General features: G+C 33.3%; 5 protein-coding genes, 1 long non-coding RNA gene and 1 pseudogene across 9 annotated transcripts in view; 3 read left to right on the forward strand and 4 right to left on the reverse strand.

Annotated features, from left to right (window-relative positions):
- The window catches only part of LOC145252805 (peptidyl-prolyl cis-trans isomerase-like 1), a 24035-nt gene extending 6012 nt beyond the window's left edge, over positions 1-18023 (reverse strand). The window contains exons 1-2 of the mRNA XM_080112761.1: positions 17868-18023; positions 1-51 (exon numbers count right to left, since the gene is read on the reverse strand). The exon at positions 1-51 is cut by the window's left edge and continues 104 nt beyond it. Of these exons, the coding sequence (XP_079968887.1) occupies positions 1-51; positions 17868-17929 (113 nt within the window). The 5' untranslated portion in view covers positions 17930-18023. The remainder of the gene's footprint in view (positions 52-17867) is intronic.
- An 8184-nt stretch (positions 18024-26207) lies between these two features.
- LOC145252807 (ankyrin repeat domain-containing protein 16-like) lies at positions 26208-48139 on the forward strand. Its single transcript, XM_080112762.1, has 7 exons — positions 26208-26734; positions 34236-34358; positions 37145-37242; positions 40352-40503; positions 41851-42012; positions 46538-46616; positions 47826-48139. The coding sequence occupies exons 1-7, from the start codon at positions 26352-26354 to the stop codon at positions 47888-47890; spliced, it is 1062 nt and encodes a 353-aa protein (XP_079968888.1). The 5' UTR covers positions 26208-26351; the 3' UTR covers positions 47891-48139.
- Positions 48140-64171: 16032 nt separating this feature from the next.
- On the reverse strand, positions 64172-180165 carry LOC145252808 (polynucleotide 5'-hydroxyl-kinase NOL9-like). 4 transcript variants are annotated; one of them, XM_080112766.1, is made up of 15 exons: positions 179964-180165; positions 167947-168021; positions 145408-146688; positions 98007-98102; positions 94989-95515; positions 91597-91681; positions 90917-91014; positions 87033-87066; positions 85418-85554; positions 83669-83832; positions 78281-78345; positions 76176-76392; positions 67017-67092; positions 65581-65714; positions 64172-64315 (listed from the first exon to the last, which is right to left on the reverse strand). In XM_080112766.1, exons 3-15 carry the CDS (start codon positions 146571-146573, stop codon positions 64268-64270), a joined length of 2847 nt encoding a protein of 948 aa, XP_079968892.1. In that variant the 5' UTR covers positions 146574-146688; positions 167947-168021; positions 179964-180165; the 3' UTR covers positions 64172-64267. The 4 variants fall into 4 exon arrangements, with proteins under 4 accessions (XP_079968892.1, XP_079968893.1, XP_079968890.1 ...); XM_080112767.1 differs by lacking the exon at positions 167947-168021 and having other exon boundaries at positions 179964-180141; XM_080112764.1 differs by lacking the exons at positions 64172-64315; positions 65581-65714; positions 67017-67092; ... (7 more) ...; positions 94989-95515; positions 98007-98102 and adding an exon at positions 115876-119275.
- On the reverse strand, positions 103817-103934 carry LOC145253134 (5S ribosomal RNA; annotated as a pseudogene).
- A 28458-nt stretch (positions 180166-208623) lies between the features above and the next one.
- Positions 208624-267023, reverse strand: LOC145252812 (isocitrate dehydrogenase [NADP] cytoplasmic-like). The gene is made up of 12 exons (XM_080112778.1): positions 266770-267023; positions 262357-262396; positions 232971-233077; positions 230099-230185; positions 227771-227931; positions 225117-225260; positions 220532-220599; positions 219567-219635; positions 218561-218712; positions 216896-217036; positions 212189-212351; positions 208624-208783 (listed from the first exon to the last, which is right to left on the reverse strand). Exons 1-12 carry the CDS (start codon positions 266780-266782, stop codon positions 208699-208701), a joined length of 1230 nt encoding a protein of 409 aa, XP_079968904.1. The 5' UTR covers positions 266783-267023; the 3' UTR covers positions 208624-208698.
- LOC145252813 (uncharacterized) overlaps positions 259530-288358 on the forward strand; it is a 97342-nt gene continuing 68513 nt past the window's right edge. Inside the window, exon 1 of the long non-coding RNA XR_013863678.1 lies at positions 259530-259807. This is a non-coding gene — a long non-coding RNA (uncharacterized LOC145252813). The remainder of the gene's footprint in view (positions 259808-288358) is intronic.
- LOC145252809 (RNA-binding protein 25-like) lies at positions 284604-288345 on the forward strand. The gene has a single exon (XM_080112768.1). It carries the CDS (start codon positions 284746-284748, stop codon positions 287128-287130), a length of 2385 nt encoding a protein of 794 aa, XP_079968894.1. The 5' UTR covers positions 284604-284745; the 3' UTR covers positions 287131-288345.

The following is a 288358-nucleotide window of genomic DNA, read 5'->3' on the forward strand; positions in this document are numbered from 1 at the left end:
CAGGTTTTCGGTGCATGTTTCCAATAAAGTTCAAATGAAATGGTGCCCATTCTGAAATTTAAAAAAAAAAAAAAGATGGTGTTATTTTTAAAATTTGTGACAGAACCTTTTATAAAAATGCTTGCACACACCTAAAAATTTAATAAACAAAAGAATAAAAACCTTGAATTTAACTTAAAATTACTATTAAAAAAAAAAAAGAAAATAGCACAGTACCTTCTCTGCATAAATAACCGCTTTTTTTGTTTGTTTTTTCTTATACATATAATGTTGAAATTTTTTTTGTGCCAAAGTTGACTCAGCAGAAGCAGCAAAATTACACAACATAATTTTGCAATGAGAAGATGAAATAACCTGTTATAAATCCACCAATTAAGTGCACTTTTCAATGTTGTGTTAATTCCTGCTATACCAAAGTTCTAAGCTATTTGAGAATAAATTTCTCACATCTTTTTCTTTGAAGTGCAACAACACTCTTTCCTTTTCTTCTTTTTTTCTTCCAATTTTTTGCTGCTTGCTCGTATCTTTTTTTGCTCACTATATATCATATGTATAATCCGCCGGTTTTCATTGTTCGCCGGGTGTTGTCGAGTGAAACTCACGGAAAAACGGGATTTAAACTGCAGAAGCACCTATAAGTATAATTAGATTAATGGGATTCATTTCAGTTGAACATCTTCTACAAATATTTTAAAATCTTTGATAGAGGGCCAAAAATGTAAAAAAGAATACCTTAAAATTAAATTTATTGAACCAAACATTCCCTCTTTTTTATAAACATGTGTTTTTATGGTAGACAATTTATATTTCCACAATAATATGAAAACCTAGTAGTTTGAAAACATTAGTAGCCTTTTCGCTAGGAGCAAAGTGTAGTATCTGTTCTGATACTACACGTCACCTTTTTTGTCCTCAGTCAGTGAAGGAGAAATCCCTCATGACTGAGGCAATTTTCATTTTTATTCATATCCACAGTGTCCCTTTTTGGTGAGCTGGATTTTCCCATTAAAAACCGACCTTGTGTCTAACTTTGCCCTCGTGGGGAGGCAAGTAAATAGGAACAATAACAATGAAACATTCCCTCTTTTTTATAAACACGTGTTTTTATGTCCGACAACGTATATTTCCCCAATAATGAAAATGAAAACCACCGTAAGAATCGGTCAAAAAGTCAGTAATGAATAAAAATACTGATACTATCATGATATTATTTTGTGGGTTTCTATCAGTATTTTTTAGGTATTAATTTTTGAGAGATTCTCGGGATCCTAAAGAGATAGCATTAGGATGCCATCTTTGTTTTCGTTTTAACTAGGCACCGCCAAAAATGGCCGAAAAATCAAGTTGTTGTTGTTTTTTAAAACTAAATTACATTTATTAAAATCCATTATTTCTGAGTAACTTTTTTTTTCCAGAAAGATAAAACCCTGAATTTTATCATATAGAAAACAGAATAATGTAAAACTTTTTCTACTATTTTTAATTAAATTTTAAATGTTAAATTTTCCCAAAAAGTTAACAATTGACATTTTTTGTCTTGCACAAAAAACGTACATAAATATTTTTTAAAAAAGGTTTTTGAAATAATTAATTTATTTATTTGTTGTCTAACTAAGATTTAGGATGATTTTCTATGAGAATATGCAAAAATATTATAATATAAGTACCCGGATTTCAAATAATTCCACTTATTCATATAGGTAACCAGTTATTTCGCGTCGATCTAGAGTCTAGATCGACACTGTTTGCGTTTAATAAGAAGCAAACTATGGAAGACCAAACAGGCCAAAAAAACTTATTTTTCAGTAACGAAAATTTCAATGTATTATTAACACTGAGGCTGGCCAGTACCAGATGGGTAACCATTTGTATGAGTTTGGTTTTTAATGTGTGTGTGGGGGCCAGGCTCCCCAAAATGGGGGAGGGGCAATTTAAAGCAGAATTAAAAAAAATTATTTCAGCGCGTTTGGTCCACCGTAGTCGAAAGGCGGCAAACGTTTTCAAATGGGATCGAAAAAATGATGCTATTTAAAACTTTTAACTGAAGCGAAGCGCTCAGCCGTTTCACAATTAAAACACACTTTAAAATTTTTTAAAAGAAAAAAACGGGAATTGCAGAGATTTTATGTGTCGGTGGAGATCTTTGGTTGCAAACATATCGTAAAAAGTGAATATTTGCGATGAAAAAAAAAAGGAAAGGAGCATTTAAAACTACTTAAAAACACACAAAAAAAGACCGATAATTAGAAAAGTAACTGTTAACATATATGTGTTGTATATTTGATGTTTTTGGCACTTGTACAGTTTAATCAAGACATTAAAAAGTGAAAATATCGAGAGAAAAAAGTTATATTGTACGTATCCGTTTTGGACTGAAGATGATCTTCAGTCCAAAACGGATACGTACACTTCAGTGAAGATCTCCGAAAAAAAAAAAAATGGAGTAAATTTGATCGTTTTTTTGTTTTTGGTTTTGTTTTTTTTTTACAGCGGAAAAACACGTTGATCTCGAAATATTTTGAACATGTCACGGGGAGATAACTCAATTTTATAAGAAAATCTTTCCTACCTTCAATGACCCGGGTTTTGAGAGATGGATGCGAAAGCGTCTTTCCCTTTGTGATTGTTTTTTATACTAATGGATAAATCATGTGACCCTAGACCTTCTATAAAATTGTATGGGTTGACTAGCTTGTATGTTATTTTTTACCCCCATCTTTACAATCGGTTCACACCGTGTCTGAAGTTGTTCCTTTTCTTCTTTTTCCTTTTCTTTTTTTTCTTCTCTTATTTACAATTGGGACACCGTCTTGATAGTTCCTTTGTTTTTTCTTTTCTCAATCAATTATTGTATTGATAAAGAATTATTACGGGACCACAAGGACTAATACCTGAGGTCGCAACCGACGGCATCTGTTGCAAGAGGTAAGACGTTCTTTTTCTCTTTCTCTCTCAGCCAGTTGTCATTGATGTGTTAGGATAAATTTCTTAGCCTCAGACCTTGGTCCTTGATTATACCTTTTTTATAGCATCCTATTAAGAAGTCGCTATACATTGCAACAGATACTGTTTTTTATATTAGAATGAATTCTTTACAAGTTGAACAATCATCACGGTCATTCTTATTGGAAGATCAGAGAGTCACTCGTACGATGATAGACTTAACACTAGAAAATCTTAGTGGACTTGAACCTCTTGAGAGAGATGTATTAGAACTTCATAAACGAGACATTCTCCAGTGGCTCCAAGAGTTATTACATATTGACAAGAAAATAATGAAGGAGACACCATCGATTGAGATGAGGAGCTGTTTGACAGACAGTTTCACTTACAAAACCAGGGTGAATAAATTATTGTCGCAGTTAGATGCTTCCTTACCGGTTCCAGAGATCCATTCCCCTTTACTAACCTCAACTCCTCCCACTCTACCTTCCCCAGCTCAATCTGGCATTGAATTAGCGAAGCCTAAAATAACATGTCCAACATTTACTGGCGTTGATAAAACCAATAAATTTGCCCTGCGGGATTTCCTAACCCGTTTTGAGTTTTGCACATCTGGAGTGAGCTCAAAGAAGGAAAAACTCATATGCCTTAAGGCATATGTGATAGGTCGGCCATTTCATCTGATCCATCACCTGTCAGAAAATGACCATAATTATGATGTGGCCATAAATATTTTAAAGGAGGAATACTGGGACAGAGAAGCCATTAGGGAAGAAATTTTTAAAAGAATAGTGCAGTCTACACCTAAGGTGGACAAGTCTTATGAACAACTAAAGGAATATCTTTCCCAGGTTCAGTATGAACTTGGTGAGTTAGATTCAGACTATGGTTATGATTTTTTAGTTGAGGACTCCGGAAGTGGATGTCTGGTGGCTCATATCCTATTTGATAAGATCCCTGATGAGATAAAGGCAGAGCTCATTAGAGGCTCTAGCACACCATATCCTGGCTTGAACTGCATACTGCAGTATAGTCACGAAGTTATTAAAGCATTACTCCGGATTAAACCTATTTCAACTCCTAAGACAGAACTGATTCCACGGTTTAAGCCAAGGTCAAATGCTGTTTGGACGAGAAGCCCACCTAAAAATTCTGCATTACAAAGTTTTCACGCAGACCTAGACTTGGAAGACAAGATTCCTTATTGCAATTTTTGTGCAAGAAATGGACACACTAGTTCTCAGTGTACTACCTATCCCTCATACAATGAGCGCCTGCAACGCTGTAGGCAACTTGGATTATGTGAGTTCTGCACAGTTGCCAGCCATGATCAGAAAGCCTGTCCAGGAGTCAAGGGATTTAGATTCCCTTGCAGGTATTGTAAGTCTCGGAGGCATTATGCTTCTATGTGTCCTCAATTTGTACTAGAGGAAACAGAAATAAATACTAGCATAAGTACAAAACTTGGGGACATTCAAAACCTACTGCCAATGGTCAACATCACAATTAAAAGGGGAGCCTCCTCAGTTTCTCTGAATTGCCTTATTGATTCGGGCAGTCAGAGGTCATATTTCTCTGAAAGGGTTCTTCAGCACCTGAAGTGCGATCCAGACTCATGGGAGGAGGTGGCCATGGACGTTGTGACCTTTGTGGGGAGAAAACGCCGCATTTTCAAGCAGTTAACAGCAGTTGTAGAGGTCTTGCCAGGAGTAGCCCCCCAACTACCTATTCTAATTGATTGCGAATTGAATCTGTCTCACAAAGTACCAGACCTTCCTCTGGTTTGGGAAAACCTAAGAAAACTGAATTATACCTTTGCTGCAGAGATAGAGAGTGGCAGTGTACAATTGTGGGGTCTCATGGGAATTGATTTGATTCAATATATGCGTCCCATGAAGATAACACGATGCATGAATGGTGCGGCTTGGCAGACATCCGCTGCCATTATCCCCATAGGAAATACAAAACATTTTTTGCATGAGAACCAAATCAGTAAGATTGCTATAACTCCGGGAGCCTTGAGCTATGAAATTGACAGGCAGTACTATTGTAACGATTCTTTGGTTAATAGTATTGTGAATCCTGTTCCGACCTATGTGGATCCATTTGCCGACATTTTTGAAGGAAGCACTGTGGATCGGGGCTTGGAATGGATGTTTAGTCTAGAATCCTTGGGACTGCCTGACATAGAATCGGTTTCTGACTATGACAATCAAAAGATGGAAGAATTCATGCAAAACATAGTTTATAAAGATGGTCATTATTTGGTTAAATTGCCTTGGCATAAGGACAGGTTATCTCAGGTTCAATCTAACCATCATATAGCACTTAAGGTGCTGGACAGAGTAGTATTCAATTTAAAGAAGAAGGACTTATATGAGGAGTATATTAAGGTTTTTGAAGACCAAGAAAGAGAAGGGATAATTGAACCCCTAGAATGCTCCCCTCAGGAATACAAGCATTATGTGTGGGTTCCACATAGACCCGTGTTCAAAGACGAGCATACAACTACAACTAAAATTCGACCAGTTTTTAACTGTTCTTTTAAAACTAAGAACTCTGTCTCTCTAAATGATGCTGCTTATCCTGGGATCAACTTAACAGGGGACATGCTTGATTTAACTCTGCTTTTCCGAACAAATAGGTATGTATTTTTAGCAGACATCAAGAAGGCATTCTTGATGATTCGATTAGCTAGTGAATCTGATAAGAATAAATTTTGTTTCTTTCTGCGAAAAAATAATAAGCTAATGTGTTATCGTTACACAACAATCTTATTTGGGTTTAGTGCAAGCCCATTCATCTTGAATTGCATACTAAAATTTCATGCTGGGCGTTATCCTTTGGATGATTGCACTGGGATGTTACAGTCTAATTTTTATGTAGATAATCTGATTAAAACAAGCAATTCCTTGGATGAGTTAACGGGCTTGTATACACGAGCAGTAGAAAGATTGCAAGAAGGAGGATTCATACTCCAATCTTGCAATTCTAATCATACAGAATTACACGATTTAATGAGGAGAGATGGTACTCTTGTGAGTCACAGCTGTCCTTGGGAGAAGGTATTAGGTTATCGTTACGATCCTCTTACTGATACCATCAATATTGCTTCCTATAATTGTAACCCTGAGGCAGCAACTAAAAGGCATATACTGTCTGAAGCATCAAGGATATTCGATCCACTCTCATTATGTTTGCCGGTATCTATACAGGCACGTACTCTTGTTAGTGAGTTGTGGAAATTAGGTTTTGAGTGGGATGAAATTGTGCCAAGTGAACTTCAATCCAAATGGGCAGTCATCGCTCATGAATTGTCAGAACTTGGTTTTGTTACCTTCCCTAGAAAAACCCTGGACGAAAGAAGGGAAGCTGAATTATTTCTGTTTTGTGATGCATCCAAAAGAGCATATGGATTTGCAGCATATGCAGTCCAGGGGAAGGTTTCATCTCTGGTTTTTTCCAAGGCAAAGGTGGCGCCTCTTAAATCGAAGAGTTTAACAACTCTGGAGCTTTTATCGGCCTTCTTGGCCATCAAGTGCCTCCCGACTTTGTTGAAGGCCTATTCTAATGTAAGTTTCAAAAAGGTATTTCTTGCAGTTGATTCACAAATAGTATTATCCTGGTTGGTCACAAGGCGGACTAATAGCAAGAATGTTTTTGCCATGAATAGATTGAAGGACATTAGTCAATGGGAGGCTGAATTGATGTCTAAATTTGGTGTGGCCATTCAGTTTAAATATGTGCCAACTGCACAGAATCCCGCTGACCTTATCACCAGGGGTATTCCTACCTCTAAACTGAGGGCCAATTTGGAATATTGGGTTTCTGGACCGTCTTGGCTAAAAGACCAACCGATTTCTTGGCCTGAAAATCCTTTGAATTGTTTGAGCCCAGAAAGCAAAAAGATTGTATCTTCGATGGTTTGTGCTGTTTCGCACAGCCAGGAGGAGCCAGTTGTGCAATATGATAGATATTCTTCATTGTCTAAACTATTAAATGTCACCACATGTGTGTTCAAGTTTATTAATAGGTTGAGGAAAAGAGACTCCGACTTTGGTAAGATGGCTCGGACACACTTGATTAAAGTGATGCAGAGACAATCCTTCTGGGAGGAATTAGAATACTTACAAAATCCTTCAGGTAGGTCAATACCACCGAGAGTGGGAAGTCTAAACCTTTTTTTGGATAAGGAAGGATTAATTCGGTCCAAGGGAAGAATTGGGAAGGTCTCTGTATATGAATACGAGATAGTTAATCCCTTGCTTATTGCTAAGGATCACCATCTTACTAATCTCATAATATTGGACTGTCACCACCAGTGTAAGCATCTGGGTGTTCCTGCTACCTTGAATAAGGTCAGGTTATCTGGGTACTGGAAACCCCAGGGTAGGCAGGCGGTAAAGAGAATTTTATCAGGATGCTCCTTGTGCCAGAAATTTAACTCTATTCCATTTACCTACCCCAAAATGACTGATTTACCTAAACATCGGGTGAATATGATAAGACCATTTTTGCACACAGGAGTAGACTATACGGGTCATCTGTGGGTTCTGAGAGGTGGGGAGAGGGTGAAGATGTATATCCTGGTCTTTACTTGTTTGGAGGTACGGTCAGTTCATTTAGAACTGATTGAGGATATGTCTGTTCACTCATTCCTAATGGCCTTGATTCGATTTTCAAATATTTATGGGATTCCTTCGCATATTTATAGTGACAATGCTAAGTCATTTGTGGCTGGATGTGACATGATTCATGAGGTAATTGCTTCCAGTGAATTCAGGGAGAAATTGGGGACATGCCAAATCAAGCATGTTAAGATCCCTGTACACTCTCCTTGGTATGGAGGTGTATGGGAAAGACTGATTAAAACCATCAAGTCTTGCTTGTATAAATTAATTGGACGAGCTAGTCATGATTATTTCGATCTCCTGACAATTATTTCTGATGTACAAAATGCCATAAATGACCGTCCCTTGACTTACAGAAGTTCATCTGACTCAAGTTTGGAAATAATAAGTCCAAATCACTTTTTACGCCCTGTAGTAAACCCTCGTTTGATTTTGAGAATGGATGGGGAGGGTATTTATCAACTAGAACCTCCCTCTCGGAAACAACTCTTAGAGTCCTTAAATTGCAGGAATGATGCATTAAAAAGATTTAAGAAAATTTGGTACGAAGATTATCTGCTTAGTATAAGAGAGCATGCCCAAAGACAACAAAGAGGGACTTCACCAGTTGTTTGTGTGGGAGATGTAGTCACAATCAAACTCCCTAACAAACCTCGACCATTTTGGGCATTGGGTAGGGTCACACGTCTATTTACAGGAGATGACGGATTGGTGAGATCTGCTCAGATAAAACGAGGAGATGGCTCCTTGCAAGTTCATTCCCTGAAGCACCTCTATCCCTTGGAGTCGTCTATTCAAGAACCCATTGATGGACTTGATTCCTTGATGGGGAATGCTGATGACAATCTGAATGGCTGTACATCTGTACTTGAAGACCCTATTGAAGAGGGCACAGAGCTTGGTTGGATTTGCCCTGATTGTGGTGAACCAGACAATGGCAGTGCCATGATATGTTGTGACTGCTGTGATGACTGGTACCATTTTTCCTGTGTTGGTCTATATCGACCTCCACCAGAAGAGGAGAGTTGGCGGTGTGGAAGTTGCCTCAACCAGGATCCTTCATTATCCCATGATATGATGGTGGATAATTTATTAAATGATGCTGAACATGCATGTATTTGCCCAGGATGTGTTCTACCGGATAATGGTAGTCCAATGATATGCTGTGATGAATGCAATCAATGGTACCATTTCAACTTTTTTTTTTTTTTTTTTTTTTTTTACATAGGCATCACCACATTATCAAGGCCCAGAGGCCACTCAAGGATAAGGGTTAAAGAGTGTACAGTAGAAATTGGTCAATATAGTAATCATTAGTAATGAAAATTTGGTAAATTTAATAACTTATATGGAACGGCTCATCAAGAACTTATTTACTTTAGACTTGAACACAACCATATTGTAGTCAGCCGGAAAGCAGGAAAACGGAAGACAATTCCACAGGCGTGCAGTTCTAAGAAAGAAGCTTTGTTCATGGAATCTACGTTTAGGTTTAGGCACAGATAAAGAGTGGGGGAAATTATTGATAGTGTTTACAGCTAGACGAGTGTTTCTTGTGAAAGTTTGGCGAGGGGGGACCATAGATTGAAGCTCAGTTGAACACTTTCCATGAAAATAACGATACATCAGAGACAAACTCGCAACATCTCTTCTGTGAGATAGAGGTTGCAAGGAGGAGAAAAGGACATCTCCTACGAGGCTACGAAGTCTATTTTGAACTCTATCAAGGCAGGACAAGTCCTTTCTAGCAGCTCCTGCCCAGATGTGGCAACAGTATTCCATCCTTGGACGTACCTGGCTCTTATATAGGTAGAGAATAGCATCAGCAGTGAGATATCTACTGGATCGATAGAAAGATCCCACCATTTTTCCAGCGGCCTTGGCAACAGATTTGATATACGTGTTCCATTTAAGATCAGGAGTAATGGTCAAGCCCAGAAGCTTGTCAAAACTTGAGGCCTCTTGAAGACGAGAGCCATTCATTTCAATTGATGACAAATGTGGATTAGAATGTTGATGATGTAAAGAGAGAAGCTTGGTTTTAGATGCATTAAAAGTAACCAGCCACTTCTTTCCCCATTGTACTACGTGCTCAAGATCAGAGGAGAGAGAATTGGAGAGAACTTGGTCGTTTACTGTCTTAGATGTGGTACCATAAATGGTAGTGTCGTCAGCATAAATGTCTACAAATGATGTAAGGATATGATTTGGAAGATCACATGATTTATCCATTAGTATAAAAAACAATCACAAAGGGAAAGACGCTTTCGCATCCATCTCTCAAAACCCGGGTCATTGAAGGTAGGAAAGATTTTCTTATACACTCCCGTCTCAAGAGAAAAAAATAAATAAATAAATAAAATAAATGAATAAATAAATAGTAAACAGTGAAGTTGTCTGAGTACATTTTAATACAAATAACTGTTAATTTTGGGTCCAAACACTCAAAATTCTAAATTTAGATTCCCGGGACATGGATCCAACTTGATAAATTGAACAAATCCAAGAAAAATAAGTTTTAAGGGGTCGAAGCAAAACCCCCCCCAAAAAAACTGAACCTTCTGCGTAGGTATTCAGCAAGTTCCCCCAGAGGGTGAGAATTGGTACTGTTGGAATTGCCTACATTCAATTCACTAACAGTCCACTCTCAGAAAATAGGTAATTATTTATTTACCTCTCCCATTTTTTTTTCTTCCTTTTCTCTTTATCCTTTATTTTTATTTATTTACTAGCAGTTCAGCCGGCTTGGCAGTCAAATTTTGACAAAAACCGATTACGAAGCTTGCCCTATGTCTGAATACACTTTATGTTGGTTTGGAATGTTTGGACCGGGGATTGGCTGAAGGTTCAATTTTTTTTTTGGGGGGGGGGTTTTGCTTCGACCCCTTAAAACTTATTTTTCTTGGATTTGTTCAATTTATCAAGTTGGATCCATGTCCCGGGAATCTAAATTTAGAATTTTGAGTGTTTGGACCCAAAATTAACAGTTATTTGTATTAAAATGTACTCAGACAACTTCACTGTTTACTATTTATTTATTCATTTATTTTATTTATTTATTTTTTTTTTTCTCTTGAGACGGGAGTGTATAAGAAAATCTTTCCTACCTTCAATGACCCGGGTTTTGAGAGATGGATGCGAAAGCGTCTTTCCCTTTGTGATTGTTTTTTATACTAATGGATAAATCATGTGACCCTAGACCTTCTATAAAATTGTATGGGTTGACTAGCTTGTATGTTATTTTTTACCCCCACTCCTGAGTCTACGCTGCGATTATTTTGTAAGTCTGTTATCTCCTCTCTGTCTTTTTCCTCTTCTTCCTCTTCACTGAGCCGGATTTTTTTCTACACAATTTTTTCCCCCCTCCTACTGTTTTTACTGTTATTTATAACAGTTTTGTGAACTTTTTTAACCGTTTTTTAAACGGTTCGGCTATGGCCGCTTCTGCGAGCCAGACGCCTGTTATCGTCAATATGGAGACGGAGAACGGCGCAGCTGCAAACCCGTGGACCAAACCCCCGAAAGTCGACATTGACATAGACCAGTTCATAGAGAAGGCAAAACAATGCCTAGACAAAGTCACCAACACCGGACTTATAGTCGACATACCGAAACTCGAAGAGATCAACAAGAGATGCCTTACACTATTCGTCGTGGATAGAAAGTCCAAAAAAGTAATACGAGCCTCAGTCGACATCATCCTAAACCTACTAGCTAACGCAGGATTGAGACCCTTACGCGTCATCAAATGTAAGGGGTACAACACGTGGAGCGCTCTCTTCAACACCACACAGGAGTGCCTCACTATTTCCCAAAAGGGAATCATCACCCAACAACATATCCTCAGAACAGAGTACATGGGCAAGAGACGCACCACAGTCTCAGTTTTCCACGTCCCGCACCACATTGACGGCGAACAACTTGGTGCCTTCTTATTAAAATTCGGGGAGATGGTCCACGTGGAAGTGGATGAGTTCCACGGAGTATGGAGCTTTGACATACTCCTCAATAAAGAGGATTTTATGAGTATACCATTCTTCTTAGAGGTTGGCGAAGAAAGACTACCGATAATAGTGGCCGGCAGACGTCCCACATGTTGGAACTGCGGGGAAATCGGACACCTAACATCTGAGTGTCCACTTAAAAAACCCCCACCAAACCAAAAGAAAACTACAGGCCAGCACTTAGGAACCAGCATTCCAAGTATTCCCAAACAGCCAGCTGATGAAGCGACCAACGACATCCTGAAAGGAGAACCCTGGCAGATCGCTCCCGGCAAAAAAAACCCTGGACGCATCTCCCTCGACCAGATGAGGGAGGAAGCCATGCTGCAGAAAGACCCTGGTAGGGAAAAGTACCTCGAAATCATAAACTTAAAAAAAAAACTGGACCTTCAAAAAAAACAAATACCTCAATCCCCATGTAAATCACCTCCACCCAAAAACTTGAAGCTAATCACTAGTTCCCCCTCTACATCCAAAACTCCTTCCCCGTTCAAAATGCCTCCTCCAGTCACATCTCCCGTCCCTCCAAAAACACCCAAACTAATACCACTAAGCCCCATTAAGAAAAACAAATCCTCCATTCCTGTCCTAGCTACCTCTAAGTCCCCTCACAATACCCCTCCCACTTCACCTGATAAAACCTCGACTAACCCTATTAACATGGACACCACCCCCGCAATTGATATAAAGAAAAAAACCCTCTACCTCCCTGGAAAAGATATCTGTATATTAAATGCTGCTGCATTGAACAACAACAAAAATTTTAAAGGTGCTGACCTCAGCAAGTTAATCGATTTCAGGGAGATAGGGGGAAAGCTAATAGACACCCCCACCAATTTCCCCAATGCAAAACGGATTTTGACCGTTATTAGGAAGAAAGAAGAAGCCAAGGACCTATGGCAAATGCTGGAGGAGGCAAACAAGACCTTCAATCTTTCCCCTCCCATAGTAATATTCAAAGACTCTGACATAAAAAGCCTAAAAAAATGTTGTGTTGGGAGGGTCCCGGTAAAAATTCACCCCTCCCTGTATAGGATAGCAAAATTAACCTATCCTTTGCATGTCGGTGGTATCTCTCGTGACGGCCTCATCGATACTACGATGGGTACTTATTCCCTCACGAGAGCCGTCGACATGCTCACGACCGCGATGTTCGTTCCTGGTTCCCAACCCTAAGGCACCACCATGGATCTCAAGCTTGCTAGTTTAAATGTCCGAGGGCTAAGGGCCGACTCGCGCAAATGGCGCTTGAGTTTGGACCTGCAGCACCTCGGAGTGGATATCTGTTGTGTGCAGGAAACCCACCTTATTCCTGGTGACCATTTGGGTGCACTGTCTAAGACCTTTGAGGCTTACTCAGCGCACTATAATTCTCGCTCGAGAGGGGTTTCCTGGCTAGTTAAAAGGTCTCTAGATGCGTCGTGTGACCCGTGTTACTTGGATCCGGAGGGAAGACTATGTGTTTTGGATGCTACCATAAAGGGTAGGGCATTACGTCTTATTGGGGTTTATGCGCCCAATAGCCATTCTGAGCTGGCTGTTTTTTTTCGGCGGATCGAGCAGTTCATAGATGTTTCCAGAACGGTTATCTTAGCGGGAGACTGGAACGCCGTCCTGGATCCCGAGTTAGATCGATTTGGGTTAACATCTAGGGGAACTAACAGAGATCGGGATGCTGTTTTATTTCGTGAATTTGTGGATAAGTTTGATCTTATCAACAAATTCCGAAATGAAAAGCCCCGTGACTTAGTGTGGACTTGGACAGGTAGAGGCGGCTCCGATTCGATACAGCTCTCGAGCTATATCGACCGGTTCTTAGTTAGGCGAGTCGACGTAGGAGTATTGAATTGTCCAAGTTTCCACAATATAGTTTACTCAGATCACAGACTTGTTCGTGTACGGGTAAACTTAGATAGACCTAAGCCTAGATTAGTCGGTTACTGGAAGCTCAACACGTCGTTGTTCGATGTGAAGGGCTTCCATGACGGGCTATTACTAACCCTACAGCGGGAATTGACGGGGGCAATTATTGGGAATAGATGGTGGGTAAAAGTTAAGGAAGCCATTAGGTCCTTTGCTGCTGACTTTAGCAAAAGACTCAAACTAGATTCTAGGGCAGCTAAAGTGACACTAAAGTCTAGATTAGATCGGGCGGTGAAGGAGGGGGATAGTGCTAGCGTTAATATAATTAGGGCTCGGCTTGCCTCCCTTGCTGAAAAGGAGCACCAAGCCTTAGCGATTAGGGCTAGGTTAAAAAGAATGCCCCAGGAAGCAACAAACATGGCCGCTGAACTGCGTGCAGAGGAGCTTAGGCAAGCGGCTGATAGGCACATCGCTCGTGTCACATTGCCGGACGGGCGTACCGTGACCACAAACCAGGGTGTGCTGGAGGCGTTTAGATCCCATTTCCAGGAGCTTTTTTCCATGGAACCCGGTCTGTCATTAGAACAGTTTGACACCTATTTGGCTGACTTTTCTCGTCTTTCGACGACCGAAGCGGCTAGGTGCGAAGGTGGCATAACGGAGGATGAAGTCATTGAAGCCTTAAAGCGGGTCGGCCTTAATAAGTCACCGGGGATCGATGGTCTTCCCTACGAAGTGTATTTGAGGTTGTCGCACATCTTCGTCCCCTTACTGACGGTTTTGTTTAACTCATGGTTTAGGAACGGCTCAATCCCCAAGTACTTTACCATGGGTGTGATAAAGCTTGTTCGTAAAAGCAAAGATGGAGGGGATGGGTTAGGTAATTTCAGGCCCTTAACGATGCTTAACGCTGAGTTAAAGATTTTGGCCAAGATTCTCGCAAATCGTCTGCAGCTTGTCCTGGCTCGTCTTATTAGCCCCGAGCAAACGTGTGCCGTGAAGGGCAGGACAATCCAGGATAACTTGCACTCGATACGCCTGATGATAGAAAAAGTCGACACTGAGGCCGCGCTGATCAATTTAGATCAGTCCAAAGCCTTCGATAGGGTTGACCATCGGTACTTGGGGGCTGTTTTATCGGCGGCCGGTTTTGGCCCGCAATTTCGCTCTTGGGTTCATCTTCTCTATGCTAACCCCGCGGTGACGGTAGAAGTAAATGGGAAGAGGTCGAGACCCTTCAGTTTGTCACGTTCCATTCGTCAAGGGTGCCCGTTATCACCCATGCTATATGTGCTTGCGATCGAGCCATTTTTGCGCAGGCTAAGGGTGAATCCTGTCCTACGCGGAATCACTTTGCCAGGTGTGGATGCCCAGGCGAAGTACTCCGCCTATGTCGACGACGTAACTGTGCTTGTAACGAGCAGTGCTGAGATTAGTGTCGTCGGTGTAGAAATCAGATTGTATGAAACGGTAACAGGGGCCAAAATTAACTGCGACAAGTCTTCGGGTTTGCGCATTGGTGCCTGGAGGGGTATGCCCCTTCAGGGGCCCTTTAGTTGGAGCGATGGGCCTTGCAAGATACTCGGCGTCTGGTTTGGTCCTGACCTCCAGCTGGAGAAAAATTGGTCGGAGGTTCTGAAAGCGATACGGTCTGCAGCTTCACGGTGGATCAGTAGAAACCTTTCATTAAAGGGGCGAGCGGAGGTGTGTAATACCCACATCTATCCAATCGCTATTTATCGTCTATCAGTGCTTCCAATCCCGTCAGACACACTGCTATATTTGCAGAGGGCTCTTTTCAACTTCTTATGGCTTGGAAGGGCCCCTAAGGTCTGTCGCGATGTCTGCTACCTACATCCTTCTGAAGGCGGTCTAGGTATGCCAAACGTGGAGATTCGGCTATACACGCTACGGCTCTACTACTTAGATCGAATGTGCACACAAGATAGGGAAAACGGTGGCCTCTGGATGGAGGACACTAAGAAAGCCTTCCCGGCTTTGAGAGGGGTGCACTACTCCGAGGGGGAGGCACACAGGTTGCCCCGAGGTGAATGCCCCTTCTATCGCGAGTGCCGGCGCGCACTGAAGTCCCTCTTAAGAGTGAAGGAAAGCCTCTCTAACACTCTGCTGTTGTCCCGAAAGGCATTATATCGGGTTTTAGTGAGGGGATCCGTAACGGATGTCATCGGTGGGAGGCTCCCTTTGACGAAGGAGCAGCTCCGCTCAATCTGGCCTTGGGCGCCTGGGTCAGGATGCCTCACTAACGACGAGGCTTCCTTGACCTGGCTGGTAATTCGGGATGCTCTCTGGGTCGGTAAGAGACTCCACTCAGCTGGCTTGGTGGACTCGCCTATTTGTAAACGGTGCGGCGATGAGGACGAGACTTTATGTCACACCTTCGTTTATTGTCGCATCGTGACGCCGCTGATTGAGTTTGTTACAGGTCTCATGGTCCGCATACTAAACGCATCCTCATTAACTTTGGTTCCTATTAATGTCTGTAGCAATTGGGCTCCGACAACGGATAGGCTCAGAAAAGATTTGTGTTTGATCTTGCTAGCTGTGATGAGAGGTGTTATCTGGAACACACGTATGAAAGTGGTCTATGGATCTGAGGACTTTGCTCCCCTCGACCTTATACGACTCTTCCGTCATTATTTGAAGGATCGTATCAAGGCCGAGAGAGTTAGACTCTCTCCGTCAGACTTTGTTGAAAGGTGGGTGTCAGTTGCGCGTGTGTGTCGGGTGAGAGAAGCAAGTCTTGACTGGTTCTTGGATGTTCCTTAGGAAAAAGAATTTTGGGTGACAGGAACGAACGTCAGCCCTGACTCGTTTTGAGTCCAGAGTAGGTCACGATATAGGCAAGAGTAGGACCATTATTTAGGCTTCTTTGTTCATAACCTAGCTAGTGTGTGATAGCGATCATTAGGCCCCTTTTAAGTTTGTCCCTGTTTTTTTTGTTTTTTTTGTTTTTTTTTTTTAACCCCACTCCCCTCCCCAATTAGGTGACAGGTCGCTTGATTCGCCAGAGATGCGGGTTCCCTTTCGAAGTTTTCGTAAGAGGTGTTTTAAATAAAGCGTTCGGACCCGCATCACCCTTTCGACTGGCGAATCGGTGTATCTGCCATAGTTTAACAACGGGGGGGTCTTTTGTTACTAACATTGTAAATATTTCATTTATATTTTGTATATAAAATTTTTATCTTCCCAAACCCCCCTTTCTTAAGGGTTTTAATTAGGTTATCATGGTATGATGTTCTTATGGTGATTGATGAAGGATGTATACGCTGATGGATGTATAGTATGAATGTGGTATTATGGTGTAAATAGAGTGAAAGTAGGAACTAGTTAGGTTAGATTAGTTAGCACTAGTCAGAGAAGACCGTCCTTTCCCATCCCCCATCTTCGGCCTTGTGCCAAATTTTTCTGAATTTTTATTTGTAAATTTTCTGAAAATAAATACCTTATTTTTTACCCCCATCTTTACAATCGGTTCACACCGTGTCTGAAGTTGTTCCTTTTCTTCTTTTTCCTTTTTTTTCTTCTCTTATTTACAATTGGGACACCGTCTTGGTAGTTCCTTTGTTTTTTCTTTTCTCAATCAATTATTGTATTGATAAAGAATTATTACGGGACCACAAGGACTAATACCTGAGGTCGCAACCGACGGCATCTGTTGCAAGAGGTAAGACGTTCTTTTTCTCTTTCTCTCTCAGCCAGTTGTCATTGATGTGTTAGGATAAATTTCTTAGCCTCAGACCTTGGTCCTTGATTATACCTTTTTTATAGCATCCTATTAAGAAGTCGCTATAATTTAAAGCGCCGACGCTCCCTCCCCATCTTTAATACTAGCTTTTCTTAAAAATCGAATCTTTTGCTCGGTATCATAACAAATTGTTTTTCCGCTGTAAAAAAAAAAAAAAAAAAAAAATACTTGATGAAATAAAGTGAATTTTTTTTTATTTTTCGGAGAACTTTATTCCATACGGATACATACAATTTAAACTTTTTTCGATATTTTCATTTTTTAATGTCTTGATTAAACTATACAAGTACCGATGTTTGTACACTTTTTTGTTTGATGACTCAACTGCACAAGTAGTACCTAACAAACTTATCCATCTAGGTAGAAGAGTAACTTATCTCGCCTTTGTAAAAATGCCTTTAAATATAAATAACTTTCTACTCGATGAGTTTTCGTAATTTTTGGATATATTACTATTTTCGGCTTGACAATTAAGTACGTAATATTGTTTTGCTTAAAAACAACATATTATTTATTTTTAATCGATCTTTGTTTGTTATATATTTGTTTTTACCGCTTTTTCGATTTGATGTCTATTTTAAAACAAACCTAGAATTTATTTTTGTACAATGGTCTTAAATGCTAACTCTTGTGATAGAAAAAGAAAACATTAAGACTTACGTTGTTTCAAAATTAACATTTTGAGGTTGCCATGAAGACGAAGGCATTCCGTAGCCGGACATTTTTTTTTTTTTTTTTTTTTTGAATTCGCTCAATGATTTTGTAGCCTAACTTTCGTAGCCAAATTTTTAAAATTGTTTGAAATTCAAGTATGAGTTAATTTATACTTAAAAACAATTTCTTAAGTTTCCACCTAGCTTAATATATTTGTTGAGAAATAATTGGCTTTGCAAATACGACAACTGATTAGAAATTATTTTACGAAAATAAATACATTTATTTGATCTTTCGCAAATGTTGCCAATTTAGCGGTAAAACCGCTAGATTTGGAGATGTTTAGAATCCAGCTAAAAAAGAATTATTTTTATCGAGTTTTTTTTCTGCAAAATTTGGAGATTTCGTTTGGCGCTCACACACTCGCAATTTTCGAATCAGTTAACTTAATTTCTGTGTTTATTTCCTAGCTAGTCATCATATGAGATTATTCCTTAAGCCATCTTCCATACATCTTAAAGGCAGAACAGTAACAGTTGTACAATTTTAAAGTGTCCCCGAGTTTCCGAATTTAAAAAAATTGCCACGATCTCTTTATATTTTTGAAGTCTTGATAATCACTTCAAAATGAGAAATAAAACAAACTAGTGCTAGAAACCCATTTAATAAATGCCAAGGTAACGTTTATTGGGTGGGTTTCTAACATTTTTTTTTTTTTTTTTTTTGCTTTATTTCTTATTTTGAAGTCTTTGTGAAAACTTCAAAGATATCACAGCCATTTTTTCTTGTTCTTCGGTAGCACCCAATGTTATGTGTTTTTCAAACCGAATAAACATTTTATATTAAATAAAAACACTAAAAACTTATCCAGTTAGGTAGAAAAGTAACTTTGGTAACATTTATTTATTATATATTTGTTTTTTGGACAACTTTTTCGTACCTCTGTGGATTGTAATAGAAACCCAAAATTTCAATATTTTTAAGTATCCCCGGGTTTCTCAATCCTTATTGCTACAAGGTCCAATCACCTACGGAGTTTTGGTTGGATGCTTGTGTGCCAGTGCAGCGCTTGCGTAGTACGACTGCTCAAGTTATTGTGGTGATCGATTTTACAGTTAAGAAAGCAAAAATACCGTAAATGTCAAAGAAAAAAAGTCAAAACGCAGATAATTGTAAGAATAGAGATTGTATTTATTTCACATTCAATACTAGAGGAAATGATGAAGACAAACTGGAGGAAGTCGATAGATTGATGTCTGTGGAAGCAATGAGGTTGAAAGGACACAGAATGAGGTACCTGGATAGTAGTCGAGGATGGATAGACAGGAATGTATGAAATTGGAAAGGTTGACAGCAGGAAGAGTGGTGTGTCTGGAATCTCGACAACAGGAAGGGCTGGATCAGCAGGATTAAGGAAACCGGAAAGGTGAACAGCAGGAAAGGCTGGATTGACAGGAGTAAGGAAACTGGATCTTGGTGTAATAAGTTTGTAGTTGTTCATTGTGTCTCTTTGCGAGCCGTCGAGTCAAGTGTGTTGTGTCAACTATGTGCTTGCGGGTTGTAGCGTCGAGAGTATGTTTGCGAGTTTTTACGACAAACGAGTCTGTAGTGAGTTGTGTCTCTTTTTATAGGTAGGAACTCTTGTGGGTTGTTGCCAGCAGGATTGAAATCATGCAGCCAAAATATTGCTCCACTACACTGGAGAACATGGAGATTGATGTTTACATCCCTGAGATGTAAAAAAACATGACTCAGATAAGTCTCAGCAGTGTCTATGTGGCCAATGACAGGATCAGTAGAAACAGGAACTGCTGTAACAAGGTGCAGGAGATGGAGCAGTAGTAACAGGAATAAACTGAAGCAGGAGCAGCTGGAGACTGAGCAGGAACAGAAATTAGAGAGGCAAGTTGGAGTTGGGTAGATGTAGCAAGTAGCAGCTAGGTGTGAAAATTTGATTGCATTAAGTAGTTTGAGGTGCACTGAAAAGAGTATTTTAATTGTTGCTGCTGCTGTTTTTTTCTGCTTCTGGGCCCGAAAAATGGTCATAAGCTAGAGGTTGGAGTCTCTGACTTTACAGCTGAAACACTGTTGAAATTTTTAATAGAGAAATAATTTTTATTTATTTTTTTATTTATACCCATTCAACATCTCCGCATTTGGGTCAAGGAACGCATTCCTTGACCGGCAGGTCACTTCTATTATCATCATCAGCAGCATAGGTATAGTTCGCTTTCTAGCAGCCAGCCCCTCTCCTACCCTCTGGAGGGGAGGAGGAAAGGCTTTTTGCCCGTTTTCGTCAGTTCGAATCTAGCCGGCCAAGAAGAAGGACGCTATTCGGCTCCGTCAGATCAGAAAGGATTCTTGACGTTAAATTCCACGGGTTTTTTTCTCTCCTCCTTTGGAGAAAGACGTTTGTTTAGAACTAAACTATTAACGTTGTTTTATTCTCAGTCATTATAAGACCACAAGGTCTTACGACAAGAAGATTAATACCGGTTATTAAAAGACAATCGAGTCTTACAACTGGTAAATTATTATTCTCAAAGGACTAACGAAGGAAACTACCGTGTGTTGAGGAGTTCTTTTCTAAGAAGAACAAAATTTAATTTCGCCGACAAGACAAGCAGAATATCGCTCCTAGAAAGGAAATCCTCTTTTGAAAGATTTTCAACCTTCAAATCTTCCATAATTCAAGAATTTACCCCTCATAAAGCCTACCAAAGCAGCTTTATGGTCTTCTCTCCCCTTTGAATTAAAAGGCACAAGAGCCTTCACAAAGGAAATTACTTCTTTCTCCTATTTTAGGTCAAAGAAACTTTTGTTTGTCCTTTCGGAAAAGAAAAAAAAGAACATTTTGTCAAAGAAAGACTGAACATTTTGTTAAAAGGACTGTTTTCCGTTTTTTATATGTTCTTTTCTTTCAGCCTTTCTTGCAAGTAAGGATTCACGCCTTTTTTGTATTTTTTTATATGTATTTTAAATGTTTCCTTAAGGGTTTTTTTTAACCCCAGCCTTGGGAAATAAAGGCAATCGATAACTTTTTGTTTTAATAAACTTGAATCATTTTAAACTTATTCGGGTTTTTTGTATTTCTTTTGCTCATTTCCACTAGTTACTCTTTTCCCCGAGAAATTTGCCATAAATGTTTTTTTCCCTTTTTTTTTTCTTTCCTTTTTGTTACCATGAAAAGCGGATTTTGGTGATGCACCCAAAATGTCCTCAACACAGAATGAAAGAAAATTTGGTTGCAAATTTTTCCCTTTGCGAGCATTAAATTCAAAAACAGAGAACGCCAAGGTAACAACATATAATGAAAAAAAACGCCGGTTCTTATATTGAAGATGTCGTATCCATGAAGGAATACAATATAATTCAAATAGTAGTTCCTAATCTCTCTCTCATAAGCAATAAATTTTAGGAACGTACTCACAAATTGATGGCGTCAGGCATGTGTCTTTTTCTTTTTTTCTCATTTTAAAGTCCTTTAAAATTTCTCTCCTTACATTTACATGCAAATCATAGCCACATAAATAAGTCCTTAGAAGTTCACTTTCAGCGCATCTGGGTATTCTTGCTGGGCATTCTTCTTTGAAGGAGGCTCGTCATAATTCCATATCAGTGCTGGGCAATGAAACCATGTCCAATATCTTCGTCGCCGGAATTCCAAAAAGAGGCCGAATTTCGTGCTGGGCTCGTGACGTCATCAAGGAGCTAGCATTGCTCTTTTTTTTAAATTAAAGGGAGTTTTGTACAAACCCAAAATATACCAAACTAAGAATCATAAAGGATACGAAATACAGAAAATCAAATATAAGAACCAGAATAAAAATATAATAAAAGTAAATAGGGGGGGATGCACTATTATTGGTACAAAAAAATTCCAACATTCTCCGCAAAAAAGAAATGGCAGTCAACTTGCAGTTGGATGTAAATTTTATAATGCATTTCTTTTTCTTTATACATACATATACCACACAATGTATGGCCAGAAGAACTCCAGGAAACACATATGAGAACAAAAAAGCAGAAAAAGATTCTATTAAAATTCACACGAAAACTTTCATGTTTTAGGTTTGAACAGAGGAGTACCAAACCAGATTCATAAATTTAAAACTAATGATCAGATGCAAGGTCGCAACAGAAGTTTGATTGGAGAATATTTTGCCAGATAATTAACTACTTACATATTAAAGAGTATAAAAGCTTGAGAAGTTCACCTACCATCCAACCTCCTCATCTTTATAGTATCTCTGGAGAACACCAAAATATCTCAGCTCCCTCGTAACCACAAGAGCCCAGTGAGATCAACACCGGTGCTACAAGAGGGACGAATCCAATCAACCCTATGCTTTGATAAGTTCTTCAACTTGGTGGAATTAAATAAAACTGCAACCCAAATTCTGCACAAATTATTCAAGGCAATTACAGCTTTAAACGTTTGCATAGCTATATACATAAAGCCAAACAAACAAAGTTGAGTATAGATGTCAGAAACACCCAGGTATCTAGAGATGTAATACTTATGGAAGACCCCTATCAAGGAGAGATCCAATCTTCTTGTATTCAGCATTGAAACAAACATCCCAGCATCAGAAAACTCACTTCTAACTAAGTATAAGATGGTCCTGAGTGCCTCAGAAACATCTCTGGACAAATCGAGCTTGACTTCGATAATTCTTGCAATACCGCAGAAAGCTATGTAAAGGCAGATCTTCACAATACATTTAAAAACAATAACACCTGCAAGTGACTCCAAAACAGGAAGCGTTCTACTTAAAGGAGCAACTTCATACAATGAAGGTTCTGCAAGTGATCTCTGCACAACATGACCTACACTCTCGTAGGAACTCGGAGAAGCTGAACTACACACCATGTAGTCAGCAAATTCGATAGGATCCATCATGGGATTCTTTATCGAGTTACACTCAATATGAATCTGGATGCCCCAGTCCAACTTGAGTTCACGTAACTCTTCAAAAACCATTCTCCTCTTGGTTTTTACAAGTTGACAGGTGGATATTATACTTTCTGCCCTACTCTTGATGGAGAATTTCTCTCCCAGTGCTAACATTAGCACTTAAAGAAGCGCACAAAACTTGCACTTTCACACAGGATTGACTCCTGTCCTTTAACCACTGGCTATTGTAAGAACTACATGACCTGAGTAATATTTCACCGTCATGACTAAGTTCCCCAGTATTCTGACAAGGTTGTGGTAGATAACTACATATGCGAGTTTTCGAACTCACATTGTTAGAGAGTAAAACAATCCCAACATTCCATGGAAATCGTTCCATGAATTTCACAATATTCATGCCCACGCTTAACAAGTTGTGGACACGAGTGGTATCATTCATGATATCCGGGAAGCTCACTCCCAATACATTTTTCTTTAAAATATCACTGGCAAACTGCCCGCCAGAAAAATCAAACTTCAGTGTCTGACTACACAGATCCTCTGAAGTGATACTTGCAACACTGCTTTCAGACTGTGATGCAGTATTTCCAAGCCAAACTTTCCAGCACTCAGCAAACAGTTTTCAGAGTCTGGACATTTGGGTTTAGTAGTTGGTAACTCGAATATCACAGGGTTGCACAAGGAATCACACTCCACACCATCTGCCAACCCTGAGAGAATAAATCGAACCTGGGATGAGAACACTACAACATTAACAGCATCCGCTTCTACAAGCGAACAGTCCACGTCCTTATGCAAGGAATGATCACCCAACAATTCAGTTATATTATCTACCGATGATAACCATTCATCAACATCGGCCTTCATTGTTATAAAGTAAGGTTTTCGTAATTCCCTCTGCAACCGCAATAAACCTAAGACGACGATAGTTTTCCCTAAATAAAACTTTCGTTTCCTTACAAGGAATCCAGAAGAACAAATAACCAACATCGTGCAGCATTTGTTTTTTCAAAAATACAGACTAAATCCAAACAAATACAAAAAATAGGCGTTCAAATATTATACACAAAAAAATGCACGCACAAAGGTTACAAAGGTATATGCATAAAATTCCTTCCTCAAAGCACAAAACAAAACAAGACCAATGCAGTACATTGAGCCATGAAAATATCAAGGGATACAATCCCCAGTTACCAATTAAAAGGGTCACTATGGTTCAAAATTAAAATTAAGTGGATTTAAAATTAATCCCAACTTCCATATGGAAGTTAATTGACTGGAAAATAAAGAATAATGTTTAAAACTCTTTATAGCAATATCCTCACTGAAATGCAACCTAGGAAAAGAGTGGGAAGAGAGTTTAAATATACAACTACGTCGGGGGAGGGTACATGCCACTAATGTCACATGTGTATCTTCAAAGGAATCCAAATAATCAAATGCAAATACGGGCTAAGGCAAAGAAAAGGGAACTTATTTTTTCACAAACTCTTAGTATAACACAGTACAGTAAGCAAATGGGTATGAACTTGTGATTGAAAATTATAAATATCTTTAACGTATAAAAAATCCTTTTTTACAATAAAATACGAAAGTAATTGCACACATGCGAATTCAACAAGTTTTAGGTAAAGTAGACTTCAACGCATAATACAATATCTGTGATAATATTGTCCGGCTAATTCACAACCCAGAGACATTTAGTACACGTGAGAGAACGCACGCGTTCATTACAAATCAAAACAGTGGGGTATAGACTTATTCCTTTTTTTTCTAATATATTGGGGAAAATACATACATACAACTAAGACCGGCTTCAGACACAGTGTCTCTATTTACTAGGCTCTCCACAAGGGTATAGTTAGATAAAAGTCGTTTCTTAAAGTAGGGAAAATCCAGCTTCCAAAAAATATCAAACACGTTGGATTAGGATGAAAAATAAAATTACCTCAGTCTAGCAGGATCTCTTATTCGCTGAATAGGGACAGAAAATGCTATAGTTTCTCCCAACGTAAAGCACAATACCCGTGGAATTTCAACTAGTGCAAGTAAAATGTAAATTATATTCCGAAAGAGGGTTACGAAAGTTACGACTTACATTCTAAAGGGGCGAAAATGGAAAGTATATACGTATCGCTTAATCTCTTTTTATTAAGAAAAATATATATGAAAAATAATGCGCTATACTAAGCGTACGTAAAATATATTAGAAAGATATAAATAAAGACATCAGACGTACAAAAAAATGCTAAATTCAGGAATAAACTAAATATAACATTTCAATCTCTGTACAGACGTACATAAATTCGGGAATTTTAGTTTAGGCGAATGTCGAATGTCCGAAACATTCACAGAATTATAAGTCTCCTTAACTCAATGGAGATAGTAGTCATCAAATTCTTTTAGGGGACGTGTAGAACTTAATGTGGGAAGGGAAGAAGTGAAAAGAATTTGTAGGCAGGCGTTGGGAACAGGGAAGTAACAGAGAATTAAACACATTTCGAAATAACATATCTCGATTAGAAAAGGGTACCTTTAATTTTCAAAGTGTCCCAAATAAGGGAACGAAAAATTTGCTAAATGTATTTAATGGGGGAAACAAATTTGCAAAGTGTCGGAAATTTATCCTCTTTCAGATAAATTCGACGCGAAAATAACTAGCCTGAAAAAAAATAAAAGCATGAAATAAAAAGGGGGGGGAGAATAATATAAAGGTCTTGTTTCAAAGCGAAGAGATTTTATTTACAATAAAGTTAGTTGCAATTTTTTTCCCTTTGCGGGCATTAAATTCAAAAACAGAGAACGCCAAGGTAACAACATATAATGAAAAAAAAAAAACACTTTTTCTTATATTGAAGATGTCGTATCCATGAACGAATACAATAATTCAAATAGTAGTTCCTAATCTCTCTCTCATAAGCAATAAATTTTAGGAACGTATGCATAAATTGATGGCGTCAGTGCCTTTTTCTTTTTTCTTATTTTAAAGACCTTTAAAATTTCTCTTTCTAACTTTATTTAAAATATCCACGTTCGCTTAAGATCGATCTTATTTACAAAATATAGTTACAATTTAATTTGTTTAGTAATTGTTAGGTGAAAGTACAGAATAGTTACAAAACGCCCTCCCCTGCCTATGTTAAGAAAGGGTTTCTAAATAACGTTATTTTATTTCAGCAACGGCAACGTCCGGATTCTACAGAAGTATTTTTTCTTCTTTTTTTAAAAAAAAAAAAAAGAAGAAAAAACGTAAACTTCTTTGACTATTTCCGATTTGTTCTATAAATCGCGACAGGAAACGTTTGGACCGATATGGATAGTCTCCTAGAGAAATACCCGAAAATCTTAAATTATTATAAAAGATTTTCGGGGGGGGGGGGGTCTGAGAGAAACTTGACCGGAAGTAATTTACAACGGTGAAACGTTTATTTAACACCGGAAAAAACCGGTGCTGTATGATAAAAATATAGAATTTCAAACATGTTTGAACCGAAATAATAACACCACAATAAGTAACGCAAAACAATAACAACAACCACCACAACAACAATAGTAATAAATAATAATTAACAATGTGTGGGGATGAAAAAGATTTCAATTTCGAATCTGTGTGTCGTGCCAGCCAGAAAGGAAATGTCGATTATTTTCATGACATCGTCACCTCCGGACAATTCCAGAATGAATGGTTGGTGCAAAAATGCAACCAGAGTTCAGGGGACAACATTTTACATGTTGCTGCTCGTTTCGGACGTTTGCCGATTCTTGAATTCATTGCCAAGGAATTTCTCGTCGACCACAACTTTAAATGGTCAGCGAAGAATGTGGACCTTTTCGATTCCATCAACACAGACCGAAAAACTCCCCTACACGAAGCGGCCCAAAATGGCCACGCCGACTGCGTCCGCTTCCTTCTTGAACAGAACGCCAAGGTTGACAGCATGAAAAGGGCCGATTGGTAAAAAAATAAAATATAAATAAATAAAAACATCTTTGGGTTCTCCTGTAGGAGACGTCTCTTTGAACTACTTTCGCTTTTTCTCGTTCACATGCCTCTATTCCAAATTCGTAGCAGCGGGCTGATATCAGTAGACTTCTTTTTTTTCACCAAAACAGTCATGGTTTTCTTTTTAATGTTTAACATATTTCAAACGAATATAAATTATTGCACAAAACAATAATTAAATTAAAACAAAAATCGGTAAATTTTTACATTAGGTAACCTCACCTCCATAATTTTCTTAAAAATGGTGACTTTTATAGTTTTTTGACTATGCTGCTGAATACGAAAATCTCATTTAAATTTTGCAGAGACAAGTAGACTTTTTTTTTTTTTTATCGCGTATAAAAAGATAACCGCCAGAGAATTACAGTGCCTAATACAGATCTTTATATCTCAATAACTACTTGTCTCTGCAAAATTTAAAGAAAATTGTGGAGGTGGACCTAATGTAAACAAAATACCCAAAAATCATTTTCGAATTAAAAAAAACAATCATATTTACTTGATTATTAAATTTAAAAAGTTATTCTAATAAATTACCTAACAATTTAATTCAAAAATATCGTAAAAACTAAATTTAACTTAGCTTTTTAAATTTAGTAATCAAGTAAAACTTGAATTTTCACTTGATTAAATAATTCGAAATAAGAAAAATGATTTTTCGTTTTAATTCAATTATTTTTATTATGTAATACTTTATATCAGTTTGAAATATGTTGAACATAAAAAACGCATTGTTAATGACTATTTTGGTAGAAAAAAAAGGCACTTCTGTATGACAATTACATATTAGCATCAGAAACGAGTTATCGACCCCTGTTCTTAGAAAGGAATTTAGGAAAACTCGTCCCGGGAAAACTCGTCTCGGGAAAACTCGTCTCGGGAAAACTCGTCTTCGGAAAACTCGTCTCGGGAAAACTCGTCTTCGGAAAACTCGTCTCGGGAAAACTCGTCCCCTTTCGCTAGGTAGGAAAACTGGTCCCGTATTGAATAAATATCGATTGAAAACACATTTTATGATCGTTCTTGAAGGAGATATTGCTTTTTAAAATAGACTATAGCCCCCCCCATAATATTTTTAAAAAATATTTTTATTTGTTTAATGTTTTTTTTTTTTTTTTTTTCTACCTAACTGGCTAAGTTCTTAGTGGTTTCACTTATTTTAAAGCGTTTATTATGTTCATACAAAGTTAATTAAAAAAATTTTTGGTTCTTATCTTAACGATGTTTTTTGGAGTCATAAAAACAATAATAAAAAAACAAAACAAAAAAATTAAAAACTGGGAGCGTTACTTTTTTGTTTTGGTTTTTTAATTATGATAGTTTTTTGTTGTTATGTTTTCGTTTTCTCTCATACCAAATGCAATGCACTCATGCGTTATTTAAAATTATAATTCTATCAATTATCAAAATTTATTGTCGTCCTCTCAAATTTTGCAAAAATTAACTAATATATCAAAAGCGAAATATTTTTTTGGCGCGAGAGATGCCATGTGCTAACAATCTCTCGTTAACTCATTTTTAATTTTTTTAATTTTTACTTCAAAATTCTAAAATCAATCATTAAGAGAAAAAGTAATCACTAAATAAATTTATTAATCAATTTTATTGAAAACTCCGCTATCGTTTATCAAGAATCTTTTTAATTTCATTTTTTGTTGGTTGTTTTTCCGAGGGAGATATAACCCCCCCCCTCTCTAAATTATATTTAAAAAAATATTAAAATTTTGGTTTGTATTACTGTACACATAGATTCGAAAAATAATAAACTAGACAAAATACTGTTAGAAATTCGCTCAATATATATTACCGTGGCATAGGTTGAGTCATTCGGTGTTTTTTTTAATAGTATTTTGTCTAGTTTATTATTTATAACACCTATTCCCGAACTTACTGTGTTTAAGAGAGAGTCGGCCGCTATTTTGAATTGTCGAATACATCGGTAAACACTGTATGTTTTTCGAGCTGAATAAACATGTTACATTGAATAAAAACACGAAAAATATATCCAGTTTGGTAGGAAAGTAACTTATCTTGCCTTTGATAACATTTATTTGTTATATATTTGTTTTTTGACAATTTTTTCGAATCTATGTGTACAGTAATACAAACCCAAATCGATTTTACCCTTTTATAACAACAGTAAATAAGTAAATTCTTTTTATATTAATATAAAAAAATATGCGGTCTCGTTTATGAACATAATAAACGCTTTAAAATAAGTGAAACCACTAAGAACTTAGCCAGTTAGGTAGAAAACGGACACTTAGAAAATCGATTTTATTTTAAAAAAAACAAAACATCAAACAAGTAAAAAAATTTTTTTTTTAATATTATGGGGGGGGGGGCTATAGTCTATTTTAAAAAAACAATTTCTCCTTCAAGAACGATCATAAAATGTGTTTTTAATCGATATTTATTCAATAAGGGACCAGTTTTCCTACCTAGCGAAAGGGGACGAGTTTTCCCGAGACGAGTTTTCCCGAGACGAGTTTTCCCGAGACGAGTTTTCCGGAGACGAGTTTTCCCGGGACGAGTTTTCCGGGCACCCTTAGAAAGAGAACTGCCATCTAGCGGCCATTAACGCAAAAATATATAACGAAATTAATAACACAAAAATATATGAAAATCGAAATGTTTCTTGTATAAAAAAACTGTATCAAAATATGATTTTAATGTATTAATATATATTTTTTCAATGAGTGATTCATAACTAAAAATAAAATAATAAATATGATAAAAACATGAAACAGATTGTTTTGGAATTTTTTTTGGTAAGGTTGTATAAAAATGTAGCAAAATATAATTTAAAAAACATGAAACAGAGGTTTAAGAATATTTTTTTTGTACAGAAAGATTGTATAAAAATATAATTTTAGTTTGCACTAACTTTTAGATAAGGAAGAGTTATCAACCCTTGATAAGCGACATCTGTCGGCGATTCTTGAAACTAAAATACAAACATTCGTCTCATGTAACTCTCATGCAGAAGTGCCAAAAAAAAAAAAGTCTACTGATGTCGGTTTACTGCTACGAATTCAGAATAGAGGCATGTGAGCGAGAAAAATCGAAAGTAGTTCAGGAAGACGTCTCCTACATGAGAAGCTGCATTTGAATTCACTTTGGCAAACGTTTACAATGACATCCCTCCTCATACGCGCATTATAATTGATTTAGTATTTGTCCAGAATTCTCCCTATATTTAAAAAAAAAAAAAAAAAAAAGAAAAAGTGAGGATTACGGAAGAATGGACAACCCTAACTAGTGTCAGTTGAACATCGCTTCTTACTAATGTAAATTTTTTCTGCTTACTAGATCAGACTTCCTGTTCTAGTTTCATTTCGTTAGCAGCCATGTTTATGTTTCCTTTTAGTTGCGCCAAAATTAGGTATTTTTTTACAATCTGCCCCAGTGTAGTATAAACACCCTCAACCACCCCAAGAACGGCTTTTGGAATACCCCTCCAACGTCCCCATGTTAAGAACGCCTTTTGAGGTTGGGGACGTGGGGTTATTTCGAAAGCCGTTCTTAACATAGGGAGGTTGGGGTAGTTATAGGAGACGTTGTAAAAATTTACCCAAAATTATTATTGCTTAAGAAATATTCCTATAAATAAAGGAATATTCATACACACAAACACAAAATAAATAAATTATCAGCTAACACCCTTTGCTCAAATAAAGTATTTTAGAATTTTAGAGTGGAGAATCTTTTTCGAATTAAAATTTAATGTAAAAGTATTCCCCATATCCAAGTCATTCTACCGTTGTAGGACAGTTAACCCAAGTTTTCGGCACTAGTTCCTTACATCGCTCGGAATCTAAGCTATTTCTAAAAATGTAAAGAAATCAATAAATATCTAATAAAGTAATATAGTTTTTAAATAGATTCAAACCATTGAAAAACATTGCATTCTATTTTTCAAAAAAAAAAAAATAAAACAATGATACAAAAAAAAACATGGTATTCTATTTTCTAAGTAATATATTTTTATAATACTAAAACAAATCCAAACCAATTAACATTGTATTTTAATTTTCAAAGAAAAAAATAAAAAGAAAAAAACAATAAGAAACATTCTATTCTATTTTTTTTAAATAAATATAAGTAAATCTCCATCTTTAAAAAAGGCAAAATGTGTGTGATCATTTTGTGTATGTCTTCAAAAGGCTTCTTTCGCACGCGCTCCCGGGGTCGTTACTATCGCTTAAAACTGTGTATATAGGTCCTATATCATAATATCTAGGAATTAGGAAAGCGCGCAGCGTATAGATTTATTTACGTCGATTTTTACAAAATTATTGTTATTTTGGTTTCTCGCGTGTTGATTGGGCTTTTTAGTATAAATAAAATGAAACTAAACTCAAACGGACGTGTTCGCGGCAATGCGCCGGGGAAAAGACGCTTACGCTGCGTGACTTCTATTTGACCTTTCTTAATTAGGTCAAATGCAAGCAACAAAAGTTAACTTTTATCACGCACGCCTGTTTTTATAGTTATAGTTAGATAAAACACGTTTACGCTGTATGTCGCAGTGGCCCAATGGTAACATCGCACGTTTTTTTTTTTCACATATTAATTTCCAACTCAAGGGTACGGGTTCGATTCTCATACTCACCTAACAAAACATTTTTTTATTATTATTTTATTTTATTATTATTATTATTTAACCCCCCCCCCCCCCCGGAGTTTTGATTTACCTCAAGACACCCGGGCATCGCCGGGTACCCCCCCGCTAGTGCTTATATAAAAGTCACTTTGTGTGTGTGTGAGTTCCTTCCTCATAGGTTCCAAAATGGCTGAGCCAATCTTTTGCAAAATTCACACAAAGGTAATTGATATGCCTGGCAGTATTCTTAGATATGTTTTGCATAGAAATTCATCTGATAAGCATCGAAAATCAAAAACATCTGATCTTAAAAATAGTCTTTTCTCTCTTACAAATAAAAAAGAATTTTTACAAGCGAATATTTTACATTATACCAGCCAAGGGAAATAATAAAATCTCAGCAAATCATTTCTTCTTAAAAAAAAAATAGATATATTGTCATCTTGAGATATAGCTCAGTGGTAGAGCATTCGACTACAGATCAAAATATCCCCTGTTTAAGCTTAGGTGTACCTCACCATTTTGTTTTAATTTTTTCTTATTAATGAGTTCAATTTACAATAAAAGAAGAGGTACCATATAAAATCGCCACAAATAATTTCTTTGTTTGCATATTTTAAAACTAAACATTAATCAGAAGTGACTTTTCCAGGGCATTCATTGTCAAACCCAAATACCAGCTGACATGATGTAAACAAACACAAGTGGAATTTGATGAACGACATTATTGTTATTATTTATTTATTATTTGTTATTATTTATTTATTTATTTTTTACAAATTAGTCCACCGGGTAAATTATTCCTCGTAATATATAATAATCAATAGAGGATTGATTCTATAAAAATACATACGCAATCTGCATAAATTAAAATATCCTGTTTAAGCGTATTGTATGACCGGGCAATGCTGGATATCCAGCTAATATTTAATAAAGTAATATATTTTTATAATAGTAAAACAGATTCAAACCACTGAAAAAAAAAAAAAAACATAAACACCATTTTATTTATTATTTTATGCAAAATTTAATCACGTATTATTTATTTTTGTAAAATATGTGTAAAAAAAAAATAATTGTGTACAAATCTCATATTTTCTTTCATGCCAATCCGTTGATCTTTACTATTAATAAAATTGTAAATGTTTATTTATGTGTGCGTATATATATATATTTATGTGTGTGTGTATATATATATTTATGTGTATATATATATTTATGTGTATGTGTATATATATATTTATGTGTATGTGTATATTTATGTGTATGTGTATATATATATATTTATGTGTATATATATATTTATGTGCATGTGTATATATATATTTATGTGTATATATATATTTATGTGTATGTGTATATATATACCAATAAAACTTTCGAACGGATGCACCAAATTGAAAAATTTTTTTTCCCCCGAGTCCCTAGATTGTCCTTATCTTTATATGGTTCGTAACGAACAACGCTTATCTATATATAACGTTCGTAACGAACAACGCTGAGTTACACAAAAAGACCGAAATAAGGGTTTTTGGGCCGTTTTGTGCAATTGTCGAAAAAGTTACCTGCCCATGTCAACGGAATTTAGCAAAGTCTGTATACAATCGCGATAACATCTTTCGGCATATGGACATGACTTGTGGTGCAATGGATAACGTGTCTGACTACGGATAAGAAGATTCCAGGTTCGAATCCTGGCAAGTTCGTAATAATTTTAACCATCATTTTATCCAACGTTTACTTATTATCCTTAGCCTTAGGGTATTTTTGTTTTTTTCAGTGATTTTGTTTTGTGCATATGGGAATTTCCCATACTCCGAGTTCACAAGGTAAGCGTTGATGTTGAGTGTACTTGATTTTGTGTTTGACTCCGCATTATGTGTGCCGATGCGGTGCAGCCGCTAGTTTTATAATAAAAATGGAAGTCCGGGTTGGTCTGTTGATTTTGCGGTGGGAGTTAAGTTCTAGGAGGTCCACCCTCCCAGGCCTTCTCTCTTTGAGAAGGGGTTAGTTTATTGTTAATCGCCTAAAGAGCCCTCACCGGGGAATGCTGACAGGGCTGCCCAGGCACTTTTTGCAGGTCAGAGTGCTCCTCCTCTGGGGAGCTAACTTCTCAATCCCACTTTCCGACCCTGGTGTCTAAGTTCTTGCAGTGGGAGAGAACTAAATACCTTTTATTATAAAGAAGAAAGTGACATCATTCATGATTGTATTACTCAGATACAAGAGCAACATAGCTAAAACATCCAAACAGCCGACATTTTGGACTTCTAATAATATGATATTAAATAATTTTCCTCATTGCCTGTTGTCTTTTGGGCTAATTATTGCTTAATTGGGTCAGAGTCGAAAGGGTTAAACAATGATGAATGGAAAATGATGTCATGTTAAAAATTTCCGAGCATTAAATAAAAAAAACAATGTCAAAGTATAAAAATAAGAATGGTTAGTTAGAATGAAATATTGATTTAGTAAATTAATTGCTGTTGATGACAAACTACAAAAATCTGACAAGATAACTATATATAATTATATTTGGCTTACAAAGATGAAATTATGAGTAGGTTTAAACATTGAATTCTCAGTGTAAGCCATATATATATATATATATATATATATATATATATATATATTGTTTTTAAAATATAATTATCCACTGGCATGTGTTTCGTCGTCTAGTGAGATTCGAATGACAAAATTCTCTATTTCAAATTTCAAGATGTTGACCATCTTACTGTTTATTTCTTTAAGTATGTTGAAAGATCATCATCATCATCATCATCATCTCATATGAATCTGAACATTCCATTCTTTTGTTTATTTGTATATTTCTGTTTTCCTTTTAAGGACACCTTTGATGTTAGCCGTGGTGAAAGGCCATAAAAATGTTGTGATCCAACTTTTGAATGCTTCAGCGAATCCAGCTTTAGTGAATAAAGATGGATGGAATTCTTTTCATTTGGCTTGCAGGTACAGTTACAAATTCCAATATAGAATTTTTTTACTTACAGAAAACCCTAATAACCTATAATGTTGTACTTTTCTCCAGCTCTTCTTAACACTAGCCCAGTCTAATAGTGTATCGTTTTCATATTACATGTTTAAATGAATAAATGTCAAACAATAAGTCTTTTCACACAAATGCATACGTGTGCACTTGCGCGTTATCGCTAGTGAGCGATCAATTAAAAAATCAAATGAATCTTTTTTTACATATGTGCGCAACCGCTGGTCTTTTTTTATATATGTGCGCGATCGCTGGTCTTGTTAACATATGTGCGCGATCGCTGGTCTTGTTAACATATGTGCATAGTCGCTGATCTTTATTCATTGATCGTTGCCTTTCCATATGTGTAGCTGTTGATTTTTTTTTGTTTCATCGTTTAGTGTCTGTTTAACTGAACTGTTTTGTCTAGGAATCTAACCTTTGAACCCATACCTCATTCATGCTAAGTACACTTGGTCTATTTCCATTTGCCACTGGGTTTTTTTTTTTTTTTTTTTTTTTTTTTTTACAAAGGCGTCACCACATTATCAAGGCCCAGAGGCCACTCAAGGATAAGGGTTAAAGAGTGTACAGTAGAAATTGGTCAATATAGTAATCATTAGTAATGAAAATTTGGTAAATTTGATAACTTATATGGAACGGCTCATCAAGAACTTATTTACTTTAGACTTGAACACAACCATATTGTAGTCAGCCGGAAAGCAGGAAAACGGAAGACAATTCCACAGGCGTGCAGTTCTAAGAAAGAAGCTTTGTTCATGGAATCTACGTTTAGGTTTAGGCACAGATAAAGAGTGGGGGAAATTATTGATAGTGTTTACAGCTAGACGAGTGTTTCTTGTGAAAGTTTGGCGAGGGGGGACCATAGATTGAAGCTCAGTTGAACACTTTCCATGAAAATAACGATACATCAGAGACAAACTCGCAACATCTCTTCTGTGAGATAGAGGTTGCAAGGAGGAGAAAAGGACATCTCCTACGAGGCTACAAAGTCTATTTTGAACTCTTTTGAATTTTGAACTGACATGCATTTGCAAAAATTCATACTAGTTAACATAATCTCTAATTACTGGCATAGGATCTCAATATATATATATAACTAGCAGGGAGTATCTGGCATTGTCCAGGTGGAGGATATTGGCACAAGGACAAAGCGATATTTAGAATGGCTTCCACATGGTTAAAAAAGATAGAGAGAGAAGTGGGTCATTAGTTTTCCACGTTAACTATTAGGCTAAAAAGGATAGTGAATTCAATGAGTTGGTAATTAACTTTTGCCCAAGTGGAGGATATTGGCATAAGGACGAAATAAAAAATTTAAAAAAAAGATAGAGAGAGGTGGGATCGAACTAAATTCAATGAGTTGGTAATTAACTTAGGAATCATAGGAGTCACCTCGCATACGTGGAAATGAATGTTGCTTTTAAACCTGGCCAGGGGCCAGTTAAGCTTCCCGCTTTCTGTCATTTGTGTTTGAATAGTTTCGCTTTAAGACAAACAAACACTCAAAACAACACCACAGTGGGAATTTTTTTAACTCGATCAAAGAAAAGGAAAGAAACGGTTTCCTTTGCGAATCTCAGATATTATGATCTCAGAAGTATAGGAAAACTTCTCTCGGAATTTAACCAACAGCGAAATCCCAATCTGAAAAGCCTTTCACGAACATACACGAACGCTCGTGCCCATTTTGCCTTTTATATATTTATAGATAATACTTAAAGCTTAACCTGATAACGATGTCTTTTTCACTTGCGTCTTTTCACAAAGTCTTTATATTCATTCCTACTTCTTGGCACTCACTGTTTGGTTTTGTTTCTATTTCAAATTAAACTCAATCATGTTCTGCAAAGTCAAAAACAAAAACAACCAAACTAAACACCATAAGTAAATATTTGAAAATATAAAGAACTTAAAGCATAGTAACTAGATTGTGAGACAACACTGTGATGATCAGTAATGGTGGAACTTAGTTAGGGTTTAATTATATAAGAGAATGGCTTAACAAGAACTTATTTACATTAGACTTGAAAACGACTGTGTTATAGTTCGCTGGGAAACAGCTGCCTGATATTGTGTTCCACAGATGGGTAGTTCTAGGAAAGAAACTTTGCTCATGGAATTTTTATTTAGTTTTAAGCACAGATAGAAAGGGAAGAAAATTGTTGACAGTTGTTGTAGCTGGACGAGTGTTTGTTGTAAATGTTTTACGGGGGGGGGGGTCATAAATTGAAGCTCAGTCGAGCACCTGCCATGAAAATAATGATAAAGCAGAGATAGACTTGCAACATCTCTTCTGTGAGGAAGAGGAAGTAAGGAGGGGAGAAGGTACCTGCCCACTAGATTTTGAATACGGTTTTATATCCTGTCAATGCTGGAAAGAGTATTCTTAGCAGCTCCACCCAAAATGTGATAACAGTACATCTTTGGACAGTTCTGGCTCTTGTACAGGTAGAAGATTCTTAAAAAGTGCACCCTCCCAGATATCACCTTCTCCTTCAGAATTTTATTGCAAATCACTTGCAACAACCTTAGTGAGGAATACGAATGGATCCATTTTGTGACTATTTTTGTAGAGTGCCCCTTACTGGGGAGTTGGTTTTCCCCACTTTTCGTCTTTGTGCTATATCTTGCTGCTGAGGGAAACCAGTAAATTGCAACTGTGTTCATCAGCATTTTTACTGAATTTTGCTGTCGTTCTTATTTTAAAATCCATTATTTTGTCTTGAACTATTCATTTAAATTTTAGGGAAGGCAATTTGGAAATTGTGAAACTTTTGTCAGACACAAAACCAGATTTATGGAAAGTTGTCAGCAAAAACGGACGCACACCTCTCCATACTGCAGGTAAAAATGAAGCTTGTTCCATCTTTCTTCATGTTTTTTAAAAAAATTTTCTACAAAAATTTCATCAAATTTTTAGAGAAACATTTGAATCAGTGTATCACGCTAGAAGGTGACTACGCTGATGAATAAAGTTTAATTTTAACTCTAAACATTGTTTCATTAACCCCTTATAACCTGAATTATTATGTAGATAACTAAAAAATATTTATTATTAATTTTACTGAATGAACATTTGCAATCTAGAGGTATTTGATATCTACTCAAATACTGAACTAATACGTACAAGGCGTGTTTGAATCAATTCTCACTTTATTTATGCCATTATATTCATTTATTTACAACTGAACGAATTAATTCAACCAGGTCGTAAAAGATTAAGAACAACACAATAGAAATTCTCAATCGTCATCTAAATAAAATTCTGAAGCATAGCTTTTTGCATTTGTGAAATCGTACACTTAACTCCAAAAGCCCATTTTTGCTAGGTAATCTCCAACGAGATGTGAACGAGTTTTGTTTATTTATTCAACCCATAACCTTTTTCTTGTGTAATTCTATGTCATATAACAACAATTTACGATATATTTATAAATAATGTGTCTTGTATTTTTAGTTGGTTGTAAATCATCTAGACTTAGTCTTGTCACAAGTAGTTCTCGTGCTGCAAATGTGCGTGCACCTCTGATGTAGATGATTAAAAAAATGTTTATTGTTAATTTTAAAGGGTAATAATACTATGAGTGTCTTTAAACTGGAAAAATTATGAAGTTCAAGAGTTAAACTACCACTGAGAATTTTTACATTTCATAAATTTACTTTGATTATTAAGTGTTTTTATGACAAACGAAATCGTCCACTCTCGGACACAGATGATGGAAAATGGACAGTTGCAATATGGAGGTATCTGGAATCTATCCAGATACTAAACTAATATGTACAAGGTGTGTTTGAAACAATTCCCACTTTATTTATGCTGCTATATTCATTTATTTACGACTGAACAAATTAGTTAAACCAGGTTATAAAGGATTAATTATCGGACATTTTTTTTTTTTTTTACTTGTATTTACTCCAACAAAGAAAATTACTAGTTTTATTTGGATTTTTTGGACTACTGTTCTCATCTTCGGTGTCATTTACACAATGATTTGGTTTATGTAACCTCCGATCTTCTTCATGTATATCTTGTCGATTCGGGAATCGTTCTGACAAACTCGGAAAGTTAAAATGTTGACGGATTAAAAATGGGTTGACATGCCACGGAGACAAATGTTGACATTCAGACAATAAAAAAGAAAGGAAAGAAGAGGCCAAAAAAGAAAAGGAAAGAAAGAAAAAGTTTGAACTGTGTTAATTGTGTGTAGAAGTCATAAAAGAAAAGGAATTGATAAGAAATATTCTGGGATTTTTCTCTCAAGAAAAACCCCCTTCCTGCGGTTGAGGTTAGTTAGCAGTTCAAAGAAAGAAACTTTCAGGGTAGAAGGATCTCCAGCATCAGGAGGATTTATACAGTGAATGTATGAGATTTTGCTGCTTGTCAGGTTAGTTGGGATTATTTATGTTGAGGGGGTACAAGTTTGTCAGAGTACTTGTAAAACAAGCACAAAAATATAACATTGTGGCGATGGGACAGGGGTTGGAGCTTGGTTGACAGTGTGGCATCTATTATTATCATTTTTCCCTATGCAATGTATGTCCTAAATTATTTAAATTACAACAATATTTTTGACTGAAATGTTTATATTTTTTAATTTTTTTTTTTTTTACATCAAATGAATAAACTCAAAACAAAAAATTTAGGGATGTAAGTTATCCACGTTTTATGGGAATATTTTTACATTAAAAGAAGATTTCCACTTAAATTGTTAGATCCTTTCTTAAATCTGAGTTTTCCATCGAATTTGCTGGGATTTTTTTCTGTTTTTTTAATAAGTAAAAAACTGATTTCTACCAAATTGCTAGAGCCTTACCTTCTTATTTTTCATTGCTATTTGATTGGATTTTATTTCTATTTCTTATTTTTCATTTTTATCTTTCCCTTCTCTCTCTTGCCTTTTTCTTCTAATGACAGTTTTCTAAGAAAACTAAAAATATTAATTTTCTGTACATTAAATATGTAAATTATGCAGAAGTAAATCCGGTCTTTCATAATTTTATAATCAATGAATTTCTTCTTACAAGATCTATCTTTGATTTTAGTTCATCAGTTTATTTGTGTGGATCGTTGTAACATTTGTTAAGAATAAAACATAATTTGAGGTACTTTCGTTCCAGAATACACTTTGTCCAAATTGGAATTATTTCCAAATGGACACAATCTTACAAAAAGGGTATAACTCTGTAATCATCCATACAGAGTGACTTCCCTTTGATTGAAAAAAAAAATATTTAGAGGAAAAAAACAACAAGCAATGTCAAGTTCGTACGATTGGTTTAGTATGTACTAGCAGGAACCCCCGACATTGCTCGAGATTGAATAACAATCAACAAATGTTCCACAATCCTATATTTTTATTGTCATCAAAATCGGTGAAATTCCTCATTTTTCAATCAAATCAATTGATCGTCTGCTCTAGTTGGGGATCTATTGTGATGCTCCAGAAGGAAGCTTCACATGCCTCTACGGTTCAATTGTGCTCTAAACAGAAACATTCATTTCGAATGTGCCTCCATCTTATAAAAGAACCAACTGTTAATTTTATGAAATTACTTTTACATAATCACTTGAATTTAAGTTAAAAGTACAAAAGTCAAGTATCATGGTTCAATTGTTTATTAAAAAGAAACATTCCTTTTGAATGTGCCCCTATCTTTATAAAAAAATCCGCAGTTGATTTTATAGGCTGGGCTTTTCTGCTTGTGCTGTGATAAAACGTCTCTAATGCACTTGTGGTGTTAGGTTGTATAAAAGTGTTAACTTTAGTCAAAATCAGACTTCCTTTTTTAATCGACTTTTGATACTTATCAGAGAAAATCTACATAAGAACACTCCCAAATACATCAAGTTCATTTCTGTGAAATTAAAAAAAAAAATCGACGTTGCTGTTTCCGAGTCCATAGGGAACGAACACACATACAAAGAGATAATGCTGTTGTTTTTGTACTCTAGCTCTTCATGGTTGCAAAGATGTGATCTGCTGGCTCCTTGAAACCTGCCAACATCCCATTGATGCTGAAGATTCATGCGGCAACACACCACTTATGGATGCTATCCGTAGCGGCCACACTCAAGTTGCTGACATCATGATCCAGAATTTTAAGGTATGACTTTAACAATTTAATGTAATTTGCAAAGAATGTCAACATGAAAAAAACTTAAGAACTTTTATCTTTATTGTTTCAACAAAAACAGTCATCATCATATTCGATTTAACGTTGCGTGTTGGACGGACTGTCATGTTAGGACGATAGAACTTGATCAAAGGGAGCTGACTCCTTATCTGTTTCAGCCAGAATTATTTCCCTTTCTTTATCCCAGTTCTCATGTGAAAACGTAAGAACTGCATCGAAGAGACACCGGTAGGCGCCATTAAGAGGAATGATTTTGAATCCAAGAAAATGAAGGAGATATATATATTACTTCATTCCATTATAGTTGTGACACATAAACTCAAGTAATATCGGACTAAAACTGATCGATGTAATTTGTATTAGTCTATCTGTTGCCTTGTAAATTAGGCACGGCCAAAACGAAGGAAAGGTTAAGTATTTTATAAAAATCTACCAAAAATCAAGTAATTATCCAATCAATACGAAATTTTCACCGATTATTAAGTGAAGCACGAACTTTATAATGGTGTATTTCTTTTTATAATCGATATTTATAATCGATATTTTTTTTTGCCTACAAACCCTCCCTTCTTTATGCTTAAAATAATTAGTCGAAACTGAACAAAATATATTGTGAGGAGGGTGAGAATGTCTTGTAGTTTCTTAAAAAAGGAACGTTAAATTTTTTATTTTTTAATTTCAACACGGGATTTCTACATATTGAGATAAAAGTTGAAATTATTTTAAATTCAGATACTTACGTTATAATATTTTTGCATATTCTTATAGGAAATCATCCTAAATCTTATTTAGACAAAAAAAAAAAAATTAATTGATTTAAAAAGCTGTTAAAAATATATATTTAATTGTATATTTCTAAATGCAAAAAATTGTGGTAAATGGTGTTTTTTTTTGGAAAATTTTAAATTGTATTAAAAATAGAAAAAGTTTTATATGATTCTGCTTTTTGTATGATAAAATTCAGGTTTTTCTCTTTCTGGAAAAAAAATGTTGCTCAAGAATAATGGATTTTAATAGAATTGACTTCTTTTACACTTTTTGGCCGTGCCTATTGTAAATAAAATGTGTAAATCAAGTCAACTATGAGTATCTTCATTTCTTCTACGACTTTTTTGTCATCCATACATTCGCATACATATTCATCTGGGAACATTGGTGCCAAATCGCCTGTCTTCAAGTGTTGGTCACTGTCGTCCAGTAGCTGGCACTTTCATCCATGGTGGTCATTGCTCTTAAGGTACTTACTATCACTTTATGGCAGACATTGTACATATATGAACTGTTTATTATGCATGTAATTTTGATTTTCGTTTTTAGGCTGATTTAATGAAAACCGATCGGCTTGGTAACCACCTTCTGCATGTTGCTGCCCAAAGTGGTCATCATCTCACATCTGTCAAATACCTTTTATCAAATTTTAAAGTCGATGTGAATGTCGTTTCCTGCAAAAAAGTGACACCACTGCATTTAGCAGCAAAGGTAAGTGATTTTTCATTCTTTTATCATTTGATTGTAATAAACATCGATAAAAAGTCCATCATCTTGGCATATAAGTTAAAGTTGATTTTGTTTTGCCTGCTTTTTGTGATTAATAGTTTTGTTCATTGCAAGCTACATAATTAAATCTGTTTCGTCAATGAATAAAGGCGAATATTGGTTTGTTTAAAAACAAACACTTTATTTTTAACCAATTTTTATCTTTAATCCCTAAATTTTCTTCCCTCAAACTACTAGACTCTGGAATTCCTTCCCTAATTCCTGTTTCCTCGGCTATACTAACTTGCAGAAATTTTAGCATAATATGAAAGAAATCCACCATCTTAATATATAAATTAAAATTGATTTTGTTTTGCCATTTTCTTTCTTTTTTTGTTCTTTTTGATTAATAGTTTTTTATTACACACTACAAAATTAAATCTGTTTCGTCAATGAATAAGGGAAAATATTGGTTTGTGTTAAACAAACATTTTATTTTTAACCAATTTTTATATTTAATCCCCAATTTCCCCCACCCCCTCAAACTATTAGAGTTTGGCATTCCCTTCCTGTATTCTGCTTCCTCGACTATACTAAGATGCAGAAATTTAAGTGTAATATAAGCAAACATCTTGCATGCTCAGTTCCCTAATTAGAATGTTCGTGCAGGCCTGGCCATTAATTCATAGTAGTCCTTTATGTTTAGTGTCAGTGTGCTGCTTATTTTATGGTTGAATATAAGTAAAAACAAATACTGGTCGATCTTTTATCATTTGATTGTAATAAACATTGGTAAGAAGTTTAAAATCTAATCGTCTTAATATATACGTTTCTGAATTTTTGAGATAAGGATTAATTATTCATATTAATTGGGTTCTTCGGACTACTGTTCTCTTCCTGAGTGTGATTTTCACAACGTTTCGGTCGATGTAACCTCCGACCTTCTTCAGGTATATCTTGTTGAACTCATGAATGGTTCTGTCGAACTCGGGAATTTGAATGGAATTTCAAACAGAACCTCTTTATTTACTTCACTGGGGTTAGCATGCTCTCGTTCTGTTCGATTGGATAGAGGTCCTAGATAATTCACAGTTGTATTTTTCGGTCCCTTACACTGAGAATTGAACTTTCAACCGTCAGGAGAATGTCACTTTTACAATTGATTTGAAGGTTGAACGTTCAAGTATTAGTGTGGACGACCAAAAAATACAATTGCAAATTATTTAGGACCTGTATCCAGTCATGGAATGAGAACATGTTACCACCGTCAAGTAAATTCTTGAATTTGGCAGAAACATTCCTGAGTTCGACAAGATACACCTTCAAAAGGTCGGAGGTTACAGCGACCGAAACGTTGTGAAAATCACACTCAAGATGAGAACAGTAGTTTGATGAATCCAAATAATTCAAATACTTATATACAAATTAAAGTCAATTTATTTTTTATTTTTTGATCAATAGTTTTTTGTTTTACTACCAGCTACATAATCAAATCTGTTTCCTCAGTGAGTTAGGGTAAATACTGGTCTTTGTTGTTAAAAGCAAACACTTTATTTTTAATCAATCTTTATATTTAATCCTGATCAATATTGTATTTTTTGTTGGTCATTTTACTTTCAAAATCAGAAGCTCTAATAATTGTACGTATGTCAGAACGGCAACAATCTGATCATCCTGGATGGGAATGGGGAGGGGGTTCTCATCAGCGAGTACAGAGATGGTTAGTAAGTAAGGGACAGAAAGATAGCAGCGGCCCAAAGCATTAGTATTTCTGTTCTGTCTGTGCTTTTCTGCAGTAGCTTTCTTGTCACTTTCATATCGTCATATCAGCGGGAACCATTGAAAACAGCAGCCCACCACTCGATCTTATCTGCAGCTATCTGCTCCTATAATGACAGATTAACGTTAAAGGTTTTCAGTGATGCCATTAGAGTCTTTAAACCATTTTCTCTGCTCTGGAAGCAGTTGCCATGCCGGAGCTACCAAACAGAAGCTTCTCAGCTATTCTGTAGTTTGGCATGCAGGCTGCATGACCAGCTCAACAAAACTGAGCTTTCATCAGGATAGTAGATATGCTTGGGAGGAGTTCTGTGTCTGGTATCCTTTCCAGCCAGCTTATGCTAAGTAGTTTCCTCAGCATAGTATTAATTTACTGTCAGATAATTTTTTCAATCTTCACCGATAAAAAAACAAGGCAAAGGAAGTTTTGATTTATTTTGATTGCTTTCTTTCTTTTTCTTTTGTTTTCTTTTGCTGGCCAACATTTGATTCTAAAAGGATTAAATAATAAAATCTGATTAAAGAAAGAACAGTCCAAATTTGACCAAAGCAAATACCCTTATGCAGCCTAAACATCACAAGTGCATATGAAAAATTTTATCACCGCACAAGCAGAAAGTCCCAGCATATAAAATCAACAGTAGATTCTTTGATAAGATGGGTTATGTTTGAAATGAGTGTTTCTGTTTAGAGCACAGTTGAAGCATGATACTTGACTTTTGCATTTTAAACTTTAATTCAAGCCATTATATAAGAATAATTTTTGTAAAATCAACAGTAGATTCTTTACAGTGCAATATGGACTACCATGTATTGTGGACTAAATCACTGTGGGAAGGCATGTGAAGTTTCCTCCCAGTGCACTGCAATGGGTCCCCAACTAGAGAACGCAATCAATCGATTTGATTAAAAAATGAGCAATTTCACCGATTTTGATAACAAAAAAATATGGACAATTGAAACATTCATTAATCCTCATTCAATCGTGTTCAATGTCAGGTTTCCCTGTTAGTGTATGCAATATGGTTTCTGCTCTGCAAGATCTACAGCAGATGTGCTAACGGTTATATCACATAGGATTAGTGAACCTCTTGACAAAGGTTTCCTTTCCAGGGCAATTGCTCTTGACATATCGAAGGCCTTCGATAAGGTATGGCATAAGGGCCTACTTCACAAGATTTCCAGCTACGGTATCTCTGGAAATGTTTTCTCAATCATTAAATCATTTCTCTCTGATAGGTTCATAAGAGTAGTGGTTGATGGGCAGAAATCAGAGGCCCACAGTGTTAATGCTGGAGTCCCCCAGGCGTCCATCCTGGACCCAACTCTCTTCCTGATCTACATCAATGATCTCCCAAAACACATACTTAAATCATTCGTTGACATCTATGCTGATGACACGACCATCTATGGCAACACATCAAAGGCCGTAAATGACAAAGTTCTCTCTAATTCTCTCTCCTCTGATCTTGAACGCGTGGTACAATGGGGAAAGAGGTGGCTGGTCACTTTTAATGCATCCAAAACCAAGCTTCTATCTTTACATCATCAATTGAAATGGATGGCTCTCATCTTGAGGAGACTCAATGTTTTGACAAGCTTCTGGGTTTGACCTTTACTCCTGATCTGAAATGGAACACGTACATCAAATCTGTTGCCAAGGACACTGGGAAAATGGTGGGAGCCTTCTACCGCTCTAGAAGATATCTCACTACTGATGCAATTCTCTATCTGTATAAAAGCCAAGTACGTCCAAGGATGGAGTACTGCTGCCACATCTGGGCAGGAGCTGCTAAAAACAGCCTATCCTGCCTTGACAGAGTACAAAATAGACTTTGTGGTTTAGTGGGGATGCCCTTTTATCTTCCCTGCAGCCTCTCTCCCACAGAAGAGATGTTGTGAGTCTGTCTTTGTTTTATCGTTATTTCCATGACAATTTCTCGTCTGAGCTCCAAACCCGTCTGGCTGAAACTACTGTTAATAATTTTCCCCACTCTTTATCTGTGCCTAAATCCAAACGTAGATTCCATGAGCAGTGCTTCTTTCTAAGAAGTGCACAATTGTGGAACTCTCTTCCGTTCGCCTGTTTGCCACCTGACTACAACTTGGATATCTTCAAGTCCAACATAAACAAATTCCTGACAAACCGCCCCCTTAAGTAAGACACTCTATCAAATCTCCAATACTAATGATTACTACAATACTATCTCATTGATTACTGTACTCGCAATAACACTTATCCCTGACTGGTCTCCTGGCCTTGATAAGTGGTGATCCCCATGTAAAAAAAAAAAAAAATTTATAAAGTTGCAATTTCAAAAATAAAAAATATATCCATATAACTTGGGTGCATCAGCTTGAATCAAAATCAAAACCAAAACTTATGGAGAATTCTTGATAAAATTATTAAAAAAATAGATTACTGGAATGCCATCAGCTATAATCAAAATCGAAATCGAAACCGAAACCAAAACTTATAAAGAATTCTTGGTAAAATTATTTATTACAAGAAATAGAAATCCATAACAATTAAACGACAGTCACTCGGATGTAAGCGTGACACAAAAAATAAAGAACACACGATATTAATGTATAGATTATGATGATGATGATAATGATGTGGTGGTGGTGTATAATGTATAGATTATAATATTAAAAATAATAATATAATAATAATTATTAATAATAATTAAAAATAATAATAATTATTAATAATAACAATTAAGATAATCTTCTTTTTTCTTTCTAGGAGGGCCATGCGGACATTATTAGCACTTTGTTGTCTCACGGGGCAAACGTGCATCTGCAGGATCAAATGGGACGGACAGGTACGTAGAATATTTGATATAAGTCCATACCCTCCCCCCCCCTCTCCACGAGCAAACAAAAATGACAAAAGTCAATTAAAAAAAAAATCAATATGGTATACCTTCTTGTGGGGTAAACAAAATATTGTACACCAAAAAAAATCACATAAATTGATCAAGTTTTTTTTTTTTTTTTTTTTTAAAAAGAAAATCAAATCTCTTAATACTATGTTGTAGGACAAGCAATTCTTCCCTCTTTGTCAGAAACATCACTTCTGGAGTGTGAAGACTAAAAGAGAAAATAAGGGAAATGAGAGTTACGAGGCTGCTGAAAACGTAGCAGGACCAATTCACTGGAATGGTCAAAGTAAACATGGAAGTAATAAGAAAGTATTTGAGAGAAAGAGGGATAAATAAAGACCTGGGTAGAGATAGCTTTGTTTGGAAGTCAATTTCTTAAAGTTGTTGGTTGGTTGGTTGTTTTTGTTTCACGGCATATCAACCTTTTTCAGGTTATTTAATGCCGAATCCAGATATTTTGAAGAATAATTTTTTAATAGAATATATTTGTTGTTTTCAAGTCGGTTTCTATTTAACCCATAGTTGGGACCCTAACAGGTACTACCACTCCAGGTCAGAGTGGACATGGGAGCAATGGCAATTAAAGGGTGACTCCACACTCCCCAAAGCCCGCAACCTGGGGCCTCACCACTGGATATAGTTTAAGGTCATATCCAGGACCCTTAAAGTTGTCCAGCATATGCCAGTATGTAAAACAAGTATTAAACCGAATTTGATGATGCTGAAGATGCTGTTATTGTCATCAAAACAATACCTTAACAAGCTTAATTATAATTTCATAACAATTTGATTCCATTAATAATTCAGTTGTCAAACGATACTGTAATAATTTAAATTTTATTTCCAAAATCCTATTTTAAAATATATGAAATTTCTAACTTGATAAAAACAAAGCAAATGGCATAAATCAAAATAAAAAAAAAAGAAAGAAAAAAAAAAAGCAGAGTAAAAATAAAAACTTGGAAGTTAAAAAAAGACTACTGGGCAATGCCGGGTATGTACAGGTAGTTTATTCTCAAATAAAACTATATTCTAAAATTTGTAAATTTTATTGTATTAAGACTTTTGAAAAAAAAACATATTTTCATTTAAAAAAAAAACATGTAATTTTTATGGGTTTCATTAATAAACTTATTTTTTTTATTTCAGCATTAAACATGGCAGAGAATAGTCGTCATTTGGATTGTGTTCAACTGTTGAAAGAAAAATGTTGACATAAGAATGGAAGGTGCTCATGCCTTATAATTGGATATAAAAATATGAATTTTAAGTAAAAACACTATTACATAATAATGTGTCAAAATTAATAAAAATTATAAAAATTACAAAAAAATTAATTTTAAACAAAAACACTATTACGTAATTATGTGTCAAAATTAATAAAAATTATTAAAAAATTAATTTTAAGTAAAAACACTATTACGTAATTACGTGTCAAAATTAATAAAAATTATAAAAAAATTAATTTTAAGTAAAAACACTATTACGTAATTACGTGTCAAAATTAATAAAAATTACAAAAAAATTAATTTTAAGTAAAAACACTATTACGTAATTATGTGTCAAAATTAATAAAAATTATAAAAAAATTAATTTTAAGTAAAAACACTATTACGTAATTACGTGTCAAAATTAATAAAAATTACAAAAAAATTAATTTTAAGTAAAAACACTATTACGTAATTATGTGTCAAAATTAATAAAAATTATAAAAAAATTAATTTTAAGTAAAAACACTATTACGTAATTACGTGTCAAAATTAATAAAAATTACAAAAAAATTAATTTTAAGTAAAAACACTATTACGTAATTATGTGTCAAAATTAATAAAAATTATAAAAAAATTAATTTTAAGTAAAAACACTATTACGTAATTACGTGTCAAAATTAATAAAAATTACAAAAAAATTAATTTTAAGTAAAAACACTATTACGTAATTATGTGTCAAAATTAATAAAAATTATAAAAAAATTAATTTTAAGTAAAAACACTATTACGTAATTACGTGTCAAAATTAATAAAAATTACAAAAAAATTAATTTTAAGTAAAAACACTATTACGTAATTATGTGTCAAAATTAATAAAAATTATAAAAAAATTAATTTTAAGTAAAAACACTATTACGTAATTACGTGTCAAAATTAATAAAAATTATAAAAAAATTAATTTTAAGTAAAAACACTATTACATAATTACGTGTCAAAATTAATAAAAATTATAAAAAAATTAATTTTAAGTAAAAACACTATTACGTAATTACGTGTCAAAATTAATAAAAATTATAAAAAAATTATTTTTAAGTAAAAACACTATTACGTAATTATGTGTCAAAATTAATAAAAATTATAAAAAAATTAATTTTAAGTAAAAACACTATTACGTAATTATGTGTCAAAATTAATAAAAATTATAAAAATTACAAAAAAATGAATTTTAAGTAAAAACACTATTACGTAATTATGTGGCACTATTTCCTTGTGCCACTGTTTCTAACTCACTCTGCAGCATGGACGGGTGGTAAATTGTCCATGAGCGTAGAGATACAAAGAAACCCCTTCCCATAATTCCCTTGCTATCTTTCTGTCTCTTTCCTGCACGACCACCATGATGTGAGGACGCATATTTTGTCTCTCCGTAAATGAGGGGGGGCACCCCCTCCCTCAACACTAGTTAGGGTAGTTTAGTTAGCTTCGAAAAGCCTATTATCCATTTTTAATCGTAAAAATGAATTGTAAATTGTTTTTTGTAATATATATTGTATTTCTAATGTAAAATAAAATAGTTAGTTATACCTTATGTATATTACAATTGTGTCGCGTGTCATTTTTCTTGTGTCTGCCATGAATGCCTTCATAAATGTCTGAAGTCGAAAGGCGGCCCTGAGGACAAAGAGATGAAGATTCCCACCAGAATGCCACCAGGGTGAAGAGATCATCTTGAGAAAAGAAAGGAGCCACACCCAGATCCAACATCTCAGGTATGATTTTCTTCTTACTACACAGACCCTAATGACTGGCCCATCTTCATATCTTCATGAGACCGCTTTAAGACATTTACTATAACACGTCTGTCGGTCACACGTTCAGTGGCCGGCTGATTGTGGTATAAATGTTGCCTTAAGACGCAGGATTGACCCTGGTTAATTACCAGACGGATCTCGTCGCATCTGTGTCGCAGTATAAATGATGCACTATGACCAGAACATATTGTTTCCCAGCATGGAAATAATTTCGACCCTTAAACCCACGGCACAACCAAAAATAACGACCACTAGACGAATCGAATAAAAAAAATGGTCCACGGTCTTTAAAAACGGAAAAAACTATTATTTCTGGCAAAATTAAAAAAAAAATGGCAGACCAGTACACACGCACACAAAAAAAAAAAAAACGCACTCAAAAAGAAAATTCAGAACCTGAACAAAAAATTGTCTTGCACCTACAAAAAAAAAAAAACAGTTTACAAAAGATCGATTTAGAAAAAAAAAGAGTATTGAAAGTAACCCTTCGAAAAAAAAGTAAGAAATGTGTCCCACACAAAAAAAAAAAAACAGAGACGAGAAAAAAAGTGTCTCTAGAATATGCAATATCTCTTTCTCTCTCACGCTTTCTCTCTTTCTGTCTCTCTCCGGATATATATCGATATGTGTGTATATCTATGCATCTTGTTATTACATGAAAGAAAAAAAAAAAAAAAAAAAAGAAAAAAATCCTTCAAACACGAAGCTCGAAAAATAAATTTAAAAAAAAAAAAAAGGAAAGAAAATAAAGGATACCTAACATTTTTTATCTGATCTTTATTTCAGGTTTATAAAAATATAGGACTTTTTAAAAAATTCTTTTGACTTTGCAAGTGTTAGATTCAGATTTGAAAAAATAGAACTTTTACATTACATTTTATTCCATGAACAGTTGATGTGTTTATTTTTCAGGTTAGGTAACAATTAAAGCTGAAACATAAGGGGACATTTTTTTTGAATTGATAATGTTTCTTTTATTGATGTTTTGTCTGTTTAAAAAGAAAAAAAAATGTTACTGGTAAAAAAAAATTGGGGTTAGATAATATGAAAGTTTTGTGTTAGAATGTATTTTACAAAATTGTTCCAAATAAGATTGTTTTTCTATTTTCTTATTTTTTTTTTTTTTAAACTCGTAGAAATGTTTAATGTCTACCTGTCACTCATTTTTTAAAACAATGGCCGCTTTTTGAGCTTGAACCAAGTATTTACTTTTCCTTACAGCTTGCGTTTGTGAATTCTTCGATTTTAGAGAGTGACTAGTTTTCAAAGTTACTAATACTTCTCTTGGTATTTCCTTGTTGTTTGGAAGTGCAATTTGGAAAGTGTCGTGCAACACTTCCATTGGTAGCTCTCGGTTTTCGACCGTTTCCATGTATTTTGGTCTCAATTGGTTTGCATGTCTTTTATGGAAAATGTGTGTCCTTTTATGATATGGACCATTCTCCCAATTTTTTTTGACACTCTTCCCAAAAATTCTTTCCTGCCCGATAGTTTTTAAAGAAAACTTTATCACTGTCCTTATACGTCCTGTATGTTGCATTATCTTTAATAATGTTTTTCTCTTTTACATATACTGTGGGTGATGCCCACTCAGAGTAGTTCACCTTTTCAACTACTCCATTTTCTTCCAGTCTCTTTAGTTCTTCATCTATTGTTTCCAGTGAAAAAAATGGATCCTTCCTTTTAGGTTTGAACACCGGTTTAGCATTGTCCTTCAGTTCAAATTTCACTCCAACCTTAGTGCAACAACACAATCCCTCAGAAAATACATTTTTAAAATCCTTTTTCAAATCCTTAATAAATTTTTTTGGCAGTTTGAAATTTTCTATTCCTGCCACACTTACTTTTCTACAAAACAAGTTTATGGGTTTCTCCCATAAATTGAATAGTATCATCAAGTCGATACGAAATAAATTAGAATTTTTTTCCTGGTATGACATAAATTTTGGTCTTTTCTGTATTTTCAGTCAGAGTCACATTTGTATAAAATTCACCTTTGAATTTTAGTCTATTTCCAGAAACACCTCTGGCAATTTTTCCGTATTTTTTAACCTTGAATATGCAATTTTCTTCATCAATTAGTGATATATAACTCATAGTATCCAGAAGGCAGTTTATTTTCTAGCCATTAATTTTGACCTCAATATATTTTCTTTTCTTACAATTCATGGACTCTTTTTTAGAACCGATGGTATTTATTCTTTCAGGCTTACAGTCTTTTTTCTTTTTGCATACCGTTGATTTGTAAGCTTTATGTCCGCATATTTTATTTTTAACACTTTTTTGTGAAGTGATTTTTCCCATCCACATGTTCTACAGTATTTTTTTTTTTCATAATGGACACGTTGTTTAATGCTTTGTACTTTGGCAATATTTTTTTTTCATAATGGACACGTTGTTTAATGCTTTGTACTTTGGCAATATTTTTTTTTCATAATGGACACGTTGTTTAATGCTTTGTACTTTGTAGGCACCGCCAAAAATGGCCGCAAAATCAAGTTGTTGTTGTTTTTTAAAACGAAATTACGTTTATTAAAATCCATTATTTCTGAGTAACTTTTTTTTTCCAGAAAGATAAAACCCTGAATTTTATCATATAGAAAACAGAATAATGTAAAACTTTTTCTACTATTTTTAATTCAATTTTAAATGTTAAATTTTCCCAAAAAGTTAACAATTGACATTTTTTGTCTTGCACAAAAAACGTACTTAAATATTAAAAAAAAAAAGGGTTTTTGAAATAATTAATTAATTTATTTATTGTCTAACTAAGATTTAGGATGATTTTCTAAGAGAATATGCAAAAATATTATAATATAAGTACCTGAATTTCAAATAATTCCACTTATTCATATAGGTAACCAGATATTCGCGTTGACGTAGAGTTCAGATCGACTCTGTTTACGTTTTCGTCTGATAAAAAGCAAACTATGGAAGACCAAACAGGCCAAAAAAAACTTATTTTTCAGTGACGAAAATTTCAATGTATTATTAAGCTGAGGCTGGCCAGTACCAGATGGGTGACCATTTGTATGCGTTTGGTTTTTAATGTGTATGTGTGTGGAGGCCAGACTCCCCAAAATGGGGGGGGGGCAATTTAAAGCAGAATAAAAAAAAATTATTTCAGCGCGTTTGGTCCACCATAGTCAAAGGCGGCAAACGTTTTCAAACGGGATCGAAAAAAAAGATGCTATTTTTAACACAAAGGGCACAATATTTATCGAATCTTTTTTTTTGGTATCGATTATTCAAAGCATGCCCTGTTTAATAATGGTCATGCATTATTCGGCTCGCTAAAAAAAAATTGTTAATTTATTTATCAAAAATTTTAAAATAGCTTTTTTCGTATAAATATTAAAAACAATTTTTTTTTGTTTTGCTTAACTTAAATTAATTATTTTACTTAACATATTCACCGAATTTCACACTTCAAAACTCAAAAGCGGGATAATTAAACACAATCGAAGTTCTGATATTCAGACGTCAAAATAAGGTATGCAAACAATTTTTTTTTTTTTTTTTTTTTTTTAATCTATAATTCTGTCCCTTACAACACAATATGTTGATTTCAGTCTCAGATGATTATTTTAAGCATATTTGTTCCCACTTCAAAACAAGGGGGGGTTTGTAAGCAAAAAAATATATATATATAAATATCGTTTATGAAAAATAAGTACACTGTTATAAAGTTCATTCTTCTCCTAATAATCGCTGAAAATTTCGTATTGATCGGATAATTACCTGATTTTTGGTAGATTTTTAAAAAGACGGTCCGTCAAAAAGTACTGACCTGCCCCCCCCAGTTTTGGCGGTGCCTAGTACTTTGGTAATATTTTTTTTTCATAATGGACACGTTGTTTAATGCTTTGTACTTTGGCAATATTTTTTTTTCTTCAATACTTGTATTGTCCTGTTTTAAATTCAACAGCTTTTGACACTCTTCTGTAACTTTTTGTAAAGTTATCTCAGTGTCTAGATTCATTATTGATATCCTTGAGCGAATCTCTATCTTTAGTGGCTGTTAAACCCTGAACAAATATTAAACATTTTAACATATTTTCTTTGAAGTCTTTTATCCTGAATAATTCACATTGGGCATTTACTTTTCCTGCATAAGCAATAAAATCCTCCTCATCTTGATTTACAATATTTAGACACTAATGACGCATATAAAATAACCTGTCCCGCTCCTCGAAAATTCTCAATAAAATCTTTAAAAGAAATATCTTCAGGTTTATTTGGGAGAATGGAATTTGTATACTTGGTATTTTCCTGAGTACCAAGTTTTCGTAACAGCTGAATAATTTTTTTCTGGTCAGATCACGACTGACATTATTTATAAAAAATATTTTCATATCTTCTAAAATACGCTGGAAAAGTCAGACCATTTGTTGGTTCATACAAAAATTCTGATAGAGAGTTTGCAATTCCTTCAATTTTTTTTTTTTTTTTACTTGCCTCATTAATTTGTAATAATTCACTTTGTTTTAATTGTTGTTCTTGTAAATATTCCATTCGCTTTTGTTGTGTTTACAGGGCCAACTGCATGTTTTTTGTGAGTTCAGTTATTAAACTTTTAAGCACAGAATAAAACAACAAAAAAATTAATTGAACAAAAAAAAAAATTGCTAAATAAATTCAATGAATTTGTTTAAAAGGCACATATTATTTCGTAACAATTTAGAAAAGTTTTAGAGATGAAAAATACATAGCGACACTAGCCAACCGCCAACGCACAAATAGCAGCATAAGACATGTTCCTTTTTTGAAGTCTTTTTTATCCTTATTTATTTTTTCTTATTAGAAGGAAATAAACTTGAAATGAATTAGCAATAGAATAAATATTTTTCTTTCCTTTTTTTGTCAGTATGAAACTAAACGGACTGAATTACGTTTTTTTTGTCCTTCTTTTGAGAAGGAAAAAAAAATGAACTTTTTTGTGTGACTTAGTTTTGCGTTGTCTTTATGTGTCATATTCTTCGTAAAATTTTCTTTTTCAGTTGGTTGAATTATTTTATCATTTAAGTTTTTAGAACTTATTTCCGTTCAGACTCAATGGTTTTCTTTTCCCTTCGACCATGCACATTTCGAATTCAGTTTCACTTTTTTTTTTCCTTTTGAGTTTTTCTTAGAAAGAAATTTTTTTTTTTTCTTCTCCAAAATATTATATGCTCATCTTTCGTTAGCAAATGATATATTTTTCTTTAGATAATCATAACACAGGATTTTCACTTGGGGTAAACCCAAAGATTTATTTACAAGGGGTACAATATGAGAGTCTGTCTCGTTCGGTGTCTTCCGAACTCTCTAATCCCAGAGGAGTATATCTACAATGTCTGTCTTATTATCCGGAGGGGTGCTAGGTCATTCTATTATAACAAAATGGATATAGGAAGTTAAATAAAATAACAAAACAAATAAGACCCGCTTTGTCCATTTTTGTACATATGCCACGCCAATACAACAGCTTGTTCCCTGCATTGCTATTGCCTTCTTATACTCTTCAATATCTAATTACCAGCAATGCTTCAAGCAAACTGCCTTTCTCTATTATTAATAAAAATGTATTTGAAAAATGTTTTGCTACCTTTGGAATTTTGGTACTTGTACAGTTTAGTCAAGACATTAAAAAATGAAAATATTGAAAAAAGTTTAAATTGTATGTATCCGTTATGAAACGAAGTTCTCTGAAAAAAAATTTCACTTAATTTCATCAAGTACTTTTTTTTTTACAGCGAAAAAACAATTTGTTATGATACCGAGCAAAATGTTCGATTTAGCTAGTATTAAAGATGGGAAGGGGTGTCAGCGCTTTAACTGAAGTTATCTCCCTTTCTTATTTCTAAAATTCAAACAAATTTTTTTTATAAATCCAAAATGGCCGCCTTCAACGCGCTCTCATAAAAACATGTTTTTCCGCTGTAAAAAAAAAAAAATACTTTTTTTTTTTTTTTTTTTACATGGGTGTCACCACTTATCAAGGCCCAGAGGCCACTCGAGGATAAGGGTTAATAGGTATACATTAGTCATTGTGATTTTAGCATAGTAAACAGTGGGAATTTTGTAACTTGGATTACTTAGGGGGACGATTCAATTAGAACTTGTTCACATTGGACTTTTTCTTTTTTTTTTTCTTTCTTTTTTTTTCTTCTCATAGGTATCAACACATTATCAAGGCTACTTGATGAAATTAGGTGAAATTTTTTTCCGGAGAACTTCGTTCTATAACGGATATATATACAATTTAAACTTTTTTCGATATTTTCATTTTTTAATGTCTTGACTAAACTGTACAAGTACCGGAATTTTTATCGATTTCAACATGACCCATAATTGCATAATAATGTTTTTACTTAAAATGCAATTTTAATACCCAATTATAATACACAAGCCCTGAATAAAATGTAATTGCAGCTCCAATAATAATTCAGTATTTCAAAAATGAAATTATTTCATTGAAGCAACCATGGATTTTACAAGGATATTCTTATGATGAAAGATATAATACACATGTGCGTATGTGTAGTGAACAGATACAAATTTACAGTGATTTAAAATAAGCCTTCAATCGACGTTTGCATTACAAGAAGTAGATATAAGTGAATAGGTTTGGATCACATTGATATATTTTGATCATTCCAGTTAGGCTTGATAAAAAAAAAAAAAAAAAAAAAAAGTGCACTTATGGTGGACAATACTACGGAAGGAAGAGAAGTAAAATCAAGGTGACAATCATTGCGTAACTGAACTGTCTGTCAGTGAAACACAGTACCCTGTGGCTGCTTCTCAGCTGACTATAACATGGTCGTTTTTAAGTCCAATGTAAACAAGTTTTAAATAATTAAGCCCTACCCAAATTCCACCATCACTGATCAATAACAAACACTTAACTCTCCTGCTAGAGCAGGGGTCGCCAAAGTTTTCAAACGGGGAGGGGGGGAGCATATTGCTGTGTTTTTTTTTTTAGATTAATTCAGCCAATAAAAATAAAATGTGTCTTATATTATTTTGCTCATCAGCTTTGCTTTTTAGTAAAACTGGTTCTCAAAAGCCTAATTTTTTTATCATTTTCGGAATAAAAAAAAAAATTATTTTCACATATTTCCATTAAAAAAAAAAAAAATAATAATTTCTTGAATATTTTTACATTTTCTATAACATCTCTGCAGTAAGATCTGGCCCACACATACTTGGAGACATACTTCCCAACTTCCGGCATGCCTGCTACCGGAAGTGGTGACAAGGCAAATCAGTTTCTTCACTTTTTTCTCTCAAGCCTATATCTCCCCTGTGCATTTACTCTTTGTTTTTCTTTTTAACATTTTTTTTAGAAAAACAACTTTTTAATGATTTTTAAAATCATTAAAAAGTTGGGGGTTTTTCGGTCTTATTTTAATTAAGAATTATTACAATTAGTTTTATTTCTTTTTAGGAATTAAAAAAAACACATTTTTTTTTTTTTAATTATTTAAAACACATTTTAAAATTTTAATAAAGAATTATTGCAATTAGTTTTAAAACTTTTTTTTCATTTTGTTATTAAAAGTGCAAATAAGGACTAATTATGTTATTTTTATCTTTTTATAATTTTGTTAATTATTATTGTATACTTGTCAATAATGTCCTGTTCTTATATCTTATTTCAATAAATCGCTTCACAATAGAAATACTCAAGAACAATAAAAGTGAAGGGACTGACTTGCCTTCTCAGTGCTTTCGGTAGCAGCCACGCCAGAAGTTAGGAAGTACGTTAGCTGACAATAACCAACAAAAAGAAAACTGATACAGTCGTTATCATGGTGGTACAAACTAAGAGTAATTTATAAGTTTACTAGCCTTGGTGCCCGGCGTTGCCCGGGTGTTTGGAGGTGTGTGTTGAGCAAAAATTTTTTAAAAAGTGGTAATAGGCAGGCAGGCTCGAACCCTTACTGTGAAACAGGAAAAGAATACTAAAAAAAAAAAAAAAATGACATCTTCCCCGTTGCATCCATTGCCAAACCAGAAGTGGCGAATGTTTAAATTAAGGCTAGTCAATCAAAAAGAGGGGATGACTTTTAAAAATATCATTGAAAAAAGCGACCCTCCATGTAGAAAAGTGCTCAGTTGAGGGTGAAAAGATTAATGTTTTTAGCCAATTTTTCGATATTTGTCGTCTGAAGGGTCGAGCTTCAAAAACAATACTGCTCTCGTGAAAATCCGTTGCCTCTGTCAAAAGTTTTAGGCATACATACATACATTTAAACAAGTGAGATTTATATTATAGATGACAATTAATTAACAGACACACTTTGACATTTTTCTTAAACAACTTATTTTTAATTAAAGTTTATTTTTGCAAAAAAAAAAAATATTAAAAAACTGAAGTTTATCTTAGTAATAAAAAAAATGAAGTTTACCTTAGTAAAAAGAAAAAAAAAAATGAAAAAAATGAAGTTTATCTTAGTAATAAAAAAAATGAAGTTTACCTTAATAAAAAGAAAAAGAAAATTAAAAAAATCAAGTTTACCTTAATAAAAAGAAAAAAAAAATTTCAAAAAATGAAGTTTACCTTAATAAAAAGAAAAAAAAAATTAAAAAAATGAAGTTTACCTTAATAAAAAGAAAAAAAAAATTTTTTAATAAAGTTTACCTTAATAAAAAGAAAAAAAAAAATTTAAAAAATGAAGTTTACCTTAATAAAAAGAAAAAAAATTTTCAAAAAATGAAGTTTACCTTAATAAAAAGAAAAAAAAAAGTCCATCCCTGTGCTTGTTTTACAAGTACTTCCACAGAACTTATGCTTGACAAACTTATTTCACTTGGACCTACTTACGTAACACCCACCTATCTATCCTTATTAGCAACAAAATCACATCCATTCATTGTAAAAGTCTGAAGATGTTGGAAAAAAAAAAAAAAAAAAAAAAAAAAACTTTCTATTCAAACAGCTTCTTTTGTTAGGCCACTGCTTTTGGAATTCACTTCCTGTTCCCCGTTTTTCCAAATTGGCTCTATAATCCTATATATGATAAAAACGTTGCAGTTTCCCCTCTGGACCAAAATACTGTAGATTTACAACAACAGATGCCACATACAAATTTATTAGCCACTACTTAATGGACATTTTAGACATTCATTCGTTATAATAAAACCCGATGAGTGACATCGCCTACAGATGAAGTAGTTCCCAATTTTTCCCCTAGTTACTAAGTCCTCCCACCATCTCCATTCTACACTGCATAAATTTACACACAGGGTACTTATATTGAGACCCCACTCTTCGTAACTGATCTGTAAACTTCTAGACATAGCATTCACTTTCCATTCCTCAAAACAAAAAATAAAACGGTTTCTTCCTGCGTTTCTGATTGGATATGTGACATTCTCCTATTCCAGATTGAAACTATTCCCGGTATTAAATGAACACTTTGAAAACTTAAAATTATTGTCCACACTTACCACTAAAGGAAAATATAAAAATATTTCTGAACTGCTCATGATAACTTTATTCTTTTTTAATCAACTATAAAGCATTAAAAACTACATAACAAAAAAATGTGATTCAAATTTATTTGGGGGGGGGGGTCTATATTTATAAATGTCTCATGACGGGTTTCCTTATTTTCTGTTATTGAAAACAACGAATTTAGCCTGTCACAAGTTACATAATCATACTCTCTCTCCCTAAAGTCATGATACGCCTTGCGATAAATACACATAACATTTCGTGTTTTTTTTTCATTTTCCTCAGTTTTTTTATTATTTTTTATTGTTTTATTTATTTTTTCTCCTTTTTATTTGTTTTTGTTTTATTATCGAAATGAAATGAAAAAGCTTCATTTGTTTTTTTGGATGTTTTCTTTTTTTTGTTTTATTTATATTTGTTTTGTTTTTTTTTTGAGGTGCAGTCTTTCAAATTATTACTATTCGAGGGCGCTGAAAATGACATTAACATTTAAAATTACAGGATACCAATAGTTTCTAAGATATGAAGAAATTATAATTAAAAAATAAAAAATAAAAATGGGGGATCATTCTATATTAATTTAATGTGAAATGAGCACCCAATTTATGGCCACATTTTGGTGGGGGAGGAAGCTGGTAATTTTTAGGGGGGGGAGGTTATTTAATCATTGTGGTAGATTAACACAAAACCAACCAGCAAGCAAAAATAGTTTGATATTTGTAAAATTTTACTTGGTTTCTAACTTAACGACTTAAAGGTTATGCTGAAAATGAAAGTGTAGCCATTGATGTACCGAATAAAATCCCTAAAATACATTAAAGCAAAACTTATCTGGGTAGGTAGAAGAGTAACTTATCTTGACTTTGTCACTTTTTGTTTGTTGGCTTCTCTTAACAGAACTCACCAAAATGGTGAATTGTTATTTTTGCATTATTTTAAATGCACCTTATTTCTTTTATTACAAATTATTTTTGTACTTTATTTTTGTTGCGGTGAAAAGTGAAATAATTGAAAACAAGTATTGCAGTAATAAAAAAAATGATTTTAAAAAATAAAAAAAATACACACACAGAAGTTTTGTTTCATTTCCTTAGGATAGGATTCCATGTTTTCATTAAATAAACTTCTGCTTCTTAATACAACATTGTGACAAACTATTTTTAATCGCGGAAGCCAGTAAGTAAACTGTCAACATTACCACAGCTTCAATTGCTTTTTTTTTTTTTTTTGTTATGCTTGCTGCCACCAAAATACCCTACCCAAATGTAAATAAAGAATTTTTTAAAAATGGTAAATGTCAGTGCATTACATATGGAAGAACGGTTACTTAAACTGCAGAAACACATATTAAACTATATCCCTATCACTCACCCTTAACAAACAAACAAGAAAAACAAAAATGTTTCTGCAAACCGCTTGTGATAACTTTATTTTTTATCAACTGAAAAGCATTAAAAACTATGTAACAATACAAAAATAATGAGCCACATTTTCTTTTTTGGGGATGGAATTTATATATTTAAAACTGCCCACTTAAGTATTTCCTGTTTTTCTTTATTGAAAGCACAACAAATTTAGTTCGTCAAAACTTACAAACTCTCTCTCTCGTTCACTCTCCAAAGTCATCATACGCCTTGCAATGACTAACCTTATTTTGACCGACCGCGACGTCATAAGTCACTGTGGCTGCGATGGCTAAATGGATGGCTTTTTTTCACCTTCTTTTCCTCCTTTGCTTTACAGGTTCAAGCCTGCCTGCTACATTTAAAATTTTTTTTTGTTTTGTTTTTCTCTATCTCTCTCCACCCGGACTGCCTACGGAGTTTAATTTTTTTCTCTTTTTCCCACCCCCTCGCTATTTAAAATTTTTTTTTTTTTTTTACGGCTGGGGATTGCTCAATATCCTTACTACACCACCTCTCTCCACCCGTTCTTGATAAGAGGAGGTTTGGGATAACCATTCCAATAGCCGTTGTTACCATGAGGAGTTGGGGGGGGGGGGTCTATTCCGAAAGCCGTTCGTTGAGGAGATTGGGGGTTGGACAGCAACAATAACAATTGTACTTTAATTTTTTTCGAGGGAGGGGGCATGCTTCCACCGGGCAACGCCGGTTAGTGGGTACTGCTAGCAATAAATAAGAAATCTGCATAAATGAAAATATAATATTTATGTGCATTTTATAACCAGGCAATGCTGGGTCATCTGCTAGTCAATTCTATTTTAATGAAATTTTTTTCTATTTTAATTTTGACAGTTTTGTCTATAGCCTCGTCTACTGGCCTCAGTGACTAGCTGTAAACAATCCCAGCAGGGTCAGAGGTCATACCTGCTATTCGAATATTTCCATTCCTGTGAAACAATTGCGTCAATTTGTAGGTTTCTTTTTTTTTCAATCCGACAATATCGCCATCATATGTAAGAATATTTAAGAAAAGCCACCTGGCGTTGTCCATACTATAAATAATTATAATAGAAAGTTTTAGCAAAAAGATCCTAGAGTTCAACAAGATAAAGGTCAGAGGTTACATTAACCAAAACATTGTGAAAATAACACTCAAAATGAGAATTGTAGTCCGAAAAATCCAATACAAGGAATGATTTAAAGTTTTGATGCTCAATCAACTTTTCATTTTTTAAGCTTTTTACAAGACTATTTTTTCCTGCCGATAATCTGTTTTGTGTTGACAGAAACAATTTTAGTTTCTGAATATTTTACAAACATTATAAAAACTAACAAAAATATGTGATAAAAGAGAGCATATTTTTGCTGGTTTTTATAATATACTATGCTGCTCCACACCCCTTTCATAGGAGGTAATGCCTAGGAAGATGGCAACATGATCACAGGACAGATAATACACTACCCGCCCCCACCAAATTGAGCATTGAAAGATGATAATAATAGTTTTGACTTCAGACAGAAAAATACCAAATCTCCATCTATTATATAAAGGGCAGTTGTTTGTATAAACAGCTAAAATTTTAAAAACTACACAACAAACCCACACAAAGTTGCCATTTTGTTTTGTTTTTTAATCAGTGTTTTTTTTTTTTTTATTACATTTTCACCCCAAACAAGGCACATTGCCACTTTGGTGTAGGGGGCTACTATCAGGGGCAACAACTACTGGGGTACTATGTAGGGATTTGGGCAGCAAGATGTTGGTTAAAGTTGCACTTGAACTTCTGCACGTCAGTACAGTTGGGGAAGCAGGGACCTGGAATGGAATTCCAAAGTCTAGCGGTTCTGGGGAAGAAACTACTGGAGTAGAAAGATCTTTTACATCTAGGGATCTCTACAGTGTGGGGGTGCGATTTTGCAGCCTGTCGGATCTGTCGAGGGTGTTCACGTCGTGGGGGCACAAGTGTCTGCAGTTCGTCAGAGCATTCACCATTAAAATACTTGTAGAACAGGCAGAGGGATGCAACGTTTCGTCGATGGGACAGAGGCTGAAGCTTAGATGCCAGTTGAGGGCCTAATAGATTTGCGACTCTTTTGAACCCTGTCAAGGAGCGAGAGATTAGTAGCAGATGCACCATCCCAAATATGACAGCAATACTCCATACATGGACAAATGGTTGCCTTATAGAGGTACAGGATACTCTCGGGTGTTAGTAGTTTTCTAGCACGGTAGAGAGAGCCCACCTTCCTTTCAGCAGCCCTGGCAATGCCTTCGATGTAATTGTTCCAACTCATGTTTCCTGTGAACGTTAGGCCAAGGAGCTTGAAAGACGTACTATCAGATAAAGAGTCGTTGGCCATTGCTATAGGTGGTAGAGAAGGTTTCTTGCAATTATTGAATAAAACTAGTTTAGTCTTGGCGGCATTGAACGTGACCATCCATTTTTGTCCCCATTCCACTACAGATTGGAGGTCATCCTCTAGTGTTTCTGCCATTTCTTTAAATATGTGTTCATTTGTTTTCCTGTCGTGTGTTATAGAGCGTGGTGTCGTCAGCATATAAACTCATCTCAGAGGAAATTTTGTCAGGGACGTCATTTATGAATATTAGGAATAACAGAGGTCCAAGGATAGACCCCTGAGGCACTCCCGCATTTATATCATATTGTTTAGATGTACGACCGTCGAGGACAACCTGAATTTTTCTCTTATCTAAGAAGGATTTAATTATGTTAAGTATTCTAACAGTGATACCGCATGATCTAATTTTTTTTTTTTTTTTTACACGGTGATCACCACTTATCAAGGCCCGGAAGCCACTCAGGGATAAGGGTTATTGCAAGTACAGTACGTTAGTGTGGAGATTTGATGAAGTGTTTACTTAACGGGGCGGTTCATTAGGAATTTGTTAACGTTGGACTTGAAGACATCCAAGTTGTAGTCAGGTGGGAAGCAGGCAGATGGAACAGAGTTCCACAGGCATGCAGTTCTAAGAAAGAAGACCCTCATGCCATACCCTGTCAAAAGCCTTAGATATATCTAGAGCTACCGCTCTGCCCTCAGGTCAGATGGCCATTTGTATCATTTAATATTATCAATAAGTAAACACAATTTTTAATGTTATTAGCCCAGGAAATGAATCAGCATTTTTTTTTTTTTAATGAAACACATTAACTCCAGATTTAATTCATGGTTTGATTTTTTTCATTTTAAAAAAGGTGTGTCCATTTGAGGGAGGGGGAGGGAGGGAGAAACTTCACACTAGGAAGCTTTAACATCTTTTATTCAGTTTTTATGCCCTCCCCCGCCTCCGGGTAATATCTGGTAGCCCTGCTAGTCATTAATAGATTTTGTTGTATGGATCATTTTAGAGTGTGGTTAAAGTTATTTTTAAATTCCAATCATCCTTCTCAGATGAACATTAATTGAAAAAAAAAAAAAAAAAAAATTTACAAAACAAATTTATTCAAAATGAATTTTTATTTGATATCTTTGGATCTTTTTTGTCTGAATTTTTTTTTTTTTTTTGTAAATCATACAGTTCGCATGGGGTATATGTAAGACCTGAAATATTTTGAGATGCTTACGTTGGGTATACTCAACAAAATAAAAAGAAAAGAAAAGCTGAAGAAAATGTTTTTATTCTGGAAAAAAGTTGGGTTTTTTTTAATTCAGACAAGGCCCATCACTTTTTTTCCCATCAATTCTCTCTGGAAATTCCTTATGGTGCTTTTATGACCTTATCCACATACATCAAATCTTTTGGATTCTAAAAAAAAAAAATATATATATATATATATATATATATGACATCATATATATGTGAATATATGTATAAAATAAGAAAAGAATTTAAGTAAACAAAGAAAAGACATGATTTCATTCAATATATTTAATCCATTTTGAGAACATCTACTAAGACAACAGAGACAATTTTATATATATATATATGTATGAAATCTTGGAATTTTTTAACTTTGAAAAGGATTTTTTTTGTCCATATTTATTTTATTTTCTTTTGATGAATTGATAATTGCTATTTCTTCTGATGAGTTAAGGGCAAAATAAATTCATTGACTGATATAATTAAATGAATGATTCTGCACTACGAAACAGGTGCCGTCAAGAATTGTACATGTCAACGTACTTAAAGGAATAAATTGTAAGATGGTCAACTTCATGAAATTTGGAATATAGACTTTTGTTATGTCTACATATATATATATATAGTGATCAGACGATTCCAATATTTTTCCTGATTCAGATACAATTACTGATTCCGATTCTTTATATATCTCTAAATGTTTTACTATAAAGTTGTTATTTTGTCCCAATCATTGTAAAAACACATCTTAAATGTGCATGTATTTTCTCAAACGTAAAAACACACTTGTGAGGGTGTGATCTAGAGATTTTAGTCATACTGGAAGTTTAAATTAATAAATATTTATTATTTTATTATTACTACAAGCAATGGAAGACGTTTTATAAAAACAAAATAAAATAGATAATTAAAGGAATCGAATTTGGCTCAAATTTTCCTGATTCTGATACTGATTCCCAAAAAAGCTCTGATTTTTCCGATTCTGATTAATCGTCCTAGCACTAATATATATAATACATCTGTAGTAATAAGCAGAGATCTATAATGATAAGTAGTAAAATTGTACATCTAAAGTAAGAATAGATTTAATGTTTCCAAAATTAATGTACAAAATTAAAACTGTATTTACTTTCTACACAACCAATTCCACTGTCATTTTAACACTGCTTCCTCTGCCTCCTCTCTTTATTTTCAATATTAACGAAGGGAAAAAATACTGATACAATTTTCACTCATCCTCAGCAAAGGTGTAAATATGGACTAATTTTGAATTTTGTCAATTAATTTTTTAAAATTTGACTGGCTTTACAAACTCATTTTTATCTCAATCCAAATAATCTAATAGCTCAATGGCTGACTCAACAGATTTTTTTTTTTTATTTGACCCTAAAAATAAGTTGCTGCTGCTATTGTTTTTGTTTGTTACTCACTTGCGTTTGAAGTTTCTCAAGCGGCAGATGAATTGCTCCTCGCATGATCGTGTTCACTTCCGAGATGACATCCAAAGGTAAAGGGCTGATAATGTAGAGCGACTGCGTTTCAGTTTCGATTCCCCGTACAAATCCTGAAAGAGAGATAATGAATTAAAGATTTCTTTTTGTTCATTCAGAACTTGTAAATTAAGATTCATGCAAAATTTTAGAGACTCCCCCTATTCTCTTCCTTTAAAAAAAAAAAAAAAAAAAAAAAAAAGCAAAAACATCCAAACTTTCAATATAAAATGGACGTTGGATTTACTTTCGACAGCCTCGCAAGTTTTGCTTTCCTTATTTCATCTTTTAGTTTCCACATTCAAATCATGAGCAATGTTTCTGACAAAGGGAGAAAAATTGCTGTTTTCCAGGTCAAAATCTATCCATCTAACATTGGCTAGTATTTTTTTGACCTTGAAGTATTATTTTTTAGCACCTTACATAAAGTGGCTTCTTGCCTTGTCTAGAGCGATTTCCATTAAAAAAAAAAAAAAAAAAGTTTAAATAATGTCTTTTTTATTGCATGTATTTTTTTTCCATCCCAAACAATGCATATTGCTACTGAGACGAAAAATGCAACTATGATTAGGCATCAGATTTATATGGGTCGCTTTAAGTGCGGAGTTGTGCAGCAAGACGTTTGTTCACATTAAAGTATCCATTTAAAACAATTTTCTAAAAAATATTCATTCAAAACATTTTTTCAAGAGTATTAATTTAAAACAATTTTTTCAAAGTATTAATTTAAAACAATTTTTTAAGAGTATTAATTTAAAACAATTTTTTAAGAGTATTAATTTAAACAATTTTTTCAAGAGTATTAATTTAAAACAATTTTTTCAAGAGTATTAATTTAAAACAATTTTTTCAAGAGTATTAATTTAAAACAATTTTTTAAGAGTATTAATTTAAAACAATTTTTTAAGAGTATTAATTTAAAACAATTTTTTCAAGAGTATTAATTTAAAACAATTTTTTAAGAGTATTAATTTAAACAATTTTTTAAGAGTATTAATTTAAAACAATTTTTTCAGAGTATTAATTTAAAACAATTTTTTAAGAGTATTAATTTAAAACAATTTTTTAAGAGTATTAATTTAAACAATTTTTTCAAGAGTATTAATTTAAAACAATTTTTTAAGAGTATTAATTTAAACAATTTTTTCAGAGTATTAATTTAAAACAATTTTTTAAGAGTATTAATTTAAAACAATTTTTTCAAGAGTATTAATTTAAAACAATTTTTTAAGAGTATTAATTTAAACAATTTTTTAAGAGTATAAAGAAGCTTGTAAAAATTGATAAGAGAATCACACAAAAGGCAAATTGTTTGTAAATTAAAAAAAGAAAAAAAAGATAAATAATCTAGTTTGAACGTGAATAAAATTTCTTACCAAATCCCAAACATTTGCAAATTGGTCTTTTTGTAAAAAACCTTGGCATATTTTTATTGTCCTTCAGATGCGACGTCTGAAAAAAAAAAAAAAAAATTATACAATTACATAATCTGCGATTAAAGAAAGTAAATATATAGATGCCACAAAACATTTTATTTTTAATTTGGCTGAATGGTTGGTAAAACAGAATTCTTTTGCAAAATATGGACATTACTCTGATCATTAGAAAAACTTGCAATTACAAACGACAAAATTTAATGAAAATATAATCCAAGAAATCAAAGTCTATTCAAACCTTAATTCATAAAATAATAACTTTATTTCATATACTATACTATGGTTTCTGAAATTTTGAGATGAGGATTGGTTAGTCGTATTATTTGGATTCATCGGACTACTGTTCTCATCATTGAGTGTGATCTTCACAATGTTTTGGTTGATGTAACCTCCGATCTTCAGGTGTACGTTGGTGAACACTGGAATTTGGACGGAATTTTGAATGGAACCCTTTATTTACTTCATGGGGTTGCATGCTCTTGTTCTGTCAGCCATGACTGGATAGAGGTCCTAAGGGAGAATATCACTTTTACAATTGATTTTGCTATTACAAGTTTTGATACTGAAGAAGGTTGAAGGTTACATCGACCAAAACGGTGTGAAAATCACACTCAAGATGAGAATAGTCTGATGAATCCAAATAATAATACGAATGCAGGCCTCCGTTTAATGCTTGACAACGTCAAACTGGTTTTAAATTGGATTTTATTTTAACAAGTAAATCACCACTCTAAGATAAAGGTTAATGAGTGCAAGGGGGTCAGTGAGACAACAGTGAAGTTTCCGTATTAGTGTACATTAGCATTATAACAGGAATAACATCATCATTAGAAGTTACACTCTACCTGCCTATCTTCCACCCCATACTCTAATAAACAGGCGGAGATAATGTCTGGGAGGATTGTCTCATTTAAACACTCACCAATCAATATGATAATCTCAAGTTGTCTCCCAATTAACACCATAATTTGAAGAGGAATGACGTCATCACCATAACTTACCCCCTCCCCACACTTATCACTCCCTGCCTTACTGGAATAAACAAGAGATAATGCCTGGGAGGATTGTCTCATCTAAACACTTGCCAATCTATGTGATGATAATCTCAAGTTGTCGCAAATTAAACCCCATAATTTAAAGAGTATTGTTGAATCTTATTTAATCTCAGGCAACATCAGGTCTGTAGCTAGTATATATCTATCTATGTATATATTTCTATTTACTTCATTTAATCCTGAGCAATGTCAGGTCTTTTGCTAGTATATATTTCTATCTATTGTATTTAATCCCAGGTAACGTCAGTTCTAGTTTGTTTGTTTGTTCTGTTTTACGGCATATCAACCACTTTGGGGTCATTTAATGCCGAAAGGTTCGTTATGTTGTGTTAAATATTGGTTTGTTCTTCTTAAGGTTTTTTTTTTTGGGGGGGGGGGGTCTTTCCTTATATTTTTGAGTATATTTTAGTTTCTTTCAGAAAATTGATAATTTTTTGGGGATCAATCTTGTTTAATATTGTTTTCAGATTTTTTTCTTGGTAATACTTTGTTCGGATTTGTTCAAGGTCAATGCAGTTTGTCAGTATATGGTGTATTGTGTAGGGTTCTTGACACGTTATACAGTTTGGTGTCTCCTCCCCTTTTAGTAGATGTGAGTGGGTGATGTGAGTGTGACCTATTCGCAGTCTGGTCATTACTACCTCTTCCTTTCTTGTTAACTTTTTGGTGTTTCTCGTTCCAATATTTGGTGTTATTTGGAATAGTTTGTTTTTGGTGCATGAGCTCCAGTTTTCTTGCCATTTTCTCTTCAAAAATGTGTTTATTTTAGTCTTTAGGTCTGTATAGGGGATTTTTCCACTTATGTGGTTTTGTTGCAGAGTTTCCTTTGCTGCCTTATCTGCTTGTTCATTCATGTATATGCCGATATGGCTTGGTATCCAGCAAAAGATAATGTTTTTTTTCATGGTTATGGCATCTATTTTGTTTAGCAATTTTGTAATAAGTGGGTTTGTCATTTTTTTTTCTTTTAGAGATATGAGTATTGAAAGTGAGTCAGTAAATATGATATATTTTTGATGGTCATCATTGGTTATTATATTCAGTGCCGAATCTATGGCTGTTGCTTCTGCGCTGAAAATAGAAGATTCGTTTGGGAGCCTTTTCTTTAGTTTTATTTTTTTGTGGATGGCTGCGCATCCTACTTTATCTCCATCTTTTGATCCGTCAGTGTAAATTTGTGTATATTCTTTGTATGTATTCTGGATGATAAGTAGTTCTTCATGGAAGGTTGATGGGTGGGTTTTCGTTTTGGGATATTTATTTAATTTTAATATTATGTGTGGTTGTTTGATCATCCAGGGTGGAGTTTTTGATTTGTTATATTTATGTATTTTTGTAATGTCCATTTGGGCTTCTGTGAGAAGGTTTTTTATCCGGAGGCTGTAGGGCTTGATATTTTCTTTCTTGTTGAAGAGATGTGTGTATTGTGGGTGAAGGGTACATTGATATGCAGGATTTGTTGGACTTGATACCAGCTTTAGGTAATATTGTAGCGCTAACTTCTGTCGTCTTAGAATCAGTGGAGGCTCGTGGGCCTCTATATAGAGGCTTTCTACTGGAGAGGTTCTAAATGCTCCCAAGGCTAATCTTAATCCTTGATGATGGATTGTATTTAGTTCTTTTATGTAGGACTTCCTTGCTGCTCCATAGATGAAGCATCCATAGTCCATTTTAGATCTGATTAGAGTTTGGTATAATTTCAATAATGTGACTTTGTCTGCACCCCAATCGGTGTGTGCTAGGACTTTGATCAATTGCATTGTCTTTTGGCATTTTGCTTTTAAATATTTTATATGCGGTATAAAGTTCAATTTTTTATCGAATATAATACCTAAATATTTATGTTGGTCGGTGAGTGGGATGTTCTTGTTATCCAGTTTCAGGTTGGGGTCGTGGTGGAATTTTCGTAATTTGCAAAAGTGGATGCATTTAGTTTTTTCCTCTGAGAATGTAAATCCATTTTCTATGGCCCATTTGTTTATTTTATTCAGACAGAGTTGTAGTTTGCGTTCGGCTGTTTGTATATATTTAGATTGGTAGTATATAAGTAGGTCGTCCACGTATAGGGCGTTTTCAATTCCTGGGTCTATGTTTTTTATGATATTGTTTATTTTAATGTTGAAGAGGGTGACAGACAGGATACTGCCTTGGGGGACCCCCATTTCTTGATCTTTTTGGACTGAATAAGTGTTGTCCATCCGTACTTGGAAGTTTCTATTTGTTAAGAAATTTCTGATAATTTCTGGCATTCTACCCCTAAGTCCTAGTTCATACAGGTCTTTTTGGATTCCGTATTTCCAAGCGGTGTCATACGCCTTTTGCATGTCAAAAAAAATTGCTATTAGATGTTCTTTTTTTGCAAATGCTTCTCTTATGCGTGTTTCCAGTTTTATTAAGTGATCGGTGGGGCTTCTATTTTTCCTGAAACCCGACTGGCTTTCTGTAATTAGATTTTTGCTTTCCAAGTACCAATTTAACCTTTCGTTAATCATTCTCTCAAAAGTTTTGCACAAACAACTAGTTAGTGCAATGGGTCGGTAGTTTGTTGGGTTTGTATGGTCTTTTTTTGGTTTGGGTATTGGGATTACTGTTGCCTGCTTCCAGTTTTTTGGAATGTTGTTAGTTATCCATATCTCATTGTAAATTTGTAATAAGTAGTCCAGTGATGGTTTTGGTAGTTTTTTGAGGAATTGATAATGGATCTCGTCGGGGCCGACTGCTGTATCGGGAGATTTGTTTATTGCCTCCTCTAGTTCTGCACTGTTGAATAATTGATTGTAGTTTTCTTCATTTTTTGATTTGAAGTTTATTTTTATTTTTTCTTCATTTTTCTTTATAGCTTGGAATTTTTTATTTTGGTTTTTTGATGATGAGTTCATTGAGAATTGTTCTGCTAATTTATTTGCGATATTTTGTTTGTCGGTAATCTTTGTGTTGTCGCATATAAGGTGTTTAATAGGGTTCTTTGTATTTTTTCCTGCTATTTTTCTGACCATCTCCCATACTTTTTTGGGTTTTGTGTTTTGATTAATTTTTGTTACATAGTCTTTCCACGAGTTCCGTTTTGATTCTTTGATAGTTTTCCGTGCTTTGGCTTTGCTGTTTTTATAGGTGTCCAAATTTTCTTTCGTTGGACTGTTTTTGAATTTCCTTAGGTTTGCACGTCTGGCTCTTATAGCTTCTTTGCATTCTTTATTGTACCAGGGTTTGTTATATTTTGTAGTAGTGGAACTTTTTGGTATGTTCTCCTCGGCTATTGTGAGTAGGGTGTTGCTGAAATATGTGATGTGTTCTAAGTCAGGATTCGCTTCAGGTATTAATCTGTATTGACATGTATTTTGGAAATTTTCCCAATTTGCCTTTTGTAAATTCCAGCGGGGTGTTTTGTCTTCTGGCTTGGGATTCTCGTTTTCTATTATGATTGGGAAGTGGTCACTTCCGCATGTATCCTTATGTGTTCTCCAGCTATAATCCATGTATATAGTTGGGTCACATAGTGTTATATCGATTGCTGATAGGGTTCCCGTTGGTGGGTGCATATATGTATTCTCTTTGTTGTTGAGTAGGCATAGATCATTTTGGTTAATTATTTTTTCTATGGTTTGGCCTCTTTTGTTGTTTTTTTTACTGCCCCACCATATATTGTGACTATTGAAGTCTCCCAACAGTAGAAAAGGTTTAGGTAGTTGTTTGATTATATTGTTTAATTCTGTTTCGTTTATTGTTTCATTTGGTGGTATATAGAGTGAGCATAGGGTTACTGTTTTGTGTAGTGTTGCAGTTATTGCAACAGCTTGCATATTTGTTTTTAAGTTCACTTTGCTGTGTGGAATGTTTTCGTTTATCAGTATTGATGATCCACCGGTGGCTTTGCATGATAATTTGTTTATGTGGTTGTATATTGAGTAGTGTTTTATGTTAATTTTGTCATTTTCTTTTAAGTGTGTTTCCTGTAGGCAAATTATTGCAGGACATAAGGATTTGATAAGTATTTGCATTTCTTCGATATTAATTTTTAATCCTCTTATGTTCCACTGTAGGATTTTGTTAGTCATGGTTTATATTTTCTTTTGGTTTTGGACTGTTGGTGTTTATGTCTACGTCCATAGTTTCGATGTTAGTTTGGGTGTTTCTTTTGGAAGTGGATGGTCTGTTTCTTGTTTCTGGTGAGAGGCTTTTTTTGGGTTTTGGTCTGGGACTTTTAGATTTACTTTGTCTTGACTGTCTTTTTTGGCTACCAGTTTCAACTAGTTCAAATTTATTTTCATTTTCAATTAATACTAATTCTGTTTTTTGTTTGTCATTTTGTTTTTGGGGGGTAGTTTTTTTGTTGTTCTGTTCTATTTCCATTTTTTCTGTTGTTGTGTGTTTATTTTTAACATCTGTTTTTGTCCTTGTTAGTGACTTGGATCTTTCACGTTTTGATAATTGAGGAGGTTTCATTTCTTTAGAGATTGATTCCTCAATATTGATGGAAGTTTTTCTGATTTCCTTTGTTTCGTTTTCTTTTATACTGGGTTGTTCGTTTCTGACTTTTATTTGGCTGTTAGAATTTATTTTCAGTTCTGATAAAAAAGATTTTAATTCTTCAAGTATGTTCTTTAGTTCTTTTGCTAGGTTTGCAATTTCTGGAGCAAGGTTTAGTTCATTGTAGTTGTACATTTTGTTTGCTTGTTGGGTTATTGTGGCATATGAGTTTTTGGTGCGATTTGTGACTTCTTTGCGGGCTTCTTGGAAGGTTATATTTTTTTGATATTTGATTGTTATTATTTCCTTCTCTTGCTTATATATTTTGCACTGTTTTGAGTGAGAGTGGTGCTCTTCTTGACAGTTTGTGCATTTGGTTTTATTTGGACAGTCTTCTTCATCGTGGTCTGGGTTTTTTTCACTGCAGTTTCCACATGTGAAGAATCTTAGACATTGGTCTTTATTATGTCCAAACTTTTGGCAGTTGTAGCATTGTAAAGGTTTTGGAATGTATTGTTCTATTTTCGTTCTTTCATAACCTATATTGATGGTCTCTGGTATTTGAGGATAATTGAATGTTAATATATAAGTGTTTGTATATATTACCTCTCCTTTTTTTTTAAATGTGATTCTTTTTACATCTGTGACCCCTTGGTTTTTTAGTTCTGTTTTGATTTCTTCTGTTGTGCAGACGGAGATTTCCTGGTTTTTTATGACTCCTTTGGAGTAGTTTAGTGTTTGGTGTGGATAAGCTTTGATGTTTGTTTCATGCAATTTTTGTAGTTGAAGTAGAGTTTTGGCCTGTTTTTTATTTTGTACTTCTACCAATATGGTACCATTCCTTAATTTTTTGACATTTTTAGGTGTTATTTTGCTTGATATTACCTTTTGGATAATGAAGGGTGACATTTTAGTTAACGGTATATTAGACGTTGCTTCTAGCACGATGAATCTTGGAAAGTTTGTATCTTCATTGTCGCTGTCAGAGTCAATTTCTGTGTGTGGTCTCTTGGATTTTTTGGCATTCATAATAATTTTTGAAAAATTCATCAGCCATGCTCCCCACCCTCCTCGGAGCCCCTTATGGGGAAGAACTATGAGGGGGTAAATCCCATTCGCCTCGGTTCTCCAGGGCTACATAGCTGGTATACTCAAACATGGGGAGGTTTCCAAGCATTCACAATATATGGTTATGCCCACCCAAGTATGGGATTTCCCTGTATTTTTATTATTCCTGATGGTTACCTTTTTCCCAGCTTGATTGACCCTTCAGCCATCGCTTATTAACTCAGTTTATTGTTTATGTTGAGTGTTAGTGTGTTTTTGTTTGGATTGTCTGAATTAGTGCTTGTCATGACCAACCGATTGATTGGATCGGGCCTATCCAACCTCCCGTCTAGCCTAGTAAGGGCCAAAGTGGTGTGTTGTAGTATCATGTTATTATTTCCTAGGCATGTTCCACTCAACCACCAGGATCCCGTTCTTAATGCATTACGGGTTGCCACCAACGGTCAACTGGTGGTCCCATTGAAGGATTTTTACCCTCTGCAGGGGGGCAGTTGGTATGTTCTATCGCCCTACCAACTAGGCAAAAAAAAAAAAAAAAAAAAAAAAAAAAAAAAAAGGGGTGAGGAGGTGAAGGAAAAAGAAAACGAGGGAGGGGAAGGGGAGGAGAATGTTGTTTTTGTTTTTGTTTTCGCAGAACATGACTAAGTTTTGCAAAAGGGAATAAAAAAACAAAGACATCTATGTAGGTGCGTTTCATCTCAGGAAGTCAGTAGACAGCCTGATCTGGTAGCACCAGGTCAGTTCTAGTATATATTTCTATTTATCTATCTTATTATAAAGCCCAGGCAACATCAGGTCTTCTCCTAATATATATTTCTATCTATTTCATTTAAGCCTGGGCAACGTCAGGTCTTCTGCTTCGGTGATATACATAAAATACTTGGTAATCCAAAATAGTTACCAATCTGATACTGACCAAGCGCAATGTTGCTTAACTTTGATGATTTACATATACCCCCTGGTATTTCCCTCCATATCTTCCCATAAACAGAGTTAGGGTATCATATTTGAACAAATGCTAAACAAAAATGGTGAGTCAAGTTTTAGAGAAAAGCTGTCATTTCCGGTATAATGACTCTGCAATTTTAAATCCATAGAAAAATACAGTGTTTCCTTTTTAAAACATAGCAACTGTTTTGTATTGTTCTTATCGATAGTTTCATTCATAATTATTTTTCTACCTCATTGTTTCTCGTGATACTTGGATATATTACTATTTGAAACGAGATAATCACATAAGAACTATTTTTTTTTTTAATTGAAAATCAGTATTTTATTGTGTTACCTTTCAACCATAAATTATGTAAATAATCGCCATTAAAGAGAACTGACGTCATTTCCGACACGAGTCAGCATTTTTTCACATGTAGATAAATACATTGAATTTGGTTCAAACTATGTAGTAATAACGTTGGATTTTCGGATAATTTACCCTCCCCCCCATGGTAAAAAAAGTGCCAAGTTCACTCAGACATAATCGTTGTGGCCAATTTTTTCAATATTTTTTTCCGAGAGTCTGATCTTTTTAACGATACCAACTTTCTCATTGTTCATTGCGTCTGTCTAAAGTTCTTGGCAGACATACTAGCACATACACTTTGCCTTTTATATATTAGACTAGCAGGAGTACCCAGCATTGCCCGGCTGTGAAGAGGTTTTATAAGAGTATTGAGCAACCCAGCCCTGAAAAAAAAAAAGCAGGGAAAACAAAAAAATTAGCCACAGTAGCCAGGCTCGAATCACTTAGGACTTCTACCCAGTCAGGACTGAGGGAACAAGAGCATGCTCTCCCCATATATTAAAGGGTTTTGTCTTAAATTCTATGCAAATTCCAGAGTTGGACAGAAAGATTCCAGAGTTAGACAAGATACACCGGAAGAAGGTTGGAGACTATATCAACATAAAAATTGTGAAAACACTTAAAATGAGAACAATAGTCTGAAGAGTCAAAATAATACGAAGTATTTGATTCGTGCAATCAATCCAGACAAAAATTTTTGAAAACAATCCAGAAAAAAAAACAAAAAAAAAAACAAAAAACAAAAAACTGTGCAATCAATCCCCAAAAAATTAAAAAATTGTGCAATCACCCCCCCAAAATAATTGTGCAATCAATCCCGAAAAAAAAAAAAATTGTGCAATCAATCCAGAAAAAAAAAGAAATTGTGCAATCAATCCAGAAAAAAAAATAATTGTGCAATCAATCCAGAAAAAAAAAAATAATTGTGCAATCAATCCAGAAAAAAAAAAAATCGTGCAATCAATCCAGAAAAAAAAATCGTGCAGTCAATCCAGAAAAAAAAGATTGTGCAATCAATCCAGAAAAAAAAGATTGTGCAATCAATCCAGAAAAAAAAGATTGTGCAATCAATCCAGAAAAAAAGATTGTGCAATCAATCCAGAAAAAAAAAAATTGTGCAATCAATCCAGAAAAAAAAAAAAAGAAATTGTGCAATCAATCCAGAAAAAAAAAGAAATTGTGCAATCAATCCAGAAAAAAATTTCTTACCTGTGTCATGTCTGCATTACATAAGGCAACAACAGAAGCGTTGATGGCATAGAGGACCTGGTTTGGAGGAACAAATTCATGGCAAATGTAAATAGCCAGAGAATCCCACCGTATCTTATATGGAATGTTGTGGGTGATGTTGCTTCCAGCGGAAAGGTAGGAGAGAATCGCCAAAGTTCGCAGATCAGGATTACTCAGTCTCGTTTTGTACCCGGAACTAAAACAAATAAAATAAATAATAATAAAAATAGTTTCTAAAGGAATTTTTTTACAATGAAAAAATTAACCAATATCTTTGTGTGACATGGCTGATACTCTTTACTTTGGTAATTCATAAAAATAAAATTTTACAAATTACTTTATGAATTACAAAAGTAAATTTTATATTTATAAATTGCTGAAGCAATTAATAAAATCAAACTTTATTTTAGTAATTCATAAAAATAAAACTTTATTTTAGTAATTCATAAAAATAAAACTTTACTTTAGTAATTCATAAAAATAAAACTTTACTTTAGTAATTCATAAAATAAAACTTTACTTTAGTAATTCATAAAATAAAACTTTACTTTAGTAATTAATAAAAATAAAACTTTACTTTAGTAATTAATAAAAATAAAACTTTACTTTAGTAATTAATAAAAATAAAACTTTACTTTAGAAAATTCATAAAATAAAACTTTACTTTAGCAAATCCATAAAAATAAAACTACTTTAGTAATTCATAAAAATAAAACTTTATTTTAGTAATTCATAAAATAAAAGTTTACTTTAGTAATTCATAAAAATAAAACTTTACAAATTACTTAAGAAAACAGTGAAATCGCCCTTTTTTAATTAATCCGATTAATTGCTTGCTCTAGTTGGAGACCCAGTGTGGTGCACCAGGTGGAAACTTCACATGCCTCTCGCAGTGACTTAGTTTACAATATATTGTAGTTTACGTTGCACTGTAAAGACCCTACTGTTGATTTTATAAAATTATTTTAATATATAACTAGCGGGGGTGCCCGGCGTTGCCCGGTTGTTCGTGTGTGTGTTGGGGGGGGGGGTTAGATCAAAATAAAAATAATAAGCGAAGTAATAACCCTGTTTAAATATTAAAAAAAAAAGAGTGAAAAAGTTTTGGGAGGAAGGTAGGCTCAAACCCGAAGCATGACGCCACGAAGGCAGGGACTTGAGAACAGTCGAAAATGTTTAAAAACGCAGGTGGCTGAATGTCAATGTTTGGTTTTCTAGGTGAAACATCACGTCATAGTAGTAGTAGAGAAAAAGCATTCACGGCGCGATATTTTGAAAGACAAAAGTTGATGAAAAAGAAGATACTTACGACGTTGTTTCGTAAATCGTAAATATTATAATCTAAGGAGTATATAAAAAGTTCTAAGACATAGTACCCTCATCCCCCAGAGAACTCCCCCAAAAAGCCTTTGGCGGACATACAGAAAAAATGCACACACACACATATTTTGGCTTTAATATATATAGATGGTTTGAATTAAAGTTTAAAATGCAAAAGCAAGTATCATGCTTCAATTGTGCTTATTCATTTCAAACGCGTTCCTGCCATATCAAAGAACCTATTGTTGATTTTATATGTCTGGCTTTACTGCTTGTGCAGTGATAATGGCTTTAATTCAAGTTTAAAATGAAAAAGTCAAGTATCATGGTTCAATTATGCTCTAAACAGAAATATTCATTTCGAACGCGCCCCTGTCATATCAAAAAACATACTGTTGAGTTAATAGGTCAAGCCTTTCGGCTTGTGTGGTAATAAAACTTCTCAAATGCACTTGTGATGTTAGGCTGTGTAAGGTGTTAACTTTGGCCAAAATCACCTGTACCTTCTTTCATTGGATTATTTTGATTATCGATACTTATGGAAGACATCCTGATACAAAACCTATCTAAGAACACTGCCAGGCACATAAAGTATCTTTGTGTGAAATTTCATAAATATTTACTCAGCCATTTTCGAGTTTATAGGGAACAAACCCACACACTGACAAAGTTCCTTTTATATAATAGTAGAGATATTCATAAACAACTTCACCTGAAACGCATATTATTCATTTAATTACATAAAGACATCAGCTCATACTTACGGAACATGAGATTTAGCAACAGAGTCTACAGGTATTAATTTCCAATTGCACGGAGAAGCAAAAGTCTGTAAAATATGAAGTGATTCATAAAAAAATAAATAAAAACAAAAAAACAAACAAAATTTTAAAAAATATTAACAATTTTGATATTCAATGTCGACATTAGACAGATTTTATTTTCCTCTCTTAAAAAAAAAAAAAAAAGTAGTTGTATATATTTATATTTTTTTTTTTACAAGGTGGTCACCACTTATCAAGGCCCGGAAGCCACTCAGGGATAAGGGTTATTACATGTACAGTAGGTTAGTGTGCGGGTTTAATAAAAATGTCTACTTAAGGGGGCGGTTCATCAGGAATTTGTTTACGTTGGACTTTAAGACAACCAGGTTGTAGTCAGGTGGGAAACAAGCAGACGGAACAGAGTTCCACAGGCGTGCAGTTCTAAGAAAGAAGCCTTGTTCATGGAATCTACGTTTTGATTTAGGCACAGATAAAGAGTGGGGAAAATTTTTGACAGTGGTTTCAACTAGACGGGTGTTTTTCGTAAAAGATTTGTGAGGGGGGACTAGAGATTGGAGTTTAGACGAGCACCTGCCATGGAAATAATGATAAAACAAGGATAGGCTCGCAACGTCTCTTCTATGGGAGAGAGGTTGCAGGGAAGATAAAAGGGCATCCCCCACTAAGCCACGAAGTCTATTTTGTACTCTGTCAAGGCAGGATAGGCTGTTTTTAGCAGCTGCTGCCCAGATATGGCAGCAGTATTCCATCTATTTCTGCCATGCTTAAAAGAATGAGGGCACAGCGATATATAAAAATATATCTTTTTTGTTGGTGACAGTTATGAATGGCTGGTTGTTAAGATGTATGCACCGAAATTCATTTTTTTAAATTTGAATGCCATATTTTTATAGGGTGGGATCATTCTACCGCTCCAGTAGATATCTCACTACTGATGCAATTCTCTATAATTCTGTCTATTTCTGTATAAGAACCAAATACATCCAAGGATGGAGTACTGTTGTCACATCTGGGCAGGAGCTGCTAGAAAGATCTTATCCTGTCTTGACAGGGTTCAAAATAGACTTCATAACCTAGTAGGGGATGCCCTTTTCTTTCCCCTGCAACTTCTTTCTCACAAAATAGACATTGCAAGCTTGTCTCTACTCTATCGTTATTTTCATTGCAAGTGCTCGACTGAGCTCCAATCTATGGTCCCCTCTTGCCAAATTTTCATGAAAAACAGTAGTTTAGCTGAAACCAATATTAATAATTTCCCCCACTCTTTATCTGTGCCTAAACCGAAATGTACATTTCATGAACAAAATTTCTTTCTTAGAACTGCACACCTGTGGAACTCTCTTCCATTTACCTGCTTTCCAGCTGACTACAATATGGTCGTCTTCAAGTCCAATGTAAAGAAGTTCCCGATGAGCCGTTCTCCTTAAGTAATTCAATTTACCAAATTTCCACTACTAATGATTACTACGATTTTGTCCCATTGACTAACATACACACACACACACACACACACACACACACACAAACTCTTATCCTCGAGTAGCTTCTGGGCCTTAATAAATGATGACTCCTTTGTAAAAAAAAAAAAGAGGTTTGTACAGATTTTCACCATCCATTTTCAAGGAATTTTTCAAGGCTTTTTAAAGCTTTTCAAAGTCTTCGCCAGACAAAATTAAATTTTTTAAAAACAAAATTTGGGGTTTGTTTTACAATCCACAGCGATTCGAAAAAGTGGTAAAAAAAAAAAAATCAAATATACAACAAATAAATGTTACCATAGCCAACAAAAGTTACTTTGCAACCTACCTGCATTGTTTTTTGGTGTTTTTAAGTAGTTTTTTGTTGAGATACAGTCGACAGATCGATCTTTTTAAATATGTCGTTTTAAGTAAAAACAATATTACACACTTGTCATGGCGAAAATAGTAATATATTCAAAAATTACGAAAAATCATTGAGTAGAAATTTATTTCTTGTTTAAAGTAATTTTTACAGAAAATTGAGTAAAAATCACGTTATAAAATAGGCAGTAGGAGACTAAACACAGGGGACATAACTCCAAAAGGAATATTTTAGATTACTTGTGTCATGGCAGCAATATTTGCTGTCTATAGCGATAGTTTTTTTTTTGTTTTTTTTTACTGAAAACACAATAGCGCTTGTTCTACTCGAATTTATATAATTTTTGGATACATTACTATTTTCGACATAATAATCAAGTACATAATATTGTTTTTTTTTATCATTTGGACTATTATTCTCATCTTGGTTGTTTTTTTTTTTTCACAACGTTTCAGCCGATGAAACTTCCGGCCATCTTCAGATGCATTCACACTGGATATTATTGGTGAATAGCGAAATAATGTTTGGTTTATTTGCTTTCCTAATGAACACAGCTGTTAGAAATTTAAAACGCAAATAGCGACAAGTATTTTTTTTGCATTTTGAAAGCAAACAAACCAAACATTATTTTGCTATTCACCAATAACATCCAGTGTGAATGTACCTGAAGATGGTCAGAGGTTTCATCAGCTGAAACATGGAAAAAAAAAAAAAAAAAAAAACAACCAAGATAAGAATAATAGTTCAAATAATACAAAAAATAATTATGAATCCTCATCTCAAAAATATACATTCATTATACATAATATTGTTTTTGCTTAAAACGATATATTAAAAAAAAAAAAAAAAAAAATCGATTTGTTGACTATAACTTAACAAGCAGTTTTAAATGTTTTTTTGTTTTTTTCATCTCAAATATAAATTCTCCTTACGACTTTTAAATTTCCAACCAAGATTGCTACCATCTTGTTCATTTCTTTTTCGGCCTGGCTAGCCTCATTTTTGATTATCACTATACTTTTCGAGAGGAGGGTATTCGCCCTTGGAGAGTCCCGTCCGAGCAAGGAAGTTTTATTTTTAGAGGGAGGGGATCATTCTTACTTATAGTGGCCGCCACTATCCCCCCACCTCCCAAAAACGAGGGAGATTTGAATCTTCCCAAATAAAGTGAGAGATAAAAATGTCTGTCCATTCGAAAACAAATTTACCTTGCATGGACAGGACTCTGTAAAGGCAAATCCCCCACCCCTTAAAAAAAAAAAAAAAGTGATAATTCAAAAAGATGCCGACCAATCCACGACAGCCATCTTGCTTGGAAATTTAAAAGCCATAAAGAGTTAATAATTGAGATTTTTATTGGCTATGTATTTGTTGTATATTTCATATTTCACCACTTTTTCAAATCGCTGTGGATTGTAAAACAAACCCAAATTTTGAGATATTAACAATGATATAATAAATAGGGCCGTGACAACAGCATATTCTTTTCATTGTTCTGACTCTCGAGTATATATCCGACAGTTAATCAACCGAGAATCACATCACTCTATATAAAAGCATATAAGATCAACAGATACGCACTTGATGGTCAAAACTATGAAAAGAATATGCTGTTGTCCTAGCGCTAATAATAAACCAAAAAACTCAAGTGACAACAGGAAAAGTTATTTTCATTTATCTCTGAAGATTTTGTGAAGAAATTTTAAAGATCACATCTTTATTTATATGAAGTTCTCTAACGTGCAATAAGACTAGACAACTATTTACAACTTTCGTTTGTTTTGTATTTAGTGTCAGCAATGTACGATTTCAAGTCACTTTCATCCATTTTGTTTAAAACAAATGCCTTTTTTACATACGTAACAATATGCCTATTGACAATCATATTTATATTCCCTGACTCACTTATATTTGGCCAACCAAGCACGATTAAATGTTCTTGCTTTCCCCATTGTAAATCGGTCCACGCTGTGTTCATTTTACTTTTAAATTTGGAAAATTTTTTAAATTCCTGCACATATCTTTTCATTTTCACATGGGGAAGAATTCTACTCTTCGTCTAAAGACTTCTTCTAATCGGCTACCTACCAGAAACTATATTCTTTGTTTTCATCTGCAAGCTTTTATAATTTAAAGACTTCTCTGGATTGATACTGCCATTTTGTTTGGAGCATTTTGATTCTCTTCTGAAACTAAAATGGCTTACAGATCCAATAGGATTTTAAAATAATCCAAAAATTAAAAGCTATAACTAGATATTTAGAAATTTAAAAGAATTGGAATCTGAATCAGTAATTGTATTGGAATTGAGAATTTAAAATGGAATCAATAATTGTATCGGAATCAGCGAAAATATTGGAATCAATAATTGTATTGGAATCGAGAATTTAAAATGGAATCAATAATTGTATCGGAATCAGCGAAAATATTGGAATCAATAATTGTATTGGAATTGAGAATTTAAAATGGAATCAATAATTGTATCGGAATCAGCGAAAATATTGGAATCAATAATTGTATTGGAATTGAGAATTTAAAATGGAATCAATAATTGTATCGGAATCAATAATTGTATTGGAATCAGGGAAAATATTTGAATCGTCCCATTACTAGTTTTAATATTTAAAGACATTTTTTTTAAAAATGTCTTCTTGCACAGATCTTCCTTTATGTAAAATGGCACAAGTATGAAAATTCGTGAGAATTAATGTTGGAACAATTAATTGGAAAAAATCTGAACTTTTTGGGATATTGAAATCAAATAAAATCGGTCCCTAATTTCCAATTCCAAAAACGATTCTTTTGTTTTAACTTTATTTACTATTGTTAGTACTAACAATAGAATAATAAATATGAGTTTAATATATATATAGATAAAAAGTGATATTGTTTTCAACTTGTCAGTAAAAGTAAAATCTATTGATCATAATGAGTTTAATATATATATATAGATAAAAAGTGATATTTATTGTTTTCAACTTGTCAGTAAAAGTAAAATCTATAGATCATAATAACAAATTTAGGTCAATGGAAGAAATGACATGGTAAAATATAAATGACGTGGTATATAAATAAATAAAAAAAATGACACATGAAAAAATATAGATGAAAATGTCACAAATATACAGTGGACAACATCCTCTTTCTGTGATGGGCATCAAGGTATGGCATGCTTTCTTTATGGAAAGCTGCCCGTCGGGAATATTCCAAATGTATCATAATTATGCAGATAAATTTTCGTCTTCATACAACGAAGAACTTTGCTCTTTGTGTTCAAACTTTTACAATTCAGGACTTCTTCGGATTGACTACCTACTTAAAATTGTTCTTCGTCTGCAAGCTTTAAAATTCAAAGCTTTTCTGGATTGATACTGCCATTTTGCTTGGAACAATATTTCTATTTTCTTCTGAAACTAAAATAGCTTACAACGCAAAATTCCATATCTTTGAAATTGGAACTCACTGTCCTTTTAATGACCTCTTCCTCCTCCTTCAAAGTCGGTCTGTCATATAAAATATACTTACAAACTGTTCAGAGGTATCACCATAAAAATTCCATGGGTTTTCTGCGACTTTTGAGGCATGCCAATTCTTTAGACATAAGTACGTATCTCCTTTTCTCTTCAAAAGCACAACATGATCTGGAGATGCTAGGTTCAAAATGCCATCAATCATTTTCTTGCCAGGGCCTGAAAAAGCAAAATATCGAACAAGGGGTCAGTAACCTTTTGGAATGCGAAGGCCAAAATGTCACGCTGATTTTAAGAGGAGGGCCCAACAGTTTTATCTACATTGTCATCGAGAACAACAATAATAAGGTGTAGAACTGAAGATAAGAAATCTCATTCCAATATTTAATATTGATTATATTGATCATCTTCGTTAGTATGACTCGCATACAGAAAAGGGGTTAGTATTGAGAGGAGTATGAATGAGTAGAAAGGTTGAAGGAGCAAAGAGTCCCATGTGTATGACTAAGTTAGCAGTATGGACAGACACAAAAGATTTGAGACAATCGTGCAGGAAGGTAAGAGTTCATTATGTACCATATTTAAGTTTTTTTTTATTTACTTTTTTATTAACATTTCACTCCAAACAAGGCACAGGGCCACTTAGTCGTGAGGGACTACTATTTAGGACCATGTTTGCAGGGACACTATTTGTGGAATTGGGCAGCAAGATGTCTGTTCACATTACACTTGAATTTCTGTATATCAGGGAAACAGGGGCTTGGGAGGGAATTCCAAAGTGCAGCAGTCCGAGAGAAAAAGCTATTCGAGTAGAAGGCTTTACAGCATCTAAATATCTCTACAGTGTAGGGTGGAATCTTGCTGCTTATCAGGGGTATTCTTGAGTTCATCAGAGCACTTGCCATTGGTTACCAGACTAGATTATTTGCATTATGTCTTAGTCGAACTCTGGGCCTGAAGGCCAGGGTTGTGTGGTATCCCACACGAAGATTACCGGGTGTTTAGCGTCTTATAAACTCAATCACGTGACTGTGAGCTGGCTTCTGATTGGACAAGCCAGAAAGGAAATATATTCAAAATCTCGAGCTATGAAAATTCACTCCTGCTGATGTTTCCTGCAAATGTTATATATCTCTACTATTATATAAAAGTCACCCTGCGTGTGTGTGTGCATGTGAGTTTCTTCCTCAGATTCTGAAACGACTGAGCCTATCTTTTGCAAATTTCACACAAAGGAAATTTATATGCCTGGCAGTGTTCTTAGATATGTTTTGTACAGAAATTCATCTGATAAGTATCGAAAAAATCCGATCCTAAAAATAATTTGTTTTTTCTTATAGATAAAAAATAATTTTTATGTTACACCAGCCAAGGAAGATAATTCTCAGCAAATCAATGGAGATTCGATTCTAGGAAAAGCATTGTATTTAATAAAACCAAATAAATATAATTCAATACATATTGAAGAAGGCCAGAATAATAGTTGGCTGGAACATTGAGAAAAAACAAAAATGGGGGAGGAGAGAACAAAGACGAAAGGAGGAGAAGGAGAGAACAAAAACGAAAGGAGGAGGAAGAAAAGAAAAAGGGGAGGAAGAAAAGAAAAAGGGGAGGGGGAAAAGAAAAAAGGGGAGGGGGAAAAGAAAAAAGGGGAGGAGAGAAAACAAAAAGGGGAGGAGAGAAAATAAAAAGGGGAGGAGAGAAAATAAAAAGGAAAGAAAACCCAAAAAGGAGAGGAAGAAACAAAAAAGGGGACGAAGAACCAAAAAGATAATAAATGCGAAGGTGAGATACTCCTTCCTACCTTTAATCCATCCCATCGTGTTTATGATGAGAGGTAGTCGTTCTGACATTCTTGAATAAAAAGCAAGAGCACTGCGTATACACATCATGTAATGGTTCAGGTTGTGTGCAGGTGACACCTCTCCAAAGAATACATTACTGAAATAATATAAACAAAAATTTTTGACAAATATTGCAACCTATATATAAATCAAACACGGTGTGTGTGTGTGTACATCTGTGTGTCCGTGTCTATACATCTATTGCTATTAACTAGATCTGCAGTAGTATGTACATTGAGGAGGCACAAGTGCTAGAAATATTTTTAATTTTTTTTAAATTAGTTTAGAAATGTAATATTTTTGGGTTGTTAACTAAAATTTGTATATTACCAACATATCTGTCCAGGTCTATTTATCCGTCTCTCTAAAATAGATCTTTATCGTTTTTTTCTTTTTTCTTTTTACTCACATTCACTCCCTAACAAGGCATATTGTCACTTAGACGTAAGGGGCTACTATTTGGGACCATGCCTACGAAAGATTAACAAGATGTTGGTTTACATTACATTTAAAATTCTGCATATCAGTATAGTCAGGGATGCAGGTGATAGGACAGTGGGGAGGAAATTCCAAAATTTAGCTGTTTGAGAAAAACAGCTTTTGGAGTAGAAAGCTTTCTGGTATTTAGAGACCTCAACAGTGAAGGGGTGTGATTTTGTTGCAAGCGGGTTTGTCATGGATATGTATGTCAAGGGGGCACAAGTGCAATGAGTTCATCAGAGCACATTTCATTAACATACTTGTAAAACAGGCACAGGGATGCAAGATTGTGGCGATGGGACAGGAGTTGGAGCTTAGTTGACAAAATGGGACCTATTAGATTGCAGACTCCTTTTTGGACCCTATTTAAGAGGGAGAGACTGCTAGTAGATGCACCAACCCAGATGTGGCAACAATACTCCATGCATGGGTGAATGGTAGCTTTGTAGAGGTACAGGATACTCTAAGGTGTGAGTAGTTTTCTAGCACGATAAAGGGAACCCACCTTATTTGCAGCAGCCTTCGCAATGTCCTCAATATTTGTTCCAGTTCATATTTCCTGGGAATGTTCAGCCGAGGAGTTTGAATGAAGAATTCTCAGGTAGGGTGTTATTTGTCATGGATATCGGTGGTTAGAGAGGCGTTTTGTAATTGTTAAAGGAGAGCAGCTTACTCTTAGTAGTATTAAATGTTTGCCATCCATTTTATAAAAAAAAAAAATGTCCATAACTTGCTAAGTATTGATATTGATGCTTTTGTTCAGTATTGAAAGACAAAGGATACTCCCTGTAGGGTAGCTACACATGTAATTATGTAGCAAGGGTAGCGCAATCCCCAACCACACCTCTCTTGAATCGGTACTGCTTGAGTGCAGTGGCAAGGAGAAGTCTAGGATGACTGGAAACAATGCCGAGATAAGCGGAAAGTACATATAGCATCTAGAAGTTCCAAATAGTCACCCATTGGGTACTGGCCAGGCTCATCATTGCTTAACTTTGGTGATCTGACATATAAGTGTTATGCATGTTAAGTATATTCTATGAATATTACTAAGTTTTTGTTCTAGGTTATTACTCCATGAAAGAGAATACTTACTATATAGGATTTTCCTGATGATAGAAAGGAGGACCTGAAATGAAAAATAAAAACAAATAACTAAAGAAAATTGAAATATGTTTGATATACATATTAGTGGCCTGGCAAAGCCACAGGAGAGACAACCAAAGCAGCAAAACTGAAACTGCCTGGCAGGACACACACACATATATATACAAGTTAGAAAAGCATTTCATCCAAGGCATGAAAATTGTTAAACAAAATGTTTTTACTATAGGCTTTAAAAATAAAGGTACAAGATTCAATTTGAAATTTATTCATCTTCAAAGTGTACTTTTTAAAATTTTACAAAGTAAGGTATGCAAATTTAATACCTTACTTTGTAAAATGTATAAAAGTGCACTTTGAAGATAAATAAATTTCAAATTGAATCTTGTACCTTTATTTTTAAAGCCTATAGTAAAAACATTTTGTTTAACTATTTTCATGCCTTGGATGAAATGCTTTTCTAACTTGTATCCTATCTTTTTAAGATTATATTTTATTTAATTTATTAATTTGGATTTAAAAAAAGATGAATGTGATTTTGTATGTATTTATAAAAACTCTCCTACTCTCTATTTCAGATTGTATTTCTCCTCACACTACAACTCATTTTTGTAACCCCCTCTTTGTATCATTACATTTCTGAATATTCTGTTTCAGTTTGTAATTCTCCTCACTCCACAACTCTTTTTTTGCAACTCTCGCTTTGTCATACATGTCTGAATAATAAGAAAATCTGAATTTTTTTAACAAAAACTTAAAAATAACTTTTTTAGATTAATTTTTTTAAAACTTCTTTCAGAATAGAAAATCTTTACAATTTAATAAGGAACGTATTTCATATAGGTTTCATCAAAAATATTCAGTAGATAACAAAAAAAATAGAGATGAAAATTTCAAAAGGAGTGTATAACTGGTTACGCTCAATAGTAGTCCTCGCTAGCGAAAGACTTTGTTATTGTTATTCTATTTTTATTATTATTTAAAACATTTTGTGTCCTGCTCTTTCGCGCGAGGACTTATATATATATATATATATATAAAAATATACACACATAAAGAGAAAGAAAATTAAAACAAAGTTGAACTTTACAATCAAAATGTATTGATTGGCTGATTTCTTTATGTCCTCTGATGATAAGAATAGTAAGAATAGCATTCTTTGAAATCCCGCGGAATAAGGTCTTTGTTAATTGTTTCAGTATTCAGGATAACTTTAAAAAATATTGGCGAAAAAAGTTACCCCCCCTCCCCCCCGGTGTAGAAAAGTGCCTAGTTGAAGGGGAAGATATTAATGTTTTTAGCCAATTTTTTTATATTTGTCGAATGAAAGGTCGAACTTTAAAACGATACTGATCTTGGTAAAATCCGTCGCTTCTATTGAAAGTTTAAGGCAGACATGAAAACAGACATACATACATACATTTATATATATAAAGTTATCCTCTCCTTTAGATTGTCTAGCGTTAATTTTTAAAAATGTCGCTTCTGGTTTGGCGGTGGTCATAACAGCATAAACGTTAGGTTTTACCCCATTCTTTTCCTCCTTTGCAGTACGGGTTCGAGCCTGCCTTCCTACTACCACTTTTTTTTTTTTTTGCTCAACATACACATCCAAACACCCAGGCAACGCTGGGCGCCCATGCTAGTATATATATATACATATAAACAGTGACGCCAAAAAGAAAGTCTGCACTTGTCATTTTTTCTAAAACAGCCAATTTAAGCTCAATTGAATGTAACTTAAAACAAACTATACCTCATTTGATTTGCCTTTTATTCTTCAACTAGCGGGGGTACCCGGCGTTGCCCGAGTGTTTGTTTCCGGGACGGGGGGGGGGGAGTCTTAAAAAATGTTATGGTAGGTAAGTAGGAAGGATCAAACCCGGAGTCATGAGTAAAAGTAGGAAAATAAAGTGTGAAAAAAAACAAAAACATCTGCAACGTTAACAGTTCGGCCACCAAGAAAAGTCCATTCCAGTTGTTTAGGAAAAAAAAAAACAAAAAAAAAAACGACTACGGTAGGTCGGCGCGAACGTGAAAATATAATGTGAATTGTCCAGCACGCTAACCACTACGCCACAGAGCACTGCAGCTTAGTTTAGTGATTTTAAATAACTTCACATGAAAGAACTACGAAGCCAAACCGGTGTTCTCTTCTCAACTGTTCCTTGTGAACGATCCCCAAACGGTGTTAAGTGGTGGCAGGGGGAGGAGGAATTTATTAGAGAGAAAATATTTTACCACTTCCATTGATCTTAACCGATTTTGGCCGTGACTTCTCAGAAGAAAAAGTATAGAAATCTAAGATTATCGAGGAATTTGAGAAATAATAAGCCTATAACACACCTCAGATATTGTTCTGCCGTTTGTGCATATTATATTTGCATGAAATATCTTGATTTTTAATCCTATTAATGTCAAAATCAGACGGGAAAAAATGAGTTCATTTTATTTATATAGAGATAATTTTACTTGTTCATATTTGACTTTTAATTGAAGTATCCTAGTGTTCAAGTCAATTTAAAAAAATTAAGTGTTATTGAATGTTATTTGTGCAACATTTTGGTTAGTTTGGCCTTCAACAGTCCTCAGACATGCTGGTTATTGTTTGGATAATCTAAAAATAACTTTTAACCGAAATGAGTACCCGTAGTGTTAATCGGCTCCAGAAAACCTTCAGGAAACAACAAAGGAAACTTGCCACAGTGTACACACCATACATAAAGGGCCTATCCTAAAAATGGTTTAAAATATGCAGTCCATATGACATCAAAACAATATTGAAGAGTGATTCAGCTCTCAAAAAATACTTAGTACGAGTCAAGCCCTTGACCGAAAGTCTCATGACAAAAAACTGTCTGTGAGATTTCATGCAAACGTGGAAAGCTATACAAAGGTGAGACCGGTCACCCTCTATAGGTAAGGTTAAAAAAAGAACACTGTAAAGCTGTGATATGGGGAGAAGTTGAAAAGTCGGGAGTAGCTGATCATATATGGAAAGAAAAAGGAATACACTTCCCTTTGTGAAATGAGGTCAAAATAATTAACAGGAATGCAAGATGGAAAGTCAGGTGACTCAAAGAAGCAATACATATGCTTAAAAAATAAAAAATTACTAAGCAGACAAAGACTAGAAATTAATAGCATTCAGGAGCCTCTAATTATAGGAAAAACAAAAATATCCCTTTAAAATTTCTGCGATGGAAGAGAGATAATCCCCTGACGATCTTTATTAGAGTTGCCTCCCTTTTGTCAACCAATTTTTTTCACACTTACGAAACCACAGCTAAAAAACAGAGTAACTCCAAGAATACAAAAATATCTATGGAGCCAGTAACTTTTCTTTCTTTTCCAACAACGACCAACATGCTTGAGGATGGTCGAAGGCCAAACAAATAAACTCAAGATGAGAACAATAGTCCGATCAATACAAGTAATATAAATCCATACTCTTGTTTAGCATTTTTGATGTGGTAGATTACCGTTAAATTGATTAAGCATTCAAATATTTTGTAACGAAAAGCAGGAGGAGATTTATAGAGCAACCATTTTGCGGGCAATTTCTTTTAGAGTTCTTGAAAACCGGTACGATAGAGGCAATTTTTCAACTATCAAAGAAGCAAAATTTGTCAAGGTATTTGTTGTAGGGTTTGAAGAGGTAGGGGGCCAGATCAGCAGAGCCTTTTTATATTACTACAGTAAAGATTAAGATCAGACTACATGCTCTGTAGGTGTGAAAGGTATTTTTTATGATATCCAGGCCATGGGAAGACATGATGATTAAATCATTATGCACCCATCTCAGATAAGATTGCATCAGGGAGGTTGTTTATGAACATTAGGAATAATAAAGGTTAAGAAAAAAAAATATTTACCCAAAATAAATTTTGTTAGTACATTAAGTGAAATACATCCAGGGGGAGTGAACTCTGTCTGACCAGGATCACAGTCTAAGAAACAAACAGCTTTCTTACTGGAAAAGAAAAAAGAAAATGAAAAAAAAAAAAAGAAAATGAAAAAAAATAGAAACATTTTAAATTCAATGCAAAAGTACAAGAATTTGCACATTAAAAAAAATGGAGTAAAACATTTTGTTTTCTCTGGCTCGCTTAACTTTTAATAAAGAGATCAAATTTTCCAAATTACGTATATCAAATATCGAATCTAGGGAAGATGGACACGTGTCACAGCAATGCCAGAGAGAGACTCTTTAAGCTGGTGTAGAGATAGGGAGGAAAAAAAAAAAAAAAAAAAAAAAAAACAATCAGATTTATCTATTTTTGTTTGTTCCTTTTTGACAGTGCCGGACAGCACGGGAGTCCAAGAAAGGTTTAAGCTGTAATGAACACTGTTCGACATAATGGACACGTTACACTGCGACATGACAATTTAGTAGATACCATTGGTTTCATTTGAAATTCAATATTTGATTTTCACTACAATAACGAAGAATTTTTTGTTCTGTTTTTATTAAATAGAATTCTACGTAAGCAGGAATATTGTAAATCAATGGAGATATTTTATGAAATTAAATCACAAAAGCTAAAAAACTTACGTTCCTAATGCCATGTTGATTAGAGTTCGTGCAAGGGTTGATTTTCCTAGATCTTGAGCACCACAGACCACCAGTTTAGGAGAATCTTCAATGAAAATAAGAAAGCGTTATGAAACAAAACGTATGACCACCTGATTGAAAATAGCAGATTAATGAATATACGAGAGTCATTCCAAAAGTAAAGCCTCCTATTTTTTTTTAACTCAAAAAGTTAAAGAGCTACAAATATGCAAGTGGTATCAAGCAACCTTTTGTGCTTCAAAATTTATTTTTCTACATAGTCATTACCATTCTCAACGCAATTTTGCCAGGAATTCAATGACACATCTCTGCCTCTGAGGCATGTTCATGACAGGAGTTGCTTTCCTAGAGTCTCACACTTTCAATATCTGCAACAACAAGATGAAACTTTCAGGTCATAAACGCATAAGTTCAGTCATCATAACAATGCAGTTTGCAATCCTGATCCATTCGAGCAGAACAAAAATAATAGCAGGCATTACTTTTGGAACGCCTGATAGGTATTTACACGAGCATACAGGATGGTTGTGAGAAAAGCAGGCAATTTGAGGCTGTAATGCGAGACCATGTGGTACCCTATTTAACAATGATCACCAACCCCAACGCTACATTGTGGATTTGCCCTACTTTGTTTTCTCTACTGGCCATGTCATCATCTCTCACATTGGCAACTGTCAAGGGAGGCACACACAAGTTCACAAATATAAAGAAAAGCACACACACACACACACACACACACACTCCGACGTTTTCTATAAATATTAGTTGCCCTGGGTGTGTGTGTGACACCATCAATCCTCTGCACGCTAAGGTCCACATTTACATGTACTGACAAAATCTCTTAACTTAGTCCAAGCTACAATTTGTGTAAAACTTAAAATGGTCTCTAGCCAGACACTTGTCGACAGTCGCAAATGAATCCCAACAATCGTAAAACTCAGCCACTCCTAAAACTAGCTCTAAAAGTACATCCCATTGTTTTGCTCTAGTCATCTGCCACACCTTGATTACAACCCCACCTCAGTTCTCTTTTGTGTACGTTGGTGAACAGTTTCCTATGCCTTTGTTCATTTCCTTTTGCCTTTTGCCATATTTGTTTTTCCGGTTATAGTCAGTTAACATACTTCCTAACTTTCGGTGTGTCTGCTACTGGAACTCCGATGACATGGCAAATCAGTTCCTTCACTTTTATTGTTTTCCAGCATTTCTATTGTGAAGCGATTTATTGAAATAAAATATAAGTTGAAAAATATTGAAAAGTATACAATAAAAATTAAAAAAATTATACAGATAAAAATACAATTAGTCTTTATTTGCACTTTTAATAACAAAATTTTAAAAAGTTTTTACTTTATTTGAAATTTTATAAAAAAATATACATTCACGAAATTTAAAAAATAATTTTTTTTTTTTTTTTTTTTAATTTCTGGCATTGCTTAATAAACTAAATAGTTCATTACTTAGAAAGATTTCAAACAAGTCTCCAATAATTCTTTAAAAAAAAAAAAAATTTTTTTTTTAAATAGAATGCGAAAAATGTTTTCAATAATTCTTGGTGCTTATGCACTTATGTTACCATGCCATTTTTAAAAAATAGTATTTTCAAATTAAATTCAATTTTTACAATATCTTTCTTTTATTAAATTGTTAGGTGAAAATACACAATAATTACAAAACAACCTCCACATGTTAATAATGGCTTTCTAAATAATAACATTATTTCAGCATAAGTACATAAATACCTAATTCTTAATTAAAATAAGACCAGAAAAACCTTTCAATGATTAAATAACAATCATAAAAGCATAATAATAAAAAGTGCATGCACAAAGGAGATATAAGCATGACAGATAAAAGTGAAAGAACTGATCTTTCGCCTTGTCACAGCTTCCGGTAGCAGACACACCAGAAGTTAGGAAGTATGTTAGCTGACTATTACTGTTTTTCTCTCTTTCTTTTTCTACTTCTTAACACTTGAGGGTGGGAAGCAAAAGCCGATAGTATCACAGTAAGTTTTATTGTTTAAATTTTATCTTGTTTACATTTTATTGCATCTGGCATATTCACTTCTTTGATTTGCACGGACAACATTTTGAGCATCTGTGCATGTATTAAAGTTTTTGAAGACCATTATAACAGCTTTAAAAATTATAAAACCTTAAAAAATTTATATAAGCTTAAAAAATTTATAAAAGTTTAAAAAATCAGGGTTCTACATTGTGAGTGAATCAGTCGCATTTGCGAGTGATTTTTCAAAGTGGCGACTAGAAATAATGAAACGCTTATCTTTTGGTGATTGTATTTCTTTCGCCAAGCTCACTACTGAGTGAAAAATGTCTTTTCAACTTCTTTTTTAATAAAACGAGCAAAGTAAAATTATTTAAACAATAAAAGGTTTAACAAAACAATATACTCCTTTTCTTTTCTTTTTTTAAACGAAGGCTGTTTAAAACATCAGAGGAAATTTGTATGTTTATACGTTCAAGTATCAACATAAAATTTGGTGTATATTTAGAATTATACTTATTAAAAAAAGGAAAAATCTTTATGATGTACATACTCATCATAGAACGAACATGTCATATTCTAAAAATCATGTGGGTTTGGCTAGTAACTTTTCTATTTGGCTAATAAACGAAAATATTTAGTTGTCAAAGGTCAACTAAAAGATAAATTTGTCCGTAGAACCCTGAAAATTATAAAAATTTCGACAGACCCATTTCAACAAAATATACCTAAAGATCGACAGTTGCATAAACCGAAACGAGAAAATAACACTTAAGATGAGAACAGTAGTCCGAAAAATCCAAATAATGTTTTGGTTGTCCTCACGAACAGAGAATCTGATGTGGCAGATCGGACTTGTGAGTTTTTTTTTTTCTTTTTGCAAGTCTTCCGCTTAATCTAAGAAACCTAGTACCATTTGAACCCCCAACAGGAAAATAAACTTTGTAATTGTTTTTTCTTTTAAACTGGAGTTGTGGTTTTTCTTACGAATCAGAATTCCTTTCTTGCAGCATAAATTGAACAAGTTTGGACGAGCACAAACAGGAATAGACGCATACATTTAAAATTCAATATTAAACACTTCTTGACCTTAAAATTCAATATTAAACACTTCTTGACCTTAAAATTCAATATTAAACACTTCTTGACCTTAAAATTCAATATTAAACACTTCTTGAACTTAAAATTCAATATTAAACACTTCTTGAACTTAAAATTCAATATTAAACACTTCTTGAACTTAAAATTCAATATTAAACACTTCTTGAACTTAAAATTCAATATTAAACACTTCTTGAACTTAAAATTCAATATTAAACACTTCTTGAACTTAAAATTCAATATTAAAAACTTCTTGAACTTACCAGAACCTTCTAAAATTGATGACCAGCTTCTGAAGAGTCTATCCATAGAAACTGATGATTCTGACTTGATCATGTGAGTTTGCTTTAAAAATGAAATCCCAAAAGGTTTCAAGCGTTTGTTAAAAAAGATTTTAGCCGCTAGTGGATCATTCTGAAAAAGATTCTGGTATGGATGGATTGTAGTGATCCAATCAGTGAATCCACAATTTAGAGCATTTACAGACAAGATGACGACCTTGGGATTGATGTGGTCAATATAACGATCCGTATCTGGAAACATGGATGAAAGCAAGTTCATATACTCAGACACATCCGTGTCAATCGGATGCTCAGTTCTCAGTTTAAGGAGCATGTGGCTGGTTGGCGAATACAAACGGTGCACTGTTTCATCCGCCTTAAGCTTGGCACCAAGTATGTTGATACATCCAGCTATAACGCGTAACTGTATATTACCGAGCAAGTGACATTTGTAGGGGTGCTTGATAATTAAAAGAACTCTGTCTTCATGGCGTACCATATGCACTTGCCTGAAAAAGAAAGGAAATAATTTTATTTCAAGGACAATAAGAAAATAATTTTATTCAAGGACTAGATATTCCTAATCAAAGTATTTGCAGGAAGGAATTAGATTGAATTTTGTTTTAGTGTTCTAAAGAACATGGTGCCATGATTCACGTAAAGAACTGGCCATTCCGGCATATTTTTTGAGACATTTCATTCTTGCATTATTTCCACTGTTTTCTAGATGGTGATAGCCGATTCGGTGTTCCCAACGAAACAGCTTCCAACAGTTGGCACCAAAGATTTAAACAGAATTTCTTCTGCAACATAACGTATTGGATTCGTAATTATTATGCATTTTAAATGTAATTTTGATATTCAAATGTTCATTTATTTTTTTGTTATGTTGGCTTTCTTTTTTATGTGTATTTCATATAAAAAAAATTTTATATGAAAATAAGTGGAACAATATGAACAATTTTTATTGTTATTTAATAAATGAGTAATATTTAAATCTTGTAACTTTTTTTTTAGGTGAAACATTCTTAAAAGTAAATAAACATTTTTGTTTTACAGAAAAAGTATCATTCTTACGCTAAACTAATAATAATAATACATATAATAATAAGCATAACTAATAATTTGTCTAAGAATGTGATGAATTTCTTCAGTTAAAATATCTGTCGGAAACTGTTTCATCAGGGACGCCAAATCAGGTATCACGGTCTCAAAAATAGCGGAAGTAATGCAAGAATGAAATGCCCTGATAAATATGCAAAAAAAAAAAAAAAAAAAAAAAAAAAAAAACTGGCTATTCAGAATGAAGTATTGATTTTCTAGGAAGGAACGTTGTGACAGATTGGGGCCCTATGATCGCGAGTAGGGTAACTAGGTATATACGCAATTTCAGCGGCTGGCTATGAATGCAGCATTGAGACTTAAATAAATACAAATTAAATATTTGGAGCAAATGGGGGATGACAGAAATAATAACAACAAACATGGCCTGATGTTTGACGTCAAAGAATGATGGAATTGTAAAGTATCGAAAGAGGTCAAAGTTTAGAGAACAATGAAAAGACTGAATTGAGGAATTGTAGGTTTTTCATTTGGGACAAGGCTGTTTACTTTGGGTAACGAGAGGACACAATACACCTTTGAAAGTGTAGCATGCAGAATTGCATGCCCCCCCCCCCAAAGACGTATGAACTAGCAAGAACTTGGCATCATATTCCAGTCATCATGGTGTTTTGAAGTGTGAAATAAAACTGCAACTTTGCATGCCATCCAATACTGGAAAAATTTAAAAGAACTGCCCATACATTTATCTTATTATGACGATCATGTGTAAAGCAAAACTATTTATTGTACATGTTTACACATACAATGTATTCAGGGTTCATACAGATTTTCAATGTCCATTTTCAAGGACTTTTCAAAGTTTTTCAAAGCCTTCTCCAGACAAAATTCAAGTTTTCAAAACAAAATTTGGAGTGTTTTACAATTCATAACGATTTGGAAAAGTGGTAAAAAAAAACCCAAATATACGACATAATTGTTACCATAATCAATAAAAGTTATTTTGCGACCTACCTGCATCATTTTTTAGTATTTTTAAAGTAGTTTTAAATGTTTTTTATTTCATCTCAAATATTAACTTTTTATGGCTTTTAAATTTCCAACGAAGATTGCTACCGTCTTGTCCATTTTTTTCAGTACGTCCAGCCTCATTTTATGTTATCACAATTTTTTTTGGAAAGGAACGGGGAGGGGGGGGTCTTTATTGGAGAGTTCTGTCCACAGAAGGATTTTTTTTTTAGAGTGTGGGGTCATTTTTATTTATGGCGGTCACACTACCTCGTCACAAATTTTTACTGGGCGTAAAGAATGCAATTTTCAAGACATTTGCCTTATTTTCAAGGATTTTTCAAGGTAATAAGGCCTTTTTAAGGCAAAAGTCAAAATTCAAGGACTTTTCAAGTCTGTGCGAACCCTGGCATCGATACACATGAATTCACAGAATAGAATACTGTATTGATCGGGATTGTAGCACTCAATCGGTTGGGCTGGTTCTTTCCAACAATTTTACCATACTCTGAAAACTGGTTGATCAGACACAGTAAGTTAAAGCTGTTTCTGTAACAAGAGCAAGTCATTCACGGTTCCAGCAACAGACCCCGTAAAAGTAGAGGCCCAGAACCAGTTCAGCATCCTGCTTCACTGTCCTGAGCCAGGTTAGGGTTAGCCACCACAACGTTTCTTCCAGGCTGATGGCCATGCTAGATCAATAACTTCACAGATGAAGTCACCTGGGAACTCATCGATCCAGCACCATCACCAGGCTGGAAGAAATGTTGCAGTGGCCAACACAAAATTTGATTCAGGACAGAATTGAAGACAAAAATCCAAAATGCAACAGAAGTCCAGGGTGACTGGAAATAATGTCAGAATAAGCAAAAAAAAAAAAAATAAAATAAAATAAAAAAAAAAAATAATAATAATACAACCATGTCTTACTTGATTTTCTGACGTTGCTGACTCAAGCACTGTGTCTGTGGTTCTCTGCTCTCTTCACTTTCTTTCTGGTCATGTTGTTGCTTTTCACACTGGCGGCTGTTGAGGGGGGGCGAACACAAGTATAAAATTAAAATAAAATAAAACAAACTCTAACACATTTTGCAATCAACAGTTGCATTCAGGAACCATCGACCCTCTATATGCTAAGGTCTACATCTACTGTCAAGGTAGTGTTTGTCAGTCAGTTGGTCAATTCATTTTACCATCTCCTCCAAACCACAATCTGCCTTTGATGGTATTAACCTGGAAACTGTCCTCAATTCTAATCATCACAACCTTAAGACTGTCCCCAACTATCCCTTACCGTCGTAAATTGTCACAAATCTTATTGCCGCTCCTTCAAGTGACTGTAAACTAACTTTAACCCATATTAATCTTCTTTGTTCCAATCACCGCCACACATTAACCAACAATAACATCTCATTCATTTATTCGCATCTTTTATCCTCATCTTTTATAGTTGTTGTTTCACGCTGTTTCGGCCAACTATTCCTCTGGCCTTCGTCAGGTGGTTAACTGTGACATGATAGGAATGCTGAGTCTCCAGGCCCGTGGCGCAGTGGATAGAGGCATTGAATCTCTATGGTTCCAGATGAGCATTGTCTGAAGATAGCGGTTTCAATCCTACCGAAAGCCGGCCAGAGGATTAGTTGGCCAAAACGTGGTAAGAGACAACTATGGAAGGCAGCAATTACCGAGGGTACAGTTAAGAGACTCAGCATTTCTATCCCGTCACGGTTAACCACCTGATGAGGGCCAGAGGAATAGTTGGCTAAAACATTGTGAAACAAAAACTACAAAGACGAGGATAACAGTCCACAAATAAATAAATAAATATACAAATTACTCATCTCAAAGGATTCCAATAATTAAATAATCCCATCTCAGCTTCCTTTTGTGTGCCTTTGTGAACAACTTCCTATCCATTGTCTTTCCACCAACCCTATTTCATATACCTTTGTTTTTTGATAGACTTATTCTTCTTCCTTGGTTTGTTCTATTATACGGTTGTGAGTGCTGGACAATCACCAACATCACGAGGAAAAGACTAGAGGCAACAGAAACTTGACTCCTGAGAAGAATTTTGAAGATGTCCTGGACAGAAAAGAAACCAGGAGGTATTAAAAACGGCAAACACAGAAATGTCTCTAATAAGAACAGTACGAAAAAGACAAATGAGATTCATGGGCCATGTCTACAGAAAAAGCGGAATAAAACAGATTAGCTTGACAGGAAAGATTGTGGGTTAGAAGAAGCAGAGGACGACAGTGAGGCACATACGTCGACAGTCTGAATACCTGGGTAACATCAAAAATGATGAGCAACAATGAATTCATGAATGAGAGAGAGAGATGGATGGAAAGCCATAGCCACCAATGCCTGTACCAGGCAGGACATCACTTGATGATGAGTGATATTTCTTCTCTTTCTTTCCTACTTCCTAACACTTGGCAAGGGGGAGGGGCATCAATAGTAATCACAAAAATACTCGTCATATTTGAGAATTTTCTTTCTTTTAGACAAGTTGCACAATCAAGGCTTAATTCATTATCATATTCGGTTTCATCTGTTTTAAATACTAGCATGTATTGGACAACTTTAGAAATTGATTTCCAAACTAAACTATCTCTGACCAGGTCTTTAGTTATCCTTCTTTCAAGTCCATCCTGATCACTTTCTCCCATGTTTTCTTAGCCTTCACATCAAATTTTCTAAGTTATCTGATGAAATGGTTTAAATTTAATGGGAAAGAGAAAAATAATTAATCGGCCGATTAATCAATGAATTAACTGATTACCGATTAATTGGTGCACCCTACCTGGAACTCTAAGGTTTCAAAATAAGTTTCAAATGTTCCACAAAGAAAAATGCACTTTTGACCTTTTTCAAATTTAATTTTTATATCGATATATTTATAAAAGTGAGAATATGTGTGTGTGTGTGTGAGGACAATTCTCAACCTATATACTTAATTTGAAATTTGATATATAGGATATTCAGATGTGGAAAACTTTAATCGGTTTTCATTTGGGAAAAAAGGGCTGATAAGGGGTCGAAATTGAAAAATTGGTACTTGAGGGTCATTGGATTTTTATCTGTTTCTCAACTGTTTCATGACTGTGCATGCGCCAATCATTCACATGACAGCTTCCTTATGTTAAGAATAAGTAGGTTTGCAAATAGTTTTTAAAGATCATGGCAAGCTGACCTTTTGGTCATCATACTTCAGGTTTTGGTTTCAATCTCAGCTTGAGTATTTTTTTTAAGTTTCAAGAAGTGAACTGTTAAGAAAAAACATAATACTCGCATGCACTTTCTTTCCGTCATTTTTCTACTTAATTTTTTTTAAGGAGTTTAATACCGGGCAATGCTACGTACATCTGCTAGTATATAAGGTGATGTAACAATATATTTTTATTATTATTTTACTGCAATATAGACATCATTATCCTATTAGGTTATTAAAAAATATAACAATTATGGAGAAACATATTTAGTAGTGTTAGAACGATTAATCAGAATTAGGAATCATAAAAATCAGAACTTTTGGGGGGTATCGGAATCAGAAAAATTGGTGCCTATTTTCCGATGACAAAAACGATTCTTGTAATTGTTTATTTTTTTTGGTTTGCTTCTGCTTAAAACTTAATTCTTCATTGCTGGTACTAATGATTAAACTGATAAATATTTATTGATTTAAAAAAAAAAAAAAAAAAAAAAAAAAAAAAAATTAAAATCCATAGATCACCCCCCCCCCATCCCCCACAAGTATTTTGCGAAAATGCATGCACATATTACGTGGATTTTTACGGTAATCTGAAAAATTTATAAGAAACAGCCCTGTCATTCAAACAAACAAAACATTTGAATATATGGTTAAGTGGCAGTTTTAGTCATTTAGAACTGCTTTTTAAAGCTTCACTGTTCACTTATTTTTTGACCAAATTTAAAACAATTATTACAGTTTATAGATCACCTTCTCAGCTTTTTTGTGAAAAAATTTTTCTTCGATTTTCGTTCAGTAAAACAAAATCGTAAAAATATGTAATGAGGTGAGTCACGTTTTTTTATGACTGGTTTCCATAGCAACCACGTCGCTTCAGCAACTACTGTTGCTACCAATTCACTGCTCTCACGAAAAGAGAAGTAACAACTGAAACAGAGAGAATGAAAGAATGAAATGGAGCTAATTGGGGGTTATATCTCATAGGATTAGTGAATCTCTTGACAAAGACTTCCTTTCCAGGGCAATTGCTCTTGACATATCGAAGGCCTTTGATAAGGTATGGCATAAGGGCCTACTTCACAAGATTTCCAGCTACGGTATCACTGGAAATGTTTTCTCAATCATTAAATCATTTCTCTCCAATAGGTTCATAAGAGTAGTGGTTGATGGGCAGAAATCAAAGTCCCACAGTATTAATGCTGGAGTCCCTCAGTGGTCCATCCTAGGCCCAACTCTTCTTGATCTACATCAATGATCTCCCAAAACACATACTTAAATCATTCGTTGACATCTATGCTGATGACACGACCATCTATGGCAACATATCAAAGGCTGTGAATGACAAAGTTCTCTCTAATTCTCTCTCCTCTGATCTTGAGCGCGTGGTACAGTGGGGGAAGAGGTGGCTGGTCACTTTTAATGCATCCAAAACCAAGCTTCTATCTTTACATCATCAACGCTCTGATCCCCATCTGGCATCAATTGAAATGGATGGCTCTCGTCTTGGGGAGGCTCCATGTTTTGACAAGTTTCTGGGTTTAACCTTTACTCCTGATCTGAAATGGAACACGTACATCAGGTCTGTTGCCAAAGACGCTGGGAAAATGGTGGGATCCTTCTACCGCTCCAGAAGATATCTCACTACTGATGCAATTCTCTATCTGTATAAAAGCCAAGTACGTTCAAGGATGGAGTACTGCTGCCACATCTGGGCAGAAGCTGCTAAAAATAGCCTATCCTGCCTTGACAGAGTACAAAATAGACTTCGTGGTTTAGTGGGGGATGCCCTTTTCTCTTCCCTGCAGCCTCTCTCCCACAGAAGAGACGTTGCGAGCCTGTCTTTGTTTTATCGTTATTTCCATGGCAGGTGCTCGTCTGAGCTCCAATCCCCCCCCCCCGCCAATCTTTCACAAGAAACACCCGTCTGGCTGAAACTACTGTCAATTTTCCCCACTCTTTATCCGTTCCTAAATCCAAAAGTAGATTCCATGAGCAGAGCTTCTTTCTCAGAAGTGCACGACTGTGGAACTCTCTTCCGTTTGCCTGTTTCCCACCTGACTACAACTTGGAGGTCTTCAAATCAAATATAAACAAATTCCTGACAAACCGCCCCCTTAAGTAAGACACTATCAAATCTCCAATACTAATGATTACTACAATACTATCTCATTGATTACTGTACTCGCAATAACCCTTATTCCTGAGTGGCCTCTGGGCTTTGATAAGTGGTGATCCCCATATATAAAAAAAAAAAATAATAATAATAATAATAATAATAATAATTGGGGGGATTTTATTGAAAGCAGACAATTGCCGTACATTGTTCTTACATATGTGTTTATGGAGGCAAAAGAATAAGACTGAAATTAAACAAAGAACAAGTGAATTTACTGGAAGCCTGGAAAAATCATAGATTATAATAGAAAAATGCGAGCATATCAAGTAATATGGTTAAGATTAAGCATAGAAAAGTAAAGGACTGGTTGTTAAAACTGGAAAAGAAAATGTCAAGATATTCTAGTAAAAAATATAATAAATTTATAGCTTAAAATATTGCAGCATTAAGAATTGATTTTTTAAATTCAATTCCATAACATTATGTAGTCAATTCTTAATGCTGCAATATTTTAAGTTATAAAGTTATATTTTTTACTAGAATATCTTGTCCTTTTCTTTTCCAGTTTTAACAACTAGTCCTTTACTTTTCCATGTTTAAGCTTAACCATATTATTTTTCATGCTCACATTTTTCTATTTTAATAGCTAAATATTTAGAGATTTTAAAAAAGAATCAGAATCAGTAATCGTATCAGAATTGGAAAAATATTGGTATATTCCCGTCACCATTCACAGCTTTTAATAATGAGTACCCACGCAGTGGACAAGACACAAATGATTTTTATTACTTAGTATTATTCCATCTTATTGAGTAGTGTGTAGCTGTCAGGATAGGCGATTAGTTTTCGAACAAATTAATAGAGTTATAGTAGAACCCCAGGATATAGTGGCCCTAGGATACGTTTTTTTTTCTTCAGGTTACTATGTGGAATACGATGTTTTTTTTGCCCCTGGTTACGGTATTTGCCCCGCCTTACGGTGTTATGTTATTTGATTACATACATGTGTATTATATACTGTACTGTATTTTGTTACTAATTATTAATGGCGTATCCTGAGGTTCTACTGTACTTGTGAAAAAAAAAAATCTTATGGCAAAAATCATTGGATCACCAAAGTTAAGCAACAGTGAACGTAGTTAATATTTAGATGGGTTAAGATAAGGATCAGCAAAAAGACGTTTTGACGATGGAGTCAATCAAGAAGGTAGTCACGATGGAGCTGGTAGTCATAGCCTCTATTTAGTCTTGAGAAACAATGGATACCCCTTGTAAGGGTAGCTGCGCATGTAATTGTAAAGCAAAGGTTGCATTATTCCCAACCACAGCTCTCTTAAATCGGCATTACTTGATTCCAGCGACAAGGAGAAATCCATGACAATTGAAAACAAAGAGATGAGTGGAGAACACATACAGCACCTGGTATTCCGCAATGGTCACCCATTTTAGTACTGACCCGACTCAACATTGCTTAACTTTAGTGACCTAATGGGAACTGGTGTGTCAATGTGATTATGCCATATATTTAGCTGATGGTAATCGAGAAAAATTCTAATAATGACTAAAACCTGTTGGCAGAATGGTTCCTGTTGGGTCCTCAAAGTTAAGCAATGTTGAGTCTGGTCAGTACTGAGATTAGTGACCATTTGAGGAATACTAGGTGTTGTAAGCAAACGCTCCACATAGGTGTATAATAAATGGGTACAAGTTTTGTTAGGAAATTCAATTATCAACAGGCTAGTGTTCTGTCATAAGGGGATGGTCCAGGCTACCAATCTCCATTTAAGGTTTAAAAAACTGGAGATAAGGATTAGTCGTCCAAAAACACCTAAAAACCATAAATTCTGAGATTATGAGAAAGATAAAGTACCTGAAACAATCAATTTCTGGAAATCTTAAAAAGACCCCAAAACATTTTCTTTTACTCTTAATCAGCCCAAACAAGGCATATTGCCACTTTGATGTAAGGGGTTATTATTTGAGACAATGCCTACAGAATTAAGATGCCTGTTCGCATTCGATTTAATTTTCAACATATTAGAAGAGTCAGGGAAACTGAAAATAGAAAATTCCTAAGTAGCAGTTCTAAAGAAGAAACTACATGGTGGAACAATGAATTTGTTGCTATAAAGAAAACAACACTATAGTTTTATTTTTAAACTTTTATTGAAAAAAAAAAAAAAAAAAAAAAAAAAATCAATTCAGATAACTTAATTATGTAGTAGAGCTGACATCTATTTAATGTAGCCACCTTCAGCCTCAATCACCGTTTCGATACGGGGCCAGAATTGTGAGCATACCTTTTCCACAAGAACTGTCGGGAGCTCGGTGAATACTCAGCAGATGGCAGCAATCAGACTGGCTTTAATGTTGTGGGAGAACATGTTCTCAACGTATGACAAATGAAGTAGTCCAGCGGGTGCAGGTTGGGAGAGGAGGAGGGGCCAGTGACAGAAGGGTACAAAGTCGTAGCATTCCTTCTGAAGCCAAGCTTTTGTCTCCTTGGACTTGTGAGCCAGCACAGAGTTCTGCTGCCATACCCAAGGTCTGCCAGTGGCCACCTGATTGCACCAGGGGATCATGACACTCTTCAGCACATCTAGATACATTTTGGTGTTGGCTTTCAAGCCGACTTCGAAGATGTGAAATGGCATGATGTGGCCCTCACTTAAAACCACACCAAAGACTATAGCCATGGCTGGAAACTTATTGAGCTGTGCCCTCAAGCATTGAACCGTCTGAATTTGCATTTTGAGGGTGCTGGCAATGGTCTTGTTGTCATAACTTGGATCAGTAGAGAGCATGAGTTGTACAGTGGCGCATCTTCGATCTTGTTCATTGAATATTGTGTCAGTTCAGACATGATAGAAGGCTCTTATCGCTCTTGGGATTTGTACACAACTGGCCAACTAATAGATGGTCTACATAAAAAAAAAAATTAAAAAAAGAAAAAAAAAAGAAAAAGAAAACTGGTTTTCATCAAACATAAATGGAATCATGCTGCCTTTTCTAGGGCTACAATTTTTCGTACCACCCTGTATTAAAAAGTTTTCCAGCATCTGGGGACCTCTACAGTGAAGTGGTGAGATTTTGCTGCTTGTCAGGTTAGTTGGTAGTATTTACATTGAGAAGGTACAAGTGTTGTGAGATTTTCAAGGCATTATTTTTTTTGCATTGTATGATAAAAGAAAATTAGAAAAATACATTTTTGAGAAATCCTTAGGAAAATGATTGTCTTAAGGATAAAGTGGTTTTCTTTTCTCCAAAAGAAATAATTACAAGAATGAGTCAAGTTTCACCATATTTTGCATTTGTGATCACTTTTTATGAACAAAATGGTACCAGTTGTGTGGAAGCCACAAGTCGTGGTTGGTAAGTAGTGTGTCACTACACATAACCTCATACCATATGGGATTTGACAGTTACATATCAGAAAATTGCAAGCCAAACTTGGGAATATTTTAGAAATTTGACCCAAGCCACAATGCTGCAGAATTAACTTAAAACTATTGTGCGTAGGGATGAAGGCACAGTTGATCAACATATGGTAATCAGAGATTCAAAATGTTTTACTCTGGTTACAAGGCTTAAACCGTAGATCCTGAGACCATGACAAAGCTAAATTCGGCGAGAAACACTTTAGAATGCCAGGCAAATTCGGCATCTTACAATCCAGAATGGTTTGGCATTGTTACTATCTGGACAAAAATGTTTGGATTTACTGAATTGGATCTCATGAATTACATAAATGCAAATTTTTAACTTCTAGTACAATTACTAAATATAGACAGTATTGAAAATAAGTACTTCCATAAGAAGGAAACAATATCGACCAGAAAGTTTCTGATTGTGATTTATGGAACAAACCAGAATTGGACAAATGATATTAAAGCATATGGCTTCAAAAACAAAATTAATTTAACCCACAGTAACAGCAACTATTCAGTCTTCTAAACAAGAATTAATTGCATTCAGGAAAAAAAAAAAAAAAAAGTCTCACAGGGAGCAGGGTCAACTAGAAATGTACCTTTAGCTGTTAAGATGAGATTTAGATCAGGGCTAACAAATTTTTTTTTTTTTTTTAAACTCTTTAAAATTAAAAATAAAACTTGATAAAAAAATAAAAAATTCCTAATGATTTAAAGGAAATGATTCATCCATATTTAACTGAGAAGTAATTGGGGATAACTGATTTTTGCCATAAATAAAAAAAAATAAAAAAAATAAAAAAAAAATTTTAATCAGAAAAATGCAGGTCATCCTGGATCCTCTCATAAGCCAAAAATGTAGCATTTAAAATATTTCATGGTTTCAGATATGTATTGTAATGAACATATGCAGTATAATAGGACTTCAAAAATATGCATTTTAGGTAAAAGCATTTACATATGTGCCATGTTGAAATTAGTAAAAATCAAAAAAATAAAAACTGATTGAGTAGAAAATCTGTTACCAAAAAAATAAAACATATTAGCAATCTGCCATTTTCTATTTTTAAATGGCAGATTACAATTATTTTGTCAAAATCATACACTGCAGTTACCTCCCCTGGCTTTTTAGAAGTCTCCAAATTTAAAAAATATGATAAAACTATAATTCGATAAATTTTATTTTACTTGAAATTATTTTTCATAATTTTTACTAATTTCAACATCACACTTAATGTATGTAATAGTGTTTTACCTAAAATGTATTTATTTGAAATCACATCATACTACACAAGCATCCCTGATTCTATATAAAATCTGTCAGAGAGTTTAGTACTTGTACAGTTTAATGAAGATATTAAAAAATGCAAATATCGAAAAGTTATACGGTACATATCTGTTATGGAATGAAGTTCTTCAAAAAGAAAATTTCACTTAATTTGATCAAGTAGTTTTTTATTTTTATTTTTTTTTTTTTTACAGTGAAAAAATTTTTGTTATGATACCGATCATAAATGTAGCCATGTTTCGATTTTTAGGAAGAAAAGCTATTTAACATGGAAAGGGGGGTGTCGGCACTTTAGACTGAGTAACTTTTACATTATTCCTCCTCTAAGTACCCAAGGTCTTTTGGGGAAACCAATGCCAACAATAGAATCTTCAATATGATAATGATGATAATGTATGCTAATGATTTTTGTTTTACTCCCTATTTAGCACATGATAATCTATTTTATAATGGACAGAAAATAAAAACTATAAAACAAAAACCCACAAAGTTGGTATTTTCTTGATCAGCATTGCCCCGGATTAACAATATCTAAAAGTTAGACATTGTTTGCGATGCAACTGGACTAGGTTTAGTGAGGTCTTTAGACATTTTATTCATTAATTTGCAAAGAAAATGTCACTTTGAGGAGTTTGTGAGGATTGTTCCAAAAGTAAAGCCTCCTATTTCTTTTTTAACTCAAAAAGTTGAAGAGCTACAAAGACAGGAATGGTACCATTAAACAAGTGACTGTGCTCTAGAATTTATTTTTCTAGTCACCACTATTCTCAATGCACTTTTGCTAGGAATTCAATGACACACATGACACCATCAATATCTGCAACAGAGAGATGAAACTTTCACATCATGAATGCATGTTCAGTCGTCATAACAATGCTATTCGCAATCCCTTGATCCATTTGGGCAGAATAAAAAAACAGGAGGCATTACCTTTGCAACACCTTATGTATGTATGTATGTCCAGCTAAAGAGGAATAGGCTGAGTGGAGAAGAAAGTTGGAGATAGAGGTTTTAATAGAAATCTATTACACTTTTCCCCCCGGCCAATACTGGGTAACCCTACTAGTTTATTATAAGTGATTATAATTCAAGACAATAGAAATCTACGAACACTTTATTAAATTCATACTTGCTTGTAGAATATCTGTCTCAAATACCTATCTTAAGGAATTTTTTTTTCCACATGTAAGGCACACAAAATACTTTATTTTTAAAAATTTTGAGATCACCTTGGAACAGCCACTTATTGAAATGCTTTTTGTTTATATATATATATATATATACACACACACACGTTTTTATTCTAAGTTCAAACTATATTTACTTCAATAAGCTGGTTAAAATTTGGTGTCTTCTCCCCCTCCCCCTTTATATACTGATGAAGAGACGATATCCAGAAATATTTTACTTATTCCTTGATGGTTTTATTTGTAAATATCGAATGCATAAAAGGATATCATTTCCGAAACTTGATTTGATTTTCTTATGTTTCCTCCTATGAAAACTTGATAATTTCACACCTTTTTATATATATATATATAATATATATATATATAATATATATATATATACACATACATACACATATCTTCTTTAGAAGGGAGTCAGCACTTGTAAAAATCCGAAAGTCGCTTGAGGATAAGGATTAATAAAGGTAAGGTGATAGTGTAGTAATTGTTATGGTATTAATTAGGTAGAATTTGGATTATTTAAGGGGACGGCTTAACAAGAACTTGTTTACATTGGACTTGAGGGCAACCATATGTTTGTACATTTTGCTGTAAGAATAATTTGTCAATAAAACCATGTATTTAAACTTTTAAAAGTATCTAGTTAAAGCAGAGGCGACTGAGGAGTACAGATGAGAGTGAAATTAACTTACATTCCTCAATCTCCGATACACATGTATAATTATTTGTTACATTAAGGCATCTTTTTTGTTTTGTTTTTCAAGTTACTATTTTCAGTGACAGGCAGTTTATTTTCTAATATTGAGGTTTTACAACTTAAGTTGTATCTATACAATTTTTTTTTTTTTTTTTTTTTTTTTTTACATGGGAGTCACAATTTATCAAGGCCTTAAGGGCAAGGATAAGAGTTAATGTGTCTATGATAGTCACTGACACAACAGCATATTAATAGTTTGTGATAGAAATGCATTATTTGTGGGGAGAGGGAAGACTCACCAAGAACTTGTCTACATTGAACTTGAAGATGACCATATAGTCAGCAGGAAAGTAAGCAAGCGGAACAGAGTTCCACAGGTGAGCAGTTCTAGCAAAGAATCTTTGTTCATGGAACTTGCATTTAGATTTAAGTACAGATATAGAGGGGGGAGCTTGTTGGTTGTTTTAGCTACACGACTGGTTTTTGTGAAAGTTTGGCAAGGGAGGAGGAAGAGAATGCATAAATTGGAGCTCAGACGAGCATTTGCCATGAAAATAATGCTAAAGCAGATACAGGCTTGCAACATCCATGGGAAAGAGGTTGTTGGGAAGAAAACGTGTATCACTTACTAGGTTTCAAAGCTGGTTTTGAATTTTGTCAAGGCAGGATAGGGTGCTCTGAGCATCCTTAAAGAAAACGTGCCACTTGTCAATATGATGGGTTTTATATAGCATTTTAAGCGGTCTTAAAAAATAATCTATGCTAAAAACTTTAGTGAATTAAACTTTGGCCCTATTATCAAACTGTGTTTCCGTCATATTTACATGGTTCAAGATTTGAGGGGTTTTTTGTTTTAAATTGAGTTGCCATTAAAAGAAAAATCTAGTTTGATCTCTGCTATTCTCCGAATCATTAAGATTTAATGTGCTTGATGTTGAAATGAATCATTTATGAAATCAAAAGTTGCGATCCATGGCTTTTTTTTTTTTTTTAAGTAATGGGATTTTGCCTTATGTTTAAATTGGCTTGATCTAATAATTATTGCTTGCGTTAGGATTAATTTATCATTTACCACTTCGTAAGGAATTTTAACTTGTTTAAAATGTACATTTTAGTTATATACTGAAAAATGGTTCCTCAACCAACAGCGCTCAAAACTGAAAAGTTTCTAATTTTCAACAAACTTTTAATAACCATAATTCAATGACTAATCGTTTTAACTGTAAGCATGTCACAAGCTGCATGTTTAATATGGTGCACATTGCAATGCATGCCTGCAATGGGAAAAATATTGAGCTAAGAAAGACCACCCAAGAAATGGCTGATGTCTTTGAAAGAATAATGAATATAAAGTTACATGTTGTGATTATGACCCACTTGAGATTTTCCAAAAGTAATGTTCATATCAAATGGTGACCTTATGGTCAGTCCATTTTTTTTTTTTTTTTTGCCCATAGATTAACAGTTGATAGTGTGTGATATAATTGACAGCTGTATATATATTTCAGTAAGGAAGAAGTAGGGGGCAGTTGTTTTTTTGTTTTTTTTATTCTTAGAGATGGAGGGCTGTTCGGATCTTAAGCTGATGAACTATGTGTTCAGTTGGAAGATATGTTTGTCTTGATTTGCAGTCTTGTTGTTCAGCTAGATTTGTTGTTTGGTAAAGAGGCGAAATAATTGTAACTTCACAAAAAGACATTGTTATGCGTTTTAAACTGATTGTGATTTGGTTCGCAAGGAGAATAGTTCTATTGCAGCATTCACTGAAGGCACACAATTGACATTAAGGTCATCAGTGAAATCGTGTTCTGAATCCACACAGACAACAAGCAAAAGAAAATCGCTATCTGTGCAGTAAATGTTACAGATTCACGTTCCCTTACTAAGATAAATTTGATATCATTCTTCATTAATTTATTCATTGAGATAACTATTATCCTCATCTTTATTGGTTGTTGTTTCACAATGTTTCAGCCAACTATTCCTCTGGCCTTCGTCAGGTGGTGACCCCGACGGGATAGGAACTCTGAATCTTCTAACTGTGTCCTTAGCAATTACTGCCTTCCATAGTTGTTATCGTCTCACCACATTTTTGGCCAAGTAAGCCTCTGGCCAGCTTTGGGTAGGATTGAAACCGCTATCTTCAGATAATTCTCACCTGGAACCGTAGGGATTCAACATCTCTATCCATGGGTGATCAAGGTTAGATTTTTTGGTCTTATAAATCCACGTTTATTTATTATCTGATCTTCCATAGTCGGATCCATACCGAATGGTATATATATGATTTAATTGGAATTCATTATTCTCAATAATGAATTCCAATTAAATAATATCATTCTTCATATTTCGCAACAATCTATTGTTCCTGCAAATGTAAATAAAATTTTGGTTTGGGAAAAGCATCCGTTAATGGCACCAAGCACTATTTTGAATTTACTTGGTTTTGCGAGTGCCTCTCCATCGTCACTATGAAAACACTGTAAGCTTGATCTAAGCATGTCAAGTCAGACATATTTCTTGATATTTGCATATTGGTTTTGAAAAAGGAAATTTTATAAATTAACTATTATTTGTTGGTATTGAATAAATATTTATAAAAAAAAAAAAAAAAAAGCATCAGCTTCTTGATTAATGTATAAGATGTCAATTTAATATATTCTTTAAAAAAATGTTTTATATAGAAATCATCAATTAGAAAAAAATGTGGTTTTTATTTCAAATTCAACCTAATTAAAAAAGACAAAACTACAGAAAAATCTTTATGATGTGTGAAACCAGAACGGAAAACAAACATCATATTCCAAAAATCACATAAATTGATCAAGTAGTTTCATTTATTAGAAAGAAAAGGATTTTTAAACAATATGAATTTATCAGCATCTATAATAGAAATCTCACCTGTCTGTATGTATGTATGTATGTATATTTGTATGTCTGCCTAAAACTTTCGACAGAAGCGACGGATATTCACAAGATCGATTTCACTTTTTCCATTTAAAGCTTGACTCTTTGGATGACAAATATTGAAAAATTGGCTAAAAACATTAATTCCTTCACCCTCAATTGGTCACTTTTTTCGCCAATATTTTCGAAAGTCATCCATTCTTTTCAATTGACTAGCCTTAATTTAAACCTTTGCCACTTCCAGTTTGGCGATGGACACAACGGCAAAGACATCACTTTTTTTTTTCATGTTCTTTTCCTCCTTGGTGATACGGGTTCAAGCCTGCCCACCTACTACCACTTTTTTTGCTCAACACACACCTCCAAACACCCGGGAACTCAGGCTAGTTATAATATAAATTTAATAGTTATGAATTATTGAGTTGTCTCCCTTTAATTTTTTGAGATTTTTTTTCCATAAGGGTGGGTGAAACAGTTGCTTCTCAAATATTCACAAAATTGGATTTTCTTGGTTAAAAATAAAACTGATCAATTTATGTGAGTTTTGAAATATATCTTTCCGTGATGGGTATGTACATCAAAGATTTTTCTGTAGTTTTTTTTTTCTATTAATTATGCTGGAATCTATATAAGAACCGAAAATAAGAGATTGGTAACAAATATAGCAAACAATTGCGACAAAACTAAAAGCACAGAAAAGTATAAACATGAAAGATTACAGCAATGAAATCGGAGACAAAAAAGCAAAATGTAAAAGTTGTATTCATTTATTTTATTAATTTTTTAATACTTTTTTTTTTTTTTTTTAAATTTCTATAATTGATGTTTCTCAAAAAAAATAAAAAATAAAATAAAATAAAAATAATGTCAATGCAATTTTTCTTTTTTGTTTGATTGTTGTACAAGCTAAACATACAATGGTGGACATTTTTTTGTCTTTTTCTTTTTTTATTTTTTGCTTGTTCCTTAGCTAATGTACCCCTCTCTCCCCAACCATATTCTTTCTCGAAGTTCCGTCTTTCGTTTCTTATTGTTTTTTTTTTTTTGGTCACAGGAAAAGGGGAAGTTATAAATGTACTTGATAAGAGAATGGCAAATGAACAAGTAGCCACAAAAACAAAAAAAAAAAAAAATGTATAGAAATAGGCATCATTTTATGATACAAACAAGTTTGATTAAAAAAAAAAAATTCACAAAAGAACAGATGTCACCTTATTGATTTTTTTTTTTTTTTTTTTTTTTTTTTAAATTTCATTCCCCCCTTCAATTGTCCCTACTTACTTGTCTCCCCACAAAGGGTGGATTTAGACACAAAGTCGGTTTTTTTTAACGCTAGGAAAATCCAGCTAAAAAAAAAAAAAAGTACTCTGAATAGGAACAAAAATAAAAATGGCCCCAGTCTGGAAGAATTTATCCTTCACTGACCAAGCACAAAGGTGTAGTGTAGTATCAGAACATATACTACACTTTGCTCCTGATCAAATTTATTTATTTATGATCAAACGTTTTCAAATATTTGCAGAAATGCTAGTTTGCGAGACATAAAAGTCATACAACTAATGCTGTTCAAGTTGTGGAAGAGGAACGAGCAGTGATCTGGTGGTAGTTAATGCACTGACATGCTGTGGTTTGAAAGCCACTCATGTGACCGTGCAACACAGTTTCATTCAGGGGGGGGGTTATGCATTAGGAGTTTGCAGAAGCAACCAGTATATGCACTTACGCACAGACAAATGTATGTTTCAATATTCACACATCGTACACGCAATATACATGATGGTCATCTAAGCCCATAGAAATATACATGCACATAATAAGCATACATCATCACAAATGTACATACATATGTATATAAAAATACATACACATAGAAACATGGCAACTCTGGCTTCCCTTCTTTTGTCCTTTAGTCTTCACACCTCAAGAGATATTTCAGCTTTCGTTAAGATGGGTACTTTTTTGTTTACAAAGCCATTCGATGGAAGTGACGTCAGACAAATTTTTAGATATGGATGACCAACACTGTATATAAATGTAGCTTTTTTTTTTTAACGCAAACATAAAAATAGAAGTTTTATTTAAACAGTCTTCATTTGAACTTTTTTAACAAAATTATAACCTTTATAATAAAAATGTTTATGCACTGTTTTTTTTTGTTTTGTTTTTTTTAAAAAGGCGTTTGTAATTTTTTTTCACACCCAACAAAAATAAAACTTATAAAAAAATATTTTATGAATCATTTTTTTTTTTTTTAAGTTATGAACTGTTTTTTTTTTTCCAATAATATGTATATGAACTTTTTTTTTTCAAATCAAACAAATAAACAATTTAAATATTTTCAAACAAGATCTAGTTGAAAAAAAAAAAAAAAAAAAAAAAAAAATGTCATAAATACTTGTTTATAACAGTTATATTTTTATGTTTGATGGAAAAGGAAAAAATTACCAACATCTCTGATGTTTGAATAAAAAAAAGAGTTCAACATATTTTTATTATAAAATGGTAATAATTTTGCTATAAAAGTTCAAATAAAGACTGTTTAAATAAAACTTCTATTTTTATATTTGATTAAAAAAAAAAAATTAAAAAAAAGGGTTACATCATATACAATGTTGGTCATCCGTACCTTAAAATTGTAAACAAAGTTAGAGTCTTGATGAAAGCCAATCTTTATAACAGAGGGAATAATTGCTTTTTTCTGGGTTAGAATCCATCCACCTAACATTTATGGTTGGCTAGTTTGTGACGTGTACATTATGCAACTAAAACAATTCAAGCCATAGAAGAGAAATGGCAGTTGTTGCATTCACAGGAGACGATTTGAAAGCCACACAAATGAATTTTCGATAGTCTAATTTGGGAACTTAGGAATTCAAACTGGACCATAACGGCATTGAAGTTAGGGACCAAAATAGTTCAAGAAACTCTGCAAAGGCGGTAAGAACCTGGACAATCTTGCAAACTCAGATTAGCTTGAAACTGGATTTTTAAGCCATACTTTAAGTGATAGAGATAAATAGTCAATTCACAGTTTCACCTTCATGTCGGCAAAAGTAATCAATTTACTAAAATATTAAAGCTTAGGGAGTTAGCTCTGAAGAAAGAGATACGAGATGCAAAATTAAATGGATCAATAAGAAAGAATTATCCTTTTTGATTAACCAAACTTGTTTGTAGATGCAAAGAAAATTTGGATAAAATCCGACAAAATGTAGACATAAATGGACAAAGCGGATATATCCAAATACAATCAACATGTATGGTGAGATTTCAAGATTTTCTTTTTATGTTTTTTTTAACAAGACTTCCTCAGAAATGAATGAAGATATAAAATCTTTTTTTTTTAAAGTCCTCCAATTGAAAACGAAACAAACATGAAAAATTAAAGGGAGCTGGGAAAAAATATACAGACAGGAAAGAAAGCTGGAGGAGGGGGAACAACTTTCTTTTAAAAAGGTTTCTTGTATCCCCTCCTCTCTTTAATTTCAAATGGCTATGTTTTCAATTGTGAATGTTAAAAATAAATAAGCAATAACAAAGATCAGTCATTCCTGAGAAAGCGTTTAACAATAAAAATGAATAAAAATCTAACCATACCAAATCAAATTGTATGATTTCAGTAAATCAGCTTTTTTTTTTTTTCCATCAGTCTTTTTTCATAATTTCTCAAGTTATTTTGAGGGGTTGGATGCAGAGGTAGAGAGAGATATACAGAGAGAGAGGCAAGAAAAAAGTAAAGGGTTTTTGTTTGTTTCCTTTTTGTTTTTATCCCCCCTCCCCGGATAAGGTGTGGTCAGGTTACTAAGTGCACACCTGGCACAGCCCAATCTTTAATATAAGGATGGTAGGAGGTGGGGAAGAGGAGTCAGACTTTATGATTATTATTATTGTTTAGAAAGTAGTAAGGAAGGGAAGATAAGAAGATGAAGCTAAAGGACCATCTTAGGTTGTGTAGATGAGGAGCTGGAGACTTGAAAACAAGAAATTTAAGTCATTTCAATAACATCACTTGAAAGTTTTCCCTTTTCTCTGTTGCTCTTTTTCTTTTTTTTTTTTTTTTTTTACAAGTTCAGCAATTTATAGAATTTAGCAGACTCCGACAAAAGAAAGAAAATGGGGAAAAGGTTATTAAAAAAAAAAAAAAAGGTTTTCTTGGTAATTAATGTGGTTTTGGTGTTTTTGTTTGTAAATATATATATTTTTTGTGATTTTTTTATGTTCTTTGTTTCAAATATTGTTCTCATGATGATGGTCATTATTTCCTCAGTAAAATAAAAATGGGTGCTTGTCCAGAATTCTCCCTATATTAAAACCAAAATAAAAAATTTTGATGTATGTACCTATTATAGAAAGAAAATCTGTACACCAAAAATCACGCAACACGATCAAATAGTTTCATTTTTAAATAAGAAAATCAACTTTTGTGGCCAAACGAACAGTGACATGACGCCATCTTGAAAACAAGGGAAATAACTCCAAACTTGCAAGATTTTATAAAGCGATTTTTAATATGGGGGTATTGGAAAAACTCAAATCCGCTTAAAAATGATTTTCTTTATAAAAAATAAAACTATTTGGAATATATTTTCTTTCTGTCATGAATACAGATTCTTTTTTATTTTTGATTTTTATCATACAGGGAATTCTGGACAACAAAAAAAGAAAAAAAAAAGAAAAAAGGAAATGAGGAGTCATACAGTGCTATGTGTGCGTGCATGTGTGTGCGAGATGAATGATGGCAAAACATACTTATGTATCAAGTTTTCTCCGACAAGTTACTTTTTTTTCTTGCCCCTCTTACCATGATCCGACCGCAGCAGATTTCTGTGGGCCTGCTGTTTGCGACTGTTCTCGGATGGGGAGCCGGTCAAATCAAAAATTCCATCTGGCAATGGAAATTTTGTCAAAAGACTCTCTTGTATCTGAACTTTCCGCGTATATGGGGGGCTATTTAAAAGACGGCCACCAGCATCTTTCACTAGCGATGATAAAAGTTGCCTGTCAATCGATTCAGCCTGGTAAAATTCGCCATAACCACTAGCAACTTTCTTTGGAATGACATTAGCCTTAGTTGTGTTCAAGGCCTTTCGTGTATGTAACCGTTTCAGCACCTTTCTTCTAATATTTTTCCGCCCGATCGACAGTTGTGGGGCAATGCACTTGAGCACCTGCTTTTGTTGCATCTTCATGGCATTACTGGGCGATCGTGACACTTGTCTTTTTACAGCAGTTTTTTTAGGGGATTCGTTCACCAACATTTGGTTGTAATGGTTTGATATGTTCTGCAGTTCAGATGAGATGTAGTCTATGCCCTTTATCACAGAGAATGACCCACTCGGGTCCAATAACCGCTGTCTCACAGCGTACCGGTTCGATGCTTTGCCAATACTGCGGACAACATCAGTAAATGACATCAGCAACTTTTCAACCTCCCACGTGATATGGCTCAGTTTCACCTGGTCATGAGAATCAGAGCTGCTCGACATATTTGTATCGTCAGTCTCCTGTTCACTGGATCCACTCGTACTGCTGCTGCTACTACTACAACTACTGGAACTACTGCTGCTAGTAGATGTTGTACTGCTGGTGATACTGACATCGCTGTTGTCCGTCTCTGAGTCGCCTTTTCTTGAGATCAGGTCTTTTAGACTCTTATGACCTGCTTTGTGTTTATGTTTTGTCTTCTGTTTAAGAATTCGGCTATAAGACTTCTGGAGATTCCGAAGCCGATTCAAAAGAACCTCTTGCTCTTTGGCATTAGCCTCCTCAAACACATTAGCGATTCGCTTCATCTCGGCCGCAATCTCTGACGAATATTTCTTTTGGTGGTCCTCAGAGATTTTCTCTTCATCCTCAATTCCAGAGCTACTCTGTAACGCATCAGAATCTTTACTGATTTCGCCGTCTTCGTCCTTAAGCTCCTTTGTGTTGCCTGTCAAACCAGCGTTCTCTTCGTTAACTTTCATGGAATTATCATTTGAAGTCTGGTTGAGTAAGCTGTCAGGTAAACCGTTCTCCAAAGAAACAGGAGGTTCAAGATTGGGCATGTCATTTGTAGCCGGTCCCATGTCTTGAATAAGATCGTCAGAAATCAGGTTTTCAGTATCTCTTGGACTGTTGACCGTAATCTTGTGGTGAAGAATCTCATAGACCATTTTCCGTCGAAAATATGGCATGTCTTCCTGGGTAAAATCCATTTGTGCTCCTCGGCTGATGTATTCCGCATAGATACAACTAAACACTCCACAGTCGGACAGATTCTCCTGAAGTGGAATGTTTTTCATGTTAACTTTCACCCAACAATTCACGTCCATGTCGATGTTCTTTTTGGATCTCATTTCCTCTTTTAAATACTCAAGTATCGCATCCATCGCCTCGTCCTTATCTTGTAAATAGCTGTCATAGTAGCATATACTCGATTGGAGAAAATCGACAGCAATGAGCGTCCAATGGTTCTCCATCTCAAGATGGATTGGGATGAGCATCAAGTCATGGTCAAAGATGTCGACATTTTTGGTCCACCGCCGTACACCATTGTAACCGCGTTTCATCACCATCGGAAAGAAAAACGTGCTGGGAATGTAGACAGAGTTGAAACCCTCCGTCTTCCCTCTTTGAACAATGAGATTCATGTAGAAGTTGATGATTTCATCGTTAAGCCAATTGCTGCCAACTAGTGTTGCCATATCACATCGCTTTATACTGATCCGAAACCCGGTAGTGAGCACTTCTTCAGGGGGAACTGGCCGCAAGGATTCTTCCACCTCAATGATGCCACTTTTACCAATATAAGCTGGGTAGTAGTGCTTTACTCTTTGGACGTTGGAAGAATTATTTTGTTGAGATTGTAGATGATTGAAGCCCGAGTAGGGGTGTGTTTGGGATTGGTGTAACTGTTGCTGAAGGTGTAGGCTCTGGGACCGAGTAGCCGAGGAAGTGGGAACTTGCTGAGAATAGTCAACACCACCGTATACATTGTACGACGGCGGTTGTTGCTGTAGAGCTTGCATTGAACTGTCCTGTACTTGGTTTGGATAGTGTTGTTGGCTGGCGGCTGTATCAACCACCACGCCAAAGGGGGGCAGCAGATTTGAAGAATTTGTCATGGGACGAGACATGGTTAATGCTGGCATATTACCTGCCTGCATCAACTGGTGAGGTTGCTGTTGCTGGGATACAAGAGGATCAAGGTGATGGTAGGTGTTGTTGGCATTGATGCCATTATTCTGTGACCACGACGGCAGCAGATTCGAAGAGGAGGGTTTCTCACCTTCCTGCGGTTTCCAACCATTCCCATAGGCAGCGTCTTGGATCACATCTTGATTCGGCTCTTCATTTACATTTTCCCAATCTCCACTGCCAATACAAAAATTGGGCTTCAATAGACACGTTTCGATTTTAAAGTCAGAACTATTTTTATACATTATATATATATATATGTGTAAAAGAGTTTAAAATAATGGAAATTATACAATTTCATCTTAAAATTTTTATATATTAGTTTTCCAGAAATTTATATAATTTAAAAAAACTGCTTATATGTAAAAAGGTAAAGAAAGATACTTATTTAAAATAAAAAAACATTTGGCATTTGAAATAAAAAATTTATTTGAAACAAATTGAAATTGCAGATTTTAAAATTATTCATACTGACATGTATACATGTAATTTCTTTTTAACAATGGATGTTACTGATTTTTTTTTTTTTTTTTTATTAAATATGAGTTTGTTTCTTTTTTTTTTTTAATATATATACTTTATCACAGAATATATGCTAAGATGTAACTTGGTTCTAGGATTAACTTATGTTTGAATAAAAACTGTTTTAATTGTACTAATTAGTTGTAATTTATAAGCAAAAATCAAGTCACCTCTCTCTTTTTTTTTTTTTATCTCACCGTCTATTCTATATTGATTAAATTAATATTATGGGTTTGTATTACTGTACACATAGATTCGAAAAAGTTGTCAAAAAACAAATATATAACAAATAAATGTTATCAAAGGCAAGATAAGTTACTTTTCTACCTAACTGGATATATTTTTTGTGTTTTTATTCAGTGTAACATGTTTATTCAGCTCGAAAAACATGCAGTGTTTACCGATGTATTGGAAAATTCAAAATGGCAGCCGACTCTCTCTCGGAGAGGGTACGTTTGGGAAAAGGTATTATAAATAATAAACTAGACAAAACACTGTTAGAAATTCGCTCAATATATGTTATCGTGACATAAGTTGACATATATTCGGTTGTTTTCTAACAGTATTTTGTCTAGTTTATTATTTATAATACTTTTTCCCAAACGTACCCTCTCCGAGAGAGAGTCGGCTGCCATTTTGAATTTTCCAATACATCGGTAAACACTGCATGTTTTTCGAGCTGAATAAACATGTTACACTGAATAAAAACAAAAAATATATCCAGTTAGGTAGAAAAGTAACTTATCTTGCCTTTGATAACATTTATTTGTTATATATTTGTTTTTTGACAACTTTTTCGAATCTATGTGTACAGTAATACAAACCCAATATTAATTATAAAACTGGATCATCTGAGCATCCTTGCTTGCTTAAATCTTTGTTATAAGATTGTATTCTTGTCTATTTTTTCACAATTAGTATGTGCAAAAGTTACTCTTTCACATTAATTTTCATATTTGAAAACAGACTTCCATACACTTTATTCCAGCATGATTATATATATTATTTACTATAATAATTATTAAATTCCTACAGATACTAGTGTTTCATCCTTTCAGGAATCATCAGTGCAGGGTGTCACGATTAACACCAGTCAAGAGATTCGAACCCCGGCAACAGAAGTCATGTCTGGCTTAATTAGCAAGGACCTGAACCATTCGGCTACCAACAACCGCGTGAGATACATTTGAAATTAGACATTTATTCTTATTAAATGCTTTTAATAAGAGTCAGAGAGTGATCTAATCATTATATGACGATCAGTGTATGTATATATATATTAGTGATGGGACGATTCCAATACCCCCGCCCCCGATTCTGATACAATTACCGATTCTGATTCTTTATAAATCTCATTATTTAACCATAAGATTGTTATTTTCCCCGATTTCCGTAAAAACACATGCTAACTATGCAGATATTTTCGTAAACATCAAAATACACTTGTGGAGGATGATCTATCGATTTTAGCTTTACTGGTATTTTAAAATCAATAAATATTTATTATTTTATTAACAGCAATGGAAGATTTTGCTTTAAACAGAATCAAATAAAAAGACAACTAAAAGAATCGTTTTGGCATCGGAAAATAGGCATCAATTTTTTCGATTAATCGTCCCAACACACACACACATTATATAGTGTTGAGTCCCTTCTTTCCCCCCCCAACTAATTATTTGTATTTCCCTATTGAATAAATGAACCAATATATATTTACCAATATATAGTTTTGGGACTTCATTTCCCATTCCTATTGTTCTATGTATATATGTATACATACACATACTAGTTATTCAGAAGAAATCTACATTCAATAAATACTCTCTCTTGCATATTATATTAAAGAAAATCTTTAATAATTAGCTCGATTTTATTGCTTGTTATAATAGAATCCTTTTAATTGTTCTAATTAGAAATGTTATTTAAAGTTTATTGAATTTATTTTTAATTTATATTTTCAACTAATAGCTGACAACATTTGCGGATGTAAGCTTATTTGTTTAAGCTATGAAAGTTAGTTCGCGTTTGATTTTCATAGGCCAACGTGGGCGTGTTTTATGTTTCGCAAAATCCAACATGTGGTTAATTTTCCCAACAAGTCAGGATATTCGGTGTATCTTAAAATAGTATGTGATTAATCCCTCTGGCTGGCAATATGTTTCAACTGGCCAATGCTGGATATACACAGCTAGTATTTCTTAATGTCTTTGTGAGTATTTAGATTCTTTACATCTAATTTACATAGTGTGTTCATACACACCATAAACACGCATGTCAATTAGATGACAAAATAAAAACTTAATTTAGAAAAAAGCAAGGCATTTTTAGTTATACAAGAAGAATATCTTAAGTTGTATAAGAGTTTATGAATTTTTGAACGAAAGTGAATGAACAATCATATTGGTTGGGCCCTAACATTTTACAGGACCACCATGATTTAAAATTAAGATAAATTTCCGGTTCATAGCTCAACATAAGATTTTAACTCAAGGTAAAAAATTAAATTTGAGCATCAACAGAATTTGGCTAAAATAGAATTAAAATATGTAAATTTGATAATTTTTCTTAAAATTTTTTTTTTGTTTCCACAATTCGATTTCTTTCTCCTACAGTTTCCTTCGCCTTCCCTTATTAATTGAACTCGTTATCCTGTTCTACATCTATTCACCCAAGAACTCTCATCCATTCTTTCAAATGTGACCATACCAATGAAGTCTCCTGTCTCTAAACTGTCCAAATTAGACAATCCTCTTTGAGGTCATCAGATCCAAGCCAGACTTGAAGACTCACATTACACACCCAATGTATCGTTCTCATATTTTGCACTATGTAACACATGTGCACAAGCCACATTGGCCAGGTTTAACTTTCATACATCACAGTACATAAACATGTCTGATAAACTCTTCTCCTGATCAACAGTGGTAACACTCTGCTGGTTAATAATAATAATCATTTACTCCTAATTCTTACAAGCACATTAACACCCGCCCCACCTTGTGCTTCACTCTTATCACCAACGTATAAACCCTTGATGACTTGAACAACTTTCTCATCCAGACAGACTTCCTCCACATCAGATTTCCAATTCATCTCCATCGTCTTAAAACTTTTTGCACACAAATTGGTTGTTTATCCTTTTCCAATGTTTTATATAAGCTAATAAACACCAAATAATCAAGTTTTGTGTAAAAGAAATTATTGAGGTTCAAAATTTTAATTAAATTTTTAAATTTTAAACATTACACTTGAATATTATAACATAAACGAGTTACAATGTTATTTTGCTGTTCCTAAAATCAAAGCTAAATCAATTTTTAGAACTTTGCACAGACAGAAAAAAAAAAAAAAAAAAAAAAAAAAAATATGGAAATTATTTTGATCACATAAATATGTCCAGTAATGGTAAACTAAAAATTATAAGTTGCTAACACTTTTTTTGAGAGAAAAAAATGTTTACCAAGTGAGAAGTCAAAACTCTAAATTAAATTTTTGTTCTTGTTTCTACATAATAAAATTATCTTACAACATTTTAAAAGTTAGACCTTAATAGTATTTGCGCCGACACATCAAACTTTGATTCTGGCTAGCCAATTTTCATTTGTTATTATATCATGTTATAGCATTATAATAATGTACTTAGCTACATTTTACTTTTTAAATTGTGTCCCCCTATCACGATAACTGATAATATCGAAACATTTTTTGATTATGGTTAAAAAGAAATCGAGCAACTCATATTTTTAATTGAAAAACTATAGAGAGAAAAAAAAAAAATGTTGCCTCATACAAAACTAAAATTTCTTTTTTCTGTTTAAGTTTTAAAAAATATGCAAAACTAAAAACTTCAGAACATTTCAGTGTAATGAGTAATGTCAGTTATTCTCGAGGAAAGCAAAACGGGTCAGAATGCTCCTTCCCTCTCCCTCCGAGAAAAAAAAAAAAAAATGCACCTATGAAAGATACTTCTTACTATGCTGCAGCTTATGATTCTACATTCAACTCCCAAACAATGTCAGGTAACCCTACTAGTTTATTAAATGGAAGGACTAGAGAAATACAAACTTATAATTAAAATAAAAATAACATTGGTATAACAGCAAAAATAAGAAAACCCAAAATGAAATAAGTGAAACACTGACATTTCATGCTCTACAAATTTTGGATATGTATGCAGAATATGGATGGGGTTGTAATAACATGAGGAAAGGGCGTTTTGTAACTATGTACGTTCACCTAACAATTTAATAAAGAGATACCATAACAAAAAAATTGCATGGTCTGTATTCTGCATAAGTAACAAATTTTGTATGAAACAAAATTTGTGGAAGCAGTTTTGCACTAAATTTATATTTCATAAAATTCAAGTTTTAATTTTTTGTTTCAATCTGATTTAAATTTTTGTTTCAATCTGATTTAAATTTTAAATTTTTGTTTCAATCTGCTTAGAATTATTTTTATCAATTTAAAAAAGTTAAATATAACATTCAATAAAAAAAGTAAAACTATAACAAAAACAAATGCCACGTTTTCTATTTTAAACAAATTTCATCAAATTCATAATTTAGATAAATACAAATTTTAATTGAATATAAAACATTCATAAAATCATTGATGTATACCACAATTTAAAAATCAAAGAAAATAAATACGATATTTAAAAATTTTTTTACTTAAAATTAAAAATTTATGTATGAGATCAAATAAAAATAAAATTAAACAATATTATTTACAGATTTCAGACAATTTTCCTCATCTTGGTGGTTGGCATTTCACAATTATACTATTTAGCATTCTTTGCCTTTTTGTTCTGAGAATTTGCAAATTAAATGCTTTATCTAATACTGCACGATAAATTGACTTCATTTGGTGCCTATTGCATGATCAAGTGATTTTATTTTTAAATTCCTTCATCAGGGATTGAAAACAGAAATATCAACTCAGCTATAGAATCCTAGAAGATTAAAAAAAACACCTAAGAAGGCATATAACAGTCGAAATGTTGCAAAAATGTCAGTATCCAAGATGAAGAAAAAGTTTTAAATGTGTAAATAGCTCATGTTGGAACTATTGTTAAGATTTTCACACAAGTCTTATTTAAAAAGTAAATTTAAAACTTTAAAAGTGAAGTATTCATATAAAAAATTATGTTAACAACCGTTTCAAATTCAGACAACTAAAACCAAAGTTAACAAAAAAAAAAAACAAAAGTAAAAAATAAAGATATTACATTCATGTGGTATAAAACAATGATTGGTATTTTTCATGTGACTTTCTTTACCTTTCAAAACTAAATATCAAGCAGTTATGCTAAAATTGCAATGAAGCCAAAATTCAAACTAGGTGCCTTCTTCAGTAAAAATCAATCGACACAAGTATGTATTGCGAGTGATTGTGTTGAGGATTGATACAATGTGTGTGTGTGTGTGGGGGGGGGTTTACATTGTCACGGTACAGGAAGAAAAGAAAAAAAATTTTTTTTAAAAATTGATACTACCACTGATATCATGGAAAAAAAAGGTCTACAATAATCAGCGTTCCGAGGAAGTAATCAGTCTCAAGAATACTAGGATATTTTTTACTCTTCAAAGAATCAACTGATAGTTGGCAGATTTTAAAAATAATGAGACAGAGTCTAAAAGGTATAAGATCTGATTCTACAACCCTCATTAACAAAAACATCACTGATGAATGGGCTAGTATGTTTTATTGCTAATCGATTTCCAAACAGTCTCTCATTGTACAGATTTTCACTGACAAGATTTGCTGATAAACAACAAATCTACACATATTCACACAAGGCAAAGACTTTTGAACAAGAGAGAAGAGGAAAAATAAGAGAGAGAGAGAGATGGAATGAGAAGGGAAAGTGTAAGGAGCAAAGCTATATACAAAAAATAAAAAATAAAAAATCTGGTCAGGAGAAAAGGAAGGGAGATAACTGGCCTATGTAAGTAATCAAAAAACAAGAGAAAGAAAATTTGAAGAGTAAAATATCAAAGCCATGCAAAATCAAAGAAGCATTTTGTTTTTAATTTTGTAGCAATAATTTTATGCTTCCAGTATTGAATGCATAAATAATGCATTTTACATCATTCTACAACAGGGCTCTATGGACAAATTTATCTTTAGTTGACCTTTGACAACTAAATATTTTCATTTACTAGCCAAATAGGAAAGTTACTAGCCAAACTTACATGATTTTTAGAATATGACATCTCCGTTCTGTGACGAGTATGTACACCAATATTTTTCTGTATTTTTTTTTTTTAATAAGTGTAATTCTAAATATACAACAAATTTTATGTTGATACTTTAAGGTATGAACATTCTAATTCCTTCAGATGTCTCTTTAAACAGCCTTCATTAAACAAAACAAAGTTGCAAAGATATTTTCCACTTAGTAGTGAGCTTTGGAAGATTGTCATGGAAAGAAATATAATCACCAAAAGATAAGTGTTTTATCATTTCTAGTCGCCACTTGGAAAAATTACTCGCAAATGCGACTCTTTCACTTGCAATGTAGAGCTCTGTACAAGATATGGTTGCAAGGACGTTAATATTTTTGACAAGCATAAAACCAAATCTTTATTGTTAGTGTTTATAAAGTCCAATAAAAAAAATTTGAAAATATTTCAACAGATGAACATAAAATAGGATTAGTATTCAAAAGAAATTAGATTGAGTTTAACATTTAAGAGGAGTGACAGAAAATTAGTTTTCGTTTACTATAGCAGCAGTGGCACAAAAATAGTGAAATATTGCATTTTTCAAACCAGCAATTTTTATACCGAATGCATTTTTAACAATGAACTAATTGACAGCCATCATTCTCATAATTTTGCTCATCGTTATAGCAATTCCTATTTTACATCTTAGAATTACAAAATATTCTTATAAGAGGAAGAGAGAATGGGTTTTTCTGTATCACTTGTAGATCTAAGATGGGACTATTTTTTTTTTTCAAAACTATTCACTATAGTGCAATAACTATGAAACGACCATATCAAAAATGGAAAAATGGTTCAAATTGACAAAATTTTGACATTTCTATCAGTAAGAGGAAAGGTTGAACAGAAATATATAAACATTTAATGACTTTTTTTTAAATTAAAATATGAAATATCACTTGAGAATATTTCCGTTGAACTCAGGAATTTGCACAGAACTTCAAACAGAACACTTTATTTATTCCACGAGGATAGCATATTCTCATTCCATCAGCCATGGCTGGATAGAAGTCCTAAATAATTGGCAATTGTATTGAGTGTCACCTGAACCATCAACCTCCAGAAGAGTCTAATTTTACAAATAAATTTTACCAAGTACATCACAGGTTCTTGCAGACACTACTCAAAACAGCTGCAAATTACTTAGAATTTCTACGCAGTCATAACTCACGAAACAAGAGCATGCTATCCCTATGGATTAAATAAAGGATTCTGTTTGAAATTCCATGCAGATTCTGAAGTTCAACAAAACACACCTGAAGAAGATCAGGAATTACATTGACCGAAACATTGTGAAAATAATACTCAAAAGGAGAACAGTAGTCTGAAGAATTCAAACAATTCTCATCTTAAAAATTCAGAAACATGTTTACATTTTTGCAATTTTTTTAAAAAAATTTTATGTCAATTTCAGTTTTCTAATAAAGTTTCATTGTTTAAAGTTTATTTCGACCTTGCAACATTTATGTTGAACAGGAAGATGTCATACATTACAGGGATTTCATTCCTTTTTGGTTCAGTCCTAGAAATCCATCCTCTCAGACATTACCTCCTCCATCGGAAGATGGAATTAGTTCATCACCAGTTGCCTAGTGTGCTCCTACTGGGAAATCATAAACAGATCTGATCGTGACAGATTTTGAACTCAAACCATCTATGGCTTTTGCTAATAGTATCGCAAAAAAATCCAAAATTGCCAAAAGTAATAGCCATTACAAGTACAAGTTTAATATCATTGATATATGATGACCTTTGGGGTCAGTTTTGGATACATGATTGGTTAGTTAAATCATTTGACTTGCTGACTAGACGTTAGTAATGGAACATAAGATCCTTAAAGACATGCTTAGACTTGTGTGGGAATTGCAAAAAAACTAAAAACAACTTGGATGATGTTCTAGCGTTAAGCAATAAAAACACATTTAAAATAATTTGAAAAAAAAATGTATGATTAGTGAAATAAGTTTCCCAACCTTGGGAGTTGTGGTGTGTGTGTGTGTGTGTGTCCAAGAGAGCAGGAACAAAACCTAAAAAAACTTAAGATACTGAATGCCTATGTGCAGGAAGGGGGAACAGGAAGTCATTCTTTGATGAAAGAAACGTCATTCCACTACCCCTACCACCATGAATCAGTCAAAGTCTTAGCTTTCATAACAAAATTAACATTTTCAGAAAGAACTGTCGTAAAAGAGAAAAAGAAGACAACACAGGAAGAGAGAAAAAAAAAATAAAGGTAGAGGAAGAAAGAAAGAAAATCTGTCCAAATAGCGACAAAAAAATAAATAAATAAATAAAAAATGAGGTACAGGTCTAGTGATTTGACAGAAATCAGTTTTGTTTTATTAAAAAAAAAAAAAAAAAAAAAAAAAAAAAAAAAAGTAGATGCTGACCAAAAAACTGATAACTCACATAGCTCTTTATTTGCATATTAGTTACCCAAGGAACGGATTAAGAACTTCAACTCTGATCCACAAAAAATTTTCTTTGTCAATAATAGAGTAAAACTATCTACAAACCATACCAATTAATTTCTACCGATTTGAAGATGGCCAATTCTTTGTTTCCAACATCCAACGAGGCAATCTCTAGTCACTTTCAATTTCAAAGACCATAGATCTTAGAACCAATGATTGCCAACTACCTTTGGATTTACTGCCAACCTTCGATACTCACCACAAGAGAATGGAATCAGTACACAATCTGTCATAGCAACAATCAACTGGACTCCGTTCAATTGACAAAATATATTTTTGCCTTTAAAATATCCTGGTTCTCAAATAGTGGCATTCTACACATCAAAATGAAGTACAAGCTTATCTGACTATATAACTAAAAATGAAAATAAAAATTTAAACAATTAAAATATTCATTCACCAAAAATTCAGAATCCTGCTTTCAATTTTTTGCTTGTCAGGAGGCACTACAAATGGCAATGACTTTATTCATATACTGAATTTCTACAAAGTGATTTTTTTTCTAAGTCAATCATTTTATTGTCGACCAATCTTCCATTTTGGATTTCAAATTCTGTCATTTGGAATATAAATATAAAAAAATTCAATAACTCCCTTATTCTTTATTCTGCTCTATGATCCTTTGGATTTTTACTTTGAAAAAAAAAAAAAAAAAAAAAAAGTTTTGATATATTTTCAAATTTATGCTAACAAATAATACTCTTTACTGAATGTTATTCTCTGATGAAAAAAGAATATTTTTGAGAATTGATGCGTTAAGAATTTTTTTAAGTCCTTGTTTTGAATTTTTGATGAATTGATATTGAAATTGATTCAATTTTTATTTTCATCTTTCATTTTCTTTTTATTGCTTTACCTAATATAGTGAACTTTCTTTTATCTTGCCAAGTTCTAATAGAAAACATTTCTAGTTTTGTGTGTGTACACACACCCACACAATTAAATTTGGACAATATAAGGAGCTTGGATTAATAGATGCAGACCAATTAAGGGTAGCAGTATGAGTTGGTAAAGAAAAACAGGGAAAACATGGGAGGAAATGATAAGGATGGACTTGAAAGTGTGATAAATAAAAACCTGGCCAGAGATAGGTTAGCTGGAAAGTCAATTTCTAAAAGCCAGCAAGTAAAACAAACATTGAACATGATGATGTAACGAAGTTAGAAAATATCCAAAACTTACATTACAATTTTTTTCCCCCACCCAAATGAGTGACAATTTTAAATAGTATTCAAAATAAGTTTAGAAGGTGTAGGTTGGGGGGAGGGGTGTTACAAGTTTTGCAAAAACTCGTGATAAAATTTCAACAATGCTAAATATAGAAAATTTAACTTAAAATCGTGTTAAAAAAAAAAAAATGTTTTAAATGGTTATTTAATGAGCATCTCATAATTTTCTTGACCTTTGTATACATTTTTTAATATTTGTAATTTATGAAAGTAAGAAAATGGTGACAATCAGGATAAAATTTTATACAAATAAAAAAACATGCCAATCATTAATCCCAAAACTGGATAAAATCATATGACAAATAAAATTATATAGTACAAAGAGATGTTTGTTAAATCAAATCTTAAACTGACGGACCATTCAATACAACCGCATATTTATTCCTCTCAAAAATTATTTCATGAAAAATATCAAAGAAATTATTTGAATAAAGTTGCTCCCACCACCACCACCTTAACAACTATGTTTTGTCATGGCTTGAACACTTCTCATATTTCATATAATCTTGCACAATTTAAAACATTTTGCGTTTTTTTTTTTTAATTTATAGCGATCATAAACTGATAAAAAAATTTGATTAAAAATATACATCCATTGATATATGGTTACAAAACATTACAAGTTTATACATGAAGTCATAATGAATAAAATTTAGATATTTAAAAAACAGAAATTGTAGAAAATTTTAATTTAAAGAAAATAACAGATAGAATCAAAATGTACGCTGTCAATTTAGATAATCAAATTTATAAAAGTCACTGTATGTATGTCTGTCTGTCTTTTTTTTAATGCATCTCCTCCGAGACAAAAGGTTCTAGAGTTGCGCGAGGCAAGTCAAATGATTGCATTTTTTGTAGACCATTGTTTTATAGGTTTTTAGCTGGTAGAAATAGCTACTAAGGGGTTAAAATTAGGGGCGGGGGGATTGAAACTTGGCAGGCGTAAGTCAACTAAACAGGTTATTTTATATGCATACGCAAATATATACATTTATATGTTAGACTTAGTTTTACTTTGAACTATTTCTTATACATCTAACGATAGTTCAAATTGTAATGACTACAACTAGAGAGCTATGTGTTCTGGTTTCAATTCTAGCTGCTGGCACTTCAAATTTTTCTTTTTTTTTAAACTTCTGAAATCACTACTATATATTGGGTACAATATAATAATCAACAGAGAATTGACTATAATAAATATGAAACCTGCATAGATTAAAATATCATATTTAAGGGTATTTTACAGCTGGGTAACGCAGAGCACCCAGCTAGTTCATTACAGAAATATTTAGAAAATTTAAATCAAATATTGTCAAGAAAAAGAGTCACTTTTAAAAGTTTGATTAAAATTTCTTTTAAAGTGCATGGAACAATTTTTTAAACGTTAAAAATAAAAAGTTGTCATGGGTTTAAACCTATTTCTAGATTTAAGGCTTCTAAAATTTGTACTAGAATTGTCTGCACAGACCCATGGCGCAGTGGTTAGAGTACTTGGAAAAATGCAGTTGTAAAAGTGACATTCTTCTGAAGGTTGAAGGTTCAATCCTCAGTGTAAGTGACTGAAAATACAATTGCGAATTACTTAGGACCTCTATCCAGTCATGGCTGACCATGCGAGAGCATGCTACCCCCCGTGAGGTAAATAAAAGGTTTGAAATTCTGTGCAGATTCCCAAGTTTGGTAAGATACACCTGAAGAAGATCGGAGGTTACATCAACCAAAACGTTGTGAAAATAACACTCAAGATGAGAACAGTAGTCCAAAGAATACAAATAACCAATCCTCATCTCAAAAATTCAGAAACGGAATTTTTGAAATGTTAAAAAATCAAACAAAAGTTGTCAGGGTTTAAAATTTTTTTTTTTGAAAAGCACAGAATGTGAAGAAAATACTTCATTTACAAAATAGTTTGTTAATGTCTTGTGAGTTTCTTTTATTCTAACGCATGCAAGTTGTTACAAGAATTTTATAGCTCTTGTAGAAAAACAGCCCCTAAAAGAACTTGGTTTTAGAACAAAACACAATTCACCATAGAAGAAAGAATTCTATTACGGCACACAATGCTTTTGAAGGTTTGTTAAGAGAACAAAATAGTATTAAAGATCATTAATCTTTCAAAGAGATATCACTTCATCATATTTATATATATCTCTGATATATATAAATATATAGATCTCTGAAGAACTTGCTGCACTAGTAATCCCTCAACAATGAAATGTGAATGATCAATCAGCAAAATCCCACTCCTTGACCGTAGAGGTCCCCAGAACAAACATCTCACTGCACAGATCTTCACTTGTGATGCTTCTGTAGGTATGGCCCTAACCCCTTAAATCTCAGTGGCAATGTGCCTTGCTTAGGATAAATTAAAAAAAGGTATTCTGTTAAGTAAACTACCAAAAAATCGGTAAATTGAGAAAGTTTTGATAACAATTGAGGACAGAAATTTTATATCATGTAAAAAAAAAAAATAAATAAAATAAATAAAAATAATCAGAAATTTGAAGAATTAGAAGAAAAGTTTTTTTGTTTTTTTTTAAACAAAAGCCTTCCATCTTCAAAAAAAAAAAAAGTAAAAAATTTGCAATGCATGGACTACTTAAAGCATCACTTAGTATTATTAGTTTCTTACAATGTATTTTAAAATTAGTTGTACCTATTCAACATTTATTTTCTTATTACTATTTTTTTTTTATAACTTTGCCAAAGTTTTAATGAGATTTTCAAAATTGATATCATTTGATTCAGTAGTTAAACAAATTGTTATAAAACTAATTGTTGTTGCTATGGTAAAATTGCCGTTGTTACGATATAAATATTGTTTTAATCTCTTATAAAAATTATTGGTTGTAAATAGCTCCGAAAACTGTCAACCAATTTAAATGAGGATTTTCTAACCAGTTTAAATAACTTGAAATTCGACAGTTTGAAGGTTTCCAAATTCCTTTCATGTTTTTTCCCCTCCACAAACAACTAACAGAAAGTTGAAATAGTATGTTTACATATCAACTTAAGTACATTCTAGTAGACTTAATTTTTTAATTTAAATTTTTAAATAGGATTTTTAAAATTTGGTTTTATCTTAAGCTATTGTATTTTTTTATTTCAATAAATCGATTAAAAGTAAAATAAAAAAAAAATAAAAATAAAAATTATTTAGAATTTGATTTAATTAACAAAATTCCACACACAGACAAATCTTTATGATGTATGTACCCATAGCGGAACTAAGATGTCATATTCCAAAAATCACATCTTTTCATACAGTACTAAGAAAATCAAAATTTACAATTTTTAGTAATTAAGAAGTTTTAATTATTTTGATTATTTTGAATACAAAATCTCGGTAGTCAAATTGAGTTGTCGCCCTTGAATTTAAAAACAACATGGTGGCTCCTAGCTCGCTTCCTCATAAAATTTGATTTTCTTAGTTTTTAAAATAATAATAAAAAAAACTATTTGATCTATTTAGGTGATTTCCGGAATATGACATCTTCGTTCCATGACAGGTATGTACATCATGAAGATTTGTTTTGTTTTAAATAAGGTTGAATTCTAAATAAGAAATAAATAACTAAATATATAATTATCACAGTTGTGTTTACACAAACGCATACACAAATGTGATCATACAATTTTATTAATATATAAATAATCAAAGATAAAAATAAAGTGGACATAGCGTTTATCACGTATATATACCCCCCACCCCCAGCAATTTTGAATTAATTTTAATTTGAATCCATGTTAAAATTTATTTAAGAAAAAAAAAAAAAAAAAAAAAAAAAAAAAAAAACAATCTTGGTTTAATTTTTGTTATGGGTACTGGTTGTTATTTTTATATTGATATACCACAGTGGATTTTTAACAGCAAACTACACCCTTCCAATAGTTTTGAAGATAAAATTTCAAAAATAGAGAGAGAAAGAGAGTAAATAACAAAAAGTTATACTCCAAAATTCATGATGTTGACCATCTTATAATTTATTCCTTTAATTCAGTTGACTTATACAATTCTTATACAATATATAAAAACTAAATTTCTATACAAGATGGAAACTGGTACAGTATTTGAAATTAATTTGATTGAAACTGAAATATTAAAAGTTATTTGAATACACCTGCTCAACTCACATTCAAGAACTTTCCCCAAAACTTTTTGATCACTAAAAATAATACAAGCCAGAAAAACCTCATTTAAATTCCAGTGTTTTTACATGAATTTGTATAATTCATTGTTAATAAATGTCAGGGTAGATACTATTATATGATTAATAAAAAAAATGATTTAAATAAAAATAATTGTCCAGTAAATATTCTTTTACTCAAAACTTTAAATTGTATTTCTTTAAAATTGTAACGTTTTAGTTAACGGAACAATTTTAAAAATGGATGAAGTTGGAGGTTTTTTGTTTTCTTTTTTACATAAACAACATTAGATTAATCTCCATCTTTTCTGATGAAACAATTTATTTTTTTTTTTTAACATGAGTGAAAGGTGATAACATAAGTACAAACAGGAAATTACTTATATATAAATATATAATATATAAATATATAATATATAAATATACAAATTTGCAACAAAGTCATTTACTTAAAATAATAATAAAAAAAAAAAACATTTAAATTCACTCACAAATCAGACTTCATATATTTGGATGAATTTCAATTCTTATTGAAAGATGGCACCCAATCGAATTTTGGCTTTTAAATACATTTTATATTTCACACATACATTCCGAGAAATGTTAAGAAATCCATAATGAGATCAAAAAATGAAAAATATACACAAAGTTAAAAAAAAATAAATAAATAAATAAAATTTGCATTAAATTTCAAGAACATTAAAAACATGTAAATCAAAAATCACAATTAAAAATTGAAAGTTTTCAAAAATTAATGAAAAAAAAAAATTTTATTTTAATATTTCATTTATAAAGTTTAATCACAATTTAAAATTTCTTTTAATATTTACTGTTTTGATAATTTTAATTTAATGCTTTAAGACTTACGTATTAAAAACAAAGTAAATATACATTATTTTTTTATTTCGAAAAGTGGCTTCAATATGTAAACTTTAAATATTCCTTGAGCAAATAAGTACAATGTTTAGAAAACTAATTTTTGCAAAATAAAAAATATGCATCTATATAATGGGTCGTTTACTAATTGTACAAACATTCTAGATTAATTTGTAAACAGGTTTGCTATTCTGACAAGAAGTCAATATTTGTGATACAAGCTTTAAAGTTTCTAATAATCATTGAAAAAACACTTAATCCTCTAAGCATGCTTGAATTGTGACCACATACATATCTTCCGACAATCAACAATTGTAATTTGAATTTAATGACAAAAAAATTCACACTGAATAATCATATACCCTTAATGTCTAGTTGTCCATTCATATTTAATATGAAATAAGTATTTAAGTATTTCCCACTGTAGACATAAAATCAGTTTAAGTGCGTGTAGAAGGGGAACAGCTTATAAAAATACCTATGCCCCCGCCACACACACACACCCAGTAGGAGGACCTCAAGCAATAAACCAATCTACCTTCTAGGATGGCTTCCTAGGACCCAACTAAACCATACCACATTCAAACATGAGGGCTGCGCACCTAAGCACACTATAACACAGTATCAGAACGTGCCAGTGTTTTATTCAATAGAAGTTTATAGGGAAATCTCTGATCAAAACTACAAAAATCTTACAAATAATTGTTTACCATAATTATAATTGAAATTTAAAAGATACAAGTCCATTGCCATCTATAAGCATAAAAGTGAACACGTGTGTATGTATGTTCGCTTTTTGTGTATGTCTGTAAAAGGCTTTTTTCCGAGAAGCGGTCAATCGGCTCACAACTTAAAACTTTTTATAATCACATATAACTAATTCTGGCGGTATTTTTCTGATCGCGATCGTCGGAAATGTCTGAAAGCAATCAGATTTGATCAATATGGAAATATTTTCCTTATATCAGACAATTGCTATTCAATTTGGACAATCCCCTTTTTATGGGGAGCTGGTTTCTCCCACAACATCTTGGGGAAACAGAAAATAAATAAAAAAAGCTGCCCTGCAGTAAATACTGGCCCGCAGTCAAAGTTGACCTCATTAACACAGGCACCTGCCAATTCTAAATAGTTAAATAAATTCAAACGTGTTTCCGTTAGTATTTTGCGGTGGCCCAATGGTTAACATCACACGTTTTTTTTTCACACTTTAATTTCCAACTTTGCCTCAAGGGTTCGGGTTCGATCCTCATACTTACCTACCAAAATTTTTTTTTTTTATATTTTAACCCCCCCCCCCAGTTTTGATTTACCCAAAACCACACACACCTCCAAACACCTGGACAACGTCAGGTACCCCCCTCCGCTAGTCTATATATATAAAAGGCAAAATGTGTGTGACCATTTCGTGTATGTCTTCAAAAGGCTTTTCTCGCACATGCTCCCGGGGTCGTTACTATCGCTTAAAACTGTGTATATCGGTCCTAGATAATAATATGTAGGATTTGGGAACGCATGTAGCTTATAGATTTACTTACGTCGACTTTTACAAAATTATTGCTATTTTGGCTTCTCGCGTGTTGATTGGGCTTTTTAGTATAAATAAACTGAAACTAAACTCAAACGGACGTTCTCGGCATTGCGCCGGGAAAAACGTCCAGAAAGCAATCAGCTTTGATCAGTTGCGTTGCTATTCAATCTGGACAATTGGGAGCGGCTTTCCCCTACTCCAACATCTGTTGAGGGAAGAAACAGTTAAATTTGGGTAAACAAACCCAAACGCTGCGTGACTTCTATTTGACCTTCTTAATTAGGTCAAATGGAAGCAGCAGAGTTAACTTTTATTGCGCACGCCTGTTTTTATAGTTAAATAACCTGCTTAACGTTGTCTGTCGCCGTGGCTCAATGGTTAACTTAGCATGGTTTTTTTTCACACATTAATTTCCAACTCAAGGGTACGGGTTCGATTCTCATACACTCACCTACCAAAACATTTTTTTTTTATTAAGCCACTTTCATTTCTTTGCCGACTCCTATGATTCTTAACTTAATTATCATTCAGTTGACAACTTTTTGATTGACATTGCTAAATTTGAACGCTTTTCACTTCCTGTGGTGAGTTGGGTCATCTATTGATCCAGTTTAAATCAAATCAGGAAAAAGGGAAGTTTGCAAAGCCAGTCAAATTTCTTTTTAAATAAAAAGACAAAATCACAAATTAATCGCTTTCTGCTGCTATACCCCCTCCTCCTCCTCTCTTTCATCACAGATTAAATTGCATCACTAGTTATGGAATTATTCTCCTGTCTTATATTTCCATTTTTTCCTTTCTTTATTTTTGACTGAATAGAGAAAAACAAAAAAAGAAAGGGTAATAGAAATTGTGTATACAAGAAGAATGGGGGAGGAGTACAGACAAGGCACAGTAGGAGCGGAAATTGCAAAATGCGGCTAATTAAAACAATTAAGTAATATTTTAACATGTATTTTGCGTGATTAAAATGTAAAGAAAAAAGCCTTAGGGAAACAAACCTCGATTTATTTAGATTTAGTATAATAATAATTATTTATTTAGATTTAGTATAATAATAATTATTTATTTAGATTTAGTATAATAATAATTATTTATTTAGATTTAGTATAATAATTATTATTTATTTAGATTTAGTATAATAATTATTATTTATTTAGATTTAGTATAATAATTATTATTTATTTAGATTTAGTATAATAATTATTATGAAAGTTCATTGGTTTTTTTTTTTTTTTTTGCAAATTATAGTTTTAAAAGATTTAATTTTAATAACTTGGTATGAATTTAATTTTTGACCTATTCTCAGATAACAGTTCAGTTATGCAGGCAAACATTTGAAATACAATTGTGAAGAGCAATTCGAAATATAGCAACAAAAAATCATAATGGGTAAATGTAAATAAAAAAAAAATGTGAATAAAAAAAAAATGTCTTTATTTGTTTCTAAAAAGTTCCAAAATTATTTTTCAAAAGGAACATGACGTGTTGGGATTATGATAACAACAACATTGCAAATATTCATGTCAATTATCAGCATAACCACATGTGGTAGACATTTCTAAAATAAAATTCTATGAAAATTCCAATCAATTTCAGTTACATCCTTATCATAATTAGATTTTATAACAGTCATGGTTTTGCCCTGTTAAAAACCATGTTTTATTATTCTAAACTTTCAGTTAGATGGGGTTACAGCTAAAGTATCTCTTCATATGAACACATTTTATTTATAAAATGTGTTCATATAATTTATTCACATTATAGGACAAGTTTAAATCATTCAAATTTAGTTACTTTTTTTTCTTAAAAAAGAAAAAAAAAAAAATTCTATACATCTATAAAAGTCACCCATGGCGCAGTGGTTAGAGTACTTGGTAAAATTAATTGTAAAAATGATATTCTCCTGAAGGTTGAAGGTTCAATTCTCAGTGTGGGTGACCGAAAAATACAATTGCAAATTATTTAGGACCTCTATCCAGTCTTGACTGACGGAACAAGAGCATGCTACCCCGTGAAATAAAAAGGTCCGTTTGAAATTCCAAAGTTTGACAAACATTTCAGAGTTCAATAAAATACACCTCAAGGTTAGAGGTTACATTGACTGAAACATTGTGAAAATCACACTCAAGATGAGAACAGTGGCCCAATGAATCCAAATAATAGAAATAAGATTTATTTTCTATTTCTTTTAAGTTAACGGGGAAATTTGAGAAACCCGGCATAGAATGGAGTTTATCTAGCACTAAACAACCAGTTCTGAACAAGATTAAAATCTTCCTGGTAGCACCTTGTATGTAATGTGCTCTTTCATAAATACAGTTGTACTTGTGAAGGGAGAGCACATTACAAAGTGTCAGCCAGTGCTAACTGTGTAGAGAGACAGAAATAAGTGGTCATGGTTAGCATGTGTCAGATGTAAGGAAATGATGGCACATGAAACTTGGACCATTTGAGTACAAGGCAAGGGCGGATATGAAAATTTAGGTGCTGTTGGCAGTCCAAAATGGCTGAATAAAAGGCAACAGATTCTTTTGGTCCAGCAAGTTTTCTTTTGGACGCTACGTTGTTCATATATGTTTTGCTGTTGGTGTGAAGAGAACTGCTTTTGTTGCTGCTTATGTAGAGTGCAAACACGAGTAAAGAGAAGAAAATAATCCAATTTGAGTGCGTGTTCATTCAACTCAAAATAATTGACATGATTGAAATGTGAATTAATTACATAAACACATCGTTCAGTCACATAAATCAGAAACAGATCGTTCAAAACATTTAAATGTTTTTAATTTTTATAACAAAATGAAAAACAATTGAAAATTAGGCACAAGGCCATCATTGTTTAAGAGATTAGGGGAGGTGGGATGTAGTCATATAACACTTTGTCAATTTTTCTAAACTTACTCTATATAATCTTAATCATCATAATACCCCATTCACGATGGACTTTAAACTTCCTTAAAATATCCCAAAGCAATTTTAAGATTAATTTTTTTTACTTAAAGAAATATGGGACTTAAAAAAAACCTATCAAGGAACTTTATTGTAATATTGTAAGGCTCTTAAATAACCTTTTTATTATATACTAGCGAGGGGTACCCGGCGTTGCCCGGTTTTTTTCGGGGTATGTGAAAAAAACCCGAAGCGTTGACGACGCGCAGTTGGAAAATAGTAAAGTGTGAAAAAAAAACAAAACAGGTGCGCGTTTTTGATTGACGTGACGGCGATAGGTATTCAGCAGTTATTTTGTGCGGGACAGTTTTGAATAAATGGGTTTGTTTGTTTTTAAAAACCCGCTCCCTCATCTCAAAATGAAAGCTAGTCTGATATGACAAAGTCGACATTGACCAAACTGGCTCTGGGCCTGCGATTAGAGTCGAGGTTCGCTTTTTTTATACCGAAAAGCGAATGTAACGTGTGCCGATGCGGGAAATGTGGAATAATTAACGTCTGAAAGTCAATAAAATTAAATAGAGAGGCGAGCTCCATGGATAATTCGTAGATATTACAATTTATAGATGATATAAAAAGTTTCAAAAAGTTGTGAAGCGAGCAAGCGCTTCTTTGAAAGAAGCCTTTCGTGGACATCGAGGAAAAGCGAACATACATACACACATACATTTTCGCTTTTATATATATAGATTACTATTTTTATTAGAATCCTTTGAGACGAGTAATTCTTACATTTATTTATTTGCAGACATCTTCGTAGTTGTTGTTTCAACAGGTTTCAGCCAACTATTCCTCTGACCTTCTTTAAGTGGTTAACCGCAACAGGATATGAATATAATACCATTCAGTATGGACCCAACGATAGAAGATGAGATAAGAACAAAAACTTGGATTTTTAAGACCAAAAAATCCAACTTTGATCGCCTTTCAGGGCCTGTGGCGCAGTGGATAGAGGCGTTGAATCTCTACAGTTCCAGGTGAGCACTGGAGACAGCGGTTTCAATCCTACCCAAAGCAGACCAGAGGATTAGTTGGCCGAAACGTGGTGAAACAACAACTATAAAGATGAGAATAACAATCTGCAAATAAATAAATAAAAAAAATCTAATTTATTAGGTCCTGCATTGTCTACCAAGCTTCAACCTCTGTTGCATCACCGGGATGTTTCTTTCTTGTGCTTGTTTTATACTTGTAAAACAGGGAAGAAACATTGCTATTATGTGTCAGAATGTCTTCTGATTAACCCTCTCAAAGTAAATACCCTCCGACAAACCCGATTAACAGCAAAATCACATCTCTTCACTGTACGTTTACAGATGTCAGAAAACTAATCTTATAGCTTCTTTTCTCGGACCACTTTCCTTTAGAATTCCCTATGCATTTCCCCTGACTGTACACCAACATGCAGAAATTTAGATATAATGTCAACAAACATCTTGCTACACAATTCTCCACTAAGAATGCTTCCTATAAATCTGATCCCTCACCACAGTAAACTCTTCGGTATCTGTGGAAATATGCCTTGTTTAGGATGAATTAAATGTTTCAGAAAAGAAAAACGCTGCTGCTTGATATAACAGATACATAGAGCAACATAAACATTTTGCCATTTGTCAGATTACACAAGGAAAAAGTCAGTGTCTTGTTTAAATTATGGCTAATACTAAGATGTCAGTTAACTGCTAGAAATCATTTGAATATGTACTGAATTATCTCCCTTTGTGTTACATGAAAATGAAGAGCCAATGCAATGGTATTAGAAATAATAATGCAAGAAGATTTAAATGTATTATTGGAATGCAATGTAAATTGAATTTTTGTGGCAGTTAAAAAATAATATATATTCTATATATTGTGTCGTGAGAAAAATATTAAATTAGGGGATCTTTTCTGGTTTTGCAATAAACTTTGACCCAGATTTTTTGAAAACCTTTTTTGCTAATAAAAAGTGTTGAGACAATTTATTGGAATCGGAAAAATCTGAACTTTTGGGTTATCGGAAAAATTTGTGCCTATTTTCCGATACCAAAAAAACAATTCAGTTTTATTTGATTTTGTTTAAAGCCAAATTTTCCACTGTTTATTTAGTTTAAATTACCAGTAAAACTTAAATCTACAGATGATCGCCAACAAGTGTGTTTTTACGCATGGGAAAATACATGCACATTTAACCTATGTTTGTTTTTACAGTAATCGGGACAAGTAATAACTCTCTATAGTTAAATATTTAGATATTTATAAAGTATCAGAATCTGGAAAATATTGGAATCGCTCCATCACTCATAATAACTAAGAAAAATGAAACCATAGTCGAATTTTATTATCTTGGGGTGAATTAATTTGAAATGATGAAAAAGGTTCTAATCTGTATTATTCAAACTAATTCTCTTCTCGTTGTTTTGGTAAAATTTCAGCTGATGCAATCTTTGACCATCTCCAGGTGCTTTCTTCGAGCGAGGGAATTTTTAATGTCAAACTCAAAATCTATACATTTCGAACCGAATACTCATAGTCAGTTATGGCTGATCAAACAAGAACAATCTACCCATATGGATTGTATAGAGAGTTCAGTTTGCAATTCTGTACAAGGTCTTGAGTTTGTCAAAAATTCCTGAATTCGAAAAGATGCCCTTGAAAAAGGCTGGCAGTTAGATTGGTCAAATCATTGCGAAAATAACCATATGAAAATAAAAATAATACAAATTATTAATAGTCATCTTAAAAATTCTAAGCCTCCCCCTCCCCTGGAATCACCATTTATTAAGGCCTGAAGACCATTTGAGGATAAAAGTTAATGAATGTAAGTTGGTAGTGTAGTAATTGTCAATGGTGTAAATTGGTAGAATTTGATTATTTATGAGGACGGCTCAACAAGAACTTGTTTACATTGGATTTGAAGGTTACCATGTATTCAACTGAGAAGGCCAGCGGAACAGTGTTCCACAGGCAGGCAGTTCTGAGAGAGCTTTGTTCATGGAATCTGTGTTTAGATTTAGGCACAGATAGAGAGTGGGGGGAAATCGGATATAGTGGTTGTAACTAGTCAAGTGTTTTTTGCGAAAGTTTGGGGGTGAGGGGGAACCATAGATTGGAGCTCAGTCAAGTACTTATGAAAATAATGATAGAGCTAAGAGAGGCTTGCAATGTCTTCTGTGGAAGAGAAAAGGGCATCACCTACTAGATTTCAAAGTCGGTTTTGAACCCCCTCAAGACTGGAGAGGATGCGCCGAGCAGCTCCTTGTTCAGATGTGGCAATAGTACTCCACTTTAAGGCAAATAATTAGACTTAAACAGATAAACACGATGCGTAACAAGCACTTTTATAAGCAAGTCTTCAAGGTTGGTTTAATCTTTACTACAGGAAACGTGTCTGAGAAAACGAGAACAATCTATGCCCACTGATTTAATAAAGTGTTCAGTTTGAAATTCTGTAGAAGTTCCAGAGTTAGACAAAAATTCCCAGAAGTTTGAATAGATGAACCTGATGAAGGTCACATCAGTTGAGATGTTATGAAAATAACAACCTTGATAGAGTTCAAAACCAACATCGTAATCTAGTAGGTGATGCCTTTTCTTTTCCCTGCAACCTCTTTCCCACAGAAACATTGCGAGCATGTCTCTGCTCTATCGTTATTTTCATGGCAAGTGTTCGATTGAGCTCCAATTTATGGTCCCTCTTTGCCAAGCTTTAAAAACAAAAGAAAAACTCAACTAACTACAACCACTATCAATAATTTTCCGCATTCTATCTGTGCCTAAATCTTAACGCAGATTCTATAAACAAAGTTTATTTCCTAGAACTGCCTGCATGTGGAACACTGTTCCATTAGTTTGCTTCCCAGTTGAATACAACATGGTAGCTTTCAAGTCCAATGTAACTTGCTGAGCCGTTCACTTAAATAATTCAAATTCTACCCAATCTATTATTACCAAACTATCACCTTACATTCATTAACTTTTAACTTCGATTGTGGCCTTTTGTAAAAAAAGAGGATAAAATAAATAATGCTAACGTTATATATATATATATATATATCATACCTAAAGAGATAGCTTTAACTCGTTCATTTGAGGAATATATATAAAAACATAATGTAATAATTTTTTTGGAACTAAGAAAAAAAAAAAAAGAAAGACTAAGATTGATGGTTCTTCAGTCAAGAATAAGATATTTTACTTAAATGGATTATTCAGAATTCAGATGAGGTTGTTATTCTCAAGTTTCAGCCGATATAACCTCCGATCTTCTTTAAGTGAATCTTAGGCTGAACTTGAAACCAATACAAAAATTTCAAACTGAACTCTTAAACCAACAAGGGTGGATTGTTCTTATTCTATTAGTCATGACTGATTAGCAGTGTTAGTTATGTTATCCTTAGTTATTATTGCCAGTAGTAAGGTTCTGTAGTGCAATGGTTAAAAGCACCGATTAGCAATCAATCTGAATTGACAGTCTTCTGGAGGTTGAGGGTTCAATCACTACTACAAGTGACAATAAGAATAACATAATTAACACTTCTCTCCAGTCATGAGAACAATCTAACCTCGTGGATTAAACCTTTACCGCCAGAATGTTTTTTTTTTTTTAATCATGAAACACACTCGTGACGAACGTTAGTGAGCAACCAACGCACGAACATAAACTCCTCATTCACTTGTTGAATCATGCATAGATTTATACTTTGAAGACCAGTTGGGCTGACAGGCCATGAGAGAAAGAAATATTTCCTTTTTGAAAAGCGACTTGAAAGTAGAATTTGGCGGTAAAAGATTAAAGAAAAGGTTTAGTTGAAAATTCTGTAAGGTTCGAGTTGGCCATAAAGATTCCACCAGTTTGAATAGATAGAGAGCTTTAACTCGTTCATATATAATATATATATATATATATATATATATATAAAAACAAATTTACATGCTTGTGATACTGGACATGCTAATGTTTCAGACAAATGGTCGGTTAAAACCAAAAGTCTTTGTCAGGCAATTTAATGATTTTTTTTCCACAGAAGAAACCATTTATTAAGTTGCCTGGCGAAGACTTTTGGTTTTAACCAACCAGTTGTCTGAAACATTAGCATGTTCAGTGTCGCGATTATGTAAATTTGTTTATATTAATAAAAATATATCTTGCTCTTCTTTTATTGAACAATCTTAAGAACTTTGTTAACCTCATTAGTTATCACTTTTGAATACCTTTAACCTCGTGTGTGTGTGTGCTAATTTTATTAAAAACTTTTATAAATATTTTTACAAAATATAAGATAATAAATTTAACTGAATGATTGAACATATAATTTGTCCTTATTAAGAATTCAACGTAATTAAAAAAAAATAAAAATAGACAAATCTTTATGATGTACATACTCTCCGCAGAACGAAGATGTCATATTCCAAAAATCACGTAAATTGATCAAGTATTTTTTTTTTAACTAAGAAAATCAAATTTTATGATGAGCGGCGTGGAAGCCACCATGTTTTAGAAGGTGTTAAAATTCAAGGGTGACAACTCAATTTGACTATCGAGATTTTGTTTTCAAAATAAATGACTAAAAATCTTAAATTTTGATTTTCTTAGTTAACCATTTATGACCTGATTTATGATATAGATTAAAAAAATTTGTTTAAAGGATAATGATACTATGATTGTCTTCAAACTGGAAAAATAATAAAGTTCAATAGTTAAATACCACTGAAAATTTTTGCATTTCATAAACTTACCTTTATTATACATCGTGTTTGAAAAAAGTGTTAATGACAACAAACAAAATCTTCCACTCTCTGAGACAGATGGCGGCATCCTAAATGTAAACAATGGATAGTTGTAATCTGGAGGTATCTGGCATCTACCCAGATACTGAAATAATACGTACAAGGCATGTTTTAATCAATTCCAACTTTATGCCATTATATTAGTTTAATCAGGTCATAAAGGGTTAAAAAAAAAAATAAAATAAAATAGAACTACTTGATCAATTTACATGATTTTTGGAACATGACATCTTTGTTTCATGATAAGTATGGACATCATAAGATTTTTCTGTATTTTTGTTGATTTTTTTTTTTTTTTTTTTTTTTTTTAAATTAAATGTAATTCTAAATATGAACTAAAACTGTACATGCAAGTTAAAATGTGGGATACATGAATGTAATTTAAAATGTTCACATGGGATGATAATTTGCAATTTCATGCCAAAAATGATTTAGCAGATTACAAACACATTGTCTGATGATCATATTGGGCATGAAGCTGCCAGTTACTAAACAAACCCAACCTATTTTCTACAGATTTTATATATAATACTATTGCAGAAAGAAAAAAAAAAAAAAAAGAAAAAAAAAGGAAAGCTTACTTTGACAATTTGAGATCCTGTCTAGATTTTTCATCGTTTGTCAGTTCATCGCTAGAATCTTCATCTTCATCGTCATCTTCCTCCTCATCTTCCTCGTCCTCCTCATCTTTATCATCATCCTCCTCCTCCTCTGGTATATCATCATCTGAAAGATCTTCTTCCTCAGATGATACATCGTCGTCATCGTTATCATCTTCGGAGTCATCCTCGTCCTCTTCGGACACTTGCTGGCGTTTAGACTTTTTAGACTTGGGCGATTCCAGTTCTTGCATCTTGAGCTTGGTTTTCTTGTTCAGATCTGCCCATTTCGATCTGGCCATTTTCGGCAGACTTTTTTTGCAAGAACCGTCAGAGATATCTTTGTCTGGCGAACTATCACTGTCTGAGCCTTCAGCATCACTGATCAGTTTGAGGCAAAATTTCTTGTGTAATCGTTCCTGTTGGTTCCTGGGCAGCAACTGAAATTTGGCAGCATCAACTCTTAACGTCGGTTTCTGTTTTTTGGTCAGATTTTTGGGAGTCAAGACTTCTTTGCCAACCCTCACCTTCTTTTTGTTTAGCAAATGGTTGGCGCCTTTCAACCGTTCAGCCATCAACTTCTTGCGGGTTTTGTTTTTTAATTCAGGTTCTCCAAGCTCATAAATACACACACCACCCTGATCGTCATAATTTGCCGATATTTTCTGTCGAGATTTCTTCCCTTTGGTACAAGCATCCTCGTATGAAGATTTCTTAGATTTATTTTTTACCCCACTCATTGGCGCCAACTCTGAATCAAGGTTTTGTTTCTTCAACTTTCGCAACTTTGATTTTAGTTTCTTTTGCATTTCTAAGTGTTCTTTCTTGCTGTTCTTTTCATCGGAGTCAGATTCAAGGCCACCATTTTTCAGTAGCTTTCTCTTTTTTTTGGCTGGCAAGATTGATTCTTCATCTTTTAGTTTGTACCGACGGGACGGAGCTGAGAGGTGTTTAAGAATCTTTTCATTAAGAGAATCCCTTTTGATCGCACGCCAATATTTGTCGGAACTGTCCAAGACTTCCGGGTCAGAATTTTCATTTGCCAGCTTCCTCTTTTTCTTACTGGACATTCTCGGGCCATTGTGGGTGATTGAAACAATTTTACTCATGGCCTTTCTGTTGCTATTCTTTGTTCCGTGGGGAGACATTGTAAACGATGGACAAGACTTAAGAGTTGCTACAAGTTCATTATAATCTAAGAGCGATTAGAAAAAGCCGCCACAATGCGCAGCTAGCGCATCTTTGGTGTTTCACAAAAAAAATCTGAAAAATAAAAAAAATAAAAAAAGTTCAGGATATACAAGAACAAAAAGTAACAAAAAAAATATTAAAATGGCTTAAAATATTTTTATACATAAACATTGATGATCTAAACAAAAAAAACAGTAAACGAGGCATAAAAAAAAAAAAATGATTAAGTTCAGCATTTACCCCCCCCCCCCAGCCCCAAAAGTCCCCAGGGGACTCCAAATCCTGGTGAAAATTGACAAACGGTGCAGTTTTAAGCCTTAACATATGTAAATTTGAGTTCTGCACCATGCAAAAAAAAAAAAATGACTAAGTTCATCATTTGCCCCTCTCCCCATTTAGTCCCAAGAGTTCCCAATGCCTTAACATGTTTAAATTTGAGTTCAGCACCATGCAAAACTGCTAAATACACCTACAACTTAGGAAAATATGGTAAAATAGTCCCAAAAATGAAGTGTTTTTATTAACCCTAAAAGAGCCCCTGGTTCACACCCAAGAGTTATCACAAAGTATAGACAACCAAAATTATATGAAAATCAGTTAGTTACAACTTTTCAGAAAGTTTTATAAAAATCCAAGCTATCAATTTTTTTAATAAGCACAAAAGTGTCAATTTTAGCCATTTAACCCGAAGGGCACTCCTAGGGGGACAACTGGAATTTTCCTGGAAAATCAGTTCTGTTACTTTTTTTACTCATATCCTATTTAATACTTGAGCAAAATTTTTAAAAATTTCAAAGCGTAGTTATTGAGAAAAGTGAGGACAGACTAACGGACAAACGTGAATTTACAGGTCCACGCTCCTTTTGTTGGGGGACCAAAAATCTTTCAATTTTTTTAAAATTTGACTAAAAATAAAATATTTTGTGCATTACATGCTTGGAAAGTTTTCCTTTCTTTAAGACCATATGCGTTTAGTCATTTTTTTTAATACTACTTTTTCAGGAAAAATTCTTTATCTATATATATATATATATATATATATATATATATATAAAGGCAAAATGTGTGTGACCATTTCATGTATGTCTCGCAAAGGCTTTTTTCGACGACACTCCCGGGGGGACGGGGGTTATGATCGCTTAGAACTGTTTATATACCCCCTAGATAATAATATCTAGGATTTGGGAACGTGTGTAGCGTCTAGATTTATTTACGTCGATTTTTACAAATATATTGCTATTTCAGCCCGTCTTGTGTTCGTTCAGCTTTTTTGTATAAAAAGCGAAACTTATTCAAAGCTAAGCGCCACTGTTCCCGGCAATCGCACCGGGAAACGTCCAAAAGCAATCAGCTTTGATCAATGTGGAGCCAAACTCCATATATCAGACAATTGCTATTCAATCTTGACAATTGGGAGATAGTTTCCCCCTCCCCAACATCTTGGGGAAAAAACCAGTCAAAGTTGGGTAAACAAACCCAAAAGCTGCCCTGCAGCAAAAGTTAAGTCTGCTCCTTCTATTTGGACTCATTAATGAGGTCAAATAGAAGCAGTAGAGTTAACTTTCATTGCAGCCACGTGTCAATTCTGTTTTTATTACTTAAATTCAAACGTGTTTCCGTTAGTATGTCACGGTGGCTCAGTGGTTAACGTCGCACAATTTTTTTTTCACACTTTAAATTCCAACTTTGCCTCAAGGGTTCGGGTTTGATCCTCATACTCACCTACCAAAACTTTTTATTTTGCCCCCCCCCCCTCCCCGGAGTTTTGATTTAACCATGCTACAAAATGCTACAATCCCTTAAAAATACTGTTTATTAAAAGAAATAAAAAGTTAGAACTTAAAGTTGAAGAGTAATGCATTTTATGTACAAGAAACTGAGATCTAATAATAGAGCAGTCTTAAAATGAATCTTTCGCAATAAGATCTTCCTATATCACCCTCCCCCGCCTACCAAAATAGGCTATTCTACCCCCTCCTTTTTTTAAGGTAATTACATGTGAACACCCTGAAAAACTTAATAGTAAAAAAAATATATTTTAGAGTGAGGATCAGTTTTGTATATAAATTTGATATAAAATAACACCCCATTTCAGAGTCATTCTTAACCATTTCTTTTCTGTTGTAAATAAATACTGCGCGTTTTTCTTATTCTTTTCCTTTGAGAGGTGGGTATCTGCTATTTTTATTTCAAATGATTAGGTGTAGTTTTAAAAGGGTTTTTATAGGATGGGAGTTTGCTAACTTAGATTTAGTGGTAGAGTCAAGGAAGAAGTTTTTTTGGGGGAGGGGGTATAACCAGTCAGACATAGGGTTAGTGGTAGGATTAAGATGGGGTGGGGGTGTCATTCAGATTTAGGTTAATGGTACGACACGTTTAAAAGAAGGCATATTTATAAGGTGGACATGTGGCTTAAACTTAGGTTTAGTGGTAAATTACAAAATTAAAAAAAAAGTAACAATAAATCAATAACAATAAATCAATAACAATAAATCAATAACAATAAATCACAGTAATAGATAAAAGTAAAAATTACTAAATAGAAATAATATTAAAACAAATTAAAGAAATCAATAAATGATGAATTGAAATCGATTATCCAAAGAGTTCTGTTCTGTGGGTATTGCTAATAAAAAAGAAAATTGAGTTTTTTAACTCTTTCAATAAAAGAAATACTTATATTGCTATAAATGATTAAAAAAAAAAAAATTTTTTTTTAAATGACTATATCAATTTCAAGCAAAAATCGAAAAAACATTTGGTTCATAGCAATACAAAAGTGGCACAACCAAGAAAAAAAGTTTTTCATGGTTTTAAGAGTAAAACAACACATGCAAGGCCTTTACATATGGTGAACTTAAACTGGGTAAACCCAAGAAAGATCGTCCACACATACACTTCATGGACGTCTGCAAACGCGCCATGTATGCATGTAGTATTGATCCAACCAGCTGGGTGGCACACGCTGCTGAGAGATCATCCTGGAAAACTCCGATATCCCAAAGACTTACTCTGGGTGAAGAAAGACACAGAGACAAGGAAACCGGGAAAAGACAAAAAGAAAATGGTCCTGTATATCCCGCTGCTTCACCCAGCCAACCATGCAAATCTAGGATCGGCCTATTCAATCACCGTCAACAGTGTTTCTCCTCTTAAGCACCTTCATAGTCTCCAGACTGAAGCATACCCTAATACAAACATTCATAATACTGAACTCTCATCCAAGGTGGCAGAGTCAGAAGGTTCGATATTTTAACATCTAATATTTAGACAGTCCGCTGATTTGGGAGTTTAAAAAATACACCTACCTACCCCTGACTCTTCGAATTCTTACAAGCCCGACTCCGTTCAAAGCCTCCAACTCCTTTAGACCCCACAGCCTTGCTTTCATCTATAAATTTAAATTCTAGCAAGAAACGACCTCCAAATTTACAATTTAACGACTTCAAAATCACAATTGAATTTCATACAACAGCAAAGAAATCACAGACAATAATATATTTTATTAATTAGAATAGCAAGTGCGGTGAATAGTTAACACGCATCTAATTAGTCACAAATTCAATCCGTTCTTGCAATACCCGAGCCTTATGAGTGAAATTGAATATGACAAAACAATTTAAAAGACAGCTTGGTGCAGACAAGGCTGGAAACCATTAGTCTTAACCAGCCTAAAACATGCGGAGGTCCTACAACCTCTGAGAAAGAGTTAGGAAAAAGTTTGATTTATTTATTTTTAACAGTGAAAAGATGAAAATAAAAATTTATTTTAAAGCACTGGTCAGTGTATAATGAAAACCAATTCATAATTTAACCTTAATGAAATCCCATTTAAATAGTAATGCCAAACTGGCCTGTTTATGCCGAAAGAAAATGAGTGAAATTTCCCTAAATTTGAATTATTTTTCAGGATATAGCTATGAAATTAATATGTAAATAAAATGTAATTCTTCCTCTTTCTATTGATACCATTTTCTTGTACAACAATTATCCTTTTGGAGGATTGGTTAAACTTATGACCTGAATTATGATGTAGATGATTAAAAATATTCGTTAATTTTAGATGGCGACATACTGAATGTAAGCAATGGACAGTTGCAATCTGGGGGTATCTGGCATCTACCCAGGTACTGAACTAATATGTACAAGGCATGTTTGAATCAATTCCCACTTTATTTATGCCGTTATATTCATTTATTTACGACTGAACAAATTAGTTCAACAAGGTCGTAAAGTGCATTCTTACTAAAATGACTAGTGCGTTTTATAAAGAACAATTTTTTAGTTCTGTTTTTAACGTCTGTGCAACTCACATTGTTAATTCACTTTGACAAATCTTTCCATTTTATAAAAAAAGTTGATTCTTTAGTTTAGTGGGAGAAGTATACAATCTTTTTTCAATAAATAATTTGGAAATTTTATGGATATTATTAATTTTTTTTAAAAAGTATGCTTTTTTATACCACTATATAAAGCATGGCCTCCCCCCTCAAATACTTATACAACAGGATTCATAATTTGGATTATTTCGAGTAGTGATGGGATGATGACAAAAACCCGTCTTTTGTATATATTTTTACAAATTATTGTAAAACCCGTCTTTTGTATATATTTTTACAAATTATTGTAAAACCCGCCTTGTGTATATATTTTTACAAATTATTGTAAAACCCGCCTTGTGTATATATTTTTACAAATTATTGTAAAACCCGCCTTGTGTATATATTTTTACAAATTATTGTAAAACCCGCCTTGTGTATATATTTTTACAAATTATTGTAAAACCCGCCTTGTGTATATATTTTTTACAAATTATTGTAAAACCCGCTTTGTGTATATATTTTTTACAAATTATTGTAAAACCCGCCTTGTGTATATATTTTTTACAAATTATTGTAAAACCCGCCTTGTGTATATATTTTTTACAAATTATTGTAAAACCCGCCTTGTGTATATATTTTTTACAGATTATTGTAAAACCCGCCTTGTGTATATATTTTTTACAAATTATTGTAAAACCCGCCTTGTGTATATATTTTTTACAAATTATTGTAAAACCCGCTTTGTGTATATATTTTTTACAAATTATTGTAAAACCCGCCTTGTGTATATATTTTTTTACAAATTATTGTAAAACCCGTCTTTTGTATATATTTTTACAAATTATTGTAAAACCCGTCTTTTGTATATATTTTTACAAATTATTGTAAAACCCGCCTTGTGTATATATTTGCAAATACACTTGGGATGGGAGGAGGGATGGCATACATTACACCAGTAGATTTTTCTAAAATGTTTTCCTTGTAATCGATCGAAAATCCCAAGGCAACTAAACATTGTTCTTAAAAAGATTTGCATTAGTTTGTCGTTAGTTGAGAAAATGCTATTTGGATGCACACGTCATTATGGATAAAGTATTAGGTATAATTCAGTTCTAAGTTTTACTCTTCTACAAATTGAAGGTTCAATTCTTACCGCATGCAATATGAACAATACAACTGTAAATAAAATTACATAGGGCTTCTATCCTATCACAGCTGACAGAACAAGGAGATGCTACCCCCCAGGATTAAATAAATGGCTTTGTTTAAAATTCTATGCAAATTTTGAGTTTGACAGAAAAATCTCTTCAAAGTTAGACAAGATACACCTCAAGAAGGTCAAAAGTTATATCAGTCAAAACATTGCAGAAATAATATTCAAGATGAAAACAGTAGTTTGAAAAATCCAAATAATCAATCCTCATCTAAAAAACTCAGAAAGACAATTCATATTGATCGTATTTTACACTGAAAATGGATTCCCAATAAAAAAGTTTTCATTTTCGATCAAATTAATGATAAAGTACAGAATAAAGTCTGTTTAAACATTTAAATATCCTGCTCTCCTTTGAACATTGAACGTTCGTTAATTTATTAATTTTTTATACTTTCTTAGAAGATTGGTTTCATTTAACTATTATAGTTAATTCTTTTATGCATAGTTTCTACATTGTGCATAATTGTGTAGAATTTAAGATGAAAACGTTCTAGCACACATACACACACATATATATATATATGCCTGTGTGTTGTCAAACATCCCCCAGTTACCTTAAGGACACCACACACTATTTACAAATTTTACATAGGATAGGAACTATAACAAACAATGCAATTCTTGTGACTATGGATGTGTCCTCACTCTATTCCAACATCCCACATGAGGGAATATGTGTGTGCAGGAACTTCTTACACACTCAAAATCTACAAGACACAAACATCAACGACATATGCAACATTATACAATTTATCTTAACACACAACAACTTCACATTCAACAACCAACACTACCTACAAATTAAAGGCACAGCCATGGGAACCAAAATGGCTCCCAACTATGCCAACATATATATGCACATATTTGAACAGAAATACATTCACACTTACCACGTAAAACCATCACACTATTATAGGTACATAGATGATATCTTCCTTATTTGGCCACATGACGAAGAGGCATTGATGGACTTCTATCAACACAAACAGCTGTCACAACAACATAAAATTCACGACAGAACACTCCACCACACACATCCCATTTTTAGACATTTTAGTAAACTTCACAATCACATCACTTTACACCAAACCCACCGATGGCCATGGTTACCTTAATTTTAACAGTTCCCACCCTATCTATAAAAAAATCTATTATATACAGCCAGTGCCTACGTGTCAAAAGAATCTGCTCAGACCCGATCAAGTACGAAAAACAAGTAGGAATTCTGGCCAACTACTTCCTTCATAGGAATTACCCCCCTTAGAATAATTAAAAAAACAATTAGGAAAGCAGAACATATAAGCAAGCTAAATCTACTTACATACAAACGCAACATATCATCCCAAAATATCAATGGTATTTGACTATAACAATAACACCGACAAACTTCACAAACCCTTTAAACAGGTATTCAGACAACTGCAGCATGACCCCCACCCTCAACATAATATACAACACGCTTCCACTCAGTGCAAGAAAACAGCTCCCGAATCTATGGTCACTACTAATATCGACAAAAACACACAACTTTTGCACCTTAAAGAAACAAAACATGCAACAAATCCAGGTGCAAAGTGTGCAAACACATTAATACTAACAACACATTTACACCTCCAGGCACAAGCATTCGACTTAAACTCCCTTTGCTTACCTTTCGACAATCCCAATGTAGTCTACATAATATATTGCACCAGATGCACAAAGGGTGACTATGTGGAAGAAACAGGCCGAGAGTTCCACTTACGACTCAACAACCACAAACAGAGACAGATCCACACAGCACACAATAGCTATGCACTACGCATAGACAACATGAAATGCATTCTTACAGCCTCCAAATTTCAGACACCGCGAAAAAGAAGACAACATAAAAAGAAACTCATTCTGAGACTTAACACCCACATCTCTGGTCTCAATAAAGATTTGGGACCGCTAATTAAGTATTCTTTTGATAAAATCTAAAGCAAAGACATTTTCCTACAGGGCACAGGGCTGAGTGAGTATGCACAATGGAAGAACGGCTTAGCATTCCCCACTAGGAGTTGGTTTTTGTTTTCACAATGCCTTGTTTTTTTTGTTTTTTTCGTTTCCACATTTCAATTTTCGACATATATTTAATTCCATTTTCCAAGCACGCACACACAAATGCACAGGTGTATACATGGGTACGTTATCCATCCCCCCCTTATAAACCCTATATACTATAGTACCCCTCTCTGAAGATATACAGGATTAAGTTTATTATGGTTGTTATTTTTATTATTATTCATTATTTTTATTATGGTTTTTGCTTTTATTTAACTTCTTGTTTAAGCATTGCAATATATCTAATTTCCAGTTTTATTTCCAACATTAAATGTTATTAACCTCTGATTTCTCTAACCGGCATATCAAGCTTCCAATTTTTGTGATGGCTTCTAATTTAAAAACAACACTTTTCTCTTGTATCTGTCAGTGTATGTATGTATGTATGTATGTATGTATGTATGTGTATATATGTGCATATAAGAGTGTGCATGTGTGTGGGAGAAGAAAGGGAGAGACATATGAACATACAGAGGGACAGAGAAACGTTATACATAAAACAGCCCCAAATGCAAGAGGTTTACACTGAAATTTTAATGTTTAAAAAAAAAAAAAAGAAAAAAGAAAATAAAAATTAACATAAAAAAGAATATTCTTTGTTTATTTTTTTTTTAAACATTACATGCGTATATATATCAATTAATTGAAGACACTAGAATCTACAGTAAGTGGTTAAAAAAATAAATGTGTGTGTGTGGGGGGAGGGGCGTGTAGACAATCCAGACAAACAGTGTGTCTTTTCACCCAGCCTCGTACCTAGAATCATAATAAATTTATGAATACAAGCTTTTTGTGAGAAGATTCCACTTAGCTTATTGTCTACATTTGTTTATTAGTCTCAAGGTGCATGGTGCATATGTACATACATCTATAAATGTATTTGTGCATATCCTCTGTGTGTGTGTGTGTGTGTGTGTACGGGTAGAAGCATATCTGGTAGTGTGCGGGTGTACATGCATATATGTTTACATATGTGGGTGTGTTCGTGGGGAGCGTGAGTGTCCAATTCAAAGTTTTATGAAAGACTTGGTTTTGAATAGAGGCCACACAAGTTGTTGACCATTCCAAGTCAAAAATGTTGGAAGGGTCATATTCAAATAGATCTTAACCTTATTGGCTATACCTGTTCCCATCATGCTGCTAACCTTGCTCACCCTACACTCATGTTTCCACCATTCACACTGAAGAAGATCAAAGGATTGGTCGAAAATTATGTGCTTTTGAAAGAAACATTCTCGTTTTTTTCAAAAGACTTTTTGTATTCCTACATTATATCATATATATATATATATATATATATATATATATAAAGTGGCCGTGTCAGTGTGTGTGTGTGTGTGTGTGTGTGTGTGTGTGTGTGCACGCGCGCGCAAAATATCTCCAGCAAACTCCTTCCTGATTATTTGGTCTTCAGGCCTAAAACTTTATATATAGAGTATTTGGACCTCAGGAACACTTTCAATTTGGTTTTTAGCCAGTAAAAAATAGCTGCTAAGAGGGTTAAAACTGCTCCCTCCCCCCCAAAAAAAACAACAGTTGATCTTACTAAGAGTAAATCGACCAATTTCTGTGCATACATACTTATACGTTTTTAGCCTTAAAGTCAATTTTTAGCCTTTTTATCCATGTGGCAATAGCTCAAGCAGTAATGACGAGGACTGAACCACTAAATAACAGCTAAGGCTAGAACACTGAATGTTTTGGTTTCAACTTCAGCTAATGGCACCAAAGTAATATTTTTTTTTTTTTAACTTTTGAAATCATTACTATATATACAATGGGTACAATATAATGATCACTAGAATTAGATCTATAATAATAAATATGAAATTTGCATGAATTAAAATATATTTAAGCATATTTTATGACCAGGTAATGCTGGGTGGCTTGCTAGTAGTAACAAAAGTAGGGTGTTTGTTCTTTTTCTCTCTCCCAGTTTTCATTTTCTTTATCTCACTTTCTTTCAAATTAAATATTTACAATTTTGTGCTAATTTTCCACGTCAAAACTTTGTTTACCTAACTTTTATTTTGAAAAATATTTCAATAATTGAGGTTCCTTTGACAACCAGTAATAGTTTAGGTTACGGGTAGTGTATGATTAAATTTTTTAAATGACCCCTTAGGACGTGATATAGGACCTTCTGGGTATATCTAATAATTATTAATTCCATCTATATTATCTTAATTTTAAATGAATTATGGTACGATATTTATACAGATTGTTCATGTGTTGGAAACTTTTCTCCTCACTTATATATTATTCAAGTTGGCCTCGTATTCGGTATCACACAAAACACAATGTCTGACTAATTTTCAATCGTCATAACTCGTGTATTAATTGAGATACTAAGATAAATTTGATTTTTTTTATTTATATGTTGCAACACTATAGGCATATCTATAAAAAAAACATTCAGCAATCTCCAACTTGCGCATCCCCAAAATAAAGATGGGGGAAATGGATACAGTTGATGCAAATATGGAAGAAAGTTACTAAGTGAAATGAAATACGAAACCATATAGAAATATTTTATTTAAAAAAATTGTTTTAACACTTCCTGCATTATCACAAAATAAACAAAAAAAAACAAAACAAAAAAAAAAACTTTTTCTTTCTTTTTTTACATTTCTTTAAAGTTTTTTTTGTTGTTGTTGTTTTAACACTTGTATAATCACAAAATAATTTTTTTTTTTTTTACATTTCTCTAAATGAAATCTTTTGAAATAACATTAAATATTTTTTACACTTCCTGCGTCATCACTTTTATAATATAAATATCTAATTAAAATCATGTTGCCCAGGATTTAAAATATATATATTTTTTTTTTTTAAGAGAGTAATATAAATTATGTTTAAAAACTTCCAAAATTTCAGAACTAGAAAAGTATTTAGACCAATATAAAATTTAATTTCTTTGTATTTGGTATAAGGTATTTGTGTCATATTTTGTTTTCTCAACTGTTGACTATACTGCTGTATCACTGCAGATTATTTTAATTCATCTTTCCTAAAGTTATTTTTATATTTATTTTGCATTTATTTTACTGGACATTCATGTTTATACTTTTACCACCACCAGACACTTTCAAAAAATTGCGTTGTATTGTTTGTATGATGATGATGATGATGGTGATGCAACATCAGCATGTAATAATTTATTTTGAATCGTAAATATATCTATAAAAGTGAAAATGTATGAGTGAGGACAATTCTCAACCTATATACTCAACAATTTTTTGAGCTACAGGCTTGAAATTTGGTATATAAGATATTCAAACATGTAAAAAACTTTAATCAGTTATCATCCAGCGGGGGGGGGGGGAAAGGCTGTTAAGAGATCAAAATTGAAAAATTGGTAGTTGGGGGGGATCGGATATTTTGTTTACCAACCGTTTTAAAGATGTGCATGCGTGAATCGTTCACATAACAGATTCCTTATGTTAAAAATAAGTTGGTTTGAAAACACTTTAAAAGATCATGTCAAACTGGCCTAATGGTTATCGTATTTGACTCGCTGTCTTTAGGTTTTGATCTCAGCTTGGGTATTTTTTTTTTTTTTTTTTTTATTTACAAGTGAACTATTTATTAAAAAAAAACAATACTTGTATGCACACATCTCAGTTTTTGTATGAATTAAAATATATTTTTTCATATTTTACAACTGGGCAACGCCGGGCGAAATGCTAATAAAAATATAAATCTCATCATCTGATTTGGTGAGGAGTTCATCTGTAAACTGTTGGCATTCAATGCACCAACTAGTTAGAGGAAGTGCCGAGGTGGCCAACTCAAAGCATGGCTCGCAACGATTAAAGCTATCTGGTCCTTGCATTTTTGGTGACTGACACTGGAATCACAAATGGCTAGATCATGTTGTTGACTCTGCTGCCAATCGATGCGGGCAGATGGCCTTGACGCAGGATATGGTTAACACTATTGAAGCCGGCTCAACCCACCCCGTTATGTTAGTAGGCAGACTCGAACCCGTGACGAACCCAAAGGCGGAAAAGAACGTGAAAGAAAATGTGACATCTTACTGCTATGCTACGAGGCCATAGGAAGTGAAAAGTGTTCAAATTTAGTGATGTCAATCAAAAAGTTGACTTGCTAAGTAAATGAGTTCACGCAGGCGCAGAAATGAACCTTGGCTGAAGGTTAGTTCAGCTTTCCGCAGTTTCATTTATTTGTTTCCCCACGATGTTGGGGAAAACCAAGCTCCACCGAAAAAGGGGGAACTCTCAAATGAATAACAATTGTCTCATATGAAGGGTTTTCCCAACATTGATCAAAGCTAATTACTTTCAAGACGTCTCGGCACGAAAGGCCACTGACGGGTTTCCTTCGATTTGAGTTTCACTTTATTTATACGAAAAAGACCAAAAACATGCGAAAGGACAGAAAAGCACAAATTTTTTAAAAATCGATGTAAATAAATGTAGATACGACGACCGTTCACAAATTGTAGATATTATAATCTAGGGAGTATATAAAAAGTAACCCTCTTGAGAACGCTTCCCCCCCAAGCCTTTCTTGGATGTGCGCACCACTTTTGCCATATATATATATATATATATATATAGAATGATATGATGTGCGTAATCTATCATTTTTTCATATGCAACACATGTCCTCAAACCCCACTGGCCATAATCACATAACACTGCATATACATGCCTGATAGACTCTCCATTTGGTCAACAGTGATAATGCTTTGTTAATTAGTAATGGCAAGTAGATTGGGGTGCTTGTGCAGTTATCCATCTTTCCAGGTTAGCAATCATCTGTCACCAAAGCTATTCTTCGGTCATCACCTAGACACTTTCTGGAAGCCTTTGAAATAATCAGATATCCATTTCATAAAATATACCTGAAAGACGCACCAGTACACATCAGTGTTGCCATCAACTTACATAATACACTATGCAGTAGCAGGTTCAGTTCTCAGGGAAAAGACAAAGAAAACATAGAAATGATAAGGATGGATTTGAGAAAACGAGGGATAAATAAAGACCTTGCCAGAGATTATTTTGGAAATTTTCAATTTATAAAAGCAGCTCAACACATACTAATATATAAAACAGCTGTTAAACTGAAAAATGACGATGGTATAGAGATGAGCAACCTTTAAGTGTAATGATATTGATTTTGTTCGGATACAAATTTCAAGTCAACAGTTTAAATGCATCTTATCTGAATTTTGTTTGTTCACAAATAAAAGATCATTATTGAATTGACATGGGAATCTACTTCTGAGAGACCCTTCTTCCCAATTCAGAAGTACCCCGACTCCACTGGAAAACATTCAACTGCCTAAGAACAGGAATGAGGTAATCAAAAGTTATCACTAGATGCGGCTACAAAACTGACCCCCCATAACATCCATAAAACTTGAGAGGTGAACCATACAGCACGACACTACCCTTTACTACCCAACTGGTGCAGCTTGAAAAATCTTGCAGAATGCCATAATAAAGCAAGAGACGGCATAAAAAAAATGCGAAACTATTACCACATGCTTCAAAAACACAAAGAATTGTATCGCTATACAAATCACAGTAGGGATTATTCAAAACATACGAATGTGGTGAAAATGTTAATATAAAGGTGACAAATAAAAAATATCCTGTTACAATTCACCAATATTCATTATGCATATATCTTTTTACTACTTAAAACATTTTAACTGCTATCCAGACTTAAAGCTAATAAAGGGTATATTTTCATTTTATCAAGTAAATTACAGAAATTTTAAAATATCATAACAGCCAAGATTACTGCTCCTATTATGCATCACTAGCAAGAAAATGTAAATAGTAATGTTGGGACGATTAATCGGAATCTGAAGATTTGGGGGTATCGCAATCGGAAAAATTCATGCCTATTTTCCGATGCCAAACCGATTCTTTTAATTGTCTTTTTTTATTTGATTTTGTTCAAAGTAAAATCTTCCATTCCTAGTAATAATGATAAAATAATAAATATTCATTGATTTTAAATTACCAGTAAAGCTAAAATTGATAGATCATCCTCCACGTATTTATTTTGACGTTTAGGAAAATATTTGCATATTTAAGATGTGTTTTTACGAAAATAGAGGGAAATAACAATCTTATAGTTAAATAATTAGATTTATAAAGAATCAGAATCAGGAATTTAGTATGGAATCGGTAATTGTATTGGAATCGTGAAAAATATTGGAATTGTCCCATCACTAGTAAATAGTTAAGCATACTAATTGAAATGTAATCATAATGGTATATATTTCATCTTTTTAATTAAAAACAAATGGATGAAATACATCTCCAGCAAGTCTAGATGCAATTTTAAATTTCCATTTGTAATGAACACTGTATCTTGTGCAGTGTATGTGACTGAAAGAATTATGGGGATGGATAAAATATGAAATAAATTGAAATTTCTTTGTCTTATGTAAAAAAATTAAAAAACTGAAATTTAATGTAAAAGAATGGTTAGTAAGTCTGACCAACTTAATTTTAGATATTTAATGAATAATTGTAAGTTATTTCTTTATCATGAGTATAGAATTTAAATTCTTTAAAATAATACAAAATGAAAAAAAAAAAAAAATGAATATCTAAAAAATCATCGAGCACAAAACATAACTCATAATTGATAATATTGTGTCTATCAGGTCAGTGTTTTTTTGTTTTTGAATATTAGAAATGAAGTTCATGGAACCTTTGCTATTATTAACTAGTAGAGCATTACAACTGTCTACTAAAGGAAGACTCTCTTAGGCATGCATATACAATGTAATGATGGAAAGAGTTAAGGACCTGCATTGCATGAAGAAAAATGACAGAACGATATGACAGGTGTAAAATGCAAGTCTTAATGACAAGCTTAGATCTGATGAACTCTAAATCTGGACAGGATAGGGAGATGTGTATAGAACATGAGACTCCACTGGTATGGTCACATGGAAAGAATGGGTGAGAGTTCTGGATTGAGTAGATGTAGAACAGTTAAAGTAGCAGGGTCACTTGGTAGGGGAAGAAAGAAAACATGGACAAAAGTAATAAAGATGGACTTGAGAAAGAGAGATAAAAACCTGACCAGAGATAAGTTAAATGAAGGATTTTAAAAATGTGTTCTTATGCTATGACTTTTTTTTTTTATTTCGATAAATAATCAGTTAAAAAAAAAAAAAAAAAATACAAAGTCACATAGAGGTGAGAAACAGACAAGAAAGTGGTCACACAATTTTACTATTATTGCAATGCTACGATTCAAAAGAGTTTACTAATTTTTTCTGTTTATGCAACAAAAGCAGTCGAACATTATCAGGATTTCAATGAAGATATTTTAGTTGTGTTGATTCTAACCCTCTTTGAAGAATTTTAGTTGGGAAAAAAAAAAAAAAATCTAAGAAAACTGAATAAAATGACACCCACCCTCCCATCAAACTTTTAAAAAATTTTGTACCAACATTTAAAAGATTTTCAATAAACTCTAAATTTTATTTTACTGAAAAAAAGTAAACAGATTCTATTTTTTACTAGCGGCGTTGCCCGAGGTCTGTGGAGGTGTGTTGAGAGGAAAAAAAAAAAAGTATTAGTAGGCAGGCAGGCTCGAACCCGTGACGCAAAGGTGGAAAAGAAAATGAAAGAAAAACCTGATGTCTTACCGCTATGCTATGACACCACAGGAAGTGAAAAGCATTCAAATTTAGCGACGTCAAACAAAAAATTGTCAACTCAATGATAATTAAGTTGAGAATTATTATTATTACTAACGTAAGGCAAACGAACGATGTTAAATGTAAAAATCGAAAAATCAAAAACGAACGTTACGTGAAAAATGGCTTAAATAAGCCTGTTTCGATATTAACATTTTTTTTTTTTTTAAATCGGTGGGTACCCGGGTGTTTTTGGGTGTGTGGTCCGAGGTGGATAAGCGAAGTAAATACATACATACAAACATACATTTTCGCTTTTATATATATATATAGATATACTGGTGGAGGAGGAGGGGGGGTAGCTAGCGTGGCCCGGGTGTTTGTAGGTGTGTGTGTGTGTGTTGGGGGGGGGGGAGATGATCAAAACAACCGTTAAAAAAAAAAAAAAAACGTTGGCTGAGTGTTTGGAGGTGTAAAAGAAAAAGTTTTAGTAGAAAAGTAGGCTTGAACCCCAAACCTTTGACGTGGAGGTGGAAACAAAATGGAAAAAAACCCTTGAACCTAACTATCTCCCCACGAGAGAAGAGGAATGAAAAGCATCTTAATTTAACGTTTATAAAATGAAATTGACAGGTGTGAGAAACGTAAGTCACGTGATGTTTGACCTTGAAACATGACGCGTTTGCAAGCCAGTTTTCGCTTGTTTTATACTGAAAAGCGAAAGAAACATGCAGCGATCGAAATATCTGGAAAAAATAGCGCATGAAAGTCGGGCAAATTAAATACACACGCAACCCCCGTTCTTAAGTCGTAATTTAGACGTGATATAAAAAGTTTTAAGAAGTGAGCTGAGAGAAGGCCGACGAAAAAAAAACTTTTGCAGACATACACAAAAAGCGACCATACATACATATTTTTGCTTTTATATATATATATATATATATATATATATATATATATATACACACACACACACAAAAAGCCTGGAAAAATTTACACAAATAATTTAGACCTTAGATGAGGAATCACTTTCTTATAAAAATTTAACATAGAATGATCACTTACTTCCAGACCACATATTTCCAATTTTTATCAATATTATTTACGTTTAAACAAAATTGTCACTTGCTACCTATGTATCTATGAAGTGAAACCAAATTTAGGGTTTCAACCTCGATCTCAGAATTCTTGATTGCCATCCAGATTTCAAGATTAGTAAAGGGTATGTTTTCATTCTTATCAAGTAAATTGCAGAAATTTAAAAATATAAAACAACAGCCAAGATTACTGCTCCTATTACCCACCTCATATATACTATTTAGTTTAGAAGTAGGTGATCATTTTGCATTAAAATTATACAAGTATTCCTAACCCTATTATCAAATTAGGTTTGTTTTTAAAATTACTAGTCTGTATATATTTTTCCTTGCTGAATATGAGAATGATGGATGTGTAATGCGAGTCTTAAAGACAGGTTTAACAAGAGGAAGATTAAAATTTAGATAATATAGGGAGAAAAGCAAACTGATAGTATGGCAACATTGAAAAAAATCAGCACAAGTTCTTGGGTTAGTAAATGTAGAACACTCAAGGTAACAGGCCGTTCGCACTGGAAGGTCGAGAAAAACATAGGAACAAGTGATAAAAATGGACTTGAGAGAAAGAGGGATAAATAAAGACCAGGTCAGAGATAAGTTACTTTGGAAGTCAATCTCCTAAAGCTGTGCAACACATGCCAGCATGTAAAACTGATGTTAAACAAATGATGTTTACAAAACAAAAAAAAAAAACTCATTTTCTGACAGATTTATGAAATTTTACGCACTATTATAGATAACAAAATAGTTCCCCAAAATAGTTATTCTCAGCTTAAAATACATCAACTATTTTTTTAAACAATCAAAATGTAGTGTTGTTCACAGAGGAAATAAAGTTTCTAATTTTATCTCTTAATGAACTTTTTTTCAACTAAATAAATTTTTAATCCTAATTATTTGTGAAATTTAATTTCATTATACGCACGTGAAATCACACCCGAATGTGTCACCTGTAATGGTTTTACATTAAACACCTCAAGTCTTTCAAAAATAAGAAAAGATAAACGGTCCAAATAAGACATTGGAGATGAAGTACTAATATAAAATATAACTTTCATGAAACCCTAACCCTAACACCACAACCCAAGGTCGCTAAACAATACATCCGAGGGCAGGGGAAAAATGGCTAGCTTACTCCCAAAACAAACATCCGAGGGTAGAGGGAAAAGGGCTAGCCTACCCCCAAAACAAACATCCGAGGGTAGAGGGAAAAGGGCTAGCCGACCCCCAGAACATCCGAGGGCAGAGGGAAAAGGGCTAGCCGACCCCCCCCCCCAAAAAAAAACAGGGCTAGCCGACCCCCAGAACATCTGAGGGCATAGGGAAAAGGGCTAGCCAACCCCCAAAATAAACATCCGAGGGTAGAGTGAAAAGGGCTAGCCGACCCCCCAGAACATCAGAGGGCAGAGGAAAAAGGGCTAGCCGACCCCCAGAACATCCGAGGGCAGAAGGAAAGGGTTGCTAAGGCCTTAAAACTCCAAGTGGAGGGAAAAGGTCACTAATGCCAACTTTCTGTAGGATACATGTTTTTTCCTTAAATCAAGTTTAATCAAATCATTAAAAAAAATTTTTTCTGCAAGATATTGCATGATGAACCATGTTTGATTTGGGTCGACTCAAAGATAATGTTGCCAGAAAACATCAACGAAATCACTTTTGAATTAAAATCACTCCCAAAGTTTGTGCAGCTAGACTGATGTTTGTTTTTAAATTTAGAATGGCGACATTTGACATTCAAAAGTGACTTTGACATTTTTAAAATAGCAATTGCAGATAGAAAATAATTTCTGGTTAGAATTCAAGTGCATAAATTAGGAGCTTTGTTCAAGTTCATTCTGTTTACAAAGGATTTACTTCTGTTTTGTGCAGACCGTTCAGCTTCACATAGAAGGGGCTTTTTCAGAGTAATGTCTACCAGTTAAAAAATATTCTGAAACAGCCAAATACGTTTGCTTGTTTTAAAAATGGTAAGCATTAAATCAGAAAGGACTTTTTCAGGTCATTTAACCTAAAGCAGAAAGGACTGCACAAAATGGAAGTAAACCCTTTGTAAAGAATCACAGACTAAATGTGAACAAAGCCAAGATCAAGTTCATTTAAAAGACATTTTTCATCAGTAGTAACATAATTTTTTTTTATAAAGGATATAGGAGTTACCAATTAAGGCCTGAAGGCCACTCGAGGATAAGAGTAAATCAGTGTACGGTGGTCATCAGGACAATAGTGTAGTAATCATGTGGTAGAAATTGGGTATAATTTGATTATTTAAAGGGATGGCTCAACAAGAACTTGTTTACATTAGACTTGAGGACAATCATATTGTAGTCAGCTGGAAAGCAGGCCAGCGGAACAGTTCTACAGGCTGACAGTTCTAAGAAAGAAACTTTGTTCATGGAATTTGCATTAATATTTAGGCACAGATAGAGTGGGGGAAATTGTTGCTAGTGATTATAGCTAAACAAATGCTTTTTTATTTGGCAAGGTGGGACCATAGATTGAAGCTTAGACAAGCACTTGCCATTAAAATAACAATAGACAGGCTCACAACGTCTCTTCTGTGGATAGGAAGTTGCAGGGAGAAGAAAAGGGCATCATCTACTAGGTTTTGAAGTCTGTTTTAGACTATTAAGGCAGAATAGGGTGCTCCAAGCAGCGCTTACCCAGATATGAGAACAGTACTCCATTTTAGGATGTATCTGGTGTTTATACAGGTGGAGCGGTAGAAGAACACAATCATTTTTCCAGCGACATTGGCAACAGATTTCATGTAGATCCTCCATTTCAGGTTAGATTCAGAAGCTTGTCAAAGCAGGGAGCTTCTTTGAGGCGAGAGCCATTCATTTCAATTGGGGTCAAGTAGAAATCAGAGCAAAGCTTGTTTTTTTTATGTTAAAAGTAACCAGCCACTTTTTGCTTCATTGCCCCATATACTTAAGGTTGGAGGAAAAGAAACTCGGAGAGATCTTGATCGTTGTTAGCCTTTGAAGTGTTGCCATAGACAGTAGTGTTGTCTGCTTATATGTCGACAAATGAACTTAGAATGTGATTTGGGAGATCATTGATGAAGATAAGGAAGATGGACCTTGAGGCACGCCAGTGTTGATACTCTGAGTTTCAAACTTCTGGCCGTCAACGACTACTTGTAAAAACCTATCAGAGAGAAAAGAGTCAGCAGCTGAGAAGACATTTCCAGATATTCCATAGCTGGAAAATTTGCAAAGTAAACTTTAAATATGCCAAGATTTATTGCTTCAGAGGAAACCTGTTTATAGATTCACTGATTCTACGTAAAATTACAGTCAGTACATCATGCAGGACGGAATCCATATTGCTCATCACAGAGTAGGTTGTTTTTGCTGAGGAGGTTGACAATTTCTGTATTTAAAATGGATTCAAACAATTTACTCATAACACACAGAAAACTAATTAGTCTGTATCGAGATGCAGAAGACCAATTTCCAGTATTTTTAACTTTTTGAGGTTTTCCAAAGGCAGCATTTCTTATTTAGGCATAGATTGAACAGCTCTACAAGAATGGGTGCTAGTTACCATTTCAGCTTTTTCGAGTACTATAATTGGAATATTGTGAGGACCAGTTGCTTTGCCGGTATCAAAGTTCTTGATGAGTGGCAGCATCATGAACAGATATGTGGATGTTGTTTAGATTATTTTCGGTCTTGGGAGGAAATTCAGGAAGTAGGGTTGCGTTTGCTGCAAAGTTCTTGGCTTTATCAGATGCTGATAAAATCACCTCAGGTCCGTTGATGATAATTGGAATAGAGGACACTCATCTGTTCAGAACTTTGTTATTCGGCAAACATCTCTTGTACTTTGAACTTGATAAACTAAGCATATGACTTCTGCAGTGGTTACTGGCAGTTCTATTAGGTGACTAGCAGTTGAAATAGTGGCTTCTGTGGCAATGGCAGCAGCACATTTGGGGGTGTACCATGGCTGGTTGTTTGGTTTGTTGGAATTTCTTGGAGGGTATGTAGCTGTCTATGCTGATGTTTAGCCAATCAGGTAAGTCTGGTGCGATATCGGACACATTCTTTTTTAAACAGAACATAGGGATAGTCAAGATACGAATGCTTGGAAACTGTCAATCAGCCATAGAGTATCAATGCACTGTTCGATGTAGAGGGATATTTGTGGTTTTCTTATACTTTGTTTTTTATCTTTATTGAGACAAACAAGTGATTAGAGGATCCTAGCAAAGACAGAACTGAGGATGAGCACAGTTCTGAGCATTTAAAAAAGGTCTAGAAGACTTATAAATTGTTTATCAGCATCAGGTAACTGAGTGGGTTCATTAACAATCTGTGTTAGGTTATAAGCTAGAAATCGTGAGAAAAATTCCCCTTAGTCATCTGTTTTGTTTGAGTGGACTGCCCATTCAATATTGTGAATATTGAAACCTCCAGATGTGAATATTGGTCGAGGGATGGGCAGAGAGGATATGATCAATTTGCTTAGCAATACTCTCAAAGATAGCTACTCTATCATTGTGGAGACGGTAAAGGACAAACAAATATTGTGCTTGGAGTAAACACTACTCTAAAATATATTGGAGTCTTTGGAGATGGCCCTGAAACAGGGGAGGGTATTCTTAATATAGGTACATATTCCATGTCGATCCCGAAGGTCGGGTTTGGAGGTGAGGTTAGGATAAAATTTGATGGAGAAATCAGCTAAGGAAACTGCCGAGTTTATGCCAGTTTCACACAAGAACAACAGGTCAGGGTTAGTCTCTTGTAATTGTATTTCAACCTCTGGAAGGTTGGAACGTAGACCTCTGAAGTTAGAAAAGGAGACCTTGTAGTGGGGGTCTAGGTTGGATGTTGTAGTTCTGAGTTATCGCTTGATTTCTTTGGACCTTTTCATAATTAGGTTTTAGAATTTGTAGAAGAGGCTACAAAGATTTCTCCAAAAGAAAAAATAAATAATCAATTAAAACTTTATATTTACCTCAGAAAATCATATCAAAAGGAAAATTGGTCGTTGAGAATAAAGTGTAAAACCTCAGTCATAAACAACAGTTGTCTACAAAAGAAAAAAAAAAGAAAAATGGGGATTATCAAAAAAGATACAAAAAAAAAAAAACTAAACATGACTGAATAAGATATTTATGAGTGTGTTCAGATTTCTATTTAACCGAAAAAAAAAAAAAAAAAAAAAGATTCAAATTATGGTAATGTGGACACTTATAGATCCTATGTCAAAACATGTCATGGGACACCAAAAATGTCACATGGCTTGTGTTTATGTAAAATGCGACCTCAAGAAATGACAGATACTGAAGTGAAAATATGTTCTAATAGTTTTGTTCTTTGAAAATTAATCTTTGAAGTTGCGTTGGTTTCAGCATCCTAGATTCTTGTATGAAACTAATTAACGAATCTCTTATTTAAAATGGAGTTATCCACCCATTTTTTTTGTTTAAATGGATCTTGTCAAAGAGAAAAAAAAGATGTAGCTTTGACAGATTCTTTATAACAATGAAATAAAATAAGTCAACATTGAAGAAAGACACAAATACAGTTTTCTTTAATAAAAACTCCAATTCCTCAAAAAAAAATAAAAATAAAAAAATTAAAAAAAAAATGAATGTGTCTCTTAAACAAAAACAAAAGTCAAATTTCTTGAGGTCGCATTTTACATAAAAACAAGTCATATGACATTTTAGTGGCCATGATGTCTGTTTTGACAGGGCTGGTAAGTGTCAACATTACCCAATTTATTAGAAAAGAAATGTTCAACCATAGAATAATGAGGTTTAAAACTTTTTTCTTTAGGGGCGCAAGTAAACCACAATACTTTACCTTTTTTACAAACTATTAGGAAATTAATTTTTAATTGAGAGTTTAAAGAGTTTGAAATCACTTTCGATTTTTTTGTTTTATGGCCGGGAACCATGTTTATTTTCGTAGCTAGGGAGCAAAGTAAGAAAGATAACGGCGCTTGAGCCATTTACACACAGTGCTGAAATAATAACATTATTTAGAAACCTATTCTTAACATGGAGAAGAGTAGGGGGCCTTTTTAACTGTTCTGTACTTTCACCTAACAATTTAATAAAGATACCGTAGAAATAGCACAGTCTGTAAACTCAGTCTAGGTACGGGCAAAATGAATACCAATGCTCAAAATGTATAAACATTTTGACCCCTCCCTTTACTTAAAAACAAAAACAAAAAACCACCAAAAATCAGGAAATTAACCAATTTTAATGAAATTTTCAGTATTTATCAAATAATGATTGCAAAATTATTTTTATTTAAATCTTAGTGAAAATGCATTATTTTGTTTAAACAAAAAATACCTTTAATCAAGTTATGGTTTTCAGTATTTTTGCTTTTTTTATATAAATAAAGCATTTTAATTTGTAACAATAAAAATAAAATAATTTTTGCAGGAGCATTACGAAAAAAAACTCCTAAAAATATGTATTAATGAATTCGATATGACTAAAAAAAAAAAAAAAAATGAATTTCTCGAACTACCGATATTACCATTGAATTAAGCATTGTTTATTTAACATTTTCACACAAAAAAAAATATAATTGCAAAAAATATTTCTATTTTTTTTTTTTTTAATTACAGGTTTCGCATAATGTTTATATGCAAGATTTTAATAATTTCCTTGCTCGCAAGAATGTGAAATTTTCGGCATAACATATTTGTTATATAATATATGGAACAATAATTAAAAATCATTAATTTAAAAACAGGAACATAGAAAAGTAATTGAATTAAAAAAATGGAAAGATTGATACAAACATTCAGAATAGAAATGTACGGATGCACGTCTGGGGAAAAAATAAATAAAATTATCACGCCCCTTCCTCCCTTTTAATTACATGACGTCATTTTCAGTCTTTTGACTGGCTTAAATTTTGGGCCTCCGTATATTCTGTGTTTAGAAAAACTTTAGTTTACTGCATTTTGCGAACGGCAGAATCACTCAGTTTTGGGCTAATTCATTTATGCTTTGTACAAACAAGGTGGGTTTTTTTTTTATTTAATTCAATATCTTAGGACTTTACTAATTATCTTTGAAATAGACCCAGAAAACTAATATTTATCTTTTAAAGAATTTTTACAATGAATTTATTTAACTTCAAAATTTAGCTGAATTGAGTAGCTCACCGTGAAGACATGTTTCATAAGTTTTTCATAAGTTTTTTCATGTGTACAAATATTTTTTCCTTTTGGAAATTAAGTTCAAAAAGTAGTCGGAAACCTACAAAAAAAATTATGATAAACCGACTTTCAAAACTAGGTCCCCCTATCATTGTCCGCCCATTTTTGACAATATCTAGTAAACTGTACAAACTATAAGATTGCTAATCTTAAATTTTTTTAAATATTGTTATCGAATACATTGAGTGAGAGGCGGAAATAATTTCCCCTCTTTTTTTCGTCATTTGAAAGTAATTTTGAAACCTTTAAATTAGCGGATGCGGAAGTCATTTGGACTAGAATGGACATTTATTTAGAGGCCAAAGGTCGCGTAAGATAATTCATCTGTGATTTATTTATTTATTTTTTTTTAAACCAAAAATAAAATGGTTGACAGCGTTGCTATAACGGAACAAAAATTTGGGGTAATGTCACTAAATAGATTTTGTGGGTGATAATAGAAAATAAGTTTGTGTCGGCATTAAAACGGTTTCTTATCTTAAACATTATTACATAAGGAGTCACTTTGAGTAAAAACTTCATTTATTTTACCCATCTAAACTTGAAAAATGTACGATTAAAATGTGTAAACATTGCATGAAAAATATTCTGCATTTTAGATTAGGTCCACCTCCACAATTTTTTTTCAATGACACCTTTTGTAGGTTTTCGACTATGCTGAATATGAAAATCGCATTGAAATTTTGCAGAAATAATTAGTTATCAAGATATAAAAAGTTGTATTATGCATTGTATTCTTTGGCGGCCATCTTTTTTACGTGCGTGCAGTCAGTCATAAATGAGTAAATTTGTTTATGTAATTTGTATCTAATGCTATTCTTGTTTAAGAGCGGTTTTAAATTTGATCGGCACTCTCGGCTAGGTCTGTCAGAATTTTTGGGGAATTTGACACCCCTAACACAAAACTGCGAATAAAGCTTTTTGAAAAATAGAAACATTTTTTATTTAAAAAAAGAAAAAAAAAGAAAAGAAAAAAGTGTTTATAAAGTGCCTGCGCACGTTCATGCAGCCATATTTTCTACGTAATGAAAAATGAATGGCATTTTACAAGTTAAATTTTTTTTCAATTTAAAAATCTATCAAAATTTTTCTATTGGTTCAATATGTGAAATTTTATGCCCTTTCCAATAAACCGAATATAATATTCTAGACAAACGGTTTTTTTTAACCCCCCCCCCCATTCTGAAATGTCTAAAATGAAAATAATTTTCTCACCTCAGATTTATATATCACAAATTGAGGATAAATGATCAATAAATAAAACAATCAAAACAAAAATAATCATAAAAAAAATAGTTTTGTGCAAATTTACAAACCTTTTTTTTTTTTAAATATTGTCAAGTAAATATTAAGCACTTACTATAATTTTTTCTATTTCATTCAATGTTTTATTTTAGATATTTAAAAAAAATGCATTCGATAAAGAAGAAATAAAATATTTTAAATCAAAAACTCATGTATTTTCTTTAAGAGAATTTTAAAAAAATGGAAAATTTGTTGAAGGGTTTGTTTATAAAAGTTATACTTATAAAAAAAAAAATTTACTTATGAGCGAATGTGATTGTTTTCCAAGTACGGTGACCCATATTTACTAACTACTAACTTTTGTTTACAGCTAACACATCAGAAATAGAAAGGGGAGATTAATTATTGCGCTTTTAGGCCACCAAAGTTCTCAACTGGAAGAAAGGGAGACAAATTAAAACATTATTTTTTTTAAAAAGTACATGGAATATAAAATATAAATATGGATAAATTCTTAACAATGAAGAATAAAAGTACCCATTGAGTAGTATTTTTTATAGGTAAGTGATTTTTTGGAATTTATATATACTTATTAGGTACGGGCAAAATGAATTGCGATGCTCAAAATGTATAAACATTTTGACACCTCCCTTTACTTTAAAAAAATAAAAAATAAATAAATAAATAAAATAAAAAAAGTTTTTTTTTCAAAATCACCAAAAATCAGGAAATTAACCAATTTTAATGAAATTTTCAGTATTTATCAAATGATGATCGCGGAATATAATGAATGAATTATTTTTATTTAAATCCGAGTGGAAATGTATTATTTTGTTTAAACAAAAAATACCTTTACTAAATTCAGTTTTCAATAGTAAATAAAAAAAACGCAAGATTTTATTTCTGCTTTTTTATATAAATAAAGCATCGTAATTTGTAACAAAAATAAAATTTTTATAGGAACATTATGAAAAAGGCCCCTAAATCTGTATTAATGAATTCTATATAACTTGAAGAAAAATTAATTTCTTGAACTATCGATATTACCATTGAATTATGCATTGCTTATTTAATATTTTCACACACAAAAAAAATTATAATTGCAAAAAATATTTCTACTTTTTTTTTTTTTTTTTAAATTACAGGTTTCGCATAATTTTTATATGCAAGATTTTAATAATTTCCTTGCTCGCAAGAATGTGAAATTTTCGACGTAACATTTTTTATATAATATTAAACAATAATTAAGAAAAAAAAATTAAAAATAGGAACACAGAAAAGTAATTAAATTAAAAAAATGCAAAAATTAATAAAAACGTTCAAAAAAGGAATGTATGGATGCGCAAACTGAGAGGGAAAAAAAACTTCCTCCATTTTAATTACATGTCATTTTCACAGTCTTTCGACTGGCTTAAATTTTGGGACTTCGTAATTTTCGTGTTTAGAAAATTTTAGTTTGTTGCGTATTGCGAACGTCAGAATCACTCAATTTTGGGCTAATTCATTTATGTTTTGTACAAACAAGGTGTTTTTTTTTTTTTAAATTTAATTCAATATCTTAGGACTTTACTTTGAAATAGACCCAGAAAACTAATGTTTATCTTTTAAAGGATTTTTTTTACAATGAATTTATTTAACTTCAAAATTTAGCTGAATTGGTTAGCTCGCCATGAAAACATTTTCATAACTTTTTTTTTTTCACGTGTACAAATATTTTTTCTTTTAGAAATTAATTTTAGTCTTTAATCTTTCAAATACAATCAAAAAGTAGTCGGAAACCTACAAAAAAAAAAAAAAAAAAAAAAGTATGATAAATCTGCTTTCAAAACTAGGTCCCCCATTTTTGTCCGTACCTAACATTTATTATATTCGAAGTTAAAATTCGTTGATTTTCTTGAAATCTTTTTTTTTTAAAGAAAACCGATTAAAAAAAAAAATAAAAAAATATTGCTATTAAACCTGTTATTTTAAAATTTGGTTTTAGCTCCTTTTATTGAAGAAAAATAAATTAGGGTTTAAATTACATTTTTCAAGTAGTAAGCTTCAAAAGATAGTAAGTCTAATTATTCAAGTTTTTATCACGCATTTTTTTTTTTTTTTTTTTTTTTAATGGCGATTTCTGACACTGCTAGTGCTACCCCACAAGCGAAATACACATTGGCTCTGATGTGGAACGTTGTTCGATTGAGGGAGAATTCATTATTTTTACAAGGAAAGAATTTTTGCGTGTGTGACCTTGTTTGTTTTATTTATTTTGGCTTGAAATTTGCGCATGATTTTTTGTTATGATTTTTTTTTTTTTTTTTGGATGGATATTTTTTTTTTTTTTTTTGCCGGAGTGTATGTAATTATTAAAAGGAAAATCGGTGAAAATCAACATAGAATCCGCGCTGCACTAAATTTTTGTTTTGTTTTCATTCTTTTTTTTTTTTGTTTGTTAAATCTGACAAAAAAAAAAAAAAAAGTGAAAGTTTTATTTTTTATTTTTAAATAAAAAATAACGCAGGTATCGTAAAACTTTCATTAACCTTGAAAATGATAAAAAATAGCGCGGATTCTATTTCGACTTTCAATTTTCCTGTTAATAATTACATAAACTCCGGCAAAAAAAAAAAAAAAATAATAATAATCATGCGCAAATTTCAAGCCAAAATAAAACAAACAAGGTCACACACGTAAAAATTTCTTGTAAAAATCATGAATTCTCCCTCAATCGAACAACGTTCAACATCGGAGCTGATGTGTATTTCGCTACTTGCCAAGAGGCTACTTTAATCGGGGTAGGTTCTCAAAATGTTCAGGCAAGGGGCACGAATTTCTACATTTTGAAAAAATTATTCATTTTAGAATATTTGATAAAACAATCATAAAAAAAAAAAAAAAAAAAAAAAAAAATTGACACAAGTCACTTTGATCCTAGTTAAAAAAAAAAAAAACGGTAAATATGTCTTGATTTTTAAACTTAATTAACAAACAAAATTTATTTCTTAAATACTGTCACAAGTATTCTTCACACACACTCACATTGTGTGTATTTGGCTACACATGTGCATACATATTTTTGCTGCAATTCTTTTGCAGAAAAGCAGCATCTTCAGTCCATATTTCTTCATTTCTAATATCAGAACAGTTGTTGCTCCTATTTAATAGATAACTGCTTCTCTAAAGGGGTTTAAGCAGAAACATGTATGCAAATATGTAGCCAATGTTTACATTAATTAATACACTAATCACGCTCTAGCATTTTTTTTTATATAAACATTGCAGTTTTAGTGGATATAAAATTTAGGAAATTATGATACAATTATATAATGTGGTAAATACATGAAGAATGAGCAAAAATGTCCGGGGGAAAAAAATAGACCCCTATGCTTTTTTAAAGAGGCTTTTCATAATTATTTTTTTAGTGCAAGTTTTGGTTATTTGGAATATAACAAATGAAAGTTATCCCCCAAAAAGAAAAATAATGTATATTTATGTGTAATAGTGAAAAATGCTGGGGACGGGGGGGGGGGGGGATTTAAGTCACCTTTCGGCGGACCTGTATGAGAGTGCCCACCCCCTAAAAATGCGTGTCTTCGCGTTTCCTTTTTCAGTTTTTATCCGACGATTATCATAGATTAAAGTATTATTAGCAGAAAACATTTTGAAAAGTAAAAAAATTGGTACTCATGCACTGCAGTGCATGCACTTATTGATCCGTGCTGAAATAATAAGGGGAGGGCGTTTTGTACCTATTCTGTACTTAAACCTTACAATTGAATAAAAATAAAAACAAAACTTTAATTAAACTTGAAAATACGATTTAAAAAATAGCGCGGATCAGTAAGTGCATTAGCACCAAAAAATTTAATGACTCAATTATATATTCAATGCCTCGTTATAACGTTCTAATCATGTAAATCGGTAAAGAAATGAACAGTAAGTCGGTTAGCAATGGATTAGAACGTTATAACGAGAAAGTGAACCCCCTTCTTAAAATTCATTAAATTAATTTCTTTTTCAAAAATTTGTTTTTTTAATCGGTCGAAAAAAACTTTAAAATGGTGTAAAATACGGATTTTAAGAGAGTGGGCACTCGTACAGGTCCACCTAACTTTTTCTGAAACTAATATATATATATATATATATATATATATATATATATATATAATTTATATATAAAATTTAAGATACCGAATTTGCTATGGCTTCCTCAAACGTTAAACCAATGCAACTCTGGTGTTTATGACAAGTAAAACTATTATTGTATAATTAATTTTATTTATATACTAAACATTGGTTACATATGTGCATGTTTTGAGCTATGATTCCTTTTAAAATCCAACATCATTAGCCTAATGATGCTGGATTTTGAAAGCAATATTGATGCTGAAATTTTGAATAAGATACTGGTGGAAAATTCAATGCCCGATCAGACTAGATGACAAAAAGGCATGATAAATAAGCAATAAGCATGATAAATAAACAATAAGCAATGAGCATGATAAATAAACAATAAGCAATGAGCATGATAAATAAACAATAAGCAAAATCTTTAAATTTTATGGTGCTAGTGCACTTATTGATCCGCGTCATTTTTTAAAATAGTATTCAATTTTAATTAAAGTTTTGGTATTTTTTTTACGATTTGCCCTCGTGTAGTATAAACACCCCCAACAATCCCATATTAAGAACGGTTTTCGGAATAAACGCTCCCTAACCAGTTCTTAACATGGGCAGGTTGGGGGGGGGTTATTCCGAAAGCCGTTCTTAACATGAGGAGGTTGGGGTGTTTATAATACGCTGGGGCTGGGGCTCGTCGTAAACATTTAGCAAAGTTTTATATCTTTATTAAATTAGGTTAAAGTAAAGGATACAAAACACCTTCCCCATGTTAAGAATGGCTTTCTAAATAACATTATTTCATCATGGATCAATAAGTGCACTAGTACCAATTTTAGATAGTAAAAAGGGAAGGGGATCATAAAGCTCAATTTTCACACAGCGTTGGGGCATTTTGTGGTATAGACAGCAAAACGAAGTGGTTAATGTAATTTTATTTTTGTGTTTTAACTTATTTTAAAAGTTTATTTACTTCAAAATAAGTAGTGGAGTGCAGTAAAAAAGAAAAATGGCCAACATGAGACGGTCATCTGGGAAGTCTCTATAATCGCTCAAAAATTAAAAATACTAATAGAAACTCACTCTATGAATTTCAGTGATGACTGCAAAATGACCAATATGAATAATTGATACTTCAGCAGTTTACGGACCGTGCTGAAATAACATTATTTAGAAACTCATTCTTAACATGAAGAGGCGGCTTTATCAACTATTCTTAAATATCTTTAAAAATATGGGTACTTATGCAGAGAATGATCCGTGCTGAAATAAGGTTATTATTTAAAAAGCCATTCTTAACATGGGGAGGGTGTTTTGGACCTATTCTGTACTTTAACCTTACAATTGAATAAAAAAAAAAAAAACTTTAATTAAACGTAGAAATACGATTAAAAAATAGCGCGGTCAGTAAGTGCATTAGCACCAAAAAATTTAATAAACAAAAGATACAGTAAAATATAGGGCGGACCTGAACGAGAATCACCCCCCCCCCCCGATATATTAGTGTCCAATCCATAATCCACTGAAAAACGAAAGCCGTTCTTAACATGGGGAGGGTGGGGGTGTTTATTCCTAAAGCCGTTCTGGGGGAGGGAGGGGGTGATTCTCGTTCAGGTCTGCCAAATAAAGTTTAACTTGAAAATCCAGGGTTTCCAAGTTAATTTCAACTTCAGTTTATTAAATCAATCATTGATTCAATCAATATCTAGAAATAGCATGGTCCGTAAACTGCAGAAGCACCAATAAAATGTGAAAATATCAGTTACGTTCACCGAGAAATACAAGCACACGAAGGGAGGGGGAGGGACAATTTTAATATGGAAATTTAGTGCTTCTACAGAAGTTGAACCGAACCAACTTTTACTGAAGTAAACTTTTTTTTTTTTTTTTTTTTTTTTATTTTATGTTCACCCCTTACAAAGCATATCGCTTCTTGGACGTAAGGGGCTACTATTTGGGGCCATATCTAGGAAAGATTAACAAGATATTTGTTTATATTACATTTAAACTTTTGCATATCAATACAGCCAGGGAAGCACGGAAAAGCAGGTAGCAGGAAGGGAATTTCAAAGTCTAGCTGTTCGAAGGAAAAAAACTATTAGAATAGAAAGCTTTCTGGCATTTAGGGACAACAGTGAAAGGATGAGATCTTATTGATAAGCGGGTTTGTCGGGGATATGTACGTCGAGGGGATACAAGTGAAAGGAGTTCATCAGAATACATTCCACTAAAATATTTCGTTTAGAGTTAAAAATAAAACTTGATTTTTTTGGTGCTAGTGCAGCCGCGCTATATTTTAAATCGTATTTCCAAGTTTGATTAAAGTTTTATGGGTTTTTTTTAGTCAATTGTAAGGTTGAAGTATAGAATAGGTACAAAACACCCTCCCTATGTTAAGAATGGCTTTTTAATAACATTATTATTTACGTCCGGATCACTCTCTGCACTAGTATCGATCTTTTTTTTTTTTTTTTAAATAGCTGAAATACAAACTTTTATGAATAAATATTTACATGAAAGAATAGCAACAAATTAAAAAAAATTAACTGAAAAAACAAATACAAAATTTATCAAAGTTAATTAAAAAGTTTTTAAATTCGAATGATTTAAAAGGGTTTGATGTATTACTATACACAGATTCGAAAAAGTTGTCAAATATATAACAAATGTTATCAAAGGCAAGATAAGTTATTTTTCTACCTAACTGGATATGTTTTTAGTGTTTTTATTTAATGTAACATTTTTATTCAGCCCCGAAAAACAATGTTTACCGATGTAATACATCGGCGATGTATTGGAAAATTTAAAATGGCGCCCAACTCTCTCTCTTTGACAGTTTGTGAAAAGGAGTTATAAATAAAAAATACTAGACAAAATACAGTTAAAAACTCGTTCAATATATGTTACCGTGACATTGGCCGACATATATTCGGTGGGTTTTTAACAGTATTTTGCATATTTTTTATTTTTAACTCCTTTTCCCAAACTTGCCACATCAAAGAGAGAGTCAGGAGCCATTTTAAATTTTCCAATACATCGGTAAACACTGTTTTTCAAGCTGAATAAACATGTTACATTTAATGAAAACACTAAAAACATATCCAGTTAGGTAGAAAAGTAACTTATCTTGCTTTTGATAACATCTATTTGTTATATATTTGTTTTAACAACTTTTTCGAATCTATGTGTACAGTCAGATTTAAAAATTGCTGATAAAATGATGAAAGAAAAAAGTTTGGAATCCAGAGTTCCTTTTAATATGGCTAATAAATAAAGGTGCTTATGTTACCATGCTATCCTTTTTTATTATTAAATTCGAGTTTTACGATCTCTTTTGTGTTAAATTGTTAGGTGAAAGTACAGAATAGTTACAAAACTCCCTCCCTTCCACATGTTAAGAATGGCTTTCTAAATAATATTTTAGTACGGTAACATAAGTGCATACGTACCGAAATAAATATTTAAAAAATAATTTCATGAAATGAAAAGAAAATCAGATTTTTTGTCATTTGTCCAAGGCAAAAAAAAAAAAATACTTTAAAATAATTTCCTGGCTATTAATAAAATAATTTTTTTTTAAAGAAAAGTTGATAAAATTACTTTTTATTTATTTTTAAAAATAATTTCCTTTTTTTGTAAAGCAATAAAGGAAAATAATTTCACTTATTTTCTAAGTTTTTTTAAGAAGTAGGAGGGGGTTAATGTAATTTTACCTTTAAGAGGGAAATTAAAACTATTTAATCAATTCCTGTCAAACTTATAAATTATTACACAAAATAAAATAAGTTTTAATATTAAAATGAAAAATGTAAGTAAAATAATTCATTAAATTAAAAATGGAAAGTAATTTAATAGAGAAAAGCAAAAAAAAAAAAAAATTAAACGGCCAAAAAATGGGGGATCAGTTTATAAAATAATATAACCCAATTTTGATCCCCGATTTCTTGGCACATTGTAAGGTTTTCTTTTATTTTAAAGCCGGGTTGGGCGGTAATATTAAAAAGATTCTTTTCTATGCTTTTTAATTGCTAAGTTTTTTAATGGGTTTATTTGGTTTTGAAAGATCAGAAAACTATTTAAATTAAATTTAGAAAAAAAGAAATTTATATAAATGAAGATTTTTAATAGAAAAAATAAGAGATTTATTACGGATTGTTGGTAGACATGAAAGGGGGGGGCATTGTTGTTAGGAGGGAAAATGCCAGAGTAAATTATATTAAAAGAAGGATTAATTATTTATGCAAAAGACGATCAGAATGTTAAATATCAAATACAAATAATTAACAAAATAGCAACTAAAGAAATCATAAAATAAATAAACAAATTACAAATAAAAAAAACAAAAAAATGGTTCACTTCTAAAAAGCTCCGATTTTTTTTTTTTTTAGCATGGTCATCATAACAAGATTTGAATAGTCACTTTTATATCTTACCCTCTTCTTTATATAAAAAAAAATAGACAAGGAAGGAATCAAATGCGTAAAATGTTTCCACAATTAAATTCTGTAAGGTTTCATGAAAGAAATCGGATAAAATTTATGGTTACAATTTCAAAACGAAGTTCCTTTGAGTCAGCCACATCTAACATGTGCGAAACAACGAGACCGACACGGAAATAGCGGATTGTCAGTAAACACATTCCGACTCTTTAGTCTACGGAAGGCCAAACCTGTAACAATTCACAATAACCGAAAACGAGGACAAGTTTAAACAAATTTCACACAATAACTAAATACTGATATATTTATAACACTTTCATAATAAAATACTTTTTCTTTTATCAGTTTTTGCGCGTATTTATTTTAAAAAGTTTTTTTCTCTAAGTAACAGAATATTATATGCTAAACGATCCGTAATCCGTTGGGTCAGTATTTGTTTTGTCTGCCTAAAACCGAAAATTTTAATGCTCATTTCAATTTATTTATTTTTATTCAGTATTTCAGATTAATTTACTATCTTTCAACCTCATTTCCGATGGGGTGGGTACGTAGTATCTGTTTTATTATCATGATACCACCCTCTGAGGCATTGTCTACTCCTTTGGGGGGGGAATGTAATTCTAATGATACCATCCTTTTTACCTTCTTCTAGAGTTGGCTGGTTGGTTGGTTGGTTGTTTTTGTTTTACGGCATATCAACCCTTTTCGGGTTATTTAATGCCGAATCCAAAGATTTTGAAGAAAACATTTTTTTAATAGAATATATTTGTTGTTTTCAAGTCGGTTTCTATTTAACCCATAGTTGGGACCCTAACAGGTACTACCTCTCCAGGTCAGAGTGAACCTGGGAGCAATGGTAATTAAAGGGTGGCTCCACACTCCCCAAAGCCCACAAGCTGGGGCCTCACTACTGGATATAGTTTAAGGTCATATCCAGGACCTTCTAGAGTGGGGATGAGAAGTGTAGTATATATTTTGTTGTCTTTATACTATCCTCTAGGTATTACATCCCCCTTTGGCAGATAGTGTTGTATCTGTTCTGTGATTATGAGACCATCCTCCCAGGTATTAGCTTCTCTTTGGGGAGTAGCATATGTTTTGTTGTCATTATACCATCCTCCGGGTATAGGGTGCCAAAAAAGTTACTGAAGGGTTTTGAAATTAGATTCTTTATTTTTGATGATATCTTTCTGCAATTTTAACACAATTTGACTAAGACATTGGGAATTTATTTTTTAAATGCAAAATTTAAACAATATTTATTTATAAAAAAAATAATGTCTTTTAAATGTTACCTATTTTCAGCTTCGCATATTTGTGCTCTTTCCAAAACATTATTCATTACAGATTGCAGAATCTTTGGATTGCAATTTAACTCCCTTATTTCGTTCATGATGTTTTCCTTCAATTCTTGCAGGGTTTGGGGTTTGTTAACATAGACTCTTTCTTTAAGATATCCCCACAAGAAAAAGTCGGGGCTAGTCAAGTCTGGGGAACGTGGTGGCCATTTGATATTGCCAATTGAAAATCCAAGGGCAAAGCTGAAAACGGGCAACATTTAAAAGACATTATTTTGCATAAATAAAAGATCGTTTAAATTTTGCATGTGTTTTATAAATTTCCTAATGTTTTAGTCAGATTGTGTTAAAATTACAGAAAGATATCATCAAAAATAAAGAAGCTATTTAACTTCAAAACCCTTCAGTGACTTTTTGGATACCCTCTATTACCTGCTTCTTTGGTGGATAGTCAAGTATCTGTTTTTTTATCGTAAGACAATCCTCCCAAGCATTACCTTCTCGGTTCCTTCGGGTCGCACCTTTTTGCAACTATCATCAAATAAAAAATTTCTTGAATTATTCATTGTCAAATAAAATTATTTTCATTAATAAAGGTTTTCAAGCCTTTTACAATTATCTCCATGGCACAAGGCCATCAAAAGTGGCTTCTCTTTTAACTAGATGCAATTTTAACCCATTTCTATAAGAATAGTTTGTTTCATTCTTTCATTAGTGGTAGATCACTTTCATTTCAGCAGTCACCACAATACCACATTTACTCTATTCAAATTCAATAAATATGAAAAAAAAAAAAAAAAAAACATGTTTCAGTTGCCATGTTGTTGCCATGACACGAATAAAATGAAGATTTATTTTCTCTCAAGGATCAATGTCCCTGCTAGGTGATTTGGCCATACACACTGACCAATCAGCTTGCAGAGTGCATTAATTTTATCTGTTCCCTCAGGAACCTTTTTAAGCCCCTTTGAGAATCACAGTCGGTCAGCAGAGAGAACCCAACAAGCATCGAAAAAAGACCTTTCTTGATGATCATCGCCCAAAGATAACTATTTTTTTTTATTACATTTTCACCCCAAACAAGGCAAATTGCCACTTTGATGTAGGGGGCTACTATCAGGGGCAACAACTACTGGGGTACGATGTAGGGATTTGAGCAGCAAGATGTTGGTTCATGTTACACTTGAACTTCTGCATGTCAGTACTGTTGGGGAAGCAGGGACCTGGAATGGAATTCCAGAGTCTAGCGGTTCTGGGGAAGAAACTACTGGAGTAGAAAGATCTTTTAAATCTAGGGATCTCTACTGTGTGGGGGTGGGATTTAGTTGCCTGTCGGGTTTGTCGAGGGTGTCTACGTCATGGGGGCACAAGTGTCTGCAGTTCGTCAGAGCATTCACCATTAAAATACTTAAACAGGCAGAGGGATGCAACATTTCGTCGATGGGACAGAGGCTGAAGCTAAGATGCCAGTTCAGGGCCTATCAGATTGGCGATTCTCTTTTGAACCTTGTCTAGGAGCGAGAGACTAGTAGCAGATGCACCAGCTCAAATGTGACAGCAATACTCCATACATGGGCAATTAGTGGCCTTATAGAGGTACAGGATACTTTCGGGTGTTAGTAGTTTTCTAGCATGGTAGAGAGAGCCTACCTTCTTCGCAGCAGCCCTGGCAATGCTTTCAATGTAATTGTTCCAACTCATGTTTCCTGTGAACGTTAGGCCAAGCAGTTTGAAAGATGTACTCTCAGATAAAGAGTCACTGGTCATTGTTATTGGTGGCAGAGAAGGTTTCTTGTAATTATTGAAGGAAACCAGTTTAGTCTTGGCAGCATTGAATGTGACCATACATTTTTGTCCCCATTCCTCTACAGATTGGAAGTCATCCTCTAGTGTTTTTGCCATTTCTTTAGATATGTGTTCATTTGTTTTCCTGTCATGCTTGTTATAGAGTGTGGTGTCATCAGCATATATACCCATCTCAGAGGCGATTTTGTCGGGGGGGGGGGTCATTAATGAATATTAGGAACAATAGAGGTCCAACGATAGACCCCTGAGGCATTTATATCATATTATTTAGATGTATGTCTGTCGAGGACAACCTGGATTTTTCTCTTATCTAAGAAGGATTTAATTATGTCAAGTATTCTACCAGTGATACCGTATGATTTAATTTTCCTGAGGAGACCCTCATGCCATACCCTGTCAAAAGCCTTAGATATATCTAGAGCTACCACTTTGCCCTCCCCCGCTTTGTCCAGTGAATGGTATATACGTTCAGAGATTACAGTGAGGATGTCTGCTGTGGAACGGGCTTGTCTAAATCCATATTGTTTGTCAGTCAGAAGTTTAGCATCTGTAAGGTGATGGACTAGAGCATGGTTAATTATGGTCTCAAATATTTTGGCGAAAAATGGGAGGAGGCTAATGGGGCGATAATTTGATGGGTTAGTTCTTTCACCAGAATTCTTGAATACTGGTACCACAGAAGCAGTTTTCCAACAGCCCGGAAAGCAAGATTCATTAAGGCATTTGTTGTAGAGTTTGGAGAGAACTGGAGCTACTTCGGGTGAGCTCTTTTTTAATAGCACAGCTATTACTGAACAACTTCTGACAGCCCAAAGAACCTTTAATTTTTTTTTATTTGGGAGTCACCATTTATCAAGGCTCGAAGGCCACACGAGGATAAGTGTTAATGAATGTAAGGTGATAATGTAGTAAATGTTAATGGTGTAAATTGGGTAGAATTTGATTATTTATCTCAACAAGAACTTCTTTACATTTGGATTTGAAGGCTACCATGTTGTATCCAACTGGGAAGCAGAACAGCGGAACAATGTTCCACATGCAGGCATTTCTAGGAAAAAAGCTTTGTTCATGGAATCTGCGTTTTGATTTAGGCACAGTTAGAGAGTGGTGGAAATGGTATGTAGTGGTTGTAGCTAGTCCAGTGTTTTTTTGTGAAAGTTTGGCAAGGGGGAACCATAGATTGGAGCTCAGTCGAGCACTTGCCATGAATATAAATAACTCTTCCCTTTCCTCACTCGGACATTATCCAAATTTCTGCCCACGAAGCGGGAACCTGAGCACACAACAAGCTTTGCTATATCTTTGATAAAAATGTGTTTGTGATACTAAACAAATGTTGACCGTTGTGATTCTTTGTAATTGTTTCAGTTTTTATGTGTAACAAAATATCAGTGTCTTGTATTTTCTGTATGTAGGTTTCCTTGTCTGATAAAGAAAGACCAAGAATGTTGAGGTTGGGTAGGCAATAAAACATTGGTTATATATATATATATATATATATATATATATATATATATATATATATATATATAGCCAGTAGAGTTTAGTTTCCTAGAAGTACATCCAATGAAACAACATGTGTCAACCAAAATAGTGCTCAATGAGTGAACAGAGCAGGTACATTAATTTTATTTATACAAACATTAATGGCTACATATGTGCATACATGTTTCTGTAATCACCCACGTTGGGGGATCACATCCTCAGGCCAAGAATTACCGTTGAAAGACTTTTGACGGTAATTCTTGGCCTGAGGACGTGATCCCCGAACGTGGTATGTATGTATGCACATATGTAGCCATTAATGGCCTGAGGACGTGATCCCCCAACGTGGTATGTATGTATGCACATATGTAGCCATTAATGTTTGTATAAATAAAATTAATATATATATATATATATATATAAATAAAAGAGCAAACAGTTAATAAAACATGCTAAAAACACTTTGAAAAAGAGTTAAAACATGTTTAATTTGAAAAAGAAACACTTAATAAGTGGATAGATATTTTTATTTTATTTTTTATTTTATTTTATTTTATATATATATATATATATATATATATATATATATATATATATATATATATATAGGCAAACAGTTAATAAAATATTTTTAAAAACACTTTGAAATGAGTTAAAAACATATTTAATCTGAAAATGAAACACTAGATAAATGGATAGTCCTTAATCCGTGGAGTTTCGAAGAAATACTTTCTTCTCATCAGAGGGTAGGAATTAGCAAAATGCGGGATCGAATTTTGCATGCAGAAGTATTTGATGAAACAACAAGTAAGTCAAAGATCTTACTTGAAAACAAAAAAGTGAAGCAGAGGGAATATGGTGAAGAAAAAGGTGATTACACATGAATGGATAGTCTGATGGAAGATAAAATATCCAGTGACGGTAAAATCCAAATGTAAAACTTCAAGAAAGTTAAAAGAATTTCCATTTGTACAAGTAAAATCCAACAAAATCCCATTATTGGAAGAAGATGGCCCATAATAATCCAAAGACAGAAATCCATGGAATAATTCACAAAAATGTGTACAAGGAAAAAAGAAAAAATCCCAATAAAATTAATAAAAGAAAAATAAGATATGCTTTTCACTCTACTTCCGCGACATAAAAATAAATAAGAAAGATTAGGGAAGAGAAAGAAGAGAGAGAAAAAATTTTATATATATATATATATATATATAATGAACTCTCCCATCAATTTCAACGTATGAGCTTTCGCCACAACTAAGTTGCTCAGAAATCCACACAAATGAATTTTTTATAGTGGTAAAGGCTTTGTGTAGAACCAACCACACTTTTTGGTATTACTGCTAACCTTTGTCCATGCAGATGATTGCCATGGGACAGAGTATACAGCAGACCGTAGGTTTTTACATCAGAGTTTCCTTCCTCTAGATGCATGTCTTAACGAAGACTGGGGGTGCATCTTTCCCAGTGAATTAATGCACCCCCAGATACCAACCTGAAAATTTCTACGACTCGGTGCGGTACATAAAACACCTAGACTTCCAAATGGTCACCCAGGCTCAACATTGCTTAACTTTGGTGGTCTGGCGAGAACCGGTGTGTCAACGTAATTGTGCCGTGTATATATATATATATATATATATATATATATATATATATATATAAGACAAGAAAACTAAATTCTCAAGTACCTTATGCCATAAAACCAAAAGTTAGCTTGGAAAGGGAAAGGGAAAGAAAAAGATGTTTATTATCCTCAAAAGACCTCACTCATCCTTTTACCGTATTTTATGACTCCCACCCAGGTTGCATGCTAACTTGATAAACGAAATAGGAAAATGTATTTGGTGGAAATATCACTTTCGACGGTAATTCTTGGCCTGAAGACGTAATCCCCCAACGTGGGTGATTACAGAAACATGTATGCACATATGTAGCCATTAATGTTTGTATAAATAAAATTAATATACCTGCTCTGTTCACTCATTGAGCACTATTTTGGTAGACACATGTTGTTTCATTGGATGTACTTCTAGGAAACTAAACTCTACTGGCTATATATATATATATATATATATATATATATATATATATATATATATATATATATATATACTTTTTTATTAATATGTCGCTATACATTCATTCATCAGCATGTTTCAGTCAGCCAGTTACAGGTAACAGTGGCAAGATACAAATAAACTAACCCTCACTGGGGAATGCCGACCAAGCAAGTTTTGTAGGTATTTATTATTTGGATTATTCCGACTACTGTACTCATCTTGACTATCATTTTGGCAACCTTTTAATGTAACCTTTAAATTTCTTATGCCAAACTCAGGAATAGTCACTCAATTTTTTTTTTTTTTTTTTTTTTTTTTTTTTTTTACAAAGGCATCACCACATTATCAAGGCCCAGAAGCCACTCAAGGATAAGGGTTAAAGAGTGTACAGTAGAAGTTGGTCAATATAGTAATCATTAGTAATGAAAATTTGGTAAATTTAATAACTTATATGGAACGGTTCATCAAGAACCTATTTACTTTAGACTTGAACACAACCATATTGTAGTCAGCCGGAAAGCAGGAAAACGGAAGACAATTCCACAGGCGTGCAGTTCTAAGAAAGAAGCTTTGTTCATGGAATCTACGTTTAGGTTTAGGCACAGATAAAGAGTGGGGGAAATTATTGATAGTGTTTACAGCTAGACGAGTGTTTCTTGTGAAAGTTTGGCGAGGGGGGACCATAGATTGAAGCTCAGTTGAACACTTTCCATGAAAATAACGATACATCAGAGAAAAACTCGCAACATCTCTTCTGTGAGATAGAGGTTGCAAGGAGGAGAAAAGGACATCTCCTACGAGGCTACGAAGTCTATTTTGAACTCTATCAAGGCAATGAAATTTTGAATGGAACCTTTTAATTTATCTATAGTGGTAACATGTTCTTGTTCCCGCAGCCATAACTGGCAGAAATCTTAAGCAATTCCCAATTGTATTCTTCATATCACCTGGACTGAAGATTGAACCTTCAACCTCCAGAAGAGTGGAACTTACAATCCATGGATTAAATAAAGGGTTCCATTCGAAATTCTGTGCACATGTCCGAGTTTGACAAAAGACAATTGAAGGTTACATCGGTTGAAACGTTTTTAAAATAACACTCAAGATGAGAACAGTAGTTTGAATAATCCAAGTCATACAAATTATCAATCCTCATCTCAAAAATTTAAAAACATAATTTTTCTGGGTAATTTGCTATTGTCCAGGAATGCTCTTGTATTTTTCAGAAATGGTTACTCTCTACTTTAAGTTTGATATCGTCTCACACTCTGCCCTCATCAAATCTAAATGAATAAAATAACAAGGTTCACAGTCTTAATATATTTATTTACGGTATTCGCCTCATGTAACCTCAACCAATGTGAACGGTGACAATATAATAAACACGATCCACAGAGATTTAGTATTATAAGATAAATTTAGATTTAGATACTTATAGTCATCCATAGTTGATAATTCAAGGGGAGTTAACTTGATTTCTTCTTGATATTACCACATCCGACGAATTGCAATATGGCTCGCCTCATTTGTTCTGATTGGACAAAGAAAATGTTGTTTTTTTTGTATATTTTAATATCTTTAAAAAGTATTAACTATCAAAGTTGTTTATTTTTTATTTACAAATAAATACGGTGATAATCAAGCAATATAGAGCTTTTATTTATTTCTTTTGTTTTGTATACGAATAAATCTCAAACGTATAAAGCATAAATTAATTCGTTTTATATTGTTATTTTTGTTATAATTAATTAATAATGAAACTTATTTTCGAAAATCGATTTATTTAATTAATATTTAACATTTTAAATTTGAGGTTTTGTTGACATCGTAAGCGACACAACGCAACAGCTTTTTTTTTTATTCTAAAATTTGTCTTCGTTATTCTACTTTTCCAATAATTTTATTCATTATCTTTTTTTAAGTTTTAAACTATTGGAGACTAATTTAATTAGTAAACTAATTAAATGTGTTAATGTAAAATAAAAAATATTTATTGAATAAAAATGAGAAAATCATCTCCAGTTAAAAAAAAAAAAAAAAATACGAAAACACTAAACAGAGGAGGCAAATAGTAGCAGTAGCCTGAATAGATTTCCTAATTATAATAAAATCTTTTTGTTAAAAAAAAATGTCGCATTAAGCAATAAAAATATAAAACTTAAATTTTGGCAGAAATCATAATTAAAAAAAAAACTAATTAGCAAAAGCTTCATTTTTTTATTTTTTTTTAATCAATTTGCAAAAGTTAAAAACATATAATAACATTAGTTAAAACGTAAGAGGCGTTGGACGCCATCTTCCTTTTCAAAACTACTTCAATTAAAATTCACTATTTTTCTTCGAATTATAAACCTCTATTGGTATTAAAGGATATACTGATAGTATTTTAGAGTATTAATAAAAATAAAAGATATCAATTCAACTAATTAAACTGCTTTCTTTATCCTTAAATTAAACTAAAAAAAAATGTTGGTGTAAAACTTCTCCAACTAAACAAAAAGAAGAAAAGAAATGTATAGTCGCCCAGCAAATTAATGGCGTCTTGATTTCTTCTTAGTGTTAAAGAGATGGCTTGCTTCGGTTTGCGCCATGCTGTATCAAAATTATAAACAAAGGTTGTTTTTTTTTCTTTTTTTCTTTTATCTAAATAACTAATTTCAGGTGTAGCCCGAGCCGGTGTTATCAGACACTTCGTTAACGCAGAAGTAAAACAATATACAAAAAAAAAAAAAATTACATTTTACCAAATAAAAACACTTAATTCTTAAAAAATCCTTTTCTAGATTAAAAACTGCAGACTTAAAAAACAAAAGACAACAAAAAAAAAAAAACATGGTCAGAATATATGTGTAAATCGTTTGCTAATATAACTTTTAGAGATAATCATTATTGCTTTTTAAATTGTGTTTTTACATCGTCTTCTTCCTCCCCCACTAATTCCTTCCCTTGTATCACATTCCAATCTCAGAATCTAAGTCATGGATTTACCATTTCGTCGGTGCTAAGAACTTCATTAACTTTTTGCCCCTGTTTTCATGTAACAAATTTTGGTACTTATGCAAAATACGAACCGTGTTTTTATTTATTTATTTTTTTTAATGTTTCAATAGAATTTTCAAGTTAAATTCCATTCTTTACAGTACCGCTTTTGGTTATTAAACTGTTAAGTGAAAGTACAAAATAGTTAATACAAAAAGAAGCCCCCCCCCCGCCGCCTTCTCTATGTTAAGAATGGGTTTCTAAATAATAACGTTATTATTTCAGCACGGTCCGTATTTTGCATATATACCTACAATGTTTAATAAATTCAACTTTAATAATAAAGGAATTTGATAAGATTTATCTATATATATATATATATATATATATATATATATATATATATATATATATATATATATATATATTACATTCGTTTGGTTAAAAATTTCATAATTCTGTTACTAATGGTGATTTTGTATCTGTCTGAAGGCAAACTTATTAATGTAGTATTGTATAATATTTTTATTTTCATATTCTATTCAGTTCATTATGCTAGTTCAATTCAGGAGGTTGGTTGTGTAGTATCTGTTCTGTCGTCATGAGACCATTTTCCTAGGCATTTCTATCTCTTTGAAAAAAGAAGTAGTGTGGTATGTAATGGTTCGTCATGAGACCATCTTCCTAGGCATTGCTACCTTTTTGAAAATGGGGTTACGTGGTATGGTAATGGTTTGTCATGAGGCCATCTTCCTGGGCATTCCTACCTCTTTGAAAGTGGGATAGTGCACGTGCGGTATGTAAGGATTCGTCATGATACCATCTTCTCGGGCATTTTCACATCTTTCAAAACGGGGTAGTAATTTACAATTATTTTTCCAGTCGCCCACACTGAGAATTGAACCTTCAACCTTCAGGGGAATATTATTTTTACAAGTACTCTAACCACTGAGCTGCGGGTCCGGTCATGGTTTTTCAGTCATAGCTAATGGAACAAGAGCATGCTATCCTCGTGAAGTAAATAAAGGGTTCCATTCAAAATTCTGTCCAAATTCCTGAGTTTGACAGAACCATTCCCAAGTACGAAAAGATACATCTGAAGAAGGTCGGAAGTTACATCGATCAAAACATTGTGAAAATGACACTCAAGATAAGAATAGTCTGATGAATCCAAATAATACGAATAACAAATCCTCGTCTCAAAAATTCAGAAGCAAATGAACTTCTCATGTATGAAAAACACAAGGAGATTTTGCTTTGCTGAGTTATTCGAGGCTTTATTGGGGAGAATTTAGTAGTCATTCAAACATGGTAGTGTTTGAATATATGGTTAAGTGGCAGTTTTAGTCATTTAGAACTGCTTTAAAGCTTCACCACTCACTCATTATTCGACCAAATTTCAAACAATTATTACAGTTTATAGATCACCTTCTCAGTTATATTGGGAAAAAAAATTTTTTTAATTTTCGTTCAGTAAAACAAAAATTATGATGGATTTACTGATGTTCAAAATCATAAAAGGTGAGCAACGTTCTTTATGACTAGTTTCCATAGCAACTACATAGCTTCAGCAACTATTGTTGCTACCAATTCACCGCTCTTGTAAAAAGAGAAGTAACAAGTGAAACAGAGAGAATGAAAGAATGAAAGGGAGATAATTTGGGTAGATTTTATTGAAGGCAGATGAGTGTCGTACATTGTTATGTTTATGGAGGCAAAAAAATAAGGTTGAAATTAAACAAAGAACAAGTGAATTTACTGGAAGCCTGGAAAAATCGTGGATTAAAAGAGAAAAATGCAAGCATGAAAAGTAATATGGTTAAGCTTAAACATGGAAAAGTAAAGGACTGGTTGTTAAAACTGGAAAAGAAAATGACAAGATATTCTAGTAAAAAATACAATAAATTTATAACTTAAAATATTGCAGCATTAAGAATTTTTTTTTAATTCAATTTATAACATTATATAATCAATTCTTAAGGCTGCAATATTTTAAGTTATAAATTTATTATATTTTTTACTAGAACATCTTGTCCTTTACTTTTCCATGTTTAAGCTTAACCATATTACTTTTCATGCTCGCATTTTTCTATTGTAAAAACTAATGTTTACTTCTAAACTTATTTTCTATCTAACAAAATAATTTTATGCATAGGCAGGTGACATTCATCATTTGTGTATCCGTTCGTTTGACTTCCAATGGGGAGACTCAACTGAAACCCTTTTGTTCTCTCTTGCTCGAAAAACGTGACATCAATATATTCCCATATCATCCAACTAGGGAGTTTGACTGTTAGTTCTACCCTTCCTCCTAGGCTCCCTCACATCACACATTTCTCAGTTCAATTCCGTTTGCAGCTAGGTTTTTAATTTATGGAAATCGCTCCAGACATAGCATGAAGTCATTTTATCTAAGGCAAAACTACTTACAAACAAAATAATAATAATAATATCAATAATTTCCCACACTGTTTATCTGTGCCTAAACCTTTTTTTTTTTTTACACGGTGGTCACCACTTATCAAGGCCCTGAAGCCACTCAGGGATAAGGGTTATTGCAAGTACATTACGTTAGTGTGGAGATTTGATGAAGTGTTTACTTAAGGGGGCGGTTCATTAGGAATTTATTAACGTTGGACTTGAAGACATCCAAGTTGTAGTCCGGTGGGAAGCAGGCATACAGAACAGAGTTCCACAGGCATGCAGTTCTAAGAAAGAAGCTTTGTTCATGGAATCTACGTTTTGATTTAGGCACAGATAAAGAGTGAGGGAAACTTTTCACAGTGGATTCAGTTAGACGGGTGTTTTTCGTGAAAGATTGGCGAGGGGGGGACCAGAGATTGGAGTTCAGACGAGCACCTGCCATGGAAATAACGATAAAACAAGGATAGGTTCGCAACGTCTCTTCTGTGGGAGAGAGGTTGCAGGGTAGAGAAAACGTAGATTTCATGAACAAAGTTTCTTTCTTAGAACTGCATGCCTGTGGAACTCTCTTCTGTTTGCCTGCTTTCCAGCTGACTACTATTAGATTGTCTTCAAGTCCAACGTAAACAAATTCTTGATGAACCGTTCCGCTAAGTAACCCAATTTACAAAAATTCTACTATCTGTCTCATCGCCGCAATATTATATCACTGTGCCTGTTTTACAAATATTTTAATGGAATGTGTTCTGATGAACTCGTTTCACTTGTATCCCCTCAACGTACATATCCCCGACAAACCCGCTTAGCAATAAGATCTCACCCATTCACTGTTGTTGTCCCTAAACGCCAGAAAGCTTTCTATTATAATAGTTTCTTCCCTCGAACAGCTAGACTTTGGAATTCCCTTCCTACTGCCTGCTTCCTTGGCTGTACTGATGTGCAGAAGTTTAAATGTAACATAAACAAATATCTTGTTAATCTTTCTTAGACATGGCCCCAAATAGCGATATGCTTTGTAAGGGATGAACACATGGTTAAAAAAACAAAAAAAAAACAAAACAGAAACTACTTATGATTACTACGCTATAATCCCATTGACTACACATTAACCCTTATCCTCAAGTGGCCTTTGGGCCTTGATAAATGTAAAAAAAATTTGAAAACATAAAGGGATGCGAGAGTTGCAGATCTGCCAAAAGCAAACCCAAGATCCACCTTTTACTTTATTTTAGTAAAGAACCCCTTGAGACTCAAACCAGAAATATTTTCTCATATGTTCCTCTCCCTTATATCTTCATAATTTTCCACCCTTTCTTCATTTCTTTACAACCGAAAAACTGATGTGTTTCTCTAATCCAGGAATTCTCAACCTTGCTTGGCCCATGCACCCCTCTCATCATTTGTAAGAATGTCACCCCACCACCACCACATTTTCCATCCTTTCCAAGATTTCCGGCTGGCTACAATATGGTTGTGTTCAAGTCTAACGTAAATAAGTTCTTGATGAGCCGCTCCATATAAGTTATCAAATTTACCAAATTTTCATTACTAATGATTACTATATTGTCCAATTTCTACTGTACACTCTTTAACCCTTATCCTTGAGTGGCCTCTTGGCCTTGATAATGTGGTGATGCCTATGTAAAAAAAAAAAAAAAAAAAAAGATTGGCTGCCTCAAAAAAGTACGCTGTAAATAATATGCAAATTTTACATAAAATAATTTTATTTTTTTCCAAAATAGATTTTGCATTTACAGTTTTAAATAGATTACTTTTTATAATGGAATCTTACAAATCTATCTATCTATATATATATATATATATATATATCTATAAAAGTGAACGTGTCTGTGTGTGTGTCTGTGTACATTTCCCTACACAATAAATCTGTCAATTTTTAGTCTACAGACTCGAAATTTGATATACAGGGGACTGAGATTTAGGAAAATCGATGTGATCGGTTTTGGGCCAGAAATTTGGCGATTAAGGTGTCAAAGTTCAACGATTTCACCTTTGAGAACTCTACCAAACTCCTCCGACAATTTTGGGTCTACGCACTTGAAATTTTAGATATAGGTTCGTTGGCCATGAAGTTGTGGCCTCAAAAGCACTTTGTCTCAATGAGACGTTTTAATGCCCTAATGTGGAGTGAAATGTTCTTATCATTTGCAAACACCAATGCCCGTATGTTGGGCGAAATATATTAATCGCACATGTTGTGCTCTGTGAATTAATTGACTTTCATCATTACAATATAATGTCTCTCAGAGATGAAATTAAGGTCTACAGTTTGACCTGTCATTTGTCCGCCATTTTGATAGTTATGTACAGTGAACTCCATGAGGACTGCCGGACTAACAGTATTCATCTTGGGAAGGCATCACTTACCTCATTGATCTGTTGCGGCTTTTCTTCACAGCGGAGTTTTGTATTCAACATTACGTGAAGATGAACTATGAACTACTACCCTTTCTTAAATAAGTAAACACTACTCAATTTCCACCATTACTAATCATCATTGGCCAACTGACACTCATTAACCCCTTATTCTCGAGTAGCTTTCAGGCCTTCATCATCATATTGTATGAATTCGAAGATTCTATTGTTGACATTGGTTTCCCCAATATTTTTCTAGTCAAAATTCTTTCTAGAAAGACATCAGGTATTTATGGAAGGGACCACGTGAAGTTTGCCAACATCCTAGTGAAAGTGATTTTTGTGGAATGAACTGGATTCGAACTTGGAACATCCAGGTTGTCAGTCTGTGTGGTTAATTACTAAACCGTTATCATCTCCTTCAAGCTTTTGTGACTGCCCCACCCCCATTAAAAAAGAAAGAATGAAAAACAAACTGAATAAAGTTAGAAATAAAATGATTCTTTATTGAACAATGTGTTTAACATCCATAAACTTTATAAGAAAGATGGTAAAAAATACACACACGAATAACAAATATTAAAAACAAAAAAATATTCATCATCAAATTTTCAAATATTTCCAAAACTTAGCTAAAAAAGTGTATCATGATTCAAAGAAAAATAATATTTAAGGAGAATATTGTAGTTTTTTTTGGGTTTTTTTAAGCATTGTGCGTAGTGTGTAAGGAGTTCTCTTTGAAGACTATGACAATGCAGTCGTGCAGAAAAATACTGTTGGGTTCAGGGAGAGGTAGATAAAATAAATAAGTTAAGTTCCCAAATTTTCAAGGTAAACCTCATCATCAAGAGAAAGAAAAAAAAATATGTGCAATCATTCAATGAAGGCCTGTTTATGATAATATTCAAATCAAAAGTACCTAAGAAAAAATGTATTTTAAATGTTTTTTTTTTTTACTATAACAATAAAAAAAACATTTGTTTCAGTATTTAAAAACATATCAAGCATTTTCGGATACATAAAAGGCAAAACAGTATCTATTGCAAATGATTGATTTGCTATATTTAGCTGTTTTCCAGAAACCAAAAATTAACCTTACTTAGAATTTATTTCTGTCTTTTTCTTAACCAGTATATACTTAGTTTGGCATCAGCAAGGATGATTTTACAAGATTATATTTTAATGTTTTAGACTCCATACTGTGCAGAAACCTTTAATTCCAAGAATTCACTGCTAGATTATTTATCTATCAACTGGAAACAACAATTAAGTTTAACGTAAGTTCGGAGGTTTATGGAGAGGAGCTGGTTTCATTGTTACAACACCCAGGCTTGTATTGTTTATATTATCACAGATTTGAACTTGCGTATTTAAATTATACAGCATAATCACGTTGACACACTGGTTCCCACTGGATCACCGAAGTTAAGCAACGTTGAACCTGGTCAGTACTAAATGGGTGACCATTTGGGATTTTCAGGTGCTGTATGTGCTCTCCGCTTATCTCGGCATTGTTTCCAGTCATCCTGGACTTCTCCTTGCCACTGGACTCAAACATTGCCGATTCAGGAGAAGTGTGGTTGGGGATTGCGCAACCCTTGCCTCACAATTACACATGCAGCTGTCCCTACAGGGGGTATCCTTTGTCTTTCAAGACTGAACGGAAGCATGGATTTGAACTTGGTTTGCCAGTTTGATTCTGTAGTTAATAATGAAAATAAATTGCATATTTGCATCCCCTACCCTGATGGATGCTGATAAAGAACACCTGAAACTTCATCGATCTAACTTAATGAACTCTCTTATCAGTTTTCAAAATTATCATCTCTCAAGACTTCCTGAAATATTTAAACTTACTTGTGTGAATTGATAGAAATGAATGTAACGTCATATGACCTAAAGAGAGAGTGAGGGACAGAATTCAGGATTTTGTTGGAAACACTAGAAGAAGAAAAGCTTGTGGTTTTAAAAATGTGCTGATAGGATATGATTAAACAATGTCTATCAATCTCTCTTTGTCGTGTTCAATTGACTGATTAGTGATTTGGTATGAAGATCAGAGGGAATACACCCCCTCTGTCTCCCATCCCCTAACTGATCAGAGATTAGATGTATTACACTGTGGAAATTATTAGACATGCATATGTTTGTTCTTAAAGAAATGGTAAAGTTTTCCAGAGTATGCACATAACCTAAACATACATTTTATCACACGAAGAAAGAGAATATGGTAAGTGAGTAATCATAGAATTTCTATGGGGTTCTGCAAGTGAATGTAACCATCATCGTCATTGTCATCATTATCGTAATCATCATCATTATTACTGTTATTGTTATCATCATCATCGTTATTGTCATTATTATTGTCATCGTTATCATCATCATCATTATTTTCATCGTTATCATCATCATCATCATTATTGTCATCGTTATCATCATCATCATCATCAGTATTATTGTCATCGTTATCATCATCAACGTCATTATTATCATTATCATCATCATTGTCATAGTTATTATCATCATCATTACTGTCATTGGCATCGTTATCATCATCATTATTACTGTTATTATCATCATCATCGTTATTGTCATTATTATTGTGATCATCATCATCATCATTATTGTCATTGTTATCATCATCATTATTATTGTCATCGTTATCATCATCATCATTGTCATTATTATCATTATCATCATCATTATTGTTATAGTTATTATCATCATCATTACTGTCATCGTTATCATCATCATTATTGCAATCATCATCATGATAGTATCATGGATCTTTCTGACAAAATCATGAGTTGCCCTCTAGCAAGGCATAACACCTAAAAACCTTGGGAAGCAGATTGGTGGATGTGTTCTCTCAGCGGATGAACTCGTCAGACTTAGTCAATGGGGAGGCACTTTTATTTATATTTTATATGCAAATGGTCTGTTGATTAATTTGTTCTGTAGGCTAATATTTTGTTAACAAATAGTAATTAATAAATTCTATTCAGTCCGTAGATGGAATTCTGATATGTATTTACACTCCACCAGGTCAGCAGAGTGGACCTGGGAGTAATGGAAAGTAAGTGACTCAACATCCCTAAAGCTCAATAATTAGGGTATTACCACCCGACGCAGTTTTGTGTCATACGCAGGATGATTGGGGGTAAAGAGTTTAAGTAATTTTAAAATGTATATAATAAATAATTTTTTTCTTAAATAAATAAATAAAATAAAAAATTAACATAACGAATACATCACAGCCAGATGAACTTTAAGGTTTATACCCATTATTGCAACTTTTAATTGAATAACAATTTACAATATTATGAATGCTTGTTCGTCGAAATGACAAGGGCCATCTGATCACCCTTTTTCAAAACTTAATTATGTTCTGCAAAACCAAAACCAAAAACAACAACCCACCTTTTTCTTTTCACCCCTTTTCTCTTTCTATCTCCCCAACCTCCTGGCTGGTTTCCTAACTTAAAATGTACCAAACATTGATACTGTAACCCTTTTCCTTCTCCCATTGCAAAACTCATTCATGTTCTGCAGGGCAGGGAACAAAAATGATAAACTCTATTATATAACAACCAAACCAAACACTACAAACTAGCGATTGAAGATACAAATAAAAAAATAAAAACCTTCAACAAAATAACTGGATGCAACATGAATACTATTTCCAAAATAACTGGATTGGACATTAAATAACCTGAAAAGGGTTGATATGCTGTAAAACAACCACACAAAACCAAACTCTGATCATCCTGGAGTGATGATGTGCTGAAAAGCAAAGGTTGCACAATCTCTAGCCACTCCTCTTCTGGCACTGCTTGAGTCCAATAGTTAAGAGAAGTACAGGACAACTAGAAACAATGCGGAGATAAGCAGAGAACACATATAGCACCTGGTATTCCTAAATGGTCATCGACTTTAGTAATGACCTGGCTTAAAGGTGCTTAACTTTGGCGATCTGATGGTAACTATTATGTCAAAATGATTATACTGTTTATAAGTCACTAGTGTACATTTTATGATGAAAAAAAATTATGCTTCAGTGTTTGAAGTAATATCCATATGAAATCATAAAATTATGCCAGTAATTGTTTCATGTATAAATTATAATCATTTCTGATGACCTAAAGAAAAAAAAAAGAACCTACTGTTGACTTTTTATTTAGAGTAAGGATTTCTTTCTGAATTCGTTTCAGATGACAGGGTTTGTCTGACTTGCTATTTGTTTTCCAATGTAAATCTTTCTAATGCTATTGTGCTTATCTCAATAAGATAAGACTGAACTATTGTGAGTTGAAAAAAAAATGCAATTAATTTCTGATGACTGAAAAAAAAAACCCTTAACTTTGCTATTTTTATTAAGAGGTGGGTGGATGCTGGAGGGGGGGGTAAACATAAATAAAAAAGCTGTCTGGGTAGTATATGAGGAGGTGGATAACTAAACACAGGATATTATAAACATCAATGCCATTAGAAATAAAAAAGAACAATCTTTGAAATAAGAAAGAAAGAACATGTTCCAAACTGGAAAATATTTTTTTAATACAAAGGAAAGGAAGAAAAACCGCATAAATCGGCATAGAAAGTAAAAAAAAAAAAAAAAAAAATGTATAAATCGGTATAGAAAGCAGAAAAGAAAAAAGAAGAAAAACATTATGGAAATAGATTTGTGTTCTCCCTTGTCACCTTCATCAGAAAATTTTGTACTTGTTAACTTTTCTATGATGGGATGGATATATATATATGTTGTATTTCTGCTGTACTTAAAAGAATGACAACACACTGATATATGAAAATATAACAATATATTGTTATTGTCAGTAACAATGATGGGTGGTTGGTTTTCAGGATGGAGATGCATGCACGCATTTGACAGGTTGAATCTTTTCAGGGGCCCAAATCATCAACCAACAACATCCATTTTTGGTTGTTATTATATAACTATTTGTGACCACCAATATTTGTCCTTTTTGGAATGCAATTGTCACTGTAGGTACACCCCAAGGAAGTTTTATTTGGCGATTGTTGTTTCACTGGATTGATTTGACTTTGATTACACCTGTGTAACCTTTAGCCAAAAATGATCGTTTAAACATCATATTTTTAATTTATCTTCTTTTTGACAATTGAGTAAGTTTGTTGCTTCCTCACATAAGTGCTTGTGCCAAAGTCATAATTTTTATTGAAATGACTTTTTAGTACATTTGATAATTATTTTATATTGATTTTGTCTGGCCAGGTGTATGCTTCTGTCAAAATGATTTCTCGGTACACACAGCCTAGATATTTAACATATATTTACAAATAAATACACACTTCTCTTTATTATAGACTGGAAATTTATTTTTCCTTCCTGGATAATATAGCTTTTCTGCTTGTATAAAATTAATTTTAACTTTTAAAAATAAAATCAAGTATGGATTATTTTGCATAAGATAAAAAAGAAACAAAGGATTTCAGGTGAGTTTTTAGTTTACCAGTAAAATCAAAATGTAAAAAATTCTTCAGAATATTATCAATTAATCACTGAATCGTTAGATTATAAAGTAATTATTTAAAAATAAAATCTTAATAGTTTTGAAAAAAAAAATGTTTTATTTAAAAAACAAACCTGACAAAGGTTATTCTCGAAATATTATACAACACAGAAATTAATCACTGAATCGTTAGATTATAAAGTAATTATTTAAAAATAAAATCTTAATAGTTTTGAAAAAAAAATGTTTTATTTAAAAAACAAACCTGACAAAGGTTATTCTCGAAATATTATACAACACAGAAATTAATCACTGAATCGTTAGATTATAAAGTAATTATTTAAAAATAAAATCTTAATAGTTTTGAAAAAAAAATGTTTTATTTAAAAAACAAACCTGACAAAGGTTATTCTCGAAATATTATACAACACAGAAATTAATCACTGAATCGTTAGATTATAAAGTAATTATTTAAAAATAAAATCTTAATAGTTTTGAAAAAAAAATGTTTTATTTAAAAAACAAACCTGACAAAGGTTATTCTCGAAATATTATACAAGACAGAAATTCCATCTAACAATGCTTACGCAAATAAGAACACAATGCAAATATAAAATAGAAGAAAAAAAATATTGTATTAATAAAGCTTATTCCACTGTCATATTTTAATTCACCTCAGTGTTTATTCGTTACACCTCTACATTGTATTGCCTTCAATCAATTTCCTGGGCAATGCCAGGCAAGTACAGCTAGTGCAGTTATATTTCAAAAACTTGATTTGTTTGAGCAAGATTAATATAATGTTTATATTCAGCAATATAAAAAATGGCCTAAATTAAGTATCAATTATTATAGATCGTATTGAATTTCAAATACTAATTACATTTCTGAATTTTTTAGATGAGGATTGGTTATTCGTATTATTTGGATCGATCAGACTACTGTTCTCATCTTGAATGTCATTTTCACAACATTTAGGTCGATGTAACCTCTGACCTTCTTCAGCTACATCTTGTCAAATTCTGGAATACTATTCCTGAGTTCGACAATATACATCTGAAGAAGGTTGGAGGTTACATCGACCGAAACATTGTGAAAACGACACTCAAGATGAGAACAGTAGTTAGAAGAATCCAAATAATTCAAATACTCACTTTTTATATATATTTATCTTTCCTTTGCAAATACCAACCCCACTTCATAGTTCGTGCAAGGGGTGGCAACAGTCCAGGATTACTTCATTAAGCTATACCATCATATGAAAGATGTTGGTTAGTTGTTTTTGTTTTACGGCATATCAACCCCTTTTCAGGTTATTTAATGCCGAATCCAGTGATTTTGAAGACAAAATTTTTTAATAGAATGTATTTGTTTTTTTTCAAGTCAGTTTCTATTTAACCTATAGTTGGGACCCTAACAGATACTACCACACCGGGTCAGAGTGGACCTGGGAGCAATGGCAATTGAAGGGTGGCTCTACACTCCCCAAAACCTGCAAGCTGGGGCCTCACCATCGGATATAGTTTAAAGTCATATCCAGGACCATCAGATGAAATCGTGGCAGAATGAGAATATAGTCTCCAGTAATCTGGTAGCGCCACTCATGGTGGGCAGACTGATGAAGAACCTGAACTGACTAATAGATGTCAGCAATGAATATAACGGGATTACGAGAAGGAACAAGAGGTTAAGAGAGAGAATCACTAGTAGAAACATGAAGAGTGGACAGAAGGTGACGAGAGAAAATCGACAATGCACAAAATAGCAGTGTTTCACCTGATGAGGACAGTTGTCATAACCAAAGGCAATTCATTTTTGTGGATTAGGTACACTGCAGATAATCAGATAAAAAACATGGCGGCATGATTAAAACATTGCCGTTAATTTAAATGCTGATTTATTATTTTTTTTATCTGATTATCAAAACTATAATGGAGATTCAAATCGTGGAGATTTGCAAAACATACTTGAGAGTCGTTTATATTTAGCTGCGTTCTCCAATTTATGGACGTGCAATACAAGATGGAAGAAAATGATTGGGAAAAATTAAAAACGTTTAAAAAAGTTTTTGGGTTGTTCTTATTGGCAAATACAGATCCATGTTGTTAAAAACAAAAAAAAATTATTTTCAATCGATTTGATTAATTTTTAAATTTAATCCTGATTGATATTTTATTTTTGATAAAACATAAACAAAGGAAACTGGATGGAGTCTTGCTCTCATAGTGAGAAATCCTAATACTGCTAGCAAAATCACCGGATATTAATAAAAAAATTTTTATAGATAAAGGAAACAAAATCTTGGTTTATGCTTTTTGCTTTTCTTCTCCCCTTTCTTTTGTTGCCTTTGGCTGACTGACTAATATTTTTAGATATTAAAGATAGAAATATAGTCAGTTGCAACCAAAACATTAGAGAGTTTTCTCCAGTTTGAGAAATCTTTGGATTTGAATATTTTTTGTCATTCAGATGTCACCAATGCTAGTTTGAAGGATGGATCTTTACAGGATGGTTTTATCATCTTTGATTGTGGAAAGATGGACAAAATGGCTCCTTTATGCTCATCAAAAAATCCATGTCCCACTACTGTGTTAGTTTGCACATTACATAAATCTAGTCATGAACACATGCTCATTTGTCCAAACCGCCATCTTTGTTTTCCAACAACAACAAACAAGGGAAATCACAAAGGAATAGAACTCTTATATCTTGATACAAATTTTTTTTGTTTCAACTCCTTTTCACCTCCAAACAAGACAGATTGTCATGTGGAATGTAAGGGGCTATTATTTGAGATCGTGCCTAACAGGGAACTGTAGGGAGTTGAGAAACAAGATGTCTGTTCACATTACATTTAAACTTCTGCAGGTTAGTACATTTAGATAAACAGTAAACAGGGAGAGAATTCTAAAGTCTAGCAGTCCGAGGGAAGAAACAATTAGAGTAGAAAGCTTTCTGGCATCTAGAGACCTCAGCAGTGAAGGGGTGGGATTTTGCTGCTTGTTAGGTTAGTCTGGACTATGTAGGTCAAGGAGGCACAAGTGCTATGAGTTCATCAGAACATATTCCATTAAAGTATTTGTAAAACAGACACAGGGATGCAACATTCTGGCGATAGGACAATGGCTGAAGCTTGGCCAACAGTGTGGGACTTATTAAGGGAGATAACTTAACAATAAGGTCATAAAATTAAATAAAGTGGTGTTTAGATCCCGATAAAGTAAGAGCAGCAGATGTGAGGAAAAAATAAAACAAGATCACTGGAATTCATTTATTAATAAATTGCATCTTCTACTTGGTGTGGTCTGCGATCCATGTGACTTATTTTTCGCCATTCCTTCCGATTCAAGGCAAGTTGGTTGATGTTGAGAGATGTCCAATCAAAAAAATTTTCTCTCCACCTCCTCCATGACTTTCCTCCACCTCTTTTGCCTTCTAAGATGCCCGCAAAGCATAACTATGACAGGCTAGCGATTGATCGTTTGACATGACCAAAAAGTTTAAGGATTTTACTCTTGATTTTATCAAATAGAGGGGGTAGGGAAGTAGTTTGATGGAGGGTGGATATTTGTTTTTTTTGGGGTTTTTTTTCTCGATCAGGCGATGTCCCATAATGCATAACCGCATTACATGATTTTGAAACACCTGGATGTGATTGGTTAGTTGTTTAGTCCACGTGATACAATCAAGGTCATATAAAACTACTGGGAGGACATGAATTAAATAAACTTTTACTTTAACAGTTATCAGCACCCGTTTGGATTTTAGAATGGTGCTGTGTTTTTGGAAAATTGCCCAACCCAGCACGTTTCTGTGTTTCAATATCATCTCGTGATCTCTGGAGAAAGTCAGTTTATGCTTTAAGCAAATGAATTGGGTGACCTGTTTGATTGGTCTACTGTGAATAGTCATGTTTAGGTTAAACTGTGATTTAGACATGCATTCTGTTTTCTGTAAGTTTATTTCTAATCCTATCCCCTTTGCATTCCTTGTTAATACATCAACAAAAACTTTTATATGTGCATTCATTATTACTGGAATTACAAACAAGGAATCACAAGAGGGAATCAGAAGAATGCCAACGCAACATATGCAGAAGAGAACAAGCAAATTTTGATAACTTATATTGTGTAGAATTCTGAGAATGCCACCATTGATTGTCTGGTAAAAACTTTTGTTTAAATGTCGTGTCACTCTACATCTGTTATTGGAATTGTTTAGTTTGATGGACAGAGCTTAAACCAAATGCCAAGGAGTCCATATGTGGAAAACAGATAGGTGATTGTTTGATCGGATTGAAATTTGGTGGCCAAGTTAGACATAAACTGAAGTTTATTTGTACCAAGTATAGTTTGATTGCAGAAAGGATTGTGAATTTTATGATGAGTAGCAATTTTTGGAGATCACTCTGTGTTTAAAACTTGAGTATAACAAACCAAATGAGATGCTATTTCAAATTGAAAAGTGACAGACTAATGTACTGACCACTGAATGGACAAGTCTCTTATAGTTCATCAAAAAAAAATTCTAGTATGGCAAACCTTTTTTTTCAGAAACGAGAGATTACTAATCTTTCTCTTTTGTCATTATTTCTATGTAAAGTGCTTGACTGACCTCCAACCTCAATTTTTTTTTGTAAGACACTCACAACAAGAACTATGGAGTATTGTTGCCACATCTGGGATGGTGCATCTATCTGAAGAAAGTTGGAAATTTTTTTTTGTTTTAATAACTCCCTACCTGAGAATTCTTCCTTCAAACTCCTTGGCCTAACATTGACAGGCAATATGAATCAGAACAAATACATTGAGGACATTGCGAAGGCTGCTGCAGAAGACTACTCACACCTGAGAATATCCTATAAGGTCACCATTGATCCATGCATGGAGTATTGTTGCCACATCTGGGCTGGTGCATCTACTACTACTCTTCCTCTTGGATAGGATCCAAAAAAGAGTCTTCAATCTAATAGGTCAACTAAGAGTCTATCCCCTGTCCCAATGCCACAATGTTGCATCACTGTGCCTATTTTGCAAATATTTTAATGGAATGTGCTCTGATGAACTCACACCTGTGCCCCTTCGATGTACATATTCCTGACAAATTCGCTCAGCAACAAAATCACACCCCTTCACTGTTGAAGTCCCTAAATGCCAGAAAGCCTTTTACTCTAACAGTTTCTTCCCTCAAACAGCTAGACTTTGGAATTCCCTTTCTACAACCTGTTTCTCCGACTATACTGATATGCAGAAGTTTAAATGTAATGTAAACCAACATCGTGTTAATTTTTCGTAGGCATCGTCCCAAATAGTAGCCTTTTACGTCCAAGTGTTTGGGGTGAATGTGAGTAAAGAAAAAAATTGCAAATATTTTTCTTTTTGTGTAACTGAACATGTTAGTAGAATTATTCAGAATTTAAACCAAAAGCCAAACAATCCTATTTGCGGAAAGCAGATAATTGATTAGTTGATTTGACTGAAATTTGGTGGACAAGTTACGCACAAACTGATATTTATTTGTACCAGATATGGTTGGCTTGCAGAAAAGATTGTCAATTCTATGAATGATTGTATCAGTAGCATAATTTTTAGCAGGTGGGAGCTCAACAATGGCAAAAATTTAAAAATTAATGTTTTTCAGATCTGTTCAGAGAAAGGGTATTGTTACTTTACATCAAATTGTGTGTAAGTCGTTAAGGTAAAAAGTTTTTTTGCGTTTTCTTTTTTCAAGAGGCGTCAATTTGCAGACATTTTGCTTTATGTCCCAATAACAGTTAAGCAACAAATTTAATAATAAAATAAATAATTCAGCGTTTTCAATATTTATGATACACAATAAATAGTAAAATAATAAAAGCAATCGTTAATTACAAACAAATAATAAAATTGCGCTGGAGTAAAATGAAAAATCCAACTAAATGGAAATTACGTTCAAAATTGTCCCACGGTGTTATTGTATACAATAACGTAATAATAATAAAAAATGAACAGTAAATAAAATCTGATATAACAACAAAAACATAATATAGAACATATCATCATCATCATAATAATAAAAACAGAGATTGAATAAAATCAACAAACGGAGAGCTTGAGATGCTGGAAAACCTGAGGAGGGATAGCATCATTCAGACCTTGATTGGAAGATAATGGAGAGTACTAGAATATTGTGGAGACTTATCTATCTATCTATCTATCTATCTATCTATCTATCTATCTGTCTGTCTGTCTGTCTGTCTGTCCATTTATCTATGTATTTAGCTATAAAGTTAGGTATGTGTATATGTTCCTATTTACTTGCCTCCCCACGAGGGCAGAGTTAGACACAAGGTTGGTTTTTAATGCGGGGAAAATACAGCTCCCCAAAAAAGGGGCACTCTGCATAGGAACAAAAATAAAAACTGTCTCAGTCATGAAGGATTTCTCATCTACTAACCAAGAACAGAAAAAGGTGAAGTGTAGCATCAGAACAGATACTACACTGCGATCTGGATGTCTGCATATATGTTTGTGTGAGTAAACTTCAAAACTAATTAACCAATCATCATGCATTTTGAAAGACAACTGCTAAATTCTAGGACAGGTAAAGTGGGCTATATTTAGTTTATTCATGTACTAATGTTGATGAAATCTTAACTGTGGGCATTAGACATCAATCAATAAATAGTCGCTCAAATTTAAATTACTTTGAAGCATTTTAGAGGGCATAATATTGTTAGGGGAAAGTCTGTATTGTTATTTGTACTCACTAGGAGTTCCATATGAGTCATCACTGGCAGAAATAGGTGGTGATCCCCAAAATTTACAGTACTCTTTACTTCTATCTGTCACCATTGTTATTCAATTAGTGTCTTTGCAACAGCCTTTTACCATCGCTATATTACTTATTGATGCTGACTGGTGGCTTTTTCTGTACTTTGAGTGACAATGAGCTTCCTCAGTACTCCAGTAGTCTCCGTACTCTTCCAGTCTAGATTTGGATTTTACTATCCTTTTCCGGACTTTCCATTTTCTCAAACCCTCCATGACCATTTTCTGTAGCACCAATTGATATTGGTGCTGCAGCGTGCATTTTTTAAAGAGGGGAGAGGCGTTAGTAGTAGTAGTAGTAGTAGTAGTAGTAGTAGTAGTAGTAGTAGTAGTAGTAGTTGTAGAATTGTATGTTTCAAAGTCTGTCAAAAGTAGGGAACATTTTGTTTGTTCTGAATCTTTTAGATGACAATAATTTGTATTATTTGGACCACTGTTCTCATCTTGTGTGTTATTCTCACAACGTTTCGGCTGATGTAACCTGCGACCTTCTTCATGTGCATCTTGTACAGAATTTCAAATGAAACTCTTTATTTAAATCACGGGGGTAGATTGTTCTCGTTCTGTCAATCATGACCGGGTAGAAGTCTTAATTATAGTCTTAGTATCGCTGGAACTGAAGATTGAACCTTCAATCTCCAGAAGACTATAACACAGAACTGATTTTTATACTTCATTCGAACAAAGAATTTAAGAATATAAGAATTACTCAAGACTTTTGCTTGGTCATGGCTACGCCCATGGATTAAATAAACGGTTCCTTTTGACAGTTGATACAAATCCCCAAGTTCGACAAGACAAATCTGAAGAAGGTCAGAGATTACATTGGCTGAAACGTTGTTAGTATCCAAGATGAGAAGAGTAGTCCAAATAATACAAATTATCAATTCTCGTCTACAAACTGTAAAAATATAATACTTTAATAGGTAAAAGAGAAACAGTCTACTTGATGACAACTTCCGGTTTTGAAACGAAAATCGACAAGAAGTGTTTATCTGAATGTTTGAGATGATGAATGATAATTTTTATTATTTAGATTATTCAAACTACTGTTTTCATTTTGAGTGTTATTCTCATAGAATTTAGCACAGAATTTAAAACAGAAACCTTTATTTAATCCACATACATGGCGGACAGAACAAGAGCATACTACCCTTGTGGATTAAATAAAGGGTTCCATTTGAAATTCTATGCAGTTTGATGGAAAGATTCCCAAGTTCGGTAAGAGACAACTTTCAGGTTGGTGCAAAAATAATGTGTTTTTTTAGCAGATATATATATATATATATATATATATATATATATATATATATATATTAAGTAATGTGATTTATAATTTAAAAATTTAAAAAAAAAAAAAAATTTTTAATTTAAAAATCAAATTTTAATTAAATTAAAAATCAGTTTCATAAGAAGGAACAACAATAAAGTCAATAATTGACTTTGTTGTTGTTCCTTCTTATGAAACTGATTTTTAATTTAATTAAAATTTGATTTTTAAATTAAAAAAAATTTTTTTTTTTAATTTTTAAATTATAAATCACATTACTTAATATTGAATTAGCTCTAGGACATTTAACTATCGAGCTTATTATATATCTAAATTACAACGAGCATTTCCTGTATTTTAATTAAACTAGTAATTTCACTATTACATTAAAATACACTTAGCTCTTTAGACTATTATTCTAATCTCCTTTAAATTATATATATATATATATATATATATATATATATGTATGTATATATATATATATATATATATATATATATATATATATATATACGTAAAAAAAAGACGACATTACTTTTGCACCAACCGAATAAAAAAGGTCGAAGGTTACATCAGCTGAACGACAAATCAGCAACTAACACTCAAGATGAGAACAAATAATCCAAATAATCTGAAGAATCCAAAATTTTTGTTCCCTACTTTTTGCTCTGATACAAACTTTGAATTATAATTTGCTGCGTGACAATTCTGCTTCATTCTGTCACTGGCAATTCAACTTCTTCCGGAGATTTTCAGCAATTTTATCGATGAATTCAAAAGTGTTCAGGTAATCACATCTTGCAATTCTGAAAAAAAAAAAAAAAGTGAGGATAAAAAAAAAAAAAGTGAGGATAAAAAGTAAAAAACATTGAAAAGAATAAATGAGCTTGAATACTTACTAGACACTATCCTTGAGTGTCTAGAGTCAAAATCACATTCGCAGCCCAAATAATATCTCCTCAGTATGACTAGCTTTTATGAGAAACATACATGTCTTCAAGTCCAACGTTAACAAATTCCTAATGAACCGCCCCCTTAAGTAAACACTTCATCAAATCTCCACACTAACGTAATGTACTTGCAATAACCCTTATCCCTGAGTGGCTTCCGGGCCTTGATAAGTGGTGATCACTGTGTAAAAAAAAAAAAAGAAGTTCAAGTGCAATGTGAACAGACATCTTGCTGGCCAAATCCCAACATAGTGCCCCAGTAGTTGCTGCCCCTGATAGTATCCCCCTACACCAAACTGGCAATGCGCCTTGTTTGGGGTGAAAATGTAATTTAAAAAAAAAAAAAAAGATGGTACACCTTTAAGTAATTTTACCTCAATATCCACACAAAGCTGGATACTCCACCAGAATAGATGAATTCTGGTCCTGAATCCATTGAGACCAAGAGACCAAAAAGAAAGATATAATATATTTAATATCAAATTATGTTCTCAACTTCTTTATTAACTTAGTGTTTCAAAGATAAAAAACTTTAATAGAATATTCATATATCTATATGTCTCATACGGAGACCAAGTGTTAGCCCCAGGAAGGGGAGCCCTTGATTTCTGAGAACTTTGACTGAAGTAAAATGAAGCAGAGAGAAGCTATGAGCTGAAAATTGGGTCAGAAATATCTAATAATTTTGAAATTATTAAAAAAAAAAAATGCTTGTCATTTTTCGGTTCAGCTTAAGTTATACTACAACATATGAAAATGGTTAATTGGGAAAAGGAAAATTATGTTCTCAATTTCTTTACTAACTCAATGTTTGAGAGATGAAGAACTTTAATGGAACATTCAAATATCTTTGTATCTCATATAAAGTTCAAGTGTTAGCCCCAGGCGGGTGGGGGTGGGGGGCTTGATTTCAGAGATCTTTGACTGAAGGAAAATGAAAGTAACCAGTCTTTGAATTCTCTCCAGATGCTAGATATTACGTATTAAATATGGAGAAATATTTTAGGAGTTAGTAGGTCCTGACATATATCATAATGCCCTTTGAGGAGTTCTAGGCCCAAATAAGATCACTGCATAATCGTTGGCACTCAAGGGAGAAAAGATTAAGTTTTTTGAGTTGGCTTTTATATGATAAAGTAGTAATGAACTTGATTTCTGAGATCTTCAATTGAAGGAAAAATGAAACAAAGACACATACCATTTTTTATAGACTACTTATATTAAATTCAATTCAATTTAATTTGTTTGCCAAAAAATAAAACAATCACGCTTCAATGTGATATAGGTAGAGGATGGTAGAAATTTTCAGAGAAAGAGGACACAGTAGTCCAGCACCAAATTCATCACAACTTGTTGCATTGTTGGTGCATTTATTAATTCACTTAGAAGTTTATTCTAATGTCCAAGGATTCTGATTGAGAAAGCAGCTCTCCTTTGATTCAATTAAAAATGTCGGTGAAAGTTTCCTACAGTGTCCATGTAGACCTACCTCTTCTTAGAGCAGGAGCAAATAAGTCCTGACGTATATCATAATGCTCATCGAGGAGCTCTAGGCCAAAATCAGATTACTGCGTAATCATTGGTGCTCAATGGTGAAAAGATTAAGCTTTTTGAGTCGGCTTTCATAGGTCAGATCTGATAGACCCTGCACCATTTGAGTAGAAATGAACTTTCTTCATATGTTGGATATTACATATTAAATATGGAGAAAAGTCCTGTGGTCTGATGAGGGAGACACAAAGAAGGAGTGAGGTTCACATAAAGACTGTTGTATGAGAAATAGGATACTCTTTGTTTTGTTAGCATTCTGAATGTAATGTTCAAATGGTTTGAATGACGAGTTGACCAGAAAATCAAAATCTTTTGTCTCATTCACTCTTTAAAAAAGGCGAATTGGAAGGAGAATATGGTAACATATATTTACATTAAGGTCTAAGTACCATGCAATTTTCAGGTATATAACTGATCCATGAAGACCACAGATGTTGAGTTAATGTAAGAGTAAGCAGTGACTGACAGAATGCAAAATCCAAAAAGAAAATGTAAGCATCTTCAGTGTCCATTATATTCGTAACCCATTTTTCCATCACAAGTAAATTTGTGAAATATGAACGTTGTGGAATGAAATCATGGAGAGATGGTAGCAGTAGATGTGAGATGAGCCATGGTTGCTTGCTTGAGCAGAACTTCCATGGATTTTGAAACAATCGAAGTGAGGCTCACTGGTCTGTAATTCATGGGGTCTTCTTTGTCACCTTTTTTAAAAAACAACATGCTGAATAACAGATTGCTTGCATACAATCCGAAAGACACTCCTAGAATCATGCAGATTAAATTTCTTCAAACTGGCATGGTTTTCAGATGTGTGTCTTCAGAGGGTGATGTGATGTTTTTTTTCAAACAGGGTCTTAGGTTGCAGATGCCTACAGAGAATTGCTATCTACTGTAGTTAAAATACTGAATAACAAGAGTAGTTAATAATAATAGGTTAAATGTGTAGAAGAAGGATTCAGAACCCTACCACACCTCATAGAAAAGTCAAAGATAGTTGTCAGCCCATTTTTATAACTACACAAATCCCAATGTTTGGCTTCCAAACTCCCCTGATCTTAATCCCCATGGATTATTATGTATGGGGCGACCAGTTAATCAACAGAATTTAAAATGGTTTTTGAGGGTCTTCCAAGGAAAAGTCTAAAATAAGCTTAGGGTCTGGGCCCGCATTGAAGCTATAATACATGCTAATGGTCAATATTTTGAGTAAAATAACCAAGAATTTGATTGGCCGACTGGCATATATATATATATATCTGTTCTAGATTATACCATTACATTTTTTTTTTATATGATGAATGTATATTTTAGAGATGAGGATTGATAATTATTTATTTATATATATTTTTCTCCAATTTTTTAATTTCTATAATTTTCATTGCATTTGGCTGACTTACATTCAACTCTAAAGAAAAAGAGAGAAGGTAAGAGTAAGAGTGAAAGAGAGAAAATGAAAGGGTGAGTGAATGTGAATGGGAGAGAGAATGAGAGAAAGTGAGAGGAAAAGTGTGAGTGAGTGAGTGAAAGAAAGAGGGTGAAACAAAGAGAAAGGATCAATGGTAAATAGAGAAAAAGAGGGTAAAACAAGTATATAAGTGCAAATTTGCAAAAAAAATACTCTGGAAGATCCACATAAGTTGAAAGATGATGAAGTGAAACAGTGACGGTAAGAGTAGCTGTTATGTAGAGAGGGTTGGTTTTACTTACCCATTTAAACCTTTGATGCAGATAGCAAGATCTTTTGTCATGTAGCCAGCCTCCACGGTTTCAATGCAAACTTCTTCAAGGGCTTTTGCAAATTTACCAAGTTCATTGTTGCCATCAAGTTTTCCGCGATGTGCAAGGCCACGTGTCCAAGCAAATATTGAAGCTGTAGGGTAAGCATAGAAAAGTAGAAAAGTAAATTAAACAAACATTTTTGCTTTTTGTTTGTATTAATTTTTTTTTTTTTACTCTTGTTCACCCGAAACAAAGGTTATTATTTTGGACCATGTTTATATGGCACTGTGTAAGGAGATGAGTGAGATGTTGGTTTACATTACATTTAAACTCCAGCACATCAGTACAAAGAAGAAGGGAAAAGGGAGGGAATTCCAAAGTCTGGTAGTCCAAGGAAAGAAACTATTAGAGTAGAAGGCTGTCTGGCATCTAGAGATCTCTACAGTGAAGGGGTGGGATTTTATTGCTAATCAGGTTTATCAAGGGTACGTATGTCGAGGAGGCACAAGTGCAATGGGTTCTTCAGTGTATGTTCCATTAAAATACTTATAAATCAGGGATACCACATTGCGGCGATAGGATAGGGATTGGAGCTTGGTTAACCTATTAGATTGGAGATTCTGTTTTGTATTATACTAGCGAGGGGTACCCGGCGTTGCCCGGGTGTTTGGAGATGTGTGTGGTTTTGGGTAACTCAAAACTCCGGGGGGGGGGGTTTAAAATAAAAAAAAAATGTTTTGGTAGGTAAGTATGAGGATCGAACCCGAAGCCTTCAGACATAGTTGTAAATTAAAGTGTGAAAAAAAAAGAGTGCGACGGTTTTAACCATTGGGCCACCGTGAGATGCTAACAGAAACACGTTTGAATTTATTTAATTACTTGGATTTGGCAGGTGCACGTTTTAATAACTTAATGAGGTCAACTTTTGACTGTGGCGTAGCATTTCATTTAATGCGGGAATGCTTTTTTTTTTTTCCCAAGACGTTGGGGGTAGGGGGAAACATTATAGGAAAAGGCCTAACCTACATGCGGCGAGCGAAAACTGTTGAATATTTATCTTCCCGAAATCGAGCAAATTAAATAGATAGGCGAGCTCCGTTGTTAAATCTGAGATATTACGATTTACATGTGATATAAAAAGTTTTAAAAAGTTGTTAGGCGACCGACCGCTTCTCTGAAAAAAGCCTTTCTTGGGCATACACAAAAAGCGAACATACATTTTCACTTTTATATATATAGATTAAGGACTAGCAGGGCTACCTGACATTGCCCAGGAGCATGGATAAGAAAATAAAAGAGTTAAACAAGTATGAGTAACATATATACAGACATGACAGAAAAGAATAGACACTAAGATAAATATTTTTCCTAGGATTAGTGTATGCTTATTTATATTTACAGATAAGAATAGTGCTGAAATAACTTAGAGTATCTCATTAAAATTGCATTTAACATTGAAGCATGCCACAAACCAAAAGAGCATCAGACCTATCAGAATTGGTCATCATCAGGAAATTTTTCAATCCCCATTTCTACTGTTAATAGAGTGATCATATAATTTACAAGAGCGGACAAAAAGTGCATAAAACCTCATCCAGGTTGCCTCGAGCCCTCTGAAAGAACCTTGCGCTTTGTTGAAAGAAATGTTGAAGAGGATTCTTGGCGCAAAGACTCTGACGTTGCAACACAAACTGGTGTCAGTCCTTGAACAGCTGTCAGGTATCTTCACAATCTGGGCTACTATGGTAGAGTTGCGAGAAGGAAACCTTTTTTTTTGTTCTGCCAATATCAAGCACAGAATTGATAGGGTTTGTGAGATGGTGGAGAAACCTACAACATTTTGGACCAATGTCATTTCCTCTGAGTCACGATTTTCATTATTTCCTGACAGTGGTAGGGTAGAGTATGGAAGCACCCCCAGCAAAAGTTTGATTTAAAAAGACTGCAGCTAACGCAAACACATAGGTTTTTCTCAGTTAGGGTATGAGGTGCAATTTGGAGTGATGGCCACTCAGATCTGGTGAAGTTCAAAGGAAACATCAGTTCTGCTAAATATGTTTCAATATTACACGAAGGACTCCTACCAATATTCTCAAGTGGTAAAATGAACCAAGTTAACTTCTTATTTATGGAAGATGGAGCTCCTTGTCACTCTGCTAGGAACCCAATTGAATACCTTTTGGGGCGTATTAGACTGGAACCTTTGCAAAAAGAAAAGAAAGCCATCTTCTAAGCCTGAACTTTTAACATTATTGCGTCAGACATGGCAAAAAACTCCTCTAGGTGATATTCATCAACTGATTAATGCCATGCCTAGGAGGGTTCGAGCATTAAAAACAGCAAAGAGAATGTCAACCAAGTATTAGTTATTGAATTTGACCATTTATTTTTGATTTTGTTCTATAAATTATTTGTTTATTGAAACTGTTTCTATGGGTGTCTAATCTTCGCACCATGGAGCCTGCCTACTACCACTTTTTTTTTAACACCTCTCTTCACCCTATCTGCCTATTGTTGTTTTGATTCCCTCCCCCCCGACCACCAAGTTACTACCATTTTTTTTAACACCTCTCTTCACATTCACAGGTTCGAGCCTGCCTGCCTACTACCAATTTTTTGTTATTTTGCTCAACACACACTTTTGAACACCTGGGCAACGTTGGGTACCCAGGCTAGTTAAAAATAAATCATAGCCAGACATTTTGTCCAAGTCTTGTTTGGAAATTGGAAAAATTATCAAGATAGTATACATGCGGGCCCACAAAATGGCAACTGTACAAAATAATGAAACAGTAACATTTTTTACGAAAAGAAAATTTCAAAAAAAAAAAAAAAAGAAAATTTAAAAAAAAAAAAAAAAAAAGAAAATTTAAAAAAAAAAGAAAAAAATATTTTCAAAAAACTTTTCTTATAAGAAATAAATATGTTTTTATTTGTTACTACAAATTATTTAATAAAAAAATAAATATTTATTCATGAAACTTACCGTAGGTTGATTATTTTTTATTTATTTATTTCCATTTTTTGTTTTCATTGAAATATGATAAATGTATTCTATCATGATGTTTTCTTTTCTTTCTAGTGTTTGAAATTTCAGCATATTTCAGCAGCTTACATAAGTTGCTGGAAAATATTGGCACAACATCATGAAAAAAGGGACCGTTCACTGCATAAGTACTGTAAATTCATTTTTGATCATTATGGCTTAAAGTTTATTCTTAAAACGGTTTACATCAGATTTATTTTTAACAATTTGTTTGAAAAATATATTTCTCTATTAGTATGGTACCACTTGCCCGGAGAGAAAAGAGTCTTTCTGGCTCTTTTAGTTTTCTCAATTTTCCCGGGTAATATCAATAATATCACAAAATTGACATTAGCTAACCGATAAACTTATTTCCCCTTTTTTTAATATATTTCTTTCCTCTTTTTCTTTTTTACTTCTCAACATATATCTGGACTGGTGCATCTACCACTAGTTTCTCCCTCTTGGATAGGGTCCAAAAAGGTGTCTTCAATCTAATAGGTCTCATTTTGTCAACTATAAGGCCACCATTCACCCATGTATGGAGTATTGCTGTCACATTTGGGCTGGTGCATCTGCTACTAGTCTCTCGTTCCTTGACAAGGTTCAAAAGAGAGTCGCAAACCTGATAGGTCCTGAACTGGCATCTAAGCTTCAGCCTCTGTCCCATCGATGAAATGTTGCATCCCTCTGCCTGTTCTACAAGTATTTTAGTAGTGAATGCTCTGACGAACTGCAATCACTTGTGCCCCCACGACGTGAGCACCCTCGACAAACCCGACAGGCTGCTAAATCCCACCCCCACACTGTAGAGATCCCTAGATGTAATAGATCTTTCTACTCCAATAGTTTCTTCCCCAGAACCGCTAGACTTTGGAATTCCATTCCAGGTCCCTGCTTCCCCAACAGTACTGACGTGCAGAAGTTCAAGTGTAACGTGAACCGACATCTTGCTGCCCAAATCCCTACATAGTACCCCAGTAGTTGCTTCCCCTGATAGTAGCCCCCTACACCAAAGTGGCAATTTGCCTTGTTTGGGGTGAAAATGTAATAAAAAAAAATTAAAAAAAAAAAAACTAAGCTCCAACATCTGTTCCATCGCCACAATGTTGCATCTCTGTGCCTCTTTTACAAATATTTTAATGGAATGTGCTCTGATGAACTCATTGCACTTGTGCCCCCTCAACATACATATCCCTGACAAACCTGCTTAGCAACAAAATCACACCCCTTTACTGCTGAGTTCCCCAAATGCCAGAAAGCTTTCTACTCTAATAGTTTCTTCCCTGAAACAGTTACTTTGGAATTCCCTTCCTGCTACCTGCTTCCCTGACTGTACTGATATACAGAAGCTTAAATGTAGCATAAACCAACATCTTGTTAATCTTTCTTAGGAATGACCCCAAATAGCAGCTCCTTACATCGATGTACCTTGTTATGGGTGAATGTGAGTAAAAAAGAAAAAGAAAACCTACTTTTATATTTAGAAATCCCATTAATTATTTTTAAAGTCTCAATGAAGTTACCTTCATTTTTTTTCTCTAATAAAGTAGTTAAACCCACAATTTATTAAAGCAAAAAATACCAGTAAAATGGATTCATGCGAGTCAAAATATTATAACAGTTAATTCATACTGTATTCTTTATTAATATGAAAATTGCTAAATTACCTATAGAATTTGTAGATGTCTCTTTCCCCTGTTGATGGAAACGGTAATGCCTTGTGACTGTGCCATGAGCCGCCTCAGCTTCAATAGTTTTGTTGTCCGGACAATATAAGACACTGGTCATCAGACCAAGAGAACCAAAACCTGTGAATAAAACGTGAAAATATTAACAGAAAGAATTGTTATAGTAATTTAACCATGCATGCATGAACTCCATATCAACCGGATCCAATAGACAGGCTGAACATTTCAGTAATACCCTGAAAAGAGTCCTGAAGAAAGCTAGGAAAAACCCTACAATAGTTCTTTCAAGTGTACAGAATTAGGCCCCAAAACAACTCACCAAAATTCCCCAAATTCAAACTAGAATTGTCCAGAAGGAGTCATGGTGTAATGGATAAAGTACTAGATAAATCCAGTTCTAAGTGACATTCTTCTAGAGGTTGAAGGTTCAATCCCCAATGCAGGCAATACTAAGAATACAACTGCAAGTTACTTAAGACTTCTACCCGGTCATGGCTGACAGAATGAGAGTATGCTACACCCATGGATTAAATAAAGGGTTTCGTTTGAAATTTTGTGAAGATTTCCAAGTCTGACAAAATGATTTCTGAGTTTGATAAGATGCACCTGAAAAAGGTTGGAGGTTACATTAGTGCAAACGTTGTGTGAGAACAGTAATCAGAATAATTCAACATCATCAGTTTTTTTTTTTAGGTGTTTTTGTGTGAAAAACGTTTTTAGAAAATCATAGAAAATATGATCTATCTAATTTGGGGTTTTCTTTTTGGCAGTTTCGTTACCCACACTTTCATTATTTTGTCCATTAGTCCTTACATCCCATGAGTGATGTTTCTGACAAAGGGGGAAGAATTGCTGTTTTCTTAGTTGAAATCTGTCAACACTTATTATTGACATATTTTATTTTTTATTTTATTTTTTTGCTTCTTACATCATATGGCTTTATGTTGTGTAGGGAGTGAGTTCCATAAAAAACAAAAAACAAAATTAAAGTACCCAAGTTTACTCACATGAGACAAAATTGAAATCAAAAAGCATTTGTCACGCGATGTGTAGAAAGAAAATGGCTGTAGAGTTCCAGTTTTATGTAAAAACTTTAAAAAAAAAAAATCCTTACTCCACATATAAATTATAAAGAAAATTGTTTGTAAGGAAAATTTGTTTCACTCAAAATAAAAAAAAATAGAAAGTTTTATGGTATTCAACGTTGAAATCTATCTTTTATATATTTTCATTTATAACCATCAATTGACTGTGAATAACAGTTCAATGCGCATGGTAAATTAGAGATTACACAACTTCAAGAATTGGGCATGAACTGATGATAAATTAATATAAAATAAATATTAATATATAATATACAAGTCACAAAGAGATGAGAAGCACACATAAACATATACATTTTTTATATATACAAACCAATATTTCTAGTTTAGTCTTAATTTTACCTTTTGAAATTGTTGTATTGGATGAACACAGTCATCATGTTATTCTGTAAAAAATTTCAAAAAAGCATCATGCCAGTACAGTATTAAAGTCATTATCTGGGGTGCTTCAAATATATTTGATCCAAATCTTCCTTCTGATTTTAACACCAATTTTGCAAAAACCTTTGACTCACCCGTGTATTATTGTAGTTGAGCTTACCTTGAGCGACTGTATCAGACTGCACGTCACCATCATAGTTTTTGCAAGCCCATACGAATCCGCCTTCTGATTTTAAAACAAACGCAACCATATCATCAATCAATCGATGTTCATACCAGATATTCTTCTCTTCAAATTTTTGTTTATATTCACTAGAAAGAAAAATAAATAAACTAATTTTGCTTCATCCAAATATGCACAACATATCTCTATTTCATCCTCTCTATTATATTTATAAATAAATAAATTTTGATACGTTCAAAACATGCATGACAATAACAAAGGAATCTCTTATTTCATCTTCTCTATTTAAGCCTTGAAATAGCTGAATTTTTAAAAGTTGGATCTAAATAGCATTTACTGTTTATTTAAATTGGACCTAAATAGCATTTAAAAATAAAAGTTGGATCTAAATAGCATTTAAGCTGACAAATAAAAGTTTGATTCTGACTAGCTAATTTCCATTTCTTATCTTTGCACCATGTTATTGGCAATAAACTAATGTATTTTACTACTGTTTATTTAAAAAATATATACTTAATCTGATTCTGCAATTTTCCAATATGGAAATTTTTTTTAAACAAACACCTAAAAAGAAAATTAATATTTAAGTAAATGATAGTGTTTCTTATTGCCTTCTTTTTAGCTTAGATTTATAAAAAAAAACGATGTGGTTATTAGAACATTTGGATGCCCATATCCGATTTATGCACAGGATCCCATTGCATAAAATGTTGATTTGCAGACCAAATATCAAGCAATTTTAGTGGTAGACATAAAAACCTTACCCCCATAAATAAATAGATCCACTTAAGTTGTGGGTGACTAATGATCCCTTTTCATTAGTTATGCCATAGATGTAAGGGAGGGTATCATTTTTTCTCTGGATTGTTCCACTTACCCTTGATTTTGATGCAGAGTATTTAGCAAAAGGGTATCAGATACCATTTTTTTAATATATTTTTTAATAACAAAAATGAATATTATTTGATTTTTTTATACTTACTTGTCATATAACTCCTGAAAAATGTCTTTAAATCGTCCGTCGTATTTCTTGAGAATTGTGTTTTTCGTACTAAAATTACAAGTAAAAATGAGAATGAGATATCTTTATAAATGACAAGGTTATACAAAATCCAGAGGATGTCAGTTTATATAGAATCAGTTTGAGCATTAGCAACGATTCTGAAGCAAATTTCAGAAATGAAAGAAGCAATTTACGATTTGAAATTGATGAAAACGAGCCGAGCATACGGGCTTCCCCTCAACAAGTGAAAAATTTACTTTCACCATGACTAATGTTTGTGCAAAATTTTTAAAAAATCCAACATGTAGTTATTGAAAAAAGTGTGAACAAATGAATGGACAAACGATTTTGGGGCAATTTTACCCCTATAATGCTCCCTAGGAGGGCAACCAAAGTTATCCCGGAAAATTCGTTCTGGCAAAAATTTACTTTCACCATTAATCGGTAATCAGCCAATTTGCTAATCGTTACATCCCTAGTGAAGAGCAAACAATATTTTGGTCCCTTTGGACCCCCTGGGAATGCAACGAGAATGTTCCCAGGGTCAAATATTATGTTTCCATCACATGGTCTTGCATTTGGGTAATTTTCAGCAAAATCTAATGGTCGGAAAATATTTCATGTCCCGAAAAGTGCTATTTGTAGCCATTTGACTCCTTTTAACTCCCTGGGAACGCAACCAAAATTTTTATGAAAAATCTGAGAATGTTACATTTCCTCCCTTGAGTAGTTGTAACTTTATGCAAAATTTTAGAAAAAAATGTAATGAATAGTTATTGTGAATTTTGGGAACGAACAGACAAACAGACAAGGGTGAATTCTAAGGCCCAAATCCAACTAAGTCGGTGGACTAAAAAAGTTTAGTAATAAAAATTTTAGAAAAGAGTGAGCAAATATCATATATGTTCGACAAAATGTATAATTATTTCAATGGAAAAACAAACCTGAGATATAATGGCCAACCTTTATTGAGGGCAAACTGAAATGAGCTGTGTCCGAAATCTCTTATACTCTGTAAGACCAACAAAAAAGATATAAAAACAATTAAAATACCATTATATACTGAAGACATTTTTATTTGAACTATTCGAATGACTATTCTTATCTTCAATATTGTTCTTATAATATTCTGACCTATGTAACCTATGATCTTATTCAGGTGCAACTTTGTTGAACTTGGGAATCTACACAAACTTTTGAACGGAATCCTTCATATAAATTATGAGGATAGATTATTCTTGTTCTATCAGCCATGACCGGATATAAATCTTATATAAGTAATTTTTATTTTATTATTAGTTATTATTGCTTCTAGTAAGGATTGAACCTTCCACCCCCAGAAGAGTGTCATTTAGAACTGATTATCAACACCCTTATCCGTAGTACTATTGGTTAATGAGCAAAAATTGAGTTTTGCTAAATTGCCCTAAAGTTTTCAAAATTTTCAGAAAAGAATTACTTCTCTTATTACGATTTTAACTTTTTTTTTTCCAGTAAAACTCAATTTTTGCTAATTGTCTTAAAAAATTGTTTTCATTAATAATTAATTTTCTACCTATCATTTTTTGTAATTTTTGGATGTGTTCATTACCGTGACATGACAATTAAGTAGATACGATTGGTTTTACTTGAAATTCAATATTTTGATTTTCGAACTTTGCTCTTATAACAAAGAAGCACATCATTTTTATTATTTTTAATAAATAAGGCACATCATTTTTATTATTTTTAATAAATAAGGCACATCATTTTTATTATTTTTAATAAATAAAGCACATCATTTTTATTATTTTTATAAACAAGGCACGCCATATCTCACACAATATTTAGCTTCCTCTGGACACTTTTATATCTCTGAATTTGTTATGATATGCCACAGTGAATGGCCATACATGCGTGGTGGAAAGTCACACCCTTCAAGAGGTAATCCTGTTAAGACGCACGGGCACATCCATATTAACAGTAGATCCAGAGAAGTAAACTTCGATAAATAATCATGTTATTTCTGTGGGTAGCGGTAGTTACTGTGGCATCCAACCAAAGTATAGTGATGGGTTTAAGATTGCACGGACGATTATATTCTTGACAATGGATAAGCACAATATCCCAGTTAGCGAGATGGGATCTCGACAAAATACTTGTCCTTTTGAAGGGGAATTTAGCAGTTAAATTTTTGGTACTATTACAGTTTAGTCAAGACATTCAAAAATGAAAATATCGAAAAAAGGTTATATTGTATGTATCCGTTTTGGACTGAAGATCTCAAAAAAAAACTTTCATTTAATTTGATCGAGTAGTTTTTTATTTACAGTGGAAAAACACGTTCTTATGAGAGCGCGTTGAAGTCAGCCATTATGAAATTTGCTGAACATGCCACGGGGAGATAACTCCAGTTAAAATGCCGATACTCCCTCCCTATCTTTAATTTTAGCTTATCTTCCTAAAAATCGAACCTTTTGCTCGGTATCATAACAAATTGTTTTTTCGCTGTAAAAAAACAAAAAAACTACTTGATGAAATTTTTTTTCGGAGAACTTCGTTTCATAATGGAGACATGTAATTTGAACTTTTTTTTTTTTTTTCGATATTTTCATTTTTTAAATGTCTTGTACAACTGTACAAGTACCAAATTTTTTGCTTCAAATAAACTATGGCTGTTTTAAGACAGCCTCCAAAAGGTAGATCTGTGCAAGCTATGAAAATTTGTTTGCAAGAAGAAGAAGAAGAAGAAGAAGAAACTTTTTATTTCTTCTAAACATTCAGACTAGTGATGGGACTATCCCAATATTTTCCTGATTCCAATACAATTACTATGTATGGCACAGTCACGTTTTTAGAAATAAGATGCACACTCCGGTTCTTGCCAGATCACTGAAGTTAAGCAACGTTGAGTCTGGTCAGTACCAGATGGGTGACCATTTTAGAAGGCTAGGTGCTGTATGTACCTTCTGGGAAGGTTGGGCGTGGGGCCAGCACCCTCACCCTGAAAAAAGATCTACTCGCTACAAAAGTATCTACAAAGTTGTGGATGGCCTATCCCCCCCACCCCAGGTGCTCAAGGCTATGGATGGATGGAATACAATTACTGATTCCATTTAAATTCTCAATTCCGAACGAATTACCGATTTTGATTCCAATTCTTACAAATTTATAAATATCTAGTTTTTGAGATTTTTTTTAATTTTTGGATTATTTTGAAATCTTGTTTGGAGTTATAAGTCATTTTAGTTTCAGAAAAGAAGAGAAATATTGCTTCAAGCAAAATGGCTATATCAGTCCAGAGAAGCTTTGAATTGTGAAAACTTGCAGACGAAGAACAAAGTTTCTGGTAGGTAACCGATTCCAAGAAGTTTTAAATTGTAAAAGCTTGCAGACGAAGAGCAGAGTTCCTTCTCATATGAAAACGAAAAGTTATGTGCAGGAATTCTTAAGAGATTCAGTATAGTTTATGGAGTGATTCCGCTTTCTAATTGGTTGTTAGCAGAGCATGGTTCCATCTGATTCGTCAGTTCTTATCACCCCTGTTTATAAATAGAACCTTTCAATTTTTTGTAGCCGTACCCTCATAATTATGCCAAAAACATTGCAACATCCTGTGTAATGTATGCATATATTTTTTTGCCATATCCCGTGTAATGTATGCATATATTTTTTTGAAATATCCCATGTAATGTATGCATATATTTTTTTGCCATATCCCGTGTAATGTATGCATATATTTTTTTGCCATATCCTGTGTAATGTGTGCATATATTTTTTTGCCATATCCTGTGTAATGTATGCATATATTTTTTTGCAATATCCCGTGTAATATATGCATATATTTTTTGCAATATCCTGTGTAATGTATGCATATATTTTTTTGCAATATCCTGTGTAATGTATGCATATATTTTTTTGCCATATTCTGTGTAATGTATGCATATATTTTTTTGCCATATCCTGTGTAATGTATGCATATATTTTTTTGCCATATCCTGTGTAATGTATGCATATATTTTTTGAAAATAAAAATACACTAGGGGATGGGGGGGCATACATAACACGATAGACCTTTATAACTATTTTTTTCTCAAATGTTTTTCCTCTGAGTGAAAACAGTGATTTTCTAAACTCAATGTGACATTTTCATCTATATTTTTTACTTGTGCCATTTATTCCTATTTATATACTCATGCCATTTTGCAAGTGCCATTTTTACTGAAATCTAAATTCATTATTATGATCTATAGATTTTAGTTTTACTGGTAATTTAAAAACAATATGAATGTCGATCATTTTTGGTCTGTGTTTTTTACTTGTGCCATTTTTCCTATTTATCCATTCATGCTTTAATCTGTTCCATTTTTATCGTACTTCTGGTTTCATTTTAGCCTAAACTCATTATTATGATCTATAGATTTTATTTTACCGATAAGTTAAAACAATAAATATTTATTATTCTATTATTAAAATATAAAGTTAAAACAAAAAATAAAAGAATCATTTTTGGAATCGGAAATTAGGAACACACTTTTAGAAGACATTTATTTTAAATAAAATTTAAAAGATAAATTTGAAAACTTTAAATGCAAGGAAAATGATAAAATCATTTTTTATTTACTTCTTTGTTGCTGTTGTTGTAAGTCCACTATTTCACTAAAAATAGCCTCATCAGGTTAATAAGTCTGGTTCATATTTTTTTTTTGTCTTCATTTTGTTGTTATGAAGGAGATGCTTCTTCGGAGAAGAAAAGAAGTTGAATGTACGTGCTGTCCAGTTATTTTTTTTTTACTTAAATTTTCTCACTCAAAGCTGGAGTGAAGCACACGTGAAATAACCGGACAGCACGTACATTCAACTTCTTTTCTTCTCTAAGAAATCATCTCCTCCATAACAACAAAATAAAGACAAAAAAAAAAAAGAAAAAAACTACGGACCAGACTTATTACCCTGATGAGGCTATTTTTAGTGAAATATTGGACTTACAGCAACAACAAAAAATAAAAATGATTTTATCATTTTCCTGATATTTAAAGTTTTCTAATTTATCTTTTAAATTTTATTCGAAATAAATGTTTTCTAAAAGTGTGTGACTATCTTTTTACTTCAATTTTCCCGCTCAAAACTAGAGCAAGGCACATATGAAATAACCGGACAGCACATACATTATTACCCTGATGATGAGGCTATTTTTAGCGAAATATTGGACTTACAACAACAACAAAAAAAAGTAAATAAAAAATGATTTTATCATTTTCCTGACATTTAAAGTTTTCAAATTTATCTTTTAAAATTTATTTGATTCTGATCTTACAAAAAGTTCCGATTTTCCTGATTAATCGCCCCAACATTAATTCTCACCAACCCAGTCAATTTTTATCTATATTTTTTTCATGCCCCATTTTTTCCTATTTACATATGCATGCCATTTTACCAGTTAATGGCTGCGTCTTATAACAGGATACCTTCTAAGCTATTAATATGCATAAATATAGTTGTATGAGAATAAAACAGAAAAAGAGTTGATGACCAATTAACAGCAATTACCTGGTCTGTGTTATACATTCCCATAGCAACACCACCGCCATCTTTAAAATCAAACACTGTGTATTGCATTGTTTCACCATTTTCAGGAGTGAATTTGATTTCAAGTTTTCCAGGTCCAGGAACAACAAAGTCTGTAGCTTTATACTGTAAAACAAAAAATAAAAAAATAAACAAAAATAGAGGAAGATTGGTTTTACAGGTGTCTTTTTTTTGGGGGGGGGGCGGAAGCACGCACCCAGGATACATCTGTTGTTTGTCAATAAAAAAATATTTGGTATTTGTTAAGATAGAGTTGACGAATTGATTTTTTTAAAATATGTTGTTTTAAGCAAAACCAATATCACGTACTTAATTGTCATGTCGAAAATAGTAATATATCCAAAAATTATGAAAAATGCAGAGTAGAAAGTTATTTATGGTTAAAAGTATTTTTTACGGAAAATTGAGTAAAATTGCATTTTTCTTAGACATTGTAAAATAGACAATAAGAGTTCACACGCAGGGGACATAACTCGGAACGAATATTTTAGACTACTTGTTCATGATGTGTAATATTTGTTGTCTATAGTGATAGACCATTTTTTTTTAATAAAAACACAACAGTAGTTGTTCTACTCAATGAATTGTAAACAGCTTGATGTTAGTTTTTTAATCATCAAATATCAGATTTTTTTATGGAAATCGCTCCAGACAAAGCATGAAGACATTTGATGTAAAAACCAAAAAAAATTTTTTTAAAACTTCCATAAGGTCAAAAACCAGCCAATAATAAATGTGAGATGAAAAAGAGAAAGAAAAAAAGTAGTATTTATCCTAGATGAGTTGAATGAACTTTCTATAGAGGAAGAAATTTCATGACAATATCAAATTCACAAGTGGTTCCTATTTTCACATGTGTCCAAATGTGAAGATAGTCATGTCGGCTTGTTTGTATTCATGCTTTAGTAGAACCACGAGCCTGATGGCCAGGTGAGTTTTTTGAGTCCTAAGAAAGAAGTTGGGGGCGAATAAGTCTGTTCTATGTGGAATTGTTATCCGTCCAAGGTCTAGAAAGAAAGTGTGTTGCTGTTTTAACTTTTTATAAATTCAGTCACATGACTGAGAGTTGGCTTCTGATTGGACAAGCCAAGAAGGAAGTGTATTCGAAATCTACAGCTGTGAGAATTCACTCCTGCTTGTGTTCGTTGCAATTTCATCTTCTGCAGCTTATTTACATTGATTCTTTCAATTTTCATCAATAAAGCATATCCTGCTTTTTTTTTTTCATCAGCTATAAGCCTAAGTAGGGGATAATGTAGCAGTTTTATTATTATTTAAAAAAATTTGACTTGCTTTTTTTGATTACAAACTATTTTCTTTTGAGCAAAGTTAGTCATACATTACCCAATCAGAACACTTTGCACGGGAGGCACATCTGCTGAACTATTGTATATTGTTTTCCTATTTTTTCTCCAGTTGTATGTTTCAATGTCAAGTTGAAAAATGGCTATCTTGTCCCAAAACAAAAAGTTCATGTGCACAAGACCCAACCAACTCCGCATGCTTTTATATTTTTACACATAAATTGCATAAATACCAACAAGTCTTTGTAAACAAATCAATGTTAGTTTTTAATCATCCAAAAATCAGAAGATTTGTAGCAGTCACCATAACAAACTATTTTCTTGTGGATTAATGCCCCCTTGCTGATTGATGCGACCATGCACTGATCAGTCAGCTACCAGAATACATTAATCCTATGTGTACCTTAAGGGACTATTTACTCCTGTCAGGAACAATCCAGCAGCTAGCAGAGGAGCCCAGACCACCAAAGAACACAGACCTCTCTCCTCTTATTCTGTCCATTGAATCCTCTCAGGTGGTAACTATTCCACTGAAAACTTCCACTGGACAACCTGGGGACACTTCAAGTTTTCTGCTTACCGACAGTAGAACACCCAAGAACTTTCTGTTCCTTTTTCTTTTCTTTCGTCTTGGACACAGTCCTTCTTATTGCGAAATAAACCTTTTCGTTGTTTTGTTATAAAAAAGTGTTGTCTAATTATTCAGTGCCTTTGTGTTTATTAATCTTTTATTAGGGGGTTTAATGCACTCACGCATAAAACTACCTATAGATTGTTCAATTTTAATTAAATTTTCAGCATTCATTTAATAAATTCTTACAATGGCGGTGTAAAGTGGGAAAATATGTCCTTCCAGCTTGTTACTGAGTTCAACACAATAAGCTATTCCCATGTCTCTGCTATATATAGCCATCAGGGGAGATCACCATAGGTTACTTCCTGTTCAGGGGAGATTGTCCTTGGTTACTGCCTATTCAGAGGAGATCATCCCTGGTTATTTCCTGTTGTGAGAAACAGAAAATTCTTATACCTATATAATTATATATTTTACTGGCAGGACTATCAGGTGTCACACACGGCCTTAATTTCCATAAATTACGTAGAATACAGAAAGAGTCAAAATATAAATAAACAATCTGTATAATATATTGTAATTTGAAATGTCTACATTAATTTTGGAAACAAACAAAGGCTTTACGTGCGTGAGACAAGATGCAACCAATGTTACGGCAGTATGTATTACCGCTGACTCAGCATGCTTTTGTATTTCTGTTCATGTAACTACGGTCATAATGAGTATTTGAAACATACCTGATCTCCGTACGCATGACGACCAATTACTATACTTTTCTTCCAACCTGGAACCAGGCGAGGAATATTCTTACAAATAATGGCTTCCCGAAATACTGTTCCTCCTAATATGTTTCGAATAGTTCCATTTGGAGATTTCCACATTTTCTTCAAACCAAATTCTAAAAAAAAAAAATGCTATCATAAGAAAAGTACCTAACAATGCATTTTTGAATATTCCAATTTTTTGGTGTAGGTGTTAAATATTGTGCAAGTAAATCTACTAGCATATAAAATGGTAAGTTGATAAGAACAGGAAATAAAAGTTTAGTTGGAATCAAGTTGCTAAACATAGGGTTAAAATTACTAGATTGCAGGGACTGATAGAAACTGATGTGACATCACATGACCCAAAGAGAGAGTGAGGGAGAGAAATCTTCAGTTCCTTGGAAGTACTACAAGTGTGAAGATGTTAAGATAGAAATTTACTGACAATATATGATTAAACAGTGATCCAAGGGTAACAAAGTTGCTGACACATATTTAGCAGCAGCAGCAGGATGACATGTATGCAAATGACCAAGCCGGTGCACGAGGTGACGTCACAGCAGAGGAAAAGAAAGGAAAGAAAAGTGAAGAGAAAAGAGGCACCACATGGCAAAGACTGAAAAAGCGTGTGTCGGCGTAAGATGGACGTGTGGCCCATGGTGGCATAAGAGACTTTTAAGCACATGTCGAGATGACAGAGTTTTGTTAATTACATGGCAAACTGACAGATTTTTTAAACAAGATGCAACACGTTGTTGGAAAGTGCCATGAATAAATGCCTTTTATTTCAACCAACAAAAAAAGCAAGTCAAATTTTTTTCTTTCTCTCCTTTCCTTTCTTTTCTTTATGACTCTCTGCATGCAATCTGTAGGTTTGTATGAAAACGTAATGACTATGTTACAGTTGTAAGAGCTTTTTACAAAATATTTTAATGGAATGTGCTCTGATGAACTCGTTGCACTTGTGCCTCCTCGGCATACATATCCCAGACAAACCCATTTGCGATAAAATCTCACCCCTTCATTGTTAAATGCCAGAAACCTTTCTATTCTAATAGTTTCTTAGTTTCTTCCTTCGAACAACTAGACTTTGGAATTCCCTTCTTGCTACCTGCTTCCCTGTTTGTACTGATATGCAGGGGTTTAAATGTAATGTAAACCAATATCTTGTTAATCTTTCCTAGCCATGATCCCAAAAATAGTAACCCATTAATGTTTAAGTGGCAATATGGCTTGTTAGGGGTGAATGTGAGTTAAAAAAAAGAAAGAAAAGAAAAAAAGAGATAACCAAACAGGGGGATTTCTCAAGGAGAGAGCTATTGTTTTCAATCAGAGGAAGACAAGGATCCGAGCATTAGTGGTGAAAGGAGAGAAATTAAACTGATATAAAAAATGGATTCTTAGTCAGAATGCAACCTAATTAAAAAAAAAAAAAATACATAAAAATATTTATGATGTACCTACGCGTTATATAACAAAGATGTCATATTCCAAAAATCACATGAACTGATTAAGTAGTTTTATTTTTAACTAGCAGATGTACCTGACATTTCCCAGTATTAAATGTAATGTTAAATTCCTTTAAAAAAAATGAAATAAAAAAAATGGAAAAAAACTCAGACATGTGCATGTGAGTATTGTTTTTTTCTAAACAGTTCACTTCTTGTGAGTAAAACAAAATACGAAATACTTGAGCTGAGATAGAAATCAAAACCTAAAGACAGTGAGTCAAGTACAATAACCATTAGGCCTGCTTGATACGATCTTTAAAAAGTGTTTTCAAACCTACTTATTCTTAACATAAGAAATCTGTCATGTGAACACTTCAGGCATGCGTATTTATGAAAAAGTTGACAAACAGATATAATTCTGATGCCCCCCCCCCACCAATTTTTCAATTTTGACCTCTTAGCAATCCTTTCATTCCAGATAAAAAAATTTCCACATGTCTGAATACCCTATATACCAAATTTCAGGTCTGTAGATCAAAGATTCGTTTAGTATATAGGTTGAGAGTTGTCCTCACACATACACACATTCTCATTTTTATAGATATATAGATATATAGAGACTAAGAAAATAACATTTTATGATGAAGCAAAAAAGGACTGTCTTGCGCCGCCATCTTGAAAAAGAAAAAGCAAGGGCAGATAACTCCACAATAATTTAAACTTGTTAAATCAGTTTTGTAATGCTACTGATTTCCCATTAATCGCTTAAGATTGTTAAAAATTATTTTCTTTATAAAAAAAAAACTACTTAAAATTAAATTAAATTGATATAAAAAATTAATTTATATACCTTCAACTCTCTTCTCGTCGGGTGTAATTGTGGCACATTTGATGCCAACATTGTATTTTTTTATCGCATTTGCAGCATCAATCGTGACTGAAAGAAAAAAAAATGATTAAAATTATTACAAATTTGTTACCAAAAAATAAAACAAAAAACAAATGAATGTCTGGCATCTTGTAAGATGCCCCATCTTCAGTAAAAACAAAATGAGAAAGTTTAAAAAAAAAAAGAAATTTAATTTATAAAACTCACTATGTCTATCTGTCTGTCTCCATATTTTCAAACTCTATCTCTTTCAAAACTAAAAGTCACAGAGCAGAGCTACAGGCCTCAAATGATTGGATTTTTTATGGACCATTCTTTTATGGGTTTTTAGTCGTTAAATTTAGTTTAGTAGTTTAAAGAGTTTTTAAGGGGTCAAAATTGAAAAAATTGTTATACATTTTGTACATTCATTTTAGTTTATTTTTAATCGGTTCATATGTGTGTCATGGTGGTACAGTGGTAACATCACCAGCTTTGAATACTACAGTTTTGATTTCGGTTTCGATTCTAGTTGATGGCATCCAAATACTTTTTTCTTTTTTACTTTTGAAATCACAACTTTATAATAATATATACAAAATCTGGAAAAATTAAAATATCATATTTAAACGTATTTTATGACCAAGCAAAGTCCTCTCCCCTCGCTAGTAGTGAAAAAATAGTGATATTTTAAAGTATCTCTGTACATAAAAGCTTGCCTGGCTAGAAAAGTTAAAAAAAAAAAAATGTAGTGAAAAAATTTAAATATCACTATTTTTTTTTTTTTTTTGTAACTTTTCTAGTCAGGCAATAGTGATATTTAAAGTGTCTCTGTACACAAAAGATTGCTGGGCTAGGAAAGTAAAAAAAAAAAAAAAAACAGATTTCAACTGCTCAAAATGTCATGATCAATTAAGAAAAAAGAAACGAGAGATACAACTAATTCAAAAGTTAATAGACCTCTAATTTGCCAACAGTAATGCACACAATCAATTCTTCCCAACACAGAAAACACAGTACTTGCATCAGGGTACCCTGCTGCAGTAATGAAACTCTTTATTGCACATGTTTTAATATAACGACGTAAATACCCCAACTAGCCATACAAGCAGCAAAATCCCACCCCTTAATCATTGTCATCCCTAGATGCCAGAAAGCCTTCTACTCTAATAGTTTCATCCCTCAAACTGATAAACTTTGGAATTCTCACTTGGTTTCCTGCTTCCCTGACTGTACTGTCATGGAGAAATTGGCACTTCTACACGATCAGAACGAAATTTTGTAGCCAATAAATGGAGTTTTCAGATAAAATGGTTTCTACTGATTTTTTTTGTCAATTCTAATAAAGTACAATGCTAGCTTCCGAATAAGACAGTCAAATTACCTGAATATTACTGAATTATTAAAAAAAAAACAACTTTAATTGTGTTAGCAGGTGAAAAATTGCAGCCATCTTGTTTAAATCAAAACGGAAAATAACCTCCATTTTGAACTCTCCTGTGTCTTACATAAGCAAATACGATTGTTTTCTTCAAATATTATTTTCTGTTTTCTTTAATAAAAAATTTTCTACCTTATCAATTTTCGTGATTTTTGGATATAATCATGTTAAAAATATGAGGAATACGTAGATACCATTGTTTTCATGTGAAATTCAGTTTTACGATTTCCGAAATTTAGTTCTGATAGTGTAGAAGCGTCAGAAATTTAAATATAATGTGAGCAGGCATCTCACTGCTTAACTTCCTATATAGCCCAAGACTAGGCTGTCATGAAGGGTATTTTATGTGAAAATGTGTCTTGCCAATTGCTATAACTGATTCACTATTTTAACATTCTTTTTTTTTATATCATTATTTGCTCTGCTACAGTTTGCTCCCTTTATTTTCAAATAGGTGGAGTCTACCATTTTTATGAAAGCACAACAATCCATGAGAAAACAATATGAGGGAAGATAAGATTTTTGTAGATATTTAATTTTACAAACAAAGCTGTAGTGTCGGGGAGTGGTCTTACCAAATTTATTGCTATCACAGTTGCAGTTGGTAAAATACCCCCCCACACACAACTTTTTAGATTTTCATGGCAAGTGCTCAACTGAACTCCAATCTATGCCCCCCCCAGCCAAACTTTCACAAAAAAAACACTCGACTAGCTACAACCATTATATATGATTCTCCCACTCTCTAACTGTGCCTAAATCTAAATGCAGATTCTATGAACAAAGCTTCTTTCCAAGAACTGACTGCCTGTGGAACACTGTTCTGCTGGCCTGCTTCCCAATTGAATACAACATAGTAGCCATTAAATCCAATGTAAACAAGTTTTTGTTCAGCCGTCCCCATAAATAATCAAATTCTACCCAATTTACACCATTAACGATTACTATACTATCACCTTACATTCATTAACCCGTATCCTTGAGTGGTCCTCGGCTCTTCATAAGTGGTGACTCTCAAGTAAAAAAAAAAAAAATTTTTTTAAAACATTTTTTTCATCATGTATTACTTTTTGAAAAGATTAAATTCATTCGATTTTATTCATTAAAAATTTAAAATATCCTTGAAAAATATAGCCATCATTTTTAAAATGAAAACTTTATAAAAATATGTAGTGCAGATGCAACTTTCATCGTTTTCAATTCTCTCATAATATTCTTCATCATCCAACTGAGAATTAATAACTCTTATCCTCAAGTGGCTTTTAGCCTTTCAGATATTTCAGTCAATTTCTTGGAGTACCAAATTCACAGCTTTGATTATACATTTTATGTGCCAAGGATTTTTGTGAGTTCCACAAAAAAAAAAAACCCCAAAGATTTTTGAATGAGCCAAGAATGTAAAAGTAGACTCACCTTGATCGTCAGTTTGATCCCTGCTTTGTATTGACAGATCATAAAAATGATACTCAAGATCAACAAATGGTTTTATAAGTTTGTTCTTGATTAAATCCCAAATGATTCTAAAAAACAAAAAAAGTTAAAATTAGAAAAATAAAAATTCATCACATAAATAATATGATGGGGCTTTTTCATAATCACACCTGACATATATTGGAAACCGACATCAGTAGGTAGTGATTATGTTAACTAGTATGAATTTTGGCGAGGGTCACATTAGTGCATGTCAGGATAAACTAGTGGCAAACAGAAATAGACCAGATTAATTGCAGATGGCATGATTGAAGTGGGGTTCAAAGGTTAGCTCCCTAGACAAAACCCACGAGAAACGCAGAAGAATGAGATGACAATAGAAGGATTGTTACTCATTTGAGGAAAAACAGTGAGTTTCTAGTCAATCCATCATTGGGAATGGTACAGGCAAGATGCGCTTGATAATGTAGACATCTAAGTGAATGTTGCCTCAAGATTTTGCCTGTGTGTTGTCATCATTTAAGATTAAGTTAGAAAAACAAGTTAAGAATTAATTAATTAATGAGATAGTGGTCTCACCTCCCACACATGAATTCTCTCTTTCTCTAAATAAAAACTTTGAAGCTTAAGCTAGTCTCCATGCAGGTGGCATGATTGTAGTGAGGCGGGGGATCCCCTCCCCTCCTCCTCGGTAAACCAGAATTTTCCTGACTAGTACATGATTTGTCTAAATAACCATTAATCACATGACAACAAGGTGGATTCCCATTGGTTGATTCAACCATCAATTGATTTTAACACATGGTCACCAATATACAAGCCAAGACATGCTTGATCACTTCCTCTCATTTCATCCGTTTCAGCCTGATTACTGATGTGACAATATTGTTATTGATTGCTTCACTGTCCAGACTGAAGTAAAGAAAAAAAAAAGGTCGCTTGAAAAATGATGATTGATTTCAGAAACAAATATTTGTTCATTGAGCGATGTGGGATTGAAACACTGACATCGCAGATTTCTCCAATTCTTCCAAACGTTCATTGTCAAAAGTGAAGGGTCGGTTCTACACTTCCACACTGTTTTTTTTTTACTTGGAAATCACCACTTATCAAGGCTCGAAGGCCACTCGAGGTTAATGAATGTAAACTGGTAGTGTAGTAATTGTTAATGGTGTAAATTGGGTAGAATTTGATTATTTATGGGGATGGCTCAACAAGAACTTGATTACATTGGATTTGAAGGTGACCATGTTGTAATCAATTGGGAAGCAGGCCAGCAGAACAGTGTTCCACAGGCAGGCAGTTCTGGAAAAAAAAGAAGCTTTATTCATGGAATCAGCATTTAGATTTAGGCACAGTTAGAGAGTGGGGGAAATCGTATATACTGGTTATAGCTAGTCGAGTGTTTTTTTTGTGAAAGTTTGGTAAGGCAGGGACTATAGATTAGATGGAAACATTATGTTTTTTTTTATTTTTTTATTCAATTTTCACCCCAAACAAGGCACAGTGCCACTTTGAAGCAGGGGGCTACTATTAGGGAATTAATTAGCGGGGTCATTATGAAGGGAGAAGAGTAGAAGGATGTTTGTTAACATTACACTTGAACTTCTGCATATCATTGCAGTTGGGAAAGCAGAATCCTGGAAGGGAGTTCCAAAGACCCGCAGTTCTGGGGAAGAAACTATTGGAGTAAAAGGCTTTCTTGCACCTAGGGATCTCTACTGTAAAGGGATGAGACTTAGTAGCTTGTCTGGTTTGTCGGGGGTAGTTACGTCGGGGAGGTACAAGTGTTTGCAGTTCGTCAGAGCATTCACCATTAAAGTATTTGTAGAACAGGCAGAGGGATGCAACATCTCGTCAGTGGGACAGAGGTTGAAGCCTAGATGACAGTTCAGGACCTATCAGGTTGGCGACTTTTTTTTTAACCCTGTCCAGGAGCGAGAGACAAGCAGCAGATGCACCAGCCCAGATGTGACAACAGTACTCCATACATGGGCGAATGGTTGCCTTATAGAAGTATAGGATACTGGCAGGCGTAAGTAGTTTTCTAGCACGGTAGAGGGAGCCAACCTTCCTTGCAGCAGCCTTGGCAATGCTCTCAATGTATCTATTCCAGTTCATATTCCCTGTAAACGTTAGGCCGAGGAGTTTAAAAGAAGTACTTTCAGGCAATGTGTTCTTGGCCATTGCTATTGGTGGTAGAGAAGGTTTCTTGTAGTTATTGAAGGAAACAAGCTTAGTTTTAGCAGCATTGAATGTGACCAACCATTTTTGTCTCCATTTCACTACGGATTGGAGGTCGTCCTCTAGTGTTTCTGCCATTTCCTTGGATATGTGTTCATTTGTTTTCCCCTCATATCTGTTATAGAGAGTGGTGTCATCGGCAAATATACCCATCTCCGAAACAATATTATCAGGGACGTCGTTTATGAATATCAGGAATAATAGAGGTCCAAGGATAGATCCCTGAGGTACTCCCGCATTTATGTCATATTGTTTGGATGTATGTCCGTCGAAGACAACTTTGATTTTTCTATTACTTAAGAAGGATTTAATTACATTATGAATTCTTCCAGTGATTCCATATGATCTAATTTTCCTTAGAAGACCATCGTGCCATACTCTGTCAAAAGCCTTAGATATATCAAGGGCCACCGCTCTACCCTCCCCTGTTTTATCCAATGAACGGTATATACATTCAGAAACTACAGTTAAGATATCTGCTGTTGAACAGGCTTGCCTGAATCCATATTGTTTGTCAGTCAGGAGTTTAGCAGCTGTTAGGTGCTGGACTAGGGCTTGATTAACTAAGGACTCAAATATTTTGGCGAAAAGCGGGAGGAGGCTAATGGGGCGATAATTTAGTGGGTCAGTTCTTTCACCAGAATTCTTGAAGACTGGTACCACAGAGGCGGTTTTCCAGCAGTCGGGAAAACAAGATTCATTAAGGCATTTATTGTAAAGTTTGGACAGAACTGGAGCAACCTCGGCAGAGCATTTTTTTAATAGCACAGCCGGGATGAGATCTGGTCCACACGCTTTTGAGGTGTCTAGGGTTTTTATAATAGCATGTACCTGAGAAGGGGTGATTTTCAAATTGTCTAGTGAGGCGTCTGTTCGCAGAGGAAAATCAGGGAGTGAGTGGTGTACCGAGTTCAGTGTGGAGTTTGAGGCAAACCGACTGGCAAGCAGATTAGCCTTGTCAGTTGCCGTGCAAGCAACCTCATGATCGTTTGATAGTGGGGGAATAGTTGGCTGTCCATTATTTACTACGCTGTTGTAGATTTTCCAAAAATCCCGGGTTCCTAATTTCTGTGCTTCGATGCGCTTTCTGGTGGTTTCAGAGTAATCTGTCTTAGCTGTGTCTATCACTCTCTTACAATTATTTCTAGCTTAGTAATCTGTCTTAGCTGTGTCTATCACTCTCTTACAATTATTATTATATGTGGTCTCTCTCGTAAGTACCTGGTATCTTTCTAAAGGGAATTCTAACATACCAGATAAACAAATGTCAATAATAATCATTAGATTCATTTAAAATTATCTTTTTTTACTTAGGAGTCACCACTTTCCAAAGCCTGAAAGCCACTTGAGGATAAGGGTTAATGAATGTAAGATAGTAGTGTAGTAATCGCTAAATGATGTGAATTAGGTAGAATTTGATTATTTATGGAAACAGCTCAACAAGAACTTGTTTACTTTAGATTTGAAGGCTACCATGTTGTATTCAACTGGGAAGTAAGCCAGCGGAATTGTGTTCCACAGGCTAGCTTGTTTGATTCTTCTTTCCATTGATATTTAGATTAGTAACAACATTATTATAAATCATATCTCGTTCTACTTCTTTCATCTTTGTTATTACCAAAATTATTAGAGATTAAGCACAGAATACTTGATTGCAGCAGGTTCAGCTGCACTGATGGATCGTATAATGACAAAGCATGTGTCCATGGCTAATATATTTTTAAAAATATATACATGTGTTAGATTATGCCAGGGCAACATCTGATGGACTCACTGATAGCCTAAAAAGTAAAATGTTAGATAATGAAGATTATTATTGTTTTGTTCATTGTTATGTAGAAAAAGGTATGCAGAGAGAATGTTTTGAAAGAAAGAATGTTTAGTAAAATATTTAAGTTAACTTAGAACAATTAAGGAAAGAATGCGGTAGATAAACAAAATGGTTTCTAACATGGAAAAACATGATTCAACATGTCATGTGTTAAAAGATGTGAGTTGAGTTACATCATAGCAAATATTAGTTTGTATATATACAAACGAAGACAAGAGCTACAGGGAGACGAGACAAGACAAGAGTTCTCAGTTGTTTAGGAATCATTCAGCCGTGGAAGCTATTGGGTGCAGGGAAATAGCAAAAATGTAAAATAAAGGATCTGTGTGCAACTCAATTGATGGGGAACACCAGGAAATAAAAGTTGCATGAAAACATAACCAGACTGTAAATTGTCGCTCCTTAGGAAGAATCTTCCTTGCAATTTTTGTTAATCTTGTCAATTAAGATAAATCAATGGACTAGATATGTTCTTCTTCTTTTGGCTTGAGTAATTTCCCAGAAAGATGTTTATTTACCTCATAAGGACTGTTTGTAAATCACTGTATGTACGTGTTTGTTCAAATATTGTTGAATGTATATATATATATCTGGTTATTATATGTGTTAAGAAACATTACATAGACAACTATGTAACATATACACCGTTTGCTCCCCTCATTTATACATCCTTATTTTATATACACTCATGACACACCCCTCCCTACATATACAGAACCCCACTATCTAATACATGTATCACATGGGTGAGGGAAAGTTATTCCCAACTAGCATTAAGGTAATGCATTCCACTCCCGTCTTCATAGCTCTTCAACTATTTGAGTAAAAAGTACCACAAAACAACAAATAAAATGATAACCATCTAATCATATCCAAGTTATGACTCCAATTTTTTATTCCGCCCAAATGGAGATTGCAAATTGCATTGTTATGATGACTGAACCTATCCATTCATGACCTGAAAGTTTCATCTCCCTGTTGCAGATATTGACGGTATCAGACTTTACGGAAGCAACCTTTATCATGGATGTGAGTCAGATGCAGATGTGTGATTGAATTCCTGGCAAAAGTGCATCGTGAATGGTGATGACTATGTAGAAAAATAAATTGTGGAACGCAAAATGTTGTTTCTTTTAATGCTACAGTTCTCGTATTCATAGCTCTTCAACTTTTTGAGTTAAAAAATAGGAGGCTTTACTTTTGGAATGACCCTTGAATGATAAAGCGCATTCCAGATGCCCATGTACAGTAATCATTATGTAGAAAAATAAATTCTAGAGCACAAAAGCTAAATTTTAAATGGTACCACTCCTGTCTTCATAGCTCTTCAACTATTTGAGTTAAAAAAAAAATAGGAGGCTTTACTTTTGGAATGACCCTCATAACATTTTGCATAAAGCATTATAAAAAGAGCAATGTGAATCAACTTTTTAGATCGAGTCAAAATATAGGCCAGCACTTTTTTAACAACTATATAAAAGCAGGAAGTCATTGATAATTGTGTTAATGTTTCAAATTCTCTCAACATTTTTAAAAAAATTAGGCTTTCATTAAATGATCATACTTATATGTTGCATTGCATTCACTAATTAAGATATTAATTAAAATAAAAAAAATATAAAAAGAAAATGGCAAATAATCTTTACAATATACATATATATATATATATATATATATATATATATATATATATATATATATATATATATATATATATTTTAAAATTTTGAAAAACTTTAAGTGTCAGGAAAATGATAAAATCATTTTTATGTCCTTTTAGTTAGTCAGTGCGTAGTATTTTTTTCTTCTTCATTTTGTTGTTATAGAGGAGGTAAGTCCTGGAGAAGAAATTTAAAAGTACGAGCTGTACATTTTTGACGTGTGCGTTCGCCCCAGTTTGGAGCAGGAATATGAAATAAGAAATAAGAAAAAAATATATATATATATATATATATATATATATATATATATATATATATATATATATATATACAGGGTGGGCCAAAACAGGGGTCCTATTGTTAAAAATTCATAAATTCATGTAAGTTTTAAGAAGTGTTTTTCGGCCAAAATTTGTTTTGTTTATTTCAAAAAAATCTCGGAAGGGTCAGTCTACACACACATAAAGTTTGGTGAGTTTAACTTTTATTTTGTGGAAGTTATTCAAATTTAAAGATAGGAACCTTATTTTGGCCCACCCTGTATATATATATATATACATACTCAGGGAGACCCGACGTTGCCCGGGATTAAATGAGGATCAAGAAACGTTGTACACTTCCAATACTTTTATTGTCATTGAAATCGGTGGAATCAAATCGATTGATTGCCTGTTTTAGTCGGGAACCCACTGCAGTGCATTGGAAGGAAGCTTCACATGCCATTCTACAATGTTTTTGTCCACAATAAATTGTAGTCTACATTGTACTGTAGAGAACCTACAGTTCATTTTAAAAAAATAATTTTTATATAATAACTTGAATTAAAGTTTAAAATGCAAAAGTTAAGTATCATGTGTATTATTCATATTCATCGAACTACTGTTCTCATCTTGAGTGTGATTTTCACAACGTTTCGGTCGATATAACCTCCGACCTTCTTCAGGTGTATCTTGTTAAACTCAGGAATGTTTCTGTCGAGCTCAGAAATCTTCAGACAGGACAAGATACACCCGAAGAAGGTCGGAGGTTACATCGACCGAAACGTTGTGAAAATCACACTCAAGATGAGAACAGTAGTCCGATGAATACGAACAACCAATCCTTATCTCAAAAATTCAGAAATGTTAAGTATTATGGTTCAATTTTTTTTTCTCCTAAAATTTCTCAACACAAGTAAAAATAATGGGTAAAATGTATACCCCCACCTACTTTTAACAGAAAAAAAGATTCTATTCTTTTTTTCTTCATGCAATTATACATTAATGCTCTGAAAATATCTGGAAAAATGAGAAAATAAGACAAATTAATTTAAATGAGGAGTTGTATTTCCAAAATGGTCACCATTTTAAACAAACAAAAAAATTTTACGCTCCACCTTTCAACAAAAACATGTTTTCATACCCCTCCCTCAACAGGGCTACCCTAAATCTAAATTGGCAATTCAGAAAGGAAAACATTTAAACTATAATAATAGTTCAACCATTTTTCTTTGTTTTTTCAAAATACAAAAATGGTTCTTTTCCAGAATTCAACCTAATTAAAAAAAACACACAAAAATGCAGAAAAATCTTTTTGATGTACGTACCTATCATGTCACGAAAATGGCATATTCTAAAAATCACATAAATTGATCAATTAGTTATTTTTTTTAACTAAGAAAATCAAATTTTATGAGAAGAAAAAGGCTGATTGGGAAGCCATCAGGGAGCTCATCAGAGATGCCCCAAAATATCTTTACTCTTCCAGCAGAACAGTGTGCAAATGAGACCATTGAATGGTTCAAAACTGCTATTGAAGCACATGTTCCCGCACGGAAATTCTATAGCAAGCCCCACTCCCCCCAATGGTTTACTTCTGCTTGTGCAGCTGCCATTTGTCAAAGGCAGCATGCATTCCGCAGATTCAACCGACATAAGTCCAGCTCAAATAAACAGAAGTTTATAGAAGCTAGAAATAATTGTAAGAGAGTGATAGAGACAGCTAAGACAGATTACTCTGAAACCACCAGAAAACGCATCGAAGCACAGAAATTAGGAACCCGGGATTTTTGGAAAATCTACAACAGCGTAGTAAATAATGGACAGCCAACTATTCCCCCACTATCAAACGATCATGAGGTTGCTTGCACGGCAACTGACAAGGCTAATCTGCTTGCCAGTCGGTTTGCCTCAAACTCCACACTGAACTCAGTACACCACTCATTCCCTGATTTTCCTCTGTGAACAGACGCCTCACTAGACGATTTGAAAATCACCCCTTCTCAGGTACATGCTATTATAAAAACCCTAGACACCTCAAAAGCGTGTGGACCAGATCTCATCCCGGCTGTGCTATTAAAAAAATGCTCTGCCGAGGTTGCTCCAGTTCTGTCCAAACTTTACAATAAATGCCTTAACGAATCTTGTTTTCTCGACTGCTGGAAAACCGCCTCTGTGGTACCAGTCTTCAAGAATTCTGGTGAAAGAACTGACCCACTAAATTATCGCCCCATTAGCCTCCTCCCGCTTTTCGCCAAAATATTTGAGTCCTTAGTTAATCAAGCCCTAGTCCAGCACCTAACAGTTGCTAAACTCCTGACTGACAAACAATATGGATTCAGGCAAGCCCGTTCAACAGCAGATATCTTAACTGTAGTTTCTGAACGTATATACCGTTCATTGGATAAAACAGGAGGGTAGAGCGGTGGCCCTCGATATATCTATTTTGACAGAGTATGGCACGATGGTCTTCTAAGGAAAATTAGATCATATGGAATCACTGGAAGAATTCATAATGTAATTAAATCCTTCTTAAGTAATAGAAAAATCAAAGTTGTCCTCGACGGTCGTACATCTAAACAATATGACATAAATGCGGGAGTACCTCAGGGGTCTATCCTTGGACCTCTATTATTCCTGATATTCATAAACGACGTCCCTGATAAAATTGTTTCGGAGATGGGTATATTTGCCGATGACACCACTCTCTATAACAGATATGAGGGGAAAACAAATGAACACATATCCAAGGAAATGGCAGAAACACTAGAGGATGACCTCCAATCCGTAGTGGAATGGGGACAAAAATGGTTGGTCACATTTAATGCTGCTAAGACTAAGCTTGTTTCCTTCAATAACTACAAGAAACCTTCTCTACCACCAATAGCAATGGCCAAGAACACATTACCTGAAAGTACTTCTTTTAAACTCCTCGGCCTAACGTTTACAGGGAATATGAACTGGAATAGATACATTGAGAGCATTGCCAAGGCTGCTGCAAGGAAGGTTGGCTCCCTCTACCGTGCTAGAAAACTACTTACGCCTGACAGTATCCTATACCTCTATAAGGCAACCATTCGCCCATGTATGGAGTACTGTTGTCACATCTGGGCTGGTGCATCTGCTTCTTGTCTCTCGCTCCTGGACAGGGTTCAAAAGAGAGTCGCCAACCTGATAGGTCCTGAACTGTCATCTAGGCTTCAGCCTCTGTCCCATCGACGAGATGTTGCATCCCTCTGCCTGTTCTACAAATACTTCAATGGTGAATGCTCTGACGAACTGCAAACACTTGTACCTCCCCGACGTAACTACCCCCGACAAACCCGACAAGCTACTAAGTCTCATCCCTTTACAGTGGAGATCCCTAGGTGCAATAAAGCCTTTTACTCCAATAGTTTCTTCCCCAGAACTGCGGGTCTTTGGAACTCCCTTCCGGGATTCTGCTTTCCCAACTGCAATGATATGCAGAAGTTCAAGTGTAATGTGAACAAACATCTTTCTACTCATCTCCCTTCATAATGACCCCACTAATTAAGTCCCTGATAGTAGCCCCCTGCTTCAAAGTGGCACTGGTCCTTGTTTGGGGTGAAAATTGAATAAAAAAAAAAAAAAAAAAGCAAGACATTGTGTTTTGATCTGCCACGTTTAATCAAGGGAGACAACTCAATTCAAACTACCAAGATTTTTAAATCAGCCTTGTGATGTCTACAGTATGCTATGAATCACTAAAACTTGTCAAAAACAATGATTTTCTATATATATTAATAAAACAAACAAAAAAACGGCTTGATCGATTTATGTGATTTTTGGAATATGACATTTTTGTTCTATGCCAAGTATGTTTATCAGAAAGATTTTTCTGTGTTTTTGTTTTTATAATTAGACTGAACTCTGGACATGCACCCAGAAAATGATTACTTGTTCTGTCCTCTGCTATATGTGCAACATATTGGCCTCTTAATTCTTGGTGGGAGTGGACATGTGAGAAAAATTCTTTAAATTCTGCCAGGGAGCTGATGACGATCTTTACTGTTGTCGACCGTATATTGTTTATGTTTTCACGCATTCCATGTTCCAATCAACAACTGCCAAGTGGTTATGCTTTAAATCAACTTTTACTTCATCAACTGTCAAAATAACACACAAACTCTCAAAGCACATTCCAACCCAAATTCCATAGTGTTTATTGAATCCATGAAGGATGGAGTTATTTTGATAGGAAATCTTGATTAAGAGAACTCAGTATGATACAGAGAAAACATAACAGAAAAGAAAAAAAAAACATTAAGAAAAAACATGAAAAACAACATCAACAAAAACCATTAAGAAAAAACCATTAACAAAAATAATTTGGAGTCTAAACCTAAAGGAATGTATTTGGAGTCTAAAGGGACGTATTAGGAACCTAAAGGGGTGTAATAGGAACCTAAAGGAGTATATTAGAACCTGAAGGGGTGTATTAGGAACCTAAAGGAGTATATTAGAACCTAAAAGAGGTGGATTAGGAACCTAAAGGAGTATATTAGAACCTAAAAGGGGTGGATTAGGAACCTAAAGGAGTATATTAGAACCTAAAGGGGTGTAATAGGAACCTAAAGGAGTATATTAGAACCTGAAGGGGTGTATTAGGAACCTAAATGAGTATATTAGAACCTGAAGGGGTGTATTAGGAACCTAAATGAGTATATTAGAACCTAAGGGGGTGGATTAGGATCCTAAAGGAGTATATTAGGACCTAAAGGGGTGTAATAGGAACCTGAAGGGGTGTATTAGGAACCTAAAGGAGTATATTAGAACCTGAAGGGGTGTATTTGGAACCTAAAGGAGTGTAATTGGAACCTAAAAGAGTAAACTATTTGATACATTGTGGTCACATTACAAACATGAGTAAATTGGCAATTTTAATGATCTGAAAATTTTGGTGACAAATTAATTAAAAATTTTGTGCATTTTTTACTATAGACAACAGCACAAAAAATAGCAACAAACAAACAAGTATATAACAAATAGATACTAGTAGAAACATACCCAATAAATGTTACAGTGACATTTATTGGGTATGTTTCTAACAGTATTTTGTTTAATTTTCTTTTTTTTTGAGCGATTATCAAGAGTACGAAGATATGACTCTCATGTTGCCCATTTTTCTTTTTCTTGTGTAACACTTGGCACTTTTTGTTTTTTAATGAATAAACGCTTTAAAGTAAGCAAAAGCACTAAAAACGTATTGATCTAGGTAGAAGAGTAACTTGTCTTGCCTTTGATAACATTTATCTCTTCTCTTTCTTCTACCTTTTACTATACTAATAAAAAGAAGTCAATTTTTTCCTCCAAGAAAAAAATATTATAGCTATACAAACACAGACACCACATAGAAATTGAATATGGTCACATTACTTGCAAACACCTGATGCATGTTTTCCACATATTATCAGTCGATTTTATTCAATATCGTTAATTCTTATAACATATCTAAGGAGAGTAGCTCTCCCAAACAAGTACTTTTACAGGTGATTGGAGGATACTTACTCACTCATTGTTTTCTTCTCTCAAGCTCCCATAATTCACCAGTGCAATTACTTCATAGTATAAACTTATCAGTACCAACTGCTATTATTTCAGTTTCAGTTCTCGTGGCTTTATCTTTACCCTATATCCCATTCTCTACAGAATTAATAAGCGATCACTTCCTCTTTAACTTCAGTAATTCCATTGGCTGTCTTTTTACATTCCATTATTCATTATTTTACCTTAGCCAAACAATTGGCAAGACAATTTTGGTTATTCCATCTACTAATACATTCACTAAGTGTGACACCATGTTTTAAGATCACTGCTGCTACTATTTACCTATTAAACATTGCAAATATTTAACACCTGATGCCAAATTTCTCACTGCCAAATTATTCTGTTCTCATTTCTATAAGTAAAGTGACTGGGCGCTAGGTGTGTCAGAAATTTAGTGAAAAATAGTGAATAACTCCACCCCGTCTTTCCAAGCTTATAACTACTCGAAAAATGTAACTCAAGCCCTAATTTATTTTTTCAATTAAAGGAGCAAGGACCAAGGTTTCATTAAAAAAAAAAAAAAAACGTGTTTTTTTTTGTTAAAAAGGTTTTAAACTTTGGACTTTACAGGTAAATTTCTAAAAAACACTACTTTTTTTTTTTTAAATTTGAATATATTATTTATTGACCTTTTCTCTTCAATTTGTGATATATAACACTTTGGTGAGTAAATTAATTACTTACTTTTTAATAGACATTTCAAAATGGGAGGCGTGAATTATTCGACACCCTGTCTTTCCAAGCTTATAACTACTTGAAACATGTAATTCAAGCCCTAATTATTTTTTCAATTAAAGGAGCAAGGACCAAGGTTTCATTAAAAAAAAAAAAACAAACAACGTGGTTTAAAAAAAAAGGTTTTAAACTTCGAACTTTACAGGTAAATTTCTAAAAAACACTACTTTTTTTTGTTTTAAATTTGAATATATTATTTATTGACCTTTTCTCTTCAATTTGTGATATATAAAACTTTTGGTGAGCAAATTAATTATTTACTTTTTAATAGACACTTGAAAATGGGGGGGGGGCGTGAATTTAAAAAAAAAAAAAACCTTTGTCTAAAATATTATATTCGCTTTATTGGAAAGAGCATAAAATTTCACATTGATCCTGAAAATATCGTAAAAATAGAATCAATAGAAAAATTTTGATAGATTTTTAAAGTTTAAAAATTGAAAAATATTGAGTTTGTAAAATTCATTACTGTTTTTAAAAAAATAAAAAAATATTTCTATTAATTTTAAAACAGCTTTAATAGTTTATTTTGGAAGTATAATCCATAAAGAAAATAAACAACCCACTTTTAAAAGAGAAATTACGAGTTTTTTTATATTTTATTCGCAGTTTCGTGTTAGGGGTGTCAAAAATTCCTACAAAAATTCTGATACACCTAACTGGGCGCTCTTGACATAGGTAATTAACTTACATTTTCCTAGATATTATGTTGTCGTCTTTTTTATAAAAAAGCAAACACTTTAGTAGTATTTCATCGAAATTGTTTGCTCTTTGTTTTTTTTTTTTTGGTTTACCAAGAAATTCATTTAAAAAAGAAACATAGACTACATTCAGTTTTTCATCATTTGAAAGATTTTTTCCTCCTTTTTTTTCAAATTTCTTACGTGAGTTTCCACGATACATTAACATTTTTGTCTAGAACTTCTTTACAATAAATATTTATTCAATTGTTAGATGCAAATACAGAATAGAGAAAAGGTACCATGCTATTTTTTTTTTATATCAGGTTGATAAGACAGGTCTTGTAGTTTTTAACTTTTACATTCAGATGAACATATCTCGACTCAAACAAAAATTTATTGATCGAAATAAGCACTATCAGAATCAACACACAAAACAAGTGTATTTATGCCAGTAACATAAAAATCTTGCGTTCTGGTAACAATGAAGTTACTGAAGACGTTTTTGATATCACTTAGGTTTTTGAAGCATTTCTCATGCAAAAAGTTGTCAAGATGCTTGAAAAAGTGGTTATCGGTAGGTCAGAGGTTTGGAGAATATGGCGGATGAAGCAGAGTTTCGTAGCCCAATTTGTTCAACTTATGTATAGTCGGTTTAGCAACGTGCAGTTGGGCATTGTCATGGAGGAGAATTGGGCCTTTTCTGTTGACTAATGCTGGGTGTTGCTGTTGAAGTTTCTGATGCATTTCATCCATTTGTTGAGAGTACTTCTCCACCGTAATGGTTCCACCTGCATTCAAAATACTGTAATGGATGAGACCGCTTGCAGACCACCAAACAGTCAACATGACCTTCTTTTGGTGCAACTTTGATTTTGGGACAACCAAAAGAAACGATGTTATGAAGTGTTATCTTCCCTTCTTTTATGTAACAAGAAGGGCCTGTTTCTCAACCAGGTTGTGACATGATGAAAAGTGGGTTCTCAGTGATTAGATGCCGACAAGGTTTCATGACACTTCCCAAAGCCAGAGTTTTTGTTTGAGCCAAGATATCTTCATCGGAATTTAAAAGTTAAAAACTACTGTACACTCTTTAACCCTTATCTTCGAGTGGCCTCTTGGCCTTTATAAGTGGTGATGCCTATGTAAAAATAAAACAAAAAAAAAAACACAAGAACTTTCTTGTCAGCCTGATATTTTTGAAAGATTACATCCTCTGATTAACGAATAACCACAAAACCATTTTATTTTGTTCCCCTTTCAATTATTTAATACATAACATTTCTTTGTGTTAAAATTCTTTTAGCACTTTATCCACAGTCACTATTTTACGTGCATGATGATGCACCAGATAATCATAGTTTTATTTTTTATGGTAGTGAGGGCGGGGGGAGAGGTTGTCTTACCAAATCTGTTCTGGCACAAATGCCATATTTCCAGTGGGCAATGCTGATACACATATACATATATAATTCCAAAAGAATATTTAATAATATTGTCTTTTACTTAGCATTCTTTTATAACTCCTCGGACAATGCCGAGAAACAGGTCCTACTAGCTTGTTGTATGGCCACTTTTTCGTTTTGTTGTCTACAGTAAAAAAAAAGTGTCCAAACTTTGTAAACATAGATCTAATCAGTTCTGGCAAATATTTGACAATAAGATATTATGATAAGGGATAGTTATAAAAACTGTGTTTCAATGCATATAGCAACAGAGAAATAAGAAAAGATAAGAAAAAAATAAGCAAGAAATAAAAACCTCAAAAAAAAAACCCCCAAAAAAAAAACAAACAAAAAAGTCTTGTTCGTTTTAAGGTTGCTAGGGCAGAAAGAAGATGTTTAGGTACAAAAAAAAGTTTGTAGATAACGCCATAAGGTGTACCGAGAACGGTGGGGTATGCTTTTTTTTCAATTGACGATGGGGGGGGGGTATTTGTATGTAAGACAAAAAAAAGATTTATTTTGATTTAAAACAAAGCCAGATCAGATTGTATCACTTCGTCGTTAGTGTACAACATGCTACTTGCTATTTGAAAGTTTTCATAAGCAGTTGAAAATAGTCGACGATTGAAAGGCAAAATAAGAAAACGATGTAAGAACAATATTTAGCAACGCCTCCTCCCATTTTTACGAACGAATTTCTAAATAATAATGTTACTATTTAGAAAACCAATTTTAGATTTTGAGAGGGTGTGGGTTTTGTTAACTATTAAGTGCCTTCTCTCTATGAATGAAGTGAAAATTTTATTTTAATGATAAAAAATTGGTAGGTTATTAAATTGACTTGCTTTGCTGTAAAAACAACAAAAAAAATCGAGATGCAAATAATAATAATCTATATATTTATAAAGTAATAGGGTTCGTGTGTTTCTGTCTGTGTGTACAGCTCTCCATCATCAACGAAATATAAAGGAGGTAAGAGGGTAGATCTCTCCTGGTAGAGAAACATTAGAACCCATTTTAGGATGTTTCTGTTATAGGAGACATAAGAATCTTTGCCTAATTTCTTTATATACTAATCTACAAACCACCCCCATATCGAATGACTTATGCTCATTTGCATATCACATTATATTAAATGTCTTTAACTAATTACCTCGACCTTATTACATATTGCAAATATTCTAATCATTTCAACTGTACTATTTACAAAATCTATTCAACATTTAATTATTTAATATATTTTCATTTAATTTTATATTCGATTTATTTCACTTTACGTATATTATCAAAACAATTCATTGGCGAGGAAAGCTTTATGTTTTGGGATTGTATTGAAAATGTAATGGAAATTTCAATTTCGTTCCGTTTTAATCTTTTATATTTTACTTGCCAATATAATTGAAAGAATACAATTCAACTATCGTAATTTTATATAAATAAACAAAAACAAATATTTTAAAATAAAACTTTATTAAAAAAGAAATAATTTTATTTTTAAATGAAAAAAATCAATTTAGTAAAATAATTGTATTAAACACCCCCAGCCTTGTCAGCAAACCTGTAAACCTATAAAAGTTAACATTTCGAATGTAAACAGTGATTTTTCGATTTTGTTAGCGCTTGCCGCAATTAAAGACAATTAAAACGGAACTAACTTTATTTCCATTCTATTTTTTAAACAACCCCCAAAACATAACGCTCTCTTCCAGTTATAGCCAATTTTTTTTTAATTAAATAAAACAGGTCAAAATAAACAGATAAGCGCATTTTCTTTTACATTTTTCTTACAACCATTGTCATTTAACCAACTGCAGGATATCGTTACTTTTGTGGGGTTGTTTTGAAAATGGCACGGAGATTATAATTTCGTTCCAATTTAATCTTTCTGGTCGAGCCTATTTCGAAAGCCTGTCTTATCATAGATTTGAACTACAAATAATTTATTACATTTTGATTATTACTATCTTAAGACTTAAAGCTTATATTTATTTCATTTTTCTATTTATATATTGAATTAGTTATTTCCAGTCTTATTTAAACTTAGCGCTTTCTTTAAACCGGATGAACCTTTTATAAAAATATGAGTTTAACGTAAAGAACACGAACAAGGTTTTATTCAACTGAATTTCTTCCAGTTTACTAACAAAATATATAAATTTAAAAGAGATATAATTAATAAAATAAAAAGGTTATGTAATTTAAAAGAAATACACGTACTCACAAAAGCAGAACTTTTTTTACACATTTTTTTCTTTAAAACCATAACAATGAGACTAACAATTACATAGATCTTAGTAATTATTTGTTTTAATAGAACTGTTTTAATTGTACTGTTTACTTAGTTAACCTAAGTTGGTATTACATTTATTTTACATTTACTTTTTTTTTTTAATTATTACTTTTAGATTGTGACGTTTACACCCGGAAGTAATGAGTCACACGTAGGTCGCTTTTATTCATTCCTTTTGGTCAAGATCAAAGTGTAGTATCTGTTCTTCAGATGCTGCACTTCATTTTCTTGTTCTCTTTCGGTGGAGGAGAAATCCTTCACGACTGAGACAATTTTTATTTTTGTACCTTTTCTCCACGTTAAAAAACGACCCTGGTGTCTAACTCTGTCCCGTGGGGAGGCATAGTAAATAGGTACAATATAATTGTTTATAATTGTACTATTCAGAAATATTATTTATAGTTCGTCCATTTCAGTTAGTATACATTTCCTTTACGCTTAATTAATTTACAATCATTAATATCGTTAAACAATTCCGTTTAAAACCGAAATTATGCCACCCAAACGAAGTAGAAACGAAAGTGAGGAAGAAAGAATGGAAAGATTGGAAGCTAATAGACTAAGAGTTGCTGCAATTCGCTCCAATGAAAACAATTCAGATAGAGAAAGACGTCTAGAACTTAACAGGATACGTCAAAGAGAAAGGAGAGCAAGACTGTCAGATTTGGAAAGAGAAACCCAACGTGAAGCTGACAGAACTAGACATGCTGTAAGGCGGTTAAATTCATCACAAGATGAAATTCAAGAAAGGCAAAGATATGCACTGGAAAGAGAAGCAATATTACGATCGAATGAATTATATGAGGTAAGTAGACGTACACAAGGTCAGTTGAGAGTGGCTCAACGACATCAGAATGAATCGGAAACCCAACGAAGCTTTCGCCTATACCAAGGGCAACAACGAGAGGCTGCATGGAGAGAGAGTATGACTTTGCCCCAGCAATTGACAGAAAACGAGGCAGCTAGACAACGAATGACTGCTTTGAGACACCATGAAATAGAACACTGCAATAGAAAAGGATTGCTCTACAACAAAAATGACTCTCTCACTACAGCTGATATAGGAAAAATGGACAAAGTATGTCAACATTGCTCAGCTGTAAAATTTAAAGGAGAAACCCCTGGTTGTTGTTGTTCTTCTGGCAAAGTTGTGCTTGATAGCTTTCCACCACTGCCTCAGTTGCTTCAAGATTTGCTCTCCGGCAATGGTCCCATCTCTAAAGATTTTCTGCAAAATCTACGCAGTTATAACAATTGTTTTGCAATGACATCATTTGGTCACAAAATTGCGGCAGTACATGGGTGGAATCCTTCTTTTAGAATTCGAGGCCAGGTTTGCCACCAGATTGGGAGTCTTTTACCACCTGAAGATGAAACAGCAAAGTTTATTCAAGTCTACTTCTTGGATAGTCTGGAAGAGGAACTACATAATCGGGGACGTGACAGTAGACTCAATAGAGACATTCTCCAAAGTCTGACTGAATTTTTACATGAGAACAACAGCTTCATTTGTCAGCTGAAAACAACAAAGGAGAGGATTGAAGAAGAACACTTGGTAGAACATAAAGTTGTCATAAGGGAAGACCGAAGGCCGCAAGAAGAGCATCCACGGCGATTCAATGCTCCAACAACAACGTATGAGATTGGAATATTAATGGAGAATGAACCAACAGCTAACCGGGATATTGTCTTGCGTTTTAGAAATGATACATTAAAATGGATCTCCGAACTACATCCCCTCTACGATACTTTAATGTACCCGTTAATGTACCCCTATGGTTCTCCATCTTACAACATCTACATGAAGGCATCCAATGGGCGAAAAGTTACCCAACAGCAATTTTATTCGTACCATTTAATGACTCGGCCTGGAAACTATTTTCTCTGGTACCGAAGGCTATTTCAACAATGGCTGGTGGATGTGTACTGCAAGATTGAAACAGAACGTTTACAGTTCCTGAGGCGTGAGCAACAGACCCTGAGAGCTGACAATTATAGCAACTTGAGAGATTCAATTCTTAGGGAGGATGGGAATCCAGAACAGTTTGGTCAACGAGTTGTACTTCCGGCAACTTATACAGGAGGCCCTCGATACATGTTTGAGCGTCAAAGTGATGCCATGGCATATGTTCGGCGAATGGGCCGAGCCGACCTCTTCATCACGTTCACAACAAATCCAAAGTGGACAGAAATTACAGAAAATTGTCTTCAAGGGCAAGACCCTCAGGATCGTCCAGATATTGTTGCCAGGGTTTTCAGGCAGAAGCTAAAAAAGTTACTTGAATTTATTAAAAAGGGAGGATTTGGCAGGTTGAGGGCTTTCCTGTACAGTATTGAATATCAAAAAAGAGGACTGCCGCATGCACACATCCTCACCTGGCAGGCCCCAGAGGACAAACTTCTACCAGAAAAAATGGATCTCTGCATATCTGCAGAGATCCCTGACAAAGAGGAAGATCCTGATCTTCATGCTAAAGTGATGGCACATATGGTGCATGGACCTTGTGGACCATTTAATCCAAATTGTCCATGTATGATTGACAACAAATGTTCCAAAAAATACCCAAAAGAATTTCTTCAGTGTACCAAGCAAGGCCAAGACTCTTACCCCAAGTACAGGCGAAGAAAACCAGAAGATGGAGGCCAGACTGGTATAATAAGGATGGAGAGAAATGGTCGGTATGTTAATCAAGAAATAACAAACCAGTGGATTGTTCCGTACAACAAGGTCCTCCTTCAGCAGTTCAACGCTCACATTAACGTAGAAATTTGCAGCTCGATCCAAAGCATCAAATATGTCCTCAAATACGTGAATAAAGGATGTGATCAAGCAGTGTTTGAACTACAAAGAACTGATGGAGCAGCTAACCAACAAGGCCAAGTACAAAGTCACATTGTGGATGAGATCCAGCAGTTCCAGAATGCAAGGTATGTCGGCAGTTCAGAGGCGGCCTGGAGGATATTGGAACATCCCATCCATGAATATTTCCCCCAAATTGTACAACTTTCTGTTCATCTTGAAAATGGGCAGCGTGTCATGTTCTCAGCTGATACTGCTCTGGAACGAGCCCAAGGTCCACCGCCTGCCACAACTTTGACAGCATTTTTTCAACTCTGCCATGAGGATGACTTTGCAAGGGGTCTCAAATACGTAGAAGTCCCTGAGTTTTACACTTGGAACAAATCGACAAAGAAATGGATGAGAAGAATGCGTGGGGTACAAGTTGAAGGTACTGAAAATGATGATGTATGGAAGGCACCATGCATTGGGAGAATCTACACGATTAGTCCAAAAGCAGGGGAGTGTTATTTCTTACGCCTGTTGCTCAATGAGGTTGCTGGTCCAACTTCATTTCAAAATTTGCGAGCATACAATGGTCAGGTGTTTGAAACATACAGAGCAGCGTGCCTTGCTCGAGGCCTTCTAGAAAATGACCATCACTTGCATCAAGCAGTAGGAGAGGCAAGTGCCACTCAATCACCTTCAAATTTGCGAAGCCTATTTGTGATAATTTTAACAGCCTGTGAGCCAAGAAATCCTCTTGAGATCTGGATGGCTTTTCGTGATGTAATATCTGAAGACATTCTTCACAGATACAGGCAAGAAGTTAACAATCCAGAAGCAGATTTTAATGAGGACATCTACAATAAAACTCTTTGTCTAATTGAAGAAAAAGTTCTCCTTATGTGCGGTCAACCATTGGCAAGCTATGGATTACCTGCACCAACGCAAGGGAGAGATGAAAGACTCGCGAGAGAGTATCAACGTGAAGTTACTTATAATCTTGAAGAACTTTCCCTACAAGCAGAAAATATGCAAGAAAAACTGACCGATTCTCAAAGAGAAGTTTACAATTCATTCATGGCAATGTTGGAAGCACAAGGTGAAATGAACAAAAACATGATGTTTCTTGATGCTCCAGGTGGTACGGTCAAGACTTTTGTAATCAATTTGATCCTTGCAAAGATTAGATCCATGAGAAAGATTGTGCTTGCAACAGCATCCAGTGGCATTGCTGCTACTCTACTACAAGGTGGCCGCACTCTTCACAGCACTTTTAAAGTACCCTTGGATACTCATCGAATGGATCAGCCAGTTTGCAAAATTACTGGTAACTCAGCCTTGGCAAATGTAATTAGAGACACCTCTGCAATCATTGTAGACGAAGCCCCAATGACGCACAAGAGTGCTTATGAAGCAATTGACCGAACACTGCAAGACATCACAGGAAACAAGAATCCCATGGGTGGCATTCCAACCTTATTTTGCGGTGATTTCCGTCAAATCCTCCCAGTGGTTAAAAATGGCACAAGGGCTAACATTGTCAATGCAAGTTTGAAACAATCCTATCTCTGGAGGCACGTTATAGTGAAGAGACTGACTACTAATATGAGAGCCTATATCTCTGATAACACAGCTGCAGCAGACTTCTCAAAATTGCTTCTCCAAATCGGTAATGGTCAGTTTCCTATCACTTCTTCACCTGACACAATTAAGATTCCAACTGCGCTTGGTAAATGTGTCGGTAATCAGAAGCAACTGAAAGACAAAGTGTACCCAGACCTGCAAAACAATGGAAAATCACCGGATTGGCTTGCTGAGAGGGCTATTATTTCGCCATTAAACAGCAATGTGAATCATTTGAACAATTCAATAATGGATGAATTTCCAGGAGACACAAAGCAATACAAGTCAGTTGATTCGGCTACTAATGAATATGAAGCTGTTCACTACCCTGTGGAGTTTTTAAACTCTTTGGAGATATCTGGAATGCCTCCACACATTTTAAATCTCAAAATTGGATCGCCAATCATGATTCTTCGATCCTTGGAACCGCCAAAAACAACAAACAGAACCAGATGTGTTATCACCAGATTGCACACCAATGTACTTGAGGCCACCATTTCCTGTGGTCCCTACAAAGGCGAAACCGTTCTACTGCCAAGGATCCCCTTAGTTCCATCGGACTCAGAACTTCCATTTAAATTCCGGAGACTCCAATTTCCTGTGAAGGTGTGTTTTGCAATGAGCATAAACAAAAGTCAAGGTCAGACATTTAACACCATTGGCGTAGACTTGACATCAGACTGCTTCAGTCACGGTATGTTCTACGTCTCCATCAGCCGGACAGGAAGTTCAGAAAAACTCTACATTCTGGCTCCAAATCAAAGCAGCAGAAATGTAGTTTACCCTGAGGCTCTTCAGTGAAAAGTTCGAGAAATGGATATGAGGAAAAACTGACATGATCTGATTGTGGTAAGTTTTTAGTATTGAATGTGCAAGATAAAATTTAAGCAAGAGTTGAAAATTACTTCAATGAAAAATTTACTATGTAACATCAAGTAACCTTCCTTTTTGATGAAAATGTTTTGTGAAGTTCCTGATTGAATTTCAGTCACTACAAGAGGTAGTTAAAATGTTAATCACCTTATGCAATCGTTGCTCTTACAACATCAACTTACTGGAAAGGTGCCCACAGATTTTGGTACCCGAGTGCGCAACAAAGCTCCGTGCGAAGCACGGGTATCTTTGCTAGTATATATATATATATATATATATATATATATATATATATATATATATATATATATATAAAGCTCTGTGTGTGTGCGTGTGTGTGTGGTCACGAATAGGCTCCTTTATGGTTGACTATTTAAAAAAAAAAACTGATTACATATAATGATAGAAGATGTATTGAGACACAGGAATGGATATGCTTGATCTGGCAGAACGGTGGTTCATTAAACTTGTGGGGTCTGCGTTCGCGCCTGGCCACAAAGTATCGAAATAAAAAATTTAAAAATTTAAATAAAAAACGTTTACAAGTGTTTTTGATATAGATGTACATAATAATACTTTGATAAGTATGTTTTAACGTAAATAGGGATGGTATAATAAAATTGTGGGGCCTGCGTTCGCGCCTGGCCCCCCATAGAATGGAAATAGGCACAAACTTTAATAAAGACTTTTCATATCTATCTGCGTAAGCATACTTTGGTAATTATGTTTCAGTTTGAAGAAATATGGTATAATAAAATTATGGGGTGTTCGTTCGCACCTGACCTCCATAGAATGGAAATATGTCACAAAGTTTAACAAGGTTTTTTAATATAGATCCACAGAATATTGTGATAAGTGTTTCAGTGTGAACAGGTATGGTATAATAAATTATGGGGTTTATCTATTTTATTTTTACTTTCATCATATTTTGCTTTGGTTTTGATAACCCCAAATTCAACCCAAATTTACAACCCTTCCTTTTCATAACCTATCATACTTTCATAAATCAGAGTCCATTTTCTGTAGGCTGCTTTTGAACCCAGTCAACGACGGGTAGTTTTGCTAGTAATAATAATAAAACTTTATTTTAGCAATTCCTAAAAATAAAACTTTCTTTTGTTAATTCATAAAAATAAAAATTTACTTTAGTAATTTATAAAAATAACATTTTATTTTAATAATTTATAAAAATAAAACTTTAGTAATTCAATAAAAATAAAACTATACTTTAGTAATTCATAAAAATAAAACTTTATTTTAAAAATTCATAAAAAATAAAACTTTAGTAATTCATAAAAATAAAGCTTTATATTAGTAAATTCATTAAAAAAACTTTACTTTAGTAATTCATAAAACTAAAACTTTACTTTAGTAAATTCATAAAAATAAAACTTTACTTTAGTAATTCATAAAAATAAAACTTCACTTTAGCAAATTCATAAAAGTAAAACTTTACTTTAGTAATTCATAAAAATAAAACTTTACTTTAGTAATTCATAAAAATAAAACTTTACTTTAGTAATTCATAAAAATAAAACTTTATTTTAGTAATTCATAAAAATAAAACTTTATTTTAGTAATTCATAAAAATAAAACTTTTAATAATTCATAAAAATAAAACTTTATTTTAACAATTCATAAAAATAAAACTTTACTTTAGCAAATTCATAAAAATGAAAATTTGTTTTAGTAATTCATAAAAATAAAGCTTTACTTCAGTACATTCATAAAAATAAAACTTTACTTCAGTAAATTCATAAAAATAAAACTTTACTTTAGTAATTCATAAAATCAAACTGGAAATAAATAAAATCCAGATCGGCATTGCTGTTACTCCACTATAAAGAGTAAATATTTCAAAATAAATTCTTAATTAAATATTGGTTCCTAATGTTTTTAGAGACATTGATTTCAATTTCCATATATCTTAAATGTTCTCATAAAATTTAATTCAAATGGTATGTACATAAACTGTTGGTTTATTGGATTTGCAACAAAAATTGACAATAAATTGAAAATAACAAGACCAAAGTTGTTTGGTGGGATAAGGGAGGGGCGTCGATAATCATATCACATTTTGTCTTACAATTTTTTAAAGTTTACTCTAAACTAATTAATTACTTGAATATCGCATTCACTTTATGAGCCTAATCCTACTTCAAATATGTTGTTTTAACATTAATTTTATATAAAAAAAATGACATGTAAGCTGAAGTGGGACAAATTACAAACAACCAAAAAGAAAGAACCAAATAAAATGAGATGAGGCAGGTTAGTAAAGCCCTCTAAACCTATTCTAAGAGTAACCTGATCACAATTTTTAGGGATGTAAAACCTGAAAACAAGCAAATCAATCTCAAAGTAGGAGTGGGAACTAGTGGGTGATAAAAGAAGAAAAGGGATAGAGAATGAGCAACGCTTTTGATTTCCAAAATAAAGTTGTTTTGTTTTAATAAAATACTTTCTATCTATATATTCTCACAACTTGCTCTGAGCTATGCTCATCTTCCGTTCTGTCTCCTCTGGGGTCTTCCAACCACTCGGTTGTATCAGTTAAGATAAAAATTAAATGTAATAAGTCCTCAGACCTTACAGTATATCGATACTCAATGGCTGACTGGGATAGCTTCCGTATATTTATATCTGATCTAACTGTGCTTAAATCAAAACATGGATTCCATGAACACAGCGTCTTCCCTAGAACTGCACGCCCGTGGAACTCTTTTCCGTTTGCCTCTTTCCCGGCTGACTACAACTTGGTTGTCTTCAAGACCAACATAAACAAATTCTTGATGAACCGCCCCCTTAAGTAATCCAATTTACCAAATTTCCATTACCAATGATTACTACGATATTATCCCATTGATTATTATACACTCAATAACCCTTATCCTTGAGTGGCATCCGAGCTTTGATAAGTGGTGACTTCTATGTAAAATATATATATATATATATTATCCAGTTTTGATACTTAAGTGCTGTGAATGTTCTGAACTCATTACTCAACTAAACTCATGCGTAGTTGTGTGAGACAAATCCTAAAATAAAAATACGGAGTTTTTCCTTTCACTGAAGGTGAAAAAACGTCAGCCATGACAGTTTGGAAGATAAACAAGTTCCTTACATCAGACTTTAATCATAACGAATCCAGCGGTTCCTACATTAAGATTTAATCTGTAAGTTGTTAAATAAATCCCTAAATAAATCCATATATTTTTGTAAACATGCAAAATGCACTTATGGGGATGGTGTATATTACAGCATATATTATTCTAACTTTTTTTTTTTCAAATATTTTCCTTGCAATTTATTGAAAATCATGAGACAGTCAAAGTCGATTTGTATTAATTTTTACAATAATTTAGTGTACAAAATGCTATTTGAATTTTTTTCATAAACAATTGAAAATAGTCGACGATTGATATGCAAAATACAAAAATGGTCTACGAACAGAATAGTTAAAAATGCCCTCTCCCATGTTAAGAATGATTTTCTAAATATTAGTACTATTCAGAAAACCATTCTTAACATGGGAAGAGAGGCTTTTTTAAAACTATTCTGTGCTTTCCCTTTATCAAAGAACGTTCATATTTTTTATTATAATTCTAAAGATTTGGTCAGCTAGCAGATTGATTTGAAAAGCCAAGATAATATTAATACTTCGGGTTTGTATTACTGTACACATAGATTCGAAAAAGTTGTCAAAAAACAAATATATAACAAATAAATATTATCAAAGGCAAGATAAGTTACTTTTCTACCAAACTGGATACATGTTTTTTTGTTTTTATTCAATGTAACATGTTTATTCAGCTCGAAAAACATGCAGTGTTTACCGATCTATTGGAAAATTCAAAATGGCGCCCGACACTCTCTTTAACACGGTAAGTTAAGGAAAAAGGGGTTATAAATAATAAACTAGATAAAAATACTATTTAAAAAAATCCGAATATATGTCAACTTATGTCACGGTAACATATAATGAGCGAATTTCTAATAGTATTTTGTCTAGTTTATTATTTATAACACCTTTTCCTGAACTTACCGTGTTAAAGAGAGTGTCGGGCGCCATTTTGAATTTTCCAATACATCGGTAAACACTGTATGCTTTTCGAGCTGAATATACATGCTACATTGAATAAAAACACGAAAAATATATCCAGTTAGGTAGAAAAGTAACTTATCTTGCCTTTAATAACATTTATTTGTTATATATTTCTTTTTTTGACAACTTTTTCGAATCTATGTGTACAGTAATACAAACCCCTAGATTCTAATGTATAAGTGATTACATGTAACAGTAACACTTTGAAAACATTCGCGGAAAGAAAAAAAATATATATAGGGATTTTGCAGTATGTACAACAAAATGAAAAAGTGATAAATACAAAAATATATAACAAATAAATCTTATCAAAGGCGAAATAAGTTACTCTTCTACTTATCTAGATACTTTTTTGTGTGTGTTTTAATGTATTTTAAAACAATTTATATTCAGTTCAAAAAACGAGTAGTGCTGCTGCTGCTGAGTTTGTAAGTTAAACCCATAACAACATGGCCGATAAAAACATGTCACCTTGGAGTGTCAGTAATCGCTCAAAACTCGAAAAATAAACAAAATACTGGTAAAAATTCATCCAATAAGTGTCACCGTGACATTGGGTGAATTTCTATCAGTATTTTGTTTTATTTTCATGATTTAAGCGAATATTGAGATTTTCCTGTTGAATGCCTGATGTCGGCCATCTTGTTGTTCTAACTTATCTACTTGTATTTCTAATTAAATATACGCTTTAAAATATGTTAAACTACACAAAACTTATCCAGGTAGGTAGAAGAGTAACTTATCTTGCCTTTGGTAACATTTACTTGTTGATTATATGTTTGTTATTTTACCACTATTTCATTTTGTTGTATATACCGCACAATTCCCAAAATTATTTTAGAATTTCGAGTGGGAGATCGGTTTCATATATAAAGTTAACATCAAATGATCATCATTCCAACCCTTTCAAACGTTTTAGGGATGTTCACTCATTTTTTACGACTAACCTTAGGGTTAGTAGTCCGTCTGACAATATAATCATTTAAAAAAGTAGACACCTTCCAAAATACATAGAATATAACTTCCATATAAAAAAATTAGTTAACTGCTCTAAAACGTTAGAATATCTCGGAAATAGGAGTTCATTTTACATTAAATTTATGTGTGAAACTGATCTCCCACTCTCAATTCTCAAAGAAATATTTTTATATTTAATTTTTTTTATAATTAACTATAAATGTTTATCAGCATTTCTTTTTTCATGACAAAACTGTTTTTATTTCATTTTTAAATATTTTTCCGGCATTTTTATAAATACTACATTCTTCTGAAATTATTGGCACTTGTTTTCTTTTGTTTTTGTTTTTTTCGTGTCAATTTGCAATTATAAATTATAAATTTATAATAAGGTATTATTACATCTCATGTTAATTCGCCAAAAAAGAAAAATCTGATTCCTCGATTTTTAAGCGATTACACGCAAATGGCCTGAAAAACTTAGTGGTAAAAATTAATGAAACAACATAACATCATTTTCACATATAAATATAATGTAAAACGATCCCGCTTTCAGTCAGTGTTTCAACGATATGTAACCAATTTTGTTTCTTTTAAATCTCTGTCATGTTTCTGATCAAACTTTAGCTATATGTCATTGTTAAAGTTATAAAAACATGCCATTTTCCTACTAATTTTCTAAGTAATATTAAGCACTACCAAAGAACAAGAGAAAATAGCCGCGATATCTTTGAAGACTCGATAATCACTTCAAAATAAGAAATAAAACAAAATAGCGGTAGAAATCCACCCAATAGATGTTACCGTGACATATATTGAGTGGTTTTCTACCACCATTTTGTTTTATTTCTTATTTTGAAGTGATTATCAAGACTTCAAAGATGTAAAGAGATATCACAGCCATTTTTTTCTTGTTCTCCGATAGTGTTCAATGTTACTTGTTATCGAATCAAATAAACATTTTACATTAAATAAAAACACTAAAAACTTATCCAGTTAGGTAGAAAAGTAACTTATCTTGTCTTTGATAACATTTATTTGTTATATATTTGTTTTTTGACAACTTTTTTGTACCTCTTTGGATTGTAAAACAAACCCCACAATTTTATGAAAAACTAATGCCTTAAAGAACAACTTTTTAACAAAACAGCCCTTTAGACTTTAAATTGACTTTTAACGGTCCCGTTATTATTATAATTTATCTTTTTTGTGTGTGTGTGTGTCGTTATCTGGTACATGGGCTTTGTCTTCTCCCTTTGAGAAAGGGTTAGATCATTGCTAATCGCCTGAGGCGCCCCTACTGAGGAATACTGATGGGCTGCTCAGGCATCTTTTGCAGGCCACAGTACTCTTCCTCTAGAGATCTGGCTCTTCAATCTCACTTTCCGATCCTTGTGTCACATCATCCCATTGTAGGATTGAAATAAATATCGGGAACGAAAGCAGGAGTTTCACTTTTTGAGAAATGGAATTTAACGTGGAAAGTAAAGACGTGAACACGAAAAATTGCAAATTATTTTATGGAAATTGTCAAACCAACCAGAAAAACTTACACTAATATTCTTAACTGACCATCGCCATTAAGAAAATTTGGTGCTTGTTAGAATAGAGTCGACAGGTCGATTATTTTTTTTACATATTTTTTTACATATGTCGTTTTAAGCAAAAACAATATTACGTACTTAATTTTCATGTCGAAAATAGTAATGTATCCAAAAATTATGAAAATTCATCCAGTAGAATAACTGCTATTGTGTTTTTAGTAAAAAAAAGTCTCCCGTCTAAAACAGTACATTAGCGATTAAAGTGGCGAAAAAGGAGATTACTATGTTCTCTTTATTCACGATCTTCAAGGTATTCACACAAAAATTACTTTTGACTATAAATAACTTTCTACTCGATGATTTTTCACAATTTTTGGATATATTACTGTTTTCGACATGACAATTAAGTATGTAACATTGTTTTTGCTTAAAATGACATATTAAAAAAATCGATTTGTCGACTGTCTTAATAAGCACTGAAAATTTTAATTTTATTAAAAAAAAAAAAAAGATGCACACCTGTGGAATTCTCCCACCTGACTTCAACTTGGATGTCTTCAAGTCCAATATAAACAAACTCCTGATGAAACGCCCTCCTTAAGTAATGACACTTTATCAAATCTCCAATACTAACGAATACTACAACACTATCCCATTGATTACTGTACACGCAATAACCCTTATCCCCGAGTGACTTCTGGGCCTTGATAAGTGGTGACCTCCATGTAAAAAAATAAATAAATAAAATAGGAATATAAAAAAAATCAAACCTTGTCATCTCATCTCCTTGCATTTCAACCACATGTCCACCTTTAAGAAAGAAAAAAAATGTCAAAAATACAATTAAAAATTTGTTTTTTAAAAATAATTTATGTGACTGAAATAGGATTTAACCATAGTTTTACGGTTAAATCCTATTTCAATTACGTAAATTATTTACAGTGAAATGGATTTCATCATTTACTCCTAAATAACTAATATATATATATATATATATATATATATATATATATATATATATATATATATATATATATATATATATATATATATATGTATATATATATATGTATGTATATTGTCCGTCCATCGATTTTGATGAATACCACGAAACATCATTGATGATGGTGTGACTTGCAAGTGACATCTTTGTGGCGAGAGTTGCGCAATCTGCAACCACACCTCTCCTGAGTCGGCACTGTTGAATTAAATACCGATGGCAAGTATAAGTACTAAATACCATAAAAAGTTTTTCAGGACAACTAGAAACAATGCCGAGATAAGCAGAGAGCACATACAGGATATTACATACTATTCCCAAATGGTCACCCACACCCATCTGGTACTGGCCAGGCTCATTGTTGCTTAATTTCGGTGATCTGACGAGAACCGGTGCGGTGTGCCAATGTGATTATGTCGTTTTCTTTTAATTATATATATATATATATATATATATATATATATATATATATATATATATATATATATATATATATATATATATATATATATATATATATATATATAATTAAAAAAAAACGTGTTTTTTAATTATTTTATATATATATATATATATATATATATATATATATATCTATATATATATAAAATAATTAAAAAACCTCGACATAATGTGATTATGTCGGGGTTTTTAATTTTATATATATATATATATATATATATATATATATATATATATATATATATATATATATATATATATATATATAAAAAAAATTAAAAACCCCGACATAATCACATTATGTCGAGGTTTTTTAATTATTTTATATATATATAGATATATATATATATATATATATATATATAAAATAATTTTAAAAAAAACGACATAATCACACAGTCACAATTTTTGATAAACAAAAATCGAAACGAGGATAATGCTAACGAAGTGAAGTTGTGACAGTGCACTTTTCTTTTTCTTTTTTTTTTTTCCAAAAATTTGACTGACGTACACGAGTGAAGCCGAAGCCCCCATAGCGAAATACGCGTCACATCGGCTCCGATGTTGTACGCAGAGCGTTTCAGGGGGCGTTCATTAATCTGAAAAGAAACGAAAGAATTTTGGTGTGTTTATTATTATTGGCTCACATGGAGCTTTCACACAAGTCAACAATCTGATTGGAAACCTGTGGTGTTCTCTGGAAGCTGAGTGACAACAAGTTTCCCCAGACGTCCAGTTCTCTCCACCTCCTCCTTCGATAGCATTTGCAAATGAATTTGCATCATCGTAACAGCCGCTTACCATTGATTTCTCGCTGGTAGTGGCCATTGGTTTATACTGGAATTTGAGTGGCACTCAGCCTCCTCAAGGTCCCAGTTCTCTTTGCGCTTGTCCAGCCGAGGTCTGGTTGGCGCTCTCTCCTCGGTCTTTCAGTCCTTATTGACCCTTCTCGTATCTTTTGGTATCACTTTTTTTATTGGGGGGGGGGGCGGTGATGAAACAATGGGGGGAGATGCATGATGGGGGCTGTAGAATTTGTAGATATGCAGTTTCGATGTTCTTCATTCCCTGTAACGCTTATTCATTATATTGTCTTGTATTATTCTTCGCATTCAAGGGTTTTCATTAATATTTCAGTCGTTTTTCATTATCGTTAGTCCTTGTACTTTTGCAGTTATTCCTCTGATTCCAATTTCTGACATTCTTTTTTTGAAGTTTTTCGGAATTGTTCCTAGTGCTCCTACTATTGTCGGTACTATTTTGATTTTCTTCATCATCGAAATCCCTTTTAACTCTCTGGCTTGTTCCGTGTATTTGCTTCGTTTCTCCTTTTGTTTCATATTCACCCTGTGGTCAGCTGGGACAGCAAAGTCTACGATTTGACAGGATTTTTCTTTCTTGTTAATTATTACATCTGATCTTCTTGCTTGGATGGGTTTGCCCGTCTGTATGTCCATGTCCCATAGGATTTTGTGGTTCTCGTTTTCGAGTGCTGTTGCGAGGTTATGCTTGTACCATTTGTCTGTATGCTCAAAATGCAGTCGTTTGCACAATTCCCAGTGTACCACCCTCCCCACTTGGTCATGCCTGTTTTTGTATTCCTTTTGCACAAGTTTGCTGCATTTACTTACTATATGGTTTATCGTTTCGTCTCTTTGTCCACAGAGTCTGCATTTGCTGTTTTCTTGTGTTTTATCGATCCTTGCTTTGATATGGTTGGTTCTTATCGAGTTATCTTGTGCTGCAGTTATTAGAGATTCAGTTTCTTGGTTTATATGTCCTTTTTGCATCCATGTCCAGGTGTTTTTGTTATTCTCATCTTTTGTCATTCTTATGAATCTTCCTTGGAGTTGTTTCTCTTCCCATTTCTCTTTTCTCGTTTTGTCGTTTGTCTCTCTGTTTTCTGTTTTGTTGTTTTTTTTTCAGTGTCTCTCGCTGCCATAATTATCCTTTAAGCGTTTTGCATTATGTATTTTTCTAGTTATTTTTTCGAGTCCTTCACACAGTTTTCTATACAGATCAGTCCTCTCTCGCCGTCTTTCCTTTTCACGTAGAGTCTGTCAATATCGTCCTTTGGGTGTAGTGCATTATGCATGGTCGTGAGTTTCCTGGTTTTCTGGTCGAGTTGTCTCAGTTCTTCTTTTGTCCATCCTATAAACGGTCCAGAGTATCTCACTAGTGACACTGCCCATGTATACCTTTTATTAGGTCTCTGCTATATAATTTCGTTTCCAGGAGTTTTCTTGTTCTCCTGAGGTATTCCTTTCCAATTTTCTTTTTCATTTCTGTTGCTCTGATGGTGTCCGCTTCCAGAATTCCCAAGTATTTATAGTCGTCTTGTTTCCCTAGTGCCCTCATTTCTGTTTGGTTGGGTAGTTGCATGCCTTCTGTCGTTTCCAGTTTTCCCTTTCTTATAACTAGTTGTGCGCACTTTTCCATTCCAAATTCCATTTGGATATCTTGGCTGGAGATCCTGGTAGTGTTAATTAGTGTCTCTATTATTATTATTATTATTATTATTATTATTATTATTATTATTTTGGCTTGAATTTTGCGCTTTTTGGTTTATTTTGTTGTTTTTTTGTTGTTTTGTTTTTTTTGCTGGATATTTTTTTTGACCGGAGATTATAGTTATTTTTATTTTTGAATAAAAACAATTTTTGTAAAAAATAATTATTAAAACAAAAACAGTCGTGTTCTCGTCGAGTAGGTTTTTTTATTATTCAATATTGATCCGTGCTAAAATAATAACATTATTATTTAGAAAGCCATTCTTAACATGGGGACGGGAGTGTACACTTTTATAAGAACAGATATCGGTCAATTTTCCTGTTAATAATTCCCTATAACTATAATTTCCGGCAAAAAAAAAAAAAAAAAAATATCCAGAAAAAAAATAAAATAAAAACATAATAACAAAGTAATCCGAAAAGTGCAAAGTTCTAGCAAAAAAAAAAAAAAAAAAAAAAAAAAAAAAATCAAGGCCACACATGCCAAAATTTTTTCCTTTCCTTTCTGGATTAATGAACGCTCCTTATAACTTGCTGCGTACAACATGCGTATTTCGCTATGGAGGCCTCATTCGTGCTCCGAAAAATTTTCAATAACAAAATGTTGAAGCTATGTTTTTCTTTTCTTTTTTAAACCTTAAAAAATCTGACCCTGTGTCCTTTAACTTGAGTTATCACTCAGCTTCTTCATGACTTTTTTGAAAATAAAGATAGCGACTATATTTTTTCGAACTAGCATTTCGTGTTTACAATTAAACTTGCTATAACTCAGGTGTGTTCTATTTCATTCTTTTTTTTTTTTTTTTACTAAGTGAACATAAGTTTTGGCCAAGCAATTAAATCTTGCAAAAACTCATTTCACTGTAAATAATTTACATGATCCAAATAGGATTTATCAATAATAAGACAAATTTGGAAATTTGCGATATTTTTTTGTTTTTGTTTATTTTTTTTTCCGAAATTTTCACTTTTTTATTTACATTTGAAAAAAATGACACAAAAAATTTCTCTAGTTTCGATTTTTTTATGTTTTTGTTTTATTTTGTTGTGATTTAAACAAAAAAAGAGAGAAAATCGAAATAGAGCGATATATATATATATATATATATATATATATATATATATATATATATATATATATATATATATATATTACATATATATAACACGCACTTTTCGCAGTAAATATAAATAGAAGTAACACAACTCACCTTTGATCTTCATTTCTTTATCAATATTTTCTTTTCAAATTATAGGAAGCAGTTTTATTTTACGATATTAAATAAGGCGTGAAACTTTATTATATAACCAATAAAATTTTGAACTTGTTAAGAAAAAGTCGCTACATGGAATGTGAAGCAGAGAAGGAAACACCCGGCCACGTGACTTCGATGGGGGTGTCACGTGATTGAAGGAGTTGTTCTATTTTGACACATGTCAAAACACAGTGTTCGTTTCAATTGGTTTATTTATTATTTAAGGAGTGTGTGTATGTGTGTCGGGGGAGTGATATATTTATTGCTTGTCGTTTGAGACACTTTCATTCATGGTCTCTCCTCATGAGAATAAAGTTTGACACAAGGTCAGTGTTTACTGTGAGATGGATGGGAGGGGGGCGATATCCAGCTTCCCAAAATTGCTACAAAAAAAAAAAAAAAAAAAAAAAAAAAAAGAAAATAGCGGCACTTGTGCATTTTAAAATTCCCCAAGCAAATTCATTATTTTCATTTTAGGAGAGTTCCGTTCGCGTAAAGAAAAAGCAACCCCCCTCCCTCCCTTCATCATGAGAAAAATTTTCTAAATTTGTTTTGGAATATTAAAATATGCAAATGCCAAAATTTCCTCAGAATCGATGCCCTCATAGGGTGGGGTGAATAAATCTTTTTCTTTAATTTTGTATATAGTCTTGTATACTGTTTTTTTTTTTTTAATTTAGTTTAAGAGCGTAACTCATCGGCATTACATAACTAACTTCGGGACAAGATCAAAGTGCAGTATCTGTTCTTCAGATGCTGCACTTCTATTTCTTGTTCTCTTTCGGTGGAGGAGAAATCCTTCACGACTGAGACAATTTTTATTTTTGCACCTTTTCTCCACGTTAAAAAACGACCCTGGTGTCTAACTCTGTCCAGTGGGGAGGCATAGTAAATAGGTACATAACTAACAGGCCTATCCGACGTTGCCCGGAGTAAAAATAATAAAATGGAAAAGTTAAAGAAAAGTTTGTAACATCTTTAAAATGTTATCACTACTTTTCTTTCCAATTGCCCCCACTTTCTCCCTCTCTCTGTCTATCTTTTTCAACTCCTCCCTCCAAAGTGTTTGACATCTTTCTTTACTTTTAAATATCCCCACTCCCTCTCCCTCAGACGACATCTCTCTTTCCTTCTCCTTCTCTCTTTCTTTCTCTCTATCCCTCCCTCTTATTTCCACCTTTTTTCTGTCTCTCTTTCTTGCCATCTTACTAGCTCTCACTCTCACTACTTTTAATTCTGACCTATTCCTTTCTCTCTCTCTATTTATTTATTTTATTTTCTCTCTCTCCCTCTCCCCCCTTTCTCTCTGGCAATATAACAAAAATCAAAATCAAAAATAAATTAAAGAAATCCGACTGACTGCTGTTTGACCTACTTTCAGTATTGTTTTTGAAACAACTACTAGTCAGAAGAAAAAAGTAATTGCTTACCCTCACACCACACCGCCACCCTCTATCAAGTGAATGATTATGAAAGCATTATTGCTTTTATACCATAAGTAGATTGGGGTGAAACTGAATCCGATTATGTAAGGTTTGTAAGTGTATTTTTGTGTAAGTTCTAATTTAGCCGCACACACACACACACACACACACACACACACACACACACACACACACACACACACACACACACACATATTGAATGCAGCAGCAAGTCCTGAGAACATGTTTACCAGAAACAACAGTTGGAAAGAAGTCATACACCATCCACTACGACTATGCAATTACTACAGCTACGTACAAGATTTTTTTAATTCATTTTTTTTTTTTTATTACATTTTCACCCCAAACAAGGCAAATTGCCACTTTGGTGTAGGGGGCTACTATCAGGGGCAACAACTACTGGGGTACTATGTAGGGATTTGGGCAGCAAGATGTCGGTTCACGTTACACTTGAACTTCTGCACGTCAGTACTGTTGGGGAAGCAGGGACCTGGAATGGAATTCCAGAGTCTAGCGGTTCTGGGGAAGAAACTATTGGAGTAAAAAGATCTTTTACATCTAGGGATCTCTACAGTGTGGGGGTGAGATTTAGCAGCCTGTCGGGTTTGTCGAGGGTGCTCACGTCGTGGGGGCACAAGTGATTGCAGTTCGTCAGAGCATTCACCATTAAAATACTTGTAGAAAAGGCAGAGGGATGCAACATTTCGTCGATGGGACAGAGGCTGAAGCTTAGATGCCAGTTCAGGGCCTATCAGATTAGCGACTCTCTTTTGAACCTTGTCAAGGAGCGAGAGACTAGTAGCAGATGCACCAGCCCAGATGTGACAGCAATACTCCATACATGGGCGAATGGTGGCCTTATAGAGGTACAGGATACTTTCAGGTGTTAGTAGTTTTCTAATAAGTTTCCAGACTTTTTTCATATGGGCACTTTCATTGCTAGTACACACATGAATCTCTAGTCCCCTTCAAAGTAATCTCCCCTAGCTGTAATGCACTTGTATCATTCATACAACTTCTGGAAGGTTCCATGGAAGTCCTCTTGTGTGAGGATGTCAATGACCGTCGTCACAGCTTCTTTCATCTCCTTAATTGTCTCATAACGACAGCCTCTAAGTTTTCCCTTAAGCTTAGGGAATAACCAAAAGTCACAGGGAGCAAGGTCTGAACTATAGGGAGGGTGAGGAACTGTCTTGATGCCCATCTTGGTCAAATAGTCTGATTTTCTCTGAACAATTTTGGGATAAATTTTGCGCAAATCTTTTGCATCTCCAGTTCCTCGTGAATAATTCTGTGTACAGTTCTTTATTTGGTAATTCAAATTATGACTCCCTTACTCCTCTCATCATCCTTCACAAACTTCCCGCCTTCCTTGAATCTCTTATGCCACTCAAAAACTGATGTTTGATTCATGAAAGATGGTTCAAAAGCAGTCTGAAGCATTTCATACGTTTCTGTGGTATTTTTTCAAGTTTAAAACAGAATTTTATTGCATATCGTTCTTCTAAAGTGTCTTTATGTCCAGATCGCATTTTTGAAATTCACCATCAGTGAAAATCAGGCTTTAGTAGGGTGTATTCCAATTTCTGCTGTACCGGTTCATTTGAACCTGAAATCATAAAAATTAGTTAATTATCTGATAAGATGTATAGCAATAACATACTGAATTTTCAAGATTCTACGACAATTTTAAATGCCTGCACAAAAAAGTCTGGAAACTTATTGAAGGTGACTAGAAACGGAGCTATTAAACCTGACAGTGATATGGGACGAGAAGGAGAAACAAGTTAGTGTCCTCAATGTTAAACAGAGCTGAAAGAAAAGATAACGAAATACCAAGGTTGCGTGTGTGACATGGAAAGAAACTGGAATCTTTCGAAGATCTCCATCATTTCTGTAATTGAATAGTCCAGCAACCGGACTTCTCAAGTTTTTTTAAACTACCTGGCAAATATAGCTTGTGCTGTGAACCAAATGTAAGATAGATACAAAAAATTGCACAAAACAATTAGAATTTTAAAAAGATTTTTCAGAATGTATGAGATAGCAGGTGAATGTCTACAATCCGGTAGGATGATCCATGCTTAGCTAGAACAAATTGCTAAAAAAATTAAAAAAGAAAGAAAAAAGATACACATAGTCGCACACACAACATGCATACATACATGCATGCACACACACACACACATTCGCACACACACACACACACGCGCGCACACAATATGCATACAGACATCACGTACACACACATACGCATATGCATGCATACACACACATATGCACATATACGTGTACATACCCACATACACACACATGCACACACACAACATGCATGCAGACATCATGCACACACATGCATATATACATATGCATACACACACATGCACATACAAACATACACACACATGCCCACACACGCACGCACTCACTTGCACACACACACTCATAGGAGCAACTGGGCTAATGAAAAAGAATTTCAAAAACTATCTGGCGAATATACCCGGTGAACCAAGTGCAAAAGAAATACAAACAATAGCACTTAAAGGGACGGTTAGAATCTTAAAAAGATCTCTCGGTTGGAGTAACTAAACTAATGGGAGAATGTTTGGCATCCGGTAGACTGCTCCATCCCCAGGAAAATTACTTCCTTTAAACTCCTTGGCCTAACGTTTACAGGGGACATAAACTGGAATATATACATTGAGAGCATTGCCAAGGCTGCTGCAAAGAAGGTGAGCTCTCTCTACCATGCCAAAAAATTACTTACGCCTGAAAGTATCCTATACCTCTATAAGGCCACCATTCGCCCATGTATGGAGTACTGCTGTCACATTTGGGCTGGTGCATCTGCTGCTTGTCTCTCACTTCTGGACAGGGTTCAAAAGAGAGTCGCCAACCTGATAGGTCCTGAACTGTCATCTAGGCTTCAGTCTCTGTCCCATCGATGAAATGTTGCATCGCTCTGCCTGTTCTACAAATACTTTAATGGCGAATGCTCTGACAAACTGCAAGCACTTGTACCTCCTCAACGTGACTACCCCCGACTAACTCAATAAGCAACTAAATCCCACCCCTTTACAGTAGAGATCCCTAGGTGTAAGAAAGCCTTTTACTCCAATAGTTTCTTCCCCAGAACTGCAAGTCTTTGGAACTCCCTGCCGGGATACTGCTTTCCCAACTGTACTGATATGCAGAAGTTCAAGTGTAATGTGAACAAACATCTTTCTACTCATCTCCCTTCATAATGCCCCTGCAAATTATGTCCCCGATAGTAGCCCCCTACTTCAAAGTGGCACTTGCCTTGTTTGGGGTGAAGATTGAATAAAAAACAAGAAAAGAAAAACAAAGTGATAAGAAAATTAAAACAATGTAAAAAACACACACAACTATTTTTGACATAATAGAAAAACTCCTTTCACTACATATCATAGGTTAACTAGATATCCACATTAAAAAAAATATTGTCTTGGTTTCTTGGGTCGATACGAAATAAAAATAAGATGCTTGGGTGATTTGCATTACATAAGTCAGTGAATGCCTCACTTTTGAGTTTGTGCCATTTTTTATGCTATCTTTGCGTAATACAATCCCCGTTTACTTGTGTCCACATAAGGCCAAAGTAATGCACAAGGTGATTTTTTTTTTATTGCAGGGAGAATCCAATTCTCTCAAAAGGAAAAAATAAAAAAATATGTATAGTTCTGCTGCCATTCTCTCACACATGAATATAGTCCAAACCACAGAAGGAGGTAATGCCTAAGAGCATTTATATATCTGCTTCTGACAAAGCAAGTTTTTATTTTTGTTTTTTCTTTATTGAAGGAGGGAGGTCACCGCTTATCAAGGCCCAAAAATCATTCAAGGATAAGGGTCAATGAGTGTCAGGTGGTCGGTTTGTTGTGGGAATCTGGCTTCATGAAAAGGGGCCCTGTGGTCCGACTGCGAAAATAGTCTGGTCTATCCGAATGACATTTTCTTACAAATGAGGGACAAACAGTAAACCCATCACACCTAAAAAAAGTGATTGATAAGAAGTAACAAACCCTCCACTGCCTCTAAAAAGCTGAGGTAATGCCTGGGAAGATAGATTCTTGAGACCAAACAGATGCTACACTTTGAAATATTTATTTGCACAAAATATGAAAAAAAAATTACAAATTGAATAAATTAGGCACAATGCCAATAAAAAGTATGAGGAAAATGGGTGTCGTTGGTCATCCTTAGTTTCAAATTGCTGAAAGTTTGATAACGTAATAGATGTATGGAAACTAAAGCCGTTTTCAGGACTGCCAGCAACCATTGTAAGAAAGTAATAAGGAACGCAAGAGTGTTGTATGCTCAATCTGTTAAGTCCAAAGTAGCTGAGCAGCGGCTTGCTTCCCACCAGTTTTGGCAAATAGCAAACAGAATCCTGAACAGAAGCGTGTGCTCCATCCCAACTATTATCAATGGACCTGAGGTAATCTCGTCAGCATCAGACAAAGCCAAACTCTTTGTCAAGAACTTTGCAGCTAATTCTACCCTTTGCGACCAAGACCGCCAACCCCCAATATTTCCTCCTGTATCAGAAAACACGCTATGTGATATACGTATATCTGTACGTGATGTTGCCAAGCTAATCAAAAACCTTGATTCGAGTAAAGCAACTGGCCCTGATGGTATTCCAATTATAGTACTCAAAAAACTTCAACCTGAATTAGCGCCCATACTTACAAAACTGTTTAAACGTTGTCTTAAGGAGAATAGTTTCCCATCTCCCTGGAAAATCTCATCAGTATGCCCTGTATTTAAGAATTCAGGTGATCGCTCATCCCCCTCTCAGTACAGGCCAATAAGTCTCCTGTGCGTCATGAGTAAGTTGCTAGAATCTGTGTTAAATACAGAAGTAATCAAACATCTCAACAAAAATAACCTTCTTAGTGACACTCAATATGGTTTCCGTTCTGCTAGATCTACAGCAGATGTCCTTACAGTTATATCGCATAGGATTAGCAAATCTCTCGACGGTGGCAATCTTTCTAGGGCAATTGCTCTTGACATATCTAAAGCCTTTGATAGGGTATGGCATAAAGGTTTACTTCATAAGATCGCTAGCTATGGTATAGCTGGAAAAGTCTTCTCAATTATTAAATCATTTCTTTCTGATAGGTTCATAAGAGTAGTAGTTGAGGGGCAAAAATCAGAAGCTCACAGTATTAATGCCGGTGTCCCTCAGGGATCCATCCTGGGCCCAACTCTTTTCCTGATCTACATTAATGATCTTCCAAATCATATCCTTACATCATTTGTAGACATTTATGCTGACGACACTACCATTTATGGTACCACATCTAAGACAGTAAACGACCAAGTTCTCTCCAATTCTCTCTCCTCTGATCTTGAGCACGTAGTACAATGGGGAAAGAAGTGGCTGGTTACTTTTAATGCATCTAAAACCAAGCTTCTCTCTTTACATCATCAACATTCTAATCCACATTTGTCATCAATTGAAATGAATGGCTCTCGTCTTCAGGAGGCCTCAAGTTTTGACAAGCTTCTGGGCTTGACCATTACTCCTGATCTTAAATGGAACACGTATATCAAATCTGTTGCCAAGGCCGCTGGAAAAATGGTGGGATCTTTCTATCGATCCAGTAGATATCTCACTGCTGATGCTATTCTCTACCTATATAAGAGCCAGGTACGTCCAAGGATGGAATACTGTTGCCACATCTGGGCAGGAGCTGCTAGAAAGGACTTGTCCTGCCTTGATAGAGTTCAAAATAGACTTCGTAGCCTCGTAGGAGATGTCCTTTTCTCCTCCTTGCAACCTCTATCTCACAGAAGAGATGTTGCGAGTTTGTCTCTGATGTATCGTTATTTTCATGGAAAGTGTTCAACTGAGCTTCAATCTATGGTCCCCCCTCGCCAAACTTTCACAAGAAACACTCGTCTAGCTGTAAACACTATCAATAATTTCCCCCACTCTTTATCTGTGCCTAAACCTAAACGTAGATTCCATGAACAAAGCTTCTTTCTTAGAACTGCACGCCTGTGGAATTGTCTTCCGTTTTCCTGCTTTCCGGCTGACTACAATATGGTTGTGTTCAAGTCTAAAGTAAATAAGTTCTTGATGAGCCGTTCCATATAAGTTATTAAATTTACCAAATTTTCATTACTAATGATTACTATATTGACCAATTTCTACTGTACACTCTTTAACCCTTATCCTTGAGTGGCCTCTGGGCCTTGATAATGTGGTGATGCCTATGTAAAAAAAAAAAAAAAAAAAAAAACTCGTTTAGGAAGTCCAATAAGTCTTGCCTTCTTCCCTTCTCCCTTCGTTTGTAAATATCCCATAATCCTTTGCTTGTGTTCAATAAAATTTTCTTCGCTTTATTCGTCCACACGTGTCGTAAATTTCCTCCCTAGAATTTCTGCTTAATTCTTAATCGTTTCCACTCACGATGCAACTCGCAACACAAATACTTAAAATTGTTTGTACTACTCTTAACTAGAATCATCTCAGTCACCACAATACCACATTCACTTCAGGGGTTGTTCTACTTTAGATTAACCCAAATTTGAAAAAGTTTTATTGAAGCAAAAATATATACAGAGATTATCTTTCATTGGTGAGGGAGTGGTGAATAAACAAAAAGGGACAAAATTTGTTGGTCCTTGTTTGAAAAGGCCTGATAAATAAACTATAGTTGTACTGTGGTATTTCTCTAACTAAAGATTCGATTGAAAATAATGCTGGTGGAACTTCAGAATACAGGCTGACAGAATTTTCAGAAATATTTTATTTATTGTTCATTAGTGATTTCTGCTATTATATGAAATTATTATATTATTGTCTTTTATAAAATTATATTTTTGTATTTAAACATTTCAATCAAACTTTTATAAAATTATATTTTTGCATTTAAACATTTCAATCAAACTTTTATAAAATTATATTTTTGTATTTAAACATTTCAATCAAACTTTTATAAAATTATATTTTTGTATTTAAACATTTCAATCAAACTTTTATAAAATTATATTTTTGTATTTAAACATTTCAATCAAACTTTTATAAAATTATATTTTTGTATTTAAACATTTCAATCAAACTTTTATAAAATTATATTTTTGTATTTAAACATTTCAATCAAACTTTTATAAAATTATATTTTTGTATTTAAACATTTCAATCAAACTTTTATAAAATTATATTTTTGTATTTAAACATTTCAATCAAACTTTTATAAAATTATATTTTTGTATTTAAACATTTCAATCAAACTTTTATAAAATTATATTTTTGTATTTAAACATTTCAATCAAACTTTTATAAAATTATATTTTTGTATTTAAACATTTCAATCAAACTTTTATAAAATTATATTTTTGTATTTAAACATTTCAATCAAACTTTTATAAAATTATATTTTTGCATTTAAACATTTCAATCAAACTTTTATAAAATTATATTTTTGTATTTAAACATTTAAAACAAACTTTTATAAAATTATATTTTTGCATTTAAACATTTCAATCAAACTTTTATAAAATTATATTTTTGTATTTAAACATTTCAATCAAACCTTAATAAAAGTATATTTTTGCATCTAAACTCTTCAATCAAACTTTTATAAAGATATATTTTTGCATCTAAACACTCCAATCAAACATAAAGTTATGTTTTTGCATCTAAACAATTAAATGAAACTTTTACAAGGGGCGTGCAATAAGCAATGCCCCTGACTCACTTCCCATAGTAGTAGAGCAACGAAACTTGGCACAGTTATTAGTCTTTCTCTACATAGGAACCATCTAGAGTTATGCATTTCTCCCATCGTTTGATGCAGCTCTGGAGACCGTTTTTGTAGAACACTACAGGTTGGTCTTTTAATCATGATGTGACTTCAGAAATCAAGGCTGCATCAACTGGGAAACGCTTTCCTTTCAAAAACAACTTCATGGCTGGGAAGAGGTGAAAGTCAGAGGGTGCAAGGTCAGAAGAGTAGGGAGGATGGAGCAGGATTTCATAACCACACGCCCGTACTTCTGATTTGGTGACATGCGAGTTGTGGACCGGAGGGGTGTCCTGCAGGAGGAGGGTACCTTTGCTGATTTTGCCCTGCCTCTTGATTTTGATAGCTTCCCTTAATTTCCTCAAAAGTGAAGCATAATAGCCTCCTGTAATTGTGGTACCCTTTGCCAGAAAATCTGTCATTACTACTCCATCCTGGTCCCAGAAGACTATGAGCATGACCTTGCCAGCGGAGGGCTGCACCCTTGCCTTCTTTGGAGGGGGTGAGTCCAAGTGCTTCCACTGCATTGACTGGTCTTTGGTCTCTAGATCATAGTGATAGACCTAGGTTTCATCCTGTGTGATCAGTCTTTTGAAAAACTTTGACTCATCTTCTTGGCACATCTCCAAATTCATCCTCGAGCACTCAACGCATTCTCGCTTCTGGAATGGTGTGAGCAACCTGGGAATCCATCTGGCAGACACCTTATGCATATGCAAATGATCATAAATCATAGTTTCCACAGACCCTGTACTAATCTTGACATCTTGGGCTATTTGCCAAATAGTAATCTTCCAAAATGGCAGCCTCAACTTGACGGACAGATGCCTCATCAATGTCAGAAGGGGGGGGGGCGACCAGGTCTGGGAGCTGTTTCCACAGACTTCCGGCCATGTTTGAATTCACGATGCCAGTGTTTTTCAAGGTCATATGATGGGGCATTATCACCATAAATTTCTTTCATTTCATCAAAAGTCTCCTGTGGTGTGCGTCCTTTCAAATACAAAACCCGGATCACTGCTCGACATTCAACAGGCTCCATTTCACACCTGACTCAGTTCAAACACCTGTAAAACAGAAACCACAATTAGTTCAGAGCTGTAAATTGCCACATAACCAGTAGAGATATAAATCATTGCACATGCAAAATTTCAGATAGATCAGACAACTGGAAGTGGGTCAGGTGCATTACTTATTGCACGCCCCTCGTATAAAGTTATATATTTCACCTAAACACTTCAATCAAACTTTTATAACGTTATATTTTTTGTATCTAAACACGTCAATCAAACTTTTATCAAGTAATATTTTTACAGTTAAACATTTCAATAAAACTTTTATGAACTACATTTTTACATCCAAACAGTTCAATCAAACTTTTTATAAAGTTATATTTTTGTATATAAACACTTCAATGAATATTTTATAAAGTTATATTTTTGCATCTAAACATTTCAACAAAACTTTTTATAAATCTACATTTTTGCATCTAAATGCTCAATCAAACTTTTATAAAGTTATATTTTTGCATCTAAACACTTCAATCCAACTTTTATAAAGTTAGATTTTTGCATCTAAACACTTCAATCAAACTTTTATACAGTTAGATTTTTGCAACAAAACACTTCAATAAAACTTTTATAAAGTTAGATTTTGCATCTAAATACTTCAATAAAACTTTTATAAAGTGATATTTTTTAATCCAAGCACTTCAATCAAACTTATATGAAGTTATATTTATGCAACTAAACACTTCATAAAAACATTTATAAAGTAATATATTTTCATCTAAACACTTCAATCAAAGTTTTATAAATCTACATTTTTGCTACTAAACACTTCAATCAAAGTATTATAAATCTACATTTTTGAATTTAAACTCTTCAAACTTTTATAAAACTATATTTTTGCATCTAAACACTTCGATGAAACTTTTATAATATTGTATTTTTGCATCTAAACACTTTGATCAAACTTTTATAAAATTATATTTTTGCATTTAAACACTTCAATTAATATTTTATAAAGTTATATATTTTTATGCAAACACTTTAATCAAACGTTTATAAAGTTATGTTCATGTAACTCAACACTTTACTCAAACTTTATAAAGTTATGTATTTTTTATCTAAACACTTTAAGAAAACTATTATAAAGTTACATATTGCATCTAAACATTTCAAACAAAGTTTTATAATATTTTTGCAAGTAAACACTTCAATCCAACATTAATAAAGTTATATATTGTCACCTAAACACTTCAATTAAACTTTTATAAAGTTAGATTCTGCATCTAAACACTTCAATAAAACTTTTATAAAGTTATATTTTTGGAACTAAACACTTCAATCAAACTTTTACAAAGTTATATATTTTTACTTAAACACTTCAATGAAACTTGTATAAAGTTATATTGTTGCATACAAACACTTCAATCAAACTTTTATAAAGTTATATTTTTGCATATAAACACTTCCATCAAACTTCTAAAAAGTTATATTTTTGCATCTAAACACTTCAATCAAACTTTTATAAAGGTATATTTTTGCATCTAAGCACTTTAATCTAACTTTTATAAAGTTATATCTTTGCATCTTAACACAAAATTATACTCATATGTATATTTTTCATCCAAAACACTCAATAAAAGTCTTTTAAAATATGTTTTTGTATTTAAACATGAAATTTATATAACGTATATAAATTTATATCTTTGCATTTAAACACTTAGTCAAACTGTTCTGAAGATATATGTTTTATCTACAAACGTTCTTTAACTCTTACATATTATATTTTTGTATCTAAACACGAAATCAAATTGTTATAAAGTTATATTTGTTAATTTAAACACTGAATCAACACGTTAAAAAGTTATATTATTGTATCTAAATACGAAATCATACGCTTATAAATTCATATTTTTGTATCTAAATACTGAATCAAACTCTTCTATGGATATATTTTATATCTAAACACTTAATCATATTCAGTTGTTAACTTACACTCTTCTGGAGTTTGAAAGTTTAATCCTCGGTTGGGGGATACTAAAATACAATTGTGATTAGGACTTCTACCCAACCATGGCTGATGGAACAAGAGCATGTAATCTCTCCCCATGGATTAAGTTCCATTCAAAATTATGGGCAGATCCAAAAGTTTGAATGAAAGATTGCAAAGTTTGACAAGATATACCTAAAGAATGTTGGAGGTTACACTGACTGAAACATTGTGCAAAACTCTCAATCTGAGAATAATAGTACACTGAATAATCTAAATAATAATAACACTGAATAATCTAAATAATAATAATAACACTGAATAATCTAAATAATAATAACACTGAATAATCTAAATAATAATAACACTGAATAATCTAAATAATAATAACACTGAATAATCTAAATAATAATAACACTGAATAATCTAAATAATAATAACACAGAATAATCTAAATAATAATAACACTGAATAATCTAAATAATAATAACACGGAATAATCTAAATAATAATAACACTGAATAATCTAAATAATAATAACACTGAATAATCTAAATAATAATAACACTGAATAATCTAAATAATAATAACACTGAATAATCTAAATAATAATACACGGAATAATCTAAATAATAATAACACTGAATAATCTAAATAATAATAACACAGAATAATCTAAATAATAATAACACTGAATAATCTAAATAATAATAACACTGAATAATCTAAATAATAATAACACAGAATAATCTAAATAATAATAACACTGAATAATCTAAATAATAATAACACTGAATAATCTAAATAATAATAACAACACAGAATAATCTAAATAATAATAACACTGAATAATCTAAATAATAATAACACTGAATAATCTAAATAATAATAACACTGAATAATCTAAATAATAATAACACTGAATAATCTAAATAATAATAACACTGAATAATCTAAATAATAATACACGGAATAATCTAAATAATAATAACACTGAATAATCTAAATAATAATAACACAGAATAATCTAAATAATAATAACACTGAATAATCTAAATAATAATAACACTGAATAATCTAAATAATAATAACACAGAATAATCTAAATAATAATAACACTGAATAATCTAAATAATAATAACACTGAATAATCTAAATAATAATAACACTGAATAATCTAAATAATAATAACACGGAATAATCTAAATAATAATAACACTGAATAATCTAAATAATAATAACACGGAATAATCTAAATAATAATAACACTGAATAATCTAAATAATAATAACACAGAATAATCTAAATAATAATAACACTGAATAATCTAAATAATAATAACAACACAGAATAATCTAAATAATAATAACACAGAATAATCTAAATAATAATAACACTGAATAATCTAAATAATAATAACACTGAATAATCTAAATAATAATAACACTGAATAATCTAAATAATAATAACACTGAATAATCTAAATAATAATAACACTGAATAATCTAAATAATAATAACACTGAATAATCTAAATAATAATAACACGGAATAATCTAAATAATAATAACACTGAATAATCTAAATAATAATAACACGGAATAATCTAAATAATAATAACACTGAATAATCTAAATAATAATAACACTGAATAATCTAAATAATAATAACACTGAATAATCTAAATAATAATAAAACTGAATAATCTAAATAATAATAACACTGAATAATCTAAATAATAATAACACTGAATAATCTAAATAATAATAACACTGAATAATCTAAATAATAATAACACTGAATAATCTAAATAATAATAACAACACAGAATAATCTAAATAATAATAACACTGAATAATCTAAATAATAATAACACTGAATAATCTAAATAATAATAACACTGAATAATCTAAATAATAATAACACTGAATAATCTAAATAATAATAACACTGAATAATCTAAATAATAATACACGGAATAATCTAAATAATAATAACACTGAATAATCTAAATAATAATAACACAGAATAATCTAAATAATAATAACACTGAATAATCTAAATAATAATAACACTGAATAATCTAAATAATAATAACACAGAATAATCTAAATAATAATAACACTGAATAATCTAAATAATAATAACACTGAATAATCTAAATAATAATAACACTGAATAATCTAAATAATAATAACACTGAATAATCTAAATAATAATAACACGGAATAATCTAAATAATAATAACACTGAATAATCTAAATAATAATAACACTGAATAATCTAAATAATAATAACACTGAATAATCTAAATAATAATAACACAGAATAATCTAAATAATAATAACACTGAATAATCTAAATAATAATAACAACACAGAATAATCTAAATAATAATAACACAGAATAATCTAAATAATAATAACACTGAATAATCTAAATAATAATAACACTGAATAATCTAAATAATAATAACACTGAATAATCTAAATAATAATAACACTGAATAATCTAAATAATAATAACAACACAGAATAATCTAAATAATAATAACACTGAATAATCTAAATAATAATAACACTGAATAATCTAAATAATAATAACACTGAATAATCTAAATAATAATAACACTGAATAATCTAAATAATAATAACACTGAATAATCTAAATAATAATAACACAGAATAATCTAAATAATAATAACACTGAATAATCTAAATAATAATAACAACACAGAATAATCTAAATAATAATAACACAGAATAATCTAAATAATAATAACACTGAATAATCTAAATAATAATAACACTGAATAATCTAAATAATAATAACAACACGGAATAATCTAAATAATAATAACACTGAATAATCTAAATAATAATAACAACACAGAATAATCTAAATAATAATAATAACACTGAATAATCTAAATAATAATAACACTGAATAATCTAAATAATAATAACACAGAATAATCTAAATAATAATAACACTGAATAATCTAAATAATAATAACACTGAATAATCTAAATAATAATAACACTGAATAATCTAAATAATAATAACACTGAATAATCTAAATAATAATAACACAGAATAATCTAAATAATAATAACACTGAATAATCTAAATAATAATAACACTGAATAATCTAAATAATAATAACACAGAATAATCTAAATAATAATAACACTGAATAATCTAAATAATAATAACAACACAGAATAATCTAAATAATAATAACACTGAATAATCTAAATAATAATAACACTGAATAATCTAAATAATAATAACACGCAATAATCTAAATAATAATAACACTGAATAATCTAAATAATAATAACACAGAATAATCTAAATCATAATAACACTGAATAATCTAAATAATAATAACAACACAGAATAATCTAAATAATAATAACACAGAATAATCTAAATAATAATAACACTGAATAATCTAAATAATAATAACAACACAGAATAATCTAAATAATAATAACACTGAATAATCTAAATAATAATAACAACACAGAATAATCTAAATAATAATAACACAGAATAATCTAAATAATAATAACACTGAATAATCTAAATAATAATAACACTGAATAATCTAAATAATAATAACACTGAATAATCTAAATAATAATAACACTGAATAATCTAAATAATAATAACACTGAATAATCTAAATAATAATAACACAGAATAATCTAAATAATAATAACACTGAATAATCTAAATAATAATAACACTGAATAATCTAAATAATAATAACACAGAATAATCTAAATAATAATAACACTGAATAATCTAAATAATAATAACACTGAATAATCTAAATAATAATAACACGGAATAATCTAAATAATAATAACACTGAATAATCTAAATAATAATAACACGGAATAATCTAAATAATAATAACACTGAATAATCTAAATAATAATAACACTGAATAATCTAAATAATAATAACACAGAATAATCTAAATAATAATAACACGGAATAATCTAAATAATAATACACGGAATAATCTAAATAATAATAACACGGAATAATCTAAATAATAATAACACTGAATAATCTAAATAATAATACACGGAATAATCTAAACAATACAGAAAATCGTACTTGTTTGAAAAATAATTATCAGTTATATTTGTTTAAATTAAAAAAAAAGAAAAGAAAGTAATATCTGCTCTGATACTGCATTCCATCTTCTCTGTGCTCAGTTTTGGAAGAAAAAATCCTTCTAGACGGAGGGAATTAAATTTTTTGTCACAATCAAGAGTGATCCTTTTTGAGGGGAGCTGGATTTTCTTCACATTAAAACTCGATCATATATCTAACTCTGCCCTCAAAGGACGTTAAAACAAGAATTTGCATTGTTATTTTCTATTAGTTTCCTAAATTTTAAAATTTATATTTAATGGGTAAACTATTTTAGGTACTTTTTAAAATTATATTTTTTTAACGTAAATAATCATTATTTACGAGAGAAAAATTAGACACAAGGTCCGTTTTTAATGTGCGGTCTCCCATGAAGCGAAACTGAATTTGAGATAAAAATTAAAATTTCTGCAGTCTAGGATTTCTCCTGCTCAGAGAGAAAAAAAAGGAAGAACCTGAAGACCGAATGAGAAAAAAAAAAAAAAAAATTAATAAAAATGAAAAAAAAAAAATGGTTATTCATACCTTTTTATAGTGAAAACGGGGATAATCATTCATTTTCGGTTAAATTCATATAGTAAAGTGATCCCTATGCATTTAAAATATATATATATATATATATATATATATATATATATATATATAGATAGATAGATAGATAGATAGATAGATAGAGAGAGAGAGAGAGAGAGAGAGAGAGAGGAGGGGAAATAAATGACAAAAAGTTATATTCCAAAATTCGTGATGTTGACCATCTTATAATTTATTCCTTTAATTCAGTTGACTTTTACAATTCAACTTAACTTTTTGTCATTTATTCTCTAGATTGCTCTGTAATTACATTGAGCTTCTTAAATAAGGATTGATATATATTATAAGAAAATATATTTCTACAGAAATATATATATATATATGTATATATATGTATATATATATATATATATATATATATATATATATATATATATATATATATATATATATATATGTATATATATTAATATCTTCTTAACCTGTCTTTCCCAATTAATTTGCGCTCCCCACGAGAGCAAAATTAGACTCAACATCCATTTTTAATGCGAGGGAAATCCATATCCTCAAAATGAGTTACTCTAGATTGGACTAAACAGAAAAATTGACTTAATCTAAAAAGAATTTCTCCTCCGACTGATATAGTTTTTTTTTTTTTTTACATTTGTTTCCAGCTAATTTTACTTTTAATATACTTAAAAAAAAATTTTTTTTTTTTTAATTGAATATACACAGCGAAATTAAATTGTCTTGTCTTTGATATTTATGTTTCTACGAGAAATTAATTCTTAAATTAAGGAAAAATTCCTACAAAGGGAGGTAAATCCGTATTGGAAAATTGACAGAAGAGTTCGTAAAGGGGAGATAACTTTTACGACAGTGACGCCATTTGCACGCTATGTATTTTCTGTAAGCACGCTTCGAACTAAAAACAATGATTTTAAGTACTTTCTGTGGACATTTACTTTAAAAAAGAAAAACACCAAACAACCCCCGAAGGATATTATGTCTTTACCACCGCGGCAACCTATAGGAATGCCTTCTATGGTTCCCGGTATGATGACACCGGGCTATACGACATTCCCAACAATGGGTATGGTGTCTGTGAGTCCGATGGGTTTGATACCGCCGGTAATACGACCGATCGTGACAACGAGTTCCACAGCAACTCCTGCAGTCGCCCAAAACAAACCGAAGAAGCAGGAAAAACAGGTAAACGACACTAATAAGAAAAAAGACAAGCCTCCAGTGACCACTGTGTTTGTTGGGAATATAAGTGACCGCGCGCCCGACACTATGATCGGCCTGATGTTACAGAAATGTGGAGACGTACTGAGTTGGAAACGAGTCCAAGGTGCGTCCGGCAAAATGCAGGCCTTCGGATTTTGTGAGTATGAAGATCCGGAGGCCACGTTGCGATGCATGCGGCTTTTGAACGATTTCGAGATTTCCGACAAGAAGTTGGTCGTTAAGGTCGACGCTAAAACAAAGACACTGCTCGACGATTACGAGAAAAAGAAAAAAGAAGCGAAAACCGAGGCAAAAAACGGCGAAAACGAAGGTAAGTCGGAAGGGGACGACGGCGAGGAAAGTACGGAAGGCGCCAATGACAACAATGACCTGGATGAGGTAACTAAGCGAGAAGACAGACTGATCAAAGCTGGGCTGGATGCCATCATCCGAGAGTTCGCCGGCGATCTGGCCAAGGAACCCCCTTCAGATAAAGAAAAGGAGGGTAAAGGTATGCACAGAAAGAATCGGGAGGAGAAAATACAGGCTGATAAAGGCCTAGACGATATGGAACTAGAAGAAGATACGAAAAATATCATTAATCGAGAAATCAAAAGTTTCCGAGATCTCCACAAAGATGAGGAAGTGAACGATAAGGAAAATCGGAACCGAGAAAGTATGTCCCAGCAAAGTAGCCGGAGGCGCCACGATGACACCCGAGGTCGGAAAGATAAAGTTCACAAGGGAAAAGTTTTCCAGAGGGAGCGCAGCCTCTCCAGGAGTTCGTCTCGGTCCAGGTCTCGCTCCAAGTCCAGGTCAAGATCACGAAGGGATAAGTCGAGAGAACGGTCCAGGGAAAAATCCAGAGATCGGTCCAGAGAAAGATCCAAGGAGAGGGACCGAAGAAATCGGGGTCGAGATTTTGAGGAGGAAGAAGAAGCCCTAGAGAGGCGCAAAATGGAGAAGAAGTTCCGCGAGAAAGAATCGGCTTACCAGGAAAGGTTAAAAAATTGGATGGTGCGGGAAAAGAAACGTCAGAGGGAATATGAGAAAGAGAAAGAGCGAGAGCTATCGAGGAAAGCCGAAGAGTCGAAAGAGGCCCGACGTCTGAAAGAATTTTTGGAGGACTATGATGATCTTCGCGACGACCCAAAGTTTTATAAGGGGAGTGCATTGGCTCGACGTCTCAGCGAGAGAGAAGTTGAAAAGCAACTGGATGCCCGTGACCGGCAGAAAGAGAAAGAAGAACTAGAAGAAATTAGGATCCGTCTGCTGCAAGCCGGAAACGAAGATGCGGAAGCTGAGATTGCTAAGATGGAGCAAGAGAGGGATGAGCACTTAAGGCCTCGATTGCACTTACTGCCCGCATCTCCTCCTCCTGTAAAGAAACCGCGAACACCTCCTCTTCCTAGTCCGAAGACTGAGGATCACGATTTTACTGATTCGTCTCAAATCTCCCCGCCCAAAATGCAACCCACCCTAAAGCCAGTTGAAATCGTCCCTTCTGTTGCTAACAATTCCAGGAGCCCCACTGGCCCTCTGGAAAGGAATCCCTATAAAAATAATGACAATAATAATGCAGAACAAACTTTCGGAGGCGGACCAAACCTGAAAGAAGAGCCTACAAAAATTGGCTTCAGCTCCATAAAGCTCGGAAGCTCTGCAGAGAGTCCGAGCGAGCCAACCGTTTTCAAAAAGAAGAAGATCACCGTTGGGGATGTCTTCAGCCAAGACGACGATGGTGCAGAACCTGCGAAGAAGCGCAAGCTCGTGCCCCTGGATTATGATGAGGAGAAGCCTGAAAAGAAGGCCACGACTGCAGAGGAAAAGAGACAATTAATCAAGAAGCTTATTGAGCGAATTCCAACGGGGAAGGAGGAGCTTTTCTCGTATCACTTGGAGTGGAATACAGTGGACCAAACCCTGATGAACAAGCGTATTCGACCCTGGGTCAATAAGAAAATTGTTGACTATATTGGCGAAGAAGAACCTACACTCACTGACTTTATCTGCCAAAAAGTTATTGGCCGCAGCTCTCCACAAAGCATCTTAAACGACGTTGCCATGGTTCTGGATGAGGAAGCGGAGGTGTTTGTCGTGAAGATGTGGAGGCTGCTCATTTATGAAACAGAGGCGAAAAAGGCCGGCCTCGTTAAATAACTTTTGGGGAGTTAAAGAAAAAAATTTTTTTTGTTGTTTTTTAAAGAAAGTCAGCTTGTTGAAATTCTCGCACAATATTGGAAAATGTTTGAAAAAAAAAAACAATCATCTAGTTTACACTGTAAACTTCACACACATGCATGCGCGCACACACACACACACACACACAAATAAAAGAATCATTTATTTTTTTAAATACTATGATTTTTTTTCCTCTTCCTTCTCTTTCTTATGACTTTAACACTCCTATCCCAGTAATTCTTTCCCCTCCATTTTTTTTTTTAAATTAAAAAAAAAAATTGATTGAAATTTACTTGAAAATCTAAGAATAATATAAAATTTAGTTAAGATTTTTTTTTTTCTTAATTAAAAAAAAAAAAAATTTTTTTTAAGTATTTACATGTTGAAACATTGTCTGTCCAAATCCAATTTTAAATCAAACAAAAAAATATAATACTAATATAGGAATTTGATTTAGGACGACAGTTTCTTTACCCCTATCTCTCTTCTCTCTCTCTCTCTCTCTCTCTCTCTCTCTCTCTCTCTCTCTATGGATATTAATCCTTAAATTCAGGAAAGACATACAGAACTGTATAAAAATTTTAAAAAAATCACTGATTAACTTCAAATCAATACAAAACATAAAAGTATCAATATTAATAAATAATATTGATAGTAACAAAACCTCCTCCACCTCCATAATAGTCACCCACTATACATCTCACAAAACAATAGAAAATCGAATGGGAGGTTAGGGCTCTGCTCACTTTACTCAGCAAGTATTTTTTTACATACACCACCTTCCCTTCCTTTTCCCATTCTGACTTACCTGTCCGCGCATCAGACCTTGCTCGAGAGATTCATTTTTTTGCTTGTCATGAGAAAAGAGACTCTACATTGTTTGAAAGCGGAGTTGAAGATATGATTGCTTGATAAAAAAAAAAATCATTTAGAGTTTGACCAAAACAAAGACAAACCCAATTCAAAAAAGAAAAAAATATATAAAGAAAACATTCAGGTGTTAATCAAAGCCTTAATGATTAAAAACACCTTCCCATCTTCTTAATTTCTTTCCCTTTATATTCCTCTTTTCCCTCCCCTAATTTGTCCCCTTTTTATGTTTTTTTTAAATTTTGTTTTGTATAATTTTTTTTTACTTCCTTAATGAGCTAAGCAAGTATATAATCATTGAAGTAAAAGACATTCCACTCAAAATGTGTATTAGTAC

The sequence above is a fragment of the Euprymna scolopes genome, chromosome 29 (assembly GCF_053919585.1).
Source record: "Euprymna scolopes isolate OS-2025 chromosome 29, ASM5391958v1, whole genome shotgun sequence".
NCBI lineage: Eukaryota > Metazoa > Mollusca > Cephalopoda > Sepiida > Sepiolidae > Euprymna > Euprymna scolopes.

Excerpts from the sequence above, each read along its gene's own strand:
- LOC145252807 (XM_080112762.1), top strand. The coding sequence starts at position 26,352 with ATGTGTGGGGATGAAAAAGATTTCAATTTCGAATCTGTGTGTCGTGCC. Across the intron at positions 40,504-41,850 it reads TCATGATCCAGAATTTTAAG|GCTGATTTAATGAAAACCGA; the intron begins GTATGACTTTAA and ends TTTCGTTTTTAG. Across the intron at positions 46,617-47,825 it reads GGATCAAATGGGACGGACAG|CATTAAACATGGCAGAGAAT; the intron begins GTACGTAGAATA and ends TTTTTATTTCAG.
- LOC145252808 (XM_080112764.1), bottom strand. The coding sequence starts at position 146,573 with ATGTCTCCCCACGGAACAAAGAATAGCAACAGAAAGGCCATGAGTAAA. Across the intron at positions 119,276-145,407 it reads CAGGATCTCAAATTGTCAAA|TGGAGATTGGGAAAATGTAA; the intron begins GTAAGCTTTCCT and ends TTGTATTGGCAG.
- LOC145252812 (XM_080112778.1), bottom strand. Across the intron at positions 227,932-230,098 it reads CGACGAGAAGAGAGTTGAAG|AATTTGGTTTGAAGAAAATG; the intron begins GTATATAAATTA and ends TTTTTTTTTTAG. Across the intron at positions 225,261-227,770 it reads GTCATGCGTACGGAGATCAG|TATAAAGCTACAGACTTTGT; the intron begins GTATGTTTCAAA and ends TTTGTTTTACAG.
- LOC145252809 (XM_080112768.1), top strand. The coding sequence starts at position 284,746 with ATGTCTTTACCACCGCGGCAACCTATAGGAATGCCTTCTATGGTTCCC.